The sequence below is a fragment of the Hypanus sabinus genome, chromosome 4, assembly GCF_030144855.1.
Source record: "Hypanus sabinus isolate sHypSab1 chromosome 4, sHypSab1.hap1, whole genome shotgun sequence".
Lineage (NCBI taxonomy): Eukaryota > Metazoa > Chordata > Chondrichthyes > Myliobatiformes > Dasyatidae > Hypanus > Hypanus sabinus.
In genome coordinates, this window is record NC_082709.1 from 16,018,972 (window position 1) to 16,234,050 (window position 215,079).

The 215,079-nt window shown below is 41.3% G+C and overlaps 1 protein-coding gene and 3 long non-coding RNA genes across 5 annotated transcripts; 2 read left to right on the forward strand and 2 right to left on the reverse strand.

The window, feature by feature from the left end:
• Nucleotides 1-19,557: 19,557 nt before the first annotated feature.
• LOC132392518 (uncharacterized) lies at nucleotides 19,558-29,195 on the reverse strand. The gene is made up of 3 exons (XR_009511569.1): nucleotides 28,965-29,195; nucleotides 24,386-24,466; nucleotides 19,558-20,768 (listed from the first exon to the last, which is right to left on the reverse strand). It is a non-coding gene; the product is annotated as an uncharacterized LOC132392518 (long non-coding RNA).
• A 914-nt stretch (nucleotides 29,196-30,109) lies between these two features.
• itgb6 (integrin, beta 6) lies at nucleotides 30,110-97,984 on the forward strand. The gene is made up of 16 exons (XM_059966466.1): nucleotides 30,110-30,356; nucleotides 30,698-30,777; nucleotides 31,628-31,832; nucleotides 32,739-32,985; nucleotides 36,098-36,263; nucleotides 36,359-36,520; nucleotides 48,217-48,312; nucleotides 53,934-54,023; nucleotides 66,471-66,605; nucleotides 68,734-69,148; nucleotides 76,038-76,260; nucleotides 79,850-79,947; nucleotides 84,463-84,582; nucleotides 87,939-88,105; nucleotides 88,445-88,561; nucleotides 96,149-97,984. The coding sequence occupies exons 1-15, from the start codon at nucleotides 30,296-30,298 to the stop codon at nucleotides 88,538-88,540; spliced, it is 2,361 nt and encodes a 786-aa protein (XP_059822449.1). The 5' UTR covers nucleotides 30,110-30,295; the 3' UTR covers nucleotides 88,541-88,561; nucleotides 96,149-97,984.
• A 1,274-nt stretch (nucleotides 97,985-99,258) lies between these two features.
• On the reverse strand, nucleotides 99,259-131,103 carry LOC132392519 (uncharacterized). Of its 2 annotated transcripts, none has more exons than XR_009511570.1 (3): nucleotides 122,953-131,103; nucleotides 111,328-113,213; nucleotides 99,259-106,786 (listed from the first exon to the last, which is right to left on the reverse strand). It is a non-coding gene; the product is annotated as an uncharacterized LOC132392519 (long non-coding RNA). The 2 variants fall into 2 exon arrangements; XR_009511571.1 differs by lacking the exon at nucleotides 122,953-131,103 and adding an exon at nucleotides 118,873-119,238.
• LOC132392517 (uncharacterized) lies at nucleotides 116,579-122,933 on the forward strand. Its single transcript, XR_009511568.1, has 2 exons — nucleotides 116,579-118,221; nucleotides 120,778-122,933. It is a non-coding gene; the product is annotated as an uncharacterized LOC132392517 (long non-coding RNA).
• Nucleotides 131,104-215,079: the final 83,976 nt, after the last annotated feature.

Genomic DNA, 215,079 nt, shown 5'->3' on the forward strand with positions numbered 1-215,079 from the left:
AGAAGCACTGTCGACATTTCAGGCCAAGACCCTTCGTCAGGACTAACTGAAAGAAAAGATAGTAAGAGATTTGAAAATGGAGGGGGAGGGAAGATCCAAAATGATTGGAGAAGACAGGAGGGGGTGGGATGAAACTAAGAGCTGGAAAGTTGATTGGCAAAAGGGATACAGAGCTAGAGAAGGGAAAGGATCATGGGACGGGAGGCCTAGGGAGAAAGAAAGGAGGAGGAGAGCACCAGAGGGAGATGGAGAACAGGCAAGGGGTGATCATTAGTGGGGTAGAGAGAGAAAAGAGGGAAAAAGGGGAGGTAATAAATAAATAGATAAACAAACAAACAAATAAATAAATAAAAGGATGGGGTAAAAAGGGGAGGAGTGGCATTAACGCAAGTTACAGAAATCAATGTTCAAGCCATCAGGTTGGAGGCTACCCAGACGGTATATAAGGTGTTGTTCCTCCAACCTGAGTGTGGCTTCATCTTGACAGTAGAGGAGGCCATGGATAGACATATCAGAATGGGAATGGGATGTGGAATTAAAATGTGTGGCCACTGGGAGATCCTGCTTTCTCTGGCGGACAGAGCGTAGGTGTTCAGCGAATCGATCTCCCAGTCTGCGTTGGGTCTCACCAATATATAGAAGGCCACACCAGAAGCACCGGACACAGTATATCGCACCAGGCTTACCCAGAACTACCTAGGCTTACCCATAGCCCTCTGTTTTTCTAAGCTCCATGTACCTGTCCAGGAGTCTCTTAAAAGACCCTATCGTTATCGTCTCCACCAGAATCTCTGGCAGCCCATTCCACACACTCACCACTCTGCGTAAAAAACTCACTCCGACATCTCTGTACCTACTTACAAGCACCTTAAAAATATGCCCTCTTGTGCTAGCCAGTTCAGCCCTGGAGAAAAGCCTCTGACTATCCACACGATCAATGCCTCTCATCATCTTATACACCTCTATCAGGTCACCTCTCTTCCTCTGTCACTCCAAGGAGAAAAGGCCGAGTTCACTCAACCTATTCTCAGAAGGCATGCTCCCCAATCCAGGCAACATGCTTGTGAATCTCCTCTGCACCCTTTCTATAGCTTCCACATCCGTCCTGTAGTGAAGAACTGAGCTCAGTACTCCGACTGAGGTCTGACCAGAGTCCTATATAGCTGCAACATTACCTATCTGTTTGCAATATTCAGTGCTGCGCTCAGCTCCATTGACACAAGAAAATTATCAAGCTTAGGCTAGTAAATAAGAAGAAACATTTGCACCACATAAATGCCATCAACAAGGGAGAATTACCAAAGCATGAATTTTGCAACACATTTGCTGACTCGCCAAGGTATCTCAAACACTCACAGGGTTGAAGTGTTGTAGAAGCTCTCTGCTTAAGTATTTCTGGATGGTAAATATTTGACATTCCATCCTCTCCTGCAAATTCCCCACAGTAAGGAGCAAAGGGGAACACAATACTAGATATTTGTGTTTATTTGACAAAGGTGAGCAGAAGGGTGATAAACTCGGAGGATTTCAATTCCACTTCTAAATAGCAACACAAAGAAGAGTTTAGATTGGAGTAAGTGAGAATATAACAAGGAACCCACAGGGCATGAGGATTTCGGGTAGAAACAAATGGATGACTGTGCCACCTTCAAAAAATAAAAGCAATTTCTGACCGGAATTATGGTACCTACAGTACAGTTGGCACGTGCCCTAGTGGGCAAGGCATCAGGCTAGTAACCTGAAGGTCACTGGTTCAAGCCTCAGCTGAGGCAGCGTGTTTGTGTCCTTGAGCAAGGCACTTAACAACACATTGCTCTGCGACATCACCGGTGCCAAGCTGCATGGGTCCTAGTGCCCTTCCCTTGGACCACATCGGTGGTATGGAGAGGGGAAGGCCTGCAGCTTGGGCAACTGCCGGTCTCCCATACAACCCTGCCCAGGCCTGCGCCCTGGAAACTCCAGGCGCAAATCCATGGTCTCTCGACACCGACGGATGCCACCACCACAGCGTGGAGAAGGCCCTTCAACCCTTCAATCCATGCTACCTAGCAACCCCCAATTTAACCCGGGGGAACAATTTACAATGACCAATTGACCTTTCAACGTGAAACTTCTAACACTTGCCTTTATTAAGCTCCATCTGTCACTTCTCTGCCCATATCTGAAACTGATTTATATCCCATTGTACTTTTGATAGTCCTTTACACTGTCCACAATTCCACAAATCTTGGTGTCATCCACAGACTTACTAATCAACGTATCTACATTTTCATACAAGTATGTAAATATGGGATATTTTAAGGCTGAACCACGGCCATTGTAAATATCTGTTTTGCACAGATTTGAGTAGCACTGCAATCTCATCATCTTGAGCAATGACAACAAACAGAAACATAGAAAACCTACAGCACAATACAGGCCCTTCGGCCCAAAGAGCTGTGCCGAACATACAGAGGCCACAGCTCTGGTGTAGAAGCTGTTCCTCAGTCTATTTACCTGAGGAAGTTCTATTCTATTCTAATCATTGATAATTGCAGTATCACAAACAACTGAGGTCCCAGCATCGATCTTTGCAGAACACCACAGGTCACGCACCTCCAGCCAGAATGATGCTATATGCTTTTATAATGCATTAACAACTAAAAGTAATTTCTGCAGAGTCTTCAAAACTATCTCAGCAGAAAAGAGGCTTGATCTATACTTCAGGAATCTGATATTGACCATTTGTGCATTGGTGTGCCTCACTGAAGGAGATGTTTGCTGCTATTCAGGCATTTTGGGCATTAGCCATGGAGCACTAGGTAGACTTTGCAAGCCAGAAGACATAACACTGTTAAAACAAAATGTTAGTTTGAAGTACTAAGTTTGATTACTTAAAGCTTACTGACCTGCTATCAAGTAATTTTAGTTTGTTTCTGCATATGCAAAGTGTGAAAGCTCACTATGGTGTTCAAAAGTTCATTTATTATCAAAGTATACAACTCTGAAATTCTTCAATTCTCCAGGTAGCCATGAAAGCAAGAAAGAAAAAGACAGCACGATCGTCAACCCCAAAATCCAACTTCCGGACAAAAAAAGCGAACAAAAACAGAACAGGGATATTAATCCCCAAATCCTTCCACCCGCGCAAAAAAAAACAAACAAAATGGATCAGGCACATGGACAACCAAATCCTTCCTCCTGAACAAAAAAATACTAACGATACAGATCAGGCACATTGACCCCCAAAAAACCCTCACTGCGCAAAAAAAATGAGAAGATCGGGTGAAAAATCACAGAATATAAAAGCTATAAGACTGACGGAAAGAGTCAATCGTCCAAAGTCCAAATCCAAAACACAGAAAAAACCTGGCCAACACTCTCCAGCACAGCGGCAGGCTCTCTCCTCTCCGGTACAGAGCAATCGAACAAAAGGCAAGCAGTGCTCACCCTCTGCATTTGCTTTGATGCTTCAATCTCCCCCGTCACTTTAATCAGCAAAATGGAGCCAAACATCAGCTTGTGTCCCATCCCGCAGCCCACCCACTTCAAGGTTTGCACACGCTGTCTTGGCCTTCTGGGATCCTCTCGGAGACTGCAGAGTGCTACAGCACCCAAACAACCTCCAAACTTCCGCACTCACCTTGATGCTTCAATCACCCTCGTTGATTTAATTGGTGGACAATGAAAGGGGGTCAAACACTGGCTCATATACCATCCTACAGCCTTCTCACCGTGAGGTTCACTCACGCTGACTCTGCCTCCCGGAATCTTCTGCGGACCGCTGGAGCATCCAAACAGCAAAACACAGGTTTCAACAGCTCCAGAATCACATTCAAGCTGACAAGCAGACGTAAAAGACGTGAGAAATATGGTTTCATGATCTATCCAGAAGATGTTGACCAATGGAGTGTTGAACACAGGAGCAGCTTGACCAGATCTCGACTGGGTGAAGCAACGTGTCTCCACGTTCACATATAATTGGCCCAATGCCTTCTTTGGAGACTTACCTGTCAACATTTTGCTCCTTAAATCCTGGGTGAATCAATATTGTGACTTTTTATCTTTGAAGTAGTGATATCGGTGAGGTGTTTCTTTATTGAATTGAATTGAATGATCTTTTTTGTCATTATACATAGATACAATGAAACTCTGTTTGGCTTCCTCTCAGGCAACCAAACAAAGCGATAGATAAAAACAAGACAGTAATAGAAAAACGGTATTAAATAGATAAGTAGCAGAAAATAAGTTGCAGCAGCACCAGAATATCACAGTAATGCACAAAGTGCCATTAGTGCAAGTATTTGAGTCCTTGTGTATGCTCACAGTTTCAGCCATTGTTCTGTGGGAGTGGTGTGATGGAGGCCACAGCTCTGGGGTAGAAGCTGTTCCTCAGTCTATTTGTTCTGGCTTTTAGTGTCCTGAACCTTTTGCTGGACGGCAGCGGGTCAAATAGGGAGTGGCTGGAGTGTGCAGTGTCTCTGGTTATGCTGATTGCTTTCCTCCTGAGTCTGCTGGAATAGATGGTGTCCCATCCTGGGAGCTCCATCCTGACAATTCGCTGGGCCGCCTTCACCACGCGATGCAGGTCTTGTCGCTCAGCGGCTGTGCAGCTGACATACCACACTGTGGCGCTGTTGGTCAGGATGGTTTCAATTGTGCTTCTGTAGAAGCTAAGCAACAGTTTTTGTGGGAGTTTGGCCTGTTTCAGCGTTCTGAGAAAGAAGAGTCTTTGTTGTGTCTTTTTTACAAGCAGCGAGGGGTTGGTGGTCCATGTCAGCGAGGTGTTGGTGGTCCACGTCAGCAAGGTGCTGGTGATCCATGTCAGTGAGGTGTTGGTGGTCCATGTCAGAGAGGTGATGGGGGTCCATGTCAGCGAGGTGTTGGTGATCCACGTCAGCGAGGTGTTGGTGGTCCATGTCAGCGAGGTGTTGGTGATCCATGTCAGTGAGGTGTTGGTGGTCCACGTCAACAAGGTGTTGGTGATCCATGTCAGTGAGGTGTTGGTGGTCCATGTCAGCGAGGTGTTGGTGGTCCATGTCAACGAGGTGTTGGTGATCCACGTCAGTGAGGTGTTGGTGGTCCATGTCAGCCAGGTGTTGGTGGTCCATGTCAGCCAGGTGTTGGTGGTCCATGTCAGCGAGGTGTTGGTGATCCACGTCAGCAAGGTGTTGGTGATCCATGTCAGTGAGGTGTTGGTGGTCCATGTCAGCGAGGTGTTGGTGATCCACGTCAGCAAGGTGTTGGTGATCCATGTCAGTGAGGTGTTGGTGGTCCATGTCAGCGAGGTGTTGGTGGTCCACGTCAGCGAGGTGTTGGTGGTCCATGTCAGTGAGGTGTTGGTGATCCACGTCAGCGAGGTGTTGGTGGTCCATGTCAGCGAGGTGTTGGTGGTCCACGTCAGCGAGGTGTTGGTGGTCCACGTCAGCGAGGTGTTGGTGATCCACGTCAGCGAGGTGTTGGTGGTCCATGTCAGCGAGGTGTTGGTGGTCCATGTCAGCGAGGTGTTGGTGGTCCATGTCAGCGAGGTGTTGGTGGTCCATGTCAGCGAGGTGTTGGTGGTCCACGTCAGCGAGGTGTTGGTGGTCCACGTCAGCGAGGTGTTGGTGGTCCACGTCAGCGAGGTGTTGGTGGTCCACGTCAGCGAGGTGTTGGTGGTCCACGTCAGCGAGGTGTTGGTGGTCCATGTCAGCGAGGTGTTGGTGGTCCATGTCAGCGAGGTGTTGGTGGTCCATGCCAGCGAGGTGTTGGTGGTCCATGTCAGCGAGGTGTTGGTGGTCCATGTCAGTGAGGTGTTGGTGGTCCATGTCAGCGAGGTGTTGGTGGTCCATGTCAGCGAGGTGTTGGTGGTCCATGTCAGTGAGGTGTTGGTGGTCCATGTCAGCGAGGTGTTGGTGGTCCATGCCAGCTGTTTTGACAACATAACTCCAAGGAACTTCAGGTTTTCCACACTTTCCACTACCTCTCCATGTATATGGGGGGGGGGGGGGGGGGTGTACTCTCTCCTTTGATCTCCTTAAGTCATCTCTTTTGTTTTAGAAGTGTTAAGGACCAGATCGTTGTCCTAACACCACTGTCAGATGATCCACCTCGAGCCTGTAGGCTGTTTCATCCTCGTCTGAGATCAGGCCAACTACTGTGGTATCATCCACAAATTTAATCATGGAGTTGGAGGTGTAGATGGGGGTGCAGTCATGTGTGAAGAGTTTGTAGAGCATAGGTCTCAGCACACAGCCCTGCGGGGTGCTTGTTTCTAAGATGAGGGTGGTGGAGGTGGGATTACCAACTCTGACTTGCTGTGGTCGGTCTGTGAGAAAGTCCATGACCCATGAGCACAGGGAGGAACCAAGGCCAGGAGAGTTCAGTTTGCTGACCAGTTTATGGGGGATGACTGTGTTAAATGCAGAACTGAAGTCCACAAACAACATCCTCACATAAGTGTTTGGTTCCTCTGAGTGAGTCAGAGCAATATGGAGGGCTGTTGTGATTGCATCCTCTGTGGAGTGGTTTGCCCGGTAGGCAAGCTGGTGTTTGTCCAGATCAGGTGTGATTGTAGCCTTAATGTGTGAGAGCACAAGTCTCTCAAGACACTTCATGGCTATGGGTGTCGTTAATTATTAATTATTGTTTCACTCTCCAACTCCAGTTGCTCCTCCAGTACAATGTAATGACCATAAGGAATGCCAAAAATGTTTGAGTGCGTTAGGGAGGGTCAAGATAGCCTATCAGGCTCCCTCCCAGAAGTGTTTTTTTTAATTCATTCTTTAGGACTTGGGCATCCCTTCTATGATCCACCTCAATTATCTAATCGTTCATCCACTGAGTGGCTTGCTGGGCCATTTCAGAAAGCATTTTAAGAGCCAACTACATCAGCAGTACTGGTGTCACAAACAGGTCAGATGTGCTAGATGTTGACAGATGTCCTTCCCTGAACCTGAAAGGATTTTACGGCAATCTAGTAGTTTTATGGTCATTATTATTTATGACCAATTTGCTTGTGTTTAATTTCAAATGTTGTTAAGTTAAATTCTCTGGGTTAAGTCCAGTATTTAACTACTGTGCACAACATGCCAATTAACTGCCAAGGCAATGTGGATAGAATGCCAAAGAAACTTGCTGCAAAAAGATACTTGATACCCAAATCTGCGGTCAATTTCTCATAAATTTATATGCAAAACCTCCTCGCTTGTCTGCCTTGGTTGAAACTGGTAACAGCTATGCCTTTGTATCTCAGGTCAACTTGCAATGAGTGTATTCTAACCATAAACTGAGAATCCAGGAACACCTCTCCAATTGACTATAAAACAAAATTCTGTAAATACTCAGCAGGTCGAGCAGCGTTGGTGGAAGGAGAAACAGAGATTACACTGAGCACTGGTGCTCAGCCCGCTGCTGTCCACACTGCTACGTATTACTGTGTCACAAGATTCAGCTCAAACCTTCTCATTGAGTTTGTGGATGACACAACAGTGGTTGGTCAAATCAACGACGACGAGGAGTTGGAGTACAGAGAGAAAGTGCTGTGGCTGGTGGACTGGTGTGAGAACAACATCCCAAGGATGAAGGTGGAGAAGACCAAGTAATTGATAGTGGACATTAGGAAGGTGCAGATGAACAATACCCCTCTGCGCATACATGGCTCCTCCCCAGAAGATGCACCAAGTTCCTGTGGGTTCACCTCATGGATGACCTCACCTGGTCCTCCCTGAACAAGAAGGCACAGCAGCACCTCCACTTGCTCAGGAGATTGAGTCAAGCCAAGGCTCCCCACCCCCCCACCCCATCATAGCAGGAGCACCATTGAGAATGTCCTGTCAAGCTGCATTTCCACCTGGTATGGGAGCAGCCGAGCATTGGACCGGAAGTCCCCACAAAGGAACGACCAAAAAGATCGCCCTACCATTCGCAGTGTTATCAAGGATCCCACCCATCCATCCAGCATCCTCTTTCCCATTTTGCCATCAGGCAGGAGACTCCAATGCATAGAGAAAAGAACAGTCAGGATGGGTTACAATTCTTCCCACAGGTCTTTAGGCTTCTGAATTCCCCGCCGCTTTGCATTCAAAGTGTCACCGGATAATTTGTGCTGTACCCTACAATAGTTAATTTATGCACTTTGCTTTGCTTATAATTCATCTGTTGATTTAACTCTAAGCTATTATGTGATCTATGTGTGTGATGTGTACTACTGTGCTTTACATCCTGGTCTGGAGAAACGTCTCAATTGGCAGTATACATGTATGTAGTTAAATGACAATAAACTTGACTTGACATGAGAGTTAATGCTCCAGATCGGAGACTCTTCATCAGAGCTGCCACTTTAGTTTTCATTTCAGATTGCCAACATCTGTGATTTTTCTTTGCATTTTCACACAGCAACTTTTGTTTCGTTTACACTTACTTAACATACATTGCTCAGTATTAAGAACAATTAGTATCGATTTTTGGGGCGTAACCTGCAGCAAGCTAGAGTTTCTGATCATTTTTCCTGATAGTTAGAAGGACAATACTCTAATTCCTGTGTGAAAATACAGGATCACCCCATCAAACTGAAACCTTTAATACTTATGAATCTTGTGAATTCTCCTCATTAACCATCTGGAAAAAGTATTTTCCCCTTAACACTAGAATAATTTCTGTTGGCTGTGGAAGGGGCTCTCAGCTGGAGCAATGGTAGATTTGGATGTGTTGATAGCAGGGTGAGCGTAAGGGGTTGTTGGAATTTGTCCGTGTTGCCATTCGGTATAATCTTAATGTGTCTGTGCCAGTGGTGCAATGATATCCGCACCAGACTTCGGAGCGAGAGGTCCCAGGTTCGAGTCCAGCCAGCTACTACCCGTGAGATCTACCCGTGATGGTTGAGCATCAAGCTAGCAACTCTGCCTTGTAAAACAGACAAACACTGAAGCAGCGACAGTGTTGCTGCTCGATGTGCCAAATAGGCATAGGGAGGAAAAAATAATCTCCATGAAGCAACTACATAAAAGCACTGGAGGAACTCAGCAGGTCAGGCAGCAGCTGTGGAGGTAAATGGGCATTTGACATTTTGAGTTCTGACCCTTCATCTATAAGACCATTAGACATAGGAGCAGAATGAGGCTATTTGGCCCATCGAGTCTGCTGTCAGTCATTGTTGATCCTTATTTTTCCCTTCTTCAGGCCTTTTCCCCATAACCTTTGATGCCGTGGCCAATCAAGATCTATCAATTTCCACCTTAAATACGCCCAATGACCTGGCGTCCACATCTGCCTGGAGTAGCAAATTCCACAAATTCACCACCCTCTGGTTAAAGAAATCTCTCCACATCTCTGTTTTAAATGGATGCCCCACTATCCTGAGGCTGTGCCCTCTTGTCCTAGACTGCCCCACCATGGTAAACATCCTTTCCACATCTACTCTGTCTAGACCTTTCAACATTCAAAAGATTTCAATGAGATCCCACCACCCCCCAATCCTTCTAAATACCAGAAAGTACAGGCCCAGAGCCATCAAATATTCCCCACATGATAACCCTTTAATTCCTGGAATCATCCTTATGAACCTACACTGAACCCTTTCCAATGGCAGCACATCTTGTCTCTGATAAGGAGACAGAAAGTGTTCACAACACTCAAGGTGAGGCCTCACCAGTGCCTTACAAAGCCTCAGCATCACATCCCTGCTCTTGTATTCCAGACCTCTTGAAATCCAGACTGAACGAAGGAGAGGAGATAGCCAGTACAGAAAGGTGGAAGGAATGGGGTCGAGCAGGAGCTGGTAGTGGAGAGATGGACCCAGGAGAGGGAAGTGATAAGCTGATGTGGGATGGGAGAGAGCAGGAATGATGTCAGAAACTGGAAAGTGAGAGGTGGGAGTGACAAGGGTCTGAAGATGATGAAATATAATTGGAGAAGAGGTTGGAGCTGGGGATAAAGGGAAGGAGGTAGGGAGGGGAAGCATTGGGAAGAGCATTTGGGTGAATGGCAGATGCCAAAGGTTGGGAAGGTGAAAGAGGTATAGTGATGAGGCCAGGTGGATCAGGAGCAGGAAGACAAGAGAAGGGACGGGGGGGGGGGGGGGGGGGGGGGTTAGCAGCTACCAAAAAAGATTGAGAATTCGGTGTTCACGCCACTATATTCCTGCATCTGCATTCTTCACCATCATATTTTGGATGGTAGAATTCACGAAGCTCCTATTAAATACCTTCATTCTGCATCAATGAGCAGGTGATGTTTCAAACACAGTTTCTGGGATTCATCTGCCTCTGAATCACTTGCCAACCTGGGGTTTAATTTCCCCTCACAAACAAGATAAACGACTAATAAATTGATGTGGCAATGTCATGTCACTAAAAGTGTGTCCAGATAGAGAACAACAAAAACTACAGTTCTGTGCAAAAGTCTGAGGCACATACTGTGTATATAACTGTGGTGAACTACATATACCTGTCTGGACACCCCCCCCCCCGCCCTGCTGACTGCTCCTGTGGCTCCTCCCACAGACCGTGGCTCCTCCCACAGAACCCTGTATAAAGGCGATTGGAGGCACTGCTCCTCCCTCAGTCTCCAGGATGTTGTGTGATGGTCTCTTGCTGCTGACGGTGCTTTCTTCTAGCCAATAAAAGCCTACCTTGACTCACGTCTCCGAGAGTTATTGATGATGCATCAATAACTAGGGTGCCTGAGACCTTTGCACAGTAACGTAATAATTTTATGCAGGCCCAGAGCCATCAAATGCTCTTCCTATGACAAGACCTTCAATCCTGGAATTATTTTTGTGAACCTCCTTTGAACAAGTTTAATGACATTTGGGATTATTGGGAATATAATTACATGAATAATATGATACTGAGGTGGAAATAGGGAAAAGAGGATAACCAGATGTGATTTGTTGAGGGAGAGTTGTAATTGAGTATAGCATAGGGATAGAACTAAATTTATTGAATTTAATTTTGTTCTTGGAATGTGTAGTTATTGAAATGATGGTCCAGAACCTGCAGCAGGCAATAATGGTTACGCCATCCACTATTACCTTCTTTGGGGAGGAAATTTGACAGTGGCTTCTGGTTCACATGCCGATGCAATCAAATGTGAAAATTGATAATCTAGTGCTCATTCTTAAGGCAACACCCTTGCAGCCATCTTCAGCATAATTATTAGAAATTGATAAACTGACAACAATATATGTTGCATGCAAGTTCCTCATGTAAAATACATGCTAAAATAAACATTTTGCTAATTATCTGGTTTTACTAAGGGATACTTCACAAACTGAGTCTTTAAAAACATCCTGTTTTATGAATATAAATTAAAATTCCAATTGTCAACCATTTTAGAAATATATATTTTTCTCACTTGTAATATTTCATCTAATTTTAATGAGTTGATATTAAGCTCGTAAGTCAGCCAGTTGTATAGTGGCATCCGCTCTGGACTTCGAGACAAATGGTCCCGGATTCGAATCCAGCATGCTCCTTGCACGCTTTTCGCCTGTGCTGAGTTGAGCATCAAGCCAGCAACTCGGCCTTGTAAAAAAAAAACAAAAAGAAATGGCGAGGTTGCCACCCAATGTGGAAAAGAACAACACACACACATATTAATGTCATGTGTCGCTCATTCTCTGGGAAATGTTCAAAAATTTGGTTTAAAACAATTGCTTTTTACCAAAAGGTTTGCTATCTCTCATGCGAAGGCTGCTTAGTACTTTGATTATACCATTCTTGCTAGAGCCCAAAAAACTATAGGGTTGACAGAAAGTGATGATGAACAAGAAAGATTCATATCGGTTAACAGGTGGTAGTGAGACGACTCGGATCAGTGAGCAGCCGCCTTTGAGGTCATCAGTGAGTGCCACAGCTGACTTGGTCACATTAAAAGGCACACGTTATTCTTGTCATTACGAGTTGCCTAAAGGGCATTCATCAACTCCTCTACCGAAATCATTTAATAAACACTTTGACAACCCACTTATTAGTGCAATTGAACTGAATTTCCAATACTTCCAAGGACCTGTATCCATGCAGTATTGCTCTATGACACCAAGTGAAAATCAGGCAAGTTATGCAAACAAATTGCAAATATTCCAGACTGCTTTCTGCACAAATGATCTTAACATGTTTGCACTCAAGATTCCGACATGAAGTTCCTTTGATTGAGTAGCATTTCCCACCTTAGACCATAAGATCTTAAAATATAGGAGCAGAAGTGGGCGATTCGGCCCATCGAGAATGCTCTGCCATTCAATTGTGGGCTGATCCAGTTCTTCCAGTCATCCCTACTCCCCTGCCTTCTCTCCACACCCATGTGATGCCCTGGCCAATCAAGAATCTATCTATCTTTGCCTTAAACGCACCCAATGACTTGGCCTCCACAGCCACTCGTGGCAACAAATTCCACAGATTTACCACCCTCTGACTAAAGTAATTTCTCAGTTGTAAATGGACGTCCTTCAATCCTGAAGTCGTGCCCTCTTGTCCTAGACTCCCCTACCGTGGGAAATAACTTTGCCATATCTAATCTGTTCAGGCCTTTAGCTGATAACCAAAAACATAATGTTCTAATTTTAGCAATTATAAAAAGTATCCATCGAAATCTATAATACTGCATTTGCAACAATTTAAAAGGCTGATTTAAAAATGATCTTAATGTGATTTCTTCTGTAATTTTTGACATTTGTAATATTTCATCTAACATTAATGAGCTTATGTTAATCTCATAAACCAGCCGGTGGGGTAGTGGCATCTGCACCGAACGTTGAGGCAAATGGTCCTGGGTTCGAAACCAGCCGGCTCCTTGTACACTTTTAATCTGTGCTGCGTTGAGCACCGAGCCAGCAACCCGACCTCATATAAACACAGATAAGTATGCTAAAGAGACAGCAAGGTAGCCACCAAGCAGCATTATCTTTTAGCACATTGCGATACTTAACTCAAGGTATCATGATTAACAACAACTTAGCACTCTTCACATTTGCACCAGAGGTCTGTGGATCTGAGCCCATTCTAACACTGGGCAAATCATACCGGTTTGGCAGAAAAGTAAGAAATAAATCTCAAAGGATTTAAGAGTGAGGCCACATAGTTAGGATAAGCCACTTCTGGTCTCTATGTAAACATACAAGAACCCATGGCATCATTTTCCACCCAGAAATGAACTAACATTCATTCCTTAACCAACAGCATCAAGAATTGATTGACTGGCTCTCCATTTACACTCTGTACAAACATATTTATCCCACATTCCTACATTGACCATATATGTTTCGAAAGGCATAAACTGGTCACAAGTTCAGATTATATCAAAAATACTGTATAGCCATATGCTCTTCTTATTGACAACATCTTTAGAATATTTCTGGAATTGGATTAGTATTCAAGGTCATTGAAGATGTCCGATTTTCCCTTTCCCATTCCAACATGTCAGTCCACGGCCTCCTCTATTGCCACGATGAGGCCACACTCAGTTTGGAGGAGCAATACCTTATTTTCTGACTGGGGTAGCTTCCAGCATGATGGCATGAACATCGATGTCTTAAACTTCCGGTAATTGCCCAATCTCCCCCACCCACTCTTCTTCACCATTTCCTGTTCTAGTTTCCCTTCTCACCTTATCTCCTTACCCGCCCATCACCTCCCTCTGGTGCTCCACCCCCTTCCATAGTCTTTTGTCCTCTCCTATCAGAGTTCCCTTTCATCGCTTCACCAATCATCTTCCCAGTACTTTATTTCTCTCCCTCCCCCTCTTCTGGTTTCTCCTATCATTCAAAGAACGGTCTCGGCCCAAAATGTCGACTGTTTACTTTTTTCCTAGATGCTCCCTGGCCTGCTGAGTTCCTCCATCATTTGTGTGTGTTGCCTGATTTTCTGACCATAACCTCAAATTGTTTTCTAATTACATTTCACCTTAGTTTGTTGGAATCAAAAGGATTAGATATGATTAGCTCATGAATCCTGTGAATAAGGATGTCGAAAAATCCTAGAAAAAAAAATTAATTTGTGTGTGAATAAACTGATTGCTATGTTACTATTTTATGTATTTTATGTTTGAATGACAGAGTAGGTATTATGTATAATTTCTTTACTACTTGCTGTGAAACAGGAGAGTGTTATTATTCAGTGAGTCTTATTCATAAAATGACTGCACGTTTATCATTACTGAATATCAGAAATAGCTTAGTTCCACAAGGAGGTACTGTTGTATTAGTGTTTGCAATCAGAAGGATTATACACGATTATTTTATGAATCCCGTATTAGCAGCAATACCAAACCAAAACCAAGCCTACAACCACTACAGGGTTGACACGCCCTCAGCTCCAACAAAATGATTGTTCCAAACTGACAAATCCTCTATCCGATCCTTTATTAATAATTAGAAAACATGCAGTCTTGAAGTGCTGAACTTCAGTGTACACAAGTGTAAGCTAAGTGTTATTCAGCAGTCTGCAAAAGATATGACCTCCACCAGTCCTAAACTACAAGCTGCCACAAAATAAACAAGAATACATAACTTAATCTCTTTGCTTTTACCACATCCCCCCCCCCCACTCATGTTACTAGTTACCATAATAAACATGACAAACACAGAATACAAAGCAGATAGAGAACAGGATAGCGTGTAACAGAGATTATAGAAAGGACAGGCAGGAGATGATGCATAATCACAGCCAGTGGGGTGAGTTACAGGGCAATAGAGGTGTGGTGCAGTTAGAACAGAAAGCAACAAATACTGGACTGGGAGTGTTGTATTTGAATGCACTCAGCATAAGGAATAAAATGGACGATCTTGAAGTTCAGCTACAGATCGGCAAATATGACATTGTGGCCATTTCTGAAACTTGGCTAAAGGATGGCTGCCATTGGGAGCTGAACGTCCAAGTATATACGGTGTATTAGAGAGATAGGTTGGTAGGCAGAGGGAGTGGTGTGGCCCTGTGTATAAGAAATAATATTAAATCATTGGAAAGAGATGACATAGGATTGGAAGGTGTAGAATCTCTATGGGTTGAGTTAAGAAATGTCAAGGGTAAAAGGACCCTAATGGCAGTTGTATACAGGCCTCCAAACAGCAACCGGGATGTGGATTACAAACTACAGCAGATTACAAAAGGTGTGTCAGAAAGACAATGTCTTGATTATCTTTGGGGTTTTAACATGAAAGTGGATTGGAAAAACTAGGCCAGTACTGGACCTTGAGAGAGAGAATTTGTAGAATGTCTAAGGGATGGCTTTTTAGAACAGCTTGTTGTTGACCCCACTAGGGGATCGGCTGTGCTGGATTGGGTGCTGTTCAATGATCTGGAGGTGATAAGAGAGCTTAAGGTTAAGGAACCCTTAGGGAACAGTGATCACAACATGATCGAGTTCACATTAAAATTTGAAACAGAAAAAAATAAAATCCAATGTGTCGGTATTTCAATGAAATAAAGGAAATTACAATGTCATGAGAGGGAAACTGGCCAAGGTAGACTGGAAAGGGACATTTGCAGGAAGGACAGCATGGCAGCAATGGCTGGAGTTTCTGCGAAAAATCAGGGAAGTGCAAGACAGATATATTCCAAATATGAAGAAATTTTCAAAGGGAAGAAGGACACTACTGGGGCTGACAAGTGAAGTCAGAGCCAAAGTAAAAGCAAAAGAGAGGGCATACAAGGAAGCCAGAGCTAGTAGGAAGATAGAGGATTGGGAAGCTTTTAAAAGCTTGCAGGAAGAAACTAAGAAGGTCATTCAGAAGGAAAAGATGAATTATGAGAGGAAGCTGGTGATCAATATCAAAGAAGATACTAAAAGCTTTTTTAAGGGTAAAAGAGAGTCAAGGGTAGATACAGGACCCATACAAAATGACGCTGGAGATATTGTAATGAGAGATGCAGAGGTGGCAGTGGAACTGAATGCGTATTTTGCATCAGTCTTCACAGCACAAAACATCTGCAGTATACAGGACATTCAAGAGTGTCAGAGAAGTGAAGTTTGTGCAGTGAAAATTGCGACTGAGAAGGTGCTCAGGCAGCTTAATGGCCTGAGGGTGGATAAATCTCCTGGACCTGATGGAATGCACCCTCAGGTTCTGAAGGAAGTAGTTGGAGAGATTGCAAAGGCATTACCGATGATCTTAAAAGAATCAATAGATTCTGGCATTGTACCGGATGACTGGAAAATTGCAAATGTTGCTCCACTATTTAAGAAGGGTGAGAGGCAGCAGAAAGGAAACTATAGACCTGTTAGCCTGACATCAGTGGTTGGGAAGTTGTTGGAATTGATTGTTAGGGATGAGGTTATGGAGTACCTGGAGGCATATGACAAGATAGGCCAAAGCCAGCATGGTTTCTTGAAAGGGAAATCATGCCTGACAAACCTACTGCAATTCTTTGAGGAAATTACAAGCAGGGTAGACAAAGGAGATGTAGTGGATGTGGTGTACTTGGATTTTCAAAAGACCTTTGACAAGGTGCTGCACATGAGCCCATGGAATTACAGGGAATTTACTAGCATAGGTAGAGCATTGGCAGATTGGCAGAAAACAGAGAGTGGGAATAAAGGGTCCCTAATTTGGCTGACTGCTAGTTACCAGTGGAGTTCCACAAGGGTTGGTGTTGGGACCTCTGTTTTTTACGATGTATGTCAATGATTTGGACTATAGGATTAATGGATGTGTCTAAATTTGCCAGTGATACAAAGATAGGTGGAGGAGAGGGTAGTGCAGAAAGACTTAGATAGTGTAGTGCAATGGGCAAAGAAGTGGCAAAGGAAATACGATATTAGTAAGTGTATGGTCATGCACTTTGGTAGAAGAAATAAATTGGCAGATTATCATTTAGATGGGGAGAGAATTCAAAATGGAGATATACAAAAGGGACTTGGGAGTGTGTAGGATACCCTAAAGGTTAACTTCCAGGTTGAGTCGGTGGTGAGGAAGGCAAATGCAATGTTGGCATTCATTTCTAGAGGTATAGAATATAAGAGCAGGGATGTGATGTTGAGGCTCTACAAGGATCTCGTGAGACCACACTTTGAGTATTGTGTGCAGTTTTGTGCTCCGTAATTTAGAAAGGATATACTGACATTGGAGAGGTTTCAGAGAAGATTCACGAGAATGATTCCAGGAATGAAAGGATTACTATATGAGGAAAGTCTAGCAGCTCTTGGGCTGTATTCCCCGGAGTTCAGGAGAATGAGGGGGGAATCTCATAGTCCTGAACAGATTAGATATGGCAAAGTTATTTCCCATGGCAGGGGAGTCTAGGACAAGAGGGCACGGCTTCAGGATTGAAAGACGTCCATTTAGAACTGAGATGCGGAGAAATCACTTTAGTCAGAGGGTGGTAAGTCTGTGGAATTTGTTGCCACGTGGCTGTGGAGGCCAAGTCATTGGGTGCATGAAAGCAGAGATAGATAGGTTCTTGATTGGCCAGGGCATCAAAGAGTATGGGGAGAAGGCAGGGGAGAGTGGATGACTGAAAAAATTGGATCAACCCACGATTGAATGGCGGAGCAGACTCAGTTGGCCTACTGGCCTACTTCTGCTCCTATGTCTTATGGTCTTCTCAGAGTAGATAATTTCACACTGCAGTTTGGGGTGCTGGACCTAAGAGTTGGCTGGGAAATAGTCTTATGGTCTTGGTGCATGGTTGCTACACCGTGATTGAGCATGAAGAAAGATGCAAAAGAAAAAAAATACTTCTTTTATACTGCATGTGAATAAACTAACTGCTGCCTTATTACTTATTATGAAGAAGCACTGGTTTAATTCAATAGATAACGATTCATTCAATTATGTGATGATAAATTGGCCAAATATATAAAGCTTAGACAGTTGGAACAAACTGTGTTATTCAAAATTTTTATCATCTTTCTTCCTGTTGCTAAGACTGCACAAAATAGAAACATTAAAAAATCTGCAACACAGAGTGAGGCTATTCAGCCCACTAAGTCTATACTAGCTGTAAAAAGTGACCAAACTTAAGCCCATCTTGCGAAGTTACTTCAGTGATTCTGCATTGTCAAGTATACACCCAGGCACTACTTGGATGTGAAGTGTGCTTCTGCCTCTACTGTCCTTTCAGGAAATATGTCTGAACATCTTGCTCTCTGTGGGTGAAGCCATTTTTCCCTCTCTCCTCCTTCTACCAATTATTTTAAATCTAAGGTGGGTGATTTTTTTTTACCTCTGCTAAAAATATGATGCTGACTATTTATCTAGGATGCTCATAATTTTAGATTTATCTATTATGTCTTTTCTTGGTTTCCTATATTTCAAAGAAAATATTCCTAACCGATTTGATCTTTCTTCATTTCTGCAATTTTCCAGCCCAGACAACTTGCTTCAGTGTAACCTATCTTTCCTGTCACATGACTGGAAGTGTGTGAAATGCTCAAACTGCAGCATAAGTTTAATGTTATACAGTTGTAGCATAATTGTGGAAAGAAAAATCTCAGGGTTGTATACTGCATATGTACTTTCATAATAAAAGTACCTCAAATTTTTGAATCTTTAATTTCTCTGCTTTCTTTCTATGTTCCTTGACAAATGAAGAAATATATCCTATATATACCTGATATATATCCCACCTGAAAGATCCTTCATTGCATCTTTGAGGACATGGACATAACTGAGACTTCACACTTCCACACCGTTCAGTGTTGCTGGAAACCACTGTTTTTTAAATAATACTTTTTTATAAGATTTATATGTTTTAACAAAGTCGTGTATTTTGCACACTCACTGGCAGAAAGCGGTACAGCAGCTAAACTATCAGTTTATCACCTTTCGCATTTTCATTGGCTAGGTATGAGAACATGACTCACGTGATGTAATTGCTTTAATTATGTAGCCTATTAATTCATTCATTACTTTCTATGTAATTTCTTTTATCTTATCTATAAAAGTGACAGATTTTGCAAAAGCACCATCTTTATTCTTTTATCTATACACTTCTCAGCATCATTTCACAGCTCTTTCTGCAGTTTGCTTAATATTTCTATGTTTGTACTCTGAAGTAAACTGTAACCTTAGAATTAAGACTTCTTGTCATTCTGCACTACTGGAAGAGTCCTAAGGATCAGAAATCAAACAGAGATCCAACAGTGTCTTGATGTATTTGCATATATTTTACTCTGCACTTCCAGTTTTTTAATCCAAATAATCAAACCATCTGCATTCTTCTGTGGTCTAAAACTGTCTTCCTCGCTGTCAATCACCTGGCTAATTTGGTATCATCCGCAGACTTTGTTATGCTCCCTGTTTGGGTTTGGGTCTAACTCATTGTTGGTAAAATCCCAAACCCTTCAGTTACAAGATCACTCTTTGCTTCCTGCCAATCAGCCCAGTTTTAGATCCATTTACTTTGATCCAATGGGATATTAAGTGAGGCATGCAGTAGAATTTCAATAATTTGACAGAATTAAGTGTTGCCAGGCTGGCTGGTTTTTCAGTCCATTGTGTATTACTACTATTAATAACCTAATGCATTTTAAATTCTCTTCTTTAGATGGCACACAGTAATTCAATGCATTTTACAGGGATCTTACTTGACTCCAAGAGATTGTGGAATACAGAGCCCCCACAGTGAGGTTAAGAGGAACATGAGAAACCAGGCCCTAATGAAGATAAAAGGAACATATAAAATGGGTTTAAAAGAAGCACAGAAAACAAGGCCTGTCTGTTTTAAAGGTGTGAGGAAAATATAACCTGGTATGCTTAAAAATGAACAGGAAGTGGAGATCTGGTGAGTTTAAAGAGAGAACAAGACTTGGGGTGCCAGTGAGTAGCAAAATTGGTTCGATACATATTTACCTTGATTTGCATATTTTAAAACAAAGGGGTAACTTTCCCAGCCTTTCGAGTAGAGTTACATTTAGTCCAACAGGAAGTCAATGGAATGGCATAGACTGTGGCTAGAACCCAGTTGAACAAGGTACCACTCTTCTCTTGAATTGAATTTATACTGTGGTATCATTGGTCCGTGAAACAATGAGGAGAGAGAACGGACGTGGATTTTTTTGTGCTGAAAGCTGCTACTTCCCCAATCTCCATGGAAGCTGTAGTAAATTGTGCTCAGAAGAAACTGGTAAGAAATGTACTACAAGAACATGTTGCTGCACAAGGAAAACTCCCTGACTTGCAAAACTAATGCACTCAGAGCTGAACACAGCTTAAAACATACGAGAGATTGTGATAATTGATCAACCTGACTATGTTTTGAGTATTTTGGTGAACAATTGACAAAACTATTTTGAATATTCGGACTAATTTGGATTCAACTAAGAGGTGTAATTCTTAAGTCATGATAACAGGCTTGTTGGGGTTGGAGGAGTAGGCATTCTGTTGGAACTGCAACTTATTTTAAGATTAAATGGAGTTCAATGTCAATTTATTATCAATGTACATACTATATATGTCACCATATACAACTCTAAGATTCATTTTCTTGCAGGCTTACTAAATAAATCCAATAACCATAATAGAATCAATGAAAGATCGCACTAACAGGGCAAACAACCAATGTGCAAATCCAAAAGAAAGAAATAATAATAATAAATATCAAGAACATGAGATGAAGAGTCCTTGAGTGTGAGCCCATAGGTTGTGCGAACAGTTCAGTAACTGAGCAAGTCAAGTTGACCACTTCGGTTCAGGAACCTGATGGTGTGAGTCTTGGGGCTCCTGTACCTTCTTCCTGAAGGCAGCAGCAAGAACAGAGCACAAGCTGGTTGATGGGGATCCCTGTGGGCAAAATGTTGAAATTGATGGTAGGAAAAGTTGAAGGTGAAGGCTCTGAGGACAGTTTCCTTCCCTCACATATCTGGGAAGTGACCTGCCAGAGAGTGCAGGGAAAAAAAGGAGGGAGATGGAAATTATATAAATGTTATCTCCAGAGTACAATGCTTAAAGAAATCTAATTACCCTAGTTGGGACAGTATAGCAATTGTGTTCAAATATCACTGATCCTGATGTGAACTCTTGTCATTCTCTTTTTTTTTGCATTTTGACCATTTTCTTGCAAGTAGCTATCAGCTCATGTCACGGAGATGTGCTGTTGTGCCTCTGAATGTGCACACTGGGTGAAGATGCCCCTACATTTGTCCTAATCTTTACAACAAAACACGCTCATTTTCCATTCTACCTGCAGGACAGGTCTGCACACAGCAGCCAGGAGAGCCAAACAATGGGAAAATCATCCCCATTTTGTGTCCCTGCATGCAAGAATTCAACAGTAAAGATGATCAATTTAGCTGGCAGATAGATTGATTCAAAAGTGACTGAATAGAATGAATCATTTAGAAGACCGTAAGAAAATGTAGCTGAAAGAACAGTCTAGAAAACAGTTTACTTGGGTCAAAGCTCTGTTGCAATGCAGAGAGATGGTGTCAATAGTGTCTCCTACAAATACATGTTCCACATGACCAACAAATATTGAAGCATGTTCCAGATTGTGTGATGTCCTGGAAGGAGGCTAAACTGGTATTTCCCATGGAAGAAATGGATATTTCTTTATCTAGAACAGCTAATTCATTCGAGCATGTTCATCTTCTTGACTTATAAAAAACAACAACACAGGAAACGGTATTAAATTTAATCTTGATCCATATATCCTATGCTGTCCTTTCAAAGATCATCTCACATAACTTGCAGTAAATACTGTTGAGGTGTTATCTAAAAACCTTTGAATGCTTTCCTTTACTTGACTGGCTCAATGCATAAAAGTACATCATTGCTTCTCGAACATAGAACATCAAGCAGTACAGCAAAGGAACCAGCCATTCAGCCCATGATGTTCTGCACTGAACACAATTCCTGAATAAACTAAATCTCTTCTGCTCGTACATGATCTATATCCCTAGATTCTCCATATATCCGTATGTCTACCTAACAGCCACTTAAATGTCACTATTGTACCTGCTTCTACCTCTACCCCTGGCAGCCTGCTCCAGGCATGTATCACTCTCAGTGTTAAAACCTTTGGCCCATACCTCTCTTTCTAACTTTGCATGGCCTCCAGTACTTGACATGGGAAAAGATACAAAGGCCCCACCCATACCCTTTGAAACGTTATAAACTTCTCAGATGTCCCCTCAGTCTCTGATAGCCCAAAGAAAGTAACCCAATTTTGTCCATTCGCTCTTTATAGCTCATATCCTCTAATCCAGGTAGCATCCCAGTAAACCTCTTCTGTATTCTTTACAAAACCTCCACATCTTTACTGTGATGGGGCAACCAGAACAGCAGACAATACTCCAAATGCAGCCTAACTAAAGTTCTAAATATCCGCAATGTGACCTCCTTACGCCTTCTTAACCACTCTATTTGTTGTGTGTCCACTTTCAGGGAACTACGGACTTCAGTGCCAAGATACATCTGTATATCAATGCCGTTAAGAATCATTAATTGTATAATTTCCTCTTTCATTTGAGCTCCCAAAGTGTAAACCTTCAATCTGACCGAGGTCTTTGAAGGGGTGACAAAGATGATTAATGAGGGTAGGGCAGTGGTTGTTATCAACATGGACTTAGTAAAACATTTTACAATGTTCCTCATGGTACACTGATCCAGACGATTAAGGCACATGTGATCCACAGTGACTTAGTAGATTGGACTCATAATTGGCTTGGCCCTGGAAGTCTGTTGGTAGTGGTGCATAGGTGTTATTCTGACTGTAGATCTGCAAACAGTGGTGTTCTGCAACGATCAGTGCTAGCACTATATATATAATTAAGTTGAAAATGTGGATGGGCTGATGAGTGAGTTTGCAGATTGTCAGAGTTTTGGAAAGCGAGGAAGGTTGTCAAAGGATATAACAAGACAGAGACCAGTTGGAAATATGGGCAGAGAATGGCAAACAGATGTGTGTGAGGTGTTACATTGTGAGCAAGAGAAAAGCAAACAGTAATGGCAGGATATTAAGAGTGTTGATGTATGGAGGAAACTTGAGGAGCAAGTCTATGGCTCCCTGAACCACATGATCAGGAGGAGGTTAATGCTCCAGATGCAGCCTCCTCTACATTGGTGAGGCCCAACGTAAATTGCTTTGTCGAGCACCCACTCCATCTGCCACTCTCAGGGTGGAGGAGCAACACCTCATATTCCCTCTATGGAATGTCTAACCTGATGGCATGAACATTAATTTCTCCTTCTGATATTTTTCATCCCCCTTCCCTCTTCTTCTGCTCTGGCCTCTTACTTCTCCCTGGTGCCCCTCCTTCCCTTTCTCCTTTGGTCCACTCTCCACTCCTATCAGATCTCTTCTTCTCTCGCACATTACCTTTCCCACCCACCTGGTTTCACCTCTCACCTTCCAGCTAGCCTGCTTTCCCTCCCCCCACCTTGTTATTTTGCCATCATCTCCCTTCCATTCCAGTCCTGAAGAAGAATCTAGGCCCAAAACATCGACTATTTATTCTTCTCCATAGATGCAGCCTGACCTGCTGAGTTCCTCCAGCATTTTGTGTGTTTCACCAGGATATTCTGTGGATTAGAGAATTCTACCAATAAGGAGAGTTTGGAGAAACATGAGCACAAGAGACTCTGCAGATGCTGAAAATCTTGAGCAACACACATAAAATGCTGGGGGAACTCAGCACATCAGGAAAATGTATGGAGGGGAAAACAGTCAGTAATTTAGATCGAGACCCTTCATTGTGACTGGAAGACAAGAGTATAAAATGGCAGGTGATAGGTGAGACCAGGTGAAGGGATGGGGTGGAGTAAGAAGCTAGGAGGTGGTAGGTAGAAGAGCAAAAGGGTTAAAGAAGAAGGAATATAATGGGAGAGGACAGTAGACAATGGGGAATAAAAGGGACGGAGGATGGGAAGGGGAATCAGGTGAGGAAATGAGAAGGGGTGAGAGTCTATCCAGAATGGGGAGTGGAAGGTGGGAGTAGAGTAATTACTGCAAGCTGGGGAATTCAATGTTCATGTCATCAGGTTGGAGACTACCCAGGTGGAGTACGAGGTGTTACTCCTCCATCCTGAGTGCGACCTCCACAAGTGCTGCTAACTTGCTGAGTGGCACCAGCATTTATAGCATGTTGAACAAACTTGGTTTGTTTTCTCTGGAGCACTGAAAGCTGAAGGGCTGCCCTGATAGAAGCATAGAAAACTGTGGGAGACACAGAATCGGAGACGTTTCCCCAGACCTAAAATGTCAAACACGAAAGAGCACGAGCTTAAAGTGAGAGGGGGAAAGTTTGAAAGAGATTCATGGGGCACTTTATTTACACGGAGAGTGGTAGATCCTGGAACACACTGTCAGGGGTGGTGGTGAGAGCAGATACAATAGCAATATAGCAGAGGCACGTGAACCAACCAGACCAAAAGGATATATACTCAACCCATGCTCAACGTTTTTAAAATTTATTTCCAGATTGTTGTTCTAGGTTTTTCCTTTTTCATCTCTATGCCCCTGGGATATTAGAAGTTAAATGGTGTACTAACCTGTTGAACCAAGTAGCTTTAGGTAGAACATTCCTTTCCAGTTTCGTAACATTTTTGCTCAAGTGCTGCCAACTGGCCTATCTGAAATTTAAGAACAAAATTCTCCAAAGCATCAGCACATTTCCGACTTACCACATACCAGGCATTCCACATTACTGTACCTTTTCACCTCAAATTGTTAATTTTGGTTCAAGTAACAAACTTTCACAGTAAGCTGGACTACATGACATTTCAGACAAGAGTACTCCATCCATTAACATATTAATAAACTGCACCCAAACTGATTTTCTGGCTATTGTCATAAACAGCAATCAAAGTACAATTTCAAAAAGATAGAACGTACTTTAACGTTCTTACATTTAGCTTTTATTTACTGCTGTTGTTACTTCTCACAAATACCTAGCAACTCTTCAACAAACTCAGTGACTGCAAGCAATTAACTGGGTTCAGACCTGAATTATAAGATGTGGACTTGGACATTAATTCTGTTCATGAATTCTACACCCTCAAAACTTTTTGTTCTAAATGTTTTACATTTAATCCTGTGTCTCTGGTCTATTTGATTTTTCAAATCACTGTTCTGTATTTTTAAACACCTTTGTCAACTCCCCCCACCCGTGCTTCGATGAAAAATGAAAATGTGCTCTAATAGAAAAGGCAAAATGATGTGATAGGAGTGAGAATGAGCCACCCACCTTACTGGTCATGAACACGTAGGTACCATTGACATCCAGTGTTCCCAATCTCTTTTTATTACTTTTGGCTGCCTTCGTTCAGGTGGAGAGGTGTAAGGTGCTAGACTACAGGTCACCCTTGGGCAAGGTGTAGCACCTGGATCAGGGTCATGTGAACCCATGGGAGCAGGTGGTGGATGGTCGTATGAGCAGCTGGTGCATATCACAAGTCCTGGTTATGTGACCACTGATGCCAGGCAGACAATCTCTGAGGAGTATTGATAATGGCTGCAGTCACCCATCTTGTAAAGATACTGCCCAGAAGAAGGCAATGGCAAACCACTTCTGTAGAAATATTTGCCAAGAACAATCATGGTCATGGGACCATAATCACCTACATCAATATGATGTGGAACATCATGACGATGATGCCTTTGTTATTTTCTATGAACACATTTAACACTGAACATGTATTATATCTGGTTCTCAACATACTGTAGGAAAACAGAACTGTAAAAAGAAGTGAAAAGGGGAACATCTCAGTAGCAATCCACTTACTTTGACCTGTAACGAAACAACTTCCTTTTTCAACATGCAGACACAACGTAGAGAACAGCCATAAAACAGATCTAGAGATTGTTAATTCAAGAAACCAGGTGCAACGTGAAATTATACTTTGTTCTCAGTTCTCTTTATTTCACAGAGGATAGACACTTTCTTCTGAAAATTTTACTGCCCTGTGGCTCAAAGTGGGCATTCTACAGTTTGCTATTTTATGGGTGGCAGTAGAAGTGGTCTCTGGTTTTGGTCAAAGAGTCTCAGAAAGTAAGTGTATTTCACCACTTCCTAATTTGGTTTCAACCATTCTGTTTTCAATCACCTTTACTGCTTTGATTTTGTCTCTTTACAAAGCAGATGCTACACCATTGTTTAAATTCCAGCCTGGACTATTGATATGACTGAATTTAGATCCCACCGTGCCAAATGGAAAATCTTAGTTAAAGCACGTATTAAGTAATTCCAGATTAATGAAATTCTGGATTGTCACACAAAACCCATTTATCTTATCAACATCCTTCAAGGAAGAAAACTGCTATCCTTGTCCTATCTTAGCTGAATGTAATTCCAGAAACACTATTGGGTTCAGGACCAATTTGGGTTGGACAAAGAATGCTAGTCTTACCAGCAACCTCCACATCCCTGGAAAATCCTGGGTCTTTGGCAAGGTCTAATTGATGCAGTTTGTGGTTCATGTTATGATGTGTTTCTAGTTTCTGGTTGCTCCTTCCTTTGTAGCTATTTTGTGCGATTTTGGTCTGGGCAGACTAGCACTGTGGCCTGCAGTCAAACTACCACTGTGGCCTGCAGTCAAACTACGCAATGCTAGGTTGAACTGAACTGAGTGCAAACCGAATATTCCCGGATTGTTTCGATGACATAGCGGTTTGATGTTTCATGTTCTGTGTTTCTCACTTGATTTTTTTGTCACTTGTGCAGTTTATTCTCTTGTGTGCTGAGGGTTTGATGATTTTCTTTGAAGGGGTCCCATGGTTTTCTTTGTTTCATGGCTGCCTGTGGGGAAGATGAACATCTTCCTTCTATGCACGCTTTGAAGGGGAGAGCACAACTACAGCTGTGAAGATCCCTGCTGCACCTGATGACCCTGTGACCTCTGTCTCAGAAACTGATGTTAGACTGTCTTTAAAAAGAGTGAACCCTTGTAAGGCCGAAGGACCCGATGGAGTGCCTGGTAAGGCTCTGAAAACCTGTGCCAACCAGCTAGCAGGAGTACTCAAGGACATTTTCAACCTCTCACTACTATGGGCAGAAGTTCAAAAAGGCAACAATTATACCAGTGCCAAAGAAGAATAATGTTGTCTGTCTTAATGACTATCGCCCGGTAGCACTCACATCTACAGTGATGAAATACTTTGAGAGGTTGGTCATGACTAGACTGAGCTCCTGCCTCAGCAAGGACCCATTGCAATTCGTCACAATAGGTCAACGGCAGAGGCAATCTCAATGGCTCTCCACATGGCTTTAGACCACCTGGACAACACAAACACCTACATCAGGATGCTGATTATCAACTATAGCTCAACATGTTCCCACTTGCTTCAAAAAGACAGCAATTATACCAGTGCCTAAGAAGAATAATGTGGGCTGCCTTAATGACTGTTGCCTGGTAGCACTCACATCGACAGTGATGAAATGCTTTGAGAGGTTGGTTATGACGAGACTGAACTCCTGCCTCAGCAAGGACCTGGTGGACCATTACAATTTGCCTATCGCTGCAATAGGTCAACTGCAGACGCAGTCTCAATGGCTCTCCATACGGCTTTAGACCACCTGGACAACGCAAACACCTATGTCAGGATGCTGTTCATAGTCAGTAACTCAGCATTTAAACACCATCATTCCCACAATCCTGATTGAGAAGTTGCAGAACCTGGCCCTCCGTACCTCCCTCTGCAATTGGATCCTTGACTTTCTAACCAGAAGACACAATCTGTGTGGATTGGAATAACATATTCGCTTCACAGACGATCAACACTGATGCACCTCAGGGGTGTGTGCTTAGCCCACTGCTCTACTCTCTGTGACTGTGTGGCTAGGCATAGCTCAAATACCATCTACAAATTTGCTGATGGTACAACCATTGTTGGTAGAATCTCAGGTGGTGATGAGAGGGCGTACAGGAGGGAGATATGCCAACTAGTGGAGTGGTGTCGCAGCAACAACCTGGCACTCAACGCCAGTAAGGTGAAAGAGCTGATAGTGGACTTAAGGAAGGATAAGATGAAGGAACATATACCAATCCTTATAGAGGGATCAGAAGTGCAGAGAGTGAACAGTTTCAAGTTCCTGGTGTCAAGATCTCTGAGGATCTAACATATTGACGTAGTCATAAAGACAGTGGCTATACTTTATTAGGAGTTTAAAGCGATTTGGCACATCAACAAATACACTCAAAAACTTCTATAGTTGTACCATGGAGAACATTCTGACAGGCTGCATCACTGTCTGGTATGGAGGGGCTACTGTACAGGACTGAAAGAAGTTGCAGAAGGTTGTAAATCTAGTCAGCACCATCTTGGGCACTAACCTACTAAGTACCCAGGACACCTTTAGGGAGTGGTGTCTCAGAAAGGCAGTGTCCATTATTAAAGACCTCCAGCACCCAGGACATGCCCTTTTCTCACTGTTACCATCAGGAAGGAGGTACAGAAGCCTGAAGGCACACACTCAGCGATTCAGGAACAGCTTCTTCCCCTCAGCCATCGGATTCCTAAATGGACTTTGAAGCTTTGGACACTACCTCACTTTTTTTTAATATACAGTATTTCTGTTTTTGCACATTTCTAATACTCTATTCAATATACATAATTGATTTATTTATTTATGAGGTTTTATTTTATTTATTATTTTTTCTCTCTCTCTCTCTGCTAGATTATGTACTGTATTGAACTGCTGCTGCTAAGTTCACAAATTTCACCTCACATATTTGATTCTGATGAATCTCAAGGTTGTATATTGCATGCTTAATTTCATAATAAATGTACTTTGGATCTTTGAATTAAAAAAAACAGACAGTAGGCATGGAGCATCTTGGCATGGGAAAGGATTGAGAGTGAATGGAATTTGAAGCTGGACTGGAAGGGGTAAGACAGCCAAGATAATGTCCTTATAATAGATAGAGTTGCAAGCAGATGATAAATGGTTGTAAGCCAATGCTATCCAAGGAATGAGTATGTTCCGCTAAGAGAGACAAAACAAAATAGAAAGCTGAGTTTGGTGTGTGGAACCTACAATAACCAATATTTAAATTACATCCAAAATATTTTAACTGGTCGCCACAGAAAGGACAAATTAATGAAGTTTTAAAAAGTAAAAATTAAACTAACCCGAGATTAAAATAAATTTGACCAATGGTTGCAGAGAGCCTGGGAAACGAATACCGAAGAAGCAACAATGTTTTTGACATTGGAACCCACGGAAGGGAACTATGATCGTATGAAAACGGAAGAAAAATCTTCGGAGGCTGGAAATTTGGATCAGAAAATGCAGGCAAACTTCTAGCCGTCTAGACGGCATGGGTGGAAGGAGAAACAGAGTTATCAAGAGGAAGGTGCTGGATTCACTGAAGGAGGATCTTCAGTCCCAATCGTTAGCGATGATCCGTCAGTTCAGAAACAGATTCTTCACCTCTGCCTTCCGGTTTCTAAATATTCATTCAACCCATGGACACTACCCACTACTTTTTAAAAATTTATTTCCGTATTTGCATATTTAATATACATAATCTCTGTTTATCATGAATTACATTGTACTGCTGCCGCAAAGTTAACAAATTTCTGACCGTTACGGATAATTCGGATTGGGATGTTGGGGCCAGAACCCCAGAACGTGACAGCACGGGAGATGTCAACCAATCGGGAGGACGGTCTCGGAATACACCGCCAGAAAACGGGTAGTCTAGGGGAAGGAAAATGATCTGATATATTGGCATGCGTTGAGGAATAGAATCGATGGGATTTTGATTTTTCTGTTTTGCAACTCCATCTGCTGGAATTATTTTCCTACGTGCTGAAAGTGTTTTGCTAGACAAGCCCGCACTCGCTGAGTCTCTGAAGAATACCATCGATCGGGGCTACTCCAGAAGTTTGTTCACACTTGTAAACTGTCAAGTTAGCACGCAGATAACGAAAGGGACGTTTCATCTGCCACAAGCGCTTGTTACGATACGGATAACGCTGTTTTAAAAACTATTATTTGGTGTTTGGTTTGCACGTAGCAATCGATGTGACGGGGAAGTTTGTGAGCGGTCAGGTGTGCAGTACAAATGTCCGCTGAAGTTGCGCAAGTGAACAAGGTTACTCCGCAAACTTCCGGAAGCGGACGGCCGCCTCTCCCCTGCATTTCTCTGCAGATCTGCCCTTCGCAAAGGTTTTCTGCATACCTGTTTTTACCATAAAAGGAAGAAGGAAGTTGGCGAAGGACAGGGGTGAGGCGTCTACACCATGGCGACTATACCCCTCAGCGTCTCGGAGAGTGAGCCATCTGCTCCACCCCCGCAGGTGGAAGGTAGGCTGCACGCCTCATGCTGTCTGACTGAGACTCCTCCTTCGCAAAGCCCGAGGCCGCAGGTATCGGCAGCCTCTCGGGTAAAATTCTCCTTGCTGCTTGGAACGTATTCCCTTTTTTACCTGTTTATTGTGCGTTCAAGTCGGAAGATATGGCGGTAGACCTGGTAACAATCGTGTTGCTTCTGGGAAGGATGTTAGGCAGTGTTGCAGGTGAGTTCACGGTCGGAGGACTGGTATTTACGCAGCATGAAAACGATTCCAATATATTCTGATTCGGTCCGGAGTATTTCTGGTAACGTGCGCTGAAGCTAATTGTGCAGCACGTGATATTGAAATTCCTTTTTTTGATAATGTAGCACAGCATGTGGAGGTGCCATTCACATGTTATCAATCTACCATATATTGCAACCGGCGCACACAAAGTGCTGGAGGGACTCCGGAGGCCGGGCAGCATCCATGGAAAGGAGTAAACAGTCGAGGTTTCGGGCCGAAACCTCATCGCAAGCTTCAGCGATAATTCCGGCTCTAACGCTCCGTTGTTTTCTCCGCAGGGTCTTGTTCTTCTGGAAATGCAGACACTTGTGAAGACTGCCTGAAACTCGGACATCAATGCGCTTGGTGTTTTCAAGAGGTAGGAAAACTCTTAAAAAGCATCATCTCTTTAAAAGGACTTTTTATTTAGTGCGCTGTTTAATAAGGCTTCGGAGCGACCCTCTGCATCTTCCTTTTCACTGTGGTCGTGAAGGGACCACGAGATTAATAATTAACTTATTAAAACAACAGCCTGCTCTTGGAAACTTGGGCGTTGTGGTACAGTAGTTGCGATTATATGTACGACAGAAGGAGTAAATGAATAACCCATTGAATGTGATTTTTGAAACACTCAACACACTCTGCTGGTTCTTATTGTCCTCCTCTTGGCCTCCTCTTCGCCCAAACACTCCCGAAGGCAAGAAATTATGGGAATAAATAATCTGCCCTAAAATAAGGCATTTCAGGGCGGAAATTTATACTGACTCAGTGTGGGCTACTCTAGCATTCAAACACTGTGATCTAGATTAATTAAATAGATAACTGCGAAAAAAAAACCCAAATCATTGATAAAACCGAGGGAAGAAAACGTTTGCAATACCTTACACCAAAAAAAAAATACAAAATCCAGTTCAAATTGCAGCAAAAAAAAATGCTTATAAACTTATACTTAGTTACTTGGGAAAAACGGGAAAATCGTTTGAAGAAATTTTACTGATATTACTATTGGAGAGCGTTCAAACGAACTTTTGAGTAATATTATGTTTCTAATCACGGTAAAGTATAGCTATATTCAGTGGGATACACCGGTAAGAAGATGTTCAGAAAGCAAATGCAAAGTTTCAGAGTTTCAAACCGTTTCTTTATTCGGGTGACATTCCGTGGCCTGTTTCACTTTGGAAAATTTATCCTTTACAATGCCGACATGAAATGCAAATTGTTTATTTTAGGACTTCAATGTTGATTTAAATTCCGGTGGAAGGTGCGGCGCCCTCGACGACCTCTTACGGCAAGGGTGTTCTGTGGAGTTTATCGAGTTCCCAGTTAGCCACGTTCATATTATAAGTAACCAGACTTTAAGCTTGAGTCGACAAAAGGGGGACGAGAAAAGGATACAAATGTCTCCCCAAAAACTCATACTTAATCTGCGACCAGGTAATCTCCACGGACGGGTAGCGTCGCGAATGTGCCTGAGAGAGGAGCGGGCACGGTTTTTAAAAGGGTTTCACTGTAATATTGATTCTTCGCCATTATATTTGCCCTTGTACCTGAAAATACTAGAACCAGAATAGCTGGCTGCTGTGCTTTAAAATGCCTTAAAAGACTTCTGATCATTCAGTTAAATCGACAATTCACTTGATATTGTGAATATTTCATTGACCCCGCATGAGCCGACACAATCCCGTTTCAAAGTAAATATTATTGTCATAGTGTCACCACATAGAACACTGAAATTCACTTTTCTACCGGCATAACCAGCAAAAGGAATCCTAACTGTAGCGGGATCATTGAAGGGCAACAAACTGAGCAATGCCAATATAAGTAATGAGAACATGAGATAACAGGACCAAGGGATAACTCCGAGATGTGGGTGCACCTCAATCGATGGGCAAGTCAGTGGAGTTATCCCCCTTCTGTTCCAGAGCCTGATGATTGTGGGGTAGTAAATGTGGTGGTGCGAGTCCTGAGGCTTTTTTTTGTGGTAGCAGTAGGAAAACAGCATGACCTGGGTGGTGAGGATCTCTGATGAAGGATGCTGCTTTCGTGTCGGTGTGCTCAATGGTTGGGAGGGCTTTACCAGCGATGTACTGGGCTGAGTTCATCAGCTTTTGTAGGATTTTCTACTCAAGTTGTAACATGCAGACAAAAACACTGGGCTTGTGAGGTTTTTGCACCAGAAGCTTAGCCTAAACACTTAGCCAACACATAATGCACAGAATGAAGGAGAGTAATAAAGTTACCAGTGATACCATGCAAGCAGACATCTTACACTTATGGATATAAATATTTAATGTGTCAAGTCTTATGATTATTTTTGGATTTAATCTATAATTTTCTCAGGTAATCAGGTGACATTCGAAGTGGATGTGCGCCAGGCTGAAGATTATCCAGTTGACCTCTATTATCTAATGGATCTCTCTGCCTCTATGGTTGATGATCTAGCCAGAATTAAAGAACTGGGCTCCTCGTTATCCAAGGAGATGGCCAAATTAACCAGCAACTTTAAACTAGGCTTTGGCGCATTCGTAGAAAAGCCAGTGTCTCCTTATATCAAAACAACACCGGATGATTTAATTAATCCCTGCTGGTATGTAGTTCATTTTGTATTAATATCCATGTCGAGTTCTTGTCAGGAGCATGGGGGATTAGAGCAGGGTGTTGTCAAGCAATGTTATACAACTTACCTTTGATTAAGATTATCTAACACACTGTAGATGAAAATTGTTTCAAAATTCATCATGTGTTCTTTCATGATTCAGCTTGGTGTATTTGCATATGTAATCACAAACAAAAATAGGATGCCATACATATTCAAGACCACAAGAAAACACTTTTTTTGAACGAGCACAAGTGCAATACACAAAGAAAAAACAATTCTCTACAGCAGTAAGTTGTAGCGGTACAGAAATCAAAATAATACATATCCTTAAAATGAGCTGATATATGGAATGCTGACAGACTTTCACACATCTGTCTCTCCCTCCATACCATCTTCCTAGCACTAATCACCAGCCATGACCTACCCCAGGAGAAAACTCTCTTGCCCCTTGCACCAAGAAAGTGCCCTTTTATATCCATCAAACCGGTTTACACTGGTACTTTCCCACCCCTTGGTGGTAGGAGCTGCACCAGCCCTTTTTCACCTTCAGCCCAGACAAACATGTTCTTTCTACAATGCTGGCTGCAGACAAACTTCCTTGACTCTCTCAAAACATTGCTGTGGACTAGTTCTCCTGTACTTTTTCAAAATGATCACACTACCAGCATTTTGTCTTACAGACTTCCATTTTATTTTGGTATACACCAAGGAGGAATCACATTTAACTTTTTCCTTACAGTTTCTCCTGTTCACAAATGGGACTGCTTTTCCTGGTATCCCAGGACTTTAGCATCAAATTAAGACAAAACTTATTGCTCAGCTAATTAAAACAGCAAATTCTTAAATAAGTCTTACTTTCTTTTAACCTTAAACTAATTTATTTGTTTCCCAGTGCAGTTATTCTAAACTTTATGGGGGAAGAGGTTTCTACCATTGAAACTAGTTTAGCATTGGCTTGTCAAGTGCTAAAGTTGTATTCTTCACAGATTTAAGTTTATCAACCTGCGGTTTATTCTATTATGCATTCAGGTCATAAGCATTGTACCGTGCAAGATAGAGTTAAGGCTCATTTGGACACAGAACCAGAATGACCTTTCCAACCGAAAGGATTTTCGATCTTTTTTCTACAGACAGGTTCAGTTTTGATGCAGCATTTGCACTTTGCATAAATTAAACGTACAGATCTGAAATAGATAAAGGATTTTGAAAAAGAGCCAACCACGTCATTAGTTCTCTCCCAATATTCTAAACCTCAGCAGGCATGGATGCGACACAGCAGAACGAAACAAGTCCTGTTAAAAGCTACAATAAAACCATTGAGGTGTGGTCTGAAATTAGCACTAGTACAGTGTATAATCAAAGACATTTTTTGAGGAATATAAAGCCATAACCTATTACATAGAACTACAATGGATCACATTGGTGTATCAAGACATTTAATTGTATTTGTTTTCTGTTGTCTTCAACATTTTTCTTGGGAGGGGGTCTGGTATTTCTTCCATTAAAGAGAACAAACTGATACCAAATAGCATAGGAGACAGGAGATTGAGGACCCGAGTGAACTGGAAAACCAAAAGGGTTTGCCTTTAGGTAATCAGATTGAGATTGGGGAATTTAAAGCTGATGGTCTTGGAAGGAAGTGTAAATTAGAGTAAGTTGATTAAATATATATATATATTTTTAAAATCATGCATGTAGGAAATAAAGATGCTGAGAACTGTCTTCATATGCGTGCCATTTTCCAGCTCCATTTGATTGAAAATTGACTAGCCTGGATTAAAATAGATTTGCCAACTTGATTTGACCTCTTACACCAATGAAAAGTCACCCCTCTGGCTCTGATTATTGAGACAGTAACTTTGAGAACCAAAGAGATTTCAATAACTTAGAATTATTGCCTTATGAGGGTAATTTTCTGATATTAACACTTTTCAGTGGGGAATTTAGTTGTTGTCTATTATACAAGTGTAACAGATTGACAAATTAAAAGATCTGTACAGCGTGAGACTGTGAAATCTTATGCTAGCAGGCTTACAGTACAACATGTAATTCAGACAGGAATTTCCCCCGACTGACATCTTACTACTTTTCTGTCCCTTGTCTGAAGTTACACCAACTTAATAATGAATGACTTTGGCCTCAGTTATTTTGACAGTAGGATAATGTAATCCATTCCACTCACTCTACTGTAAAATCATTTCTGCATTCTAAAATAAATTGCCTAATTAGCTGAGACCCATACAAGAGAAAAACATACATTTGATTCAAGTAATGCAAGTGTTATTGCATTAATCATGAACTGGAGTCATTGGATTGCGTTGTAGAGAATAGAAACCAACTCTTAAGCCCATCATAATGCCTACCTACAGTGAATTGAATTAATTCCTTCTTCCCCTGTGCCCTACCCATCAAAGGACCTGTCAACATGTCTCTTAAATTTTATTACAAGTATTTATAATACAAATATTGATACTGGAGTGCATTCATAAAATCTGCCTTAGCATTGACACAAAAGGATTTGCTCCTGACAGTGATTTTAAACTTGTAATTATTAATCCTGGGACCCTTATTTGACTATGAGCAAATAATGTCAGACTTTCTAAGGGGACTATCTCACTCCTACTGTGCTTGGTCTCAAAACTGGATTAAAATCAGAATCAGGTCTTTTACCACCTGTATATGCCATGAAAGTTGTTGTCTTTGCAGCAACAGTACAATGCAATACCTAGTAACAGAGGAAAACCTGTGAATTACATTAGGTGTGTATGTGTGTATATATAAAGTAGTTAAATAAGTAGTACAAAAATAGAAATAAAAAAAGCAGTGAGGTGGTGTTCATGGGTTCAATGTCCATTCAGAAATCGCTTGCATGTTCTGAATTTTGACTCTAAATGATGAGAATGCTGAAACTGTCCAGACATTGCTATTCATGCCATTATATACAGCTGAGCACAAGAAGTGTAACCAAACCTAAATGCTACGACTTGTCCCAATCAGGTTTTACAATATTAATGAAATGTGAAATTAATATTATTTCACAAACTCATGAAACATATTGTGCTTGCAAACAGAAATCTATTACATATTTCTTTCAAATTAGGACTATGTATGCGCATTGCTTGCCCGCATTTGGGTATAAGCACATGCTCTCGCTGACTGAAAACACCATAAAATTTAATGAAGTTGTTCAAAATCAACAGATTTCTGCAAATCTAGATACACCCGAAGGAGGATTTGATGCCATATTACAAGCCACTGTGTGTAAGGTAAATTAGCTGGGAGTTTGGTCTTTGATTTTCAAAATCGAAGCATGATTTAAATGCTTTAAGATAACTCGAAGTATTACAAATCTATATTTCAGGAAAAAATCGGTTGGCGAAATGATTCCTTGCACTTATTGGTATTTGTGAGTGATGCTGATACGCACTTTGGAATGGACAGCAAGTTGGCTGGTATTGTTGTTCCTCATGATGGAAAATGCCATTTAGACAGCCAGAACATATATGCCAAGACAAGAGCAATGGTAATAGTAGTTTAATTTTTAATTCATAAATATTTCTAAGATATCACTGATGGAAGAAAACAAACTCAACAACCTAAGTGTGTCTGGACTCTGCGTCCGTGCATTGCAGTGTGGTTGTCCAGATGATATTTATTTGTTGGGGTACCCCACACAATAGCCCCTTCCAGCCCTTCGAGTCGTGCCACCCCGCAGCCCCTGATTTAAACCTAGCCTAATCACTGGACAATGTACAATTACCAATTAACCTACCAACCAGTCGGTCTTTTGACTGCAGGTGGAAACCGGAGCACCCGGAGGAAACACATGCGGTCACAGGGAGAATGTACAGACACTTCACAGGCAGCACCAGGAATTGAACCCGGGTCCCCGTTACTGTAAAGCATTGTGCCTACAGCTCTCGCCCCTTACTCCATTTCTGATCTTGCCTTTAGCTTCCTTTGCTTTGAGGCTAGATGCCCCCTGTATCTGGTCCCTCAGCTTAAGCTCCATTTTCCTCAATGGAGTCACTGACTTAAAGTTCATGATTAAAATTACCAGTTTAATGTGTGCTGAATAATATGTTAATGCTTATGTTTGGGATATTTTCTTAATCAGTTTAATCTTTCCCAACTGTCTTTGATCGTCAGTAATACTGAGACTGGTGAGAAAGCGTCCGAGCTGCATTCCTGTGAGGGTGGGGGGGGGGGGGGTCTCAGTTTCCTCTTCCAGTGGCCTTGGGGCTGCTCATGGCCTGCTCCCCCAGTAGTAACAATGCCAGCTGCAGGCCAGGACTGAGAGCGACTGACATGACTGGGCTGGTTTGGGTACTATCTAGCCCAATGGTTTAAAAATGGGAAGTTGTTGGGGGTGGGGGAGCAGTCTGTGCAGAGGACACTCGTGTAAGTGTTTGACTTGTAGACTGCTGACTGCAAATATTCCCACCGCTGAAAAATTCACTGTTTACTCAACTAACAACACTTATAACCATATAACAATTACAGCACAAAAACAGGCCATCTTGGCCCTTCTAGTCCGTGTCGACGCTTACACTCACCTAGACCCACTGGCCCGCACGCAGCCCATAACCCTCCATTCTTTTCCTGTCCATATACCAATCCAATTTTACTTTAAATGACAATACCGAACCTACCTCTACCACTTCTGCTGGAAGCTCGTTCCACACAACTACCACTCTCTGAGTAAAGAAATTCCCCCTCGTGTTACCCTTAAACTTTTGCCCCTTAACTCCCCAATCATGTCCTCTTGTTTGAATCTCCCCTACTCTCAATGGAAAAAGCCTATCCACATCAACTCAATCTATCCCCCTCATTATTTTAAATACCTCTATCAAGTCCCCCCCCTCAACCTTCTATTCTCCAAAGAATAAAGTCCTAACTTGTTCAGCCTTTCCATGTAACTTAGGTGCTGAAACCCAGGTAACATTCTAGTAAATCTCCTCTGTACTCTCTCTATTTTGTTGATATCTTTCCTATAATTCAATGACCAGAACTGTACACAATACTCCAAATTCGACCTTACCAATGCCTTGTACAATTTTAACATTACATCCCAACTCCTATACTCAATGCTCTGATTTATAAAGGCCAGCATTCCAAAAGCTTTCTTCACCACCCTATCCACATGAGATTCCACCTTCAGGGAACTATGCACCATTATTCCTAGAATTTGAGTTGCATATGAAATATTGATGCACATTTGCGATAAATGAAGTCTTTGAATGTGATTAGTTTTATTTCAGAATGGTTTGCTTAGACCAGAATCTTCCAGTTTATGAAATTCCATAATTGCATAAAAGGTTATTTATAATACTACAGCGTTCAATTCCTGGTATTTCTCAGGGGTCAGGGGAAGAGCTGATGGTTTATTACAGTGTAAGAACTGAAGATATACTGGTAGATTAAGCACCCATTCATACTGAAGGAGCATTTAGAGTAAAACTTCGATAATCTGCTCTCCAGTTGTTCAATAATCTTGATAGTTCGACAGTCATTACTCAAGGGTGTAAGCTGGTGAACCCCAGGTGTGCACTTGAGGTCAGGAATACCCATGGAGGGGTGAGTCATGAATATGGGTAGGGTTTGCAATTGGAGGTGATGACTAAATATTTTAATCTCAACCATGAACTATATTCATACAAAAGCAGTACATGGCTTTGCATTGATAGTGTTGCCTGCATACAAAGTACCATTGCCATCCACGTGGCTTCATTGAAAAATACACATTTTATTTGACAGGCCTCAGGGCTCAGCCCCTCATTGGTCTATTGAGCACAGGAGCATAGATACAGTTCTTCCCCCGTGCTGGCTGCACGAAGCTGCGGACCATCCCTCAGAACATACTCCTGCAGCCTGAGCTATGCGAGCAGCACCCTTCCCTCATGGACATGTTGATCTTTCAAGACAACAACACGTTTCAGGCAGTCTACCCTTGTGGACATGTGGTTGAGTTGGCAGATCAACACGTTTCAGGCAGTCTACCCTTGTGGACATGTGGTTGAGTTGGCAGATCAACACGTTTCAGGCAGTCTACCCTTGTGGACATGTGGTTGAGTTGGCAGATCAACACGTTTCAGGCAGTCTACCCTTGTGGACATGTGGTTGAGTTGGCAGATCAACATGTTTCAGGCAGACTGAAGTGCACCTTTGATCTTCCGGCAACACTTGACGTGTGTCCCTATGCATTTGTGGGAACAGCCGGCGAATCAGAGTGCTAGGGCAGTATGCATTGTGGGTGAAACGCTGTACAGGAATGATCCAAAGGGGTGGGCTCCTCTCACTGCCAACCAAGCAAGGTCTTGTGCTTATTGGCACAAGAATTCTGATGATTGGCATATTTTGCCAAATAGCTTTAACATTCTGTTCGAGGATCCATCATGTCCATCTCAGGCAGTGAATGGGCTGAATTTGTCCTACATTTCTGAATGGGATGCACCTGGGTCATTTTATACATTGTTCATAACCAATCAGTTTCCCCTCAATCATCAGCAAAATGATGGAAAGTGCTGTTCGTAATCCTATCAAGTAGCTATTGAGCTTGCTCCACAATATTCACCGGAACTATTCAGCTCTCAACCTTGTCACAACCACAGGCCATCCGTAGATCAAATAACAGACTCGATATGGTCTGTGTGGCTGAATTTAACACTAAGCAGAGCAATTAAATGAAAAGTAGATTTCTAATTGCAGCTTGCTTCAGTGCTCACTTACAATGGCTTTGTTTATTCACTGGGAAGACAAATTACAGTCCATTATCTTTAAGCTCAATGGTAATCCTGGGAACATCTTTATTCCTTCCAATATCCAAGAATCCATGCCCACATAGCTTTTAACAATTCGTGTTTCTCTTCTGTGACCTGACAATTGTGCAGCAGTCTTATCAAACAGAGTCTGTCCTAGTACCTCCATCAACAAAAAGCTGGAAAGCTTACAGTACTGTGGAAAAGTCTTCAGTACATATACATATTCAGCACCTGGAGTGGAGAGCGAGTTTGTAAATTGAATTGATTGTCTTTATTACTTACATCCTTCATATACACGAGGATTAAAATCTTTACGTTCCATCTCTGTTCAATGTGCAGTTATAGAACTCAGGTCATCAAAGATCCTTTGGGCCCTTTTTACACACCTGTCATTGTAAACGTCCTGAATCGTGGGAAGTTCACATCTACAGATGCACTGGGCTGTCCGCACCACTCTCCGCAGAGTCCTGCGATTGAGGGAAGTATAGTTCCCATACCAGGCAGTGATGCAGCCAGTCAGGATGCTCTCAATTGTGACCCTATAGAAAGTTTTTTGAATTTGGGGGGCAGAGGCATACCAAACTTCTTCAACTGTCTGAGGTGAAAGAGACACTGTTGTGCCTTTTTCACCACACAGCTGGTATGTACAGACCACGTGAGATCCTAGGTGATGTGGATGTCGAGGAACTTAAAGCTGTTCACCCTCTCAACCTCAGATCCATTGATGTCAACAGGGGTTAGCCTGTCTCCATTCCTCCTGTAGTCCACAACCAGCTCCTTTGTTTTTGCGACACTGAGGGAGAGGTTGTTTTCTTGAAACCACTGTGTCAGGGTGATGACTTCCTCTCTGTAGGCTGCCTCATTATTATTTGAGATTAGGCCAATCAGTGTAGTGTCGTCAGCAAATTTAATTAGCAGATTGGAGCTGTGGGTGGTGACCCAGTCATGGGTATACAGACAGTAAAGGAGGGGACCCAGTACAGGGGGCTCCTGTGTTGAGGGGCAGAGGTGAGGGAGCCCACTCTTACCACCTGCTGGCGATCTGACAGGAAGTCCAGGATCCAGCTACACAAGGCAGGGTGAAGGCCGAGGTCTCTGAGTTTCTTGTCGAGCCTGGAGGGAAATCTGGCAGGAGCAACAGATGTTGGGAGTGGCGACGGTGGAGCACCATGGGAGGGACTTGGGACAAGTAGCAGAGAAGGAGTGCCAGGGACCAGGGTTGGCACAGGTGAAGACACACTCGGCCCTGAGAATTGGCAGAGCAGACATGATGGGCCGCATTGTGCCTCTATGTCTTGTTGTTGTTGAATCCCCATCAACTCATGTCCACCTTATGGATAGTGTAGTTGTCTATTGGGACCACATTATGGATAGTGTAGTTGTCCATAGGGACTGCACAATTGATAGTGTAGTTGTCTGTCGTGTTTTCATGACAAGATACGGAAGCAGATTACCAGGCCTTTCTGACCACTCAGATACTGCTGCTGCCCAGGTTGGGAACTCAGGCCCACAACCTCTATATCTTATGGTCTTTAAGCTTGTCAGTCATCAACCGATTTCATTATGAATCTCAAAACAGCAGCACAGTGGAAAAATTGAGGCAGCACAATAGCGTCGTTGCACAACGCTTTACAGTACAGGCAACTCGGGTTTAATTCCCACCACTGCCCTGTAAGGAGTTTGTACGTTCTCCCTGTGACTGTGGTGTTTTCCTCCCGGTGTTCCGGTTTCCTCCCACAGTCCAAAGATGTACCCCATCAGTTGATTGGCAAGTTGTTCTGTGATTAGGCTAGGGTTAAATCAGGGGTGAGGGGAAGGTTGCTGGGCAAAAATATAAAGGAAAACATGCAAGCTTTATATTAACATGTAGTGTTTCCGTAACTAGCAGAGGCAAGAGGAATGAACAATATGCCGAAGGGCTACAAGACGAATAAGTTTTCATGCGGTGCTGACTGGTGGCATGGAAGGGCAAGGTCTCCAGGAAAGAGAGAGTGTGATTGTTGGAAGTTGAAGTTACAGACAGGAAGGAGTACTGTTCCATCTGGTCACCTCACTGTGGCAGTAAAGGTGAAGGTGTGGAAGAAGTCTGAAGGTATTACAAGGCTTGCTGATTTAGAGTATTGAGCCTAGATTCCCAACAATATTGTGTAGATCAGGAATTCACTGCATGAAATGCGGGTTAGACAGAAAACTCATCACATTCACAAAGTATCTGGGGACCACCTGATGTGCTGTTACTGGGAAGTCTGGGGAGCCTAAACAGCTAACATTTGGCCAGCATTGACACAATGGGCCAAATGGCCTCTTCTGCACCATAAATGTCTGATTTTGTGTGCTTTTTAAAAAAAAAGTTCAGAATAAGTCTCATAGTAATTCGCAATTTCTGTTTGACACAAAAGTGTTAGACATTTCACTTGCTTTTAAAAATAAGTATGGTTTCCTAAGGCAGCTTTCAATACTTGGTTTTACAGAATTCATGCAATCAAGCTTCCTGAAATATTCTGAAAGGTTAAATATTTTTAAGGTCAAAGCTTTTTATAATTTGAATTTCAACATGAGCAAATATTATTGAAAGTTTAACTAGTTATATTCCATAAACATGTGATGCTGCAGATGCTGGAAATCCAAATCAACACAAGATGCTGGAGGAACTCAGCAGGCCAGGCGGCACCTACGGAAATGAATAAACAGTTGAAGCATTGGGCCGAGACTCTTCTTCAGGACTGGAAAGGAAGGGGGAAGGCACCAGAATAAAAGGTGGAGGGGAGGGAAGGAGGATAGCTAGAAGGTGATAGGTGAAGTCAGGAAGGTACATCCAGCTTCAACTCTATTTTGAGAGCAAACCTGCAGTTATCTTCAGTGAATGCAGACACTGACTCATTCAGAAATTATGGTGCGTCATCTTGCACTGTTGATTTTGTCTTTTGTGACAGTGTTCCGGTCTATTTGCTTGTGACCCAATGCATTTCTCTTCTGTCACAGGAAGTGTGAAGAAATATTGTGAAATGGAAAGACATTAAATGGCTTTTACATTTGATTTACAATTAGAGAAGCGAGTTAATTTGAGGCCTTCTGTTGGTCAGGGTGGACCATGGATGCTGCATCCCAGTTGACTACATGATACGCAAGCCAGGGCAGTACGGTATGGAGAGCAAGCTGTTGCCCGCGCAGCATGCTGCCCCTCTCCACGTAGCTGACGAATCCAAAGGAACGGCACTGATCCATACAGTTTGGTACCTGCAGCATCACACAAGTTGCCAGTCAGCAATGAACTCAACAAAAGACTGTGTTAGGGACTCTAGCTCGAGACCTTTCCTTGGGATCTTCTCCCAAAGCCTTCCCCAACAGTGGGTACAGCCACAAGGCAGTGGAGATTGGAGATTAGAGTTTTCCTTCTCGATGAGCTGCCAACCATGGCTACACACACAAAATGCTGGAGGAACTCAGCAGGCCAGGCAGCATCACCAACCATGGCTGATGAGCCCCAACTACCCAAAGTGACTCATTTTAAGGTGCCAGTAACCCACCTTTGCCCCTTCTTCCGTCAGTAGGAATGGTTCTGCTGGGCTTAGTAGCTAAGCCACACATGAAGGCCGGGAGCTGGACTTGGTTGTCAGAGGCTATTTGAGACGCACGCCATTGGGAGCATTTAATAGGCAGCAGTAGCCTATCCCCATTACCACCCCTGGCTATGACAAATTTAAGCAACCAGAGAGTTAATACTTTCCTGAAAATGTTGCTGTCATATAACTGGGTGGGACTGTATTCACAAGCAATGGCTTCTTATTACCATCAATTTTTCAGTCAGTTGTGCTGTGGATGTTGAAACAAATTAGGAATCTTGGCATCCGAGCTGACTCATTGATGATCTAACCACACATCTGCACCTTTTCTAAGATCACATATTTTCACCATCTCAACATCTCCTGCCTCTGCACCTGCTTCAGCTTAGCTGCTGAAAACCTCACCTGTATCTTTTTAACTCAAGGCTTACCTATCCCATCCCCCTCACTGAAATGAAATGAAGTTATCGGGTACTGAATATCTTGGCTTGCTCACTCTACCCTTCTTAACTTTACGATTATCCAGGATTCTAACTAATGTTCATGATCTGATGTGCATCAGATCATGCTAACTGTACCATGTCACATCAGTCGTAAGAATGTGGCAGGCGCACATACAGCCGTGTGATCACGCAATGCATCGACTGGACCTCCTACGTGTGAAGGGCTCTCTCTTTTCGCGTGGGCTTTTGAGTCTCAGCAGGCCTGGTTCATGCTCCCACATTGTAAGATGCCCAGCATATACCGTTACTAACATGACTCAGTAAAAATATTTCAGCTTACTGCTTTGTTATCGTTCTTGCATGGCGTGTGTGTAACAATAACCTCTGTTGCATTTCTCATCTCCTGCTCAATTTTATCTCATAACCTCAGCACTCTTCAGAAGTGGGACTCCCTGGCTCCCCAGTTCTGATTCCTTGAGTGCCTCTGATTTTAAACTTTCCACTGAAACATGACTCTCACATTTCCATTTCTTAATTGCATTGTATCTGCTCTTACCACTGTAATGTAATCATCCTTAAAATGGGGCGGGATGGTAACCTTAGTACAGTGCCAGTGACCCGGGTTCCACCACAGTCTATAAGGGATTTGTTCATTCTCCGTGTGGCTGCATGTGTTTCCTCTCACGCTCCAGAGACGTATGGGCTCATTGGGCAGCATGGGCTTGATACCCTGCTGTATCTCTAAATAGAGATAAATCTTCCCTATCCACCTTACAGCTTGCTATATAATTAATTCCAAGCCTTATGGCCATTACTGAGCAGTAGCTAAAGTGACATTACACCCAAGTTGAAGTGGCACCTGCAGTCCTTTCATATTCTTCCTTGTATGTTGGGCACACTTTTAAACCTGGTCTTTTCTATCAATGATTTACTTTTTAACTCTTCTGGATAATTACTTCTAGGGGGTAGGATAGCTCAGTGGGGAAGTCCCAGGTCCAGCACTCAGAGTTCAGGAATGTTCCAACCATTGTAGTGAGAGAAGTTAAATTTGGGTAATTAAATATATCAGGAATTAAGCCAGTTTCAGTAATCTTGAGAACATCCAAAGCCATTATAGTGAAAAACCACTGCATTTGTTCACCTCCATCTGCTGTTCTTTCCTGGCCCGTTCTGAACTTGATTCTTAGTTGACTCCTCAGATTACAGTCATTTAGGAATGAACAATAAATCACAGCATTGCCAACGATGGCCACTTCTGATGACAAACACAGGATTGTGCGAATATCTTGGGCACACATGTATGTAGCTAGGATGCCTAAGGCATTTGCACAGTATTTTATGTATTGCACTGTACTGCTGCAGAACAAAAACATTCATGACATACGTGAGTGATGATAAACCTAAATCTGATTTTGGTCTCCACGGGGGATGGAGAGTGGGAAGGGAAACATGGTTGGGAAAACAGGGAGGAAGAGGGAAGGGAACCAGAAGCACCAGAGAGACATTTTGCAATGATCAATAAACCAATTGTTTGCAATCAAATGAACTTGTCTGGTGTCTCGGGGATAGGTGTGTCTGTACCCACGCCATCCCCAACCCGTTCTCTGTCACCCCTTCCACAGTGCACCACCCTTTTTTTACCTCCAGCTCCAAAAGCACAGTTTCCAACTTTGTTCTCTTCTTTTTCATGTATTTTTGGGCTCTTATTTATATCACCTTTTCACCTCGGGGTTCTGTGATTTCAAGTCTAAGATCCTTTAACCCTTCCAATTTATCTTTCCTGCTTCAACGTTGATCACAGCTGGTTCAGTTTGAGACGAGCCTAATGTATGGTTAGGTCCATCTCCCACCCCCCATCCTCATCATGTTCTACAGAGGTTGTATTGAGAGCATCCTGAGCAGCTGCATCACTGCCTGGTTCGGAAATTGCACCATCTCGGATCACAAGACCCTGCAGTGGATAGTGAGGTCAGCTGAGAAGTTCATTGGGGTCTCCCCGCCATTACAGACATTTACACCACACGCTGCATCCGCAAAACAAACAGCATTATGAAGGACCCCATGCACCCCTCATATAGACTCTTCTCCCTCCTACCATCTGGGAAAAGGCTCTGAAGCATTCGGGCTCTCATGACCAGACTATGTAACAGTTTCTTCCCCCAAGCTATCAGACCCCTCAATACCCAGAGTCTGGACTGACACCAACTTACTGCCCTCTACTGTGGTTATTGTGTTGTTTATTAGTTATTGTAATTCCTGCACTGTTTTGTGCACTTTATGCAGTCCAGTGTAGGTCTGTAGTCTAGTGTAGTTTTTGTGTTGTTTTACATAGTTCAGTGTAGTTTTTGTATTGTTTCATGTAGCACCATGGTCCTGAAAAACATTGTCTCGTTTTTACTGTGTACTGTACCAGCAGTTATGGTCGAAATGACAATAAAAAGTGACTTGACTTGACTTGTACCTCTCCTAGTACGAGAGTATGGGTGGCATATACGTCCCTTCCACAGGAGGTGTAAGGCACTCCTCTTTTCCACCAGCCTGCAGGTCACCCTTGGACAAGGTGTAGCACCTGCTTAGTCCATTGATCGGTGTCACATGAAACCACGGGAGCAGGTGGTGGATGGTCGTATGAGCAGCTGGTGTATATCACAAGTCCTGGTTATGCGACCACTGACGCCAGGCAGACAATCTCTGAAGAATATTGATAATGGCTGGGGTCACCTGTTGTAAAAACACTGTTCAGATGAAGGCAATGGCAAACCACTTCTGTAGAAAAATTTGGCAAGGACAATCATGGTCACCCACATTATACAAGGATCAGTACTCGTGCCAGAGGCCACTGAAATGGAACTTCTTCCCATACCAGTCCATCCCCAAATATTTACATTCCTTTTATGTTTACTAAATTAATATATATTGTTAAGAGAACAGACTGAGGAAAATAATGTCAAGGAAATGCTCTTTCATAAAAGAGCTTTTAGTGAAGAAACGTATTATCAAACAGGTTTGTGAAAGAAAGATTACCTCAAAAGAAGCATTAGCATAACAGAACTACTTCATGTCTTACTACTTACCATACACTATTTCACTTTGTTTGGACACATTGAACTCATCTGTGCGGATGTTGGCACTATTCTTGGAGAAAGCATAAGTGTATTTTGTAGTTGTGATGATGCAGAGCGATCAAGGTAGAAACATCAGGCCATTTGGAGGTGCCCTTGTGCATTTAAACAAAGGTCAGAAAATTAATTCCCAGTTTAAAATTTAAAATTGTGTCTGGTGCTCCTGATAAGGCCTCCCCTGCACTGGTAAGACCCGTTATAAATTGGGGGGGACAGCTTCATCGAACACCGTTGCACCATTGGCCACAAGCGGGACTTCCCTGATGCCGAACATTTTAATTCCGAATCTGTTTCCTGTTCCTACCTGTCAGTCCATGGCCCCAACTTGTGCCAAGATAAGATCATCCTCAGGGTGGAGGAACAACGCTTTATATTCTATCTGGGTGGCCTCCAACCTGATGGCATGAATATTGATTTCTCCTTCCAGTAAACAAATTCCCCCCCCCCCCACCCCCAGCCTTCCCTATTCCCAACTGTAACCTTTTACCTCTTCTCCCCTGCCTATTACTTCCCCTGGGTTTCCGTCTCCTTCTCTTTCCCCTATGGTCCACTCTCCTCTCCTATCAGGTTTCTTCTTCTTGACCTTTCCCACCCACCTGGCTTCACCTATCACCTTCCGGCTAGCTTCCTTCCCCTCCCCCCACCTTTTTATTCTGGCATCCTCCCCCTTTCCTCCTCAGTTCTGAAGAATAGCCTTGGCCTGAAACATCGACTATCTATTCATTTCCATAGATGCTGCCTGACTTGCTGAGTTCTTCCAGCATTTTGTGTGTGTTGCTTAAAATTTATTAGTTAAGTAGAGAGTGATGTCAGTGTAGTTTAATAAAGGGAAGGGAAGTAATTTAATTCCTTGTGCATTATTTCTACTCTATAAATTATGGAGAACTAGAGGTTATACTTGCATGTTACACAGGGTAGAATTTGGTGGTGAAAGTTAACTATTTTCTTGGGAAATACCGGACCTTATTTGGGGAATGCTGATTCTTTAATATATTGCTTGAAAAGAGAATTGTAGCTATTTCAGGGACAAAGATAAAGGTGCTGGAGAGAAACCTCCATTTATATTTTCCTAATTTTCTGGCATTTTTATGAATTTAATTTTCACCTTAATGTGCCAACTTAGAAGTAAAATAAATGTGTGTGCTGGAATTATTCAACTAATTTGACCCTCTGAATCTTCCCAGCGTTTTTTTTCAGTGTATTATGTCTCCATCAACCGTACTACTATGCAGAACGAGTGAATGGAACAGCAGGTCTTCCCATGTTGCACCTAAATATTGCTCAACTGAACTATAAAATAATTTCATTCTGCCTTTCTTTTTCTTTGTAGGAATATCCTACACTTGGACAGCTAATAGAAAAGCTTCTTGAAAATGATATCCTGTTAATATTTGCTGTGACGCAAGAGCAGTTGAGTATATACAAGGTAATTCTCTTCTCCATTGTATCTGAAACCACTTCAACACCATCAGAATCAGGTTTAATATCGCTGGCATATGTTGTGAAATTTGTTAACTTTGCAGTAGCAGTACTATGCAATACATAAAAATAGAGAAAAGAAACACTGAATTACAATATGAATATATATATTAAATAGTTAAATTAAATAAGTAGTGTGAACAAAAGAAATTTTTAATAAGTAATGAGTTAGTGTTCATGAGTTCAGTGTCCATTCAGAAATCAAATGGCAGAGGGGAAGAAGCTGTTCCTGAATCATTGAGTGTGTGCCTCCAGGCTTCTGCACCTCCTTCCCAATGGTAGCAATGAGAAGAGGGCATGTCCTGGTTGTGGGGGTCCTTAATGACGGACACTGTCTTTTTGTCACATCGCTCCTTGGAAGATGAACTGGATAATACAGAGGCTGGTGTCCATGATGGAGCTGACTAAGTTTACAACTCTCTGCATCTTACTTTGATCCTATGCAGTAGTCCCCCCTTCCCCCAATACCAGACAGTGATGCAGATAGTTAGGGTACTCCCCATGGTACATCTATAGAAGTTTTTGAGTGTTTTTGGTGATAAGCCAAGTCTCCTCAAACTCCAAATGAAAAAAGTGGCTGTCTTCTTTATAGTTGCATCAATGTGTTGGGGTCCAGGTTAGGTCCTCAGAGATATTGATACCCATGAAGTTGAAATTGCTCATTCTTTCCACTTCTGATCCCTCTATGAGGACTGTTCTTTGTTCCCTCGTCTTACCCTTTCTGAAGTCCACAATTAGTTCTTTGGACTTACTGGCGTTGAGTGCAAGTTCCGTGATTGCTGCTATATTCAGAAATGGTTCCTTCCTGGTTGGGTCAAGAGCATGCCAGTCTTAACCTGTCTGAGTATTTTGTGTCTGTGAATGTAAAGTGCTGAGTTCTCAGTATTATAGACATGCAATAATGAAGTCTATTATTGCAACTTCACCCATTCCCTTGCAGTTATTTGTTGTGGTAGCACACTAGCCCGATTCATCACACATTAAGCATAGGCATACCATACTGCTCTCGGGCAGTTAGAGAACATTTTCTGAATGAGTCTCTGTGATAGTAAAGGGCTTTATTTCATTTATCGCCTAACAAATGTTTTCTTCTTGACAACAAGCCAGAGGTTGCCTTTCAAACACAGGTCAAAGCAGTAGCATTTACTGGCTTCTGACTGGAATTAAAATCTCTCTTGAACACCTCAAATTTTCCATCTAAAAACGTTTGCCATTAATGAATGACTTGCAAGTTTCAACTTGTCAAATTCAACACAGCTTGCTTTTCACTTACTTGCTCCTTGGGAAGAGATTGACTCGCTTTTGACTTCTTTTCTCACCATTCACTGCTGCCAGAATGCCTCATGAAAGCTGAGCATTTAGTGTACTTTGTCTTATCTGAATTTGACTCTATCAAAGAAACCAGCCTCTTTGTTAGGTGTGGGAAGAGCTGTGCATCTACTCTAAGCCTATCTGTGGATTCTTGAAAGGAATTCCTTGTCTGCTGCTGTCCGAGATGGAGCTACATCCCTTTCCCAGTGTCTGCGTGACACTCTTACGTTATTCCTCTTCTTTACACATCACCCAGGACTGATGTTAATAATTTTACAGAAATACTCTCTGAGCCCACAGTGGAACCTCTTATAAAAATTGCATTTCTGTGCTTCTCTCTATTACAGCCTCCTGCCCAGTGATGCCAAGCTGTGGATTGTAGTCCCCCTTGAGTTCACCAATACTTTTTATATAATTAGCATAAATTTTATCTTGTGGAAGTTGGAAGACTTGTATGTTCCCACAAAAAAAATATTTGTGGCTGGGCATTTCATCATGGTTTACAATGGAGCATTTCAATCTCACTAATTAATTTAGAAAAATAAATTTGTAACATAGACTTTATAAATGTTAAGGTACATTTTCCACGATCTGCACCCAAACAGGCTGAGTTGTCTGGATGCTGTGAAAATTTAGTGGATGGAGCATCCATCTGTAAGGAGACTGATCTGTATTTCCAACATCCATTGTGCCTAGGAAGTATTGTTCCACACTCGGGAAAACTTTCCTTGTTATGGCTTCATGTTCTTAAAGTAATGTTAGTAAAATCGTGAACATGACTTCTGCCTGTTCTGTAAAACAATTTCTTAAGGTGAAGTGCTGTCATCCAGCTATAAGAATATTCTTTGTTTTATACTCCACTGGAATCAGTTAATCCAGTAGCAACCACTCCAAAGAGTGATTCTGCAGTTAGACAGTGCATTTGACTCATAAGATCAGAAAAATTCAAATGTGAAATGTTATTCTTTATTGGTTCCTGACCTGAGGTCCACGGGCCCCTCAGTTAATGATAAGGGTCCTTAGCATAAAAGGTGTTAGAAACCCCTGGTTTAAGGTGTTATTGCTAACTAGAGTTATGTATGCCTTTGATTTATCACCCAATATTGGTGAGGCATTTTAATTAGAATCAAATTTAGTTTTTTATTCTTCAAAAATAAATAGCTGAATTTGTTGACACTAATAATGTGAAGGTAAAACAACAAGATGAATTATTTAGATGAAACAAAAGCTGATGGAAAAATGTTTTCTTTATCGTTGAAGTATGAGGAACAAATCCATGCGAATGACTCCTTCTCTCTGGAAAAATCCCTTTTGGACTGAGGGTTTGCACGCTAGTTTCTAAGTTCATTCTTTGTTCTTGGAAATCTGTGACAACTTGTCACCATGAAAATGACGTATTTTGTGTAGCCTTCAGCTTACTCAAGCTGTCAGAAAGCTTTTTCAGACTTTTCACGAGTCTCTGGTGGCCAAAGTTATTTGGAAACAGTGAAGAATTAAATCTTTTTAAGTTATTTATTAAAAACATTATGAAACTCGAAACAAACACAAGAAAATCTGCAGATGTTGGAAATCCAAAGCAACACTTAGAACATGAAGAGGAACTCAGCAGGCTGGGCAGCATCTATGGAAAGGAATAAACACTTGATGTTTCAGGCTGAGACCCTCTATGTGGACACTTCAGTCCTGATGAAGGGTCTCGACCTGAAACATTGACTGTTTACTCTTTTCCATGGATGCTGTCTGGCCTGCTGAGTTCCTCCTGCATTTTGTGGACGTTGCATAAAACTTGAAAACAGACACAAGTTTATTGAAACATCACACTTAATTAAAATAAAATTTGATAAAAGTCATCTATTTACCTTCACTTGCTTTTTTTTAAAGGAAGTTTAGTGCCCCATTGAAGTGTACAGGACTGTGCTATTTGTTGACATAAAATTTAGGCCAAATATGAAATGTATCTGGCTCCTCATTGCTATGTTATGTGAATACACTGGACACTGGCAAGGCCAGAAGCAGAGTGAGAGATCAGATGTGCCTGCATCTGACCTCTGACCTCTGCATTCCAGCATGTAGTCACAGTAGTCTGGAACATATGGAAATGTGGCTTGTGGCTCGAGTCTAATCAGTAGTTTTGTACAGAACTGCTGTCTAACCATCACCACAGTCCGGGCCATTGCTGCAGTTGGTAATTAAATCTTTCATATGATATTCGTCCCATTCCAGTGCTTTATAATGCTTCACTATTCACATTGCTTATATAAAACTAACCAGACATTTCCCCACAATTGTGCTATAAGCATCAGCCACATAATAATGCACATAGATGTGTTAAAAGTTATATTCTCACAATTGTTCAAATGAGGTTGATTTCTCCATGCTGTAATTCCATTGTTTTCATTGGAGAAGCAATAAGTAGTTTAACTTTGTAAATGTGTTCCCATTAGGTACAGTTCTGTACAAATAGCTAGGGTGCCTGAGACTTCTGCACAGAACTGTAGTGATATTATGTATTCCACTGTACTGATGCCGCATATGACACATGTGAGTGATGATATACCTGATTCTGATATGGGTCTCTATTGTGGACTGAGAATGGGAAGGGGGCAGGGAGAGGGAATCATGGTTGGGAAAAGGGAGAGGGGAGGAAGCAGAGACATGAAAGAGACATTCTGTAATGATCAGTGAACCAGTTGTTTGGAATTAGATGACCTGGCCTGGTGTCTCAGGGCTGGGTGTGTCTACACCCATGCAAATCCCTTGCCCCTGGCATTCCTTCACTGCCACCTGTCCCACACCCCTCCCATGGCACTCAGCCTTCGCCATTCCCAACATCCTTAGCAAGCTCACTCTCTGCTTCACGTTGGTAAATGGGGTACTGTGCAAAAGTCTTAGGCACCTTAGCTATATATATATATATGTGCTGATGATTTGCACAGTACTGTATTTTGTCTCCTTAACAATCAGAGAAAACATAGGGAGTTTTTAAGCAATGTTTTACTGGAGTTTTATTATGCAGACTTGATAGTTAGCTTTTCACGCTTAGCGGTTTTCTGTCTGTGAATTAATTTAAATGTTGTCTGACTAACATTGTACTGCACCTAAACTTGAATTAATAGTGGAAGATTAAAATTCAAAGTTCAAAGTAAATTTATTTTCAAGGTGCATGTATGTCACCATATACAGCCCTGAGATTATTTTCTTGTGGGCATACTGCTACGACTCACACCCATCTGCGCCAGTTTCCAAGGTTTAGGTGCTTTAACTCCCCGGAGTATGGCTAGCTGGCGTGGCCCCTTTAAAGATTCAGGACAGTCCTGCTAATTGGCAATCATGTTTTGGGTACCAAGGACTGAGCACTTCAGGAGCACCTGAACTGAGGTTAGGTGCTCAATTGTAAGCCTACTCATGATTTTGTCTGGTGTTTGTTTTGTGCTCAGTTTCTTGATCTGGGTTGAAGCCGTGTCTCAATCCCAACCTTAGACACTCCAGCATTTGGGTCCAAACCATTCTCATCAAGAACTCTCATCACACATACTCAATAAATCTATAGAATAATAACCATAACAGAATCAATAAAGACTGCCTAACTAGGGTGTTCAACCAGGGTGTAGAAGACTCCAAACTGGCAAATACAGAAAGAATGAAATAGCAACAAATATCGAGAATGTGAGATGACGCATCCTTGAAAGTGTATCCGTAGTTTGTGGGAACATTTCAATGATGGGGCAAGTGCAGTTGAGTGAAGTTATCCCTTCTGGTTCAAGACCCTGATGGCTGAGGAGTAATGATGTCCAAGAACCTGGTGGTGTGAGTCCTGAAGCTCCTGTACCTTCTTCCTGATGACAACACCAAGAAGCGAGCATTAACTGCTTCTTCCTGGTGATTTCAAAGCATTTATATGCTACTAACCATTTTAAGGGTGACAGGATTCGGCTTCTCCAATTGCATTAATGCAGTTTGGGAGATGATGCAACAATACATAAGTTTAATAACAACATTAAATCCTAATTAATATGAACAGATGGAAAACACCTGCAAGACAGTAACACATTTCAAACCAAAGGAATATGTCAAAGAACTCATCAATCTCACAGAGAATTCTTTCCCAATGATGTCTGAGATTTTGTCATAATGATTACTTTTATTTGTAGGTTTCTAGCTATTTTTGAAAATAGAGTCTTATTACGCAACAATGTATCTTACCAATGCACACTAATATTTTAAAAATAAACTCACATTCTTATTGTTTCCTTGTAGAATTATGCCAAACTTATACCCGGTGCTACAGTGGAAACTCTCGCAAATGATTCTAGAAATATCCTTCAGTTGATAATTAAAGCATATAAGGTAAGTGCTTGTATTTTCAACAATTCCCATACAAGCCAAATGGCCATAGTGTTCAGTGAAAGCATTTATTTCTTAATGAATTTCTTCATAGATATTGAGGTTTGATGTTAAATCTGACATCAGCCTTGGAATACAGGTCTGACTATTGACTATGTCCTCTGGGAAGTGTGCCCAATGTCCATAGGAGCAGATGGACAATGTTTAGATTCTCACAACATGGTGGGAGTGAAGGGCTAATCAACTGGAAGGTGCAGTGTTTTGGTCGATGATGAACTACTTCAGATCAAGCAGGGAAATAATCCCTATCAAAAGATAATCATCAGAAGCATGGATAAGAGGAGCCTGAGATAAATGATTTGCTTATCGCAGAGGCAAAAGTTAAGAGGCAGAGGAAGTGCAGGTTTCCTTGTGTATCCATTATTTGCTGACAATTAAATGCTACAATTATTATCTGAACTTTCCCTTGCTGTGAGCTTTAGTTTGCAGCTCTGGCATTGGTCATCATTGGTTTGATTATCAGAATCAGGTTTAAAATCACTAGCATATGTCGCTAAATTTGTTAACTTTGTGGTGACAGCACAACGCGATGCAAAATACGTCCTGGGTGATGGGGGTCCTTAATGATGGATGCTGTCTTTTTGAGGCATGGCTCTTTAAGATGTCCCAGATACTGTAGAGGCTATTGCCTGTGATGGAGCTGAGTAAGATGACAAATATCTGCAGTTTACTTCGATCCTATGCAATAGCCCATCACCACCCCCGCCCCCATATCAGATGATGATGTAGCCAGTCAGAATGCTCTCCACGGTACATCTGTAGAAATTTACAAATGTTTTAGGTGACATACCAAATCTCCTCAACTTCCTAATGAAATAGGAAGTCATGCCTTCTTCATTGTTGCATTGAAATGTTGCATCCAGATTAGATCCTCAGAGATATTGACACCCACGAATTGTTGAGATTGCTCATGGTTTCCACTTCTGGTCCCTCTATGATGTGTGTTCCCTCATCTTAACCTTTCTGAAGTCCACATTGACCTTATTTGGTTATTATTGGACATTAATATTTATAATTTGAGACACCAAGTCCTCAGGTGGTTACAGGGTGTGTGATTATTTAAAATGGTTGAATAAGCATGGTATCCTCCTGCCATTTAACTAGCTGTTTATCTAGTACCTGCTAGGTGTACATGTTTAAAATCAGTCCCCCAGTTTCCATTTATAATAGCAAAACAGTTCGCATTTACCTTGTCAATTTTTAAAGAAATTTATACATTTCTATGAGCACGCCTCGGTTTCTTCTCTTGGGGAATTAACCTGCTAAACTTTGGCTGTACTCCTGTATCACAAATATATCCTTCCTTAGACCTGGAAACCAAACAAGTCCCTTGATGTTCCAGATGCTCTCTTATAAGAGTCCTCACCAGGACATCTTCACTCTTCTACTCAAATGCAAAGGTCAACAATAAATTTGCTTTCCTAATTGTTTATCATATCTGTATGCTAACGTTCAGAGATTCATGTATAAGCTCAGGAAGTTTTTTTTTCAATTTGTGGATGACATTTTTCTTACTGCCCTTGTCCTTAATGCTAGAGTTCACAAAGCTAAGAGACAAAATGTCGAACATTACAGAACAGTACAGGCCCTTCGGCCAACAACACTCTGCCAATCTTTTTACTATCTTTGAGATCAATCTAACCCTTCCCTCTTACACAGCCCTCTCCTGCCCTATTTATATTTCCCATAACCTTTCCTTTCACATACTGACTAATCAAACCTATTAACCTCCACTGTAAATATACCCAGTATAAGATCACAAGGCGTCGGAGCAGAATTAGGCCATTTAGCCCAAGGTAGGGATGGGAGATGAGTCATAGGTTTGATTTCTGACCTGTGATGGCATCAGGTGTCCTCGTTATTGTTGAATCTGCACTTGTCGAGACAAATGGGGAATATTCACACATTCTTTGCTTGTTGATGATGTGACTTTCAACAGCCTGGAGGTTGTTTAGACACCACAGAATTCCCAGCCTCTGAATACTTCTGAAGTATGTCTGGCTAGTCTTCATCAGTTTCTGGTCAGTGGGGAGGGACTCAGATTCAGAACTAGCTTAATTGTCACTGACATGTGTCGACAGATATGTTGTTTTGCAGCAGTAGTACGATGCAGTACATTTAGAAATTACTATACGTTACAGAAGGAAATATACTGTAATGCAAAAAGAGACCAAAAAGTTAAGCAACACACACAAAATGCTGGAGGAACTCAGCAGGCCAGGCAGCATCAATGGAAAAATAATACAGTTTCAGGCCGAAACCCTTCAGAAGGACAATTTTCGATAGATGTTCCTGGCCTTGCTTGAGTTTCTCCAGCATTTTGTGTGTGTTGCTCCAATTTCCAGCAATTGCAGATTTTCTCTTGTTTGTCAAAAAAATTGGGGTTGTGTTCATTGGTGCATGGTCCGTTCAGAAGTCTGATGGCGGAGGGGAAGAGCTGTTTCTACAATGTCGAGTGTATGGTAATGGGAAAAGGACATGGCCTGGATGGTGAGGGTCCCAAATGATGGGCATTGCCTTTATTGAGGCATCACCTTTTGAAGGTGGTAGGGAGTCTAGTGCCCATGATGAGCTGAATGAGTCCACTGATCCTGTGCATTGGCACCTCCATACCCAGGTGCTAACTGTGAGTATTAAGGGTAAGCGATTAGACTTATGTGTTTATGGCCATTGCCTACACGTGTATGACTCAGATATAAACAATTTCCTCAGCAATACAACCAGAATAATTGTTTGCTTTATAGCAGGGGTTCCCAATCTTTTTTTATGCCATGTACCCCTACCATTAACCAAGGGGCCCCTGGACCCCAGGTTGGGAACCCCTGCCCTTATAGACTTTGCTGTATACAGTATTCCCCTCCATTTATTTGTTTGAGTGTTTTGAATTGGCGAAAGACTAGCTTATGTGACGGACTTCCAGACATTCAGGACTTTTTGGTTTGTCTATTTGTCTGCTGCCTTCATATTCCTACAGCGTGACAGGGCCGTGTTCAAGATCAGTGTCAGCCAGAATGCTGAGTGGGATATTCTGCAGCCTCTTCATTCCGTTAGCTGCTTACTTGTCCACTATTACTCAGGCTTCACGCAACGGAGCGTTGAGCTGATCTTTTGCCCTTGGGACTGCTTGCTGCGTGCTGTTGCATATTATACCTGCTCTTTTACACGAATGTGGATACCTGGTTCAGCTTTGGCACGTTAAGAATTCATTTTTAGAAGTGCCTAGAACTCACTGTAATGTGCGAAAGGGAGTAATATATACTTCAGTTAGCTACTCCTTGGTGATTGAAAAATAAGCGGCAACTTTATCACAAAACTTTCACAAAGTTTGTTGTTGCTTCATATGGTGTAGCCCGGGGGGTGGCGGGAATGTGAGTCTGTCCATTTGGGGGCTGAGGTTGGATCAATCTTGCAACATGGGCAGCCCTGAGTTGGTATCACCTGATGGAGCTCTTGAAGCACACAAGCTTCCACACAATGTCAACGTGTTGATCTGGGTCATGGAGGATTGTCACAGGATGAAAGGAGGCCATTCAGCCTGTTGATTCTATTCTAGATATGTGCAAGAGAAATTCCTCTTCTGACGGTATTCCAAACTACTGTTTTGTTTTGTAACTTCAAAACATTAAACTAATTCAAAGGAAGATAAGGGAATCTGACAATGCAGGTCCAACCTTGTGTTTACTTTAAGCAAGGCACGCACACACCATGTGGTACTGTGATGACATATGCAATTTCTGTATTCATACATATAACTCATAATTAATTACTCAACAAAAAAGAATGCTTAATCAACCGATAAGTATACAACATTACTCACATATTACTTAAATATTAAATACACAACACTCTCCTTGGTCTGAAAATACTTTACCTTCATTTACTAATCTAGCTACCCATAGAATTCCATTATTGAATCTTCCTCAACTGCAGAACACACAAGACATTAAGCACTTACAACGTTTAAATGTTTTTCTTCATGTCACATTTGTTTCTTCAGCCATTCTTTGTCCACTAGTTTTTGACACCTTTACCAATTTTGTCACTACTTTTGTATATACTTCCATATTTTTAAATGCCTGTCTCATATCCACGTGTGGAAGTTTGCTGCAAAGGCAGAACAACTGAGCTGGAATTCCAGATCTTTCTCCCTGAAGCTCTTTTAGCAACAACGTTTCACCTTGCAGCCATTCGCTTCTTATGGTAGTGGAGCTAATCTACAAACTGACTGAGAAACAAAACAATTCATGTCATCTCTGTTCCACAGCCAAAGATCCCCCAACATTAGCCACAGAACTGCAAGACACACTTTCAGAGTCCAACCTCCAAATTGTTAACCTGTTCACTGCAGCATATAGGCTAATGGGCTTTACATGAAGCATCTGCAATATTTTGGTCCTCAATTGTGTAGAATGAAAGCATTGCCACCATTACCATTATTTAAAATTTGGGATTACCAATCTCAAATATATTTTTGATACATCATAGTGTTTGACAAGATACTGTGGATTTAAGAGTCAACCATAATGCCACATTTTGGCCGCCTATACATAGTATTGAAATGTGAATGTAACTAACAATTAAAAGTTCAAAGTGAATTTCATTTTCAAGGTATACATATGTCTCCGTATACAACTCTTGAGATTCATTTTCCTGTGGGCAAACCAATAAATCTATAGAATAGTAACCATAACAGAATCAATGAACTCCCAACTAAGATGTTCAAACAGAGTGCAGAATACACTAAACTGCAAATACAAAAAGAAGAAATAATAATAATAATACATAAATAAATAAGAAATAAATACCAAGAGCATGAAATGAAGATGACAAGTGTGGTGTTATAAGTCTTTAAATAGCTCTTGCAGCCATCCTTTATTGCTTTGTATCATCCAATGGATCTACGTAAAATTGGGACAGCATTAAGCCTTTCCAAATAGATTCTTCTGCCCTTGGAATTCCTACCAAGGTAAAGCTGAAATTTTATCTTCTCCTTGTCATCAGGAGCTTGACTGCTTGATAAGCCATCACTTGTTGAAACACGAATTAAGCAGCAGATTTGCCCTTTATTTTCCAGCCAATGTAGGTGGTATTCTTTTGTGCTCGTACACCACGAGCAGTTTTGTAAAGACATCTGCCCTTGTTAAAATAGCATCCAGGTGCAACTTCATCTTTTAGCACTTCGGCTGGTGGTGGTGCTCAGTAACATATGCTTAAAATCAAACAATTACTCTTCTGTGATGTTCATTGAGGTGTCTTTCATGATCTGATTCACAGTCTGCAGGTAAGAAAAGCAGCAGGTTTGTACAAGTCTATTTTTTATTTGGAATTAGCAGGTTTGGAGAATTATTCAATACAAACATGCTTATAGCAACTACATACCAAAGATATTCTTCCCAAAGATCCTGGTGCCAGAATCAGTGATGTCTTGGATCAGATCCATTGCATTCTCTAGGGCAAGCAGCCAGAAGTCTTGCTTTGGCACCAAAGGCAGAAGATCCCAATGGAGTACCTGGTAAGGCTCTGAAAACCTGTGCCAACCAACAAGCAGGAGTACTCAAGGACATTTTCAACCTCTCACTTTTATGGGCGGAAGTTCCCACTTGCTTCAAAAAGGCTACAATTACACCAGAGCCTGAAAAAAAATAATGTGGGCTGAATTAACGACTATCACCCAGTAGCACTCGCATCGACAGTGATGAAATGCTTTGAGAGGCTGGTCATGACTAGGTTGAACTCCTGCCTCAGCAAACACCTGGACCCACTGCAATCTGCCTATTGTCACAATAGGTCAACCGCAGACACAATGTCAATGGCTCTTCACACAGCTTTAGACCACCAGGACAACACAAACACCTACGTCAGGATGCTGTTCATCGACTATAACTCAGCATTTAATACCATCATTCCCACAATCCTGATTGAGAAGTTGCAGAACCTGGGCTCCTGTACCTCCCTCTGCAATTGGATCCTCGACTTCCTAATCTGAAGACCTCAATCTGTGTGGTTTGATGATAACATATCTCCTTGCTGATGATCAACGCTGGCGCATCTCAGGGGTGTGTGCTTAGCCCACTGCTCTACTCTCTATATACACATGACTGTGTGGCTAGGCATAGCTCAAATACCATCTACAAATTTGCTGATGATACAACCATTGTTGGTAGGATCTCAGGTGGTGACGAGAGGGCATACAGGGGTGAGATATGCCAGCTAGTAGAGTGGTGCCACAGCAACAACCTGGCACTCAACATCAGTAAGCCGAAAGAGCTGATTGTGGACTTCAGAAAGGGTAAGACATAGAAACATAGAAAACCAACAGCACAATGCAGGCCCTTCGGCCCACAAAGCTGTGCTGAACATGTCCTTACCTTAGAACTCCCTAGGCTTACCCGTAGTTCTCTGTTTTTTTCTAAGCTCCATGTACCTATCCAGAAGTATCTTAAAAGACCTTTTTGTTTCTGCCTCCACCACCGCTGCTGGCAGCCCATTCCATGTACTCACCACTCTCTGCGTAAAAAAACTTACCCCTGACATCTCCTCTGTACCTCCTTCCAAGCACCATAAAACTGTGTCCTCTCGTATTAGCCATTTCAGCCCTGGGATAGCCTCTGACTATCCACACGATCAGCCTCTCATTATCTTGTACACCTCTATCAGGTCACCTCTCACCCTCTGTCGCTCCAAGGAGAGAAGGCCGAGTTCACTCAACCTATTCTCACAAGGCATGTTCCCCAATCCAGGCAATATCCTTGTAAATCTCCTCTGCACCCTTTCTATGGTTTCCATGTCCTTCCTGTAGTGAGGTGACCAGAACTGAGCACAGTACTCCAAGTGGGGTCTGACCAGGGTCCTATATAGCTGCAATGTTACTTCTCGACTCTTAAACTCAATCCCATGGTTGATGAAGGCCAATGCACCGTAAGCCTTCTTAACCACAGAGTCCACCTGCGCAGACAAAGGAACACATGCCAGTCCTCATAGAGGGATCAGAAGTGGAGAGAGTGAGCAGTTTCATGTTCCTGGGTGTCAAGAACTCTGAGGACCTAACCTGGACCCAACATATCAATGTAGCTATAAAGAAGGCAAGACAGCGGCTATACTTAATTAGGAGTTTGAAGAGATTTGGCATGTCAACAAATACACTCAAAAATTTCTATAGTTGTACCATGGAAAGCATTCTGACAGGCTGCAGAAGGTTGTAAATCTAGTCATTTCTACCTTGGTATTAGCTTACAAAGTACCTAGGTATTCTTCAAGGAGCAGTGTCTCAGAAGGCATTATTAAGGACCTCCAGCACCCAGGGCACACCCTTTTCTCACTGTTACCATCAGGTAGGAGGTACAGAAGCCTGAAGGCACACACTCAGTGATTAAGGAACAGTTTCTTCCTCTCTGCCATCCAATTCCTAAATGGTCATTGAACCTTTGGACACAACCTCACTTTTTTAAAATATACTGTATTTCTGTTTTTGCATTTTTTTTATCTATTCAATGTACGTATACCTCTTGTGTAATGAACCAGAATTGGTTAGAGAGCTTAAGATAAGTGAACCCTTGGGGCAAACGGTCATAATATGATCAAATTCACCCTGAAATTTGAGAAGGAGAATTACAGAGGCATGAGAGAAGAGTTTGCCAGAATTGATTGGAAAAGAACACTGGCAGGGATGACAGCAGAGCAGCAATGGCTGGAATTTCTGGAAGCAATTTGAAAGGCACAGGGTATGTATTTCTCAAAGACCATAAGATATAGGAGCAGAAGTAGGCCATTCAGCCCATCGAGTCTGCTCCACCATTCAATCATAGGTTAATCCAATTCGTCCAGTTATCCCCACTCCCCTGCCTTCTCCGCATACCTATAGATGCCCTGGCTATTCAAGAACCTATCTATCTCTGCCTTAAATGCACCCAAAGACGGCCTCCACAGCCATTCATGGCAATAAATTCCACAGATTTACCACCTCTGACTAAAGTAATTTCTCCTGCATCTCTCTTCTAAATGGACGTCCTTCAATCCTGAAGCTGTGCCCCCTTGTCCTAGACCCCCCTACCATGGGAAATAACACTGCCATATCTAATCTGTTCAGGCCTTTTAAGAGGAAGAGGTATTCTGAAGGCAAGATGACACAACCCTGGCTAACAAGAGAAGTCAAAGCTAACATAAAAGCCAAAGAAAGGGCATATACTAGAGCAAAAATTAGTGGGAAGTTAGAGGATTGGGAAGCTTTTAAAAACCAACAGAAGCTTTAAAAAAGTCATTAAGAAGGTAAAGATGCAATATGAAAGTACACTAGCCAATAATATTAAAGAGGATACCAAAAGATTCTTCAGATACATAAAGTGTAAAAGAGAGGTAAGAGCGGATATCGGACTACTGGAAAACGTTTCTGGAGAGATAATAATGGGGGACAAGGAAATGGTGGATGAACTGACTAAGCATTTTGCATCAGTCTTCACTGTGGAAGACACTAGCAGAATGGTGGAAGTTCCTGGTGTCAGGGAGCATGAAGAGTGTGAAGCTCCCTTTACTAGGGAGAAGTTTCTTGGAAAACTGAAAGGTCCAGAGGTAGATAAGTCAACTGGACCAAATGGTGTACGCCCAAGGGTTCTGAAAGAGGTAGATGAAGAGATTGTCAAGGCATTATTAATGATCTTTCAAGAATTACTAGATTCTGGAGGACTGGAAAATTGCAAATGTCACTCCACTGTTTAATAAGGGAGAGAGGCAGTAGAAATGAAACTATAGGCCAGTTAGTCTGACCTCAGTGGTTGAGAATATGTTGGATTCGATTGTCAAGGATGTGGTTTCAGGGTGCTTGGAGGCACAGGATAAAATAGGCCTAGGTCAGCATGGTTTCCTCAACGGAAAACTTGCCTGGCAAATCTGTTGGAATTCTTTGAAGGAATAACAAGCAGGATAGACAAAGGAGAATCAGTTGATGTTGTGCACTTGGACTTCCAGAAGGCCTTTGAAAAGGTGCCACACGTGAGGCTGCTCAACAAGCTGCAAGCCCATGATATTGTGGGATATAATCTAACATGAATCAAACAGTGGTTGTTTGGGAAGAGGCAAAGAGCTGGAATAAAGGGAGCCTTTTCCAGCAGGCTGCTGGTGACCAGTGGAGTTCCACAGGCGTCTGAGTTGGGATCGATTCTTTTTACGTTGTATCTCAATAAATTGGATGATGGAATTGATGGCTTTGTTGCAAAATTTGCAGGTGATACGAAGATAAGTGGAGAGGCAGGTAGTTTTGAGGAAGTAGAGAGGCTGCAGAAGGACTTAGATTAGGAGTGTTTATAAAGCACTGGCCTCACTTCGAGTATTGTGAGCAATTTTGAGTCCCTTATCTTAGAAAGGATGTGCTGAAACTGGAGAGGATTCAAAGAAGGTTCACAAAAATGATTCTAGGATTAAATGGCTTGTCATATGAAGAGCATTTGATGTCTCTGGGCCTGTATTCATTGGAAATAAGAATGTGGGGTGACTTCATTGAAACCTATCGAATGGTGAAAGGCCTTGACAGAGTGGATGTTGAGAAGGTGTTTCCTATGGTAGGAAAGTTTAAGACCAGAGGACGTGGCCTCAGAATAGAGGGGCATCCTGTTAGAATGGAGATGAGGAGGAATCCTTAGCCAGGGAGTGGTAAATCTGTGGAATTCACTGCTACAGGCAGGTGTGGAGGTCATGTCCTTATGTATATTTAAGGCAGAGGTTGCTAGATTCTTGATTGGTCAGGGCAAGAAGGGAAATGGGGGAGGGGGCAAGGCAAGAGGTTGGGGCTGAGGGGGAAAAAAGGATCAGTCATGATGAAATAGCAGAGTGGGCCAAGTGGGCCAAGTGGCCTAATTCTGCTCCTGGACCTTATGTTTTTTGACATTGTTGTCTTCCCTGAAGTAATTGTTAATATGCAAAGAATTGTTGCATGACCCTGAAAATCCTCAGTTCCAAGTTGAACACAAGTGCACCAAAATATTTTACAAGCATGATACATACAATTAATATTGTTATTTTCCTGTAAAAAACAACTTGAAGAGGGCTAAATTTAATTTGTCCAGAATTCAAATGGTATTGTTTGATTAAGCACTGTGTCTTACTTACATGAAAAATTGGAAAACTGACCAAATAAAGAATCCCATAGAAGGTGGCATTTGCAGAAATGGAAAGCACTGATGAAGGTTCCGCTTTGTTGATGCCCTGTTTGTGGATTTTGCAAATCTGTTTAACAGTGGATTTCTGAGCAAAATTGGAACTGATCAGATCAAAACGGAAGTTGCTCGGTGTTATGAAATTGGGAGAGGTGGAGAACACAGAGTAATCATGTATTATTGCTTTCTAGACTGTAGGGATCAGAATCAGTGTTAATATCATGGGCATTTAGCGTGAAATTTGTTGTCTTTGTGGCAGCAGTACAATGCAAAACATAATAATAGAAAAAAACAGTGAATTACAGTATATCACACAGTGTATATGTTAAATAGTTGAATTAAATAAGTAGTGCAAAAAGAAGTTTTGAGTTAGTGTTACCAACATGAAATGAAGGGGCTCAGCATGAAATGTTGACTGTTTACTCTTTTCCATGGATGGTAACTGGCCTGATTTCCTCCAGCATTTTGTGTGCGTTGCTGAGTGAGTTAGTGTTCTTGGGCTCAATGCTCATTCAGAAATCCGATGGCAGAGGGGAAGAGGCTATTCCTAAAGCACTGAGAGTGTGTGCCTTCAGGCTCCTGTACCTCCTTCCTGATGGTAGCAATGAGAAGAGGGCATGCTCTGGGTGATGGGGATGTTTAATGCTGGATGTCACCTTTTTGAGGAAATGTATCATTTTGTCATTTGAAATCTTTATTAGATCTATTATTAATTTTGACATTTGCAGATGATACAGAACTTGTAAATATGGTAAACGAGACCAGATGGGCATGAATTAGTGAAATAGGCAGACACATAATTATAGATAAAATTCCATAAGACCGTAGGAGCAGAAGTAGGCCATTTGGCTTATCGAGTCAGCTCTGCCATTCAGTCATGGGCTGATCAAATTCAAGGCAGATGAATTTGGGAAGCAAATTGTGAGAAGGTGACGTGAAGCACATATAGATTCGATATCTTGGAAATGATGCTGAAAGAGAACGTATAGATGAGATGTGAAAAAATAAAACACTAGCAGTGAAGCTACTTTAGTGTGTTCTGGAGCAGAGAAAATCAAACAAGAATTGACATGTTGAAAACCATGAAAGGGTTTCTAAGAGTAGATAAGAAAAGCTGTCTGCAGTTGTACAAATGAGAATACAGATCAAAGCATCGGTAAAAGAAGCTAGGTGACAAGCTGCAAAAATTATTACTGCCTGATTTGGTGAAAGTGAATTTAATAACCACTTTCAGAAGAGAGCTGGGTGAGTATTTCATTTGGGGAAGAATTTTGCAGAGCTTTGGAGTAAGAGCAAATGAAACAAGAACTACTGAAGATCTCATTCAAAGGATCAATGTGGTTCATTCAGTGTTTAGTTTTGCTTATTTTAATATTTTTAATATATTGGCATTCTGGTGTAATGTAATAATTAATTCCATCAGAAGCAGTCTTAAATGTCTTTGTATTTACAGATAGGTTAACGCTCTTATAACCTCACAGATTGTTTTTTGGGACTGCTTACCGGAACATTCTGGAGCTGGAGCACTAGCAGTGTAGCAGTTACTTTAAAACAAACCTTAACAGCTGACAGGCTGAGTACGGGAGTTGACAGTGTATGACGCACTTCCAAATAACTAGGTTCCAATTTGACAAAAGTTTGTTTAATCCCAAAACCAGTAAAGATGAATGATCTTGTATAGCTATTTAAAAAAAAACCTGAACAAAACTAAATTGGAGATACAGCGAGAAAGGAGTGATTAGCATTCAAATTAAGCGTAACTAAGCAGTCAACAAAAATTATCATTCCTCAGCTCACTCCCTCTCAATTAAACTAAGACAAAGGGTGAATATAGAACTACATTCCTTTACTTCTAGCTCATCCCACCCCTCATTACAATTCACTGTAACCCATAATAAAAACTTGCAATACCAAATAAAATACAGACAGAAAATAGATAAATAGAATGCTGCAATATACAGATATGAACACAGTCCAGTGCGTCAACTAATTTCAAGATCAGGAGGCCCCAGGGCAAATGAGGTTAGGAATTCATACCAAGTAGCAAAGTTGTAAGGACAATGTTGGAGCAAGTTTAGGGCAGAAGGTCAAATCAAGGACATTTCACACTAGCTATCCAGCAGGGAAGGAAGAAAGAACATGGCATGGATCCAGCAGGGAAGGAAGAAAGAACAAAATTGACAGGGATGAGACAAATGCATCCCTTATGTTGTAAGATTCTGTGAATTCTTTCCTGTTCTTTCAGGAGCTACGATCTGAGGTGGAACTGGAAGTTACTGGGGATACAGAAGGGGTGCAATTTGTATTCACGGCTATCTGCCAAAACGGCACTGTCTTCCCCGGAGAAAAGAAATGTTCTCATCTCTACATCGGAGAGAAGGTATAGTTTTTCTATTTCAGTAACAAATCTGCCATATATTTGATTGTGAGGGGCACACTATTTAGTACTGCCACACTCTTGCCAATGTCTCCAATGCTACCTCGTGACAAACGTTGCGATAGAAAAGGATTCAGTAGTAAATTGCAACTCCTCCATGTTCAGAGGTTCATATAAGGGCTAACAACCCGGACTGGTACAACAAAATTGTTATGGAAACGACACAGAAGAATCCTTCTACATCTGTGTGCAACGGTTTTCCTGAGTCTCCTCCGGGACTTGAAAGACTGATAGTAATGAAAACCGAGAGGAAGTTTCTGACCTACTGAAAGAAGCCCTGAACATCACCAGAGATGAAGAGCTTTCATTGCTGCCCTAAATGCCAGCAGCGTAATGGGCAGTAAGTAAGGAAAGTAAATTGCCAATATATACACGAGTGACTTGGCACATTACTCAGTGATTTTATTTACCTGAAGTGATATCCTTACACTTCTGTCAAAATAATGAATATTTACTTTAACTTGGGGAATTAGTGCAGTCATGTAGTAAACCCTGTTGAAAGGACAATACTGTGAGCAAGTGGATGCCCAAATTGCTTCCATTAACAAGTCTGCAGTAGTGGAAGGAATTTCTTTCTTTCTAAATCTTTTTATTAATATTAGTAATATGGACAGAATACAGATGATATATTGATAAAGAAATTACCAACATACACATTCCATTACATATGAAAAAAAAACATACATAATAGTTAAAATATAAATGAGTTTACCAAGACATAAGCCATAAGATATATGTATGGACATAGTAAATCTAAATATTTCATAATGTATAATATAAAAAAAAACAGAACAAAGAAAGAAAAAAAAACAAAAAAAATTTTATATAATGCAAAACTAACTAATCTAATCTAATAACTATAACTAATAAGTAATATAAAAGAAAGAAAAACAAACAAAAGAGAAAGAGAAAAAAAAGTGGGCTGTTTATTTCAAATTCATGATATGACAATCCTTTAGCATCCAATATTTTAAAACATCTGCAAAATATGCAAAGCCTTGTATAACCGTTAATAAACAAAGCCAGAGGAGAAAGAGAAAGCACTTACACTGGCCCACTGTGAGCTGGAACTGCACACTGTGCTGGTGATTGGATACAGGTACATCTGACCTTTCATTGCAATCTGGACAGTGCTAACTCCAAAGGAATGTTGTAACTCACTAAGGCAAAACCTAAATATACTAGGTATTATTTGCCACCTTTGCACCAAGCATGACTTTACTAAAGCAACTCCATTTCTTTGATTGGGATTACTGGACAAAATTACAAAAAATAAATTTAGCTATTTTTATTGTATTTTTTTTAGATTACTAAACAGAAGTTTAATTTGTTTTAGAATTATTTTCTTACTTTTTAATTACATTGAGTTGAATTATTTTCAAATGTCTGTGTATCAGAAGCTGTCAGAGGCAGTGCTTAAGGCCAGGGCCCAGCATGCATTGCACAGAGGCCCGGTCACTCCTCACAACCCTGTTTGCTTCACAAGATGGCGAGGGAGCTGAGGTCTTGAGATTGTTAGCCACTGTTAGCCACAAAGGATTAGTTTATAGTTGGGGCAAGCGAGTTGGTATGACAACGTTTATTTACAGTCATTGAGTCATAGAGCACAACGGCACAGAAACAAATCCTTAGGACCATCAAGTCCATGCCAACCTGTTTTTTCTGCCTAGTTCCATCTACTCAAACCGAGACCCCAGCCTTCCATACGCCCCTCATCCAGGCACCTATTCAAAGTTTGCTTAAGCATTGCAATTGAACCCACATCTACCACTTCCACTGGCAGCTCATTCCTTACTCTCAGCACCCTCTGGGTGAAGAAGTGCTCACTTGGAATCCCCTTAAATATCTCACCTTTCACCCTAAATCTGTGATATATCGTAGTTTAGGTTGAAAGCCGAAACCTATATCACAATAATATGATGATACAACATATGACATAAACATAAAAATATAATCCTGAAATATGTATTTAACTCACAAGACATAATTGGTGACTACATGAATGCCATATTTTTATTACTTTACCTTTTGAAATTAGATGTTAATCTACTGTATATTTTTATTTAAGTAGGTTTCCTTCAACATGACTGTTGAGTTGACTGAATGCTTGAAGGAACCTAAGCATATTGTGGTAAAACCTCTAGGATTCCAAGATACGCTGGAGATTGAAGTACGGTCTGCCTGTAGGTGTGGCTGTCAAACAAATGCAGAGCACAATAGTTCACGATGTAATGACAGTGGCTCTCATCAGTGTGGTGTGTGCATTTGCAATGCTGGACGATTTGGGCCTCATTGTGAATGTGCGGAGGAAAGTATAAACTTTAGCATCTGCAAGTATAGTGCAGAGAACATTTCCTGCAATGGTCGTGGTGACTGCTACTGTGGGCAGTGTGCCTGTTATCCATCTGAGTTTGGGCAGATTTATGGTACCTACTGTGAATGCGATAACTTCTCCTGTGTTCGATCTAATGGGCTTCTGTGTGGAGGTATGTAAAATTTTATTCTGAATTCCTTCTCTATTCCACATCTCCTTTTCCCTTATCTCCTTGCCTACCTATCACCTCTCTCTGGTGCTCCTCCCCTTTTTTCATTGTTCTGTGGCCTTCTGTCCTCTCCTTTTAGATTCCCCCTTCTCCAGTCCTGTACCTCTTTCACCAATCAACTTCTCAGCTCTTTACTTTCGTCCTTCCCCCTTCCAGTTTCACCTATCACCTTGTGTTTCTTCCTCCCCTCCCTTCTAACCCTGACTCATCGTCTTTTTTTCTCCAGTCCTGCTGAAGGGTCTCGGCATGTAACATCGACTGTACTCTTTTCCACAGATGCTGCCTGGCCTGCTGAGTTCCTCCAGCATTTTGTGTCTGTTATTCTTTAGACAGTTTGATATCTATGCAACACGATTTTTTTCCCCAAACCATAGTTAAACAGAAATATTCTCAACATGAATGCCCAGTGTAGAGCTGAAATAAACAAAGGCAGAAATTGTATCAACTGCTGAAACAATTGAGAAGTCTACAGTGCTGACAAGTGATTGCCGAGATTGCATAAAAAGTTTTGTCTATTGTGTTCTTACTTTTTGAGTCGAATGTTTCAATGAAGCTGACTCATTAAGAGGATACGATCTTTAGTTTTTTACTTGTTTGGTTACAAAGTATTTCTTGTCAAATAAATTCTTAAAATTCATGATTAAATTTAATTATTTTATGCAATGCAACACTTTAGCATTTAACGTACCAATTAATATGCTGTAGGCTTTAATTTGTAGATTACTGGTGTCTCCATGTTATTGACCCAATAAAATACACTATTTTTTTTTCCAATTACTATTGACATAGAGGAATATTGGATTCAGTTTCCTCAATTTGAAGACATTGATGTTCTCTGCATTATTCATTTCTTTCATGTGCTATTCTTGGTCTATGCTGGTGTAAACTCTCCTTTGGATCACAGTTTAATATATCTAGTTGATGCGACTGGAAGTCAGACATACTTTAGTCTCATGCAGTGCTTAACTTTTCAAAATCTGAAGTTGATAAATGAAGATTAATTTTGTTTCAATGGTTAGAAAATAATATCTGCTGTCAATCCAGCCATTAACCTTCATTTCTGAAATTTGGTTGTGCATTCCTGTTTTGCTGAGCTCCAAGCCACAGTTAGTTCTTCTAAATTCTGCAGCATCACCATATTGGTTGCGCTATTTTTTTTCTGGATAGGACCCAATGTATTTGTAATCCTAGACTTAGAGTTATATTGCTTTTCATTCCATTATATGTCTGATGAAAACATTCTTTCAGATAAAGTTTCTTGCTAAACATCTCTAATTTCAATAAGGATTCCGTGTAACTACACAATTCTTTTCTTTGCAGTTCCCACATACAAAAATTGCTCATTTGAAAAATATTTTGCTAGTGAAAATTTTTTGCTAGTTTACTTCTTCACCAGTGCAGTTCCTTAAGTCATAAATAAAAAAACAGCTTGCATTTACACACCATTTCCAGAAACATACAGAAAATAAGTAATCAGCCAATAGTTGTGAATGCTAAGATTATATTTCTGTGGTGAAAGTGCAAATAATGAGTCATGAATTTTACTTCTGTATCTTGATATCTTAGTTTGTAAGCAGAAAGGATTTTGTGAAAAGGTAATTTACAATAATCTACTAACAAGTTAAGATGAATAGTTACAGAACAACTTCAGGCACCAAGTAGGTAATCATTTCCCGCCTTGAACATCCAAAAAGTCTGATGAGATTTATTACTTATTTGAAAACCAGGATATGTTAACAGATTATGTTACTTAGATATGATGCAATACATGGGCAAATTAGCAAGATACTAACACAGTGCCAAAAATTTGCTAAGATGAATTTGTCAGACTGTAAGTCCATCATACATATAATAGGAGCAGAATTAGCCCATTCAGTCCACTCTAATATATCCCTCTCAACAGCATTCTCATACCTTCTCCCCATACTCTTTGACTCCATGACAAGTCAAGAACCAATCAACCTCCACTTCAAATATACTCAATGACTTGGCTTCCATAGCCACCAGTGGCGGTGAATTCCACAGATTCACTACCTGCTGGCTAAAGAAGTTCCTCCTCGTCTCTGTTTGAAACAAACCTCCCTCTATTCTGAGGCTGTGCCCTCTGGTCCTAGTCTCACCCACTATAGGAAACATCCTCCTGGCATCCACTTTGTCCAGACTTTTCAATATTCAATTGGTTGCAATGAGATCCATCATCATTCTTCTAAACTCCAGTGAGTACAGGACCAGCGGCATCAAAGACTACTCATTTGTTAACACTTTCATTCCTCGAATCATTCTCATGAATCTCCTCTGGATCCTCTCCAATGCCAGCACATCTTTTCCTAGATAAGGGGCCCAAAGTTGCTCACAATACTCTGTGACCAATGACTTATAATCCTTGCTCTTATATCCTAGTCTTGATATGAATGCTAACATTGCATTTACTTTCCTTACCGCTGACTCAAACTGCAAGTTGACCTTCAGGGAATCTTGCACAAGGACTCTCAAGTCTGTTTGCACCTCTGATTTTTGAATTTTCTCACTGTTTAGAAAACAGTCTATGCTTTTATTCTTTCTACCAAAGTGCACTCCTGTACACTATATTCCTTCTGCCACTTTGCTCATTCTCCCAACCTGTCTAAGTCCTTCTGCAGACTCTCTGCTCCCTCAAAACTATTTGCCCCTCACTATTTTTATATTGTCTGCAAACCTTTACAGCTCTCTAAAATTCCAAATTTAAATTTTTACCCAGTTATTGAAAAATCTTCACAGATTTGGATTCAGTTTTGTAATTTTTAAAATTTTAAACAATTTAAGTTGTCTAGTTTTTTATATCGAAACTTTTCATTTAAACCTTCAATAACCGACCCCATTTTTCTCCTATGGGAAAATAAAGGGATCTGTTTTTTACAGACTTATTTTATAATGGTCAATTGATGACTTTTGAAGAGTTAATTAATAAATACTCTCTCGCTCATACACAGTTTTTGCAATATTTTCAGGTTAGACATTTTTTACAACAATGTTTACCTAAGTTTCCATACTTACAAGAATCTGATTTGTTGGATACCATTTTTGAAATTGAATCCCTTAGTGAAAGGTTCCATTAGCAGAATTTATAATTTACTCTTGTTACAAAAAGAGAACCTATCACTGAAGATTAAACAAGATTGGGAGAGAAAACTTAATATGACCTTTGTGAATGAAGATTGGGTTTGAATTTTGAAAAATGTAAATTATTACTCTATATGTGCCAATCATTGTCTAATTCAATTTAAAATTGTCCATCGTTATTATTTAACAAAGGAGAGACTATCTAAAATATTTCCTAGTGTAGATAATTATTGTGATAGATATAAAACTGAAGTAGCTACTTCATCACATATGTTCTGGTCATGTTCTTCATTAAAACTGTTTTGGAAATCTTTATTTTCTACAATCTCTAAAGCTTTGAAAATTAATTTACAACCTAACAGACTGATTGTTCTATTTGGAATAGTTCCGCATTATATTCAGGGTATTTCATCTTCAGATCAACATGTAATTACATTTGTTACATTGTTGGCAAGAAGGGCTATTTTATTAAAATGGAAAGGTATCTTCCCCAACATTGATTGAATGGTTTTCTCAAGTAATGTTATGTCTCAGCTTGGAAAAAATTAGAAGTAGAACTTTTGAACCTTGATTTGATTTTGAGAGAAGATGGGGTTCTTTTGCAAATTATTACCATTTAATTTGAATTATTCTACCGGTATATGGTTTCCTTCCAATTTTATTATCTTTTAAAAAAATGTGAATTGCCAGTTGATGAATTTTATTTTCTATATATTTAGATGATGATTAAACGTATTGCTTCCGGGGGTTGATTCCTAATGGGGTTTTTTTTTCTCAGTTAGATGGGGTTCTTTTTTCCCTTCTTTTTTCTATATATAATTTTTTTCATTTTTATATATTATGATTAGTTTTTTTTCTTCAGCTCTATTAATTGTATACATATTAATTTGAGGATATTTTGTATTATTCTATAGTTGTAGAAGATTATGTATTAATAAAAAGATTCTAAAAATGAAAAAATGAAATGAAATGAAACTTGCCCACCTAACATTCAATTCCATCATCAAAATCATTAACATATAACATTTAAAAAATTGGTCCCAACACTGACCCCTGCAGAACACCACTAGTCACCGGTAGCCCACCAGAAAAGACCCCACTGTGCCAATCAGTCAATCTTCTATCCAGGCTAGTATCTTTCCTGTAATACCATAAGCTCTTATTTAATATGTGCGGCACTTTGCAAAAGCCTTCTGAAAATCCAAGTTAACAATGTCCACTGTCTCTCCTTTGTCTATCCTGCTTGTTATTTCCTAAAGAATTCCAATAGATCTGTCAGTCAAAATTTCCCTTTCAGGAAACCATGCTGACTTTAACCTGTGCCTCCAAGTACCCTGAAACCTCATCCTTAGTAATGGACTCTAACATCTTCCCAACCACCGAAGTCAGGAACAGGCCTATCATTTCCTTTCTTCTACCTCCCTCACTTCTTAAAGATTGGAGTGATACTTGCAATTTTCCAGTCCTCCAGAATCATTCCAGGATCTAGTGATTCTTGAGAGATCATTATTAATGCCTCTAGGATCTCTTCATCTACCTCTTTTAGAACCCTAGGGTGTAATCCATCAGGTACAGGTGACTTGCCTATCTTCAGACCTTTCTTCTTCCCAGGCACCCTCATCTTAGTAATAGCAACAAGTCTCAACTTTTGCCCTCTGACACTTGAATTTCTGGCATCGTGAAGACTGAGTACATAAGTTCATCCACAATTTCTTCATTCCCCATTACTATCTTCTCAGCATTATTTTGCAGCAGTCCAATATCAACTCTGGCCCTCTTTTACTTTTGATATATTTGAAACAGCTTTTGGTATACACTTTTATATTATTGGCCAGCTTACCTTGATATTTTATCTTTTCTCTCCTAATGGCTTTTTTTAGTTGCTTTCTATTGATTTTTAAAAGCTTCCCAATCCTCTAATTTCCCACTAATTTTTGCTATATTATATTCCCTCTCTTTTGCTTTTTTTCTGTCTGTGATTTCCCTTGTCACCCACAGTTGCCACATCCCCCCCCCCATTTAGAATACTTATTCACCTTTGGAATGTATTTATCCTGCACCTTCCAAATTTCTCCCAGAAACTCCAGCCATTGCTGTTCTGCCATCATCACTGCTGGTGTCCCCTTCCAATCAACTTTGGCCAGCTGCTTGCTCATCCCTCTGTAATCCCCTTTAATACTGATTAATCCACTCTAATACTGATACATTTGACTTTATCTTCTCCCTCTCAAATTGCATGGTGAATTCTATCATACTATAATAGGTTCCTTTACCGTAAGCTCCCTCAACAAATCTGGTTCATTACACAACATCCAATCCAGAAATGCCTTTCGCCTACTGGGCTCAACCACAAGCTGCTTTAAAAAGCCAACTTGTAGGCATTCTACGAATTCCATCTCTTGGGATCCAGCACCAACCTAACTTTCCCAATCTACCTGTATATTGAAATTCACCCATTACTATCTTAACATTGCCTTTTTACATGAGTTTTATTATTTCCAATTGTAATTTGTACCCCACGACCTAGCTACATTTCAGGGGCCAGTATATAACACCCCTCAGGGTCTTTTTACCCTTCATTTTTCACCAACAGAACCAACAACCCCTCTGCCTACCTGCTTGTCCTTCATTTCTGACTGTAAAATTAAATTTTACAAGTGAATTTTTGCAGATCCTGAAAATATGAAAGAAGAACTGAAAGTTTAGAAAATACTCAGTGTCTGTTTCTTTAGAGTTATCATATTTGGTTTGGATTATGGGATACAAAATGTCAAATGCAGTTGCAGAGAGTTGAGGATTATTTTAATATAGACTTGATTTATGCTTGTTCCTCTATTCAAACCCATTTTCAGCATCAGTGTGCACTGTTTTCACTAATAAAGCCTCTTTTAATGGATTTGTTTTAACTCAGAGAAGAATAATTTGCACGTGCACGCGCGGGCACACACACACACACACACACATGCTATTTCAACAAAGTCAAATATTAAATTACAAAATCTCAAGTTCACATGATTATCAGGTTCAACCTGTGTTAACGCAAACTGCCATGATACTCACTGTAGCAACAGCATCACTGAATGAATAACACAGCTGGGGGAGGTTATTCCACCTATTGAGTTTGTGCTGGTTCTTATAAAGACAATTTCATTTGGAGCATTTCATTGCTCTCTCTGAAAATCCCTGCAAGTTAATTTCCTTTTAAGTATTTATGAATTTACTGTCAGAGGCTACTATTAACTTTACATTAAATCTGCACTTAAAATGCCAGGTTCTGATTGTATAAACAAGATTTTTCTAACCTCAATTTGTCAATCATCTTGCAGCTATGCTTTCTGCTTATTGACCTTGAAGCTAAGAGAAGCTTTATTTTTTCCCTTAAACTTACTTCATTTTATACACCCCAGTTGAATTTCCAAAGCTCTTCAGCTTTATTAGCTCCTTGAGGGCTGTTAACATGGATTATAATCAACCACCTTCCTTCCTTAGATTTATTTTAATGCCTATACATAATTGTTTTAAAGGAAATTTAAGGACTCAAGGCTCAGCCTTAGTAAAAATGTTACAGCAATTCAATTTGGCCAATTAACATCTGAATTAACTGCCTATGTATATTCAGCTAACAAACTGAAACTTAGAATGCAAATAGTTTTAATAGTACGACCTATAGTATGCATGGTTTGGGATGGAAATTGGATTTAACTGAAGTTTTGATGGTCATTCCTTTCTCTAGGGCATGGATCATGTGACTGTGGGGAATGCCATTGTGACCAAGGATGGATGGGTGAATATTGTAACTGCACCACAAGCACAGACTTGTGTATTTCCAAAACTGGAAAACTATGTAGTGGGCGTGGCGAGTGCAAATGTGGAAAATGTGTCTGCTCACATTCCGGAGCCTCTGGAGATAGATGTGAAAAGTGCCCAACTTGTTCTGAGCTCTGCTCTTCTAAGCGGTAATTTGCACAGCTCTTACAAATCGTTATCTCCGGATATCCTTTTCTTAATTCATTCTCTTTGCTTCCCTGAGAACCAAATTTGAATTAAAAAGTAACAAACTGGTGGAGGAATTCAGCAGGCTAAGTAGCATCAATGGGGAAAAGGAGCTTCTGACCTCTTGGGTTGAGACTTTGCATTGACGTTCAAAGTAAATTTTATTATCAAAGTACATATAAGTCACCATCTACAACCCTGAGATTCATTTTCTTGTAGGTGTACTCAGCAGATCTATAGAATTTTAACTAAAACAGGACCAGTGAAAGATCATCTAGAGTGCAAAAGACAACAAACTGTGCAAATGCAGATATAAATAAGTAGCAATAAATAATGAGAACATGAGATAATGAGATAGAGAATCCTTAAATTGAGATCATTGTTTGTGGAAACATCTCAGTGGATAGGCAAGTGAGTGCAGTTATTCCCTTAATTCAAGAGCCTGATGGTTGAGGTGTAGTGACTGTTCTTGAACCTGGTGGTGCGAGTCCTGAGGCTCTTGTACCTTCTGCCTGATGGCAGCAGTGAGAAGAGAGCTTGACCTGGGTGGTAGGGATCTCTGATGATGGATACTGCTTTCCTATGCCATCAGGATGGAAAGTGGAGAAGGAAGATAACTGGCTTAAAAAAGAGCAGGGAACTCTGGTATTTTGCTCCAGGTTCCAGCATGTGCTTCACTTATAGCCTCAATATTGGACTGCCTTTAAATTGTTTTAGCAGCTTTTTGAATTGCTGCACATTTGCTGTGTGATTCATAGTAATATTAAAGCTGCTAAAATCATAGATTCATGCAATTTGGAAACCAGTCCTTAAGCCTACCAAATCTAGAATGAACATCAGTAATCCTATACCAATTATGATTTTATTCTCCCCCACATTCCCATGTTCTACCACACCCTTCCACACTAGCAAGTCAGAACTGAATAAGATTGAAAGTTAGACGTATTAGTATTACAGTGAAGTAATGGAAGTTAAGGAGGAATGAGAGAGGAGCTGGCCATTGTTGATTAGAAGAGGACACTAGCAGGGATGATGGTAGAACAGCAATGGGTAGAGCTTCTGGGAGCAATTCAGAAAACACAGGAAAGACACATCCCAAAAATGAAGAAGGATTTTAAAGGGAGGATGAGGAACGAGGCAATTGTGGCTGACAAGGAGTCAAAGACAGCATATAAGGAAAGGAGAGGGCATAGTATATAGCAAAAATTCGTGGGAAGTTTGAAGATTGGGAAGCTTTTAAAAACCAGCAGAAGACAACTAAAAAGCCACAAGGAGAGAAAAGATGAACTATGAAGGTAAGCTAGCCAATAATATAAAGAGGATACCGACAGTTTTTTCAGACATACAAAGAGTAAAAGAGAAGCAATGTGGATATTGGACTGCAGGAAAATGACACTGGAGGATAAAAAATGGTGGATGATTCAGATTGTGGAGTTATTGGTTATGATCTTCCAAGAATCACTAGATTCTGGAATGGTTCTGGAAGACTGGAAAACTGCAAATGTCACACCACTCTTTAAGAAGTGGGGGAGGTAGAAGAAAGGAAATCATAGGCCGTTAGCCTGACTTCAGTAGTTGGGAAGATGTTGGAGTTCATTATTAAGAATGAGGTTTCGGGATACTTGATGGCAAGTGGTACAATGGGCCAAAGTCAGCATGGTTTCCTTAAAAGAATATCTTGTCTGACATATCTATTGGAATTCTTTGAGGAAATAACAGGCAGGATAGACAAAGGAGAGTCACTGAATGTTCTCTACTTGGATTTTCAGAAGGCCTTTGACAAGGTGTCACACATGGACTGCTTAACAAGATAGGAGCTCATGGTATTACAGGAAAGATACTAGCATGGGTAGAAGATTGGCTGACTAGAAGGAGGCAAAGGATGGAATTTTCTTTTCTGATTGGCTGCCATTGACTAGTGGTGTTCCCAGGGGTTAGTGCTGGAACCACTTTTTCTCACATTATATGTCAATGTTTTGGATGATGGAATTGACGGGTTTGTGGCAAGGTTTGCAGACAATACAAAGATAGGTGGAGGGGAAAGTAGTGTTGAGGAAGCAGGGTATCTGCCGAAGAGACAGATTGGGAGAATGGTCAAGGAAGTGGCAGATGAAATAAACTGTAGGGAAGTATATGATCATGCACTTTGGTAGAAGGAATAAAGGGTGTTTTTTAAATGGGGAGAAAATTCAAGAATCTGAGTTGCACAGGGACCTGGGTGTCCTTCTTCAGGATTCCTTAAAGGTTAATTTGCAGGTGGAGTTGGTGGTGAGGAAGACAAATGCATGTTACCATTCCTTTCGCGAGGGCTAGAAAATAACAGTAAGGATGTAAGACTGAGTGAGGCTTTCTAAGGCATTGGTCAGACAACACTTGGAGTATTGTGAGTGGCTTTGGGCCTCTCATCTTAGAAATGATGTTCTGGCCTTGTAGAGCGTCCAGAAGAGGTTCACAAGAATGATTCCAGGAATGAAGTGGTTGATGTATATGTAACATTTGATGGCTCTGGGACTGCATCTGCTGGAGTTTAGAAGGTGGGATCTCATTGAAACTTATCAAATGTTGAAAGGCCTAAATATGGAGTGGATGTACCCTATAGTGGGAGAGTCTAAGACCAGATGGCACAGCCTCAGAATAGAGAGATGTCCATTTAGAACAGAAATGAGGAGGAATTCCTTTAGCTAGAAGCATAGTGAATCTGTGGAATTCATTGCCACTGGTGGCTGTGGAGGCCAAGTCCTTGAGTATATTTAAAGCAGAGGTTGATAGGTTCTGGATTAATCAGGACTTCAAAGGTTATGGGGAAAAGTGAGCTTGAGAGTGATAATAAATCATCCATCAAGAAATGGTGGAGCAGACTCAATGGGCCGAATGGCCTAATCCTGCTCATATATGTTAAAGTCTTCTGAACTCAGGTCGCTATATCTGTAAGAAAGCAGATTCACTGTGTGCAGCCTAAAATCAGCCCTTACCCAAGCAATGAACTGTCAGTTGTCCTTTGTTTTCAGGGTACCCTTACCTGTTTTGTTTCAAAGGTAACAAGTGATCTAATTTCTAATTTACAGGCAATTTCTGTGGCTAATTCAAAAGTGCTCTCTTCTACTTCATGTTGCTTAAAATGAACTTAAAAGCTATGAATATCTAAAGCTATGTTTGCAGAGACAGCAGGAGGAGGGATTTAACTTTTTTGTGTACTTTGGCTTCACTAAACTGTCCTTTGAATAATGACTGTCAGGGCATCAACTATAGTAAATGTGAGTATCTCAAAAACTCCCCAAATTTCAGAATGTACGTGACACTTGCAGGCTCCCTCTGCACACCCTTGGGTGTTTGTTAACACAAACAATGCACTTCACTCTGTGTTTCGCTGTACACCTGGCAAACCAACTTGAATTTTGAATCTTGGAAAGGCATTTTGCCAAGTTAGGATATGCATTATATTTGCATTTGAACAAAATGGGTTGGTCATTAAATCTTAAGGAGCACATATATTTCGATTTTTTCAGTGAGAAAGAGCTGTTGTTAATCTTGATGATAATTTTGTTTTTTCAGAAGCTGTGTTGAATGTCACCTTTCTAAGGTGGATGGATCAACAGATGAATGCCAAGAGAAATGCCTGCTCGTTGATTCTACTGTCAATCAAACCGCAGGTAGTATATTTGATTTCTTAATTGTTTGCAGAAGGCAGTCTCCTCCTAACCCTGAAGTGAAAATATGTAAAATATTATTAATTTAAGGTAAGTTTCATGGCATGAATTAATGTCAAAATCATAATAATCAGTACAGTTTGTGGATTGGAGTCTGTAGTTCACGTTATGATGTCTGCTTTCTGGTCGCTCCTTTTTTGTTGCTATTTTTACTAGGGTGGACTGGCTCCGCAGCCTGAAGTTAATGAATGACACAGAGCAGATTGAGCTGAACTGAATATGCCTGAACTGGTTCGATGATTTGTTGTTTCATGTTCCTCGCTCAGTTTTTTTGCCATTTGAGCAACTTGTTATTTTTTTTTGTTCCTTGGGGGTTTGATGTTTTTCTTTGAACAGGTTCCACGGTTTTCCACCTTTGTTTTGTGGCTGCATATAGCATTGAGGAAGATGGATGAATTTAGCAAATCTGGACTGGGGTCTGCTGGGGTTTCCTGAGAGATTTTGTGGGTGGGACTTGTTCTGCCCTGCCCATAACACTTGATTATGCCATTCAAGTCCGGACATCATTTTGGTTCTGGTCACTCAGCTCCAGAATGACACTCAGTTAGAGGGCCGAAGAAGTGCTATAAAGATTAGATGACGAATGCTTTAAGGAAGTGCAAGATCAGACCTGAGGTCCTGGAGGATGTTGCTGCTGACCGTATCCCTTGGCGACAGCTGTGTAGGGACGGGGTTCGTATTCTGGAGATGGAAAGAACAACCAGAAGACAGCAGAAGAGAGCCAGGAGAAATGCAGCCATGGTTGCCATCACTACCACCAGTGTGTGTGTGTGTGTGTGTGAGAGCCAGGGTGCCTCAGACTTTTGCACAGTACTGTATTTGTCGAAGTGAAGCAGAGAGCCAGTTTGTAAATCTAGCGGGATCAAAAGGTTTTGGGAATGGTGAGGATGGTGTGCCACGGAAGGGATGTGGTTCAGTTGGCAGAGAAGCAGTTTCAGGAGCAGAGGGTGGCGTCGGTGCAGACACACCCAGTCCTGAGTCACCAGGGAAAGTCATTTGATTTTAAACGATTGGTTTATTATGAATAAACTCTTCTCGGGCTTCCAGCTGGTTGCAGGTATCCATTTTAACCAATGTTTCGACGACAGACTCCTCTGTTTTCATCAGGGATGATGCCTAAGCACATCTAAACCAGTGCTATATATACCCCATCATCTGTTCCTCCTCATTGGTTAGTCCTCAACCAATCAGGTTTCTGCTGTACCACTTTGTTTATAATCGAATTCCGGTTCTTTCTTAGAGTGTGATCTTCAACTTTGTTAAAATTCCTCTTCTCTAGTTTCATTTCAATGGCTTCCTTCGCCAGGCAGTCCCACAAGCCATTGTAGTTTTGCACTGTTGAAGTCAAACCCATGGCCATTTCTAATGTAATGTTCCACTACTGCTGATTTCTCCAGGTAACTCAAACAGAGACTCCTCCTGTGCCTCTTGATACGTGTTTCCACCATGCACCCTGTCTGACCGATATACGCTGCTCTGCATTCACAAGGAATCCTGTAAACGCCAACTGTCCTGAGTCCCAGATTATCTTTGACCCGCAGAAGCTGGAATTTCAGCTTCCTTATGGGCTGTGGGTGCTATTAACCCAGTATTTCTTCAGGATCCTGGCAATCCTTACAGAAACCATGGAAATATAGGGAAGACAGGCAGTAGTGACAGCTTCCTTATCATTGTTAGGTCTCCTGTTTTTTCCATCAGCCCTTTTGAGGGAGCAATTGACTTCTTTCACCTTGTAGCCATTCTGTAGGAACATCACGTGTAGTCATCTGAATTCCTTGTGGAGATTCTCTGGGTCCAGAATCGCTTAAGCACGGTTAATTCTAGTGGAAAGAAACACTGTCCATTGGGAAGCGTGATGGTGGCTGTTATTGTTGAGGTATGAGTCCGTGTAAGTAGGCTTCTGATAGATGCCATGCCCGAGGCTACCATCTGGCTTCTGTTGTATTAGAATGTCCAGGAATGGGAGGCAACCACTCTTCTCCATCTCCATCGTAAATTGAATGTTTGGACGTATACTGTTCAGATGATCGTGTACCTAGAGTCCATGAGGCCACGCTACGAACAATTGGTTTATTGATCATTGCAGAATGTCTCTCTGGTGCATCCTGGTCCTTTCTTTTTCCCTTCCCCTTTTCCTCAATCACGAATCCCCTCTCCTTGCTCCCTTCCCACTCTCGGTCTACAACAGAGACCGCTATCAGAATCAGGCTTATCACACTCAAGTATGTCATGGAATCTTTTTTTTATGGTGGAAGCAGGACATTGCTGTATTTAAAATCCTCATTACTACAATACTGCAGTACTGTGCAAAAGTTTTAGGCACTCTTGCTATATCTATGTGCCTAAGACTTTAGCACAGCTGTGTAAATGCTTCTTTCACTGTTTCTGTTTTCTTTTTTGAAAAACACTAAGAGACTTTTATTTCCTCAACCTCTGCACCACAGATTCAGATGCAATTTCCAGGTAGCAACTAGGCTTCAAGCTATGTAGAACAGAGGTTCTATCCCTCTGATGGCAAAAAATAAAATAAAGCAGATAATTAAAAAACATGGTGTAAAATACTATTTCAAAAGATGTACAAGGAAATATTAAATCTCAACATTAAAAGGTATGCCTTCTCCCTTGCCACCTCATCTGAACTACATCATTATCATCAAAGGATTTCAGTTCTTTTCACCAATCTGACACAAGATCTGAGGTAAATTCTAGTATGATAACGTCCTGTTGTTGGGCACAATGGGAACGTTGCTAGTTCCCTTGAGCACTGCTGCCCACAGCCAACAAGATTTGTTCCATGTTTTCCCGATGTAAACCCAGGCTTACTCAGCTGTTAGTATTTTTATTAGAATTCAGCCGAACCTCCAACCCACAAGAGCTGGAGCCAGCTTTTAGACCTCTGATTCCTTCAGGAATCAGATTAGTTAAGTCCAACTCATCTTGCACATGGGCTGTGAGGCCAGGCAGCTTATACCGATGTAAATTCTGGACTCATTAGGGTGGTGAGATTTATTGGTAATAGATACGGTGTGATACTTTTTGCCAGAGGGTTAGAGTGTAGATATAGAGACATATTGTCGCAATTATACAGATTACTGGTGAGTGCTTTTGACAGTTTTGGTCTACTTATTTAACAAATGATATACTGGTATGGGAAGCAGTCCAAAAGAGATTAACAGAGTTAAGTCTTGGGATGAGAAAGTTGTCCTATCTTGATAAGCTAGAGTGATATTGCTTGGGCAGGGGTTCCAAACCTGGGGTCCATGGACCCCTTGGTTAATGGCAAAGATCCATGGCATAAAAAAGGTTGAGATCCTCTGGTTTAGAAGAATAAGGGGTGATCATATTGGAAGTTAAAAGATCCTAAAGGTGACTGTAGACTTTGAGATATTTCCACTAGAGGGAGAATTTGAATCAGGAGGTCAATTAATTACAATTAGTTACAAATTAGGGAGCAGTGATTTTAAACTGATAGTTGTCGGAATTTTTTTCTCTCTGAGGGATGTGAATCTCTGTCCATTTAGTCTCATCTCTGAAAACAAGCAAAATTGCCTCTGTAGTGTCAAATGGAATTGTGAAATTGTTCAAGTATGGAATTTAAGTTAATTTGATTAATGAAAACTTAAGCTTCCAAAAAGTCATAGATCAGTATAGATATGTTTTTTATTGGCTCTTAAATGTTGTAAGCAAAATAATAGATTTATCTGTTTAAATATTATTGCTTTTCTGGTACTTATTTTGATAGTTTTTAAATGCTCTGCATATTCTGCAATTAGCATATACAACAGTTCATTTCTGTGTGACAGGAGAACTCACATCATTGTACAGTAGTCTCTGTTTTATTATTTCATATGGTATTATTGCACATTGGTAAATTATTCAGTTTATTATTATACTGTACTTCATTATTGCTAAGTGTGCTTTTAAATGTTGCTATTGTAACGAAAGTATTTCCCACTTGGGATCAATAACATATTTATTATTATTATATCTACTTGAAATACTCAGTCCATCTGAAGAATTTCAATATAATTTTGATTATATGATTGGCTATTAAGTGTACCATAATCGAGACATAGTTATTGTTAGAACTGACAGTTTTGCAACATGTGAAATACTGGCCATCAAATGCACCAGAAAGTTTGTGATTAATGCTTAAGGACCCTGCACTCCCAATTTTATTAAAGCTCTGTTGAAGAAAGATTCACACATGCCTTTGTTGGCTAATGCTGTTGGACCACACATGGAGTTACTAAAGTGAACAAGAGCTGAGAATCCTTTGTAATAATCCATTTGAGTGGAAAATGGGATTCCAAAAAGTTATACTGACAGATTATTTTATTAGTCATGCATAGAAAAATTCAGCCATTTAGGAGAGCATTCATATAGTTTCAGTATGAGTTCTCTAACTTTTGAAATTATATTTGAATCTGACTGTATATTTTCAAACTATTTTTATAGACTTTGAAGAAAACCAAGCTACTTACTGTACTTTGAAAAGCAGCAATGACTGTAAAATGTCATTTCGTTTATTTAAATATGAAAATGGAGAATCGCTTCTTTTTGACCTTGAACAATACGGTAAGATTGACAGTGCTTAATTTCATATCCGTGCATAAAAGCCTAGTACATTTCTGTCATGCCACAAAATGGTAGAAAAATGTGAGGCAAAAATTTTCAAAAATGAGTATGAATTTGTTAAATTACATTAAGTACAGTCCAAATGTTACTTGTCACACTGCAGTTTTCAACACCATTTCTAGAGAAAGCTTCCAAGTCACATTCAATTAAGTGTAATAATCTATTGAGACAGGAATAAATAAGAGATGAATGCACATGCATCATGGCAAACAATTCATTGTGAAGGTACATTAAAAAAAATCTTGGAAATATCCAGTAAGTCAGGTAGCTTTGTGAAGAGTGAATCACTGGATAATCTTGTAGCCCAATGACCTTTTTATCAAAACCAGGCAGAACATTAGAGCATCACAATATTACAAGGCATTGTTGAGGCCTAATTTGGAGCATTGTGTGCAGTTTTGATCATCTATATACAGGAAAGATCTAAGTAAGATTAAAAATAAGAAAGAAAATTTACAAGATCTTACTGGGACTGGAGGACCTGAGTTATGAGGAAAGATTAAATAGGTTCAAATTTTATTCCCTAGAATGTAGAAGATTGAAAGATGATTTGATAGTGGTGTACAACATTGAGGGGTATAGAGAGAGGAAAAAGCCTGCTTGCATTTTACCCTGAGGTTGGGTGAGACTACAATTAGAAGTCATGGATTAAATAAAAGGTGAGAGAGTGGTGAGAGTGTGGAATGAACTGCAAGTGCAAGTGGTTTATTTGAGTTCAATTTCAATGTCTAAGAGAAGTTTGGATAGATACATGGATGGGAAGGGTATGGAGGGCTAAGGTCCAAGTGCCGGTCAATGGCATTAGGCAGTTTAAGTGGTTCAGTATGGACTGCATGGGTGGAAGGGCCTGTTTCTGTGCTGTGGTTTTCTATGACTCTATAGTAAATTAAATAACTAATCAGACATCAATCATCAGAGAACATCTGATCTCAGAAAGGAACAGGTATGCTGCAGACAAACTACTTTGAATAACTTTAAAAAGCAAAAAGCTGCAGATGTTGAATTCCTGAACTACAAACAGCAAGTACTGAAAGTGTGAGTTTCACTTTGAAGTGGTACAAGTGAGATCCATTGAGAGAGCGGAAACCATTGAAGAGTGCAAGTCTCATTGTGTTGGGTTTCACCTCGAAGTAGCAAGAGCGGGAACCATTGAAAAGAGTCATTCTTGTATGTGAGTTTCACTTGGGCCAGTAAAAGGAAGTGAGGTTTAAGCAGATTGGTCGTTGTGGGAGGGGCTGTGGTGTGAGTAGACAGAGTAGAGTAGGGAACTGAGGCTTTAGCAAGAAGAGCTAGGAGGCCAAGGTCCCAGAGGAAGTTTTGGAGCAGCCATCGTGTGAGTGGACGTGTAGGGATCTGAGGGTTTGGCAGGGCAGCTCAGGTGTGTAGCAGGTAAAGACAGGCAAGTTTTTGGTTTGTGGGTAACTAAAAAGATACCAAATTACAACCAACTTAGTAAAATAGGGATGCAGGATCAGGTGATGTGTTGTCGCTGGTAACACCCCATTCTGGCTCCTGATGCTCACATCTGCAGATTGCTCGAGGAACTGTGGCTCAAAGTTGAACACCAGGAATCTGAGCTTCAAACTCGGTGTTGCATTAGGGAGGGGGAAAAGATCCGGCACACTGTGTTTGAAGAACCTATTGGATTAGTGACTTCAAATTTGGTCTATGGCCAGGGACAAGAGGATGTGACTGTGAACGAGGCTGGTAGAGGAGATGAAGAGGCAGTGCTGGACATGCCTCAGCCCTTGAGCTTGCCCAACAGGGCTGAGATTGTTGCTGTCTTTGAGGATCAGTATGGGGGGGATATAGGAACGATGTGCCTGGCACCATGGTTCAGAAAGCCCCCAAGAGCAGGGAGTGAAGTGAAATGTAGTTGTAATTGGGGAAAACATTGTCATGGCAACAAACATAGTTCCGTTTCAAGAATTGAAACTGAAGGCTATGGTGTCTACCGGATGTGTGTGGGTTTGGGACATGTGATCTGACCTGCAGAGGAATTTGGAGTGGGAGGAGAAAAATCCATTTGCTGTGGTCTATATCAGTACCAGTTATTTAGGAAAAACAAGGTTATGTTGAGGGAATTTGAGCAGTGAGGGATTAAACTAAAACAAAGCACCAACAAGGTAATAATCTCTGGATTGTTACTTGAACGACGTGCAAGTTGATGTAGGGTTAATAAAATTGTAGAGCTAAATGTGTGGCTCAAAATCTGTTGTAGAAGAAATAGGTTTGAATTTGTGGGACATTGGCACCAGCATTGGGGAAAGAAGGAGCTGTTCTGACAGGACAGGCTCCATCTGAAGCATGCCGGGACCAGGGTCCTGGCAAATCAGAAAACTTGGGCTTTGAATAGGTCTTTAAGTGAAATAGTGGAGGGAGCGACTAATAGATTGACAAAGTATAGATAAAGTAAAAGGGAAGCAGAGTGCAAGGGATGTCTCCAGAATAGAGATTAAGACCAGAAGTTTAGAAAGGGTTATGAATTTAATGTCGTGCAATATAGAGACAAAATTGAAAGGAAGGTTTGTGAATACAGGACTGAAGGTGTTATATTTGAATACATGCAGTGTACAGAATAAGGCAGATGATCTCGTGGCACAGTTAGAAATTGTCAGGTATGACATTGTAAGATATTCTTTCAGTAAGGAGAGAAAAGATAAAATGTGAAGTTAAGCTACCCAGTAATATATAAGATGATGCCAAAAGATATATAAATAGTAAAAGAGCTGAGACTGGACATTGGACCACTGGAAAATCATATTAGAGAGGTGGTAATGGGGAACAAAGAAATGGTGGATGAACTGATTAAGAATTTTGCATCCATCTTTCACAGAGAAGGCTGATGCAAAACTTAAATATTCCCTGCCATTGTCTTGTATTTAATGCCTAGACTGTGAAGGAAAATGTAGCACGTTTAAAAGGGAACAAAACGCTTAAGCAACACGCACAAAATCCTGGAGGAACTCAGTACCAGGCAGCATTCATGGAAATGAATAAACAGAGTAAACAGTAAATTAAATTAAATTCAATTAAACTCATGAGTCCTGAAGAAGAATCTCGGCCGAAAACATCGACTGTTTACTCTTTTCCATAGATGCTGCCTGGCCTGCTGAGATCCTCCAGCATTTTTATGTGTGTGGCTTTAGATTTCCAGCATCTGAAGATTTTCTCATGTTTGAAATCCTATACTTAGATCAGTTTTTGGTTGGTTAGAGAGAACAGAACCCGGTGGAGGTTGAAACAGAACAATATCATTATCAACAACATGTTGAAACATTTTGTTCCTTTTGCAGAATGTCCTTTGCCACCAAATGTTTCTATGATAGTTTTGGGAATTTCTTTGGCTATCCTTGTTGTTGGATTGGCAATTCTGTTTATCTGGAAAATGCTAATATCCATCCATGACCGCAAAGAGGTAGCCAAATTTGAAGCGGAACGAGCAAAGGCTAAATGGCAAACGGTATGTATATATTGTATATATGTAATGTAATTCTGGAGCATGAAACACTTGAAAATCTATAAGTTAAAGCCATGCATAGTTCTGCCAAATACATAAGGCAATTGTAGATAATGTAACATTTACTACTAAGAGTTAATTTGATAAGAATATGTATAAATTTCAGAACTGATTTATTAATATTACTGATATGATTGTAATATAACTGGAAATAATAATGAACTATAGCTTGCAATAAACCACATCAATAGAGATAATTCAGAATTGCTTACTGGCTTAGTATTAGAATCTTATAAATGTTTCTAACACTTCTTACTGAATTTCCATATATTGTATTTTCAGGGCACAAACCCACTTTACAGGGGTTCAGTTTCCACATTTAAAAATGTGACCTACAAACATTATGAAAAAAAGGAATTTACTACATTTAAGAATTAATCATTAATTTATTGGAAAATAGTAAGTTCTACAAAAAAAACAAATGTAGCTTTTTATCCCTTGTGATCTCCAGTACAGCTATATTTACTGTATTAACCTGTTTTAGTTGCCTGCCTACTATATGTAGGGATCACAACAGCATATGTATATTTTGAATATCTTATGTATATTTTGGAGTGCTTGTGATGATCAGGATGTGAAATCTTGGGGAAATATATTCATCTTGTGTGCTAATATTGGAACTGGTTTATTATTGTCATATGTACTGAGGTACAGTGAAAAGCTTGTCTCGTACACCGTTCATACCGATCAAGTCATTTCACAGTCTACTGAGGTATTACAAGGTAAAATAATGACAGATTGCAGAATAAAGGGTAACAACTGCGGAGAAAGTACGGAGCAGGTAGACAATTAGATGTGAAGTTCAAAGTAAATTTATTATCAAAGTACATGTACAAGCCTGAGATTCAATTTCTTCCAGGCATGCTCAATAAATCCATAAAAGAATAATAGCCATAATAAAATTAATAGAAGACTGCACCAACTTGGGCATCCAACCAGTGTGTAAAAGACATCCAACTGTGCAAATATAAACAGAAAGAAATAATAATACTAAATAAATAAATAAACAATAAATATCGAGAATATGAGATGAAGGATCCTTGAAAATGTCCATTGGTTGTAAGAACATTTCAATGATAGAGCAAGTGAAGTTATCCCCTTTGGCTCAAGAGCGTGATGGTAGAGGGGTAATAATTGTTCCTGAACCTGGTGAAGTTCCTGTACCCCCATCCCGAGGCAACAGTGAGAAGAGAGCATGGCCTAGGCAGTGGGGATCCTTGATGATGCTTTCATCCAGGTGCGAGGTAGAGATTGTGAAGTCAGGAGTCCATCATTAGGGAGCCATTCAATAATCTTCTAACAGTGGTCCAGAAGCTGTCCTTAAGCCTGGTGGCACGTGCTTTCAGGCTTTTGAATGTTTTGCCCAATGAGAGATGGAAGAGGAGAAAATGTCTGAGATGTGGATACTATAGAGAGAGTGCAGAGGAGACTTATAAAGGTGTTGCCTGGATTGGAGGGTGTTACTTATGAGAATAGGTTGAGTGAAATTGGCCTTTTCTCCCTGGAGCGATAGAGGATGAGAGGTGACCTGATAGAGGTTTGTAAGATGATGGGGGGCATTGATTGTGTGGATAGCCAGAGGCTTTTTCCCAGGGCTTAATTGGCTAAAATGAGGGGACATAGTTTTAAGGTGCTTGAAAATAGGTACCATGGGGATGTCAGGGGTCAGTTTTTCACAAAGAGAGTGGTGGGTGTGTGGAATGTACTACCGGTGGCAATGGTGGAAGCTGATACAATAAGGTCTTTTAGGAACCTCTTGGACAGGTACATGGAGCTTAGAAAAATAGAGGGCTATGTGCTGGAGAAATTCTAGGCAGTCTCTAGAGTGGGTTGTATGGTCGGCACAACATCATGGGCCAAACTGCCTGTAATGTGCTGTAGTTTCTATGTTCTATGTGTGGTGTCGTCAATTATGCTGGCCGTTTAACTGAGGCAGCAAGAATTTTAGACAGGTTCCATGGAGGGGAATCTGGTTTCTGTGATACACTGGGCGGTGTCCTTAAGTCACAAGTGTTTCTTGTAGTCATGGGCAGAACAATTGCTATTACCAACCCAAGATCAATCTAGATAATATGCTTTCTTTGATGAATTGAAAAAAAATTGGTAAGGGCTGAAGGTGACACCAAATTTCTAGAGCCTTCTGAGGAAGTAGAGCCACTGGTGAGTTTTCTTGATCATGGTATCTACATACTATTGGTGATGTTCACTCTTAGGGACTCAAAGTTGTCAATCCTCTCGACCTCAGTCCTGTTGATATAGACAGGAACATGTGCAATAGGTTGTCCATGTATTGCCTCAGCGCTTACATTCACTTAATATGGAAATGCAACAAAGTGATTGAGACAGGTACAATCATCACCATCATTATGTGCCGTGATGTTTAACCTGGGTGAGATCATGGTCCCATGGCCGTGATTGCTCTTGGTAAATATCTCTACAGAAGTGGTTTGCCATTGCCTCCTTCTGGACAGTGTCTTTACAAGACAGGTGACTCCAGCCATTATCAATACTTTTCTGAGATTGTCTGGCCGCATAATCAACACCTGTGATCTGCACCGTCTGCTCATACCACCGTCCACCACCTGCTCCCATGGCTGACATGACCATGATCAGGGGCTAAGGGACTACACCTTGCCCAAATGCGATCTAAAGTCCAGCAGAGGGAAGGAATACCTTACAAAATCCAAAAGACGCTTGGACATGTACGTGGGCAGGAACAGCTCAGATGGATATGGGCCAAAGAGAGGCAAATGTTACTCACTTAGATGGGCATTTCTATTTGCACGCACAAGCTTCAAGTTCAGTTAAATCCTCTACTAGTGCCTTCTCTTTATTATAATGCGTTTCATTTCTCACTCTCAAATATTGGTTTCCCGATATTTCTGATTAATTGATAGTTTCCTCAGCAGAATTGCTTAACAGTTATTTCCTTGCTCTCCAATATTAATCCAGCTAAAAATGCTTCATATAAACTGCAGGAGCCATGTATCTATTTTCTGTCTATTTCGTCTTGCGCGCTTTTTGTGGCTCACGGTAATTTGTTACATAGTTTGGGTATGTGGTAGAAGCAAATGAGTATAGTTACATATTCACACTTTGTCTTAGTTTAGTTTAGTTGAGAGCGAGTGAGCCGGGGGTGATATTTTCTTGTTGACTGCCTAGTTACGCTTAATTACGCTAATTTGAATGTTAATTGCTCATTTCATGACATCACTATTTTAGTTTTGTTAGTTTTTTTATTGCTGTAAGATCATTTGTCTTTGCTGGTTTCAAAATAAAGGACTGAATGTATTTCTTTCGACTTTAAACACAGGAGCGCAATTCCCGTACTCAGTCTCTCAGCAGTTTTGGTTTATTTTTCAAGTAACCACTACATAAAGTATATATAATGCAACCTACAGCTAATTTATTACACTACAAATAAAATGCAAGCTACTCCCCCTTGTGTGGTCCCTTATATTTGATCTTCTCTTCAGTTTTTGCTCTTCTAGTACTGGTAAATAATACAATAACTGTCATAGTAATGAGGAAGAATATGTTTTATGTAATAGCCAAAGTACCAGCTGTGTAGGAATCTCCAATGTTCTGGCCGGTATTTGTACTAATTATCAAGTCATTGTGATATGTCTGTTTGTGGGAGCTAATTTGGGTAATTTACTTTCAAGTTTCTTTTTTTTATTATGAAAGTAATTTCACTTCTTAAAAAAGTTTAGGATAACCCAAGTTTTGAAGACACTATCTGACTTCGTTCTGGAGGGGAATTCATTGATGAAGCCACTGCAAGTGACTGAATCAAGAATGCAGCCCTGCCATCCTTTCTTCTACAAGGTGACCCTGATCAGTAGGAGCTAATCTCTTTGCCCCTGATCCCTAAAGTCTTCTGTATCATTTGGGTTTCCTGATGCCAAGCTCTCTCCAGAATCAGTTCTCCTATCCTTATTGGACAATGAGGTCATGAACCAAATCCATGGCATAGTAGGTGAGTAGATACTCTGTCTGGTCATAGACAACAACAAAGTGAAGAGACAATGGATGCATCTGCTTTTTTTGTGGTTAGGACCTGCTTAAGTAATTTTCCATCTTAAGGAGTAGACATCTTTTTTTGGATGGTTTAGTATTACATATTTGTATGGCGGGGTGGAGATATGTCTCTACCAAAAGGAGGTATAAGGCACTCCTTCCCTCCTCTAGCCTGCAGGTCACCCTTGGGCAAGGTGTAGCACCTGCTTAGCCCCCAATCAGGATCATGTGAACCTATGGGAGCAAGTGGTGGATGGTCATATGAGCAGCTGGTGCACATCACAAGACCTGGTTATGAAACCACTGATGCCAGGCGGACAATCTCTTAAGAGTATTGACAATGGCTGGGGTTACCAGTCTTGCAAAGACACTGCCCAGAAGAAGGCAATGGCAAATCACTCTGTAGAAAAATTTGCCAAAAAATAATCACGGTCATGGAAAGACCATGATCACCTACGTCATACGACATGACACATAATGAGCGAACGAGTATGATCTATATTGTACTGCTTCCATTGCTTCAGCTATTTAAAATGCATGAAGTCTTTGTTGTGTTGTTCTCCTGGTTGGCAGCCTACCTATGCGCTGCTGGCAGTTGTTTCCTGTTTAGCGGCATGATAGTGACAGAAATAAGACTTTTGGAAGCTGTTTCTTCTGCAAATGGAAGCTCTGATGTGAGCCATCGGCCATTTCATGATGTTGGATTACATCTACGCTGCTTGAGGCCATCATCTATGTGACGATGCTGTTGATACCAATCAGAACCCACGTTTTTGCAAGATGTCACCGAGCTGTGACCTCCGTTCAGTCTCAGCTCATATTTAGTTGTTTTTTTCTCATTGCTCTCTAGGTTCATAAGGATGGTCTTGGGGATGGAGAGCAGTGTTAGGGGCCAGCTTAGAGTTTAGAGACGTGGACGTGAGTGAATTAGAAATCAGTCTGAAGCCTATGTCACCTCCCCACTTTCCAAGGCCAGTGACATGGACGTAGGATATTGATAGTTGGATGTCGGGTCGAGGGACTACCAATTCAGTAAGCAGTCTGGAGTCAGAATTCCACTTGGGGAGGAGGAATGTGTTCCAATGACCCACCAGGTCGCAAGGCAGCAAGGTTGGAGTTTGTAGCCTCATGTTGGAGGACCATCATCGGCTGGTCTAGAGTTCGAAGCCTAGTGTTCAGTGATTGGCGTGAACTGGGATCAATGCCAAATGTCAAGGCCTGGGGTCAAATCAGAAATCTAGAATTAGAGGCCCATTGGCCGGAGCTGAGTGTGTGAATCTTTGCAAGGCTGCTGGTGAAGTCAAAACCCAGTGTCTGCAGGTCAGAGTCCACTGGAGGCTTGTCCTGAGATTAAAGGACTGTGAATGTGGGTGGGAGGGAGAAATGGGGTTTGTTTTGCTGCTTGTTGTGTTGTGTCTGTGCTGTGGGTGCTGGTTGTTAACGCAAACAACATATTCCACTGTAGGTATGTTCTGGTGTACACATGGTAAATAAACTTGAATCTTGAGACTTGAGCCTTCTTCAATGAAACACATCCATGTTTTCTCAGCAATACTCCTAACAATGATTTCAACACTACTTCCTTTTACTGCATACTAACTCTAGCTTTGGAAGGACTCATGCCACATTTGAATGTGGATAAGATTTTTATTTAATTTCCCCATTCAACTTCTGTTATATTATCTGAATATTTACCGTGAGAGCTCCTGAATGTTCTGCTCAAAATATCACAGTCCAGATGGAAGTCTGATAAAGGTATACAAAATTATGGGGGATATAGATAGGGTAAATGCAAGCAGGGTTTTCTGCCTGAGGTTGGGTGCAAAAACAACCAGAGGTCATAGGTTAAGGGTGAAAGGTGAAAAGTTTAATAGGAATATGAGGGGAAACTTCTTCATTCAGAGGGTCATGAGAGTGTGGAATGAGCTGTCTGTACAAGTGGTGCATGCAAATTGGATTTCACGTTTAAGTGAAGTTTGGATACATAAATGGATAGAAGGGGTATGGAGGCCTATGGTCCAGGTACTGGTTGATGGGAGAAGGCAGTTTAAATGGTTTCAGCATGAACTAGATGGGCCGAAATGCCTGTTACTGTGCTGTACTTGTCTCTGACCCTATGACTCTATATTTGAAGAACTTCTATGTGTTTTACCTATAGTGCTTATAGCCCTCTTGTTAGTGTTAGCCACATTTTAAGTTTACTGAGTAATGCAGCTATTAGTCTGTTTGATGTCATGGTCTACGCAGACCAATCACATAACAGGGCAACACATACAAAATGCTGAAGGAACTCAACAGGCCAGGCAGCATCTGTGGAAAAAGGTACAGTTGACGTTTCAAGCCAAAACCCTTTGATAGGATTGAAGAAAAAAAGCTGAGGAGTAGATTTAAAAGGTGTGGGGGGGGGGGAGGGGAGAGAGAAACACAAGGTGATAGGTGAAACGTGGAGGGGGAGGGATGAAGTAAAAAGCTGGGAAGTTGATTGGTGAAAGAGCCAGAAAGCCATGGAAGAAAGAAAAAGGGGGAGGAGCACTAGAGTGAGGAGATGGGCGGGCAAGGAGATAAGGTGAGGAAGGGAAAAGGGGATGGGAAATGGTGAAATTTGAGAAACTGATGTTCAAAGTCACGTAATAGGGCAGGCAACAACAGTTTAACTCAATGACTGGGCAAAGATTAAATCTGTACCACGAATCCCCACTTAAACTTTCAGGCATTACTTGATTTTGATCCCTCTTCCATGATACTAAATTTACAATTTTTACAATTCCTTTCAGCTAACAATCTCTTATTTGCTAGGACATTCAGGTTCTGCCTGCTTCTAGCCTTCAGGAGATCCTGTTTCTAAATAAATGCTAATACTGGTGTTGGCTCATATTAGTCAATACAGGCCCTGTGTGCACTTCATGTAAGTAACTAAGCAGCGTAAGGAAGATTCTTGAAAAATCTTGGATATTTATTTAATTCATGGTGAGTATAATATGAAAGTGGAACATATATAGTATTTATTTTGTTGGTCATTTCTATAACTGTTTTAATGTCCCTATCTGTCTTGAAGTTGGAACACCAAAGTGTACTTCCAGAAAATATTTCAGAATAGAATAGGTAAAGGCCTGTGTTGAAAATCTCTACTCTATCAATGAAATATTGCTTCTCTGACCTTCATCCCATGTATTAAATCACAAGAACATACTCTGAAGTGTTTTTCATTAAAGACAACCCTGTAATTGGCATTTTCTATATGTTTACAAAGCCACAATATAAAACCTTGCCTTTCAGTAAAGGGTCTTTGACCTGAAACATTTCGTTCCTTTTCCACCGATGCTGCCTGACCTGCTAAAGGTTTCCAGCATTTTCTGTCTCCCCCACCCCACCCACTGCTCCGCCTCTGTAATCTCTGCTGCCTTCCAACTCTTTGACCATGTACTCACCCGGACTTGATCCTCCACCCCTTCACTCCATCTTTTTATTCTGGCCTGTTCCTCCTTTCCATTCGTGAACAACCACCCTGGCCAGCAACATTAACTGTTTATTCACTTCCATTGATGCTGTCTGACCTGGTGTGTTCCTTCAGCATTTTGTGTGTGTTTCTGAATTTACTTCACATTTCTAGCATCTGCAGTTAAGTGATTTTTCACTGGCTATAAACCCTTGCATTTATTCCACAATCCGATCAACAGAATTTTCATTACTGTAGGTGTTCTCACGTTATGACTGTTCAAAGCTTACCCTTACAAAATTCACAAATCCTTATGCAAAACCATGAGAGACAGAATAAAAGTTCTGATGAAATGTCTCAGCCCGAAACGTCAACTGTTTACTCTTTTCCCACTGAGTTCCTCCAGCACTTTGTGTATGTTACTTTGGATTGCCAATATCTGCAAACCTACTCATGTTTAGAATAAAATTTCGCTCGGTGCATTTATGTGGAAACAATATAGTCAACATAACCTAAAATTTCTGTTGCAGATTGTGCTTTTTGATGCATGCACAGATGACAGGCTTTCGTGTTAGAGAAAATCATTACATGGCACATCCATTCCTTCCTGTAATTAAGAGGTGGGCTAGTCACTTGTATTTGTAGATAAATATCAACTTAACAAGTATGGTAGATGGATAATTATAGATGAATCCAATTAACTATTATATTTTCCTTATTGTATGGTATTAATATTTTGAAAGATGCAAGAAAACCTATTTGGATTTAGAGTATTAAGGTAACCACAGGAAAGGAACTACATGGATATGTAATCATTTTGCCACAGAAACTCCACAGTAGTTCTGCTGACCTCTAGAGCTGACAGTGTGCCTACGGCTGCACAGTTTTCTTCGAGGTGCTTGGATTTCGTCCTGCTCCCAAAAGATGTTTACGTTGGTAGGTTAATTAGCCGCAGTAAATTTGTGTGGAGAAGTGGTAGAATCACAAAGGAATTGATAGGAATGTGTGGAGAATGGGAATCAGTGCCAGATTATGTTAAAAGAGTTCCTGATTGTCAGAAACATGAGAAGATCTGTAGATGCTAGAAATCCAAAGCAACACACACACAAATCGCCGGAGGAACTCAGCAGGTCAGGCAACGTCAATGGAAAAGAGTAAACAGTCAACGTTTCAGGTGAGACCCTTCAGCAGGAGTCCTGATGAAAGGTCTCAGCCAAAAACATCAACTGTTTACTTTTTTCCATAGATGTTGCCTGGCCTGCTGAGTTCCTCCAGCATTGTGTGTGTGTGTTGCTTCTGATAGTCAGTGCAGATTGGGCATCCTTGTGGTACTAGTCCAAGAACAATAAGTTATAAGAAAATGTTGGGAATGGGAGCAGATTTTATTTTGCATATCACGTTTTTGGGGAAAGATATGTTAATTCGATAAGGGTGAATTTCTGTCGCCTGAACAATTGCAGCACAGGGGAAGCAGCAGTCATAGAAATCTATGAAACCTTACACTGCAACATTGCTAATATGAGATCAAAATATCTTCTCCGAGCATCCAAGACGAGTTAGGTGGCTACCAATATACTTAAGATTGAACTATAGTCCGCTGAATTACTCAGTATAAATTAGAACCATAAATCAAAAATTGAATGATAAAGAATAGATAATTGAAATCGGAAAACAAAAACAATGAGGGGAAAGAAAGATTGAATTAACAGCGAAAAATGAAACTAAAACTAATGAAAAATGTATTTTTATTTATCAACATCTAATAGAAGCTAAAGAAATGAGGTGCTGTATGTATAACCGTAATGGTAAATTTTCAATGCTAGAATGATTGGACAGAACTTTAAAGAAAACTTTAATGTAAATTATCAACTGACATGGACAAGTCACAATGTTTTATATTATTTCAATTGTGAGTTAGATATTCAGTTTTTTTTACACATTTCAAACACCAAGTTATGAATTGTGTTTATCAGCAGTCAGTTCATGCATAAATAGTAAATGGTTGGATTCAACATGATTGTCAGAGGAAATATTAGTTTAACATTCTTCAAATTACTGTGGAAGTAAGTATAAAGCAGGGAATCTCAAATGCTCAGAACAGTAACATAAAAATTAGCATTTTTGGTTGGTAGTATACAAGTGATTTTCGAAGATATACTAAATATATGCAAAAAGGAATACTGTGTGTATTTAATATTTTAGTAACATTTGACTAATTTTGTAAGTATTTTGTTTGATTTGGCATTCTTTGCTGTTTATGTAATTATTATGTTTATATGTAAAAATACGTGAATTGCTTAAGTCATGGCAGTACCACATGATAATGTGCCTACCTCACTTAAAGTAAACACGAAGTTAGACTCACACTTCAGATTCCTGTATCTTCCTTTGAATTAATTTAATGTTTTGAAGTTACAAAATTTAACAAATATGACTGCAAGCTCTTACTCGCTTCCAAATGCCAACTTGTGCACACATCATCACACACGAGTGTGTGTGTGACCAAAGGGGTGTGTTTGCCATTTGGGAAGTCACTTCACAGCCCCATCTCTGACTTGCTGTGGCATCTGTCTATGCATCAAAGAATGAGAGTTAAAAACAAAATTATGTTAAAGTATTTACTTTTTGCCACACAAATACTTAGAGAGGACTTTTTATTTAATTTCTCAAACTTTTGGATTGTGATTTGTAAAATTTTAGGGCAAATTTCTATTACCCAAAGAAATGTTATGTTTTTTAGTTTATTACTAATTAATCCTCATGTCCTGCACATCCTAACCTTTATTTCTAAGCAGAGGAAATTAAAACTTTTAATAGGGATTATGTTGCCTTTTATGATGAAGAGTAAAATGGATTTCATTGATGAGAATTGCAAATTCATGCACTACATGCGTTGTGTATGTAGATATGTTGACAGCAACCAGTTAAACCCCTAAGCTCAACCATGCAGATAAGCTTGAGTGCCAAGTTCAGATCCCTTCTATTTAGCATATTCCAAGAGAGGTAACATATTTCAAGAGCAAGTACTAAACTTGCTTTCATCATTGCCCATTTTACATTTGGAAGTCAGTTGCATCAATGCTTAGCTTTTCTATTTCTCATCTGCATCTTGCCATTCAATAACAAAAACGCGTTAGTGTCTGCATGTACGATATTAATGCTGACTTCTCCCTCACCATCACATAATCTCTCTGCCTGTGTTGTCAACCTCGATCACATTGAGTGAGCAGTTGTACAGCTTTGTCAAAAACATGATGTATCATAAATCAGGTGTAAGGTTGAGAACTTGGTGTAACAGGCTTTCTCCGAGGGCAAGCAATGAAACTGAAATTTAGTCATCGCTTAATGCAGTGCTGTCTTAAGCCATCGTGAGCCTATTCTCTCAATTTCCTAAAGTTTTTCCAGTTTGATTCTGTTCCTGTGAACACCTTAGGACATTATCCATATTAAATATAACAGATAAATAGGAGCCAAACATGGCTGGCTGTGTTTCTGTGCAGCTTACAATGCTGTGCAAAAGTCTAAGGTATATATCAAAACACAAAAATACAACTGCAGATGCTGTGGATCAAAGAACACGTACACAATGCTGGAAGAACTCAGCAGGTCAGACAGCATCCGTGAGAAAAGAGTAGCCAACATTTCGGGCGGAGACCCTTCATCAGCTCTTTTTTGTGCTCTTCTCCCCCATTCCTGATGAAGGGTCTCGGCCCGAGACGTTGGCTACTCTTTTTTCACGGATGCTGCCTGACCTGCTGAGTTCTTCCAGCGTTATGTATGTATTCTAAGGTGTATATATATATATATATATAGCTAGGAGCCCAAGACTTTTGCACCGCACTATATTTGCCAAAGTGGAGTGGAGAACGAGTTCGTTAATCCAGTGTAAGCAAAACGTATTGGGAGTGGTGATGGGGTGATGGTGGAGTACCACGGGAGGGGTGTGGGACAGGTGGTAAAGAAGGAGAGGCAGTGGTGGTGTGGGGTGGTGGTGCAGCAGCAGATACATCCAGCCCTGAGACACCAGGCAAGGTCATCTGACTCCAAACAATTGGCTTATTGATCATTACAAAATGACTCTCTGTTGCTTCCCACTCCCTCTCCTTTTCTCGTCCTTTCCCAACTATGATTCCCCTCTCCCTGTATCCCTTCCCACTTTCAGTCCGCAATAGAGCCCTGTATCAGAATCAGATTTATCATGACTCATATGTCATGAAATTTGGGTTTTTTTTGCGGCAGCAACACAGTGTAATCACAAAATTACTGCCGTGCTGAGCAAGAGTCGTAGGCACCCTCGCTATACATAGCGAAGATTGAAAAGCGGATTGCACAGAAATTTGGGGGTGACCGGAGAGGACTAGCAAATAGTTAATGTTGTTTCATTACTCAAGAAGGGAAACAGGGTTAATCTTGGAAACTATGGACCAGTCAGTTTCATGTCAACGTTTGGAAAGTGAAGATGATTCTTCTGGATAAGATTTATGAGCATTTGGAAAACCTTGGCCTAATTAGAGACAGTCAACATGGCTTTGCGTGGGTGAAGTAATGTCTCAGTAACTTGAGAGAGTTTTTGGAGGAAGAACCGAGGTGATGGATGAAGGTAGAGCTGTGAGTGTTGTCTACATGGATTTTAGTAAGGCGTTTGACAAGGACTCTCGTGGGAGGCGCTTCCAAAATATTAAGATGCGTGGGACCCACAGTGAATGTCTGCTTGGATTGAGAATTGTCTTACTCAAAGAACATAGGGAATAGTTGGGTTCTGCTGGGATCCATACTGGGACCTCTGCTGTTTGTGATATACATAAATAACCTGGATGAAAACATAAATGGGAGGGTTAGTAAGTTGCAGATGATATAAAGATTGCTGGTGTACCAGATAGCATAGATGACTCGCAGAGAATAGTGGAGTATGCATCAGTTGCAGCTATGGGTGGGTAAATGGCAAATGGAGTTTAACCCAGCCAAACATTAAGTGTTTACTTTAGCTGATGAAATATAAATAGACAGTACACGGTTAATGCCAAGACCCTTAAAAGAGTTAATGACAGGGATCGTGGGGTCTAACCACATAGCTCCCTGAGAGGGGTTACTCAGGTTAATAGGATTCTAAGAAGGGATGTGGCATGCTTGTCTTTACTCCTTGACCAATTGTTTTCAAGATATTACGTTGCAGCTTCATAAAAATCTAGTCAGGCGGTGTCTGGATTATTGCATTCGTTTCTGGTTGCCGGATTAAAGGAAGGATGTCTAAGCTTTGGAGAGGATGCAGAAGAGATTTACCAGGATGCTGCCTGGTTTAGAGGGCACGTGCTATAAGGTGAGGTTGGACAAAACTGGATTATTGTCTCTGGGGCAGCAGAGACTGAGAGGTAATCAGATAGAGGTTTATAAGATTGTGAGAATATCTTTTTCCCAGGACTGAAATGTGTACTAACTGATGGCCTGCATTTAAAGTAGATGGGGCAAGTTCAAAGGGGGTTGCACAGAGATTTGGGGGTGACTGGATGATGCTAATGCTGGAGATAAATATGAGAGGCTCAAGAACTTTGATATGCATTATGAATGTATAGGAAATGGAAGTAACACACACAAAGTGCTGGAGCAACTCAGCAGGTCAGGCTGCATCTATAGACAGGAATAAACAGTCGATGTTTCAGGCCAAGATCTTTCATCAGGACTCTGACCCTTCATGAGTCCAGATGAAGGATCTTGGCCTCAAACATCAACTGTTTGTCCTTCTCCATTGATGCCGCCTGACCTGCTGAGTTCCTCCAGCATTTTGTGTGTGTTGCTGTAGATTTCCAGCATCTGTAAAATCTTATGGGTAAAGCAAATGGAAGGACATTGACATTGTGTAGAGAGAAGGGATTAATTTGGTTGCACATTTAACTACTGATATAATTGTTCAGCATAATATCGTGGGCCAAAGGGCCTGTTTCTCTTCTGGACTGTTCACTGTTGCTCTCATGTGCCTGACTATCACAGAGCACAAATAAACATTTACAAGTTGGTGTCCTCTTCCCAACTTACAGTACTGGCTTAGAAATACGTTGCAAGTTTGCTTGCTCCAAGTTGTACTAATCCCGCAAGCAGTAATAATCAAATAAAGAATTTCAAACTGATTTCTTCCAATAAATTATAATATGTTACAGAGTCATCGAAAAGTACAACAGAGAAACAGGCCCTTCAGCCCATCTAGTCTATGCCAAACCATTTAAACTGCCTACTGCTATTGACCTACACCTGGTCTATAGCTTTCCATATCTCTACCATCCAAAACTTCTCTTAAATGTTGAAATTGAGCTCACATGCACCGCCTGTGATGGCAACTGGTTCCACACTCTCATAAATTTCTGAGTGAAGAAGTTTCCCTTCATGTCAAGCTCAGTTAATAGATCAAGTATCTTGTGGCCTCCAAATGGATAGGAATATTAAAGCAATCCATGAAGTATAGTGAGTGCAAAATGTGACAAATGGAGCAAAAAGAAACACAAACTACTGGAAGAACTCAGCTCATCATGCAGCATCTGTGGTGGCAAAGAGATATTGACGTTTCAGTATTAGATCGTGTGACAGTATGACGAGACCCACCCTGAGCTGTGATGCAGGGTTTCATTCCAAAGTGTCACCGATCCTTGTGCAGGATACCCTGAAGGTTGAGTCAGTAGTAAGGAAGCCAAATGCAATGTTAGCATTCATTTCAAATGGACTAGAACATAACTGCAAGGATGTAATGCTGTGGCTTTATAAGGCATTTCTCAGACTACAATTGCAGTATTGCAGGCAGTTTTGGGCTCCTTATGGTATACATCGATGATCTGGAAGAGGGGATCGATTGTAGTGTTATTGTAGTGTATTGCTGATGATGCTAAATGAAGTGGAAAAGCAAATTGTGCAGAAGTTATGGAACGTCTACAGACAGATACAGATAGGTTAATTGAGTGGACAAGGTTCTGTCAGCTGGAGTACAATGTAGGTAAATGCAAGGTCATCCACGTTGGAAGGAAACAAATGAAAGAGCATGTTATTTAAATGGTAAAAATTTGCAGCATGCTGTTGTGCAGAGGGACTTGTGAGTGCTTGTGCATGAATCACAAAAGGTTAGTTTGCAGGTGCAGCAGGATATCACAAAGGCAAATGGAATGTTGGCCTTCAGTGCCAGAGGAATTGAATTTAAGAGCAGGAAGGTTATAGTGCAACTGTACAGGGTACTGGTGAGGCTGTACCTGGAGTACTGCGTGCAGTTCTGGTCTCCTTACTTGAGGAAGGATATACTGGCTTTGGAGGTGATGCAGAGGAGGTTCACCAGGTTGATTCCAGAGATGAGGGTGTAAGACTATGAGGAGAGATTTAGTCACCTGGGACTGTACTCACTGGAATTCATAAGAATGAGAGGAGAACTTATAGAAACATATAAAATTATGAAAGGGATAGATAAGATAGAGGCAGCAAAGTTGTTTCCACTGGTAGGTGAGACTAGAACTAAGGGACATAGTCTCAAGATTCGGGGAAGTATATTTACGATGGAGATGAGGAGGAACTGCTTTTCGCAGAGAGTGGTGAATCTGTGGAATTCTCTGCCCAATGAATCAGTGGAGGTTTCTTCAGTAAATATATTTAAGACAAGGTCGGATAGATTTTTGCATAGTAGGGGAATTAAGGATCATGGGGAAAAGGCAGATAGGTGGAGATGATGGCCAGATCAGCCTCAATCTTATTGAATGGCGGAGCAGGCTCGACAGGCCAGATGGCCTACTCCTGCTCATGTTTCTTATGTTATGTTCTTAATTAAGAAATTATATGCTGGCATTGGAGAGGGTCCAGAGACCTTGCAATAAAAGGGTGAACATATGAGGAGCGTTTGATGGCTCTGGGCCTGCACTCACTAGAGATTAGAAAAATGAGGGGAGGGGAGGGTAACCTCATTGAAACCTATCAAATATTGAAGACCCAGATAGAGTGGATATGGAGAGGATGTTTCCGGTAGTGGGTGAGTCTAATACTCGAGGGCACAAGCTCATTATTTTCAAGAAGGACATCCATTTAGAACAGAGATGAGGAGGAATTTATTTAGCCAGCGGGTGAAGAATCTGTGGAATTAATTGCCATGGACGGTCGTGGAGGCCAAGACATTGAATATATTTAAAGCGGAGCTTGATAGGTTATTGATTTGTCAAGGCGTCAACGGTTACAGGGAAAAGGCAGGAGAATAGTGTCGAGAGAGATAATAAATCAGCCATGATTAAATAGCAGGGCAGCCTCGATAGGCTGAATCTGTTCTTGTGTCTTATGGTCTTATTTCTGAGTTCCTCAGTCTCTCGAATTACTCTTAGCATCTGCAGTATGTGGACATCCACAAAGGTTTCTGTGTATTAATAGACATACAATATTCAAATTATAAAGAATATCCAATTTAGACCATGAGACATAGGAGCAGAATTAGGCCAATTATTTATTGTTATGTTTATTATTTAGTTTTACGTTTGTTATGTTATGATTGCACTGCTCCTGGAAAACGCTGTCTCATTCTGCCCTGCAGAGCTGATGTACGGTTAGAATGACAATAAAGTTTTTGAATCTTGAATCTTGAATTAGCCCATCAAGTCTGCTCCACCGTTTCACATGGCCAATCCATTTTTCTCTCAATTAAGACCATAAGTATAAGACATTACTTTTTGTATTAGCTGTCACTTTAAAACTATCAATCAGAATGCCAAAGATTGAACAATAACGAATCAGTTGGTGTTATTGTAACTCTTCTTCAATGACAAAGTTCTCTATCATGACTGCACAGAACTTTCTAATAAGGTACAACAAATAGTTGAATCATTGAGGGAATATTTACAATACTAGGGATGAATTTGTATTATTCTGAATCTACTTAAACAGTGAGTATTGAACACATTCTGTTGGTCTTGCACGTCGTGGCATTAATCCACAGGAATATAGTACAGGCTTCAAACTAAATACCACAATAGAATCTCGTTTCCATTTCCCAGCATATTACGGTCATAGGAGTATAACATAGAAGCATTGCCTTAGTACTGCCATCGACAGCAAAAAACAGATTTGGGATTCTAGTTCTGAATCTGTCCCCTTCATTGAGAACAAGTGCACTCAACTCATGACACATATTTCAGAAATGCTGCGCATTTTATTGCTTTATGTACATTAGCATTTACATTTCAATTTAATTTTTTTGTACATTTTGTATTAAAAATTTTGCATTTTAATTTTTTGTACATTTTGTATTAGCATTTTCATTTCAAGTTTTTTGTATATTTTGTGACAAGTAATTAGTATAATGCTGATATATGCAGATTTTGTTTTCAACAAAGGCTATACTTGAATATTGGTCAAACATGTAATTTATGTTCGAAAGCGCTATGTCAATGTGTCAAGCAAATGGTTTACATTTGTAAATTTTTCTGACCTTTTCCTTTAATGTACTGGAATTTGGACAATGCTGGTAATCCTCACTGTCCACCTAGTTTTAATCCTCATTGCCCACCAGTGCAAGAGTCAACCACAAACCAGAAAAGGAATTAATGAAGTAGTACTTCCCTGAGTTTGAGTTCCTCTCCACATCAGGTGGCAACTGCCATTTCTTTAACATTTGTTACCCAGCACCATTGGAAAGCACGCAAGCCAGGCGGATTCGAAGCTGGGACCACTTGCCTCGAAGTCTGGTGCAGATGCCACTACACCACCAGCTGACTACCTTTCCCTAAGGGCATTTATTTCTTGCAACATTATTAGAATATTCAAGATAAATATTAGAAATGGCCATTGGTTGGAGAATTTTGATTTATGGAATAACTATACATTCTGTATATAATCATATATTGAAAAAGTAAAAGCCAAGTAGATTAATGAAGATGATTAATAAAATTAAAAAGTATGCCATAATACTGAATGAATTATTGTGTAATACATTGTAATTAGAGCACAATTCATAGCAGTGAGGGTTGCAGCACATGCTGACTTGTTACGCCATTCCAGCTGGGACAAACTGTGGAACACCCTCCTCAGATCTCACAGCCTGCATCTCCACCTTTGGTTTCATGATAGTATGGAAGCCATTATGCAAACCAACAGATCCACCACAGTGAATCTCCAGTCTCAGTGAAGGCTGCTTCATCGCCCTGATACTCTTTCTCTCTGCATTGCTGCACCCCATCTTCAACAGCCCTCACATGGAAGTGAAGCTGATCGGTAGGATATAAGTGTTCAATCTACGGTGCATAAATAAAGAACCAAGACCTTAATACACCTGCAGTAGGCTTACATTTGTGTACTTTCAAGGACCTTTTTGACTTGTTCACTGAAGCAAATGAGTGGATAGCTCTTACAATGATAAGCCAAAAGGTCCTTTAGTGACTTTGCCTTTCAATAGTAAAGTTTCACAGAGGTACCCTGGAAAGCAAAGACCACTTGACATATTGGATCTCTGTTTATTTTCTGATCCTTGGGATTCTTCTGGGAGTAAAAAATTGTGAGCAGTCTTAATTCTAAGAAGTTTATTTTAGAGTTAAAACAAACATGCAAATACTAGGCAAACTAACTAAAGAACAGAGAAACAATGCAGAGAGGTGAATGCGAAGACAAAAGATAGAAAAGAAGCAACAATAGTGACTTTGAAAAATCCATCACTTTATAGATACTCATTAGAAAAGAATAACCTAGTTCATAGGCTACATAATTAAAACAATTACATCACATGGGTGATGTGCTGATACTTAGAAAATGAAAAATGAGAAAGGTGATACACCGTTAGTGTAGCTGCTATACCAATTTCTGCCAGTGAGTGGGGATGAGCCACCACATACTGTGAAAAATACATGAGTTTGTTAAAAAGTACAAACTTATAAAAAGTATTATTCAAATCATGGTGGTTTCTAACAGGAGCCACCCTAAGTGGATCATCCTAGTCTTTGACCGAGTCAAAGTGCACACAAAACTCATAATCTAGCAGGCTGCAGTGAATCTTGCCTTCTTATGTGCTTCTGTGACCTGGATTACCTGAAGCAGGGTCCTGAAGGCAATGGGAAAATCCACCAACACAGTCTCTGCAAAATCCTCCAAATCCATTAAAGGATAAGTGATCCAATGCTAGTGTCCTTTCTTGGTCATCAGTCCTTTGGTTGGTGTTCAGAGTACAGTAAGCTCTGAAAAAAAGATGGAGAGTCACAGATACAGCCTGGAAACAGACCCTTTGGCCCAAAGAGTCTTAACCACCAGAAACCACCCATTTAGATTAATTCTGCATTATTTCCTTTCTAAAATTGATTTGCTCATTCTCATCATCTGACTCCAACTTCTACCATTCACCGACACACCATGGATAATTTAGAGTGGCTGATTAATGTGGGTGCAGACTCAACACAGACAACACTCAAGGCTACGATTGAACCTGGGTGAAAGGCACTGTGAGTCAGTGACTACCAGCTGAGGCAGAGCGCCTACATTCTATTTTGAGCTATGTCATGGGAAGAGGTTACCAGGCAGCTAAGGAAAAGATTCAAAGATGATCCGAAAGTCTTCTTTAGAATATGCAATATCCTCAATGATCCCTGGAAACCTCTGACCCATGACCACACCAACCAGGGAAGGAACATTCGGGATGTCAGAGTATTGGGAGCATATAGGAGCCCAGGATAAATGGCAGAAGGAGTCCTCACCACACAAACCATCCCATCTGTTTAAGAGTCCATCGTCCACACTTTGGCTTCTCCAGAAAACAGAATGCATGTCTTTCTCAATCCCAAGGGCTATTTAAGACCAATGTAACAATTTTGAAGACACCCCAGAAATACACAGGAATAAATCCGACTGTAAGTATAAAATAATTCTAAAATCATGAGTTATGAAGATAATCTGTAAAGTAATATAAGGCATATCTTTTGCCCTGATACCAATGCTTCTGTAAAACTTAACTGCACTTTTAGTAAATTCCCGAAGTCCAGCACCAGAGCTGAGTTGAGCTGCTCACAATATCAGCTGCTCTGTTATTGGTGTTATTCTGCTGCATCAGCACTCTCCCAGGGAAGACTACTGGGTCAGTGAGAAATTCCACAGCATTCAAGGACAGCCAGCACCCTTATCCCATGGTTAATATAAGAGGACATCATTTTAAGGCGATTGGAAGAAAGTACAGGAAGGATAAGTGGTAAGTACTTGGAACGCATTGCCGGGAGAAGTGGCAGAGACAGGTACATTAGGGCCATTAAAGAGACTCTTAGACACACAGGTGAAAGTGAAGTAGAGAGTTATGTGGGAGAGAAGAGTTGTATTGTGTTGTACTACTGCTGCAAAGACAACCAATTTCATGAGATACGCCGGTGATATTAAACGTGATTCTAATTCTGATTCTGATTGATCTTGGAGTATGTTAAAAAGTCAACATAGCTTTGTGGACCAAGGGCCTGCACTGTGGCATACTGTTCTGTGTTCTGCATTCCTGGCTTTTAGACTGGAAAATCTACCTCCGAACCTGCATACAATCTCAGGGTTGTCTACTGTATGCATACTTTGATAATAAATGTACTCTGAACCTTTAAAATTAAACTAAGTGCAAGGACAGCAACTCCACTGAAACAAATAGGAAGAATGGTGCTAGAACAGTATATACACCTTTTAAACTAACGGAAGCATATCAAAAAAAATGTATTTAATCGTCTAAAGTTGTATGGGAGTGATTTTAATGTTTTAATTTTAAAATAAATTTATCTGGGAACATTTTCTTTGTTTTTAATATATCTTAGATATTAAAGATAATCTGTGATTACAGACGGTTCTGGTCAACACAACTGATTGTAGTAAAAGTGATGGGAGCTGGAGCTGGTGAAGTTTTATGGTCAATTACTCAGGCAATTGCCTCAGTGGGATTTGAACGTGTCATCGGATCAATGTTCCACGCTGTTGGCTGCAAGTCCACTGATTTAATCATTGTGCTACCATATCAAACCATTTTAATAAAAGGCATGTTGATCGGCTATCTGCTACCAACAGCAATGTCCATATCATTTTAGATTATCACTCTTTGGCTATACATTCATTTTAATCATTAAAAAATGTGTTTTGCCTCTTCCTGTTACTGAATTCTGGACCCCTACCACACTCTGGAAGAATAGTTTTATCCTTAACTCCCTCTATTCCTTGTACTGGTTAGTTCAATTTTAATGCTCCTTGGTTTCTGAGCCCTACCCTAAAGGTCCTTTCTATTTATCCATGTCTCTCATAATTTTATATATCTCAATTAGGTCGCCCTCAGCCTTCTCCACTCAACCCCATCCTATTGAACCTCTAGTTACAATCTTCCTTTAAACATTGCTATAAATTACTAGCATCTCAAATTAAATAACATTTTTCCTGCAACATGGTGGCCAAAATTGTACAGCATTCTTCAAACATGGCCTAACTAATATTATATACAGTCCCAGAATAACTTCTGAAGTTTGTTACTCTGTTATTGAAGAGAAGGAATCCCTATGTCTTTCCTAACCAAGTAATTTTCTGTCCTGCTACCTTTAAGAACCTATGGACATAAACTACAAGATTCACTTTACCCTCTACCATTCAATGTTCCACCATTCACAACATGGAATCATACAGTCTTAGAACACTACAGCACAGAAACAGGACCTTCAGCCCATCTAGTGCATGCTGAACCATTAATCTGCCTAGTCGCATTGACGTGCACCTGGACCGTAGCCCTTCATATCTCTCCCGTCAATGTACCAATCCAAATTTCTCCCAAGTGTTGAAATCGAACCCAAATTCACCACTTGTGCTGACAGCTCATTCCACACTCTCACCACCCTTTGTGAAGATTGAAAAAGTTCCCCTAAACATTTCACATTTCACCCTTAACCCATGACCTCTAGTTGTAGTTCCACCCAACCTCTGGAAAAAGCCAGCTTTCATTTACCCTATCTATAGCTCTCATAATTTTGTATACCTCTATCAAATCTCTCAGTCTTTTACCTTATAAGGAATAAAGTCCTAACATTTTCAATCTTTCCCTGTAACTCGGGTCCTCAAGTCCTGGCAACATCCTTGTAAATCTCCTCTGCACTCTTTCCTGTAGGTAATCAAGACTGCATACAACACTCCAAATTAGGTCAACTCAATGTCTTATACAATTTCAACATAACATCCCATCCCCTGTACTCAGTTTATTGATTTATAAAGGCTAACATGCCGAAAGCGTTCTTTATGACCCTATCTACCTGTGACACCACTTTCAAGGAATTATGGATCTGTATTCCCAGATCCCTCTGTTTTACTGCACTCCTCATTGCCCTACCGTCCACTGTGTAAGACATACCCTGGCTGGTCCTGCCGAAGTGCAGCACTTCACACTTGTCTGCATTAAAATCCATCCGCCATTTTTTATCTAATTTTTCCAGATCCCGCTGCGAGCTTTGACAGTTTTCCTCACCTTCTACTGATCTCCTATCTTGGTGTCAAATTTGCTGATCGAGTTAACCACATTATCATCCAGATTGTTGATATAGATGGCAAATAACAATGGACCCAGCATCAATCCCTGTGGCACACCACTTGTCAAAGGCCTCCAGTCAGAGAGGCAACCATCTACTACCACTCTTTGGCTTTTCTCACAAAGTCAATGTTTAATCCAATTTACTACCTCATCTTGAATGCCAAGCAACTGAACCATCTTGACCAACCTCCCATGCGGTTCCTTGTCAATGGCTGTGTGAAGTCCATCTAGACAACATCTACTGCCTTGCCTTCATCAACTTTCCTGGTAACTTCTTCAAAAAACACTATAAGATTGTTTAGACATAGCCTACCGCACACAAACCTACGTTAACTATCCCTAACCAGTCCCTGCCTATCCAAACTTAGACATCCGGTCCCATAGAATACCTTCCAATAACTTTCCCATTACTGATGTCAGGCTCACCAGCCTAAAATTGCCTGGCTTATTCTTAGAGCCTTTCTTAAACACCAGGACATTAGGTATCCTCCAATCCTCCGGCACCTCATCTGTGGCTAAGAATGTTTTAAGTATCTCTGCTAGGGCCCCAGCGATTTCTGCACTAGCTTCCCACAGGGTCCGAGGGACCACTGTGTCAAGCAATGGAGATTTATCCACCCTTATTTGCTTCAAGATAGCAAGCACCTCCTCCTCTGTAGTCTGTATTCTGTCCATGACCTCAGTGCTGCTTTACCTCACTTCAATAGTCTCCCGAGTAAATACGGATATAAAAAATCCATTTGATCTCCTCTATCTCTATCAGCTCCACACATAGATTATCACTCTTTATCTTCCACAGGACCAATTTTGTCTCTTGCCATCCTTTTGCTCTTAATACATCTATAGAAGCCCTTAGGATTCTCCCTCACCTTGTCTGCTAGAACAACCTCATGCTTTCTTCTCCCTCTCCTGATTTCCTCCTTAAGTGTTTTCTTGCTTTTCTTATACTCCTCAATGTTCAAAGTTCAAAGTAAATTTATTATCAACATACATTTCTGTTACCATATAAAACTCTGAGATTCATTTTCTTGCAGGTATACTCAGTATATCCAATAACTATAAAGGAATCAACGAAAGCAACAGCAACCGGTTGGAAAACCAGTGTGCCAAAGACAACAAATGTGCACACATGTAATGAAAGGAATAATAATAATCAACAAATATGCAATAAATATCAAGAGTAAGTATCCCACTTGTTCCTACCTGTGCCGGATATGCACCACTTTTTTCTTAACCAAGAAGGGACAGGCAGATTTAATGTGGTAGGTATACTGATTTAGAAACGTGACTCCGTTATGCAGAAGTTTGAACTGGCATTAGGAAGGATGATGGAAAAATATCAAAGCTGAAAGAAAGTGATTCACCAAGTTGTTTATTTTTTCAAAAATGAACTTGAGCTGCTTAATATTTTCTTTCATCAGCTTGCATAAGAATGTTAAAACAACTTTACTTCTAATAGCTTTGGAAAATATCTAGAGTAAAAGCCAAAGTAAATATCTTTTGCCAGACAAGTCCGTTTTAATGACACCAAAGAATGAATGAATTTATTAGTGGAAGTATTTTACAGGCATGTGAGAGACAAAGGTATGAATAGCTAAATCACAAGCCAAATTATACTGGCCTGGTGCCCCTATGTCCATGCCTGGAATTACCATCCATATCCATTATTTACCTGGCCAGATGTGGAAAGCTATTATGGCTGCAGCCCCACCAAAACACATCTTTGGTGATGTTCAACAGCAGGTAAAGGTGAGGACAGGTTTTGCTAGTTGTAAAAGTTGACAGATAAAACTAAGTAGTTGAAGTACAGTACTGTGCAAAAGCCATAGGCACGCATATAGCTAGGATGCCTAAGACTTTTGCACAGTACTGTATTTGTCAACGAGGAGCAGAGAGTGAGCTTGTAAATCCGCAGGAGCAAAGGATGTTGGGAATGGCTAAGGTGGAGTCCCAGAGGAGGGGTGTGGGACGGGTGGCAGAGGAGGAGTACCGGGGTAGAGAGTGACACAGTGCAGACACACCCAGCCCTGAAAGACCAGGCAAGGTCTTTTGATTCCAAACAACTGGTTTATTGATCACTGATGCTCACAACTCTCTCCCCTCTCCCTGCCCCCCACTCTCAGTCCACAGTAGAGACCCATACCAGAATCAGGTTTATCATCACTCACATATGTCATGAAATCCATGCTGTTTTTTTCCAGCAGTACAGTGCTTTAAATAAAATTACTACAGTTGTGTGCAAAAGCCTTAAGCACCCTAGCTATATACTGTTCATGTTCTGGAGCCTCTTACACAGTACTGTAAGTAATGTGCATTAACTACAAACGTTTGTAGAATAGATATAAATAAATCAAGACATTAAGTGAAGCAGAATAATTTTATTAAATATTGTACTTTCCCCTTTCTCTCTGCTCCTTTTGTTACAATTTACCTTTTGAAATTCACTGGTCTTTGTTTTCACCAAAGACCAACCCAGTGCAGGATCATACAGGTGATCCTCAATGTAGTGCTGGGGAATTCTAACAAAACTCTATCATGTATTTGTATCTTACATAAATTTGTCATAGCTGAATTGTCATCGTATATAAGATATTCCCAAACATTTCATCAAAAACAAACAAAATACAAATTTGCAATTCAGTAATGAATTGTCTGTTATCCAAAGAAATAACAAATTTAATCTATGGGCCAGATCATTTTGATTATTGCTGGCACTTCCAAACTGAACACCTGATATTGAGGTACTAAAAGCTGGAGTAGGTCCCAAAATGCCAAGCTAATGTTGGTCTCCCCTCTCCCTGTGGCAGGAGAAATACCTCTCTCTCCCTTGTTGGTGAAAGAGAGGGAGCCTGTGTCATGTCGGAGTGCTGGGTTACAGGCTCTGGTTTTTGATGGATTCTCGAGCATGATCTCTTTAGGGGTTGGCTATTGCCAGCACGGTGGGCAGTAGGGGCTGATGCTTCCTGCTGGAATGTGTAGGGAAGAGTTGATGCTTTGCTGCTGCTTGTACATAGGAGGGAGGGGAGGTTTGAAGTTTTACCATTTTTCTGTCATTCATTCCTTGGGATTTTCTTCTGTTTTATGGATGTCTGCAAAGAGTAAGAAAGTCAAATGTTTACTGTATACATTCTCTGATATTAAATGGAACCATTGAATGTTGTCTCCAACAGCTGACAAACTGATAAACCTGGCTTTCTGAATCCACAACATGTTCTAGACTTGAGCATTTATAGAGCATAATAGATGCACCTTCTGCCCATTAGGCCCTTTCAATGTCTTTTATCATCCTCCACTTTACTAATTCCACCACAGAGTTGGATGTCATTGAGTTTCAGAGCACAGAAATGGGCCTTTCAGCCTAATTCATCCATGCCCACTACGATGCCTTTCTAAATTAGTGCCCAATTACCTGCGTTCAGCCCATATCCCTCTAAACCCTTCCTATCCATGTACATATCCAAGTATATTTTAAATACAGTAATTGTACCCTCCCTGCAGCTCCCTCTGGCAACTCAGATACCCATCAAGAGTTTCAAGTAAGTTTATTATCAAAGTACATATATGTCACAATATACAATTTCATGCAGGCATTTAACATTAAATACAAAGAAAAACAGTAGAATCAATGAAAGACCACACAAAAAGATGGACAAACAACCAATGTGTAAAAGACAACAAACTGTGCAAATACAAAAAGAGAAAGATAAATAAATGAATATGCATTAAATATTGAGAACTTAAGATGAAGATTCCTTGAAATGAGTCAATCAGTTGTGCTCAATTCAGTATTGAGTTGTGTGAAGTTATCCCCACTGGTTCAAGAGCCCAATGGTTGAGGGGTAATGACTGTTTCTGAACCTGGTATGTAGGTTCTGAGGCTCCTGTATCTCCATCCTGATGGTGCAGTGAGACAAGATCATGGCCTGGATGTTGGGGGCCCTTGATTATGGATGTTGCTTTCCTGTGATAGCACTCCATGTAGACGTGCTCATTGGTGGGCAGAGCTTTGTCCATTATGGATTAGGCCAGATCCACTAATTTATGTAGTCTTTTCCAATTGAGCATATTGGTGTTTCCATACCAGGCCATGATGCAACCAGTCAATGTACTCTCCACCGCACAGCTATAGAAGTTTGTCAAAGTTTTAGATGTCATGCTGAATCTGCACAACTTCTAAGAAAGTAGGGCACTGCTGTGCTTCTTTGTAATAGCACTGATGCACTGGACCCAAGGCAGATCCTCTGAAATGATAACACTGAGGAATTGAAAGTTGCTGACCCTCTCTGCCTGTTATCCTCTGATGAGGACTAGCTCATGGACCTCTGGTTCCTCCTCCTGTAGTTCCTTGGTCTTGCTGACAATAAGTGAAAGGCTGTTGTTGTGGTACCACTCAGCCAGATTTTCCATCTCCCTCATATATGTTGATTTATCATTACCTTTGATTTGGCCAGTGACAATGGTGTCATCAGCAAACTTAAACATGGCACTGGAGCTGTGCATAGCAGGGAAGTAAGCACATAGCCTACTGGTGCAGCTATGTTGATCGATGTGGAGGATAGGGAGATAAGTGCCAAATGTATTGATATGCAGGTAAGGGAGGAGGTAGTTTTGAGTCTTTCAAAGAGCATTAAGGTGGATAATTCCCCAGGGCCTGAGGGGATATACCCCCAGGTGACTGAGAGAGGCATGAGAAGAGATTGCTGGGGCCTTGACCAATACCTCTGTGTCCTCTCTAACCAGAGGCAAAATCCCAGAACACTGGTGAGTAGCTAATGTTGTTTCGTTATTCAAGAAGGGAATCAAGGACAATCCTGGAAACTATAGACTGTCGCATCTCACAACAGTAGTTGGAAAGTTACTGGGGAGAATTCTTAGGGATAGGATTTGTGAGCATTTGGAAAACCGTGGCCAAGTTGGATAGAATCAGCATGGCTTTGGTGGGGCAAGTTGTGTCTGTTTAACTTACTTGAGCTTTTTGATGAGGTGATAAGGGTGAATGATGAAGGTGGATATTGTCTGCTTGGATTTTAGTAAGACACTTGACAAGGTCCCTTATGGGAGGCTCAATCAGAAGACTAAGATGCATTGGATAAATGGTGAATTACCTGTTTGGATTCAGAACTGGCTTGCCTATAGAAGACAGAGGGCATTGGTTGAAGGGATTTACTCTAGCTGGGGGTCTGTGATTAGTGGTGTTCTTCAGGGATCTGTACTGGGAACTCTGCTTTTTGTGATGTATATAAATGGCCTGAATGAAAATATAGATGGGTGGGTTAGTAAATTTGCAGATGACACAAAAAAAGATTGATGGTGTTGTGGATAGCATAGATGCCTGGCAAAGAATACAGCAGTTGCAGATATGGGCAGAGAAATAGCAGATGGAGTTTAACCTGGCCAAATGTGAAGTGTTGCTCCTTGTAAAGAGACAGAACCCTGTTAAGGGCAAGACCTTTAACGATGTTAATGAGGGATCTTGGGGTTCAAGTTCATTGCTCCCTGAAAGTGGCTACACAGGTTGACAGGATGGTTAAGAAGTTGTTACAAGAATTAGCCCTTGTAATAATGATCAGTGAGGCAGAAAGAGCAAATCTGTCTTTAACAACAAGTACCTTTATTGTTTAAACTAACACTTCTGTGAATTCATACACTAAATACCTTGTGTGCACACCTGCTAAGTTTTCGTGACTCTCCTGAATAGTCTAAGAATCGAAAAGGTGTTGTTTCATCACTTCATTATTCATTAGTTTAATTAGTTTGGCACAACATTGAGGGCTGAATGGCCTCTTCCTGTGCTGTACTGTTCTATGTAATCTTCTGTGTTTGTTAAAAAAGTTATAAACTGTTATAAATGCTCAAAGTTTACTAATTCTTTCAGTATCTATTGCTTCTTATTGTTATTGTACTACATCTGACCAATGAGGTAGCACAGAAGCATAGGAGTTGGCATAATGCTTCACAGCACCAGCATTTGGAAGCTTATGGTTCGAATCCTGCCACGTTCTGTAAGGAGTTTGTACATTCTCCCTGTGACCCTTTGGGTGCTCCAATTTCCTACCAAATTCCAAAGAAATAAGAGTTTTCATTAGTAAATTGTAAGCACGGTGCAGTATATTGGTGCCAGAAACTTGCAGGATGGCATCAGGAACTGTGTCACTGTGAAGATTCGTATTTATCATAATAACTTCAGACTGCATCGAAGGTCGTGTTGGTTTAGGAGGGTGGCGAATTGGTAATCATCTTATTTTTGTTCTGCAAATTACTGCAAATTGCAAATTACCTCTCTCCATCCCATTCCCCAGTCATCTTGCACACTCACAATCCCTGATCCCCTGACATTTTATCAAATCATACTCAGGAATAACTGTTTTTCTTAGCAAAATGGTCAATAAGTAGAGCACTTTGAAAGGGGAAACATAACAACATTGTGAAGATACCTGCTGCAGCTGGTAACCTGTGATCTCCGTCTCAAAGCCAATCTCAGGCTCTCTTTTAGGAGGGTGAATCCTGACAATGCAGTACCTGGTAAGACTCTGCAGACTTGTGCCAACCAACTGCGATGGTTGGAAGTTCTCACCTACTTCAAAAGGGCAACAATTATACCAGTACGCAAGTGTGAGCTGCCTTAATGACAATCGTCCAGTAGCACTCACATCTAAGGTGATGAAGTGCTTTGAGAGCTTGGTCATAGCCAGAATCAATTCTGCCTCAGCAAGGACCTGGACCCACACCAATTTGCCTACTGCCACATTAGGTCAATGGCAGACGCGATCTCAGTGGCTCTTCACACGGCCTTGCATCACCTGGAGAGTACAAACACCCGCTTATTTATGCAAATATTGAATCAGCCAATTATGTGGCAGGATCTCAATGCATAAAAGCATGCAGACATGGTCAAGCAGTTCAGTTGTTGTTCAGACCAAACATCAGAATGGGGAAGAAATGGGATCCAAGTGACTTTGACTGTGAAATGATTATTGGTGCCAGATGGGGTGGTTTGAGTATCTCAGAAACTGCTGATCTCCTGGCGTTTCCACACACAACCGTCTCTGGAGTTTACAGAAACTGGGGTGAAAAACAGTAGAAAATTCCAGCGAGTGGCCGTTCTATGGGTGAAAACGCCTTGTTAATGAGAGAGATCAGAGGAGAATTGCTGCACAGACAGGAAGGAGACAGTAACTCAAATAACCACACATCACAACAGTGGTGTGCTGAAGAGCATCTCTGAATGCAAAACATGTTGAACTTCGAAGTGATTGGTCTACAGCAGCTGAAGATGTTGGAGTCCCTAATACGGATGCCTAATAAAGTGGCCACTGAGTGTATTAAACAGTATTTTAGCCATCCTATTAAAATCTCCTCCCGTGGACATTACGCTGGTATCTTAGGAGCCTCTGTGCGTTGCCTCGGGGCGCCTTACAGCGACTGGAATCACCAAGTTGGTGCAAGTAAATGTGAAACTGAAAGCCGGTGTTTCAACATAAAATCAGAAAATGTTATAATTACTAAGCAGATCTTATGACGGTCGTGGGGTTCAAATATTCAATCCGTTTCACTCCACAGTCGCTGCTGAATATTTATCCAGTGTTTGGTTGTGTTTTAACATGCCTATTGTATATAAAGGAAGCATGGAGGTTAGTTTTATAATGGAGGGACGATTGTGAGTCGGCAAAGGGGCAGCGAACATGCCGTCACAGAGGGCTTTTTGATTGAAATATGCAGGGAGGGCGTGTTGTGCGGAGAGCCCCGAGATGGTTGGGTCTCACTGGGAACGGTGACGTTCCGAGCCGAGGAAGTGCTGCGCACTTCGGGAGCATCCGTTGGACTTTGTCCGGCTGTCGGAGACGGTGTCGGCATGCTGCCCAAACGCTATCAACTCGTAGCCGAATGGCGCTGACTGCTGCAACACTGCAACCATCTCTGGAGGAAGTAGACGGCAACGCCTCAAGCCTGGGCAAAGCGAGTTATCCAGTGTGCTGGGTCAGTGAAGCTGGATGGGCTGCAGAGAGAACATCGCGTTCAGGCGGCGTGGAAACGGAGACGCGCGGAGGAAACCGAGGAAGAAAGGCGCAGCGCACAGAACCATTCTGGATCTTACAGGTGGGTTTCAGTGAATGAACCACGCTTAGCGAGAGGGCTGCATTAAGTTATCGGAGAGTGAATGAATGATCAAAGGCTCTCCTGCAAACAAACATGAAATGTTCGTGAATGCTGCATTAAATTGCAGATATAAACTAATTTAAACATATAGCAGCGCGAAGTTTGATGCCTGGCGGAATACATGTAAGTTTCCATTTGAATATCTAAATATTCCTGTGAACAACTTCAAGCAATCAATTCTAAGGCAAATGTTTCAAATTGATTAATACGATTATTTCACTTATTGCTTTATAAATTTTCTGACATAGTCTAATTTTTGTAAGCGTTAGGGGTAAGTCAGTGAGGCAGCTCACTAAATGAGTCCAGACTTAATATAGAGATAGGATTTGTGAGATTTGCTGTTAAAATAATATTGAGTGAAAATCAGGATCCTGTATTCTTGTGAAATAAATGAATATTAAAAGTGTCAAAGATCCCAGCAATCTTCAAAGAGAAGGTTGACATGGAAGAGCAGAAAATTCTTCAAATCATATCAGGTCAGGCAACATCTACAGAGCGAATCAGAAATTAGAAAGATTAAAATTGATAAATGTCCTGATGAAGGGTCTTAGCCAGAAACATCGACTGTTTACTCTTTTCCATGGATGCTACCTGGCCTGCTGAGTTCCTCTGGCATTTTGTGTGTTGCTTGAAAAGAAGATCTGTAGTCAGTGCCATCAGAGACTTACAGAAGATTACTGTATACTAGCTGCAAATCCACGTTGAGTTCAACACTGACTGGCAATTCCTGCGATGCTGCTGGAGCCGAACTGTATCGACCTCCGCCATTCCTTCTGGATTCACCAGCTACATGGAGAGAGGGAGCCTGCTAGGTGGGCAGCAGCTTGCTCTCCGTGTTGTTCTGCCCTGGCTTGCAAATCATGTGATCAGCTAGGACGCAGCATCCATGTTTGACCCCGTCCAACAGAACTCTCGGGCTGTCATATATTTGGTTTTCATTCGTGTTATGTGGGGCAGTCATTAAGATGTAATTTCTTTAAATAATGAAGTGAGACTTAAATTATTATTCAAATATTTGTTAGTTGGCACACATGAAGGTGAATGGTTCCCAAATAACTGCAAATAAAGATGATTGATTACCCGTCGATGTTTGGCACATTCCAGTCACACTTGTTTTATTGCAGGTACTACAGGTTAACTTGCACTTGTGAAGAACATGTGCTTCTGAAGGCTTACTCCACCTTTCCACTTCTGTATAAAATATACATGCTCAAGTAATACTCATCTGCCAAAAATCTGTTTTCCAGTTGGAGAGATCTTGGCACAGTCATTGCAGATTTTGGAAGTTGATATGATTAGTTGGTAGTTCAGAGTATATTTTTCTATGAAGCTTACTTAAACTCTTGCCAAACTTTACATTTCTGCTTTTTGGTTCATATCCATTAGATTTGAGAAACATGTAATCTGATTCTTGAATATGTCTGACAACTGCCATAGTTATTCAGGTGATAAGTCCTGTTAGAGTCATAGAAAAGTACAGTACAGAGACAGGCCTTTTGGCCCATCTAGTCCATGCTGAGCCACTGAAACTGCCTATTCCCATTGACCTGCATCGGGACCATAGCCCTCCAAACCCCTCTCATCCGAGTGCCTATCCAAACTTTTCTTAAACATTGCACTGTCATGCATCGTTTACACAAGCAGCTCATTATACACTCTCACGGCCCTCTGAGTGAAAAATTTCCCCTCATGTTCCCCTTAAACATTTCACCTTTCACCCTTAACCCATGATCTCTAGCTCTAGTCCCACCAACCTCTGTGGAAAAAGCCTGCTTGCAGTTACCCTATCGACACCCCTCATAATCTTGTATACTGTACCTCTATCATATGTCTGAATCTTCTATGTCCAAACCTCTTCAGCTTTTTCACCAAAGTAACTTTCCAAAAGTTACTTTGCCTTTTTTTTGCAAATCATGATAAAGCATTAGTAGTTGCCTGTAATCACTGTTATGCTGCAAGTTTTCGGATATGAATGTCCACTGGCATACATATATTCTGTTTATACACCTGATTCTGGTTTTTGTGGCAGTCTGCTTTTCAGCTTAACATTCTTTTACTGATTTAGAACATGGGCACCCAGTACTTAGTTAAAGAGTACTATCATGAACTCAATTCTGATGAAACCAGTTTGACCATCTGATGAATGGAAAAATAAAAACTTGGTGTTCAAGCAATCATATGATTTCCAATTGTAACAGAATTGCAGGATTTCTGCCACCCAGATAGAAAAGGTTTTAGAAACAAATGTCTTGACTGATTTTATCATGTTTTTTATTAAAATCCTGACTTGTGTTTAGACACAGCTCAAATTAAATGAAGGGAATGTAGGTTTAGCTTTTCTCAATTAATCTATTTGGAATATTTTTCTATTAAGCTATCCTGTTAGACAGGGTACACATTGGTCTTAATGTTCTAAAAAATCTAGTTCACACAATTTATTGAACAAATTGTTAATTTTTTCCTATTTCATTATGTAAAAACGTATTTATTTTGCAGACCGAGCCACCTTGACACATGTATAAAGGTGGAAGACCAGAAGCTTACACTTGAAGTGCATCACAGCAGATGGTATCAGAGTATCAGCTTTCCTATTTGACACTGGCTCAGCAACAACCTCATACTCAACGTCAGCAAGAGTAAGGGGCTGGTTATTGACGTCAGGAGGAGGAAATCAGAGGTCTGCAAGCCAGTCCTCATTAGGGGATCAGATGTGGAAAGGGTCAGCAACTCTAAGTTCCTCTGTGTTATCATTTCAGGGGCCCAGCATGTAAGTGCAATTACAAAGAAAGCACGGCAGAGCATCTGCTTCTTTAGAAGTTTGCAAAGATGCCGCATGACTTCCAAAATTTTGAAAAACTCCTATTTATGTGTCGTGGAGAGTATATTGACTGGTTGCATCACAGCCTGGTATGGATACACCAATACCCTTGAATGGTAAATCCTACAAAGTGTAATGGATACAGCCCAGTCCATCACAGGTAAAGCCCTCTCCACTATTGAGCACATCAACACAGAGGAGCGAAGGAGCATCCATCATCAGGGACCCCACAACCCAGGTCAAGCTCTCTTCTGCTGCCATTAGGAAAAGGTATCAGAAGCAGAGGAGCATTTGATAGCTCTAAGCCCACGAGGGGATATTTCATTGAAAGGCCTAGATTGTGGACATGGAGAGGATATTTTCCGTAAGGGGTGAGTCTCGGACCAGAGGGCAAAGCCTCAGAAAAGAGGGACACTCATTTAGAACAGAGATGAGGAGGAATTCCTTTAAGCAGAAGTTGGTGAATCTGTGGAATTCATTGCTACAGATAGCTGAAGAGGCCAAGGCATTGAGTTTGATAGGCACTTGATTAGTCAGGGTATCAAAGGTTACAGGGAGAAAGCAAGAGAACGCGGTTGAGGGGGATAATATATCAGCCACAATGGAATGGCGGAGCAGACTTGATGGGTCGAATGGCCTAATTCTGCTCCTATGTCTTATGGTCTTATAATAATGGACAATATTAATGAACATCACATCAGAACCTTAAAATTCCCTTGATAAATCTATCTCTAAGAGGCTCCCTTTAAACCTTTTTTGACTTTATATGTCTGTCTGTGGTTTGGTGTTTAGTTTGATGACCTGTGGAAATTAATCATTTTGAAACTCTCGTAGAAATGCGGGTTATTATAATTGCTCATCTGGAGGTTGCTTGTGGGTTCACCATATCTTTAAACAACAGCTGTAATCACAAAGTGTGACTCTTGATATGTTGTATTTGGAAGCATTATTTCTGATTTGCATAATGGATAGTTTGCTGACAGTTGTAGTTAATGTTCCTGTACTTGCAGCGACACTGAGAAAACAAACTGACTGTTACTGCTTGATGTGTTACAGAGGTTTCCAACCTGGGGTCCACGGGCCCCTCAGTTAATCATCGGGGTCCATGGCATAAAGAAGGTTGGGAACCCCTGGATAAGCAGGACATTGATGAAGAGTGAGGAAAATAGAGGGCAGGGTCTCTTAAGTAAAGTAGTGATGAGGCAGTTTGTGGACATGTCAGAGATAATGGGAGCTTGAAGCATCACTTGCCTGAGACATTTGCCTCATAAGGAACAAGTGGAATTGTTTCTTCAGTTGAATGGGATGATAACAGCCCCGGGACTACATCTAGAGAGCACAGGAACATGGCAGTGAGAGATGGGGGGAAAGCAATCTTGCTGTTGTCAGTTGGGCTGAAGATGAATGAGTCAATTAACACCAGGATCTTCTCATGAGGAATCATGTGGGAACATACTGCAGCCCTTAAAGAGGATTCAAAAGAAAATAGTTGGAAATTTTCAAAAGAATGTAGACAAAAACTATTTATTACAGGAAACGTAATAGTTCAGGAAGCATTAATCATTAGATATACTGGGCAACAGTTTTTACAAAAGTGTTGCTTCCTCAGAAATTTTATTCACTATAGACTGCTTGAAGCTGAACACAAATATAATTTCAGACTACTTGTATCATGCAGGAATCTGGAGAGACAAGAATTTAACTTCTATTGAATATAATATGTTTAATTGCATAACATTGCTGATGCTTTGCTATAGTTCAACTAAGCTAAAAATGTTTTGTTAATGGCTTTCATTTGTACTGCTGCTGTAAAGTTAATAAATTTCACGATATATACCAGAGTGATACTAAACCTGATGCTGATTATCTGCCAGCATTGATGGATTCCAATTGCCCTGATACTGTTTCCCCATGACGACAATCTCCTGGTGAAACTTTTCAGCATGCTCGTCACTGACAGCACCAAGATTTGCAGGGAAGAAGTCTAAAAAGGAATGCAGAAAATTAATCTTCAGTGACATGTTGCACTTCATGGTTTTGTGTGCTCGAAGCTTGTTGTCCACCAACTGCATGTAGTCTGGTGCTCTGTGTTACAAACCCTGTAACTGGGTCACTTACCAGCAAAGATGGAGAGGTCCATTGAAGTCTGATGATACTATTTTTAACAGTATTTATTAGTAAAAAGACACAAAAATAATATCAATGCAAATATACAGATAATATACGTTGTCAATACTAAATCTAAAAGTGCGGGTATAATAATGATCAATAAGAAATAAGCTCTATTGTTGTCTAGAGGATAAAGTATTGTCCGATGGAAATATAAAGTTCACTCAGTTCATGCAGGCTGCAGCCTTTGGGGACCACTGGGTTTGCAATGGTTGGAGAGAGAGAGAGAGAGAGAGAGAGAGAGAGAGAGAGATTTGGAGAAAAACTTGCCGATTTTCCTTTTATGATTTCGATCCGTCGGAGTCTCGTTGGTGTGGCCGTTCACTTGTGGCCTCTCCTTTAGCTATACCATTCTTCCGTGGTGAGCCCGCCAACCCAGGCAAGGGAAGATGCACACAAGCCCCACCGGCTTTTGCTATAAAACGCTGTCACTGGATTTCCAGCGTTTCTTCTGGTGCGTCTAAAGGAGTTGTTCCCCAGACCCTCTTTTATCCTTACTCATGGGGTCTCAGATGTCAATCAGGTTGGGATGATGCAATCCCTCAACCAGACCACTCTGGTTGTCCCCTGAGGGGTTTCAATGAATAGTACAGTACTCAATAGACAATTCCGTCTCCAAGAGACCATGGCTGTTATCAGTGGATCCGTTCTGCTGAGGCCAGGACACATTCCAAACCTTGTGGATTCTGCGAGTCTCTCTCTCGTTTCCTGGGTCCCAGACCTGAATTAATAGCAATCTTGTGATTCTCAAAAAGGAGGGGGCAACTTTGTACCCTTCGACCCCTCAGAGTTGCTTCACATTCGTAACACAAGAAAAATTTGAACATCTTTGAATGCCTTCCATGTGATTTTCTCTAGTTCCGTTGAAGTTCTTCGAATTGCCTGTCATTGATGACCTGTTTGATTTGAGGACCAACAAAAATGCCTTCCTTAATCTTGGCATTAGTTATTCTGGGAAATGTCTGTCTCAAAAGTCGAAATCCTTCTTCCTTGTTCATCACTTTCACAAAATTTTTCATAAACCCCAGTTTTAAATGAAGAGGAGACAAAAATATCCTTGTTGGGTCTGCAACTGGCTTATGTGCCACACTTTTCTGCCCAGGAACCAAATGCTTATGAAGTGTCCAATCCTTTTTAATGTAATGAAATTCTTTAGCATGGCTGTCCCATTCACAAACAAAACACCAGTATGTAGTGTATCCAAGCTACATTCTAGTAGCAACCTTTCAGAAACCTGTCCTGGCTAAATGTACACAGGCATGCCAAGATAGAAAACTTTTCAGCTGACGTTGTGAGCAACATTTTAATTGACTTGAATTATGAATTAAAATAACAAACATATTTCAATTTCAAACAAATTGTGCATGATAAGGAAATGTCATGGTGATTTTCATGACCAGCAGCCCAAATTCAGCAAGATACAACCAAAAGTACTCAGGAAGCAAAAAATCTTTGTTGACTAGTGTTATTGAATTTATTGGGATCTAAATGGCTTACTGTCGTATTTCTCATATCGATGCAGCTACGTTTGTACAAAGAAGGCATGTCAGCAGCTATATATTTCATTAAGAATCTGAGAAAATTTGGTATATCACCTAAAACACTTGAGAATTTCTACAGATATACCATGGAGAACTTTCTATCTGGCTGCATCACCAGCTGGATGTGGGAGGGGGAAGGAGTCACTGCATAGGAGCAAAATAAGCTGCAGAGAATTGTAAACAACTCTATCGTGGGCCAAAGCCTCTGTAGTATCCAGGACATCTTCAAGGAGCAATGTCTCAAAAAAGTGACGTCCATCATTAAGGACCCCCATCACCCAGGACATGCCTTCTTCTCATTGCTACCACCAGGGAGGAAGTACAGGAGCCTGAGGGCACACCCTCAGTGATTCAGGAACAGCTTCTTCCCCTCTGTCATCCGATTTCTGAATGGACTTTGAACCCCTGAACGCTACGTCACTGCTTTTTAAAAATGTCTATTTTTGCACTATTTATTAATTTAGCTATTTATATATACTTGCTGTAATCCACATTTTTCTTTTCTATTATTATGTTTGCATTGTTCCACTGCCGCATTTAACACGCTTCACGACATATGTCAGTAGTATCAAACCTGATTCTGATTCATGTTTGCCAGCAAGCTTCCACAGACAGTTTTGATCTTCGTCCCTGGGTAGTGAGCAGAGACATGAGCTTCAGTGTGCGTGCACTTAATCTACCATTTAAAATTACTTGTTTGAGGTGGTGAAATATTACGGTGCAAAGCAGGTAGCAAGGGCTGGAAATTGAACTTGCCTGAATCAAATCTGTTGTGCCAGAGCCACCTAGTGTCCGGACTCTGGAAACCACGGTGATTTAAATACTCCAGCCTGTCTCAAGACAACAATCCGCTCGATGTTGTGCAGCCACACATCAATCTTCCAACACACCTTTGGTACAGGATCAGCATCTTATATCATTCTTTTCTGCAGTTACACTTTACAAGAAACTTCATAACACTTGCCATTAAGTACTTGAGCAGGGTCAAGTTTCCCAGGTGCTTCATAAGAGCACCACAAACAACATTTGACAGTGAACCGCTTTAGAAAATAGTAGAAAAAAATAACCTTGATTGAAGTTTAAGGGGCAGTTTAAATAGGGAGAGCAAGGTGAAAAGATTGAGCAGGTGAAGTAAATGATTTGCTTCCTCGTCACCAAATGATAAAAAGGCCAGGATGAAAGAACTGCAGAGGACTCCCCAGTCCTGGACTAGAAAAGAATGCAGAAATTAGGAAGGGAGCAGGGCCATGGGGTGATTAGAAACAGAATTTTAAAACTCAGTCATTTATGCCAATTGGTTGGTGGCATCCATCGGTCTCGAGAGACCATGGATCTGCGCCTGGAGTTTCCAGGGCGCAGGCCTGGGCAGGGTTGTATGGGAGACCGGCAGTTGCCCAAGCTGCAGGCCTTCCCCTCTCTATACCACCGATGTTGTCCAAGGGAAGGGCACTAGGACCCATGCAGCTTGGCACCGGTGACGTCGCAGAGCAATGTGTTGTTAAGTGCCTTGCTCAAGGACACAAACACGATGCCTCAGCTGAGGCTCGAACCAGTGACCTTCAGGTTACTAGTCTGATGCCTTGCCCACTAGGCCACGCGCCAACACTTATGCCAATAAGTTCAGGATAATTGTTGAATAGAATAACAATGAAATCATGATTATGTTGGTTGGTGGCCACTCCTGGTCTATAGAACTGAGTACAGAAATCATTTGTTAAAAGCTGTGACAAACTTTAGTGTTTTCTCACGCAAGGATCTAAGAGGCTATCTTCACTAGTGGGACAGCCTTTGTTAGCAAGTCGTCTGTCACAGATGTTCCTTGTCCATCTTTGTTCTGAAAATGAAGTTGGCCGTCTGTGATGATCTCTGACTGAAGTAGTTTACCGGAATGCGAGGCATTTTAATTTCTCCAAATGAGCTCCTCCTGATGAAGGGTTACGGCCTGAAACGTCGTCACTACCTCCTCCCATAGATGCTGTCTGGCCTGCTGAGTTCTGCCAGCATTTTGTGTTTTTATTTTTTACCTTTTTTTTTCTGTTCCATTTCTGATCTGAGCTTGAAATTTCCTGAGGCAGAAACTTGTCAGAATCAGATTCAATATCACTGGCGTATGTTGTGAAATGTGTTGTTATGCATCAGCGGTACAATGTAATACATAGTAATAAAAAACAGTAAACACTATATATATATGTTTTTAAGGTTAAATTAAATAAGTAGTGCAATAAGAGAGGAATAAAGAGTAGTGAGGTAGTGGGGTAGTGTTCATGGGCTTAATGTCCATTGGGAAATCAGATGGCAGAGGGAAAGAGGGTGTTCTTAAATTGTTTTGTATGGGTTTTCAATCTTTTGTCCCTCCTCCCCCTGATGGTAGCAGTGAGAATGTGCTGACAGTCATTTAGTGTCAGAACGGAATGAACCTTACTATACAGTAGTGAAATTACTGTGCATGTGAGAAATTTAGGTTACTTTCACCCATGGCTATTGTGATTATGGGTAACAAATTCTGGTATTGTACACATCTCCCTTTTATAACAAATGCTATGAATTCCTCCAGTATGCTGGCTGGCATCCCTTCCTTTGAATGCAAACTCATAGGCACTATTTTGCATTTTAAATATCCAAAAGAAGTGCTATAATTTTCTTTCAGTTCCAGAATGTTTTTTTCAGCAACAAGTGCAAACACTGTTATATTTTATTTTATTTTTATATTTAACTGATCTATAACTGTTTTACTTTGTTTATATCCTCATGTTGCCTTGATCATTGAAATTCCCCTCAAAGTAAATCCAACTGTATTGAAATTCAGTGATGCTTTATTTTAAAAACTCACAATCCATCTGCTTACCAACTCTCCTTCCTTCTCCCCCTTCTCTTCCTCTCGCCCCAGCCACATTGTCAAGTTTGCCGATGACACAACAGTGGTGGGTTCATCACCAACAATACTGAGAAGGCTTACAGAGAGGAGGTGGAAGAGCTTGAGGATAAATAACCTCTTCCTAAAAGACCAACGAGAATGGTTAAAAACCTGCACCACTCCAACTCCACTTCACATCCACAGCAGTTGAAACTGTGAGCTGTTTCAAAATCCTAGGATTGTATATCTCGCACTGCCTGTCATGGTGCCAGAAGACATAGAAACATAGAGAACCTACAGCACAATACAGGCCCTTCGGCCCACAATGCTGTGCCGACCATGTACCTATCCAGGAGTCTCTTAAAAGACCCTGTCGTATCCACTTCCACCACCGTCGCTGGCAGCCCATTCCACGTGCTCATCACTCTCTGCGTAAAAAAACGTAACCCTGACGTCTCCTCTGTACCTGCTTCCAAGCAGCTTAAAACTGTGCTCTCTCACGTTAGCCATTTCAGCCCTGGGAAAAAGCCTCTGATAGTCACATCATTGACAAATTTAGCCACCTACTTAACGCGATCAATGCCCCTCATTACCTTAAAACACTTCTCATCATCCTCCACAGTCAAGAAAGCTCACCAATGCCTTTACTTTCTGAGGAGGCAGACGAGAGCTGGGCAATGTACGTCAATACTTGTGACTCTAGATACAGTGGAGAGCATACTGCGTCAATGTGTGATACAGAAACTGCACTGTGGTGGGCTGGCAGGCTCTACAATGGGTAGTTAAAACTGCCTAACTTATCTGCAAGCAAAGATGTATATTCAGAAAGGTGCCAAAAAAAGGCCAGCAACAACATGAACGATCACCCTCACCCTGCTTATAGATTGTTTGGCCCTCTCCCATAGGGAGGATCCACGCCAGGACCACTGGACTGAAAAACAGTTACTTCCCCAAGCCATCAGGCTGATCAACACTTCCACTTTCACCGTTAACCCACTTGGCCATCATTATGTACACATCATGCAGCATCACTTCATGTACATACAATCAGCCTATGTGTGCTGCAGTTGTACATTGTGTTTTATAGGACTGCTTTCATATTTATACTTACAGTTTTTTTAATTGTTTTTTACGCTGCATTGGATCCTGAATAACAGTAATTTCCTTTTCCTTTACACCCATCTACTAAAGAATGACAATAAAAAATCTTGAATTTTCTTTCTTATTGCCACCAAAAGAAACCATTCAGTCCAGTGATTCCATGATGGCTCCAGTTTCCATTCTTCTTCCCCTCTGTGGCCTCAGATCTTTGGATTTATTCTCCATTGCATGCCCTTGGTCTTTTGGCACTAAGTAGCAAGTTATAGTCATTGCTGACTTCCCTACACATCAGTGGGAAGAGCAAAAAGATGGTTACACCTCGTGGGTAACTAGTCAAAGACATTCTGCAGTTAAAGGCTTTGAAATTCAAGGAGTTTTCATGGCATCTGAAACTTACTTATTTCCTACATTCAGATCTGGGTAATTAATTACTGTATATAACAAACCGCAAGATGTACAGTTTTATTATCTTTGGTATATTAGTAATGGCAGGCCTTCTTTCACAAAAGCAGCCCTTCACCAACACCCTCTACTTTTCATTACCCTTATAGTTGCCCTGCATACTATAAGCTTTTATTTATTGGTTCAGTCTCCCACATGGGATCTTGCTAAATTCATTATTGAAGTCCATACATTCTACAGAGAATACATTATCATCATCAACACATTTAGCCACCTTCTTAACACTCACCATTGCTGTTTCATCTGTCTCCTCCTGCCCGTCTGATACTAGTCTAGTTTTTCAATAATTTCCCCATCACCTGGAACTACCCATCTGCCTTTCTTAACTAAAGATATTATGGCCTCTGTTCTCTAGTCTTACTACCTCTTCTGCAGTCAGAGTAGGTTTGAAAAATTTCTGTCAGAGCCCCAGAAATCTCCTTGCTTGCCTCTCATAGCAAGTTTCCTGGGACCCTGGGAACTTATCCAATTTTAATACCATCTCTTCTCCAATAGTAACTCGTTCTAGAATGCCACCGCCCCTCTCCCTGAATTTGCCAATTGCACTGACTTCTTCCATTGTGAATACAGATGAGAAGCATCCATTGAAAACCTCATCTACTGTCATGACTCCTGCAGGCCTCTGTGGCGACACGTAGAATGCTGGGCTTCCAGGTTTCTCAAGTACCTGTATTTATTAATTGATGTCTTAACTAGAATCATTAGGCCCTAGTGTTTTCTCCTTAATCTTGTTGAGTTTATTGTGACTGGCATGGGTTTTCCGCATTTTATAATTATTTAGAGCGGACTCCTGACTACCGCTTGTCACGGGGTCCTTTTTGATGTGAATGCTTCATCTAGGAGTATCGCTTGATCGTGCCACTGATGTTCTGTTGGTCTTCCTATGAATAAAATCTTGTTTCTGTCACTATGTGGGAGTCTGACATTCCTTCGCACCTGGGTTCAGTCGTTACCAGCACACACCGTGACCCCTACATCCTCTGGCTCTAGCGACAGATTGCAAGTTTGGTCTCCGGTGAATCCCACTATCTCCATGATTACTCTCTTCCCTATTTTATACTTAGAAAATGTTTCTTTCTGTCAGATTGCCGAAGGACATGGCACTGCCAGAAGCCAAATGTTTGGAGGGGAGAGTGATTACTCTGTTTTGCACAAAATAGAGATGGGCGCGTTGTCACGATGCTCCACCTACAGGGTTGCTGAAGGCGTTTTGCATTGGTCACTGAAACAACCAAAACAGAGGCAATGAGATAAAAAAACACAGAGCAGAGTGCAACAATCAGATGGGTTACCGAGGCAACAAGGTTTCTCACCCAACACGAGCGGTGGCAGGCTGCAGAGGTAAAAACACAGAACAAAACAGCAAGAATGGGTATAATACTTCCCTCCCACAAATCCCATGCACTCTAGGCCAGAGGTCACAAAGCGGATTGAAAGTGACCCAGAAGTAGGGGGAAGAGATGGTCAGCACCTCAAAGATGACCAATGGCCAAATTCATAGGAGTTGCCACTGAGTAGCAGTGACAGCTCCTCTATAGAGCAGCGGAAGATAAAGCGCGATGGAAAAAAAGTGAAAAAGCGGGAAAAAAAAAGTCGCAGCAGGAGGCAGCAGTTTCCCATCATCCCAGCTTGCAGACAGCCAAGGGCAGATCACAAAATCTAGACAGCCAGCATCGCTGCAGCACTCCTGCACCAGAGCTCCAAGAATCTCAGGGCAGCAGTGAATCCCAACTCCAATGATCAGTCTGCAGCAATTTGTATCTTTAAAATAATAACAAGGAAGCAACATCAAATAGCAATCGAAGTCCTCCACCAGCTTCCCCACAACGGAAATTAGGAATTTTGTGTATTTAATATTTCAGAATGATTTGACTAATGTTGCGTGTGTGTGTGTGTGTGTGTGTGTGTGTGTGTGTCTATGTATATATATATAGATTAAGCATTCTTTTTCCTTTAAATAATTCATTATGGGTTATATGTATAAATGCGTGAATTGTAAATGTGCTACCAAGTAATATGTGTGTGCCTCACTTAAAGTAACAAAGTTTAACTCACATTTCAGACTTCTATGTCTTCCTTTCAATTAATTTAATGTTTTGAAATTACAAAACATAACAAGGAACTACAGCAGAAGAAGACACCATCCTTTGTCTTGGACAAAAGCAGCACTGCTAATGTTATGGGATAAAAACTAATTACTATTGCCTTTAGGTGGCATCTTTTATCAAAAAGAAGATAGAAGATTATATTGTTAATCTGTGTAGTATCAAAGGTACTGTGTGATGTTTTGATGCATGAAGTTTGTTGTTTTTATAGGGGTGCTATTCACTGCATTGGCAGTGGTCACGAACGTGGCCTCATGGGCAGCAGCAATCACTTTTCTGCTCTGGGTATTCTGCTGTAGATTACGCACAAGGCATTCTCAAAAACTTTATCAATACAACTTCATCTCACCTTCAACTTGTTTTGTACAGTACTGTGCAAAATTCTAAGACCTATATATCTGTAGAGAGAGGGAGATAGGGTTCCTAAGACTTTTGCACAAAGTGGAGTGGAGAGCGAGTTTGTAAATCTGGCAGGAGCAAAGGATGTTGGGAATGGTGAGGGTGGAGTGCCACAGGAGAGGCGTGGGTCAGGTGACAGAGAAGGAGTGTCCGAGGCTCCAGATATCTCACCTGCCATTTCTTTTACCATTCTCTTAATCTGTCTAATTCTTCCTGTTGCCCCTCTACTTCCTCGAAACTACTTGCCATTCCACCTATCTTCACAACAAAGCCATCTATTCCATCATCCAAGTCATTGACTTATAATGTAAAAATAAGTGGCCCCCACACAGACGCCTGTTTAACAAAGGCTCCCTTTATTCCCACACTTTGCCTCCTGTCAATCAGCCACTGCTTTATCTGTGCCTGTATCTTTCCTGTAATACCACGAGCTCTTAACTTGTTAGCACCTTGTTAAAGACCCTCTGAAAATCCAGGTATGCAACATCCACCAATTCTCCTTTTATCTAGCCTGCTTGATATATCTTCAAAGAATTCCAGCAGATCTTTCAGGCAAGATTTTCCCTGAAGGAAACCATGCTGACTATGGCCTATTTTATCATGTGCCTCCAAGTACCCTGAGACATCATCCTTAATAATTTACTCCAACCTTCCCAACCACTGAGGTCAGATTAACTGGCCTATAATTAGGAGTAACATTTACAATTTTCCAGTCTTCAGGAAACATTCCAGAATCTAGCGATGGTTGAAAGACTGTTGCTAAGGTCTCCACAATCACTTCAGCCACCTCTTTCAGAACTCTGGGGTTGCACCATCTGGCCCAGGTGACTTATCTACCTTCAGACCTTTCAGTTTCCCAAGTACCTTCTCCCTAGTAATGGCAACTTCACACACTTCTGATCCCTGACACTCTCAAACTTTTAGCATTCTGCTAGTGTCTTCCACAATGAAGACTGATGCTAAATACTTATTCAGTTTATCTGTCATTTCCTTGTCCCTGATTACTGCCTCCCCAGCATTGTTTTCTAGCTGTCTGATATCCAGTCTTGCCTCTCTTTTACACTTCATGTATCTGCAGAAACTTTCGGTATCCTCTTTAACATTATTGGCTAGCTTCCATCTTTTCCTTCCTAATGACTTGGTTTTTTAAAGCTTCCCAGTCCTCTAGCTTCCCACTAAATTTTGCTCTGTTATATGCCTCTCTTTGGATTTTATGTTGGCTTTGACTTCTCTTGTTAGCCATGGTTCTATCTTCCTGTCCTTAGAGTAATTCTTCCTCTTCAGGATGTATATATCCTGTGCCTTCTGAATTGCTTCCAGAAATTCCAGCCATTGCTGCCCTGCCATCGTCCCTGCCAGCGTTCTCCAAGTGTGGTGCTTCTGCAAGCAAAAAATGGGAAATGTGGAGGAGGAGGAAAAAGAAAAAGTTTGTCCTTAGGTGGAACGTTTATTTTTCCGAATGTTGGATAATTTTAAATAATTAATCTCTTTTGTGTTTGGTTATTGCTGTAATGAGGAAAGTATGCACTTTTTCCAGGATTCCAAATAATTTGTAATCTCTCAAAAAATAATTTGAGAGGAATATGTTGTACAACAGTATCTTTGAGATGTGGTTACAGTTGCAACATAATGACACTGAGGTTCATTGGTACCAATGTGATGATGGCCATTGTAATGTCGATTAAGGGGTAACTATTCCAGGACTTTAAGGAAATTGTCCGGCTCTTTCAAACTGGGTCATGGGCCCATTATAGTGCAACACCCCTCAGCTTCACATGGTGGGGAGATCAGCACAGATGCTCTGCCCCAGATTTAATCCCAGATCCTACTCATTCAGTGATGGTCAATTCAATTGAGGCAAAGCTAACACAGGACACAGCTAACAATAAACTTATCCTTGTACAGATTAAATAATCAGCTATGTTGTCATTCAAAATTTTCTTGGGCTGAACATCTAGAAGCAGTAAACATGATTCACATTGAAACCTTGATATTCCATCCAAAGATGAGATAGAAAATCGGGTGTGTTTTGCCTATTTTTCAACATAAAGCTTTAGCAATTCACTAATAGGATTCCTTGTAGCCACTACTCATGGGCTTTGTATCTATAACACCTTCCTTTAGGTATTATCCAGGCCATTAAAATGTCATAATGTGCAGTCCGGAAATTAGGGGATGACTGGTGTATCTCACTTTTGAAAGCTCTTCACTAAGGGTTGCTGCTTGCATTGAGCCTACTCTGCACAGAACCATTTAGCAGCCTTTGAAACAATCAATTGTTTTTATTTCTTTCGGGAAAGCAACAGGTAATTTCTTCTTGCAGAGTCATAGAAAAATACAGTGAAGAAGCAAACCCTTCTAGTCTACTCTGAACCATCTAGTCTGCTCTGAACCATTTAAGCAGCCTATTCCCATCAACCTGCACCCAGACCAAGCCCTCAATAACCCTGCCATCCATGTACCCATCCAAATTCATCTTAAGCATTGAAATCAATCTCACATGAACCATTTGCAATGGCAGCTCATTCCACACTCTCATGACCCTCTGAGTGAAGAAGTATCCCCTCATGTTCCCCTTTAACTTTTCACCTTTCACCCTTAACCCATGACCTCTGGTTGTAGTCTTCACAGGGGTGGCTTTGGAGGTAATGAACCAGAGGGCCAGATGCATATAGATCCGGGGCTGACCAACAAGCAGCAACCTCCTTCATTCAGGTTTCTTCACCTACGCTAGATAAGTTCTAGTGTTTATTCATTATTATTTACTTCGCTGTATTTTTAAGTTTATGATTAATGGTAGTTTAATATTTTTGTGATTTGCTTTTATTTTAAGTCATTTTAATCCAGTTTTCTGCTTTTAGATACCTCTCCAGGACCCCTTGTTTCCATAGATTTGAACAACTTTTAATTAACAGTTTGATCAGCAATTTTGCCAAAGAAAAAAATAATTACTTCTGAATATGCCATCAGAATAGGAACCATGTAAATGAATATATATCAAAAGCCAAGTGAAGATTATTTTATTTTGGATTATAATCATTTGAAATAGTTTAATGTTGCTAAATAATTGATTTACTTAAAATTATGTATGACTTTTAATTTGACTCCACTTCCATGTTGAATTGCGTCATAAAGTTGCTACCCATTTGCTAGAGGTTCTAGTTCAACTTGTGCCATAAGCTAATTCAAGGAAACGGGTATGGGGTGGACAATGTGGAAAGCATGTGGGAGAAATAATTAAAGGAAGAATACATGAGAAGTGATAAACAGTATGGAGGAGAGCACAGGGAATGGGTGTAGGAAGCTGTCACAGTGCAGGAGAAGGTTATGTATTCTCTGTGCTTTTGAAATTGCCAAAAGCAGCTGAGGAGCTCAAGTTTTTATGTATATTTAAGGCAGAGGGTGATGGATTTGTGATTGGTCAGAGCATGAAGGGATACAGGGGGAAGGCAGGAGATTGGGGCTGAGAGGAAAATTCGATCAGACATGGTGAAATGGCAGAGAAGGTTCAATGGGCCAAATGGCCTAATTCTGCTTCTATATTTTATGGTCTTATAGAATAGGCCTTCCTGGCCCTTCGAGCCACACCACCCAGCAATCGTCCAATTTAATCCAAATATAATCACGGGACAATTTACAATGACCAATTAACCTATCAACTGGTTCGTCTTTGGACTGTGGGGGGAAACCAGAGGACCTAGAGAAAACCCATGTATCCATGGGGAGGATGTGCAAACTCCTTCCAGAGGATACTGGGATTGAACTCCATTCTGCAACGCCCCAGGCTGTGAGAGCATCACAGTAACCACTACGCTATGTGGGGGTTGTAGGTGGGGTTGATGCGAATGATACGAGCATAAAAAATGGGATAAGTGCAGGTTGAGTGTAAACGGGTGGCAGTGATTGGTGCAGACCTCATGCATCAAAGGGCTTGCTTCCCTGCTGTTTACCTCTGTGATTCTATTTGTTCACAAGTATTGACCAAGTTTTATTTATAATTGGCTGTTGGGCATGCTTTCCTCTGGTTATCATGCTGGTAATCATGATGTTTGCATTTTCATCCATTCAATTGAGTTTTATGATATGTCTTATAACTGCAATAAAATATGATTTAAATACGTCACTACAATATTTACAGAATAGAAATGCATACAAAAATTCTATTCAATATTGCTCTCTCTTTGTGCCTCTGCATTATAGGTAAATTTACCTGATTTCAATGTTGAAGTGTTTCAGAATACACGATATTTCCCTATTTGAAACAAATGTAAAAATGTATAGATTATATTTGTGGTGAACTACATATACCTGTCTGGACACGTCCCCCCCCATTGATTGCTCCTGTGGCCCCTCCCACTGACCGTGGCTCCTCCCACGGACCCCGGTATAAAGGCGATTGAGGCCTGAGCCCTGCCCTCAGTCTCCTGGATGTAGTATGGTGATCAGTTGCTGCTTGTTCTTTCTTCCAGTCAATAAAAGCCAATATCTCGCCTCACGTCTCAGAGAGTTATTGATGGTGCATCAATTTTATTGACTGGAAGTTTAAAACATGGACAGCATTTTATGTCCAGAAAAATTAGACCTTGATCCGCAAGACTCCGAAGCAGCTCTTGCCTTTGAACTCGGGCTTGCATGCTTCCAATCATACTTGGAACAGATTCCAGTGACTGAGCCTGCCACAAAGTACAAAATATTACTATCTAGAGTCCGAAAGTATTCTCCCTTATCAGGGACCTACCGACCTACCAAGGGGCACTGGACGCCCTTAAAAGACAGTACCTGTGGCCGGTGAACACCGTCCACTCAAGACATAGCTTAGCGATGCGGCGACAGCTGGCTGATGAGTCGAACGCCGTGTTTCTCTGAGCCCTACAGATACTCGTGCGAACTTGTGACTGCAAAGGTCTGACGGCGGAGCAACATTCGGAGCTGCTAGTACGAGACACCTTCGTTACGGGGATCAGGTCAGTGTACATGTGCCAGCGGCTGCTGGAAAATGCCAATCTTACCTTACGCTTGGCGATCGAGATGGCTGACACGCTGGAGGCTGTTCTGCACAATGTTGACGCTGTCCAGCTGCGTGATCCCCTGACGGTTCCGTGGACACCTCAGACCCCGCCGCCCGCGAGTGAATTCACCACCGCTGCTGCCAGTCGCGAGTCCACAAACTCCCCAAACCCGACCACAGCTGCTGCCAGTTGCAAGTCTGCACAGTATTACTTCTGTGGACTCGAAGAGCACCCCCGAAAACGCTGCCCGGCCCGAGAAGCAACCTGCTCCAGCTGCGGGAAGAAGGGCCATTTCGTCAAGGTTTGTAAGTCTAAACCACGAGCGGGGTCGGGCAGTGCTGCGTGTGAGGCATGGGGGCCGCCATCTTGCCTGCCCGCCTCGTGCGAGGCATGGGGGCCACCATCTTGCATGCCCAGATGGGGGCTGCCATCTTTGTCGGCGCCACATCGCCCTGCCCCCGACCCACCGGTGCTTACCGGGCACCAAGACATCAGTTCAACTCTGGCCTCCGTAACCCTTGACCAAAGCGCCCCACACCAGCTTGCAAGGTCAATGATGGACATCCTGGTGGAGGGGCACAGGACTAGATGCCTGTTTGACACGGGCAGCACTGAGAGTTTTATTCACCTGGACACGGTGCACCGCAATGCTGCGGACTCGTGACACAGCCGGTAAGCCAAGGGTCACCATGGCTTCTGGGTCGCATTCCACAGACATTGGGGGGGGGGTTGTGTAGTGACATTGGTGGTGCAGAGCACAGAATATCGGGACTTTGCAGTACTGGTCATGCCTCAACTGTGTGCCCCTGTGCTATTGGGGCTGGACTTCCAGAGCCACCTGAAAAGTGTGACAATGGAGTATGACGGGCCCCTCCCACCAATCACTGTCAGAAATCCTCAGTTTTGTGGGACTTCGTCATATACCCCGCTACTGACCACACACACACACACACACACACACACACACACTGACCCGCACATCCCACCCAGCACCATGCCGACAGCTGCGCTACTAACACCACTTACAGCCTCTCCACCCTCAAGATCCCTCCCCCACCGCTGTTTGCCAACCTGACCCCCGACTGTAAACCTGTGGCAACTAAAAGCAGGAGGTACAGAGTGGGGGACAGGGCCTTCATTCAGTCAGAGGTGCAGCGGCTGCTCAGGGAGGGGATCATTGAGCCAAGCACAAGTCCTTGGAGGGCCCAGGTGGTTGTTGTTCGGACCGGGCAGAAAAATAGGATGATCGTGGACTATAGCTAGACCATCAATAGGTTCACGCAGCTTGACGCGTACCCCCTACCCTGCATCGAGGATATGATCAACCAGATAGCTCAGTACAAGGTGTACTCGACAATAGATCTGAAATCCACTTATCACCAGCTCTCCATCCGCCCAGAGGACCGCCCCTACACCGTCTTCGAGGCGGGCGGCAGGCTCTATCACTTCCTGCGCGTCCCCTTCAGTGTCACAAATGGTGTCTCTGTCTTCCAGAGGGAAATGGACCGGATGGTGGACCAGTGCCAACTGAAGGCCACATTTCCCTATCTGGATAATATCACCATCTGTGGTCACGACTGGTCGGATCACAACGCCAATCTCCAACGATTTTTCCAAGTGGCCGAAGCCCTGAACCTTACTTATAACAGGGACAAGTGTGAGTTCGGAACCACCTGACTCGCTATCCTTGGGTATGTCGTGGAGAACAGGGTCATTGGCTCTGATCCCGACTGTATGCGCCCCCTGTTAGAACTCCCTCTTCCCACCACCCTCAAAGCTCTCAGATGGTGTCTAGGCTTCTTTTCCTATTACGCCCAATGGGTCCCCCAATACGCAGACAAGGCCCACCCCCTGGTCAAGTCTACCACATTTTCCCTCTCTGTCGAGGCCCGCGCGGCCTTCAGCCGCATTAAAGAGGACATTGCCAAAGCAACGATGCATGCGGTGGTCGAGACCATTCCCTTCCAAGTAGAGAGTGACGCCTCCAATTTCGTGCTGGCTGCTACCCTCAATCAGGAAGGCAGGCCAGCAGCATTCTTTTCTCATACCCTTCAAGGCCCTGAAATTCAGCACTCCGCAGTGGAGAAAGAAGCCCAGGCCATAGTGGAAGCTGTTAGGCACTGGAGGCACTATCTCACCGGCAAAAGGTTCACCTTGCTGACCGACCAGCGCTCAGTTGTGTTCATGTTCAGCAACCAACAGCGGGGCAAAATCAAAAATGATAAAATTTTGCGGTGGAAAATAGAACTCTCCACCTACAACTATGATATCCTGTACCGGCCTGGAAGGCTCAATGAGCCCCCTGATGCCCTATCCCGGGGAGCGTGTGCCAGCGCACAGCTCGACCAGCTATACGCCCTCCATGCACATCTTTGCCACCCGGGGGTCACCCGATTTTACCATTTCATGAAAGCCCGGAACCTGCTGTATTCCCTTGAGGACATCAGGACGATGACCAGGGACTGCCAAGTCTGCGCTGAGTGCAATCCGCACTTCTACCGTCCTGAAAAGGCGCAACTTGTCAAGGCCACCCACCCCTTTGAGTGACTGAGTGTTGACTTTAAGGGCCCCCTTCCCTCCACCGACCGTAATGTCTACTTTCTCAACATTATTGACGAGTACTCGCGGTTCCCCTTTGCCATCCCCTGCCCCGACACCACTGCCACGTCCGTCATAAAAGCCCTGCGCCAGCTCTTCACTCTGTTCGGATATCCCTGCTATATCCACAGTGATAGAGGGTCCTCCTTTATGAGTGACGAGCTGTGCCAGTACCTGCTAGCTAGGGGCATTGCTACTAATCGGACCACGAGTTATAATCCCCGGGGAAATGGACAGGTGGAGATGGAGAATGCCACAGTGTGGAAGGCCACACTTTTAGCCCTTAAGTCAAAAGGGTTGCCGGTCTCTCGATAGCAGGAGGTCCTCCCTGAGGCACTCCACTCTATCCGCTCCCTGTTATGTACGTCCACCAATGCCACCCCTCACGAGCGCCTATTCTCTTTTCCCAGGAAGTCTGCCACTGGGACCACCCTACCAGCTTGGCTGACAACCCCAGGGCCAGTGCTGCTCCAGAAACATGTGAGGAGCAATAAATACTCCCCGCTGGTCAAGAGGGTTCACCTTCTACATGCGAACCCCCAGTCTTACCTGATGGGCGGGGGGACACGGTCTCCTTCCGCGACCTGGCGCCCGCAGGAGCAGCAGACCACTACCCCGAACACTCCAGGGTAACTATAAACCCTGTACCCAAGGTGACACCGCGCACACCAGGCCCTACACAGACTCCTCACGACACTCCTATACCGGGCGTCTTGCATGCACATATACCAGGTGCCTCGCACACGCGTGAAGGATCACTGACGCCTAGTGGGCTGACACCTCCAGTCAGGCCGGAACCAGCACAACCACCGTCTCCGGTGCAATCACCACCGGCACCTGTGCAGTCAGAGCCGGTGCTACGTAGATCACAGCGACAGATTCGACCACCTGATAGACTTAACCTGTAAATATACTTGTAAGAAACTTCACCCCATGGGGACTCTCTTTTAAAACAAAGGGGGGGTGAATGTGGTGAACTACATATACCTGTCTGGACACGCCCCCCCCCCCCTGCTGACTGCTCCTGTGGCTCCTCCCACAGACCCCGGTATAAAGGCGATTGAGGCCTGAGCCCCGCCCTCAGTCTCCAGGATGTAGTATGGTGGTCAACTACTGCTTGTTCTTTCTTCCAATCAATAAAAGCCAATATCTCGCCTCACGTCTCGGAGAGTTATTGATGGTGCATCAATATTTATCTCCAATTCTGGAGTAAATAAGTGACCATATGTAAAAGCAGTGAGCTTTGAGATCAAGGCCAAACATGGTCCTTGTTAGTGCTCATAGCAAAACTACGTTTCAGAGTTTCAAAGGTACATTCAATGTCAGAGAAATGTGTACAACGTACATCCTGAAATTCTTTTTCTTCGCAACCATCCACGAAAACAGAGGAGTGCCCCCAAAGAATGAATGACAGTTAAATGTTAGAACCCCAAAGCCCCCCCAGCTCCCCCCTCCCTCGTATCAGCAGCAGCAGCAAAGCAACAATCCCCCCCCCACCAGCAAAAAAAGCATCGGCACCCACAACTGAGCACTGAAGCATGAGCAAAGCAACAGCAAAGACACAGACTTGCAGCACACCAAAGTCTACTGGTTCACCCAGTAATCCACCATACCACTGGCTCTCTCTCTCTCTCTCCCTAATAAGGGAGAAAGAGATGTCTCCATTTCACAATCAGAGAACAGGCAACTGAAGTTGCATGAACGGAAGAGGCAGATCAAGTGGAATAACTAGTATCTCAGGGGTGGTGACATTGTTGCCAATGTCATTACTGGCTGTTACTGTAGTGTTAATTAGACATACAGTAGTAATAATTTATGAACTGATATCTAAGGCTGTTGCATTAGCATTTATGTATCTAAGGCACGGAAGCTGGCCCTTCAGCCCATCTAGTCCATGATGAACCATTAATCTGCCTAGTCTCTTCAACCTGCACCTGGACCATAGCCCTCCATACCCGTCCCATCATTATACTTATAAAAGTTTTTCTTAAATGTTAAAATTGAACACACATCCACCACTTCCACTGGCAGCTCATTACATTCACTCTCCACCCTCTTAGTAAAGAAGTTCCCCGTCATATTCTGTTGAAGAGTTCACTCTTCACCCTTAACCCATGATCTCTGATTGCAGTTCTGTGCAACCTCAGTGGAAAGAAGCCTGCTTATATCTACCCAAACTATACCCTTCATAACTTTGTACACCTTTAACAAATCTTCCTCATTCTGCTACACTTCAGGGAATAAAATAACTAACCTATTCAACCTTTTCCTATAACTCCGGCCCCAAGTCCTGGTAGTTATGGTTATTATTCTATTATGGATTTATTGATTATGCCAGCAAGAAAATGAATCTCAGAGTTGTATGTGGTGATATACATGTACTTCGATAATAAATTTAGCTTGAATATAGTAGTAAATTTTCTCTACATTCATTCAATCTTATTTACATCTTTCCTGTAGGTAGATGACTAAAACTGCACACAGCACTCCAAATTAGTCCTGACCAACATCTTACACAACATCAACATAACATCCCAACTCCTGACTCAATAATTTGATTTATGAAGGCCAATGTGCCAAAAGCTTTCCTTACAACCTTATCTAACTGTGACACCACTTTCAAGCAATTATGGATCTCTATTTCCAGATCTTCCCCACTCCTCAGTGCCCTACCTGTTTGGTCCTCCCAAAGTGCAGCACCTCACACTTGCCTGCATTAAATTCCATCTGCCATTTTTCAGTTGGTCTGGATCCCACTGCAAGCTTTGATAGTTTTGCTTGCTGTAATCTTGGTGTAATCAGCAAATTTGCAGATCCAGTTTACTAAGTTATCATCCAGATCGTTGATATGGATGCCAAACAACAACAGACCCAGCACCAATCCCTGCAGCACTGCACTAGTTACAGGCCTCCAGTCAGAAAGGCAGCTATCTACAACCACTGTCTGGCTGTTCCCACAAAGCCAGTGTCTAATCCAGTTTACTACCTCAGCTTGAGTGCCAAGCGGATGAACCTTCTTGACCAACCTCCCATGCGTTACCTTGTCAAAGGCTAGGAGTAAGTGCTTGTAGACAACATTCACTGTCTTGCCTGCATCAATTTTCCCAGTAATTTCCTCAAAGTCTTTGTAAGACAATTTAGGCACGACCTTAGGCAATTTAGGCATCATATTTACTTAGTTTGGTCCTGTCTCAGCCTTTGATGCTCCAGAGATAATAATCGAAGTTCATTCAATCTCTGCTTCAAATAATTCTCTCTAATCTTGGTGAGCCTCTTCTGCCCCCCTCCAGCTATATTCGCTTAACTGATTTAAATCGTGAAATCATGGGGTGGAGGGGTCTATCTGTGGACAGAATGGGTTGCAGCGGGACCCTGCAAGGGATGAAGCCGGGCTTAGCCAAGGGACAGAGGGGCACGAGCTCCAGATGGGCATGAGTGATAGGCCAGGGGTGGCCCACAGGTAGACCAGAAGTTTCCCCAGTAGTGTCAGAACATGAAGAGGTAGATGAGGGGGTACGGAGGTCTGAAATATCAGGAGACCACCGGATAGGCTGGCCTATGTGGCACCAGGGGAAGAGAGTGTGGCCCCTACTGTTGTGGGGGGCTATGTCACTGCCTTTTACACCTGGTTTGGACTTTGTGCTTTGCAGGAAGGGTTGGCAATTTTATCTCAAAGTCATGAGAGCATAACTAAATTTGGTGGGGGGAGAGTGTAACACCCTGGGAAAGGTTTCACTGCTAATGTAATGGTTGTTCTGTAGCAGCAGAGTTTGGGTTATGACTGGAGATAACGGGGGCTTTGGAATATGCAACGTCCAATGAGGGGAGTGTTTTTCCTTTCTTGTGTACCCAAGAGCAAGGTATTTGCGAGCTTTTACTTGGCAAGAAGGTGGAGAGAGAAGGTGCCAGAATGGAGAAATCATAGACTGCAGGACGGATTGGCTTGGAATGGGGCTGGGAGTCAATGCCATCTAGAGGAAATCAATGGAGGACTAATGGATGGGTAACTGAGGGTTACATAAGTAAATAGCAATAAATAATGAAAACGTGAGATATAGAGTCCTTAAAGTGAGATCAATGGTCGTTGGAACATCTCAGTGGATGGGCAAGTGTGTGTAGAGCCTGATGGTTAAGGCAATAACTGTTCTTGAACAGTTCTGTGGTGTGAGTCCTGAGGATCTTGTACCTCCTCTCTGATGGCAGAAACAAGAAAAGAGCACAGCCTGGATGGTGGGGATCTCTGATGATGGATGCTGCTTTCCCATGACAATGTTTCATGTAGATGTGCCCAATAGTTGGGAGAACATTACCTATGATGAACTGGGCCAAATCTGAAAAGGATTTTCTGTTCAGAGGCCTTAGTGTTTCCATACTAGGCCATGACACAGTGATGTGTCCCCTGTTACAAATTAGTACCACGGAATAATAAATACACAATATGTGATTAAATGGTTGAGTTTTATAATTCTTAACGGTTAGTAAAGAAACAAAAATAAAAGAAAAGGGCCCATTCTCATGGAACAGTCTAATGTGCAACATTGGAGCTCGTGGTTCAGTCCATTGGTTTCCCATTGACCTCCTCTGACTGTAGCCAACCCTCGGACCCTCGCTCCAAGTCCACTCCATCCGGCAGTCTACCAACTCTCTCCATTCGCAACTTCTCTCCTCATCTCTCCCTAGCAAAAGACCGGAAAATCCCTGTTCCCAGACCCACAAGAAAGAACAACATCCCTGTCATTGGATAGCCCCATATTCCAAAGACCGGTTATCTGTAGTCATAAACAAAACATTGCTGCTACAGAGAAACCACTACATTAGCAGTGAAACCTTACAGCACGTTACACCAGGACCATCAGGTTTATTCAGGCTGTACTGTATTTCTGTGCTGTACTTCTCCATGAATCTATGATTCTAAATTAAATAGGTTGTGCAAAAATCAAAATAAAACGTTATGAGGTACTGTTCATGGGTTCAATGTCCATTCAGAAATCAGATGGCAGACCGTTGCATTTCTTTAATTTTTTTTCTTTTCTTTTTAGATCTTTGCCCATTTCTCAAAAGAAAACTATGTTTACCACTTCAGGACAAATACCTCTTCTGTAAAAAAAAATATCTCTTGGGATCCAGAGAGCGTATACCACTTCTCTGGCAATGGTTGATTGTTTCTCAGTAGTGGGAATTCCACCAGGGTAACTCCCTATGTAGATAATGACCCAGATTCCCCTCACCCCCAGGAATATTAGAATAATTTTCTCGAAGTGACAGGCTAAAGTACTCTCCCTTTACAGGAAAAATGTTTAGCACCAGAAAACCAGAAGTGAGAATTAGGGGAGATCCCTACTGTTCTTCGTAATCACATAATACAATCTGGATGCTGATATGCAGAACAATTTAAAACTGGACTGGTTTCATGTTATCAGCCTATTGCTATAGTCTCTATCACTAAATATAGTTCCTGCAGAATATGTTTTCAATCAGTTCTCTTTTCTCTGAAAGTAAGATCTTATAATGGAAATGGATGTAAAATGTTCTTTGTGATAAGTAGTGTGTACCTTCATTTATACTCAAGTGCTTTTTGAACTGTTTCCTCTGCACAGAAGAGCAGCTTTTGTTTGGATTTTGGTTTTCCTTTCAAGTAGCTGAGTATTTGTTCTTGGAGACAGAAAGGAAGTGGCTTGCATTTGCCATGACTTGTCACCCAATGGGTAGCAACCTGGTTTTGATAATGACCGCTAAAGAACTGGACTTCATTAAAACAGAATTCAATAAAGGTGTGATGTAATCTTGCATTGTTCCACATTGGAATGGATTTTACACCAGTAGCAGAGCACTTTTGAATTAGTTTCCAAGTTCAGAAAGCAGCTCCTGAAGCAGCTTCATTTATTCAATTAAAATTTTGCTTTTAGAGTATTTTCTTGCCATTTAAATCTACTTTTTGTTTCTGTTTCAGCTTGTCCTTCTTCACTGTCCTTCATAACATCATCACTCTACCCTGTGATACATGCACACTTAAGGAAACATGAAGTTAGACTCACATTTTGGTCTCCCGTGTTTTCCTTTGAACTAGTTTAATGTTTTGAAGTTACAAAGCATAACACTCTCATGGTACATCTGTAGAATCAGATCTGTACAATATCTCCTCAAACTCCAAAAGAAATAAAGCTACTGTCCTGCCTTCTTTGTAATTGTTTGAATATGTTGGGCCCAAGACAGACCTTCAGCATTGTTGACACTCAGGAACTTGAAACTGCTCGCCCTTTCCACTGCTTTCCACTTACCCAATTTCCCTCAGGATCAATAAAGTATGTCTGTCTGTCTGTCTGTCTGTCTGTCTGCTGATCCCTCGATGAGGACTGGTGTGTGTTCTTTCAATTTCCCCTTGCTGAAGTTCTCAATCAATTCCTTAGTCCTAGCAACATTGAGTGTAAGGTCATTGTTGCAACATCACTCAACCAGCTTATCTGTCTCACTCCTGTACTCCTCCTCGTCGCCATCTGAAATCCTGCTAATAATACTTGTGTCATTGGAAAATTTATAGATGGCATTTGAGCTGTGCCTAGCCACACAGTCATGGAGAATGTAGAGAGAGCAGAGCAGTGGACTAAGCACACATCCTTGAAGTGTATCAGTGTTGATTGTCAGCGAGAAGGTGATATTATTTCCGATTTGTACAGACTGTTGCACCCCAATGAGGAAGTCGAGAATCCAGTTGTAAAGCGAGGTACAGAGGCCCAGGTTTTCGAGTTTGTAGATTAGTAACGAGGGCACGATGGTGTTGAACTCCTGAGCGGTAATCAATAAACAGCAGCCTGAAGTACTGTAGGTATTACTATTGTCCAGGTGATCCTAGGCCGAGGAGCCAATGAGATTCCATCCGCTGTAGACCTATTGTGGCGATAGTCAAGTTGCAGTGGGTCCAGGTCCTTGCTTAGGCAGGAATTGACTCTTGCAATAACCAGCCTCTCAAAGCATTTGATCACAGTAGATGTGAGTGGAACTGGGTGATAGTTGTTGAGGCAGCTCACCCTGTTCTTCTTGGGCACTGGTATGACTGTCGTCCTCTTGAAGCAAGTGGGAACATCCAACTGCAGCAGTGAGAGATTGAAGGTGTCCTTTAACTCTCCCACCAGCTGATTGGCATAGGTTTTCAGTGCCCTACCAGGTACACCACGCAGGGCCAGGTGACTTGCAGGGGTTCAGCCTCATGAAAGATGTTTGTCTCTGAGACAGGAATTACAGGGTCACCAGATGTTGGAAGGATTCGCACAGGTGTAGTTTTATTCTCCCTTTCCAAAGAGTGCATAAAAGGTATTTAGCTCACCCAGGAGTGAAGCATCACAGTCACTCATGCTGTATGATTTTGTCTTGTAGGAAGTAATGGCCTGAAAACCCTGCCAGTGCTGGCGTGCATTGGATTCCATCTCTAACTTCAATCGGAATTGTTTTTCCGCTTTTGAAATAGCCTTCCATGGGTTATAGTTGGTCTTCTTGTATAATCCTGCTTCACTGGTCTTGAATGTCATAGGTCAAGTGCTCAACAGACCAAGAATCTCCTGGTTCATCCACAGCTTTTGGTTTGGGTTTGTTTGGTATGCTCGGAAAGGCACACACTCATCGATATAGGTCTTGATGAAGTTGGTGACAACTGTGGCGTATTAATACAGATTCGAAACTGAATCTCTGAATATTGTTCAGTCCAAAGTAGTCCTGTAAGCACTCCTCCACCTTCCTTGACCTTAGCTTATTGGTTCTCACCACTGGTGCCACGGTCTCTACTTATACACGGGAGTAGAAGTACAGCCAGGCGAGCGGACTGTCCAAAGTGCAGGTGTGGGCTGGCATGGGCAAGCGTTCTTGTTGGAGGCATAACAATGCTCAGCTGCGTTGTTTCCTCTGACTCCACAGGCAAGATGTTGGTGGTAGATGTTCAGAGGCTTCTTCAAACTGGCCTGATTGAAATCCTCTGCAATGACAGCGAAGGCATCAGGGTGCACTGTTACATGAATGCTGATCACGGTGCCCAATGCCTGTCTGACATTGGCTTGGTGGAATGTACACCACGGTCAGCAGATAACTGCTAGATGTTCCTGGTTGGGTGAGCAGGACAAAGACAGAACCACTATGATGAGTTCATCATGAAGCATATTCCCTTTCCTCTACCTTTTAAAAAAAACTCAACTGTCCTGTCTTTACTGTGAATGGTGAAGCCATCGGGCTGCAGTGCTGTGGAAAAATAGCGGCATTAACTATGTTTCCATGAAGCAAAGTACACAGCAGTTCCTGATGCCCAGCAATCTTGTTCTTAGGTCTTCAGTTTTATTTTCCAGAAACTCTACTTTCATCAGCAGGATAGTCAGCAACGGGGATCTAAGGCCTTTGCGTTTCAACCATAACTATAGCCCAGCACACTTTCTCCTCTTCTGTTCTCTTAAAAATGCACTGTACTCACAACCTGAGTCTGCTATCTGGGATTCATCGATTTTGAGGATCGAAATATTTTCAAAATATTGCAAAACAATGTTGCTTGCTGACATACCCATGGCCGTGACTGCTGAAGTCCTAAATGGGAATATTTGATGATTCCCATCAGAGCTAATGCAAAGAGTCACCATTTATCAACGCCATCTTGAGGGCTGTTTGGTGCCACTGGAGGACATCGCTTAAGGCAAACTTCATGATTCGATAATCAAAACTGAAATTAATCCAAAAATTCATGAAATATTTACCCACATGAATATTCCCAAAAAATTTATTCTCACACTTTTCTCTTCACCACTGCCACCACAAGATTTATCATCACAACACTTCCCTTGGCACATAAGGAACCTATTTGCTTTCAGTTCCCATTGTTAACCTCACAGGCACTTGTAATGATTTAGGGTCATAGAAAAGTACAGCACTGAAACTGGCTGTTCAGCCCATTTAGTTCATGCTGAGCCATTTGAGCTGCTTACTCCCAACAACCTGCATTGGGACCAATGCCCTCCATACCCCTACCATCATCTACCTATCTCTTAAATGTTGAAATCGAGCTTGCATGCACCAATTGCTCTGGTAGCTTGTTGCACATTCTCACAAACCACTGAATGAAGAAGATTCCCATCATGTTCCCCTTAAACTTAACCTTTCACCCTTAACCCATGACCTCTAGTTATAGTCCCAGCTAACTTCAATGGAAAAAAGCCTGCTTCTTTTTGCCCTATCTATACCACTCATTATTTTGTATACCTCTACCAATTCTCCCCTCAATCTTCTACATTTCCAGATAAAGTCCTAACCTATTTAATCTTTCCTTATAACTCAGGTCCACCAGTCCTGGCAAAATTTTCTCAGTACTCTTTAACCTTATTTACATCTTTCCTGTAGGTGGGTGACTAAAATTGCACACAATATCCCAAATTAGACCTCACCAATGTGTTATATAGCTCAATATAACAACACCTCTCCTTAAACAATACTTTGAGTTATGAAGTCCTATGTACCAGAATGTCTCTTTCTAAGCCTGTCTGTGATGCCACTCACAATGAATAATAGACCTGTATTCCCAGATCCTTCTGTTCTACTGCACTCCTCAGTGCTCTAACCCCTTTCAAGATGGAACAGGACACACACAAAATGCTGGAGGAACTCTGCAGGCCAGGCAGCATTTATGGAAAAAGATACATTCAAGGTTTTGGGCTGAGATGCTCTGACAGGACTGGAGAAAAAAAAAAGAAGAGTAGATTTAAAAGGTGGGGAAGGGGAGAGAGAAACACAGGTGATAGCTGAAATCGGGTGGGGGGGGAGGATGAAGTAAGTTGGGGAGTTGATTGGTGAAAGAGATACAGGGCTGGAGAAGGGGGAGTCTGATAGGAGAGGACAGAAGGCTATGGAAGAAAGAACTACATGGAACAGTCTGTGTTCCAAGCCTACACTGGCGTTCGTTCCCCACTTTTCCTCACTACGTTGTCAACTGCATTGGTGCTGCTTCCTGCACCTATGCAAAGCTCATTGACTTCATCAACTTTGCCTCCAACTTTCACCCTGCCCTCAAATTTACCTGGTCTTTGATGACCTTCTGTCCTTTCCTATCAGACTCCCCTTCTCCAGCCCTGTATCTTTTTCACCAACCAACTTCCCAGCTCTTTACTTCGTCCCTCCCCTTCCCAGATTCACCTATCACCTTTTGTCTCTCTCTCTCCCTTCCCTTAAATCTCATCTATTCTTCTCTCTTTCCCTGCAGAAGGTTCCAGACTCGAAACGTCAACTGTACTTTCTTGTATAGATGCTGCCTGACCTGCTGAGCACCTCCAGCATTTTGTGTGCGTTGCTTTGATTTCCAGCATCTGTAGCATCTCTCGTGTTGGTGGTTCTACTACTGTATGTGAAGTTTCTTCCAGCGATGCCTACCCAAAAGAAGTTTAAATCTTCCCTTTGACAGGAGTTCAATGAAATCATCTCTCACTATGATTGTTGTAATCTCTGCTGTCCTCCACTCCTGGTGAGGGGTCTCGGCCTGAAGCATCGACTGTTTACTCTTTTCCAGAGATGCTGCCTGGCCTGCTGAGTGCCTCCAGCATTTTGTGTGGGTTGCTTTGATTTCCAGCATGTACAGTACAATTTTACAGCTTGCACAATTCATCTGCATTGCAGCAATTAGCAGTGCCTACTCCTTTTCATCCACCAAACCAGTCTACAGAGTAGAGCTTGTAAATGTTGATGGGAAGGAGCTTTTCTCTTGTAAGCAAAGCAAAAGACAGGAATGTGATGAAATATTTTCTGCTAGTTTGAATAAGTGCTTTTATGGCAATGCCCATTATGGCAAAGCAGCCACCCATCTACCCCATGCACAGCTCATGACCATTTCCACCTTGAAAAACAAGGGCAACAATGATTTGGATAGAACACTACTTGCATAGTCCCATGCCAAAATCTTGGAAAGATATTTGTTCTGGAGTCAGAAGATTATACCCATATTTCACGCAGTACCATATTCACAACACTACATCAGGTCAGGTGCGATTATCATTATTTTGCAGGAATTTGGGAATGATGTATAAAGTGCCAATTTGTCTACAACACCCACGGCCCACAATTGAATTAAATGAAAAGTTTAATTGTAAGTGACAGGTGTTGATGCCAAAGGAGTTGTAAGTTTTACACTTTGGCTAATTGAATTGGTATCTACTTGACAAGAATTACAGAATACCAGGCTAAACCAGATTAGTACCGAAGGCTATATTTATACATAAAGATCAAACTCTTCAGTTTTTGACCAGTTCACAAATGTCAATACTAATAATGTGAGAAAATACTGCTTCTAAACGTTAATCTGATGGTTATGCATTTACCACTATAGATGTGATGCCAGTTCTGATTGTTTTCTGCTTTTGGAGACAGAAATATAGCTGTATGTATCTTGCAATATGTCCAATTAATGAATCTGCAACTGAAGAGCTGGTGATTTCCAGAAGTGGTGTTGTAATAGAGGAAGTCCCTCTCCCCCTCCCTCCTCCCTCTTCCCTCCTCCTTCCTGTCTCTCCACATCTCCTTCTCTTTGCACAGTATTGTGGTAACTTTGCGTTTTGCCCTGTACTGCTGCCAGGAAAACTACTTTCATGAGATATATGATTTTTATATGAGTCCCTATTGTGGTCTGAGAGTGGAAAGGGAAATGGAGGAGAGAATCATGGTTCTGAAAAAGGGAATGGAGAGGGGAGGGAGAGAGAAGCATCAAAGAGACATTCTGTAATGATTAATAAACAAAGGTTTTGGAATCAAATTACTTTGCCTGGTGTGTCAGGGCTGGTGTGTCTGTACCCACACACCTCCCCACCCACACTCGCACTCCTTCTCTGCGATCTATCCCACATCACTCCCGCGGTAGTCCATCCTCGCCATTCCCAATATCCTTTGCTCTCGCCATAAGAACATAAGAACTAGGAGCAGGAGTTGGCCATCTGGCCCATCGAGCCTGCTCCGCCATTCAATAAGATCATGGCTGATCTGGCCATAGACTCATCTCCACCTACCTGTCTTTTCCCCATAACCATTAATTCCCCTACTATGCAAAAATCTATACAACCTTGTCTTAAATATCTTTACTGAGCTAGCCTCCACTGCTTCATTGGGGAGAGAATTCTACAGATTCACCACACTCTGAAAAAAGCAGTCCCTCCTCATCTCCGTCCTAAATCTACTCCCCCGAATCTTATGGCTAGTTTGAGTCTCACTTTCCTGCCTCTATCTTATCTATCCCTTTCATAATTTTATATGTTTCTATAGGATCTCCTGTCATTCTTCTGAATTCCAGTGAGCCCATTCCCAGGCTACTCAATCTCTCCTCATTGTCTAACCCCTCATCTCTGGAATCAACCTGGTGAACCTCCTCTGTATGTCCTTCCTCAAGTTAGGAGACCGGAACAGCACCCAGTACTCCAGGTGTGGTCTCACCAGGACCTTGTACATTTGCAGTATAACCTCCCTGCTCTTAAATTCAATCCCTCTAGCAATGAATGCCAACGTTCCATTTGCCGCCTTGATATCCTGCTGCACCTGCAAACCATTCAGGCACCAGCACTCACAAATCCCTCTGCACAGCAGCACACTGTAATTTTTTACCATTTAAATAATAATCTGCTCTTTCATTTTTCCTTTCAAAATGGATGACCTCGCATTTACCAACATTGTACTCCATCTCCCAAAACCTTGCCCACTTATTTAACCTACCTATATCTCTCCGCAGGCTCTCTGTATCTTCTGCAAAACTCGATTTTCCACTCAATTTAATATTATCAGCAAACTTAGATACTCTACACTTGGCCCTTCTTTCAGATCGTTAATATATATCATATACAGTTGTGGGCCCACCTCCAACCCCTGCAGCACACCACTCACCACTGATTGCCAACCAGATTAACATCCATGTATCCCAGTTGTGGTGATAACACGTGTCACCTGTAAGAACGTGATTAGACAGAGTTCTGAGAATGCGCAGAAAGGACAGAATGATTGAGAAGCTCGTACGTTAAGACATGGTTGCTGTTTGCTGTTAAATAAAAGTTCTAGTTCTTCCAGAATATGTTTCTTTATGAGTAACCCACAGTACGTATAAAGATCACAACATGGTATCAGAAGTCAGCCTGGACGAATAATTTGTTTCGCTAACACGGGAGAAGCAAAGATAATCGGAAAAAAAAGCTCAAACTTTTTTGTTGTTTGCTAACAGCTCTAAGAATGGAAGTTTTGCAACCTCCAAAAACACTTCAGCTGACTGGGAATGTAGCTGAAAACTGGAAAAGATTTAAACAGCGTTTTGAAATTTATTTATTGGCAATCGGAGCACAAAATAATTTGGGAAAAACAAGAGCTACGATTCTACTCCACGTGATTGGTGATGATACAATTGAGGTATATAACCATTTTACTTTTGAACATGGAGATCACTTGAATTTAAAAGCGATAATCAAGAAATTTGATGTATTTTGTATATCGAAGTGCAATGTGACATATGAACGTTACAAGTTCTTTATGTGCAAGCAGAAAACTGGTCAAACGATTGATGAATTTGTTACGAAATTGAGACATCTCAGTAAAACATTCAAGTTTGCAGAGCTGACGGACTCTCTCATTAAAGACAGAATTGCTTTCAACATTCTGGATAATGCTTCCCGAGAAAGACTCTTAAGAGAACCAGACATAAATTTGGACAAAGCTTCGGAAACCATGATGTCACAAGCTAAGGAGCTTTTTATCGAGAACGGCAACAGAGAAGCTGTAAAGCATGAACATATTAGAAAAAATAATGAAGCAACAACAAAACAAGATGTCATCTGAAAGAAAAAAACTTTGTGATCACTGTGGGCAGCAGCACCGACCTAAAATGGGTCCAGCGTATCAGAAAGTGTGCAACAACTGTAGTAAGAGTAATCATTTTTCACGCTGTTGGAGAAGTAGTAGGGAAATAAAACGTGTAAATGCAGTGCTTGAAAATGAACGTGAGGAATTTTATATCGATGTGCTTTGTGAAAATAATCAAAGTAAGAATGACTGGACTATTCCACTGCAAGTGAACCAAAACAATATTCTGTTTAAACTGGATACTGGAGCACAAGTAAATGTTCCTGCAAAATCTGAGTTTAATGCGTTAAAGCCAAGACCAAAGTTACATCAGACAAATATAAAAGTGACTGGGTATTCAAGTGCAGACATTCCAGTTAAAGGAACATGTGTGGCAAAAGTATCACAAAAATATGGTGCACACGCTTTCATTTGTGGTTATGCTAAAAAATGTACGGTCAATACTGGGATTATCTGCCTCTGAGAGACTGAATTTGGTGAAAAGAGTATTAGTCCTGGACAGTGACGCAGAGACAGAATACAGTGACTTGATGAAAGAGCAAGAGAGAACAGAATTTGATTCTAATGCGGCAAAAGTAAAAGAAGTCATAAAGAAAGACCCCAGACCCATCCTTTGTTACCAAACTTGCCGGTACAGTACAATACTGATCTGAAGCCAAAGAGTGACAAGAATCAGGATCCAACTGAAGAAGTGAAAGCACGTGAGGGAATTGAGAAGTTTTATTGAAATGATGAATTCTCAGCATAAAAAAGAGACTACACAGTTAATGAATGAATTGTGACTTCTTCTCAAAGACCTCAAGAAAGAGCCAATGTTAGAGTTTCCATTAACTGATGCAGTAAAGACCAGACAAAACATGAAAATAACAACAAAACACAAGAACTGTGTGAACCACTTAGAAGGTCTAATCGTGTTCGTACACCCCCAGAGAGACTGATAGAGACATGTTAAATTATGCATTTGTTTTAATTAATTTTGCTAATAGGTTTTCTTTTTAAGGAAAGGAAGATGTGGTGATATCACATGTCACGTGTAAGAACATGATAGGACAGAGTTCTGAGAATGCGCAGAAATGACAGAATGATCGAGAAGCTTATATGTTAAGACGTGGTTGCTGTTTGCTATTCAGTAAAAGTTCTAGTTATGTTCTTCCAGAATATGTTTCTTTATGAGTAACCCATGGTATGTATAAAGAACATAACACCAACTATCTGCTTTCTATTAGTTAATCAATCTTCTATCATCACCCCAACTCTATGCATCTGTATCTTATGGATAAATCTTTTATGTGGCACCTTATCGAACTAAGATATACAAACTTGCTCTCTGCTCCACGTTGGCTATATTATATACTGTAAGATTATTTATTATATAGTTAATATTTGTTTTGATAATTGATCTTTATTACATCATCCTTAACACATTTGTTCAAAATAATATGGTGACCCAACTTTTGCACAGTCCACCATGTAGTCCAGCTGAGGCTTGAGGTACCTTTAGCATCTGTTTCTCAATCTCTGCTTCAGGAAATGAACCCCTGTGGGGCTTTTTTAATATACTTTGAAAAGATTGAAAAGGCTCCAAAGGCGATGATCAGGCAGGTTCTTTTCACTGCTCCGTGACGTTTACTCGGCTCTATGCTGTTCTGGGTGCTGTTTGCTTGCTTCTCTTTGCACAATTTGTTTCTTTCGCTCTGCACGTTGGGTATTTGATGAACTTTTCCTCATGGATTCTTCTGTGTTTCTTTGTTTGATGCCTGCAAGGAGACGAATCTCATGGTTATATACTGTATACCTACTTCGATAATAAATGTAATTTGAACTTTGAATGACCAAAGTTAACCTAAACATTCCTTGTCTGTTTCAAGGACACTGTTGTTTTCTTTTTTGTTCAATATTCTGTGTGATATTCACTTGCTTTTTTGCCATTTCCATGACTTGCTCTTTTTTTTCTGATCGCTGGGTGTTTGATCTTCTCTGTGAACGGGTTCCATGGAGTGCTTTTTGTTTCATGGCTGTCTCCAGGAAGCGGGATCTCAAGGCTATATACTGCATCCGTACTTTGATAAAAAAATATATTTTAAATCTTTATCATTACTTTGAACCTTAGCAGGACATAAATGAATCTCAATTTAGCCAAATTGTATTGCATTTAGGCTTAAAAGATCTAGAGGTAGGATTTGTAACCTCAAGTTTTCTTTTCTTCATCCCTTGCTCAAGTAAATAAAAACTTCATGTCAGTGAGTTCAGGCGAATACTGTCTCCATGAGGAATACTTTTTAAACATATGGCTACTTACCTTCTTCGATCATGAATAGATTAGAGGGGGCAATACGAAGCAGAGGACTGTATTGCAGAAATGATGATAAACGTGCTAGACACTGTCCATGGTTATAACAAGATATTTATCAGAAGTCTGAATGAGAATCAGGTTTAATATCATTGGCATATGTCATGAAATTTGTTGTTCTGCAGCAGCAGTATATTGCAATCATCATCATCATTATGTGCCATGTCATTTGACATCATCATTATGTGCCATGCTGCATGACGTGGACAACTGTGGTCTTTGACCATGACTGTTCTTGGTAAGTATTTCTACAGAAGTGGTTTGCCATTGTCTTCTTCTGGGCAGTGTCTTTACAAGACATGTAACCCCAGCCATTATCAATACTCTTCAGCGACTGCCTGGTCACATAAACCAGGATTTGTGAAATGCACCAGATGCTCATACAAACATCTACCACCTGTACCAGTGGCTTCATGTGACCTTGATTGGAGTGGGGGGGGGGCTAAGCAAATGCTACACCTTGCACCTCCTTCAGTAAGATGTATCTCCATCCTACCACCCAATATATATATTTTATAAATTAAATAAGTAATGCAAAAAGAGAAAAAAATCAGCCAAATGTATAATGTGAAAATGTATAATAAGCCAAAATGCAGCAACCAGTTTATCAGTTAGTTGCTAGGGGGTACAAGCAGTTTGCCTTCTTCAGTCCAGTATAAAATTTTTAATAAAATCCATCTCCTGGTATAACTCTAAAACACTGAACATGAATTGTTCTGAGGATGGGGTTGTTGTAGCCATAAATGAAACTTGACCACGAGAGAATAGCAGGACTGGCAGCTCAATATTTCAGGATACAGATACCACAAATGTGACTGAGGTTCTGGTAAGCAAGGAGGGGTGTAGCTTTTTGTTAAGAGGGAGGTAATAGTAGTACTTAGAGATAATGTTCCGGGGGAATCATCCAGTGATGACATGCAAGTAGAATTTAGAAACGCGAAGGAGAGGGCCACTCTGGAGAGGCATATTTGTATCCCCTACCCTCCCCCCCCCCATCTGCCCCAAATAGGCAGCAGGAACTTGAGCAGCAGATGTGTAAAGAAACTTACAGAATTAATAGGTTTCTATTAGTTGGAGATATTAATTTCCCTGGAATTGACTAGGCAATCCAAAGTATTAAAGGCCCGGATGGAGCGTAATTTGTGAAATGCGTGCAGGGAAGATTCCCAATCAGTATTTCGAGTGAGAGTGCAATAGAGAACCTCCTCTTAGAGAATGAGATGGAGCAAGTGACTGAAGTAGCAGCAGGGAGCATGTTAGTTTTACTGACCATACTTCTATGCGTTTTAAGACAGTGAAGGAAAAGGACAAATAGGGTTCTAAACTGGAGCTGGCCTAAATTTAGGGCAGTTAGAGAGAATATAGCAGAGATTCAGTCAGGGGCGCAAAGGAGTGTATGAGAAAGATCTGGGAAGTAAGGCTAAGTAAAATCCCAAGAGGTTCTGTAGTGATACTATGAATGAAAGGGAGGATAGAGAGAGAGTGGGTCTCCTTGGAGATCAGCAGGGCCATTAGTGGAATATTTTAGAGTGCCTTGAAGAAGTAAGCAACAAGGTAGGTAAAGGTAGGGCTGTGGATGTTGTCTCCTTGGACTTCAGCAAGGCCTTCGACAATGTCCCACATGGTCAACTGGTCTGGAAGGTTAGGTCCTGGAATTAAGGGAGAGCTAAGTAAGCGGATTCAAAATTGGCTCAAAGATAAAGTGCAAAGGGTGGTGGTTGAAGGTTGTTTCTGGAAATGGAGGCCAGTGACTGGTGCTGTGCTGCAGTGGTAGGGATTGGGACTCTTGCTGTTTGTTATTTATACAAGTGATTTGAATGAAAATGTACACGCTCAAGCAGATGCAGCATGGATTTAGCAAAAGCAGGTCCTAGTTGACAAACTTACTGGAGTTATTTGAGGATATAACGAGCGCAGTGAATAGAGGGGAACAGATGGACATTGTTTACTTGAATTTCCAGAAGGCTTTCAATAAGGTGCCACATAAAAGACTTACACATAAAATAAGGATGCATAGAGTTGGGAGTGATGTATTAGCATGGATAGAGGATTGCTTATCTATTAGAAAGTAGAAAGTTGTGATAAATGGTTGTTACACTGGTTGCCATTCAGTGGTGAGCTGTCTGCCGCATGGGTCAGTGCTTGGTCCACAGCTGTTCATGATATACATTAACGATCGGGAAGAGGGGACCGAATGTAATGTATCTAAGTTTGCTGATGACACTAAATTGATTGGAAAAGCAAACTGTACAGAACATATGGAGAATCTGCAGAGAGATATAGATAGGTTAAGTGAGTGGGCAAGGTTCTGGTAGATGGAATACAATATTGGTAAATGTGAGGTCATCCACTTCGGAAGGAAAAATGGAAGATCAGATTATTATTTAAATGATAAAAAACTGGAGCATGCAGCTGTGCAGAGGGATTTGGGAGTGCTTGTGCATGAATCACAAAAGGTTGGTTTGCAGGTGCAGCAGGCTATCAAGAAGGCAAACGGAATGTTGGCCTTCATTGCTAGAGAGATTAAATTTAAGAGCAGGGAGGTTATACTGCAACTGTACAAGGTACTTCTATCATTTGGAGTACTGTGTGCAGTTCTGGTCTCCTTACTTGAGGAAGCATAGTCCGACTTTGGAGGTGGTGCAGAGGAGGTTCACCAGGTTGATTCCAGAGATAAGGGACTATGAGGAGAGATTGAGTCACCTGGGACCGTACTTACTGGAATTCAGAAAGATGAGAGGAGATCTTATAGAAACATATAAAATTATGAAAGGGATAGATAAGATAGAGACAGGAAAGTTGTTCCCATTGGTAGGTGAGACTAGAACTAGGGGACATAGCCTCAAGATTCAGGGGAGTAGATTTAGGACAGAGATGAGGAGAAACTGCTTTTCACAGAGAGTGGTGAATCTGTGGAATTCTCTCCCCAATGAAGCAGAGAAGGCTGGCTCAGTAGATATATTTAAGACAAGGTTGGATAGAGTTTTGCAGAGTAGGGGAATTAATGGCTATGGGGAAAATGCAAGTAGGTGGAGATGAGTCTATGGCCAGATCAGTCATGATCTTGTTGAATAGCGGAGCAGGCTCGATGGTCCAGATGACCTATTCCTGCTCCTATTTCTTGTGTTCTTATGTTATCACAAGTAGACACTGTGGCAAAAAAGGTGTTTCACACACTGGACTGCATCAGTATAGCAGTAAGGACATTATGTTGAAGCTGTGTAAATTAATGGCAAATACACACTGGGAGCACTGTGTACAGTTTTGGTCACCCTGTTACTGGAAAGGTGTGTTTAAATGGGAAAGAGTGCAGAAAAGACTTACAAGGATGTTGCCAGGAATAAAGGGCCCGACTTGTAGAGAGAAGTGGAAGGGGTTTGCAGTTTCAAGTTCCTGGATGTCAACATAGAGTCATACAATTGTGGAAAAGTACAGCATAGATACAGGCTTTTCAGCCCATCTAGTCCATACCAAACCATTTAAAATGCTATTCCCATTGAACTGCACCAGGACCATAGCCCTCCATATCCTACTATCCAAACTTCACTTAAATGTTGAAATGTAATACCATCCAGGAATGTTTGCTGCTTCCCTAACACAAACTGTGGGTCACCAGTGACACTTACGTCTCTTCTCAACAGCAAAAAGAGAGCCTTTTGATCAGGAGACAGGAAGGAATCAAAAGATGTGCAGAGGGAGCTAAAGGAGAAGATCAAATTGGCGAAAGGGGAACAGAAGAGGGAGCTGAAGGACAAGCTTGGGCAGTAGCACACGGGAGGTGTGGAGAGGCATGAAGAACATCACTGGCGTCAATCAGCCTAGCTGTAGAGCCTCGGAATGCAGTCATGAATGGGATAATGAGTTAAACCAATTCTTCAATAACTTTGATAAATCCCATCCTCCTCATGTCCCCTCTGCACACCAGTCCAGGTGCCGAGGCACCCAATGCTCCCTCCGCACCAATACCTCCCCACCCACCTCCAATTCAACACATGGATGAACAACACAGGCTACCACTGTCTACATCCCCTCCTTGCCCTACACCTACCATCCACACCTTCATATACCAGCTATCATCCTGATTTTCACCTCCCCCAGCCCTCACCTTCCACCAACCCCCCAGTCATCATGGACTCACCTTCACTACTGAGCAGGTGAGAAAGGCTCTGGAGAAATTTAGACATTTCAAAGCATTTGGAGCAGATGGTGTGAACCCCATTTGGAGCAGAGTGTGCTGAGCAGCTGTGTGGTGTTCTCCAGCACATTTCAATCTGAATCTCAGCCTGGAAAGACTGTGGTGAAAACATCATGTGTGGTCCCAGTACCCAAGAGGGGCCAACTGAATGTCTTGAATGACTACCAACCGTCCAGTGGCCCTAACCTCACACATCATGAACACCCTAGAGAGGCTAGTGCTGGCTCCCCTCTGACTGGTAGACCATTTTCTGTGCGGCTTCAGAGCTGTGTGTCAGACATAGGTATAAGCAGCACTGGGGCTCCACAGGGGACTGTATTGGCTCCCTTCCCATTAATCCTGTAGAGCTCAGACTTTAGATACCACACTGAGGCATGGACTTTTGGAAGACCAAGTCTTGAACTGCTCCCTGTTACTTTTGATGGTGAGGACATGGATGTGGTGAGGACGTACAAGTACCTGGAAGTCCACCTGGCTGGCAGACTTGAGTGGAGCACCAACACAGAGGCCGTGTACAAGAAGGGCAGGAGTTGTCTCTGCTTCCTGAGGAGACGGAGGTCCTTTGGAGTATGCAGGCCTCTCCTTCACATGTTCTACCAGTCTGTTGTCGCCAGTAAAATATTCTATGCAGTGATGCCAACTAGCTCAATAAACTGATTACAAAGGCTGGCTCTGTTATAGGAGCCAAACTGGACACACTGGAGGCTGTGGTAGAGCAAAGGACCCTACAAAAAAACCGGGCAATTCTGGAAAATGTTTCTCACACTCTGCATGCCACCTTGGCTGAACTGAGGAGCACTTTTAATAATAGACTGACAATCGCACTGCTCCGAAGAGTGCTGTATGAGGTCATTCTTACTCTCTGTCATTAGGCTCTATAATGAGTCAACCAATAGCCGGGGAAGTGATGACCCCCCTTCCTGTTAGATTGTTTGTGCTAATTTATTTTTTATTCTTTCTTTCTTCTCCTCTATTATTTGTATATTTATATATCTGTGTACTTGTAATGCTACCGTGACACTGTAATTTCCTTTGGGATCAATAAAGTATCTAATCTATCAATCAAAATTCTGCTTGTATGCACTTCTTGTGCTTGCAGCTCATTCATCACTTCCACAACCCCCTGAATGAAGAAGTTTCCCCTCATGCTCCCCTTAAATGTTTCACCTTTCACCCTTAACCCATGACCTCTAGCAATCCCACACAAACTTAGTGGGAAAAGCCTGCTTGCATTTACTCTATCCATACCCCTCATAATTTTGTATACCTCTATCAAATCTCCTCTCAAAATTTCGTCTCCCACTTACATACAAATACACCTTTGCCAAATAACGGCCTGTCCCAATCCACTCTTGCCAGATAATTTTTGATACCATCAAAATTGGTCTTTATCCAATTTAGAATCTCAACCCATGGACTAGACTTTGGATATTTTTTGCATATTTTGCATAAGTGCTTGCATATTTACTTTAAACCTAATGGCATTATAATCACTAGATTCAAAATGTTACCCTACACAAACTTCTGTCACTTTCCTGTCTCGTTTCCAAAGGATAGATCCAGTATTGGACACACTCTCATTGGGACTTCTACATACTGATTAAGGAAACTTTCCTGAATGCATTTGACATCTCATCTAGTCCTTTGACAGCATGGGAGTCCCAATCAATATGTGTAAAGTTAAAATCACCTACTCTAACAACCTTATGTTTCCTGCAATGATCTGCAATCTCACTACAAATTTGTTCCTCTAAATCCCTTGGATGTTGGGTGTCTGTGATGTAGCCCCATTAATGTAGTCATACTTTTCTTATTTCTCAGTTCCATGCATAATGCCTCACTAGACGGGTTCTTCAGTCTGTGCTGACAGAGAACTGCAGTGACATTTTCCCTGACTACTAACACCATTTCTCCTTCTTTAATCTCTCCCCCAGTTTGTCACAGCAGAGACAACAGAACCCCATAATACTGAGCTGTCAATCCTGCCCCTCCTGCAACTAAGTCTCACTAATGGCTACGATATCATAATTCCAGGTGTTGATCCATGTGGAAATATCCTGGGCCCAACATACTGATGCAATTACAAAGAAGGTCCGGCAGTAGCTATATTTCATTAGGAGTTTGCGGAAGATTGGTATGTCACCAAAGACACTTGCAAGTTTCTACCATGCAGAACATTTTAACTGGGTGCATCACCATCTGGTATGGAGAAGCCACTGTACAGGATTGGACAAAAACTGTAGAAAGTTACATCATGGGTATTGGCCACCCCAGCATCCAGGACACCTTCAGAAGGCAATGACTCAAAAAAGCAGCATCCATCATTAAAGACCTCCTCTACCCAGGACATGCCCTTTTCTCATTGCTACCATTGAAGAGGAGGTACAGGAGCCCAAAGACACACACTCAGCATTTAAGAAATAGCTTCTTCCCCTCCGAATCAGATTTAGAACATAGAACCTAGAAATCTACAGCACATTACAGGCCCTTTGGCCCACAATGTTGTGCCAACCATGTAACCTACTCTAGAACCGACCTAGGATTACCCTACTGCATAGACCTCTATTTTTCTAAGCTCCATGTACCTATCTGAGAGTCTCTTAAAAGACCCAATTGTATCTGCCTCCACCACCATCTCTGGCAGTGTACTCCACGCACCCACCACTCCCTGTGTGAAAAACTTACTCCTGACATCTCCCCTGTACCTACATCCAAGCACCTTAAAACTATGCCCCCTTGTGTTAGTTGTTTCAGCCCTGGGGAAAAAACTCTGACTATTTCTGAATAGACAATGAACCCATGAACACTACTTCTGTACTTTTTCCCTCCCTTTTGGCATTACTTATTTAATTAAATTTTCTTTTTTTCTTATATATGCTTATTGTAATTTATGGCTTTTACTATCATGTATTGCAACGTACTGCTGCCATACAACAACAAATTTCATGACATATGATGTTAAGCATGATTCTGATTCTGCTGTTGGCCGGGCTGGGTCAAGGTCTTTATTACTTGGGACACAGGATAGTTAGAGTAATTAGGATGATTAGGGGTGACTTATAGAAATGTCTAAAATTATGAGGAACATGGATGAGAAGACAGTCACAGTCTTTTCCCCAGAGTAAAGGGGTCCAAACTAAGAGGCATAGAGTTAGGTTAGGAAGGGGAAAGATGGTCACAATGGCACCAGTGAATAACGATTCCTCGGGCAACATCTTCCAGATAACTGATCTCTTCAATTATTTCACTTTTTCAACAACTTCTGCTTATTCTTTACGACTTGATTGTGAAATGAAAACTGTTGGAACCTGCGACGTGCCATTTGGAACTCAACCGAATGATCCAGCGCTCTGCCGTGTCTGGGGTGCTGCCTCATGGAGAAGATCAAAGACGGGGTCTCAAAACGGACTGAAAACACAAGCTGACTCCTGGAAAGGACTAGAGACAGGGCACAGAGTCTTGAACGACTACATTTCAAAGCATTGAAGTAGATTGAAACATCGAGGTGAATGTGTGGCGGGGGTGGGGTGGGGGGTCAGCAATTGTTCCCAATGTCCACCAGGGCAGCAACCATCAGCAGCTGGGTCAACAGCATTCATACCCAGAGTATGGACTCTTCATATTCTTTATCCATAACTAATAAAAGATGAATATGAAAAAATATTTTACTTTATTCAGTATATAGTCTTTATAAATATATGCCTTGCGAATGATCCCATTAGTAGTGCTAAATGTACCATATTGTCACGTTGGCATATAGAACTTCAAAATTCATTACCATTAATTTAAACTGAATTTGCTTTCAGAGGCATGATATCACCCATCAAGGAACTACATAGTGATTATTGTTACTGTGATTACTAGGCAATAGTTAATAAATTTTACATCAGAAAATTCAATATTTCATACATTTGAAGAATATCAATATTTATAACTAACAAGCTATACCATAAAGAAACTTTACTGATGACAATTGTTGTTCTTACAACAATGTTTCCTGGTTTATGTACCAGGACAAAAGTCAACTAAAGCATTGGTATTCTTCTCAAATTTTCTGCACATTCCACCAAGAGGATCACAACTTTGTCATGGTTTGGAGGCTTATGTGCCTCAACAATCTGGAGAGCTATGTTGTCAGGGCTTTATGGTAGGGTCACCCATGCCAAAGCTGAATAGGTCAAAGGGTAGAGCCAGACTAAGAGTGGTCCACCAATCCTCCAGGTTCAGGGGTTCATCTCAGGGCTAACAACCCTGACTATTCAAAAACAAAATTGTTACAGAAACAGCAATGAAGGATCCTTCTACGTCTGAGAGTGATGATACTCCTGAATCTCCACCTGGGACTTGAATGACTGACAGCTGTGAAAATAGAGAGGAAGACAAAGGAAGCCTGATCTCCATCAGAGATGGAGGACCCTTGTTGCTGTCTTAAATGCCAGAGGTGTAATGGACAGCAAGTAGAAGTACATTCTACGCGATACATGGAGCAAATCTACCTACAATAGAAAATGAAATGGAGCAAGGTAATTGAAATCAGATTGCATATATCACACATTCTTTACATCTACTTTTCAACTAATTGCCAACAATTGACTGTTCCAATAACTGTTCCAGCTGCTATCATTTGGGAAATGGTACTGCAGCATTAAAACCAGGACCAACAGGCTCCAGGACAGCTTCTTCCACCAGGCCATCAGACTGATTAATTCACGCTGACATAATTGTGTTTCCAAGCAATGTTGACTGTTCTGTTGTATATCTTTTTGTACATACTTTTTATTACAAATCACAACAATTTGCATATTGCGCATTCAGACAGAGATGTAACGTAAGGATTTTTACTCCTCAAGTATGTGAAGGTTGTAAGAAATAAAGTCAATTCAATTCACCTGGAGGGATCGAATAAAGCAGTGATGTGGAGTTTCACAGGTGGAAGAATAAAATGAGAATTCCTTCCACAGTTGAGGCTTATGACCCCTGGTTGGGGCAGGTGTCCATCTATATTATAGTTTGTTAAAGACAAAAAATACCTATTACAAGTTTCATTTGTTATGGATTCAAGCAACAATAAATATATGAGTTAGGCGGGGGTTTTATAACAAATAACTTGTTTATTAAAACACTGAAAACAAACCCCCCCCCCAAAAGTAAACAAATCACTAACATAACCGGAAATCAGCTGCTGTGCAGCAGCTTAAACAGTTCTTAAAGCGATGTTGCACAAACAGTTCTTCAAAGTAGTATTGCAAAAGTTCAAAATGCTTACAGTCCATTTAAGGAGAGACTTTTTAAGACGATTTAAATTCGCTTCCACATCATGTTGTTGCAATTCCCAGTCGAACTACTTTTCCCACGAAGAGTTTTACGAAGATGATATCTAATGGCTTAAAGGCACTGACCTTTCCTTTACAAAACTGTTCCCAATCCTTTCTGCTATTCACAGGGATTAACACAAGAACAGTCAACAAATTCCTTCCGAATGAGGATCAAACAAGGTCAAACCTGTTTCACCATCGAAAGCGATTCTCCTCGATCTTTTAACTCCCGAACTCCGATCTTCACTCTCCACTGATTCTCCACTAGCAGTATTATAAAGAAACTGCTGGCAATGACCTTTTAAACTTTAGGCATTAGATAAAACTTCATCTTTCAACTAAACTGCGTCATAATATTAAATCACGCAGTGGCATGAAGTCAACATGACAAATCCAGCCATGAACTGCCCCTCCTCACAGGGAGGGGTCCTCCTTTTATACCCTGTAAAAAAAAACTGTCACATGACCTCTACTGGCGGAAAAATGACATCACTCCACCATCACAAGACCATTACCTCAAGTCCAGTATAGCTTCAACCCCAGTCATGGGACAAGGGTACCAGTGTCACGTGTCACGTGTATGTAACACATTTGTATATTTAATAGCAAACATATTGCCTCAAAAGTAAATCAATAAAAGTTAGTGAAATAATAACTGCTGCTACAATAAAAAGTTCAAAGTAGATCTATTATCAAAGTAGACATGTCACCATATAGAACAGTGAGACTCATTTTTGTGGGTAGACTCAAAAAATCCATAATAGAATAATAACCTTAACAGAATCAGTGAAAGACCTCATGAACTTGGATGTTCAACCAACGTGCAAAAGACAGCAAACTGCAAACACAAAAATAAATAAATAATAACAATAAATAAATAAGCAATGAATATTGAGAACATGAGATGAAGAAGCATATATTCTAACAGTTTGTATTGTTAGGAATTTCTAATCTACAAAATATTGTAGACAAATATTCTAAAATCACCTTATGTCCAAAATGCAGCCAAACTTTTGGACACAAGATGCCTGGCAGATAACGGTCAACGGTGTGAACCTCCACCAGTGATATATTGGTGGAGTGCAGCCCAGGCCTTGTGTTTTGTGTTTGGTGTTTAATCTGTTATCTTGTTTCTTGTGTTTGTTTAGTCAGTTAATTTGCTTCTTTTTTTAAAAAACTTATGTGTTTATTGTGTCTTAATCTGTTACTTTTTACTTGTTTCCCCATCTTATTGGTTTAGGGATAACTCATTTTGTACTGGCCATATGAAATTTGAGTTGAAATGTGGTAGAAATTTGGGCAACTTTATTCCTGATATGAAATCCCATAATTCAGAGGAAATTGAGCATCTGTGGAGTAATTCTAGTAGTAATGCTGTTTTTGTGTTTTCTAAGTAGCTAGTGACTAATCAGAAGCAAGTGCATTTGTATCTTCCTGCATTTAGAATGGAATAGTAATGGATGCTGACGTGTGGGAGATCCTGTGATATATTCCTGCGGATGGCATTTGAATTTGCACACTGGACCAATGGTTCAGATTGCTAAATTTGTATGAAAATTCCTTACTACATCACAGAAGAGATGCTACCGATCCCTTTGACGACAAAGAAAAGATTGTTGGGGAAATTATCTGACCCTTTGGCTTTGGCTGTCTGTTTTGGGGGAGCTAGGAGGGAGTAGTCTATTTCAGCCAACCTCAACCCAGAGTGTAGTAACAGCCTTGACTTGAATCCTAATAGCCCTGCTAGAGTGAGTGCTTTAAGGGCTGGTATTTCCCCACGTACCATTTATATAATTGGAATGTCCTGACTCTTAAAGTGATTTCCTCGCCTGACAGAGAGTGTTGGTGTAGCAGGCATGTTGAGTACTGGTACAAGGTGCAAGATGGATGGCAATTGTGAGCAGCAACAGTATCCTAGGGCAGCCGTGTCTCTACTAAATGGGCACTTGTTGGACGCTGAATGGCACTTACTGGATGTGCAGTTCCTAGGCCTACCCATTGTTCCCACAGAGTGGTGCAGTTGAAAAGTAAAGCCGTATGTATTCCACACCAGTGCCCTGGATGAGCACCTTAGAAACATAGAACATAGAAAACCTACAGCACAATACAGGCCCTTCAGCCCACAAAACTATGCCAAGCATGTCCTTATCTTAAATCTACCTAAGGTTACCCATAGCCCTCTATTTTTCTAAGCTCCATGTATCCATCCAGGAGTCTCTTAAAAGACCCTATCGTTTCTGTCTCCACCACCGCCACCAGCAGCTCGTTCCACGCACTCACCACTCTCTGCGTAAAAAACCTGCCCCTGACATCTCCTCCATCCTACTTACAATCACCTTAAAAATATGCCCTCTCGTACTAACTATTTCAGCCCTGGGAAAAAGCTGCTGACTATCCACATGACCAATGTCTCTCATTATATTGTACTCCTCTATCAGGTCACCTCTCATCCTTCGTCACTCCAACGAGAAAAGGCCGAGTTCTGCAGCCGTGACACTATCTCTGATCAACAGCGCCACACCCCCACCTCTTTTGCCTCCCTCCCTATCCTTTCTGAAACATCTAAAGCCTGGCATTTGAAGTAGCCATTCCTGCCCCTGCACCATCCAAGTCTCTGTAATGGCCACAACATCATAGCTCCAAGTACTGATCAACGCTCTAAGCTCACCTGCTTTATTCATAATACTCCTTGCATTAAAATAGACACGTCTCAAAGCATCGGTCTGAGTGCGTCCCTTCTCTATCACCTGCCTATTTTCCCTCTCACACTGTCTCCAAGCTTTCTCTATTTGTGAGCCAACCTCCCTTTCCTCCATCACTTCAGTTCCGTTATTGTACACTTGTGTTTTATGCACAAATTAGTTACGAGTTTGCAGGAGTCATACTAGTCTGAGAGTTGGATCATCACATTCACAACTTCCGAGGGGGCAAGTGTCCTGTGAGGGCGTGCCTCATTCTGCTCATCGGATGTCGCTTCCGTTGTGATGGGTTGCTATAGAAGCTGCAGCTGCTTTTCCCATTGGATAGCTGCCTGGTGTCCAGTTTCAAATATCCTGGGAAGGGGCATGGAAGGGGCTTACTCTCATCTTCCTTTGTTTAAGGCAAGGGTGTACATGACAATTGAGAAGGTATGCTCTGCTAGCACTTTCAACTAAGTATATTTGTTGAATATTCTGCTTTGTTGTGTCTGTAACTTGGAGAACCTAAAAGTTTGGTTCAATTTTTACTGTTTGTATATAAATGATTGATGCACCATCAATAACTCACACTGAGACGTAAGGCGAGATAGCGGCTTTTATTGACTGGAAGAAGGAACCAGGAGTGAGTGACTATCATACTATGTCCTGGAGACTGAGGCCGAGCGTCAGGCCTCAGATCGCCTTTATACAGGGGCCTGTGGGAGGAGCCACAGGAGCAGTCAACAGGGGGCATGTCCAGACAGGCACATAGTTCACCACAATGATTAATATACCTATTTGCAGAGAGTGCTTTGAATTGTGACCCTGATTCACAATACATCCACAAAACAGCTTATTCTTCTTTTCTCATGTCTTTCTTTCCTTTTCAAGGTGGCTGGGGTTCTGTTTGAGTCTGTGATCTACAGCTGTAGCTCAAACTACGGTTCTCCGAGCATGGTGGGTTCTTAGATTGGCCATTCAGCCTGACGTATCAATGTCCTCCAGGAACAGTCTGGAAGACGTGCTCCTTTGGGGTGCAACGCTGTAGGTGACTAAATTCTTCACTGATATCGCCAACTGAAGAGTCATGGCAGGCTGAAACATCAAGACTGCAGGCTGCGTGCGTGGCCGTTAGAAGAAGGCCCCTGTACTGAAGCAATCCTCTCTCCCTCTCTCTCTCTTTTTGATGATGAGTGAGAGCCTGACAGTCCTCGAGTCAGGAGGCTTGAGGAAGCAACACTGAAGATAGTAACATTGGAACAGTGAGCTGCTGGTCCCCACTCTCTCTCCCTCACTAGAGAGGGAGAGAGCCTGTCTGAGGCACTGAAGTGTTGGGTTATGGAATGCAGTCTTTGATGGACTCTAGCGCAGGTCTCTCTGGGGGCTATTGCTACTGCTTACATGATGTGGGGGAGCGGTTTGGGGCTTTTGCTGCTGCAAGTCAGGGAAGGGGGAAGGTTCAATACTTTTGCTGCTGCTTGTGCATGAGCGGGGAAGGGGGCTTTGGGGTTCTGATATTTCTGTCACTCATTCTTGTGGATGTCTGTGGAGAGTAGGAGTTTCAGGCTGTACACTGAATACATTCTCTGTTATTAAACAGTACCATTTAAAGCGAACACGAGGAAATCTGCAGATGCTGGAAATTCAAGCAACACACACAAAATGCTGGTGGAACACAGCAGGCCAGGCAGCATCTATAGGGGGAATTGCTGTCGATGTTTTGGGCCGAGACCCTTCGTCAGGACTAACTGAAAGGAAAGATAGTAAGAGATTTGAAAGTAGGAGGGGGAGGGGAAAATGCAAAATGATAGGAGAAGACCGGAGGGGGTGGGGTGAAGCTGAGAGCCAGAAAGGTGATTGGCAAAAGTGATACAGAGTTGGAGAAGGGAAAGGATCATGGGACTGGAGGCCTAGGGAGAAAGAAAGGGGGAGGGGAGCACCAGAGGGAGATGGAGAACAGGCAGAGTGATAGGCAGAGAGAGAAAGAAAAAAAAGGGAGGGGAAAAAAACTAAATATATCAGGGATGGGGTAAGAAGGGGAGGAGGGATATTAACGGAAGTTAGAGAAGTCAGTGTTCATGCCATCAGGTTGGAGACTACCCAGACGGAATATAAGGTGTTGTTCCTCCAACCTGAGTGTGGCTTCATCTTGACAGTAGAGGAGGCCATGGATAGACATAACAGAATGGGAATGGGATGTGGAATTAAAATGTGTGGCCACTAGGAGATCCTGCTTTCTCTGGCAGACAGAGCATAGGTGTTCAGCGAAACGGTCACAACACCTTATATTCCAGCTGGGTAGTCTCCAACCTGATGGCATGAACATTGATTTCTCTAACTTCTGTTAATGCCCTTCCTCCCCTTCTTACCCCATCCCTGATATATTTAGTTTTTTTTCCCCTCACTTTTTTTTCTTTCTCTCTCTGCCCATCACTCTGCCTGTTCTCCATCTCCCTCTGGTGCTCCCCTCCCCCTCCTACTTTCAACTCTCTTACTATCTTTCCTTTCAGTTAGTCCTGACGAGAGGTCTCGGCCCGAAACGTCGACAGTGCTTCTCCCTATAGATGCTGCCTTGCCTGCTGCATTCCACCAGCATTTTGTGTGTGTGTCATTTGAAGCGAATGATCAGCAACTCAGAGGCTTCTGTATAAATCTGCACACAAAAATTTGAAAATGGAGCTTTCAAGTGTGAAAATCTTAAATAAACTTGACACTTCCTGTAGTTAGACTAAGATTAATTAAACGATTCCTTTCTTCAGGTCTACGGAACACATAAAAAATTTTGTTGATACATGACATGCAGTGCCACCCCTTGATTCTTTAAACTCTGCCCATAATAAAAATGCATAATGATTATCTTTACTGCCAAATGGAGCAGTGTATGATTTTTTTACAACGCAAGCAGTGAGATGTTTTTACAGGAAACTTCTCATACCTACTTGGCACCAGCAGGTGCTTGTAAGAACACATGATGTCGGATTATACATTTAAAAATCCTGGTGTACACAACAGTATTTGAAAAGCAAATGTTTGGGCCAGTTGGCATCGTTTTCACCCTGCTTATATTTTTTCTTTCTGTTATTTGTGAGTGAACACAGACTATTCAGTGATAATAATGGTAAATATTGTGCGTGATTTAGCACAAAAGAATATTTACTTTTTGCAATAAACATATTTTACTTGTATTAGTAAAACTACGTTATTTACATTTATTGGTGAGATATTTTAAAATTGTTTACCTGTTCCACCTTGTTCAGAATGTCAGATGTACCAGCAAAGAAACATTCAAATGATAGGAGAAGCAGCAAAGATTTTCAAGAATGGTATAGTGAAAGATTTGGCATTACTAAAAAGAGTGATAAAGCATGATGCACCTTATGTTCTGAAACTGTGTGGTGTGCAGGACTTCCTGTTTAACAGCATTATGAAACTATTTATAAATAGCTTTGTGAATTATAACAAAAAGAGCACATTTTTCAAGAAATCAATAACAAATGTATTTTAATATTTGACATCATTCTTGACTGGTCTGGACTCGAAGGATACGGAAGGAAGGCAGGAGATTGGGGCAGACAGGAAAAATGGATCAGCCAAATGGCATAATTCTGCTCCTATACCTTATGACCTTATAGACACTTAGTTCAGGCAACTCCAACTTAGTTCCTGCTAGTTTTGAAGTTTCATAGATTATTGCTCAACACTGAAAACCTCTCAATAATGGGGTGTATGTCAAGAAACATGGCTAGAGTGTGCTCCTTTATGATGGCTCTCCAGAAAAAGAAAAAAAATATTCAGCACACTAAGGATTTGCCAGTAAGCCCCAGAACAATAAAAGATAGAATATTAATGATGGGAACAAACATAACAGGCCAACTAACGAAAGATATCAGTTCATTTGTCTTGATGAGAGCACTGTTGTTACATAATCACCTAGGCCAGCCAAAATTGCTCAATTTTGTGATGAAATATGCAAAGTACTAGCTAATTGGGTAACGTTATTCGAATACAACACAAATGCTGAAATATGTAAGGCAGCAATAAACCAGTTGTCTGGTCGCCACTTTCAGAAATGGTTTCTGTGACAGTCATAAAGAGGAAAGACTCAATCTGTTTGCAGAGTATTGTATGTTAGACACCACTAATAGGCTTTCATTGTAGAATATATGAGGCAGCTTTATTTGCTAAAGCTGGCCTTAAGGAATTTGAATAAGTGATGGAAATAACCAAGGTATTTCAATTTTTTGCCTGGATGTGCTTTGTGAAAAAAGCAATCTGGGAATCTACAAACACAAAAAATTCTGCAGATGCTGGATATCGAAAACGACATGCCCAAAATGCAGGAGGAATTCAGCAGGTCAGGCAGCAGCCATGGAAATGAATAAACAGTCGATGTTTCAGGCTGAGACCCTTCATCAGGACTGGAAAGGAAAGGGGAAGATCCCAGAATAACAGTGTGGGGGGAGGGGAAGGATGACAAGCCAGAAGGTGATAGGTGAAGCCAAGTGGGTGGGAAAGGTAAAGAGCTGGAGATGAAGGAATCTGAGAGGAGTGGAGAGTGAACCATAGGAGAAAGGAATAGAGGAGGGGTACCAGGGGGAGATGATGAGCAGGTGAGAAGAAGTAAGAGGCCGCAGTGCACAAAAGGAGGGGAGGAGAGCAATTTTCTTTTTTTTTTAGCCAGAAGGAGGAATCAATATTCATGCCATCAGGTTGGAGGCTACCTAGATGGAATATAAGGTGTTGTTCTTCCACCCTGAGGGCAGATTCACCATGGCACAAGAGGAGGTCAGGGACCAATATGTAGGAATGTGATTGGGAATGGGAATTGAAGTGATGGACCACCACAAAGTTCCACTCTTGGTGGATGGAGTGAAGGTGCTTGACAAGGAGGTCCCCAATTTACTATTGGTCTTACCAATACAAAGATGGTCGCATCAGGAGCATTGGATACAATAGACAACTGTAGCGGATTCGCAAGTGAAGTGTTGCCTCACCCAGACAGACAGTTCGAGGCTCTGAATGGAGGTGCGGCAGGAGGTAAATGGGCAGGTGTAGCATTTTGGTCGCTGGCAGGGATAAGTGCTGGGAAGGTGATTGGACAGGTATGAATGGACAGCAGAGTTATGGAGGGAGCAATCCCTGTGGAAAGTGGGGAGTGGGGGTGATGTAAAGACGTGCTTAGTAGTAGGATCCTTTTGGAGATGTGAAAGATGCAGAGAATGATGCGTTGGATACGGAGGCTTATGGGGTGACAAGTAAAGACAAGAGGAACTTTTATCACTCTTAAGGCGGCGGGAAGTTGTGAGCATGGATGTCCAGTAAATGGAGGAGATGGAGGTCAGGACAGCATCAATGGCAGAGGGGGGAAAACCTGGTTCTTTGAAGAAGAAGGACATTTCTGATGTCCTGTAAAGGGAAGTCTCATCTTGGGCACAGGTGTAACCAAGACGATGGAACTGAGAAAAGGGAATAGCATTTTTTCAGGAGACAGGGTGGGAATCAGTAAGTTTATCAAAGGTGTTGGTCAACATCTTTGTCTCCAGAAATAGAGAAAGAGATATTGAGAAAGGGGATGCTTCTCATGCTTTGAATTTTTTCAATGTGACACTTCTCATGCTTTGAATTTTTTCAATGATTTTAAGTTCCCTGGCCCCCATCGCCTTATTTTCACCATGGATGTCCAGTCCCGATATACCTCCATCCCCCACTGAGATGACCTTGAAGCTCTTCGCTTCTTTTTGGATTCCAGACCTAACCAATTCCCCTCTACCACCACTCTCCTCCGTCTAGCGGAATTAGTCCTTACTCTCAATAATTTCTCCTTTGGCTCCTCCCACTTCCTCCAAACCAAGGGTGTAGCCATGGGCACCCGCATGGGTCCCAGTTATGCCTGCCTTTTTGTTGGCTTGTGGAACAGTCCAAGTCTATACTGGTATCCATCACCCTCTTTTCCTTTGCTACATCGACGACTGCATTGGCACTGCCTCTTGCACGCATGCTGAGCTCGTCGACTTCATTAACTTTGCCTCCAACTTTCACCCTGCCCTCAAATTTACCAGGTCCATTTCCGACACCTCCCTCCCCTTTCTTGATCTTTCTGTCTCCATCTCTGGAGACGGCCTATCTACTGATATCTACTATAAGCCTACAGACTCTCACAGCTACCTGGACTATTCCTCTTCCCACCCTGTCTCTTGCAAAAATGCTATCCCCTTCTCGCAATTCGTCCGTCTCCGCCGCATCTGCTCTCAGGATGAGGCTTTTCATTCCGGGACAAAGGAGATGGCTTCCTTTTTTAAACAAAGGGGCTTCCCTTTGTCCACCATCAACTCTGCTCTCAAACGCATCTCTCCCATTTCCCGCACATCTGCCCTCACCCCATCCACCCGCCACCCCACTCGGGATAGGGTTCCCCTTGTCCTTACCTACCACCCCACCAGCCTCCAGGTCCAACGTATAACTCTCCGTAACTTTCACCACCTCCAACAGGATCCCTCTACCAAGCACATTTTTCCCTCCCCCCCCTTTCTGCTTTTCACAGGGATCGCTCCCTACGTGACTCCCTTGTCCACTCGTCCCCCCCCATCCCTTCCCACCGAACTCCCTCCTGGCACTTATCCTTGTAAATGGAACAAGTGCTACACCTGCCCTTACACTTACTTCCTCACCACCATTCAGGACTCCAGACAGTCCTTCCAGGTGAGGCGACACTTCACCTGTGAGTTGGCTGGTGTGGTATACTGTGTCCGGTGCTCCCAGTGTGGCCTTTTATATATTAGTGAGACCCGACGCAGACTGGGAGACTGTTTTGCTGAACACCTACGCTTGGTCCGCAAGAAAAAGTAGGATCTCCCAGTGGCCACATATTTTAACTCCATGTCCCATTCCCATTCTGATATGTCTATCCATGGCCTCCTCTATTGTCAAAATGAATCCAAACTCAGGTTGGAGGAACAACACCTTATGTACCGGCTGGGTAGCCTCCAACCTGATGGCATGAACATTGACTTCTCTGACTTCTGTTAATGCCCCTCCTCCTCTTCTTACCCCATCCCTGACATACTTAGTTGTTTACCTGTTCTGCATCTCCCTCTGGTGCTCCTCCCCTTTCTTTCTCCTGAGTCTCCCATCCCATGATCCTTTCCCTTCTCCAGCTCTGTATCACTTTCGCCAATCACTTTTTCAGCTCTTAGCTTCATCCCACCTCCTCCGGTCTTCTCCTATAATTTCACATTTCCCCCTCCCCCTACTACTTTCAAATCTCTTACTATCTTTCCTTTTGGTTAGTCTTGACAAAGGGTCTCAGCCTGAAACGTCGACAGTGCTTCTCCCTATAGACGCTGCCGGCCTGCTGTGTTCCACCAGCATTCTGTGTGTGTTGTTGAGAAAGGGGAAGTGGGTGTCAGAAATGGACCAAGTGAATTTAAGGGCAGGGTGGAAGTTGGAGGCAAAATGGACAATTTTAGCATGCGTGCATGAAGTAGCACTAATGCATAAGAAAAGTTGGGGAGTATAACTGGGAAAGGCTTAGAACATGGACTGTTTTCCATAGCCAATGATGAGGCAGGCATAGCTGGAGCCCATACGAGTGCTCACGGCTTCCCCTGGAGTTTTTAGAAAGTGGAGGAGCTGAAGGAGAAATTGTTGAGGGTGAGGACCAGTTCTGCCAGATGGAGGAGGGTGGTGGTGGAGGAGAAATTGGTTGGTTCTTTTATTGAGAAAGAAATGGGGATAGTCATGTATAGGGACTATATATCCATGCTGAAAATGAGGCAGTCAGGACCAGGGAATTGGAAGTTAGTGAGGAGACTGAGAGCGTGAGAAGTGTCACGGATGTGGGTAGAAAAGGACTGAACAAAGGAGGTTAGAGTGGAGTTGAGGTATGAGGACATGAGTTCAGTGAGGCAGGAGCAGGCAGAGGCAATGGGCCTACGCAGTCAATCAGGTTGATCTTGGTAGGAAGTAGATGTGAGCAGTGTGGTAGCTATGAGTTTGGTGGCAACAGATGGGAGTTCCCCAGAGTTAATGAGGTCATTAATGGTGCTGGAGGCAGTTTACTGATGAGGTGAGGTAGGGTCCTCTTCAAGAGGTAGGTATGAGGCGATGTTTGAGAGTTGCCAGCTAGCCTCAGCAAGGTAGAGGTCAGTGCACCACTCAATAACAGTATCTCCTTTATCTGTGGGTTTGGTGGTAAGGTTGGGGCTGTGCAGTGGAGAGCAGAGCACTCAGAGGGGCTTAAGGTTAAAGGAGGAGAGAGCCCGATTTATAAGCTTTTAGTGACTATATTCTTATTTTTTACAACTAACTATATTTAGAAGTATGGTTTTTAGTATAGCGACTTTAATTTTTAAAGGGGGTGGTTTTTTTAATATATATATATCCTTTATATACGGAGTGGTCTTCCGCTGACATGGGGGTAGAGTTAGTCTCATTCTTTCCTTTTTCAAGCCATATTTTGGCTTTCTTTCTTTTTCTTGTGGGGGATGGTCTGTTTTCTAATTTTATTTTTCCTTCACCAGTTTGTTATAGTTTTTTCATTTGGGCTGTTTTTGAACTTCAAATATGTCTGCGTTGTCATCACTTCCGGGTCCGCTCTTTATTTTTGTTCCTCTTCCGGGTGCATGAGTTTACAAGTTGGTTAACCCTTTCTATACCAAAGGGTTGATTTTAGAATTATGGCTCAGACCATTAATTTTGTGTCTTGGAATACTAATGGTTTAAATCATCCGATTAAATGAAAGAAGATTTTCAAAGTATTCCAAAGACTTAATGCTCATATCATTTTTGTACAAGAAACTCATGTGAGGAAGGAGGACAAATTTTGCTTTTTTAGGTTTTGGCGGGGTCAACAGTATCATGCAAATTTGAATGCCAAAGTAAAAGGAGTTTCAATTTTTATTGACTCCTCTATTGCATTTGTTCAACACGATATCTTTTCAGATCCGAATGGAAGATTTTTGTTAATTATGGGTTTACTTTGTAATAAAAAGGTTGCTTTGGTTAATGTTTATGCTCCAAATGTGGATTGTCCTGATTTTTTTAAAGTCCTTATTTACTTCTTTACCCAATCTAAATGAATATAAGTTAATAATGGATGGTGACTTTAATTGTTGTTTAAATCCTTTGAAGGATAAATCTTTATCTATTCAGACTTTACCCAATAAGTCGGCCACTTGTATTAACTCCTTTTTGACTGATAATGGAGTTTTTGAAGTTTGGAGATTTCAGCATCCTAACAACAAAGAGTTTTCTTTTTTTTCACATGTTTATCATTCTTATTTGAGAATTGATTATTTTTTTATTGACTCTTGTTTTATTCCATCGATAATCAGTTGTAATTACGATATCATAGCTATCTCTGACCGTGCTCCATTAATACTTTCTATTAAATTTACGGATACAGTTTCTGATGCCAGACAATGGCAATATGACTCTACCTTACTGCAGGACTCGGACTTTATAAAATTTATGAAGGAACAGATCGATTTCTTCTTTTCAACTAATTCCACGGATGATATCTCCTGCGGAATACTTTGGGACACTTTTAAAGCGTATATACGTGGACAGATTATCTCTTACTCCATTGGTTTGAGAAAACGCATTAAGAAGGAAACTCTTTTATTGGTTGATAAAATTAAAGAGATTGATAAGAAATATTCGATCACTCCTAGTAAGGAGCTTTACAAATAAAGGGTTGAACTTCAAATGGAACATAGTTTATTACTTACATCTCCGATTGAAAATCAATTAATGAAAACCAGATCTGATTTTTATATACGTAGTGATAAATCAGGTAAACTGTTAGCTAGTCAGTTGAAGAATGCTTTGGTTAAACGTCAAATCACTAAGATTCGTCAGCAGAATGGGAATTTGACAGTTAACCATGATGAGATAAATAAGGCATTTCAAGACTTTTATACCTCTCTGTATCAATCTGAATTCCCTCAGGATCATAATACCATGTGTGATTTTCTTGGGAAATTAAATTTCCCAAGATTATCATCCGATGATCTTTCAATATTAGATACTCCTATTACGGATGTAGAAATTAAAGAGGCTATTTCCTCAATGAATTCTGGGGAAGCACCAGGTCCAGATGGGTATACAGTAGAATTTTTAAAATGTTTTTCCACTACTCTTTCTCCTTGGTTGTGCAGGGTTTTTGAAGAAGCAATTAGATTGGGGAATTTGCCACAATCTTTTTATAGAGCTTCCATTTCTCTAATATTGAAGAAAGATAAAGACCCTACTGACTGTGCATCCTATAGACCAATATCTTTATTGAATGTAGACTCCAAGATTTTTTCCAAGTTACTGGCATCCAGATTGGAGAAGGTATTACCCAAAATTATTTCAGAAGATCAAACCGGTTTTATTAAAAATCACTATTCTTTTTTCAAAGTTAGGACATTACTGAATATTGTTTATACTCCCTCACATGGCACTTCAGAATGCGTGATTTCATTAGATGCGGAGAAAGCATTTGATAGAGTTGAATGGCCTTACTTATTTTATGTGTTGGAGAAGTTTAATTTTAGTCCGACATTCATTTCTTGGATTAAATTGATTTATCACACTCCAGTAGCCTCAGTGTTTACCAATAATCAAAGATCTCCCTTTTCTTCGCCTATTTTGGGGCACAAGACAAGGATGTCCTCTTAGTCCATTATTATTTAACATTGCTTTAGAACCTTTGGCAATTGCCATCAGAGAATCACAGGATATTTTGGGTATTAATCGTGGGACAGACATTCATAAGTTATCTTTGTATGCAGATGATTAATTATTATTCATTTCTAACCCTGAGAAATCTATTCCAGCAGTTTTATCATTGTTGGCTCAATTTAGTGAGTTTTCTGGGTATAAGTTAAATCTTAATAAGAGTGAATTGTTTCCTTTGAATAGACAGGTCCCAATATATGGAAATTTACCTTTTAAATTAGTTAATGACTCTTTTATTTATTTAGGGATCAAAATCACAAAAAACCATAAAAATTTATTTAGGTTTAATTTTTTACCCTTAATTGATAAGATTAAAGGCTTGTTTACTAAGTGGTCACCATTATCTCTATCTCTAATAGGCAGGATTAATGCTATTAAGATGGTTATTTTACCTAAGTTCTTATATATTTTTCAAGCGGTACCAGTTTTTATTCCGAAATCTTTTTTTACTAATGTTGATTCAAAAATTTCCTCATATATATGGCAGAATAAAAATCCCAGGTTAGGTAAAATATAATTACAGAAGACAAAGAAGGAAGGTGGGTTAGCATTACCTAATTTCAGATTTTATTAGAAATTAAATCTGTATCAGGTTATACTCTGGGTTCTATTTTAGGGACTTCTCTCCCTTTTGCTCTTTCTAAATTGCCAAAATGAATTGACAACCCGATAGTTAAACATACTTTACGTATATGGTTTCAATTTCGGAAATTTTTCGGGTTGACTCAATTCGTTTTAAATAGTCCTATTGTATCTAATTGTTTTTTCCACCCTTCCATTATAGATCAAGCTTATTCAGCTTGGAAAACTAAGGGATTGCTAAGATTTTCTGATTTATTTTTGGACAATTGTTATATGTCTTTTGAGCAATTATCCAGCAAATATAATTTGCCTAGATTTCATATTTTTAGATATTTACAGATTAGGCATTTTTTAAGTACTGTACTCCCTACGTTTCCAAATTTTGTGCCTTCAGATATTTTGGAGAGTTTGTTTGAATTAGACCCTTTTCAAAAAGGGCTTTTTTCAAAACTTTATAATATAATTATGAAGATACGTTCAGAGCCGCTTTATAAGACCAAAAAGGATTGGGAAAGAGAGCTTAATCTTATTATTCCTAGTGAGAATTGGGATAGAATTCTTCAATTAGTTAATACATTTTCGATATGTGCCAAACATTCATTAATACAATTTAAGGTCGTACATAGGGCCCATATGTCCAAGGTTAAATTAGCTCATTTTTACTCTTATATAAATCCTATTTGTGATAGATGTCAATTTGAAATCGAGTCTTTAACTCATATGTTTTGGTCATGTCCGCTTTTGAAAAAATATCGGAAAGATATTTTTGATATTATCTCTGCGGTTTTGAATATTGATTTACAACCTCATCCTATTACCACAATTTTTGGTTTACCAATGATGGACTCACTGCATTTATCTTCTTCCACCCATCGAATGATTGCATTTCTAACTCTGATGGCTAGAAGATCTATATTGTTGAATTGGAAGGAAATTAATCCTCCCACTGTATTTAATTGGTTCTCTCAAACTATGTTATGTTTAAATTTAGAAAAAATTAGAAGTGGTGTATTTGACACTTCTACTAAATTTGAAAAGATATGGAGACCATTTATTCAATATTTTCATATGATGTAATATGACCCTGTTCCAAGTTCATTTGACTTTCCAGCTTTTAGCTTATGTATGTTGAGAGGACCGTAGGTGACGACATTGATGATTATGTATTCTTGTGAGATATTATAAACAGCCCTTTTTTTTCTTCCAACGTTTCTTTTTTTTTCCCTTTTTTTTGCTTCTTTTTTCTTCTTTATTAGTCACTAGATTAGTAGATTAGTTAATTTTGCATTATATATTTTTTTCTTTTTTCTGTTTTTTTTATATCATATATTATGAAATATCCAGACTTACCATGTTCATACATATACTGTATGGTTCATGTTTTGGTAAACTCATTTATACTGTAACCATTGTTTATGTCTTTTTTCATCTGTAATGGAATTTGTATGTTTGTAATTTCTTTATTAATATATCATTTGTATTTTGTCCATATTATTAATAATAATAAAAAGATTGAGAAAGAAAAAAAAGAGGAGGAGAGAGGAGTGCTGAAGTTGAGCCAGTTAATGTTCCATCAGCAATTAGAGATGAAATTTAGGAATTTACTGAGCAAGGTGAATTCAATGTCAGCAGGGCTACTTATGTCTAACAATGTTCATTGGCTGAGTAAAGGTTCTTTCCTTAGTGATATGTTGAATACTTTGATGAAATTCATCTATTTTTGATGAATGGTAAGTTTTCTTGTCAAAAATTGTATGACATAGTGTGGATATGAAGATTGATGTCTTTTTGCAGATTCCTTTTCACATTTGAGCACAAATTGTAGGAATTTAACAAGACACTAGATATTATGTTTAATAATAGAAAAGCTTTCAAATGAAACTGGAAGTGTTTATACATCATGCTGAAAATAGCTCTTTTCAAAATTTCCAAGCCGAAAAAAAAGATACGACAGAAAAGTCAGAGCTTTCCATGAAATTTTTGATCATCATTGGTTCAAATACTGAACAATTTTCTTTAAGTTTCACTGAGTTTGGGTCATTTGAAGAAACTGCAAAATTTATACAGTGTGCAGACTGTGCAACATTAGACAAACTGAATTAGAAAACATTGCAGTGGATTGATTTGGATAACTTCAAAATGCAATTGGTTGATTAAAAAAAACAGATCAATTTGCAGGCAAAAATTTGCAACTTAAGAGCTAAAGTAAAAAATATTGAAAGAGGTTGGTTAGTGACTGGATCTAGGCATAAAGATCCAGACAATGAGGTTCACAAGCTCAGGAGCTCCGTACCTGAAAAATCTTGCAATGGTAATATTGACAAATGTGCATGAAACATGTGAGTGTTAATGATGAACTTGATCAAGTCTAGTCATCACAGTAGACTTACTGATGAACTAGTGTTTCATCCATAGCTCGACATCAACAAATACAAGCCAGGTATGAAATATTTGTCATTGTTAGTACAGCAACAATAGTCTCATTACGAGTAAGGTATGCTCAATGACAATACTATTTAGAAATGATGCTAGTTCTCGATTATCTACTTAAAAGATTTTACATTAATAAATTCTGACCCGGTTTTCTAAAGTGCTTCTTTTATTTCCATCTGCCTCTGTTATAATTTTATTGATAGAAAAACAATTAATACACACAAATAAGTAACAGAACTTTCTTTAAGAAATTCACAATTATTGTTTCTGATCAATTAATCACTGATAATCTCTGCTTAAAGTTACCATGACGCATGAAAGAACATTTTTGAAAGTTATTGCCAATTTTGGCATGAATTTGAAAAAGATTCACCACCCCCGTACGTGTGCGTATACATAACTTTGCTATAGGGGTGAAATTGTCCTCAATTTTTTTTTCAGATCATTATGATATGATATCATAATGCATTTGTCTTTGTCTCTGTAATCAACTACATCTAGGATCTGGAACAAAAACATCAAATAAAGAACAGTATCTTGTTTAAGCTCTCACATTCCTCATTCATTTCTTAGAGCATACCCTACTATAATTTCACAAGGAATTAGACAAGCATCTTTCTAACAAGTTGAATGCATGTACCTGAGTTACTGAAAAGAAAGTTTGACTTGTGGGGAACTTTGTTCAGGCGACTCAAGAAAAACCCCAAGACCAATGAATGAATAAACAGTTTTTGTAGGCAGCATTGTTATTACTCCTTGGGATCAGTTACATTGAAGGAAAGTCATAGAGAAGCATCTGTAGATTTGTTACAATTGCAGAGTGACTTCAAGCAACCCAGTCCTGATGATGGGGCTCAGCCCAAAATATCAACTGTTAACTCCTCTCCATAGATGCTGCCTGGTCTGCTGAGTTCCTCCAGCATTTTGTGTGTGATTTTTTTTGTTGTCTATTTAAGAAACTGAATGTTTAAATCTGCTAAGATCACTAACATTTGAGTACATTTAAATACAGTTATACGGCTTATTTCGTTCTATCATTAGTTTTAGTTCCAATAGTTTTTTATCATTACAAGATTTTTCATCTTTACTGGTTTCTCAATAAAGGATCAACATAAAACTTTGCTATTCTTGGAGCGTGTCATACTGTGTTCACATCCCACCTCCCACCCCCTAATCAAACTCTTATAACCATATAACCATATAACAATCACAGCACGGAAACAGGCCATCTCGGCCCTCCTAGTCCGTGCTGAACTCTTAATCTCACCTAGTCCCACCTACCCGCACTCAGCCCATAACCCTCCACTCCTTTCCTGTCCATATACCTATCCAATTTTACCTTAAATGACACAACTGAACTGGCCTCTACTACTTCTACAGGAAGTTCATTCCACACAGCTATCACTCTCTGAGTAAAGAAATAACCCCTCGTGTTTCCCTTAAACTTCTGCCCCCTAACTCTCAAATCATGTCCTCTCGTTTGATTCTCCCCTCCTCTCAATGGAAACAGCCTATTCACGTCAACTCTATCTATCCCTCTCAAAATTTTAAATACCTCGATCAAATCCCCCCCTCAACCTTCTATGCTCCAATGAATAGAGACCTAACTTGTTCAACCTTTCTCTGTAACTTAAGTGCTGAAACCCAGGTAAATCCTAGCACATCCTAGTACATCCTAGTAAATCGTCTCTGCACTCTCTCTAATTTATTGATATCTTTCCTATAATTCGGTGACCAGAACTGCACACAATATTCTAAATTTGGCCTTACCAATGCCTTGTACAATTTTAACATAACATTCCAACTTCTGTACTCAATGCTTTGATTTATAAAGGCCAGCATTCCAAAAGCCTTCTTCACCGCCCTATCTACATGAGACTCCACCTTCAGGGAACTATGCACTGTTATTCCTAGATCTCTCTGTTCCTCTGCATTCCTCAATGCCCTACCATTTACCCTGTATGTTCTATTTGGATTATTCCTGCCAAAATGTAGAACCTCACACTTCTCAGCATTAAACTCCATCTGCCAACGTTCAGCCCATTCTTCTAACCAGCATAAATCTCCCTGCAAGCTTTGAAAACCCATCTCATTATCCACAACACCTCCTACCTTAGTATCATCGGCATACTTACTAATCCAATTTACCACCCCATCATCCAGATCACTTATGTATATTACAAACAACATTGGGCCCAAAACAGATCCTTGAGGCACCCCGCTAGTCACCGGCCTCCATCCCGATAAACAATTATCCACCACTACTCGCTGGCATCTCCCATCTAGCCACTGTTGAATCCATTTTATTACTCCAGCATTAATACCTAACGACTGAACCTTCTTAACTAACCTTCCATGTGGAACTTTGTCAAAGGTTCTTGAATGGTTTTGGTTTGTTTTCAAATAACCGCTACAGTAGGCATTTGTAAACTGGTGAGTACTTGTATTATAAATAACAGTGTCCAAGGATTGAAACCTGAGATATGCCACTGGGCATAGCTTGCCTCTCAGAAAATATGTTTGTTGTATCTTTCAACCACAAACTATGTTCTACTATTCTCTGCAATTATAATTGATTTACTATTACTGTTTGTAAAAAAAATAACTTTGTATGCATATAGCAAACAGAAAGCTGTTTTTTATGTACATGGAAAATTAAGAAATGCTTCTTAACCTTACCGCTACAAAATCTTTCATTTACGTATGAAAGATAAAGAGGAAAACGGAAGTATTCTTCAACAAGTAAAAGCTACCACAGATGTAATCTGGTTAGGTAGCATGTTTGACACCAATGGTAATAAGGACTAAGCTCACTTGAAGACAAAAAGTGAGGAGCATTTATTAAAAAATCTAAATCAAAAATCAAGAATCAGAAGACCATTTATTAAAAATAATACTTGTTATAAACGATCTAGGAGTTTCTTTCAGATATCTTTGTATTTTAAAATCTAGATTTGGTGATCATTATTAAGATTATAATGGTGCTAAATATATGAACAAGATAAGTCTGTACCTTTTAAGGATTTCCAAGGAAAAGGCATAGGCTGCCTTTTTTACTTTGTTAGTTCTATAAATGTCAAATATTAAGTTTTATTAAGTAAAACAAAGTGTTATTTATTGCCTCTAAGCATTGTTGGTCATATTCTATGAATTTCACTTGAAGTAATGAGCAGCAATATATAGGCAAGGAATTATTATTAAGTTCTAAATCAAAAACTGTGAATTTATCATTTCCCACACAGTGCTTCTCCTCAGCAAATTTACGGTATTAACCTCGACTTAATTTAGGAAGATAATACAACCATAAAGTCTGAGGAATTCTTTACACTTTCAAAAGATTATTTTCATCCTTTAATCTTAAATAACTTTGCGTCTGCACCACTCACCCCTCCCCAACCATTTTCCCTGATCCCCATCTTGAGCATCAGCTTGTTCATTTTCTTCTGTTGCACAATGTCATTCACAATTATATGTTGATTGTTAGTGAGGAGAGCAAGACTTAGGAGATCAATGAAGTAACATAACTGCTTTAGGACCACAATCTTTGTGTTTTTGCATTTGCCACTGCATGCATTTAAACCATTGGTCATAGAAAAAATTACATTAGAATTGAATTTTTGATTGAATTGACTTTATTATTTACATTATTCAAATACATGAAGAATAAAAATATTTACATTACATCTTCATTCAAATATGCAATTTACAATTATAGTAATTTATAATATATGTTATGTACGACAGGATAGTCAATATAACATAGAAATATAGTTGCATCAGCATGAATTATGCAGTCTGACGGCCTGGTGGAAGAAGCTGTCCCGGAGCCTGTTGCTCCTGGCTTTTATGTGCGGTACCACTTCCCAGATGGTAGCAGCTGGAACAGTTTGTGGTTGAAGTGACTCGGGTCCCCAGTGATCCTTGGGGCCCTTGTTACTCACCTGTCTTTGTAAATGTCCTGAATAGTGGGAAGTTCACATCTACAGATGTGCTGGGCTGTCCGCACCACTCTCTGAGGGAGGTACAGTTCCTATACCAGGCAGTGATGCAGCCAGTCAGGATGCTCTCAATTGTGCTCCTATTAGAAACTTCTTAGGATTTAGGGGCCCATGCCAAACTTCTTCAACCATTTGAGGTGAAAGAGGCACTGTTGTGCCTTTTTCACCACACAGCTGGTATGTACAGACCACGTGAGATCCTCAGTGATGTTTATGCTGAGGAACTTAAAGCTGTTCACCCTCACAACCCCAGATCCATTGACGTCAATAGGGACTAGCCTGTCTCCATTCCTCCTGTTGTCCACAACTAGCTCCTTTATTTTTGCAACACTGAGGGAGATGTTGTTTTCTTGACACCACCGTGTCAAGGTGATGACTTCCTCTCTGTAGGCTGCCTCATTATTATTTGAGATTAGGCCAATCAATGTAGTGTCATCAGCAAATTTAATTAGCAGATTGGAGCTGTGGGTGGCGACATAGTCATGGGTATGTAGAGAGTAGAGGAGGGGGCTCAGTACACAGCCCTGAGGGGCACCTGTGTGGAGGGTCAGAGGGGCAGAGGTGAGGGAGCCCACTCTTACCACCTGCTGGCGATCTGACAGGAAGTCCAGGATCCAGCTACACAAGGCAGGGTGAAGGCCGAGATCTCTGAGCTTCCTGTCGAGCCTGGAGGGAATTATGGTGTTGAATGCTGAACTGTAGTCCAAGAACAGCATTCTCACATAAGCATTCCTCTTCTCCAGATGCGTAAGGATGGTGTGTAGAGCTGTGGCTATTGTGTCATCTGTCGATTGGTTGCGTCGGTAGGCAAATTGTAGGAGGTCCAGTCTGAGTGGTAGCATGCTGCAGATGTAGTCCTTGGCCACCTTATTATTGAGGTGAGTGTGACAGGATGCCAGTCGTTCAGACGTTACCCTGGTCTTTTTAGGTACAGGGACGATGGTGACCGTTTCGAAGCAGGAAGGCACTCTACACTGGGATTACCCCTCAGCCATAGGACTCTTGAACTAAAGGGGATAACTTCACTTGCCCCATCATTGAAATGTTCTCACAACCTATCATTGTTCTCAATATTTATTGCTTATTTATTCATTATTATAATTTCTTTCTTTTTGTGTTTGCACAGTTTGGAAAAGAGTACAGTTGATGTTTCTATCAGAGACCCTTCATTGGGACTGGAGGAAAAAGGATGAGGAGGCTGCGTAAGAAGGTGGGGGGAGGGGATGAAGAAGCACAAGGTGAGGGGTGAAACCAGGAGGGGGAGGGGTGAAGTAAAGGGCTGGGAAGTTGATTGGTGAAGGAGACACAGGGCAGGAGGGGGAGAATCTGATAGGAGAGGACAGAAGGCCATGGAAGAAAGAAGAGGGGGAGGAGAACCAGAGGGAGGTGATGGGCACATAAGAAGAAAAGGTTAGAGAGGGAAAAGGGAATGGGGAATGGTGAAGGAGGTGGGGGGAGGCATTACCAGAAGTTCGAGAAATCGATGTTCAAATCTATTGTGTATGCTTTGTTGTACTTTGACCAAAGTTCCTGTGTAGGCTTTGATACATTTTGCTACCTTTAAAGGAGTTTAATAAGTGTGTGTGATGAATGGTCATATGAGCAGCTGGTGCATATCTCAAGTCCTGATTATGCAACCACTGATGCCAGGCAGACAATCTTGGAATTGTCTTGTCAAGACACTGCCTAGATTCAGAAGGCAAAGGAAAACCACTTCTGTAGACAAATTTGCCAAGAACAATCATGGCTATGGAAAGACCATGATCACCTACATCATACAACGCAACGCATAATGATGATGATATAAATGAAATTAGTTTTGAATCTGAAACAGGAGAGACAAAGAACAGCAGAGCTGAGAAGCATTTGACTAATGATTGGCACACATTCTGGCAGTGAATTTTATTTTGTATTTGCAAAAGGATTTTATAAAATATTTTCTTCAAAATCAGAAAACTTCAAATGCTAACTCCAGAATAGGCAACAGGTCAGAAAATCTATGGGCAGAGAAACAGAATCAATCAATAATTTATTCACCATTTTTTGTTTTGTCAAATACAGTTATTGTAAAAGTGTCAAATGATTTCTCCCAATCCCGAAGAAAGGGCTCAGACCAAAATGTCGACTATCTATTCATTTCCATAGTTCCTCCCACTGAGTTCCTCCAGCATTTTGTGTGTTGCTTTGGATTTCTAGCATCTGCAGAATTTCTTATGTTTTACACTGTTTGAGAATCGTCACTTTTTAAAGGATTCTAATATGAAAATAATTATGGTAAATGGCCAAAAATTATGCTAACTTATTCCTGAGAAAGACACAAAATAGAATAAGATGTAATTAAAAATAAAGCAAAAATATACTTTTTGTTTAAAATCTATTGAACCTGGGATAGAAGTGTTGAAAGCAGAGGAGTAGAAAGAAATCAGAATAGAGATTTACATGGAAAATGTAGCGAGTTGACATGACATATTATGAAATAAAATACAAAGTTAGGATGGTTCTGTGAAGAGAAAACTAAAAGTTCATCTTTGACCTAATGCTCTTAAAAAACATTATTGACCTGATGTGTCAGTCCTGTTTCTTTCTCTACGGTCCAATCTGATTATATATAAAATAGGAGAAACACAAAGGAGACAAATAGGCATAATAATCATAATTTTATTTTGCTTTGTGATTATGTTTCCAAAAAGACCATTGAAGGAAATCTTTCAGCTTGGCAGATCCTCTGTCACATGCTGTGTAGCCTTGCCAAACTCCATTTCTTTGCTGGTTTGAAATGACAGCAGCTTGTTCCAGAATGCCACCATATAGAGACAAACAGGGCAGCATGAGTATTAATAGAATTCCCTGGCTCTTCAGCTTACAAATCTGCTGATTACCCTGCCCTGGTGCAAGCAGAATATTTGTTTATGTTTATGGCTGTGTAAGTCTGTTTGGGACACATTTGGCACTTTGGATTTTCAGTGAACATATATCTGTGTGGTGAACTACATATACCTGTCTGGACACGCCCCCCACTGACTGCTCCTGTGGCTCCTCCCACAGACCCCTGTATAAAGGCGATTGGAGGCACTGCTCCTCCCTCAGTCTCCAGGATGTTGTGTGGTGGTCTCTTGCTGCTAATCGTGGTCTCTTGCAGCTAATAAAAGCTTATCATTCACCTCCCGTCTCTGAGAGTTATTGGTGGTGCATCAATCTGTTCTCTTTCCTCAGAATACCAAATAGAAAATGCAACAGTGCTCAAATTCTGTCTATCTATCAATCTATTTATTTATTGATTGATTGAGAGACAGGGTAGAAAGGGTCCTTCCAAAAAGACCATTGAAGGGCCCTTCGAGCCTCACTGCCCAGCAATCCCCTGATTTAATCCAAGCCTAATCTCAGGACAATTTACAATGACCAATTAACATACCAACCGGTACGTCTTTTGACTGAGGGAGGAAATCGGAGCACCTGGAGGAAACCCATGTGGTCACAAGGACAATGTACAGACTCCTTACTGACCAGCAGCAGGAAATGAACCCAGGTTGCCTGTACTGCAAAGCGTTGTGCTAACCACTACGCTACTGTACCACCCTCAAAACTGGGACAGCATTGCTGGTAACTCTGATTGTCGCAGTAGTTACAGTTATCATGTGGTAGCTATGGAAGTGGAAGCAACATTCTATTAGAAATGCATCTTATTGTCAGCTCACCCCTGAAGCTTCCGACAATGATGAGAATATTCTCATTTTTGCCTTTGAAAGGAATGGTGGAAATTGAACAAGTGAGCAGATTGCATTTATAGGCAAAAATGTCTTATTGAATTAATGTCATGATATAAATGTTCAACAATATTTGTCATTTAATAATGAATATGTTGAATCCACTGTTATATTGTGCACTCAGTTCATGGATTACAAATATTTTCAAGGCTAAATAGCAGCAATTGATAAGCCGAAAATTTTTACTAAATGATTCAGTGCTTCTATTTTTTTGTACTGTTACAGGTTGTCTAATTTCAATTCTAAAGTTTGATGACTTTTCACATGGGTATCTGTGCAGATGGACATATCTCATGTTTGGTATGACTGATGCAGCTACATTATATGCATCAATTCAAAATGGGAATTAGTTGTGGCAAGTGCAGGCAGTGCCAGAACATGTTGCAATTTCTGCTGTTGTTCAGTCAATGATTGAATTCCCTTGATGTCCTACCAAATCAAGAGTGGATTACTCTAAAGTTTGAATTAATTAGTAAGAGGGTATATACTGGAACATGGAAGGAGATCTTTATAACCAGTCATTTTGAGGCCAACATGTGCTCATTAGTCATTTGCTCAGCTGGTGTTGCTCCAGTAGGGAGTGATATCAAATTAGACTGACAGCAGTTTAAATATAATCAATAAGTTAATAAGGGCCGATACATACCACTTTGATTGTCAGTTTTAGTATCTGTTGGGCAGAGGGAGTTATAGTCCTCTCCCCACCATTCCACTCTGGCCATTTGTATTAGATGTTAGGAAAGAAGACAGAAGTTGTAGCCATATGTTAAATATGTCTGTAATTAAAACTTCTGAACTTAAGTTATGTATGAAGTAGAAGGTTTCAGTCTGAAATGTCAACTGTACTTTTTTTCCATAGATTTTCTCTTGTTTGTAACATTACATTTGTTGCTGATATTGATATGACCCTTCAGGGTTCTCAACCTTGCTTAATGGCATTGGTCCATGGCGTAAAAATGGTTTGGGACCCCTGCATGATTCAGACTGGTATTTTCAGTCTCTTTGTTTGAAAGTATACGTAGTTTTGAGGAACTTTTTTTTTTAGAAGCAGTGCATTACTCCAGGTTTAATTATAATGTGCAATTACACCTGAAGCAAAGCATCAAGTTGAAATATTTTAAGGTTCGCTCACTAAACACCTGCAAATATGAAAAGAAATTGGGTGAACTAACATTGCATTTATCACCTGCAATTAAAGAATTCAAATTTGACATTCCACTGCTGGTTTTGCTCTAATTTCTACATCCATAAACACAAAGGTGTGGTTTATCCATTCATCCCATATGGTGAAGATGAGCCCTTCATATACAAAGCTCAATAAACCTATTTCTGCTGAACAATTAATTCTAATTTTAAATCCTATTGAAACATTTGAGATACAATGCTTGTAAATATACTATTGAAACATGTAGGGAATATTATATCGTTCGTTCATTATACACCATGCTGTATGATAGGGGTGCTCATGACGATCATGGCAAATTTTTCTACAGAAGTGGCTTGCCATTGCCTTCTTCTGGGCGGTGTTGTTACAAGACAGGTGACCCAAGCCATTATCAATAGCCTTCAGTCTGTCCAAATGGCATTTGTGGTTGCATAACCAGGACTTGTGACATACACCAGCAGCTCAAATGACCGTCCACCACCTACTTCCATGGCTTCACATGAACCTGATCGTGGGGCTAAGCAGGTGCTACACCTTGTCCAAGGTTAGCAGAGGGAAGGATTGTCTCACACCTCTTTTGGTAGAGACGTTATCTCTAACCCGCCACTCAAAATAATAAAGAATATTTTTATTTAGATTATGCAGATTTTTTCATTATGTTCAATTGCAATCATGAAAGGAGCATTTGATTCTGCATTAAACTGAGGATGGACGTACTGTAAATGTTGAGTGCGCACCAGAAGCTACTACAAATAAATGTTGTTCAAGTGTGATTTTTTCATGCATAAAATGTCTGATTTGTTTATATCCAGCAGCACAGATAATGTCTGCAGTTAGACTCCATTTCTCTAGGAACAGGATGTGCTGTTCAGTTATGTTTATTTTTGCCATTTTAATTATGCCTTGCCTGAATTCTAACTTTGGTTTATCTCCAGTTTGCTCTGAGTCCTTTATCCCTGCTAACAAAAGTCTTTCCAAAACCCACCTTCAAGATTTACATTGAAGGCATCTTTTGAGGAAGATTGTCTCACTATCTTCGGACAAACTTGGTTTCACTCTGAGTTGACATGACTGCAATTTTTTGGAGATTGCATCACTTGTTCTGGAATATGACACTACAAGAAATAACTTATTTGTAAAACCCTGCTGGAATGCTCCAATGCTGTAAATAAAATTACTCCAGTCTTCTGAACATACCCCTGAGAAATTGTTGTAATTCTGGCAGGTTTGCATTGAAAACCTCTCTACAAGTCCATTATATGTAGGTTAAGACTTCATTTCTTGGAAAATAGAACATTGGGAGGAGATTTAGATGGGGGTAGTGCAAGCAGGCTATTCCATTGAGTTTGGGTGTGACTGCAACTAAAGGTCATGGATTAAGGGTGAAAGGTGAAAAGTTTAAGGGGAACGTGAGGGGAAGCCTCTTCAGCACAAGTAGTGCATGCAAGCTTGATTTCAACATTCAATAGAAGTTTGGATAGGGACATGGATAGGGGTATAGAGGGCTGTGGTCCGGGTGCAGGTCGAATGAAGTAGGCAGCTTAAGTGGTTCAGCATAGCTGGATGGGCAAAAGGGCCTGTTTCTGTTTTGTACTTCTCTATGACTCTATAACTCTATATTTATATTCTGTATAAGGGAAATCAATCAATGACTGAACAACAACAGAACTTGCACCATATTCTGGCACTGTCTACACTTGCCAAAACAAATACCCATTTTGAATCAATGTACATAGTTTACATAGATTAGTCACACCAAACAAGAGACATTTCCAAACAGAAGCAGTATATTTACACTGTATTATATAGTTACTGACTGGTGATCTCCTCACTTCGGTACTCCCAATGTCATTTGATAATGCTCTGTAGGAAGCATCATCTCCTCAATTTGATATCCAACCCGAATATTCAACTACTCTGTTGCCATTCTTGCTTGATTACTTGGGCACTTACAGTAGCGCCTAAGTGGAGCATAGGTCATTGGTGACCTCCAGTCTCCATTGTCTAAAGTTGATGGTACGGTTGGAGTTTATCAACACTTCTGCAATCCATTGCATTCACCGGACAGATGATTGGCTGATACAGGCCTGTTGACTGGCCTTACTAGTCTCCACCTCTCACAACGGGGATGTACTTGGACTTTGAGAGGCCTGTTGCCATTTTACTTTCCCTTAAAGGATGAAGATGAAATAAGATACTCTGTGCAATAAGATCACCTAACAAAAGGGATCACTGATTTGACTTGTTGGCCAATTGAACACAAAAGTTGTTGTACACTTACTCTGATTTGCAATAACATTCTGGCTTCAGCAATAAAGATGCGTAGCCTGAGTATTACACGATGATTTTGTGATGGTGTGTTGCAAATCACTCTCTATAACTTCATTCATACTTTCACTGTTGAATATATGTAAAAATGTAATCTTAATCATGGGGGTGTGTGTGGAGGGGAGTCTGCTTTTATCAAGAATACTGCAGAAAAATATGAGGAATTGGATATTTCAAGAACTGTTCAATTAACAAACAATTTTATGCAGCAGTTAGTTTTCTAGAATGCGTTTTTCTATTGTGTACTACCTTAATTAACACATCCACTATCTGTATATTCCATTGTTTAATGTCTTTGTTGAATATGAAACGTTGCAGTGTTAGATTGTCACCCAGTTATCAGCCAAAGGGATCTGCAGTACTGTGCAAAAACCTTAGGCACATGTACAGAATATAGCTAAGGTGCCTAAGGCTTTTTTTTACAGTACGGCATTTGTCAACGTGGAGCAGAGAGCAAGTCAGTAAATCAGGAGAGGGTGGAGGGTTCTGGGAGGGGTGTGGGATAGGTGGCAGAGAAGGAACGCCAGGGGCGGGGGGTGTCATGGGTACAGACACACCCAGTTCTGAGACACCAAGAAGGTCATTTGATTCAAAACAACTGGTTTATTAATCATTACAGAATATCTCTCTGGTGCTTCCCACTCCCTCCCCTCTCCTTTCCCAACCATGATTCTCCTCTCCTTGCCGCCTTCCCACCCTCAGTCTACACTGGAGACCCATTCCAGAAACAGGCTTATCATCACTCACATGTGTCATGAAATTTAATTTTGTTTTGCAGCACCAGTACAGTGTAATACATAAAATTACTACAGAACTGTGCAAAAGTCTTGGGTATTGCAACGAAGGCCCGTCACTGATTACGGACGGCATATGGCACATTCAGTAAAACTCTCAAAGGGTCATCCACACACATTATTCCCCTCTGTCATTGTGGTGAATGCACGCATCACAATAAATCAACAGTCACAATTTGACACTCATCCCCAGCAGTAATAGGAATGAAGAAAAAGAAACACACTATGTCACAGTTTAATTATCTCAGGTCAATTTATTCATATTCATCTTTCCAATAAGTGCTTTGCCGAAGTGTCGTGTTAATCTGACGTTTCTCTCCTCCATGGTCACTGGGTCTGAAATGGAGCTGCTGCACAGAGCTGTCGAACGTAGAGGCAGCAGCGACCTGCACAGGTGTGCTGATGGTGGAGGATACCATCTTTAACTGGGTCGAGGGTTATGTTACCTAATTCCTCATCTTGTGGTAAAGTTTTGGGGTTTATTCATTTAACCGGGAAATGGTGACTCCTATAATGAGGTGTATGTGTTTATTGTGAGAACTGGCAGTAGAGTTTCAGGTTGTGTGAAATGGAAGATAATTGAGTTAATTAGCTTTTGGTTGGTTCAGGGGGAGGGGCTTATAAGCCTCGGGTTACCAAGGCTTTGGGGGTTTTTTTCTGTTTAGTCTGAGGGAGGCTGTTAACCAGATAGGCAACAATTGCAAGCTGTATATATATATTGTATTTATTTTTCATTCTTTTTCTTGTTTTGATGTGGACGTCCAGGTTTTTGTCTTTCCACTATTTTTGTAAATAAGAGCACCTCAATCTATTTTTGCTCTTCCCCTTTTCCCACCAACTGCATCCTTCATTCTATCTTCCTCTTCTCTAACAGGGTTGTACCATATTGTATGGGTCTTTGTCCATATCCCTGCCCGTCCTAATGGATTACTCTCATCATCAGTGGATTCTCTTTCCTCATCAGCTTGCACACTGAACTGCCTGCTTTAACAGCTCTTCTCTATTCACTGTACGCTTTTTCCTATCCAAACGGGGAGCAACTCTGCTATCCTGGGAATCAGACTGGTTGATTTCTGGATTTGTATCGAATGAATCTTCACTGAACTAATTGTGTATGGCCCAACATAATTGCAGTAAATCTTCTGGATCATTTGTTTTCCTAAGAGTTTGTTACACCCACACAGTGCCATGTCTGTTTTCATGACTATACTATCCCCAATTACCACTACATTTCCCTTCTCTCCCCTCTTGAATGGATCTGTGAACCATGGTGCCACAGTTAGGTTGTTCGTCCTTCCTACAGACCCCACTGTCATCCGCACAGGGAGCAGGAATCTCAGACCTGTTGGACAGGCTCAAGGGCTGAGGCTCCTCCAGCGCTGTCTCTTGGATCCCACCGCCCACCTCACTCGCAGTCACATCCCCTTGCCCCTGACCACAGACCAGATTTGAGGCAGTTAATCTAATGGGTATGACTAACTCCTGAAGCAGAGAATCCAGGTAACTTTCCCCCTCCCTCATATGCCGCAGATGATGCAGTGGAATGATAACGCTTGCCATTCACATATTTTGTACGTATGACCATAATGAATTATTTGAACAAAAAAACGCTTAATCAAACAACATATTTACAATATTACTCAAATAGTACTGATATATTAAACACACAACAAGAAGTTTATCATAAAGCAGCTACTTTTTCCCCTTACCCGATGCTGCCATATGGTCCATGCGGGTTATAGTGCTGTTTTAAGAGAACTGGGTGTGAACCATATCTCTGTGAAACAGAGCACACAGCAGTCTGTCAAGTGCCTCTGATAAAGAAAGCATTCTTGTTTTCTAGAAACTGCACATTAGCTGCAAGGGTGCTACAGAGGGAGGGCCTTAAGACCCTGCGCTCGTCTTTTCTGAAGCTCTCCCCATAAACCATGTTTTTTGACCCAGAAGAGGCTTCCATCTGTTGCAATCGCCTTCTGGGTAGTAGTTCCAAGTATGCCCGTTCTGTCTAGGGTTAATAATATTGCTAATCCATTTAGTGAATTGCTTTAAAACACGTTGTTTGCTAGAGTAGTTTCCACTGCAGTTTTCAGGTTTTAACAGGTCAGATCTGGAGTATGAAGCTATGTTGCTGTCAGCTGCCTGAAAAGTATTTTGCTCTCTCTCTTGTGTCACCTTTCAAAACAGAAAGGATCCAAAACCTTTGACAGGTTTGGAGGACCTGGGTTATAAGGAAAGGTTGATTGGGTTAGGACTTTTCTCCTTAGAACATAGAAGATTGAGAGGGGATTTGATAGAGATATACAAAATTATGAGGGGTATAGATAGAGTAGATGCAAGCAGGCTTTTTTCACTGGGGTTGGGTGGGACTGCAACCAAAGGTCATGGGTTGAGGGTGGAAGTTCTAAGAGGAACATGTAGGGAAACTTCTTCAGAGGATAATGAGAGTGTGGAACGAGCTGCCAGCACAAGTGGTGCGTGCAAGCTTGACTTCAACATTTAAGCAAAGTTCGGATCGGTACATGGATAGAAGGAGTATGGAGGACTATGTTCCTACATCAGGTCAATGGGAGCAGGCTGTGTAAATGGTTATAGCATGGACCACGTGGGCTGAAGGGCCTGTTTCTGTGATGTACTTCTATGACTCTTTACCATAAACCGAACTAATCTCCCAAAACTAACAGCCTGAATACCAGCCTTTCAAAAAGTTTCTTGGTGGTTGAATTGTTGACGATTGTCCAGAATTTCCTGTGTTTTGGAACAGTCCCCCAGGTAACTTACTACAAATATACTTTTGTCAGCAATATGATAAGGACCAATCATTAGAAAGAAAATACTATGCAAATATCATGCTTAATCCATCCTGTAACCTGTTCTCAGCTTCCCAAACATTTTCTGCTGTCAAGTTTAATCTTTCAAGACTCTGTGGGATCGTTTGACTGGAGGTCAGGCTGCGTTTGCCATCATGAAAAGTAGAGCAGACCACGAGATAATTAGACTCCACCATATTCACCATAATCAATAGCCATCTGGATGGTTTTTAAATGTATCTAACAATCATGGAAATAATTTGAAAAAAGAGAATAGTTACATGAAATATATTTTTAAATTAAATTTCAGTAAAGTAGAATAAAGACAAATTAATGTTTTTAATCAAGATCAGTAAATGTGAAAGGTTATAGGGAGAAGGAAGAAGAATGGGTTTGAAAAGGAAAATGGAAAAAAAAACACAAATTGAATTTGGCACAGAATACATTAGAAAAAACTTTAAAAATTAGGAATGAAATTAATAGTTTGGCTACGCAAGAAATCAGGAAACATCTAATATTTCTGAAATAGAGACATTATGAAAGTGGATCTAACTCTATGAAAATACTGGCCTGGAAACTGAAAAAATATAGCAGAAAATACAATTCATAGAATTAGAATCCAAGAACAAAAATGATTAAAAAAAAATAAGCTAAGTGAAATTCAAGAAGCTTTTGAAGTGTTTTACAAAACTCTATATTCCAAAGTTCTGGGGGGAAGTGTAACCCACATTGACACCTTCCTGAGTCCTCTAGAGTTACCCACTTTAAGCGAAGAACAAAATAGAACGATGACTGCTGACAAAACTGAAGTTGAACTAAAAGCTGCAATTAGTAGGCTTAAATTAAGCAAGTCACCAGGATCAGATGGGTATATGGCAGAGTGGTACAAAGAATTTTAAAATGAGTTAATTTCCATCTTACTCCCCACACTGAACAGGGTTCTAAAAAAGGCACAAATGCAACCAGCTGGAAGGAAGCGATAATCTCAGCTATACCGTAAGAAGGCAAGGATAAAATGGAATGTGGGCCATTTAGACCAATATCTGTTCTTAATGTAGATTATAGACTATTTACCTCCATTATGGCCAAACTATTAGAAGAGTTTCTACCCATACTGATACATAACGATCAGACAGGTTTTATACAACGCCAAACACAAAACAATATAAGGACACTTCACATTATGGATCATATACAAAAAAATAAAATCGAAGCAATAGTGATAAGCGTGGACACTGAAAAGCATTTGATTCGGTTAATTGGAATTTTCTTTACAGAGTTTTACATAGATTTGGTTTCCATGACATAATTATTAAAACTATACAGGCACTATATTACAACCCGACTGCTAGGTTTAAAATCAATGGATATTTATCAAATAGTCTTACCCTAGAAAGGGGCACAAGACAGGGTTGTGCATGGTCACCGCTACTCTTCGCATTGTATCTGGAACCGTTAGCTCAATACATCAGACAAAATGAAGATATCAGGGGAATTACTATTAAAGGGACAAAGCATAAATTGGCTTGTTACATGGATGACATTTTGATCTATCTACGGCAACCAACATACTCTTTACCTAAATTGATGCAATCCTTTGAACAATCTGGTCAATTATCAGGATACAAGATCAACATAGATAAAACCCAATTACTTTCATATAACTATATATACTTTCATATAACACCAAGAGAAATTGAAAGTAGATATCCCTGGGCATGGCAAACAGTCTTTCAAATATTTGGGCATCATTATGCAAAAAGATTTGGCAAAGTTATCAGAATACAATTATCAGCCTATATATTAAAAAATTAAGGAAGATATAACAAGATAGAACCTAATTCCTTTTCTTAGTTTCAGTTCAAGGATTGAATCTATTAAAATTAATATACTGTCCAGACTGTTATATCTCTTTCAAACCCTACCAATAGAGATTAATCAAAATCAATTCAATGAATGGAACAAGATATATTTGGCAAAGTAAAAGGCCCAGAGTTCATCTCAAAACTTTGCAATTAGCCAAGGAAAAGGGGGGATGGGGCCTATCTTCTCTTACAGATTATTATTTTGTAGTACAGTTGAGAGCTGTGATGCGTTGGTGCAACCCATCATATGACATTCAGTGGAAAAACATTGAGGAGCGGGTACTTCCCATCCCCATACACACAATTTTGGCTGATAACAACCTATGAAGGAACATAAATACTATTGATAACCCATGGGTGAAATGGACTCTTAAAATATGGAAAACTATTATAAAAGAATATAAACTAGAGGGAGATATTGCAATTCTTGAAATGGTGTGCATATCACTCAGATTTTATGCCAAATAAACTGGATGATAGATTTAAGGACTGGACAGCTAAAAGGAATAATAGTTTTTTGCAATACAATGAAAGAAGGAACACAATCCAGTTTTGAAATGCTTAAAGAGAAACACTTATTAGAAAAACAAGAATTTAATCAGTATTTACAGATGCGACAATATGTTAATAGGACAGTTAAAAATGTAACTAAGGCAAGAACGTGTTTGATAGAGCTATTTAGAAAAGCATATAATTCAGATAACGGTAGTAGAATCATTTCAAGCATGTATAAAGGTTTGTCAAATCTTAAAACACATTTGAATTCATATATTAAAACAAAATGGGTGGGAGAAGGAAGGAGGAATAATTATATCTCAGGAAGAATGGACAATAATATGGAGGTATCAATGGAAGTGTACCATTTCACAAAAATGGAGGGAGTTTGGGTGGAAAAACTTGATAAGATATTTTATTACACCCTCTCAGAAATCCCATTATGATAGTAACCTCCCCGTTTGCTGGAGAAATTGTGGAAATCAAAATGCAAACCATTATCATATTTTCTGGGAATGTCCTATTATCAAGGACTATTAGAGTTGGATACACAATGCCCTACAAGACGTCTTTAAACGTGAAATACCCTTAGAAAGTAAGACCATATATTTTGGATATATACCTCAAGAATGGTTGAAAAGAGATAAATATTTAATGAATATACTGTTGGTGGCTGGTAAAAAGACTCTTACTAGGAAATGGTTATCACAGGAGAGCCCAACTTTAAACATATGGATAGAAATTACAATGGACATTTACAAAATGGAGAAGATAACAGCATCGGTTAATCATAAGTTGGAACAATTTGATTCATACTGGGAAAAATGGTTTAACTACATAACACCTCATAGGCCTGATTTTATTCTCACAAATCATATAACCATATAACAATTACAGCAGAGAAACAGGCCATCCCGGCTCTTCTAGTCCATGCTGAACACTTACTCTCACCTAATCTCACCGACCTGCACTCAGCCCCTAACCCTCCATTCCCTTCCTGTCCACATAACTATCCAACTTTTTTTAAAATAACAATATCAAACCTGCCTCTACTACTTCTACTGGAAGCTCGTTCCCCACAGCTACCACTCTCTGAGTAAAGAAGTTCCCCCTCGTGTTACCCCTAAACTTTTGCCCCTTAACTCTCAACTCAAGTTCTCTTTGAATCTCCCCTACTCTCAATGGAAAAGGCCTATTCACGTCAACTCTATCTATCCCCCTCATAATTTTAAATACTTCTAACAAGTACCCTCCTCAACCTTCTACGCTCTAATGAATATGTTGTAAAAAAAACATCACTCCCTACTTGTACATAGTTTCCTCCTTTCACTTGTTCCTTCTTTCCTCTCTTTTCTATGTGTACCTCAAATAAATATGATGTGGAGATTTGTGGCATATATGACTATATGATATATATGTACAATATCTGAAATACATCTTATGGAAATGTTTGCTTGATCATGGACTTCAATAAAAAATAAATTACAAAAAAAAGAAAGGGAAAATGGATCAGCCATGATAAAATGGTAGAGCAGACTCGATGGGCCGAATAGCCTAATTCTGCTCCTCTCTTATGGTTTTATAGATTTTCTCACCTATCCTTACATCATCATCAAATTTGTGACAGTGCAATCTGTCCCTTCAGTGCAATTTGTGACAGTGCAATCTGTCCAAACAATTAGCGAAAACAAAATTAATCCCAGTATCTCCCCACCAGTTATCGCCCGCAAACCTGAAAGTGACTGATACATTTGTCCTAACAACCTGTTTATTAAACGGTAAGTTGGGGCACCATTGCTGCAATGGAATTAATGGCAGATCTAGCACAATCTGTTACTTACGACGTCCTGAATCACAGTATTTGAAACCAAATGTACAGAAGTCTGTCACTTCACAGCTAATCAAACCACTGAATACTGACAGTTCCAATTAGAAATACAGGTTATATACCCTTTTAATTTAAATTGTAGTGTCAGAAGAAACTGAGTCTACCAAAAAAACATTAAATATTATTTATGTGATTAAGCATGATTAGACAATCTGGAAGACAATCACGCTAAGTTTCTAATATCAGCAGACAACGTCTAGATTGGCAAAACTTCTCATGCATCCTGTTAACTTGTTGACTAATATCAACCAATCTAGGTCTAGGTTAGGCAATTCACTACACAACTTTTATTTAATCAAATCTTGCACATAATTGTTTCTGCACAAGCAACAAAGTAACTACATTGACCCCAGGCCAACAGCTTAAAATATGAATTCTACTATTCTCCCTGTACCAATACTCACTGAGGCCACTTCTCCAATTTATAACACTGGATCTCCCAGTGGCCAAACAATTAATCATTCTTCTCCCAGCCCCTGGCATGGGGTTCTTTCTTGCGATAGTTAGTCTCTGGACTTCTTGTCACTTTGCATGTGAAGCCCCTCATTCTTATACTTCTTCCTTAGCTGTTAAAATGGGACGTTTCAATCTCGTTGGCTCGAGGTCATCTGATTGACCTGTGTCACATTCCCATTGGATCTAGTCCAAACCAGCGTCAACTTATTGCCCTCCTGCAAGTGACAACTCGTAATTAATGTCACTTTGTTCTGAATCAGCCGGCTACTAGTCTCGAGTTACTAAGGCCAGGCACAGAGTTCCCTATTCATAAACCTGTGTCTCCTAGCATACCAAAGAACAACTCCCATATAGCTTCTCCTTTGGAAATTTTCTCTAGTTCAGCAGATTATCAGGAGCATCACTGTGTCAACTTTAAAGCACTTTGGTAGAACGATTCCTGAGCAAAGCTGGTTCACAAGACTGCTCACACAATGGAGGTTACAAAGCAGCTTCATAAAATGGCAGCCTCCATTCCTTCAAGCGTGTGGCAAGAACAATGACATCTACTTTGTCTACTTCCATTGTGCTTGACCCATCTGAGTTTGTTGTCTTTTTCCACATTTTAATTCCTTCATGGCCAACAAATTTACCATCTGGGAACATGTGGAAGAACTGATTGACTTAATTTCCATCTGACAGGCAGAAATAGCTTATGAGTCATAGCGTCAAAGTAAAGTACAGCACAGAAACAGGCCTTTCAAATAATCTAGAGCCATCTAAACTGCCTATTCCCATCGACCTGCACTGGGACTATAGCCCTCCATATCACTACCACCCATGTATCTATCCAAACTTCCCTTAAACATTGAAATCAAGCTCACATGCACCACTTGCACTGGCAGCTCCTTTCACACTCTTACGACCCTCAGAGTAAAGAAGTTTCCCCTCATGTTCCCCTTAAACTTTTCACCCTTCACTCTTAATCCATGAAATCTAGCTGTAGTCATACCCAATGTCAGTGGAAAGAGCCTGCCTGCATTTCCCCTATCTATAATCCTCATAGTATTGTATCCCTCAATCTTCTACATTCCAAGGAATAAAGTCCTAATCTATTTAAATTTTCCTTATAATTCAGGTCCTCCAGAACCGACAACATCCTTGTAAATTTTTTCTGTACTCTTTCAACTTTATTTACATCTTTCCGATAGGTGGGTGACCAAAGCTGTATGCATTATTCCAAATTAGGCTTCACTGATGTCTTTACAACTTCAACATAACATCCCATCTCTTGTACTCAATACTTTAACTTCTGAAGGCTAATGTGCCAAAAGCTTTCTTTATGAACTGATCGCCCTTTGACGCCACTTTCAACTCTTAAATTTTTAGCACCTTGTCAAATGCCTTCTGAAAATCCAAGTACACAACATCCACCAATATCTTTTGTCTAGCCTGCTTGTTATTTTTCCAAAGAATTCCAACAGATTTGTTAGGCAACATTTTCCATTGAGGAAACCATGCTGAATATGGCCTATTTGGTCATGTTCCTCCAAGTACCCCAAATCTACATCCTTAACTATCAACATCTTCCCAACCACTAAGGTCAGACTAACCGGCCTATAATTTCCTTTCTTTTGCCTCTCTCCTTCCTTGAAGAGCATAATGACATTTGTAATTTTCTAATCTTCTGAAACCATTCTAGAGTCTAGTGATTCTTGGAAGATCATTAATACTACCTCCAAAATCTCTTCAACCACTTCTGTCAGAACCCTGGAGTGTAGACCATCTGGGCTAGGTCATTTATCTACCTTCAGACCTTTTAGTTTCTGAAGAGCCTTCTGTCTAATTATGGTAACTTCGCACACTTCGTGATCCCTGACACCCAGAACTTCCCTCATATTGCTTGTGTCTTCCACAGTGAAAACTGATGCAAGATACTTATTCAGTTCATCCACTATTTTCTTGTTTCTCATTACTACCTCTCCTGCATCTTTTTCCAATGGTCCGATATCCACTCTCACCTCTCTTTTACACTTGATGTATCTGAAGAAACTTTTGGAATCCTCTTTAATATTATTGGCTAGCTTACTTTCATATTCCATCTTTACCTTCTTAATGACCTTTTAGTTGCCTTCTGTTGATATTTTAAAACTTCCCAATCCTCTAACGTCCCACTAAGTTTGTTCTATTATATGCTCTCTCTTTTGCTTTTATGTTGGCTTTGACTTCTCTTGTTAGCCATTGTTGTGTCATCTTGTCTTTAGAATACTTCTTCCTCTTTGAGATGTATAAATCCAATGCCTTCTGAATTGCTTCCTGAAATTCCAGCCATTGCTGTTCTGCTGTCATCTCTGCCCGTGTTCTTTTCCAATCAATTCTAGTCACCTCCTCCTCCATGTTGTTGTAATTTCCTTCACTCCATTGTAATACAGATACATCTGACTTTAGCTTCTCCTTCTCAAATTTCAGGACGAATTTGATCATATTATGATCACTTGCCCCTAAGGGTTCTTTTACCTTAAGCTCTCTAATCAATTCCAGTTCATGGCATAACACCCAATCCAGAATAGCTGGTCCCATAGGGGGCTCACAACCTGCTCTAAAAAGCCATCTTAGAGGCATTCTGGTATTTCCCCCTCTTGGAATCTCGCACCAACTGAATTTTCCCAAACTACCTGCATCTTGAAATCCCCATGACTATTGTAACATTGCCTTTTTGGCATGCATTTTCTATTTCCTGTTGTAACTTGTAGATCACATCCTTACTACTGTTTTGTGGGTCTGCATATAATTCCCATCAGGGTATTTTTACTCTTGTGATTCCTTAGGTCTCTCCGCAACAGTTCAATACCTTCTGGCCTCTTCTAATGATTTAATTTCACTTTTTACCAACTGAGCCATGGCATCCTCTCTGCCTTCCTCAATCCTTTCAATACAAAGTCTATCCTTCAATATTAAGCTCCCAGCTGTAATCTTCTTTCAGCCATGATTCAATGATGCCAACAACATCACACTTGTGCGTCCCCATCTCTTTTGGCTTTGCATGGATTATTATTCTGATCTCCCAGAGGACCATTTTCGACCCTTGCAATCCCCTTGCTCTTAACATATTTGTAGAATCCCTTAGGATTCTCCTTTACTTTAACTGCTAAGGCAACATCATGCCTTCTTTTAGCCCTCCTGATTTCTCTCTTAAGTGTGTCTAGCATGTATTATACTCTGTAAGCATCTTATTCTATCGGCCCCTGATAGCAGCAGAGATACTGAGGAGGAAATTGGGAGGCAGATTTTGGAAAGGTGTGAAAATAACAGGGTTGTTATCATGGGTGACTGTAACTTCCCTAATATTGATTGGCACCTGATTAGTTCCAAGGGTTTAGATGGGGCAGAGTTTGTTAAGTGTGTCCAGGATGGATTCCTGTCACAGTATGTTGACAGGCCGACCAGGGGGAATGCCATACCAGATCTAGTATTAGGTAATGAACCGGGTCAGGTCACAGATCTGTCAGTGGGTGAGCATCTGGGGGACAGTGATCACCACATCCTGGCCTTTAGCATTATCATGGAAAAGGATAGAATCAGAGAGGACAGGAAAATTTTTAATTGAGGAACGCAAATTATGAGGCTATAAGGCTAGAACTTGCGGATGTGAATTGGGATGATGTTTTTGCAGGGAAATGTACTATGGACATGTGGTCAATGTTTATGGATCTCTTGCAGGATGTTAGTGATAAATTTGTCCCGGTGAGGAAGATAAAGAATGGTAGGGTGAAGGAACCATGGGTGACAAGTGAGGTGGAAAATCTAGTCAGGTGGATGAAGGCAGCATGCATGAGGTTTAGGAAGCAAGAATCAGATGGGTCTATTGAGAAATATAGTATGGCAAGAAAGGAGCTTAAGAAGGGGCTGAGAAGAGCAAGAAGGGGGCATGAGAAGGCCTTGGCGAGTCGGGTAAAGGAAAACCCCAAGGCATTCTTCAATTATGTGAAGAACAAAAGGATGACAGGAATGAAGGTAGGACTGATTAGAGATAAAAGTAGGAAGATGTGCCTGGAGGCTGTGGAAGTGAGCAAGGTCCTCAATGAATACTTCTCTTCGGTATTCACCACTGAGAGGGAACTTGATGATGGTGAGGGGAATATGAGTGAGGTTGATGTACTGGAGCATGTTGATATTAAGGGAGAGGAGGTGTTGGAGTTGTTAAAATACATTAGGACGGATAAGTCCCCAGGGCCTGACGGAATATTCCCCAGGCTGCTCCACAAGGCGAGGGAAGAGATTGCTGAGCCTCTGGCTAGGATCTTTATGTCCTCATTGTCCACGGGAATGGTACCAGAGGATTGGAGGGAGGCAAATGTTGTCCCCTTGTTCTAAAAAGGTAGTAGGGATAGTCCAGGTAATTATAGACCAGTGAGCCTTACATCTGTGGTGGGAAAGCTGTTGGAAAAGATTCTTAGAGATAGGATCTATGGGCATTTAGAGAATCATGGTCTGATCAGGGACAGTCAGCATGGCTTTGTGAAGGGCAGATCCTGTCTAACAAGCCTTATAGAGTTCTTTGAGGAGATGACCAGGCATATAGATGATGGTAGTGCAGTGGATGTGATCTACATGGATTTTAGTAAGGCATTTGACAAGGTTCCACACAGTAGGCTTCTTCAAAAAGTCAGAAGGCATGGGATCCAGGGAAGTTTGGCCAGGTGGATTCAGAATTGGCTTGCCTGCAGAAGGCAGAGGGTCATGGTGGAGGGAGTACATTCAGATTGGAGAGTTGTGACTGGTGGTGTCCCACAAGGATCTGTTCTGGGACCTCTACTTTTTGTGATTTTTATTAACGACCTGGATGTGGGGGTAGAAGGGTGGGTTGGCAAGTTTGCAGACGACACAAAGGTTGGTGGTGTTGTAGATAGTGTAGAGGATTGTTGAAGATTGCAGAGAGACATTGATAGGATGCAGAAGTGGGCTGAGAAGTGGCAGATGGAGTTCAATCCGGAGAAGTGTGAGGTGGTACACTTTGGAAGGACAAACTCCAAGGCAGAGTATAAAGTAAATGGCAGAATACTTGGGAGTGTGGGGTACATGTCCACAGATCCCTGAAAGTTGCCTCACAGGTAGATAGGGTAGTTAAGAAAGCTTATAGGGTGTTAGCTTTCATAAGTCGAGGGGTAGAGTTTAAGAGACACAATGTAATGATGCAGCTCTATAAAACTCTAGTTAGGCCACACTTGGAGTACTGAGTCCAGTTCTGGTCACCTCAGTATCGGAAGGATGTGGAAGCATTGGAAAGGGTACAGAGGAGATTTACCAGGATGCTGCCTGGTTTAGAGAGTATGGATTATGAGCAGAGATTAAGAGAGCTAGGACTTTACTCTTTGGAGAGAAGGAGGATGAGAGGAGATATGATAGAGGTGTACAAGATATTAAGAGGAATAGACAGAGTGGACAGCCAGCACCTCTTCCCCAGGGCACCACTGCTCAGTACAAGAGGACATGGCTTTAAGGTAAGGGGAGGGAAGTTCAAGGGGGATATTAGAGGAAGGTTTATCACTCAGAGATTGGTTGGTGTGTGGAATGCACTGCCTGACTCAGTGGTGGAGGCAGATACACTAGTGAAGTTTAAGAGACTACTAGACAGGTATATGGAGGAATTTAAGGTGGGGGGTTATATGGGAGGCAGGGTTTGAAGGTTGGCACAACATTGTGGGCCGAAGGGCCTGTGATGTGCTGTACTATTCTATGTTCCTATTTATTCCTACTTGTCTTTACTTGCAATTCCGCATTATTATTGCTTATCCAGGGCCTCAATATCACTTTAAAACTAAGGTTCACTACACCTGATATCTTTACCTTTTATTCTGACAGGCACATACCAGCTCTGTACCATCAAGATTTCACTTTTGAAGTCCTCCCACTTACCAAGTACACCTTTTTTAGGAATGGGACGGGGCAGGTGACAGAAGTTTGTGTAGGTGTGCAGACTAACAGCAAGTGATCAAAAGACCCTGTTGGACGTTGTTTATAGGGAATGCTGTAAGTCAGATTCACCGATTTATTGTCAGACAGCAGGGATGCCGTGCGGCCTCAGTCGTAGCCAGGACTAGGACTCAAGCTGTAGCGTCACCTATTTACAGCCACGGAGTAGGGAGGCGTCAGAGTTGGCACCCTCCACTGGAGGCAGCATCCTGGCTGGAGTCAGTGCCATGCCCCGCTGTGTTCGCTCGGCAGAAGACAAGCCATATCGCATCCGACTGCAGATTTCTGCAATATTCCTTGACCCGGGAACTTGGACTATATTTTTTGTGTGACTGTACTTTGTGCTGTTCCTCGCTGTAACCTGTGGCACACAAAGTGGCAACCTTGCCCTTTCTTTAGCGCTTGTCTCGTTTTTACAAGGCCATGTTGCTGGCACAATGCTTAACCTAGCATGAATGGAAAGCGTGCAAGCAGCCAGCTGGATCGTTTGACAGCTAACTGTATTTATAAATAAAGGCCAAATATTGAATGTGTTTTCTGTAAATTGTGTAAATTCTGTATTTTGTTAATTTTACATTAGAATTCGAGTGGCAGGGTGGAGATACGCCTCTACCATGGGTCGCCCTTGGGCAGGGGTAGCACCCACTTCGCCCCCTGATCAGTCACGTGAAGCCATGGGAGAAGGTGGTGGATGGTGCATATCACAAGTCCTGGTTATGTGACCACAGATGCCAGGCAGACAATCTCTGAAGAGTATTGGCAATGGCTGGGATCACCTATATTGTAAAGACACTGCTCAGAAGAAGGCAGTGGCAAATCACTTCTGTAGAATATTTGCCAAGGACCATCACAGTCATAGACCATGATTGCCTACATCATACAACACAGCACATAATGATGATGATGATGACATTAGAATTGAGATTGCTTTATGGTCACAAGATACAGTGACAAGCTTGTCCTGCATACTGTTCATACGGACCAGATTATTACACAATGCATTGAAGTAGAACAAATTAAAACAGTCACAATGCAGAATAAAGTGCCACAGCTATAGAGAAAGTGCAGTGCAGGCAAACGATAAGGTGCAGGGTTATAATGAATTAGATTGTGAGGTCAAGAGCCCAATTTATACTAATGAACGAGTTGGAAGTCTTATAACAGTGGGATAGAAACTGTCATTGACTCTGGTGGTATGTTTTCAGACTTTGTATGCTCTGCCTGATGGAAGAAGGGTGGGTGAGATCTTTGATTTTGCTGGCTTCTCTACTGAGGCTGCAAGGTATAGACAGAGTTCATAGAGGGGAGGCTGGTTTCTGTGAAATGCTGAGCTGTGTCCATAGCCCTCAGCAATTTCTTGTGTTACATGAAGATCAATCTCCATATTGGATAGGTATGGCAACTGCTATACATCCAAATAGGATGCTTTCAATAATGCATTGATAAAAATCGGTAAAGGTCGATGGAGACGTGACAAATTGCTGTCATCTCCTGAGGAAGTAGAGGCATGTCTGAGCTTTCCCTGCATGATGGCTACATGACCAAAGCAGGCTATTTATTGGTGATGTTCATTCCCAGGAACATGAAGCCCTCAGCCTTCACAACCTCCATACTGTTGAGGTAGATGAGAATGAGTACAACCCCCTGCCCTTTGGGAAGTCAATGACCAGGTGTTTTGTTTTGCTGACGTTGGGTGACACCATGTCATTATGTTCCGTATCTCCTTCCTGCACTCTGACCCATCACTATTTGAGGTATGGCCCACTCCAGTGAAGTCAGCTGCGAACTTGTAGATGGAGTTAGAACAGAATCTGGTCACACATTCATGAGTGTACAGGGAGAGGAGAAAGGGCCTGAGGGTGCAGGCTTGTGGAGCAGCAGAGTTTAGAATAATCAAAGCAGACATGTTGCAGCCTATCCTTTCTGAATGCAGTCTGCTGTTCAGGAAGTCAAGGATTTGATTTCCAAAGGAGGTCTTGATTCCCAGGGTCCAGAGTTTGGTGATGGGTTTGTTTGGAATTAGTAGTCAATCAACAATAGTCTGACACAGGTCTCGATATTGTCCAGATGCTCCAGCGATGAGTGGAGGGCCAGGGAGATGGTGTGCATTGTGGACATGTTTCAATGTTAGGCAGACTGCAGTGGGCCAAGGTTGTCTGGAAGGCTAGAGTTAATACGTGCCATGACCAGCCACTCGAACTACTTTGTCATGGTAGATATCAGAGCAAATGTAGGAATATTATCTTGTTTCTCATGAGTACCAGGATGATAGTGATCATCTGATGAGAACCATAGATTGAAGCAGGGAGAGGATTAAAAATGTCTGCAAATACTCCTTCCAACTGATCTGCACAGGATCAAAGGACACGTCCAGGGACACCATCCGGGCTGGGTTCACTCTCCAGAAGACTGATCTTACGTATGCAACACGTCATTCTATGGATTTCTGTTCTCACAGTCTGAGGTACCTCAGTGATATTGTATACGTTCTGAACAAAGTGAAAACGGAACAAATACAAAAATACTGGAAAACACTCAACTTTCCATCTGTGGAAAGAGAAACAGAGGTACTGTTTCAGGTCCTGATGAAATATTAAATGTGTCTCTTTCCACAGATACCGCTTCACCTGAGTATTGTCAAGGCTGCTCCCGCACGCATCTCCCAGTCGCCTCCCAGCTAATAGGATTCACCTGCATCCTATTTAACCCCACTCATCAAACGAACTGGCCTCAACCAGTGGCTCCTAGCCTTTTCTCTCCCTGTCTAAAGTTTACCTTGTTGTCTCCTGTGTTTAGTTTCTGTTCTCTCTTGTTTTGTGGCATGTTATTTTGTGATCTATTACTAAAGTTATTGTTTACTGCTACATCATTTCTACTGTTCTGCTTTTGGATCAAGCATCCTGTACATTTCCTGACAAGTATTTATAGCATTTTCAGACTGCACACCAGATTAGGTTTTTAACAGGTCTTGCTTTGTACCTTGCAAGTGATGAAAGTGGCCGGACTTGATATTCAGCAACATAAGTACATCAAAAAGCCCTGGACGTCAAGGGGAAAACTCTCTACAGTGGGAATCAAAATTCATACCAAATAGACAGCTTGTGCTTATTTAAGGTCAATTATCATATCTGCAGGAGTACCTTTGGACAGTGCTAGACTTGATCCTCTTCAACTGCTTCATCGGTGAGCTTTCTTTCATCAAAATTCTGAACTTGAGATGTTTGCTAATAATGTCATAATTTTCGTTTGCAGCTGGAGCATCTCTGCAATGAAGTAGTCATGCCTACAAGCAGAAGACAATGTTCAGATATAGTGTCAACATATCTACTGTTGCTAGGTTTAAATCCTGAAAGAGTGCCATGAAGTAACTTCGTAAGGAAGACAGAGGTTTAGAAGGACTCCTTCTCAAGGATAAATATGGATGGGAAATGGATATTAACCTTGTCAGTGGTTCTCAGATCCCGAAAACTGAATAAAAAAGTAAACTAAGTGACTTTAGGTTAATTGGGACACATTGCGACTACTATATTTTGGCCCAATTAAGCACCTGCACTAATTAGCCAAAGTTTCATGGAAATAGTTTAAAAGATATAAAAGACAAAGTATGGTTGAGTAACAAACTACGCACTAAATGAAATACAGAACAAATTAGGACACTACCAATTCCACTACTGTACTATAAAACTATATATTAGTTCCTGATTAGTAAGCCTGAGCACTCAGAAGAAACCCATGTGGTCACGGGGAGAATGTACAAATTGCTTACAGGCAGCTTGGGAATTATAATTATCACATACCAGAGGAAGTACTTTCTAACCTTTTGCTCTCCAAAGCTTCATGACTTAATGACAATTAAAATATTTATATGCGTTGTTTGCAGAAAGGCAAGAACGCAAGCAATGCTACAAAGAAATCTGTACAGATATGTAACACACACAAAATGCTGGAGGAACTCAGCAAGTCAGGCAACATCTATGGAAGTGAATAACAAGGGCTGAGATCCTTCTTCAGTACTGAAAAGGAAGGAAGAAGATGCCAGAATAAAAAGGTGGTGGTGGGGGAGGAGGAGGAAACCGAGAAGGTGATAGGTGAAGCCAGGTGGGTGGGAAAGATAAAGGGCTGGAGAAGAAGGGATCTGATAGGAGAGGAGGGTGGACCATGGGAGAAGGGGAAGGAGGAGGGTACCCGGGGGGAGATGATAGGCAGATGAGAAGAGCTCAGAATGGGGAATAGAAGAAGGGAGGGGAAGGGAATTTTTTGCCAGAAGGAAAAATCAATATTCATGCCATCAAGTTGGAGGCTACGCAAATGGAATATAAGGTGTTGCTCCTCCACGCTGAGGGTGGTTTCATCTTGGCACAAGAGGAAGCCATGGACCGATAACAGATACGTAGTGTTTGTTTGAACAAAGTCAGCTTTGATTATTTAAATACAATAAACAATGGGAACAGAGTGAAAGTGATACGATAGCCAGTGTTACCAAATCACCAACAAAAGAAAATCTGCAGATGCTGGAAATCCAAGCAACACACACAAAATGCTGGAGGAACTCAGGAAGCCAGGCAGCATCTATGGAAAAAAGTACAATCGACGTTTTGGACCGAAACGTTGACTATAATTTTCTCCATAGATGTTGCCTGGCCTGCTGAGTTCCTCCGGCATTTTGTGTGTTAACAAATCATGTTCGATTTTTTTAAACTTCTTTTGGGCTAAATTAGATAGCAGACTAAAGTAAACAGTAAGATCAGTGTGCCTAACTAAATGTAACCACCCCCCCCCCCACCAGGGTCATATGAAAACTTGCCTCATTAGCCGGCTCTGCTAACAGCCGTTGGACTCAGTGATGAGAAGACCACACTTTATAAACAATATACATCTAGGGTCAGAATGATTCGGGGTTCAGCCAAACAGTAACGTCATGATGTTCTGATTAAAGCAACCTCAATCTGAGCTAATGCTGTGTAAACACTGCCCATACACAACTGCCAGCTGACAAGAAATAACAGAACGCACACCGCAGAAAATTATAAAGAAAGTATATTTACAAATTGCAGCTTTGTTGAACAGTTAGCAGGAAAAAGAAAAGAAAAAAATGAAAAGGGCCCATCTCAGTTAGCTCAGTCCAAAACATGCACATAAAGTTGGAGCACATCTTGAAGCTGTCGTTTTACTCAGACACTGAACCCACCATGGTCTGCGTGAAAGCACACATCACATTCGGAACTTCACCCAAAATCCATCTTGAACAAATGGTCTCCCTCTTGCAAGTAAAAACACAAAATGAAACAGCATTCCTTGGACCATGGTGCACCCACAAAACATATATCATGCACAGCACATAAACTAAAATACTACCATAATTAAATTAATAAAATTTAACTCAAAATGCATGCAGTGTGCATCACAGGTGAACAGCTTGTTGTTCTAAAGAACTCAGTGCTGGTAAGGTATTCATTAGTCTCACAGCCTCAGGAAAGAAGCTGTTAGCTCATCTGGCAGTCCTAATCCTGATGCTACTGTACCCCCGTCCTGATGGCAGTGGGTCAATGAGATTCTGGGATGGGTGGTAGGGATCCTCAACAAAGCTTTGGGCCCTTCATCTGCAACGGTCCTGGTAAATATCAGCCATGGGGAGAGAGACCCCAAAGATCCTCTCACCAGTTTTTACTGAACTCTGTAGCATCTTGCAGCCCGATGCCTTGCAGCTTCTGTACCACACACTGATGCAGCCAGACAGGACACTCTGGATGGTGCTCCTGTAGAAGGTTGTTAGAAGGGGGACGGGGAGCCCTACATTCCTTCATCTCCTTTAGAAAGTGTAGATACTGCTGTGCCGTCTTGACTAAAGAGGAGTTGTTGTGGATCCAGGTTAGATCGTCCAATATGTGCACACCAAGGAACTTTGTGCTCTTCCCTCTCTCCATGGCAGAGCCATTGAAGCATAATGGAGAGCGGTTGACCTGTGCCTTCCTGAAGTCCACAATCTTCTGTCTTACCCACATTGATACTCAGGTTGTTGTTCTCACACCAGTGGACACACCTCTCTGCTCCTCTCTCTGTGCCAACCCATCAATGTTGCTGATGAGGCCAACCACCGCAGTATCATCAGCAAACTTGATGATACATTTGAGCTGGATCTGGCAACGTAGTCGTGAGCCAGCAGTGTGAACAGCAGTGGACTGAGCACACAACCCTGAGTGGCACCAGTGCTCAGCGTGGTGCTGCTGCCAACTCGGACTGATTTGGGTCCTCCCATCAAGAAGTCAAAGATCCAGTTACAGAGAGGGGTGTTGAATCTGTTACGCCCGTGGCCCCCTCCTTTTTGAGAATCGCAGGATCGCTATTGATTCGGGTCAGGAGACCCAGGAAATGAGAGAGAGACACGCAGATTCCTCAATGTTTGGAATGTGTCCTGGGCCTCCGAGAGACAAAGCCACGGTTAACGGCCATTGTCTCTTGGAGACGGAGTTGTGTATTGAGTACTGTACGATTCATCGAAGCCCCCAGGCAATGAACCGAGGGGGGTTGGTGGAGGGATTGCATCATCCCAACCTGATTGACATCTGAGACCCTGTGAGTCAGGATAAAAGAGGGTCTGGGGAACAGCCCCTTTAGACGCACCAGAAGAAATGCTAGAACTCCTGTAACAGCGTAATAGCGAAAGCCGGTGGAAAAGCCCACGTGCGTCCTTTTCCATTTGCCTCGGAATTGGTGGGTCTTTCCACGGAAGCACGGCTTTAGTTAACAACAAAGGGGAAATCAGCCCCCAACGACTCTCGAAGGATTGACATCATAAAAGGAATGGGCAAGTTAAACATCTTTCTCTCCAACCAAAAAGCTGCAGCTTGAATGAACGTGAGTGACTTTTATATTTCCATCGGACAATACGTTATCCCCTAGACAACGATAGAGCTATTTCTTATTGATTATTATTATACCCGCGCTTTTAGATTTAGTATTGACGACGTATATTATCTGTATGTTTGCATTGATATTATTTTGTGTATTTCTATCAATAAATACTGTTAAAAATAGTACCATCAGACTTCAACAGACCTCTCTATCTTTGCTGGTAAGTGACCCAGATACGGGGTACGTAACAAATCCTAACAGGGACAGTTTACCCACTAGCCTCTGAGGGATAATTGTGTTAAACACCAAGATGAAGTCAATGAACATCATCTTGCCACATGAGGAATCATTTTCTGGGAGCAACAGGACAGAGTGACAGGCAAAAGCTATGGCATCATCAGTAGAAAGGTTTGAGCAGTAGGTGAACTGGAAAGGGTCCAACGTAGCTGGAAGTTGGGATTTCATATGATCCATTACCAGCCGCTCAAAGCACCTCATGAATGTATAGTTGAACTGTCTCTTATGGGAGATGGCCTTTGTTTGACACATGTTAGTAAATGTTGTTTGTCATTATATCAGGCCATGCCTAAATGTTTAGTTCTTGTTGAGTGTATGAAGTGCTACGTTTTTAAAGGAATGGTGTTGAATGCCACATTCATCAAGGGACATCCCACTTCTGGTGCTATGAAGGGACAGCCCAGGGAGTTAGAGGTCAGGTTAGAGTTTAGGGACAGGGAAGAGGACTATTAAAGTTTGAGCCAGAAAATGAAAAGTCAGGGGCATGAACCGGTGTTCAGAGTACAAGTCAGAGTGCTCTACAGTCCAAGGTCAGATTGGCTGGCACTGAGGAGACCAGTGTTCCCCAGCAAGTACCGAGTTGGAAATCCATACAGGCAGGAGTCTCGAGGGCTGGTGACCCCAGGTCACTGAGGTCAGAGGGCTGTGTGAGTTTGCAAGCCAATGCCCAAAGGTAATACCCACAAGTGGCAAGTCCTGAGGTCAATACCCAAAAGTGCAAAAAACGAAGGTCAAAGTCCAGAGCTCAGCAAGTCTGGAGGTAGAAAGATCAAAGGCTGAAGTCAGCAAGACAGGAAGTAGAGGCCCAAAGGTCGAGTCTGTGTGGACTCACGGACTGAAGGACTGTTAGATTGCTAAGGCCAGGGATTGAAGGATAGAAACGTAGAAAACCTGTAGCACAATACAGGCCCTTTGGCCCACAATACTGTGCCAAACATGTACTATTTTAAACTGAAGGATGGAGGCT

What these genes read in the sequence shown, in the direction of transcription:
- itgb6 (XM_059966466.1), top strand. Translation starts at nt 30,296, where the DNA reads ATGGCGGTAGACCTGGTAACAATCGTGTTGCTTCTGGGAAGGATGTTA. An exon ending in GCGCTTGGTGTTTTCAAGAG is followed by an intron (nt 30,778 to 31,627) that starts GTAGGAAAACTC and finishes TGTTTATTTTAG; the next exon opens with GACTTCAATGTTGATTTAAA. An exon ending in TACTGTCAATCAAACCGCAG is followed by an intron (nt 79,948 to 84,462) that starts GTAGTATATTTG and finishes CTATTTTTATAG; the next exon opens with ACTTTGAAGAAAACCAAGCT.